The sequence below is a fragment of the Taudactylus pleione genome, unplaced genomic scaffold (genome assembly GCF_031769625.1).
Source record: "Taudactylus pleione unplaced genomic scaffold, aTauple2 ptg000201l, whole genome shotgun sequence".
Classification (NCBI taxonomy): Eukaryota; Metazoa; Chordata; class Amphibia; order Anura; family Myobatrachidae; genus Taudactylus; species Taudactylus pleione.
In genome coordinates, this window is record NW_028284603.1 from 49665762 (window position 1) to 49954119 (window position 288358).

Here is a 288358-nt window from a genome sequence, read left to right on the forward strand (position 1 = left end):
TGGTAGAGCCAGAGGTGCTCCCACGCAAGCAAGAAGCGGCAGAGGTCGACCACACACTGTTGCTTGTCGACAGGAGCCTAAACCAGCTGAGAAACAGGTGGCATGACTGTCTTCCATCCCACCTGGGGTCCCCAGCGGTGGGAGCCCGCTTGCAGGAATTTCAACAAGTTCGGAACCAGACCTCTTCAGAACCGTGGAGACTAATTTCCCTGGAGTACCAAATAGACTTCGAGGTCCCCCCTCCACCTCAGTTCTTCACTATGAGTCTGCCAGTACCTGCAGACAAGAGGATGCTACAGGAGGCAATCCAGTCTCTAATAGTATCATATGTGTTAGGTCTGGAGCATCAACGAGGTATGGGATTTTACTCAAACCTGTTTGTAGTGCCCAATCGGATGGTTCGGTCAGGCACATCTTAAACCTCAAGTCCTTGATTCTGTATCTGAAGATGTATTGTTTCAAAAATGGAGACTCTGCAGTTAGTCATAGCGAGCTTGGAACCAGGGGAGTTCCTACTATCCTGGATATCAAGGATGCCTATCTCCATGTTCCCATTTGGGAACCACACCAGGCCTTTCTGCGCTTTGCCATATTGAAAGATCATTATCAGTTTCGGGCATTGCCGTTCGGGTTATCCTCGGCTCTCTGCATCTTCACCAGATGCATGTCAGTCATGATCGCCCTCCTTCGGTCATCAGGAGTGAACATAACCCCTTATTTGGACGACCTGTTACTCAAGGCTCCATCGGTATCTCTTCTCTTACATCATGCCTTACTGACATATCACACTCTAATCCAAAACTGTTGGATAATCAACTTCAAGAAGCCGAATCTCAATACGTTCCAGAAACTTCTGTTTCTGGGCATGATATTGGATACAGAATCACAGAGGATTTTTCTTCTAACAGACAAGGCCAGGGATATCCGGTTGTTTGTTCAGCTGGTCCTCAGGCCAAAGAAGGTATCAATGCTTTTTTGTCTGCATCTCTTGGGGATGATGGTAGCTGCTTTCGAGGCACTACAGTTTGGCCGGTTCCACTCCAGGGTGTTTCAGCTGGACCTGTTAGCACAGGGGTCTGGGTCCCATCTGCTTCTACATCGACAGATCCGTCTGAGCCCGGTTGCCAGAGTGGCCCTTCTTTGGTGGACACAATCTGTTAGCGGGCAGAAGATTCGGAGTGTGGGACTGGATCATCGTAACAACGGATGCCAGCCTTCGAGGATGGGGAGCAGTAGTCCTCGATTCTCATTTTCAGGGTCGATGGTCCCTTCTAAAACAGAAGTGGCCCATAAAGGTGCTGGACCTCAGAGCGATTTACAATGCTCTGATAAAGGCAACAGAGTTTCTAAAGGCTCGTCCGGTAAGAGTTCAGTCCGACAACACAACGGACTACGCTTACATCAATCGCCAAGGAGGGACTCTGAGTCGCATGGCTATGCGAGAAGTAACTCGGATCCTCCGGTGGGCCGAGAACCAATAATCCTGTCGGCGTTATTCATCCCTGGTGTGGACAACTGGGAAGCAGATTACCTAAATCGACAGGATATCCATCCCGGGGAATGGAAGCATCATCCAGACGTGTTCAACACGCTGATACGTTGATGGGGATGTCCTCAGGTGGACCTCATGGCATCACGATTGAATCGTCAGCTCCCAGTATATGTGTCAAGAACTCAAGATCCGCAATCGGAAGCAGTAGATGCTCTGACAAGTCCGTGGGTCTACGACTTCGATTACCTTTTTTCCTCCGATTCCGCTTCTTCCTCGTCTTCTAAAAAGGATGAAACAAGAGTCAGCCTCTGTAATTCTCGTGGCTCTGAACTGGCCTCGGAGAAGTTGGTTCTCGGACCTTCGGTTCCTATTGTCAGATGATCCGTGGCCCCTTTCCCTGCGCCCGGAGCTTGTACAGCAGGGCTCTTTCATACATCCCAACTTAGCACAGCTGCGTTTAACGGGGTGGCTCTTGAAACCGGTATCCTAAAATGCAATGGAATCCCAGACACTGTTATTCCCACCATGCTACGCACCAGGAAGCCAATTTCGGCTGTGAATTATCATTGCATCTGGCGTGTTTATATCTCATGGTGTTCCAGTCGGGGTCTTCCGTCTAGGACTTTTCGTTTGTCCCGGTTTTTCCTTCAGACGGGTCTGGATTCTGGCCTTCGTCTGAGAACCTTAAAGGTGCAGGTTTTCTGCCCTTTCCATTTTCTTTCAAAGGAATTGGCCCTCATTCCTGAGGTGCAGACGTTTCTTCAAGGGGTCTTGCGCGTGCAGCCCCCTTTTGTACCTCCAATAGCTCCCTGGGACCTAAACTTAGTGCTTCTGTTTCTTCAGTCGCCCATGTTTGAACCTTTTGGAGGAGGTTGATCTTAAGTACCTGTCTGGGAAGCCGGTCCTCCTCCTGGCTCTCGCTTTGGCTCGTAGAGTTTCGGAATTGGGTGCTCTATGCTATAAGCCACCTTACCTTGTGTTTCATGCTGATAGGGCGGAACTCCATACGGTAGCCGCTTTCCTTCACAAAGTTGTGTCGGCTTTCCATATCAATCAGCCTATTGTGGTACCATCGTTGGTGGAGGACTCTGTCACAATCTTCTAGGTTCTTCTACCTTGCATGTGGTTAGGGCTCTCCGCATCTATATTGCCAGGACAGCGTCCATCCGTAAGTCTGGGTTGCCTTTTGTCCTCAATGATGCTCTTCGGAGGGGATGGCCAGCGTCTAAGCAGATTTGGGCAGGTTGGATCCGGATGACTATTCATCAGGCTTATGTTAGTGCCGACCGTCGGCCTCTTTCATCCATTTCGGCTCATTCCACACGTTCTGTGGGTGCGTCATGGGCGGCCGGTAGAGGAGCCTCCACGTCTCAATTGTGCCGTGTGGCCACTTGGTCTTCAGTTCACACATTTGTCAGATTTTACAAATTTGATACGTTTGCTACTTCAGCATCCCGTTTTGGCCGCCTTGTTCTGCAGGCGCCGCAGAGCGCTCCTGCCCATGAGGAAAACTTTGGGACGTCCCCAGCGTAAGCACCTCCAGTGTCCCCTAGTGGATGAAAGAGAAAATTGGATTTTGGTACCTGCCGGTAAATCCTTTTCTCTGATTCCACAGGGGACACTGGACGCCCCCCCCAGCGCTCTTAGCCTGCCTGTACGGCTTGTTCCGTATGTTGTATGATTCAGTTATTGTGTGTTCTTCTCTCCTTTTTACTCCGCTTGTTCTCCATCTCTCGGTCTTCATTTTCTAAACTGAGGGCTGATGGGGCATAGAGGGGGAGGAGCTTCACACTTCTAAATTATTTAAAGTGCCGGCTCCAGCTATCCACGCCTCTATACCCCGGCGTAAGCACCTCCAGTGTCCCCTGTGGAATCAGAGAAAAGGATTTAGCGGTAGGTACCAAAATCCCATTATCTTTGCGTATATCCATCCTAGTTTCTGAATCAGACACAACTTGGCCGTATCTCTTTCCGTGAAATAAAGCGTATCAGAGAGTGAGCTGGGCGGTGACCGCACGCACACCTCCCAACATGACCCTCTCCAGGAGGGACACAATGCTCTGGTCCTGGACTTCCCTGGTAAGAGGTGGGGCTGCAGCGCAGTTCAAAATTCAAATAGGGGAGTCACACCAACTGTCATTTCACACGCTGCCAAACATCACTGGCCGGTACTCACTTGCAGTTGGTGTGACTCCCCTATTTGAATTTTGGACTGTGCTGCAGCCCCACCTCTGGAGCTGCCACCAATCATAAATAACCAGGGAAGTCCAGGACCAGACCATTGTGTCCTTCCTGGAGAGGGTCATGTTGGGAGGTATGCGCACGTAATCACCCTGATATTCTTCATGGCAGTGTATGAAGAGCTCCATGTGATTCTGAGCCGTGTGTGTGTGCGGGGAAGGGAAGTCTGTGGTTGACAGATCTCTTACACATAACATGGGGCTGGGGCATACTTGCCTACTTTTGAAAAAGCATTTCAGGGAGAATGTGAAAGTAACACCTATGAGCTCGGCAGTAAAGTGAACGTGTCCTGCTGCACCTGAGACACGTGCCATAAACTTGACTTACATCTAAATGTAAATGAGTCCTAAAGCGGTTAGTAAGATCTACTTGTTGATGAAAACACACTGATACATTTCAGAAAATGCATGTAACCATATGGATCATTTTGCCTTATAACCAATTCAGGGAAACTATACTAATTATTATCCTATATTTTATATATATCCTATTTATATGGCGTCACAAAGGTTCCGCAGCGCCTTACACAGTATATAAATGAGCACACAAGAAAAGCAGTTAATAGTAATACAATGCAGGACAAGGACATGGTTTATAAACATAGCTTCAGCCTCAGCAACCAAATGTTGGGTGCCAATTAGAGAGTTAGGAGTAAATGAAACTATAAATAGGGGAAGGAGAAGCACATGAGGGATGAGGGCCCTGCTCGTGAGAGCTTACATTCTAAAGGGGAGGGGCAGACAGACAGGGGCGACACAGATGGGGTAGAAAGTGAGGAAGGAGCATGGAGCAGTGGGTTAGGATATGTGCTACGGAATGTGTATGTTTAAGATGACCTGATGTTATGTTCAAAATTAAGTCCTTCATTATTCTATCTCTATGACAGAAAATAGATTTTGTTTATGTGTTATTTATTTGAGAGATTTACAAAATAAAGCTGTAGCGCTTTAATTTTTGTGTGTTGCATTGTAGCATCTAAATACATCCTTTTAAATATGCAGCTATTATGGGACTGTCCTGCCATCCTAATACAGTAGTGAATACTTTAGTCCCTGCTGGGTTCTATGCCATGCTCCTGTGAGTGGGAGCATCTCACATGCTAGACCCACCCACAAATTGGTGCAGCCATGCCCAACATGTTGTGGTCCCACAGGATGTTGCTGTATCCAGGCCCAGAATTTCTCTTGGCATCCCTGGAGGTGACAGGCAGAACCAGGAGGGAGTGGGGCTTAGTGGTGGGGTAGCAAGGCCATGGAGGGAGGAAGGTGGCTGAGAGTGGAGGAACAAGAAAGGCGGGGGAAGGAAGCAAAGGGTTGGAAAGTAGGCTGATGAGCGAAAAAAAGGGGAACGGCAAGTGGAGACGACAAGGGGGAGAGGCTAGGGATGGATAAAGTAGAGGATTATGTGGAAATTGAATATGGGGGGTGTTTGAAGTAAGGGTATCCATGCTGTGGATGAGGTAATAAGTTGAAAACTGGAGTGGAGGCTGTGTGATGTAGAGACAGTGTGGATAAAAGTTGTTAAATGTTCAAAAATACAGGTAAAAGAACAGTGCTGCTAATGTATGAGCGCAGCTCCAAAAGTGAAATATAAAGAGAGACATGTGAGTAGTGGGAGAAGGAATTAGTTATTAAAAGAACGATTAAAGTGGATTGATGTGATGCAATGGAGAAACGCAATACAGTACAAACAAGATTTTCTGTAGTATGAAGGCAAAAATTACATTGTACAGAGCCGATCCAGTACGAGGTGTTTTGAGCAACAAAGATAAATCAACAAGAGCTGCAGCAGATAGGGGAGTACTTGCAATGTCCAAGCAGGGAGTGCAGTAAGGAGTTTCCTGGATATACATACAGCAGCTGATGGTGAATTAGGTAACTCACAAAAGTATGTTGCTTGATGTTCATTATGAAATTGTAATTACACTTATAATCTAACACTTTGCATCTAACACAGACTATGGCAGTCACAGGCTATGCAGCCTTAATGTCCACTATCAACTAAAGTTACAAACATGTGTCTATGTGCTCACAGATTGGAACCCCACCCCCTGTGCTCAATACACACTAAATTGGGATGCAATAAAGGCTAAGATGAATAATTTGTAAGAAGGGGGAGAGCATCACAGATTCACAAAAAATTCCTAACTTCCTTTATAGAAATTGCTCCTAATATAAAAGTAGTGACAATTTACCTAAAATAAATGTCCAAAGCTGTGCCTTGCAATCAATATAACAGCATCTGATGGGTACCATTTGAATGTGCGTGTGTGTATATATAATATATATATACACTGTATATTAGAACAATGATCTAGGCACCTGGTTCTTCCTAATACCCAACAAAAAAAAAGAGTAGTGCTGAAATATGTCCATGAAATAGTTAATAGGCTTCGCAAAAACGAACACTCTTCCTCCGTGTATAAGCGGTGGCTGCTTTCTGGTTAGGCAACACAGCTGTGTCAATTTAGAAGGTGTAAGAGAGGAAAAGGCGCCTGATAGTGTAATATTTTAGCTAATTCAGGGTAGACACACAACAGGTATCCCTCTTGTATGCGTACCGGATATTTTCTTGACAGGTAAATATTGTGCAGGTTAGTATGATCCAAGTTCTCTGTGTAATTCAGTGTTAAGTACTTCAGTGCTTTTTCAAAACTATACACAAAATAATGTAACTAAAAAGGTGAATATAGCAGCGCTGACCAAAAGAGCACAAATGTGAAAAATAAAATACATATATTTTAATGAATATTATAGAAATCTCTGTAGGAGATATGACCACTGTGTATTCACAGCTAAAAAAGTCAATATTGAGCACCAGTGACTTAAACACAATATCGATATAACATCAAATAATCACATATATTAAATAAAAAACCCATAAAATCCCTTGTCTGCAGAATCACAGTGCACAGTCCAATAAGGAGCTAAACTGAAGATCCAAAAATGTGTATAAGCCGTCAACTTAAATGGGTACCGTTGTATCCCACTGCAGGGTTAGAGTACTGGCTATGTATATAGAGAAGGATAAGTTACTGTATCCAGATAAAACTTAATCACACCAATGTGGTGAACACCACCAGTCCTCATCCAATAATATGGTATAAGTGATGAAAATGAGACCATACAGCGCCCTGTATGCAGCTACCATCCACAGTACTGTCTAGTATTGTCTGGCCGTGCACGGCTCTCTGGAATTGTTCCACAGACTGAGTACTCACGTGGTACAGCGATGTACTCGCAATGGGGAACTGTGTGGGCACACGTGTCTTTGCGGGCTGATTGCACCGCTGCCCCGTCCTGTCTCCCCGTCTCCGTGCCCTCCTCGTACAGTGATCCTCACCGTGCCTTGGTCCGAGTGTCCTACGCGTGTGGCGCCACACTGCTGTGTTGACAATGGCAAATGGACAGCCGATGTCCGGGCACGTGACTGCCGATATCTTGGTGTGTCACGTGACTGATGAGTCCCAGGGAATCCCACGGATGGAGACGGTAGAACTGGTGGTTCAAAGCTAGGCTTCCTGCCAAAGCGTCACTGATGCATGAAAATGGAGTGTATCTTGATGCGTTTCTCAGCCGTATGGAGCAGGCTGTTTCCTCAGAAGTAACACCCCCTGTGTTAGATATCCATTTATACTTGGTCAGGCCAATCTGGAATGATCTCATTGATGAGACCAAAGGTTACTATTAACCCCTTATTACCTAATTCATAGGTTGTAGCTATAATGGCAATATGTTTACAGATTCTTACATATGAGGTAAGTAATCACCATGGCAAAACATACTGAAAAAAATATATATAAAAACATATATCAAAAAGAAACAATGAAAAATATTTTATACATTTACAGTCAGGTGCAGAAATATTGGGACATTGACAGAATTTTCATATTTTGGCCTCTATTCACCACCACAATGGCTTTGAAATGAAACAAACAAGATGTGCTTTAACTGCAGACTTTCAGATTTAATTTGATGGTAATTACATCCAAATCAGGTGAACGGTGTATGAATTACAACGGTTTCTATATGTGCCTCCCACTTTTTAAGGGGCCAAAAGTAATGGGACTATCAACTCAAAAGCTATTTCATGGACAGGTGTGGGCTATTCCCTCGTTATTTCATTATCAATTAAGCAGGTAAAAGGTCTGGAGTTGATTCTAGGTGTGACATTTGCATTTGGAATCAGTTGCTGTCGACTCTCAATATGAGATCCAAAGAGCTGTCACTATCAGTGAAGCAAGCCATCATTAGGCTGAAAAATCAAAACAAATCCATCAGAGAGATAGCAAAAACATTAGGTGTGGCCAAATCAACTGTTTGGAACATTCTTTAAAAGAAAGAATGCACCAGAGAGCTCAGCAACACCAAAAGACCCGGAAGACCATAGAAAACAACTGTGGTGGATGACAGAAGAATTATTTCCCTGGTGAAGAAAAACCCCTTCACAACAGTTGGCCAAATCAAGAACACTCTCCAGGAGGTAGATGTATATGTGTCAAAGTCAACAATCAAGAGAAGACTTCACAAGAGTGAATATAGAGGGTTCACCACAAGATGCAAACCATTGGTGAGCCACAGAAACAGGAAGACCAGATTAGAGTTTGCCAAACAACATCTAAAAAAGCCATTACAGGTCTGGAACAACATCCTATGGACAGATGAGACAAAGATCAACTTGTACCAGAGTGATGGGAAGAGAAGAGAAGGAAAGGAACTGCTCATGATCCAAAACATACCACCTCATCAGTGAAGCATGGTGGTGGTAGTGTCATGGCGTGGGCATGTATGGCTGCCAATGGAACTGGTTCCCTTGTATTTATTGATGATGTGACTGCTGACAAAAGCAGCAGAATAAATTCTGAAGTGTTTCGGGCAATATTATATGCTCATATTCAGTCAAATGCTTCAGAACTCATTGGACGGCGCTTCACAGTGCAGATGGACAATGACCCGAAGCATACTGCAAAAGCAACCAAGGAGTTTTTTAAGGCTAAAAAGTGGAATGTTATGCAATGGCCAAGTCAATCCCCTGACCTGAATCCAATTGAGCATGCATTTCACTTGATGAAGACAAAACTGAAGGGAAAATGCCCCAAGAACAAGCAGGAACTGAAGACATTTACAGTAGAGGCCTGGCAGAGCATCACCAGGGATGAAACCCAGCGTCTGGTGATGTCTATGCGTTCCAGACTTCAGGCTGTAATTGCCTGCAAAGGATTTGCTACAAAGTATTAAAAAGTGAAAGTTAGATTTAGGATTGTTTAGTTTGTCCCATTACTTTTGGCCCCTTAAAATGTGGGAGGCACATATTGAAACTGTTGTAATTCCTACACCATTCACCTGATTTGGATGTAATTACCCTCAAATTAAATCTGAAAGTCTGCAGTTAAAGCACATCTTGTTTGTTTCATTTCAAAGCCATTGTGGTGGTGAATAGAGGCCAAAATATTAAAATTCTGTCAATGTCCCAATATTTATGCACCTGACTGTATATAATCAGAGCAAAAGGGAACACATTATACAAAAGAAATCACATTGCATCTACCCATTAAAATTCAGTATTCTTATAAATATTCTAAATCCTATAATGGACAAAACCCCATTTTAGTTGGATTTATGTAGCTAATAACATATATAAAATTGCAATAAAAAGAGCCCCAGTAAAGGATTAAAATCCATTTAATTCAATTTGGTCCTTAAGACCAACTTGGACTAACGTTCCGAGTCTATATATCCAGAAGGCCTCTTTTCTACATAAAGCCCAAAATCTGTCTCCTCCTCTAACCATTGGTTTAATTTGTTCTATGGCTGATACTTTGATGTTTTTAATATCACCAGATGGACATGTCGAGATGTGGTTTTAATGACCAAATTGAATTAAATGGATTTTAGTCCATTTTTAGTATAGGATTTCTGGGGTAATACATAGGAGATATCATGTGTATGCACTCACGCAGTTCTATGGTGTGTGTTTGTATGTCTATTTTTATGTGTGTTTGTTAGTATATCTTTACACACATATTTATACATGTGTATTATATATGCACACATTTTTTTGGGGGGTGTTGTCCGGGGTTATTTATTGGTGGACACTACAGGTCCCTGTAGGTTCAACAGTGATATTCCGCACAGACCCAAAATAGACAATAATATCTGTTACCCAGAGGTTCCTCTCCATCCCTATATAAATATCCATTTAAATCCATTAGTAATCAGTACTCTCCTGCTGCCGTATTTATTCTGTATAGGATATCTAGCCACTATGTGTAGTACAAAGCCAATTTATTATTTGCCTGTTACTCCCTCTCTGGTTCATTTTTCTTTTTCTTATGTATATAAACCATGAAATAGGATTTGGTAATACATATGTTGACAGAGATGTTGGATCTCACCTTTATAAATATATATTATATGGGTAGAGAAATCTATTCATTTATTCTTTTACTGGGGTTCTTTTTATTGCAATTTTATATATGTTATTAGCTACATAAATCCAACTAAAATGGGGTTTTGTCCATTATAGGATGATACTTTAGAATATTAATAAGAATACTGAATTTTAATGGGTAGATGCAATGTGATTTCTTTTATATAATGTGTTCCCTTTTGCTCTGATTATATATATGTATAAAATATTTTTCATTATGTTTCTTTTTGATATATGTTTTATATATATATATTTTTTTTTTCCAGTATGTTTTGCCATGGTGATTTTACTTACCTCATATGTAAGAATCTGTAAACATATTGCCATTATACAAAATTTATAGAAAGGAGATGTCTGGGTGCAACTAAAATGGCATGCTGTAGCCCCAATCCTATCCTACTCTTGTCCAAAATACAAGAAAACAATAGTATATACAAATAGATTTTTAGAATAGGATCAAAGAGCGCTCCCGATAACTAGAAACAGGCAAATAATATTACAAATATCCCCCAAAAAGTTCTTACAAAGTTCCTTTATCTTTTTTTTTTCTTTATGCTTCTTTCACTCAAAGTTTTTTCAATATGAAAAGGAAAACAAGAAAAGACAAAATCTGTATAAGCTCTTTAAACGTTCTTCCTCACTTCATAAAGACATACAGTCAGGTCCATAAATATTGGGACATTGACAGAATTTTCAGATTTTGGCCTCTATTCACCACCACAATGGTTTTGAAATGAAACAAACAAGATGTGCTTTAACTGCAGACTTTCAGATTTAATTTAGGCTAATTATATCCAAATCGGCTGAACGGTGTAGGAATTACAACAGTTTCAATATGTGCCTCCCACTTTTTAAGGGACCAAAAGTAATGGGACTATCAACTCAAAAGCTATTTCATGGACAGGTGTGAGCTATTCCCTCGTTATTTCATTATCAATTAAGCAGGTAAAAGGTCTGGAGTTGATTCTAGGTGTGACATTTGCATTTGGAATCAGTTGCTATCAACTCTCAATATGAGATCCAAAGAGCTGTCACTATCAGTGAAGCAAGCCATCATTAGGCTGAAAAATCAAAACAAACCCATCAGAGATAGCAAAAACATTAGGTGTGGCCAAATCAACTGTTTGGAACATTCTTAAAAAGAAAGAAGGCACCGGAGAGCTCAGCAACACCAAAAGACCCGGAAGACCATGGAAAACAACTGTGGTGGATGACCAAAGAATTATTTCCCTGGTGAAGAAAAACCCCTTCACAACAGTTGGCCAAATCAAGAACACTCTCCAGGAGGTAGATGTATATGTGTCAAAGTCAACAATCAAGAGAAAAGACTTCACAAGAGTGAATATAGAGGGTTCACCACAAGATGCAAACCATTGGTGAGCCACAGAAACAGGAAGACCAGATTAGAGTTTGCCAAACAACATCTAAAAAAGCTATTACAGGTCTGGAACAACATCCTATGGACAGATGAGACAAAGATCAACTTGTACCAGAGTGATGGGAAGAGAAGGAAAGGAACTGCTCATGATCCAAAACATACCACCTCATCAGTGAAGCATGGTGGTGGTAGTGTCATGGCGTGGGCATGTATGGCTGCCAATGGAACTGGTTCCCTTGTATTTATTGATGATGTGACTGCTGACAAAAGCAGCAGAATGAATTCTGAAGTGTTTCGGGCAATATTATATGCTCATATTCAGTCAAATGCTTCAGAACTCATTGGACGGCGCTTCACAGTGCAGATGGACAATGACCCGAAGCATACTGCAAAAGCAACCAAGGAGTTTTTTAAGGCTAAAAAGTGGAATGTTATGCAATGGCCAAGTCAATCCCCTGACCTGAATCCAATTGAGCATGCATTTCACTTGATGAAGACAAAACTGAAGGGAAAATGCCCCAAGAACAAGCAGGAACTGAAGACATTTGCAGTAGAGACCTGGCAGAGCATCACCAGGTATGAAACCCAGCGTCTGGTGATGTCTATGCGTTCCAGACTTCAGGCTGTAATTGCCTGCAAAGGATTTCAACAAAGTATTAAAAAGTGAAAGTTAGATTTAGGATTGTTTAGTTTGTCCCATTACTTTTGACCCCTTAAAAAGTGGGAGGCACATATAGAAACCGTTGTAATTCCTACACCGTTCACCTGATTTGGATGTAATTACCCTCAAATTAAATCTGAAAGTCTGCAGTTAAAGCACATCTTGTTTGTTTCACTTCAAAGCCAGTGTGGTGGTGAATAGAAGCCAAAATCTGAAAATTCTGTCAATGTCCCAATATTTATGGACATGACTGTATATATTTAGCATGTGGTGATTCTTTACTTACGTAGTTTAGTAGACATATATGGTAGCATAGTTATTTTGTGTTCCAGTAAAGAGATAAACACACTGTGTTGGCTGTTTGCATTACCCTTCTGAAGTAGTGAAGAGAACTACAGTGGAAGCAAGACCACCTCACCACGCTAGCTCACCCGTAGTGACCCTAGCACTCACTAGTAGCTAGCCAGACCACCTCGCCACACTAGCTCACCCCTAGTGACCCTAGCACTCACCAGTTGCTAGCCAGAACACCTTTTACCACACTAGCACCCATCCCTAATGGGGCCTAGCACTCACTCCTTGCAACCCTCTACACACTCATGCCACCCTAGCACCCAACCCCTTCCATTTTATTCTACATTAATCCATAATACACTGTCAGCGGCAAATATTAACATAATATCCAATTGTTGACCTTGTGATTCTTTTGACATTTTGTACTTGTGAACATTGTGACTGATCAGAGTGGTCTGGTGTGAAATGTTGACAGATATGTAGTAAAGAGCACATAGTGAAAGTCAAGAAGAGTTTGTTGGTGTATAGTCCGCCTGAAATATGCCATTACATAATGATGGCAATCTAGAATTGTCCATTAAGTGGTTTGTTGATCTCGCCTGTGCAGTTATAAGTGACAACATATGTACTGTTATTAAATAAAACCCAGCAGTACTTTGAATAAAGAAAACGCCACACACTGCTTGATGTGCCATATATACAACAGATTTTAATTATACTGAAAATAAATTACAGGAAACCGTTTTTAAGTTTTCAACAGGACATACAGATTCACAACAAATATGCTCTTTTTTTTCTCCGCCCATTGGGATGAGACAACAGTGTTCAAGGCAGGTAAATATCACAAATATATCAAAACTTCAGATTGGTTTATGCATTCACACACTTACATGAGTCACAAACAGTCCCTGTGTAGGGACTCCACTTCGCCTACCGCAGAGCCGGAATTTGGCATGGACTACAAAAACTTGATACAAAATTGGTATTTATATTATTTATATATCATATACATGCCCTATCTGATCTTGTATAGAAAATAACTAATGCTGTACAGGTGATTTGAACTTCTATAACTGTAGTCTATTATTCTGGATGGACTGGTACCCCTTACCCCAATAAAATTAACATACAGTATATACATGAAGGCCAAAACAAAAAATCCATTGCCCATTCTCCCCTGATATGCTCCTATGTTATGGCAGGTTTGTGGATTAAAAAAAAGGCATTTGTTTTCACAAAAAAAAAAAAATCTCCTTCCATACAATAAGCCATTTCTATAGATACACTGAGAAAAGGGCACATGTACAAAGAAAGAAGGCAGTGAGTCAACCAATACATTTCTTTACAACCCAACAGCTACATAAATATTAAAATTACAAATTGACACTACATTCATTCTTTTAAAAGACTATTTGATTTTGCAGAAAATGTTCTTTTACTAAAAATAGGAGGGGAAAAGATTCTGAAAATGGCAAAGTTTTTTTATCAATGGAAACTCCATGTGCTCGGAGAGCCACTGATGCACTAACGGATGTGGCCACTAGAGGGAGCTAAGCATATTCAATGACTGTGACAAGATTTGCAGCTTATCTACTGGGTGGGAAGAAAATGTGGCATTTTCATAAGCCAGTTTATACTATGCCTACAGTAATAATTGTAAACTTTGGTTTATTTTGTGTTTGACAGTTCTTATTGTACAAAACAAGCATAGGTTAAGGTAGGATGCAGTTGCAGAGATGGATTGTCTGTCAGTCTGTCTTTAGCCGGGCTGCTTGAGTCACTTGCTGTGTAAGACCTGCCTTGATTGAGTTTGTCACAGTTTTTCTTATGTTATCTTCCATCAAGTTATCGCTCATTGGCTTCAAAACCTGGTACGTGGAGATATGCAAAAGGTGGAAAAAAAAAATCAAAAACATATAAAAAAAAATACATGCAATGTAACATGGGAAAACAAAAAGATGACAAATTGTGCTCCTACAAGGTCCTAACGCTCCTTCTCCATGTAAATTTGGTTTCTTAGAAATGATCTACTAGAAAGGTTACATTGGCAATACAAATGGATGCATTACCACACTGCAGGGTTAGACAACCTGTGATGATGCATGCTGGGAAGTTATGTAGTGGAACAGCCAGAAGCACAAGTGTGTCCTAATGAACCTGCCCTGTAGGATCCTGGACAGTGTAGTATTTAGCCTGTTACAACAATTCTTCTATTTGCTCCAGAGATTAAACCATATTTGACAGACGCATAAGGAAAGGCGAATGTACTGTCTAGTTTCTCTTCTTGTAATTGCTGGATGACCTTCTGTGTCTCTGCGCTGCAGTTAAGGCCCGGAAGGGCAGCCGACGCTTACATACTTCATAGAGTTTGGACAACACCTGGAATAGGAAGTGGCTGATTAGGAACAGAAAGTGATTAAGAGGGGAAGAAGAGGGGGGAAAGAAAACATTTAAGAGGCATAATTCAGTCCTGAAATCCTTATCTAGCAGGCCACACACAAGCAGATTTGGTCCGCCAATTCCGACCCAATGACACAGTATTCAGCCATTTGTATGTGAGGAAAATAGAAGTGGGGAGAGGCTTTTCTGGCTAGATGTGCATTGCAGTGACTAACACATTGCAACATGGCAGCCAGTTTAAGGGTTTGGTCAGAATTTGCTCAGATTTTATAAATAGAATGCAATGTAAGCAAACTGCTGTGAATATCACACTTGTACCTGCCTGCCTTTGCCCAGTGCCGTTCCTCTGTATAGGTCTTAGCTCGCCGTGGGGTGACGACAGGAAGGAGCTGAGCACCGCAGGGATGCTCCAGGCAGACTTCTAGTCATTCCAGGCACCCCGCTAGTTCCAATAGGAAAGGACTGTGGTGCCCCCTTGGCCCTGCGTCACCCCTAGTTACAGCCCTGCCTTCGCTATTCAGACAATCAGCGGAAAAAAACAACGTTGAGCTCCAAATGCCAGAAGTTCCCACCACGGCTCCTCTGAGCACAAGCAGTATGCAGGAAGGGTTAGAATGCTGCAGTTTGCTTATTTATTTTATGTAATAACTATTATTTCATATAACGCACACTAATTACAACGCTTTATAAAGAATAGTCATTCATATCAGTCCCTGCCCCAAGTGAAGCTTACAATCAGTATTTCCTACCACATACACACATATACTAGGATTTGTTTTGTTTTTTGTCAGACGACAACCTCATATCACATTCTATTTCGAACACTGAGCAAGATCTGGCTAAATGTTCATATGAATGATCCCTTTACTTTCTATGCAACCTTGTCTACAGCCAATAGATTGTAAGATTGCGAGCAGGGCCTTCCTACCTATATATCTGTCGGTTATTACCCAGTTTTGTTCTATTAATGTTTCCATTTATAAAGCACAACGGAATATGCTGCGCTATATAAGAATCTGTAAATAAAAATGAGTAGTTGCTTGACTTTGACAAGTTTTTCTAATGTGATCCACCAGGGGGCACTGTTACATAGGGATCACACTCATTTCATTGACAGAGATTTCGCACATACTTTGAGAAACGAATTGTTTCATATCTCCAGGACTGCCTTTCAGGTTTAAAAAAGGGTCCCCAGTTTAATCCCCACCCCTTCACATGTGTCACTATATGAAACGTATATATTACAAGTGCAGAACGTATCTATCTTGCTAAATCCGGGGGACAGAGCGGGCTGGCATGGTGACGTGTGATGTGACTTTGCCATAGGAAGCACTTATGTCTCTGGTTGCATCACATACGACCACGCCAGTTCAGTGGTTAAGCATACACACTAAACTTCTGTTTCTACTTGTTAATAATAAATTAAACACCGTTATATTGCTGTAATATTGTGAGGTTAAATGTTTGACGTTTATGCTGCAGATACAGGTTACACAAGGGGCCAATTAAACAGAAAACAATGGATTTCAGGTCTGAATTACACCTTGGGGGGTTACATGACAACCCCTCACCTTCCTGGGGCTCCTCTGTGCAGCACAAGAAAGAGAAAGAAAGAGGTAAGGCAAAGACGCTGAAAGGAGAAGAATTAGCAGAAATCCAGGTTTATTAAACATCGTTAATACCCATCATGTATATTTGATGTATACTGACTTGGGGAGCCTGCAAAGGCTGCCGGTCTCCTTATGAGAGGAGAAAAGCTTAGACAACACCACGGTGGTGACAGCAGGATCACAGAGTGTATGTGTCCGCTCGCATTAGTTGTTCATTATTACAGCCATGGAAGATATAATAAAAAATTTCAGTTGAAATTTGGAAAAGGTTTTTCCTCACAAAGCCTATTGTGTTGTATAGGACAGGGCATAAAAAACACAGTAACATGACACCACTCCCACCTCTCTAGCTTAATTGGGAGAGCGGCTATGGAGATTTTTAACTATGCTGGTTGTGCGTTTTTGACCGATTTTTGAAAACTTTACACAGAATGGCTCTATAAAGTATAACAAAAATAAAACAATAAGAAACATGATTGTAAAATGCAGTTTTTTTTAAAAAAAGTAGCCATTTCCTACCCCCTCCATCACAAACAGCAACATACAAATGCTTCAAGCTTGTTAGGACTGATGAAAAGCAGCAGGCCAATAATAATCGTGACCCATGGCTTGGAACGTTAGGTGTAGTCTTAGTAGTCACTTAATGGCTACTGCTTATATTTAAATATATCTCAAATGTAGCACTACATCAGCATTTAGCCAGCATGACATCTGCTAATACAGTTTTGTCTTTTTCTAATGAATACTTCTATACAAAAAGCCTTATTATAGACAGTATATCGTATTACTTTAATCCACAGGTTCTCAAACTCTGTCCTCAGGACCCTACACAGTGCATGTTTTCCAGGTCTCTTCATAGAAACACAAGTGAAATAATTAGCTCCACTTGTGGATCTTTTAAAATGTGTCAGTGAGTAATGAATACATCTGCGCACCTGCTGGGTGACCTGTGGGGAAGCAATCGGGAAGCCGACTGCCTATATACCGGCAGCCGGCTTCCCGACTGTCTTATCCCGGCAAAGGTGAAATGCCGGGCGTCTAGATGCAGACGCCCGCATTTCCCCGACGCCGGGAGGTTTAGGGCTCCCGGGGGGGGACTCAGGGTTAGGCACCCCCCTGGGAGGGTTAGGCTAGGGGGAGGGAGGGTTAGGCACCCCCGGGGGGGACTTAGGGTTAGGCACCCCCCCGGGGGACTTAGGTTTAGGCAGCGGGGAAGGGGGTGGTTAGGCACTTAGAGGGGGGATTAGGGTTAGGCACTTGGGGGGGGGGGGGGGGGGGGGAGGAGGAGTTAGGGTTAGGCATCCCTAAGGAGGGTTAGGTTAGTGGATACTTACCTATCCACGATCGGGATTTCCACCGCTGTCGGGCTTCCACTGCGTCGCACTCTGCTCCTGTCGGGCTGCCGCTGACGGGAATCGAACCGCCGGCCATGCGGCCGGCGGTATATCATACCCATTCCGACCTGTGTGGGGTCCTGAGGACAGAGTTTGAGAACCACTCCTTTATCAAATGAGACAGCACAACAGGTAAGTGTTATGGAAAGCAGGGTTAAGGAGGAGACACCCAGAGATTTACTTCATTTTCCTAAATTTTACTAGAAAACTGAAGAGTTACAAAATGATTAGTTGCTTTGGGTGACACCACCTCTTTCCCATACATGCTCCGAAATGTGTGATCAGGCTTTACTAAAGTGGAAAGAGCTGCTTCTATCTATTCATTTCCATTCTGTGAGCGATTGTAACAAAGCAGCTTCTCCATTCAAAGCACATCAAATATTCATCCATTACCGCCGATGAATTTCCATTAGACATGTAAACAAATCTAACAAGTAAGTAATGCTGCAAATAGAATAGGACATTAGATGACGCTATGTAATTGTACAGATTCCAGTATTTATCTTCTGACCAAATAGATGGATTATTAGTAACCATTAGATGTGCACTAACTTTTGCATGCTTGTTGTTCACATGTCTTGGAGCAGGATATAGTACATAGAATTACAAATGGATTCAGTTTTTCTATTAATGGAAAATAAAAACTCCTTCCCATCCCACCACCCCCTTTCCTTAACGTCTCCTTGGTCAAAGGGTTTGGAAAAAAAAAACCAAGTACAACTGCTTATCCACTTATCTGACTGATATTTAAAATAATCACCTAAAAATAGAACTTTAATAAGAAATATTTGTTTTACTGTTTAAGCCTAAAACTTCTCTCCCCAATTAAACTCCTGCAAGAAGAGAAGCCAGCAGCAGGAGTGTGTGTTCCCTAGGATCGCCCATCACTGCTGCTTGAGAGAGGGGGAGAGACTAGGGGTGGGGAAGTGAGTCCATGCGGGAACGCACATCGTATGTCGTTGTCAGGTTGGTGACTGCAAAAAAGTGAATAATATACAGTAATCGTTCATAAAAGTCGTACTGTGTGTACCCACCATAAGATCACCAATCACACTGTAGCTGGGGGGCAGAGAAGGATGAAAAGCTGCAGCTCCTCTGCGCCCTGATCACAGGTGACCCCATTAGGATTGTCCATCACTGAGGCCAGGATAAACAGGAGACTGGGCGGGGAGCAGCAGTGTAGAGGTGTGGACAGAACGCTCTGTGACTGGCAGCGGCTGCAGGAAGATTACCTTACAGCAGCCACCAGTGGGCGTTTCTGGCAGGGCGCATCAGTGGTGACAGTGTCAGGGAAATCCCAGCTTTGCAAGTGCTTATAGGATTCCAGCATATGACAACATTTTTGGGGCATTTTAGGAACACTTGCCCTGCTGCAGCCCATTTAACTACCAACATGTACAACATTATTTTTGTTTCTGAAGTCTAGAATCCTTGTGGTAGTATCAGAACACTGGAAATATTAGTGGAAAACTGTCAAAATTTATAACCTTAAAACTGACTTCACAGCAATTGTTTCTTAAAAGAAAACGAATAATAATTAGGCAGATTTCCTACCGTCAGTATGAAAGCCATCTAAGCACTGTGTAACTGAAGAAAGGGTACACAGAACTGAGTGGAGATACCTACCTGCTCCCATATTATTTCAGCAATTTCATCTATTACGACTCCCAATTCCCGAAACTCTCCGGAGTACTTCACATATGCCCAGGTGCAGAAAGACAGTAAGGCCAATCCCATGACCAGGTTGCAAATGTTTGCTATAGAGTTCAGGCCAATGAAACCAGTCAGCCCTGAGATAATGTACATTGCAAACATGACCGCAAACAAAGTGGCCGGGGTGCGAGCAGCATAAAAGATATTTTTGCCATCATTGTGTTTAATGAAGAGTGCATAGGATTCGTCTATCTCCTCCCCCAGCTTGTCCTGGTATCGGCGACAGAACTCCTCTCCTCCCATCTTCTTCACTGAACGGAACTGCTTTATACACACTTCTTTCACATCCAAGTGCTTCCGTTCAAGATCTGCGGGTGCAATGTATGGTTTATCTCCTCCACAGACCTGTAGGAGACACCTTTATTACATGTGCGCACGGTCACTCGTGCAATTATACATTTTTTGGGCCGAGTTTACATGACAACTTGCTTGTACAGGTTCAGTCTCCCATATCCAAATATTCCAAAATACAGTCCAAAATACGGTATGGTTCAATGTCCACAAACTTTGATGAAGGCACAAAATTATTCAAAATATTGTATAAAATTACCTTCAGGCTGTGGGTATGTGTATATGAAACAAATTCCATGTATGTACAACAAACTTTGTTTAAGCCACAAAATTATTAAAAATATTGTATAAAATTACCTGCAGGCTGTGTGTATAAGGTGTATATTAACCAGAAATGCATTCTGTGTATAGATTTGGGTCCCATTCCCATGATATTTCATTATGGTATGCAATTATTCCAAAATACAGAATATTCAGATATCCAAAATACCCCTGGTCCCAAGCATTTTGGATATGGGACACTCAACCTGTATAAGAAAATGTGGTTTCTTATAAAGGTGATTAAAAGAAAAGTTTTTCCCATTCTGACAGAATGCAAAACTTTTTCTCTTGGTTGTAGCTGCCTATGGAGAATTTCAGTGGTAGTCTTGTCAGGCGTGCCTTACATGCAGCAATGTGTGCCACCAGGAGTGCTCTGCGCGCAGTAATGTATGCTGCCAGACGTGCCCTGTACGCAGTAATGTATGCCGTCAGGAGTTTATTGAGCACCATCAGGAGTGCCCTGTGCACAGTAATGTATGCTGCCGGACGTGCACTGCACGCAGTAATGTATGCTGTTAAGAGTGTATTGCGCATCATCAGGAGTGCCCTGTGCGCAGTAACGAATGCTGCCAGATCTGCCCTGTAGGCAGTAATGTATGCCGACAGGAGTACCCTTCATGCAGTAATGAATGCTTAGTAAATAAAAGGAAAAAACTGTTCTATTGCTGGTACTCATATTATATTGACTGTGTAAATATCTTAAAACTAGTTCCTTTATTATGTCCTTAAAATTTGAACAAAATATATTAAGGCTTAGGGGTATATTTACTAAAGTGAGAGTTTTTAGAAGTTGAGATGTTGCCCATAGCAACCAGATTCTACTTAACATTTAACTAGCACCTGCTTGAAGATAATAGCTAGAATCTGATCGGTTGCTATGAGCAACATCTTCACTTCTAAAAACTCTCACTTTAGTAAATGTACCCCTTATTGTAAGAATATATATTAAATTGTACCAATAAAGACTGTAAAAAAACAAGTTTTGTGATTATATTTTCAATTAAGTAAATTTTGTCTGTTCACCATTTCCCACTCAGGGCCGGATTACCCCCGCCTGAGTTTGGCTCAAACAGAAATCCGCGGTAAGTGCCCTTATTGTGGGTGCTGAAAACGCATAACCCATAGCTCCGGGCACTTATCCTAAAATCTATGCGTTAATGTGCGTTTGCCGCGGATTTACATCGCAAGGAAAAGGGCTTGATAATTGAATTGCTCCAGGCGTAAAAGTTCGAGGCTACTAGCCCTTTTCCTCGCTATGTAATTTTCAAGGCTAACTGAATCCGGCCCAAAGTATGTATTAACAAATAAAACCACCCAGCTGTTCTTATGGATCATAATAGTGGTACACCAATGCAGAATGAGCGGGTCAAACCACAATAGAAGGTGCTCTTAAAAATGTTTGTTTGTCGGTTGTATAAATTGGTGTGACACTATCATTCAAACTGATAGACTGCAGTAAAATACCTACAGGTGTGTCCTCATACACCCAGCGCGAGACACCAGGAGAGAGTGAGCTGCACCAAAAGTGTCTTTTTTGCTTGAATGTGCGCCTTTAGGTGCCCACACAGACAGCTTGCAAAAGATGTGATGTCGTTAACTATTTCCCTTGAACTCCTCGGGGAACTCACTGGCACTCCTACACAGACAATATCTTGCTAAACTGTGCATTGTGACAAACGGCCTATCGTGTGTCCTTAATGATTCCCACTGCATCGTTAAGGAGATTGCCAGATCTTACCTGCAGTAGGTAAGATCTGAATATACGACAAACAACCTGCGGGGACCGAGCATCGGATCGTTATCGTTCCTGGAAGCTGCACGATTTGCACTTTTTAAAACGATGTATCGTTCAGATTAGTCGTTTTCATGCAAATAGTGCAGTGTGTGGGCACCTTTAGGTGCAAAGCATTACAAAAAAAAAGAAAGAGATGGCACGGATTCATTTAATATGCAACACTTATATATCTGAGGCTGAATCTGTACAACGAATCCGAGTGTGAAAAAAAGCTGCAGCATTGTAGCACTTCATATACAGATTCAGGCTCTGTTGCATACAGATATACAAGAGTCACACATCAAATTAATCAGTGCAGTTGTAAAGCAGTTTTGTCGCACTGCGACTAAGAAGTTCATGCAAGCAAAAAAGATTCTCCGAGAAGAGCTGTTTGGAGAGACTGAGGTAATAGTGTATGAGGGTACCACTAATATGATATATAAGAGTTACACAGGTTCTGGGGATGAGGGGCTGGCTTCATACACACAGAGTCACTCATCTCTTTCAAAGTGTTGTTATATCACTTTTCCAACAGCAACATACATGAAATACGGAGTTAGTCAGCCCTCTGTGTTTGCATAAAAAACGTTGACATTAAACAGTGTGCATTATTAGCATTTCACTCACTGCCTCATCTTACAGCAGCCTCCCGGGGGCTATAGCAGAGTGCCTGGCAGGCTCATGAGCCACCCAGAACTCGATACTTTCAGACTGTGACAGACAGCATAATCCAGGGCTCGACAAATCCCGGGGCCAGGTCACCATTACGACCAGATTTTGCTGCCTGGCGACCAGGTTTTATAGGGAGGGCAGAAGCAGATCTATCAACCCCACGCGGCGCCTCCCCCCAGCCAATCGCCATGTGGCGTCTAGCAAGCCAATCACCGTGCGGCGTCACCCCTGCTAATCGCCTTCTCGGCGGCACCTGTTTGCACTGCATCCATCGGGCAGGTGTATTGTCGGTGCCGGGCCAGTCTAGCAGCTGGCGCTCCTTCAGCAAGCTGAGCTCTGTGCACGAAGGAGGCAGGGAAGGTGGACACTGCAGAGAGGAGGAAGCTGCAACAGTAACTCGGCCCGGGGCTCCTAGCAAAAGCAAGGAGGTAACCACTACCCCATGTGCTGCATAACACACTTTTAATCCTGTAATTTTTTTTTTTTGGGAGGGGGTTGGGTGGTCTGGCTCCTACACTTTCGCCCTGGCTCCTAGATTTTAGAAAAATTTGTCAAGCCCTGGCATTATCAATCCACAATCTTTGTTCCTGGCAAAATTTAGCATACAGAGATTACAAACAGCAGGGGAGAATGATCGCAGCCACACAGTGCCACTCTGGACGGGCCCCCCTTATGTCTAGAATGGGACTCCAGTCCCGGCATTCCCACCCCCAATGGCAGTCCTGCTAGACATGGTCGTCAATGTTGGTCTGCAAATTGATTTCAGGGAGTGATTCAGCTGCGGAAGCAGTGACAGGGATCACGCAAATTCCCAATTATCAGGAATCTGCGCATTTGCCTGACCAGTACTGCACCTGTGCTGCACGGGTCTGCAAACCCGCATGCAGTCTGGCAGCATATTGTCAGTGATCGATAGTCTGCAATTGTTACTGGGCAGGGAGGGGGCGTCAATGGGCTTCGTTTCCCAAAACGGAGGTGTCGCCGCCGTTGGGGTGGAGAGGCCAGGATCTCCGTTGGCTGATGGAGATTTCCTGGCCTCTTTTACTTCTCTGCAGTGGCCGGCTTGCATGACTCCATAGTTGCTCAGCCAGCCGAAGGGACTGCAGATTGTTCTTGGACGCAGCTTGGATCGGTAATGCATGCAGGAGGCGTAACGCATTACCATACTACAGCTATAGTAGCTGCTAACATGTTAGCAGCTGCGATAGCATATCCATCCGCAGCTGAATCACCCCCTCTGTTCTACAGTGATTTCTGAAACTATTGATTTCGAAAGATAATGGGATTTTGGTACCTACCGGTAAATCCTTTTCTCTGATTCTACAGGGGACACTGGAGGTGCTTACGCTGGGGTATAGAGGTGTGGATAGCTGGAGCCGGCACTTTAAATAATTTAGAAGTGTGAAGCTCCTCCCCCTCTATGCCCCATCAGCCCTCAGTTTAGAAAATGAAGACCGAGAGGAGATGGAGAACAAGCGGAGTAAAAAAGGAGAGAAGAACACACAATAACAGAATCATACAAGCCAAACAGGCAGGCAAAGAGCGCAGAGGTGGGCGTCCAGTGTCCCCTGTGGAATCAGAGAAAAGTATTTACCCATTTTCTCTTTCATCCACTAGGGGACACTGGAGGTGCTTACGCTGGGGATGTCCCAAAGTTTTCACCACGGGCGGGAGTGCTCTGCGGCGCCTGCAGACGGTCAAAACGGAATGCCGAAGTAGCAAACGTATCAAATTTGTAAAATCTGACAAACGTGTGCACTGAAGACCAAGTGGCCGCATGGCACAATTGTGACGTGAAGGCTCCTCTACCGGCCGCCCATGACGCACCCACAGAACGTGTGGAATGAGCCGAAATGGACGAAGGAGGCCGACGGTCGGCACTAACATAAGCCTGATGAATAGTCAGCCGGATCCAACCTGCCAAAGTCTGCTTAGACGCTGGCCAACCCCTCCGAAGAGCATCATTGAGGACAAAAGGCAACCCAGACTTACGGATGGACGCTGTCCTGGCAATATAGATGAGGAGAGACCTAACCACATGCAAGGTAGAAGAACCACCAGAGCCCTCCACCAACGATGGTACCACAATAGGCTGATAGATATGGAAAGCCGACACAACTTTGTGAAGGAAAGCTGCTACCGTACGGAGCTCCGCCCTATCAGCATGAAACACAAGGTAAGGTGGCTTAAAGGACAAAGCACCCAATACCGAAACTCTACAAGCTGAAGCGAGAACCAGGAGGAGTACAGTCTTCCCAGACAGGTACTTAAGATCAACCTCCTCCAAAAGGTTCAAACCTGGGCGACTGAAGAAACAGAAGCACTAAGTTTAGGTCCCAGGGAGCTATTGGAGGTACAAAAGGAGGCTGCACTCGTAAGACCCCTTGAAGAAACGTCTGCACCTCAGGAATGAGGGCCAATTCCTTTGAAAGAAAATGGAAAGGCAGAAAACCTGCACCTTTAAGGTTGCCAGTCAAAGGCCAGAATCCAGACCCGTCTGAAGGAAAAACCGAAACCGCGACAAACGAAAAGTCCTAGACGGAAGACTCCGACCGGAACACCATGAGATATAAACACGCCAGATGCGATGATCATCACAGGCGAAATTGGCTTCCTGGTGCGTAGCATGGTGGGAACAACAGTGTCTGGGATTTCTTTGCGTTTTAGGATACCGGTTTCAAGAGCCACTCCGTTAAACGCAGCTGCACTAAGTTGGGGTGTATGAAAGGGCCCTGCTGTACAAGCTCTGGGCGCAGGGAAAGGGGCCACAGATCATCTGACAATAGGAACCGAAGGTCCGAGAACCAACTTCTCCGAGGCCAGTTCAGAGCCACGAGAATTACAGAGGCTGACTCTTGTTTTATCCTTTTTAGAAGAAGAGGAAGAAGCGGAATCGGAGGAAAAAAGGTAAACGAAGTCGTAGACCCACGGACTTGTCAGAGCATCTACTGCTTCCGCCCGCGGATCTCAAGTTCTTGACACGTATACTGGAAGCTGACTATTCAATTGTGACGCCATGAGGTCCACCTGAGGACATCCCCATCAACGTATCAGCGTGTTGAACACATCTGGATGAAGCTTCCATTCCCCGGTATGGATATCCTGTCGATTTAGGTAATCTGCATCCCAGTTGTCCAGACCCGGGATGAATAACGCCGACAGGATTACTGGTTCTCGGCCCACCGGAGGATCAGAGTTACTTCTCGCATAGCCATGCGACTCAGAGTCCCTCCTTGGCAATCGATGCAAGCGAAGGCCGTTGTGTTGTCGGACTGAACTCTTACCGGACGAGCCTTTAGAAACTCTGTTGCCTTTATCAGAGCATTGTAAATCGCTCTGAGGTCCAACACCTTTATGGGCCACTTCTGTTCTAGAAGGGACCATCGACCCTGAAAGTGATAATCGAGGACTATTGCTCCCCATCCTCGAAGGCTGGCATCCGTTGTTACGATGATCCAGTCCCACACTCCGAATCTTCTGCCAGCTAACAGATTGTGTCCACCAAAGAAGGGCCACTCTGGTAACCGGGCTCAGACGGATCTGTCGATGTAGAAGCAGATGGGACCCTGATCCCTGTGCTAGCAGGTCCAGCTGAAACACCCTGGAGTGGAACCGGCCAAACTGTAGTGCCTCGAAAGCAGCTACCATCATCCCCAAGAGACGCGGACAAAGAAGCATTGACACCTTCTTTGGTCTGAGGACCAACTAAACTAACAACCGGATATCCCTGGTCTTGTCTGTTAGAAGAAAAAATCCTCTGTGATTCTGTATCCAATATCATGCCCAGAAACAGAAGTTTCTGGAACGTATTGAGATTCGGCTTGTTGAAGTTGATTATCCAACCGTGTTGGATTAGAGTGTGATATGTCAGTAAGCCATGATGTGATAGAAGAGATACCGATGGAGCCTTGAGTAACAGGTCGTCCAAATAAGGGGTTATATTCACTCCTGATGACCGAAGGAGGGCGATCATGACTGACATGCATCTGGTGAAGATGCAGGGAGCCGATGATAACCCGAACGGCAATGCCCGAAACTGATAATGATCCTTCAATATGGCAAAGCGCAGAAAGGCCTGGTGTGGTTCCCAAATGGGAACATGGAGATAGGCATCCTTGATATCCAGGATAGTAGGAACTCCCCTGGTTCCAAGCTCGCTATGACTATTTTTGAAACAATACATCTTCAGATACAGAATCAAGGACTTGAGGTTTAAGATGTGTCTGACCGAACCATCCGGTTTGAGCACTACAAACAGGTTTGAGTAAATCCCATACCTCGTTGATGCTCCAGACCTAACACAGATGATACTATTAGAGACTGGATTGCCTCCTGTAGAACCCTCTTGTCTGCAGATACTGGCAGACTCATAGTGAAGAACTGAGGTGGAGGGGGGACCTCGAAGTCTATTTGGTACTCCAGGGAAATTAGTCTCCACGGTTCTAAAGAGGTCTGGTTCCGAACTTGTTGAAATTTCTGCAAGCGGGCTCCCACCGCAGGGGACCCCAGGTGGAACGGAAGTCAGTCATGCCACCAGTTTCTCAGCTGGTTTAGGGTCCTGTCGACAAGCAACAGTGTGTGTGGGCGACCTCTACCGCTTCTTGCTTGCGTGGGAGCACCTCTGGCTCTACCACAAAAGGAATTTGGCGCACGAAAGAAATGAAATCAAGGTCCAGTGTAAGATCTTCTGGGAGATGGAGCAGTAGACGGGAGGAAAGAATACTTACACACACACACACACACACCCCCCCCCCCGTGTCCAATTTTCGGGCCAAAAATAAAGTCACCAATGAATGGTGAACACTCCGCTGCACGCTTGGATTCTGCATCTGCTTGCCAAGCGCGCAAGCTTGTCCCTAGAGGCTTCTCCCAGGTAAACTGCAGACACACGTATGTGTGCTAGTAGACGTAATTCTGCTCTGGAAGGACTTGGGTCCAAACCTGTATCAACTGGTCAGCCCGGCAAACCACAGCCCTGTTAACCCAGGCGGTAACAAGGGTAAGTCTATGTTGAGCTTCCACTGCATTATAGTCATTTAGTACAGTAGCTCCTGTACTAGAAGTGCTGTTCTCTTAGAGATGGGAGATTGACGCATCTACATGAAGAGACGTTTCCCACTTTTCCAACATAGACGATGGAAAAAGATAGCTAGCCAGAAACAGACGTGGAATTCTGAACCACTTAGTCGGCTGTTTCCAGGTCACAGAAAGCTGCTGTGACAACGGAAAAACAGCCGTGTACATGAACTAATTCATACTTTGGGACGCAGTAATTATATCCTTAGGTAAATTGAGGATATAACTAACTGGCAAAATTAGAGATTCCACCCCGGGAGAGGCGGACTCTAACTCCCGTTAATGGTGTGAATTGGAGGGTACAGACACCGCTGTACCCATAACCTGTACCATGGTGTCTAGAGATCTGGTTAACCCAGCCACCCAGAGAGGAAATAGTAGACGCAGATATGCGTGTACTGATCACCAATATTGAGAGCTGTGTGTCTCAGCTAACTGTGACGTTAAGTCCGTCATAACTCCTACCATGTCAGCGGCCCATAGAGGTGAGTTAGTAACAGCCATAGATGGATCCATTGTTATACAAGCGTCACATAACGTGGACCCAGCGGCATGCCAGTTACACTTAGAACAGACAAACAGCTTTTGAGAAGCCTTTGTTCTGCTTGACATTGATACACACAGTCACTCAGAAGGACACACTGAAAACATAAGGCTGGTCTGGGACACAGAGGAGGAGATACACCCCACTCTCCCCCCACAGATTAGACTCCCTGCACTTCTTCACAGCCTTCTGTACCAGGGATGTAGGGCTAATAGTTGTGCAGGAGTCCAGCCTTTTGTAGCCATGCAGCTGCACTCTGCCTTCAGGAGGGAGAGAATGCAAGCATTAAGTTTTGCAAAATATGGCAGGCACGCTGTTTGTAATAGCTCTGTGCCTATGCAGTGTGAGAGAGACTGCGCTGGGTAGCTCCGCCCCCCGCCTTATAAAGTCTGTCTGCAGTCTGAAATGGCTGCCCCCGTCTAACGGAGGAGCTCATTGTGCAGGACAGACTCAGCGGAGTCCTGGAGAGTTCAGCCCCGCAATGCAGCCCTTAGCGGCAAGCAGGGACTGATTACAGCTGATTCTTGTATGCCCCCGAGTGAAGCAGCGCAATGTACAGACTGGGCGGCGAACGGGCGGGCGGCAGGCGACGTGCGCCAGGGGGGGTGCAGGTTGGAGTTCAGCCCCGCAATGCAGGCCCCCTCAGTCCCTCTGCAGACCTTAGCAGCAAGCAGGGACTGATTACAGCCTATCCGGCTGTTCTCTTGTATGCCCCCGTCTGAAGCAGCGCAGCAGCGCTATGTACACACTGGGCGGCGAGCGGGCGGGCGGCAGGCGACGTGCGCCGGGGGGGTGCAGGTCGGAGCAGGGAATGCACAGCAAAACTCACTGCGCTCCCCGGAGGCTCTCACAGCATGCAGCACACTCTTCTAGCTGTGCTGTGGCGATAAGCACTGTGCACTCCTTCCTGTTCTACTAAGAACAGGGCGCCAGGTACCCGGACCCCACCTTTAGAGAGGTGGCGAAGGGTACCTAATATAGTGTAAAAGGTGTACAAAATAAATAAACCTAAATAAAAGAAAATAATAAACATATATGTGCTGCTGGATCACAGCAGATTGTGACCAGCTCCATGAGGCACATTTTCTAAACTGAGGGCTGATGGGGCATAGAGGGGGAGGAGCTTCACACTTCTAAATTATTTAAAGTGCTGGCTCCAGCTATCCACGCCTCTATACCCCAGCGTAAGCACCTCCAGTGTCCCCTAGTGGATGAAAGAGAAATACTGATTTCTGTTCTGTAAGTCAGTCTGCTCCTGGTACAACCCCATTCCAACGGTATGATAATACGCCTGCCTGCACTGTCATTTACTCCTAATTTTACTCCTAATTTGCATAGTTATTCAGGTTATAGACTAGGACAACGTAAAATAAAAATAAATAAAGGCTGCAGGTGTACTTCAGGGCCCAGTCCTTATTCGTACAATTCAATACATTTCACAGCATTTGAATTTTAAGGGAATAATAAAAAAAAAAAAGTTAAATTTTAAAGATATTAACACAATTAATACCATAAGAATACCCAAACAGAATGCTTCATTTACTTTGCTATGCATGTTTCATATTCCATGAAGCACAAAATACAAACTATTGATGATTTGGTTACTTTTCTGAGTGTGGAATATGTATTGTACCACTGAACATGTTAATTCTTTCTTGTGCGGATCATTCATCTCTTTTGGCAGTAATGTATGCGGTCAGAACATTCCTGCATGCAGTAATGTATGCTGTCAGAACATTCCTGCGTGCAGTAATGTATGCTGTCAGAACGGTCCTGCGTGCAGTAATGTATGCTGTCAGAACGGTCCTGCGTGCAGTAATGTAAGCTGTCAGAACGGTCCTGCGTGCAGTAATATATGCCGTCAGAACGGTCCTGCGTGCAGTAATGTATGCCGTCAGAACGGTCCTGCGTGCAGTAATGTATGCCGTCAGAACATTCCTGCGTGCAGTAATGTATGCTGTCAGAACATTCCTGCATGCAGTAATGTATGCTGTCAGAAAGCACTGGACAATCACCTGTTTATAGTTACAGCTATTCACATGGAGCATACCATGTAGAGTTAAGCACAGGTTTACGTAAATAGTCAGTCAATGGACCTTTGCATTTCAGAAAACACACACACACACACATATATACATACACACACACCGTATATGGAATGAGCATTTGGCGTATTCAAGTTTGAAAGACTGAACCGTACAATGAAGCAACTATTCAGGTTTAGAAGACAACTCACCTGTTCCATACATTTGCTGTATGTGTCCTTGGCGCCAGCAACTGCTGCCAGGTTATTTGCCTCTGCTGTTGCCTACAGGAAAAAATAAAAGCTCTAGATTAGTAATTTGCAAATAAGACCGTCTGATTTGGCAAAAGTAATGCGGTTTTCAGAAATACCTGAAGCATGGATTTGGGATGGGGAAGCTCTTCTCCTTGATAGATTTTGATGTATGCCTACCACAGAAATAAAATGAACAGCATGAAAAATTGCAAGCTGTAGGAAATGGAAAATTACAGTGGCGCTTGAAAGTTTGAGAACCCTTCAGAATCCTCTATATATCTGCTGAAATTTGGCCTAAAACTACCACAGATTTTCACACAAGTGCTAAAAGCAGATAGAGAACCAAATCAAACTGAGAGAAATAAAATTAGACATGCACTTTTTTTTTTTTTTTAGGAAAATGATCCAATATCTCATATCTGTGAGTGACAAAAGTATGTGAACCTTTAGGCATAGCAGATATTTTGAAGGTGAAATTAGAGTCAGTTATTTTCAATATATGGGATGACAATCAGGTATGAGTGGACAACCTATATTTTTAAAAGAACAGGGAGCTATCAAAGTCTGATGTTCACAACACGTTTGTGGAAGTGTATCATGCCACGAACAAAAAGATTTCTGTGGACCTCAGAAAAAGAGTTGCTGATGCTCATCAGGCTAGAAAAGGTTACAAAATCTCTAAAGAGTTTGGACTCCACCAATCAACAGTCAGATTGTATACAAATGGAGGAAATACCTGACCATTACTACCCTCCCCAGGAGTGGTTGGTCGACCAACAAAGATCAAGCCAAGAGCAAGGCATCTAATAGTTTGCAAGGTCACAAAGGAACCCAAGGTAACCTCTAAGTAACTGAAGGCCTTTCTCACATTAGCTAGTGTTAAGGTTCATGAGTCCACCATCAGGAGGACACTGAACAACAATGGTGTGCATGGCAGGATTGCAAGGAGAAAGCCACTGCTCTCCAAAAAGAACATTGCTGCCCATGTGCAGGTTTGCTAAAGATCACCTGGACAAGCCAAAAGACTAGTGGAACAATGTTTTGTGGACAGAGGAGTCCAAACTAGAGCTTTTTGGTTTAAATGAGAAGTGTTATTTTTGGAGACAGGAGAACAATGCATTCCAGCATAAAAACCTCATACCATGTGAGAAACACAGTGGTGGTGGTTGTATCATGGTTTGGATTTGTGTTGCTGCATCTGCCCCAGGATGACTTGCCGTCATTGACGGGACTCTTAATTACACCAGAACATTCTTAAGAAAAATTTCAGGACATCTGTCCATGAGCTGCATCTCAAGAGAATGTGGGTCATTCAGCAAGACAAGCACACAAGTCATTCGACCAAAGAATGGTTAAAAAAGAACAAATTTAAAGTTTTGGAATGGCCAAGTCAAAGTCCTGACCTTAATCCAAACAAAATGTTGTGGAAGAACCTAAAGCGAGTAGTTCATGGGAGGAAACCCACCAACATAACAGAGTTGAAGCTGTTTTGTATGGAGGAATGGGGTAAACTTCCTCCAAGGCAATGTTCAGGACTAATCAACAATTACCGGAAACGTTTAGAAGCAGTTATTGCTGCACAAGGGGGTCATACCAGATACTGAAAGCAAAGGTTCACATACTTTTGCCACTAACATATGTGATATTTTCTCAACAAAAAAATGAGCACGTGCAATTTTGTTGGTCTCATTTGTTTGATTTGGTTCTCTATCTACTTTTAGGACTTGTGTGAAAATTTGAGGAAGTTTTAGGCCAAATTTCAGCAGAAATATAAAAAATTCTGAAGGGTACACAAACTTTCAAGCACCACTGTATACCGGAGAACACTGCAGTTCCAGCAACACTCACACCTGTATCGGAGTGCCCTTACATGAATGACACCATTAAAAACTATAAATGAATACTTTACTTACTGTACTTATCTATGGCATCATTGGTTGGTTCACAGGAGAGCACCAGTCACACCCATTTGGTCAGCGTTATTTAGGCTGAGTGTTAAGAGTACGGCAGGGGATCTTTCCAGCCGTCAGAACCTAGTGAATCCCAAGTACAGCACAACCTCAGAAATACCATTTCATTTTTTTTTAGGCTGAGTACACACTAGGTCGACGAGTCAGCCATCCTGACGAATGGTAAGTGTATACACATTTACCAATTTGTTTGCCCGATGTGCCAGGTTCGACAGTCCGCTGTACACATCCAGTGATGCACTGCACATATAATGCCCGTTCAATGGAACGAGCAATATATCCATCAGTGTGTACCCAGCTTAAAATATGCCCAGCGCTGAACCTTTGCATTACCCAACTGCATGAACATAATCTGTTTGCAAGGGCTGTGTATTTTGCCACGCTTCCTGGTATAAACATGACACAGGTATTCTGCAGAATGATACCCACAGGTGACACGTACCTTGAAATACTCAAGGAGATCTCGACAAGTCACCTTGGAGCCACCAATTTCCTTTTCTACCAAGTACTTCGGAGAAAGTAGTAAAGGGACCAGCTTTTGAAGTTCCTTTTTAAACTCGTCATCTATGTCTTATATAGAGAGAGATATGATTTCAAAATTAGAGTTTAAAATGTGATGATACTGTAAGTACTATTTAATTGCAGATGCACCAGCTATCCGAAGAATGGCTACCTGTAATCTTCGAAACAAATGTTTAAGTACTATGCTTTTTATGAAAAACACCTAAATAATGAGGCATAATAAACTTACCTATTAATTTGCCATCAAAATATGGATTGGTTGCAACTTTAAGCCCAGGATGTGGCAAGAGGAAACAGCCGATATTGGTAAAACAAGAGTGTATATGTTTCCTGACATTTTGTAACTCTTCGTGTTGGGTCTGTTTTACCTGCCAGACAAAGGGGAATGATCTGCAATGTTTTAAGGGAAATTAAACGCTAGATGTGACTACTAGAGAATCACTTTACAGGAAGTCTCATTAACAACTCTCTGGAGCATTGTCTCAAATAGCTCTACTTGCCTTTGGGTTCCCAATAACAATATATGTGATTTGCTTTGTATGAGAGCAGATTTAAACCCGCGTATCTAAAAAGATCATCTACCCACCCCCAAGAAAAAAATAAAAACCACCACCACCACCACACACACATGCACTTTGGGGATAATCACTGTTCTAGCGAAAATGTGATAGCAAAAATTAAAAAAACACAAGACACAAAGAACATGCTCATTTGGCTAATAAAACAACTCTACCTGCAATCGCTTTTCCAAAAACAAGTTTCCACCTTCTAAACCATATGAGTGCTCATAAGGATAGCTCCAGTCTCTGATTAAAAACATAAGGGTCTGTAATGAAAAATTATACATTATAAATCTATAAAAGATAAATACACTCCTACAAAGCAGATATTCCTACAGATGAGTACAAAAGTTACCACCTCCGATTTGCCTAATTAGTATTATTTTTCCATGTTACACCGACTCTTTACATCTTTTTCCTTTACAATAATACTTAATATGCCCAAATGCAGTAATTAAGCACTGCTAAGAGCCCAAAGCTTATGGACAAGTTTTGCATAACTCACAGTAAACAGCAGCCAACAGCACTAAAATCTGCTCCACACATAAAGCACAGAGCATTTTGCTGCAAGCATAGGACTCACTGAGGGGGATGTATTCGGCATCCCGGCGTGTGGGATGCTGACAGTCTAAATACCGGCACCGAAATCCCGACAAGTCAGAATCTCGGCACCAGCATCTCGCCCGCCGGCATCCTGAAGGTATGTATCGGGGTGTTAGGGGGAGGTTAGGGTTAGGCAGTAAGGGGAGGGCTATGGTTAGGCACAGGGGAGGGGGTGTTAGGTTTAGGGTGCGGGGAGGATAGGCTTAGGCACTGGGGGGTGAGAGGTTAGGCTAGGGGTTAGGAAAACACTTACCGTTGTTGTTTATGGGTGTCAGGATTCTGGCTGTTGGTATTCTGACCAGCGGTATCCCGACACCCTGGATTTCATACCTAACCCCTCAGACACTATACTAACATACATACATAAGCAGTTCATAGTCTGAAACGAAAACAATGATCTCACTACATTGTGCATACAAGCTTGATCCCTAATGTGCATTCAAAAAGGAGGGACACACAGATTTCACATAAGCTAAACCGGCTCCCTCATTGCCACTCTCACCACTGCCTTCTGGTTCAGACGGAGCTACTTTTGCAACATTGCTTATATAGCTTGTATCCCATTATAAGCAATGTTCCTTACTGTAAGTTTTTTGCACTCTTTTCTTTTTGTATTTGATTTGTTTCTGAACTATAAAGCACTGCAGATTCCTTGTGGTGTCATAAAGGACAATCGTGATAAATGCAACTTTGTAAGTGAGAGGAGTGCAGTGCTGGACAATCAGAGCTGCTAGAGAAAATACCCTCTATGGCCGCGGGCCATTTTGATAGATAGATCTATCTAACATTATTTGCAGGCCCTATGCAGACCACGCCCCCCTCCGTGTGATGTCCTACGGGGTGCGGGGCCACAATCGTCGGTGATTACAGCAATGCCCGAAGCATCCTGAGGATGCTCCGGGAGCTGTAAGAGCAGCGGTATGACTGTCTGCAGCGTCCTAAGGATGCTCCAGGCGGCCAAGCTGCATTTATTCTGGCTGGAAAGAATAAACAAAACTGTTAATAATCTTATACATAACTTATGATGAATACTATCCAAAACTACATTTTAAGTTGTGGGTGGAGTCATTTTTTAAAGTGTACTGATGAGGGACATTACGCAGAGAACGCATATCTCTACTGTATTGTATTGTCTCCCTCATGCCTCAGTGATATCACTAGTTCAGGTGTATTCAATGTGCGGCCCTCCAGCTCCTGTGGAACTACACATTCCAAAATGCCCTAATAGCAAAACTGTTAGGCTTGCTGGGATGTGTAATTCCACAGCAGCTGGAGGGACGCATGTTGAATTAGTTCCTAGTGAGTTTACAGTCTGCATTCTAATATACAGTATATTGCTTCAGTCCACAAAATGGCTGCCTCCTATGTGTAGGCAATAAGTACAGTATGGAAAAAATAGGTATCTATCCCTTGGTGCTCCTGGGGATGGGGGTAGGGGATAGAGGGAGAGGGTAACTATGACCACGATAAGTACAGTAAGTGTGGATGGCATGCAACTAATTCACCTGAAAAGGTTTATTGTAGATTTCTTCCATTGCAAGACGTCCATATTCTGTAAAAAGCTGGAAAAACGGATCATTAAGAAATGTGTCAGCAAAATAGAGAATACAAAACGTACAAATTTCCCAAAGGGATTGAGGAAATGAGTATCAGTAACATCAGCATTGGTCTTTCATTAAACATTTATAGCACAATCTGATGTGGAAAGTGTGTTCAATTGATGTGGCACACTCATTTTACAACTCCTCTACTGTAACTGACGGATTCCAATACATTGTTTGTAACATCATTCATGTTTAATAATGGCAAATACAAAAGCCATAAAGCAAGGAAAAGATAAAGAGTGATATGCACTAAGCATTGGAGAGCGATAAAGTGGATACTAATAAAGTACCAATCTGCTCCTAACTGTCACTTTACAGGCTGTATTGAAAAATGACAGGAGCTGATTGGTTGGTACTTTATCACTCTCCAAAGGCTTAGTGCATCTCCCCATTTGTCAGTGTGTGTCTGGTAAAGTCTGGGAGGGCAGCTCTATATCTCCCAGGATGCTGTCCTCTGAGCAAGGAGTTGGATGACTCCAGGGTTTGCCTGAGGATGGGTTCCCTTTACAATGGGGTGGGATTTGTTAGTGCTGTACACTGTTCATTTTGTTAGTTGATAGTCAAAGGCGCAGAATATTTTGTTTTCTGTTACTTTGACCTTCATGCTGCCCAGAAAACCCTGGAAGTATTCTTACCATGCTATAAAATCCCAGCCTGACTGGTTTAAGCCATACATTTTTAGACTGACTTTTTTCTGTTAAAACCCTGCCAGCCTGTAAAGGAGTGACACCCCACAGTTTATTATATACTGGGGGACATTTATGTAAATGAGAGCAAAGGAAAATGGTAATGTCACCCACGGCAATCAGACTGCTATCATTTTCTAAACTGCACTTATAAAGAAAAAAATAAAAAGAGAATATAACCGATTGCTATTGCCAACACTTTCCCTTATAAGAACCCTGAAAATATTATGGTGTTGTACATACGGGCAAATCTCCTCTTGAGTTCATGCCGTATTAAGATGAAAGTTACTATAACAGGCATGTATGCCAAGTTACTGGGGCTGGTGTCACATTGGTATTGTATAAAGTTTTAGCCACTTAAGCTCTCATGAAAGCTGCGTTTCCTGTTCACTTCTAGATGCCACCTTTCAGGAGCCTGGTAATTTCTGGCTTCATATGTGCAGTCTTCTTACAGACCACAGGACAAACTGCTTAACCCTCTTTACCGTCAGCATTGTAATTATAACAATGCTTATCCTGTACTAAGACTGCCATCATTGTAAACTCAATTTAGTATAGCATTCATCCAGTATAGGAAAAGGTTCTTTATTGCTTGTGGTGGAAGAAGGGAGCCTATGACTACTTGTGACTATGATTTGCTTCTGATCCTTCATGGGGGGGAGCAATATCTCTGTTCCTTATAAACATTTTTCGGTGTGCAGTGTGGATGGGAAAGAGACTTGTGCACTGATTTATGGTGCATACACACGGTCAGATTTTTCCTTCAGATCTGAACGATAACGATTTAAAAATCATTCGGTCGTTCATATCTGAAGGAAAATCTGACAGATCTGTCAGATGAACGATTTGAACGATGTGCGTTCCCGATGGTCAGATAACGATATCTGACATCTGATGTGTTTGCAGCCAGACTTGGACGATTTCCATTCATTTTAATGCAGTCGAAAATCGTTCATTTGACAAAAATGACCGTGTGTATGCTCCATTAGCTGTAGGCAAACGGCCTATAATTTGGAGCATTACTGTCAGGACATCTATTAAGGTGTCTCTCCTGAAGGTCAAATACAAGGCCCTTATGAGATGGTTCAGTATATGGAGCTCCCCATGAATTTCATAATTTAACCAGCATTTCAGATGACTTATGATTGGAGGTCTTGTCCTAAATTACTGTAAGGAGATTATCAGGGTCTTATGAACATCGTTATTTACTCAGTAACTCAAGGTAATCCAGCTAAACCTGCCAGGGAGAGCTTCAGGAATAAGTCTATCCCAACGTGTACTATATAAGCTAACGGATGTGTCCTCATGTACAGAGTGTCTTTACACCATACGGTGCGAACCACCTGGCGCAACTGAAAAGCTCAGACACTTGTAGCTTAGCTAACATTTCACCAAATACTGTGGTAAGTAGCATCATAGCTGCATACAACGCCAGTTACAATGTACCAGAGGAGCTCGGTTGCAACTATTGTTGCAAAGGAATTGGTATAACCCATGTACATAGTCGCAGATTCAGCATAAAGAAAGGAGGGGACAGGAATAGCCGCAGACGCTCATATCGAATTCTTTCTTACACAGATTTGCGACTTAGTTGCACACAGATGTGCAAGTACCACAAGCCCCAGTGGTCGTTTTATCTTTTTGCAGATTTTAGATGCAGATAAGACAAGTATTGAAAAAAAAAAAAAAGAATAGATGTCTGCCGTGGCTAAGTTGCATGGACCCTGGCTAGAGGAGCTATTTGGCGAGCCTAGAGCCACAGTGTATGAGAACACATCTGTAGGTCTTTCTTCTAAGTAGCTAAATTAAAAATTGCCAAAAGCTTTGTTACAGCTAGCATGTCTTGTATATGAATACGAGAAGCTGCTGAAGGCTCTCCTAATGGGAGGTGTTAAAAAAAACAACAGATTACATAATATATCGTCCCTCATCTATGTCACGCTTTGGTGGTAGCCTCAGGAAATGGAGGGAAATCTGCCTTCAGCCCAGTATTATTCCTTTCCTAGTTTCTCTCCTCCCATTTGCATGTCCACACCACACCCTGTCTTTTATGATGTATTATTATGGTAGCTGTTCGCATATTGAGGAGTAGACAAAATCATCACCCATTTCCCTCCAAACATATCCCGTGTTGTGTTTATTTCACTTTGTAAAGTGTGGAACATTACAGAAAAATCTGTTGGGATTGAAAAAGGTTCTTCATTGTAAGTGTAGTCAGACTATGGAATGCCCCACCAATGGAAGTGGTGATGGACAATTAACTGGCTTTCAATATGGATTAATGCCTTTCTTACAAGAAATGACACCCATGCTATATTACTGTGCATTATTGGGGTGATTGATCCAGGGAAGTTATAGCACTGATATTTATAAAAAGGTAGGAAGGAATGTCTTACCCGCTAGGACACATCTACCTCACTGGGCTTTTGTTCTGCCTTGCCTTCTTCTAAATTAACACATAAACCGAAGTTATGATTGATTTAAGTTAATGGACTTCCACTTTACTAATGGTGAAGCAAACAGGTTTTACATACACATTTTATTATTTCCCTAAAAAGAACCCAAATCTCCAAAATTTTTGTAGACTGATACTGGGAAAATAAGTGCATGAAGAACTTTACAATAAAATGTATTTAAATAGCTGCCATGACAATAGGTGGCAAACACTCCTTGCACCCAGGAAGTGGGTACCGCTCTTGTGGAGGCTGCTCCACTATATCTTATATGCTAATTCAGTATCCATCTTTATCATATGCAGGATTCAGACTAGACACCGGATTGGTTTTATTTATTTTTTGTTTACATCGCCTTACACCATTTCTCATCTATTTTCTACCTAACAGGGCATAAACTTAGTAATAAGGAGAAGCGGGAGGGGGAAAATTTAACATATTCCCTATCACTTGAGATATACAGGCATACCACTATCCCCATAAAGGGTTAAGGACTACAATTGCTCAGTATAAGAAGTATTAGCTTTCCTTTAGAAGGAATTTTGCATACACTTGGGATTAAGAATTGTGTGATGTTCTAAAATGGAAAAAAGAATATTAATATCTTTCATTGTCATTTAGTTTCACCAAGTATTAAGAAGATAGAAAGCACTGGCAAAAAAAACAAACAAAATGCAACAACCTGCAGAGAAACCTTTAAACTACAAGAATAAAGTAATCCGAAAGAGGGCAGGGAGGTTCTCCCCGACTTTACTTTGTGCCTCAGACCGATGCCAGCAGACAGCAATTGCTCCTTTTTTCCACCCATAACTTACAAAAGTAGAACAAGAGTAGATAAGTTTTAATTGGAAGGTAAAGATCCATACAGGCATAGGTGTTATATAATGAAAGATGACATTAAAAATATACGGTGTTGGAGGATGAAATCCGGGAGAACTGACAGTAAATGTGAGCAGAGTAATTACAGAACATTAACATGTTTCCTTCCCATGCCATCAGTTTATATAACTAGGATGGAGAGTTAGGGGGTCCAGCCTTCGCTTGGCACAAAACAAGTTATAAAAAATAGACAATAAACCTACATTGAACACTAGAGTTTACCAGAATATGGAGAACATACATGTACAGAGGTTAGATAACCAAATGTACCTGTAAATGCTGCAGATCATCTTCTTGAATGTTCTGTGATAAATTATAGACCTAGAGGTCATAAGAAAACAATATATATAGGTTAGCGTTATAAGTAACATTTACCTTTACTACAGGAACATGAATCACACGAGAGAGACTGCAGAAGTTAGGGTTCACCATCTATATTATTTTTTGGGGAATTAGTAGCATACACATTTATACCATTTTGTATGCTCAATTGGACCAATCCGGTCACAGAAGAGCCAGTTTCAGAGATCCTACGATAATGGTGGCTGGATAAACTACCAGATCCCATAATGAAACTGGACAAACCTTGTATTTACCACTTCCAGGTGGACTGAGGACCTCACCATGTGATTAAGGAGTCAGTAGCCAATAGACCTTTAGAATAAGTGTTTGTGGGTCCACACATGGTAGAATTTGGTAGCAAAATTGGTATAACGTCATGAGAAGAGACAAACATGTTACATATGTTTGTAGGCCACATTCTATCTTAAATAAAATAAGTCAGTCTATGGAGGTTCTTAGCTGGGTATAACAAATCAATTAAGCACAATAGCAGGCTCAGGAGCGGTCACTTGAACAGACCATTAGTCAGAATTTATGTATTTTAATGGAGACAGCTATAGTAAATAAACTGGTCTTCAATATGAAATGTAATAATAATAAAATAGAAGCAAATTTCAGGTGCTCTCAAGGCTGCAAGAAATCAGGAGTTTGAGAAACACTATGCCAAACCACTGATTAATTATCAATTGTCAGTTTAAGACATGTAAACCAAAGCACAATATAAAATAAACCAATTGCAGGAAAATAAAATCAGCAAATATCAATTCCATATAAATCTTTTGCATGGATACAGTAGCTCTCTTATACTTCATATAGAATACAGCATTAATTAGCCTGAATTGGTGGTCACTGCCGGGCTGCATAATGCCTGACAATTGCTGAAATAACCTTGTAAAATCCCATTAGAAATGGCTGTTTCTGTGATGTTATTGTTTGGTAAATATGGCTTTACAAGCCTGTAAAATAAAAATTGGGTTCAATATGCAAAACTGCAAGCCGACTAATGGAAGGCCGAGTGTTGTTCCGAGGACACATAAAATACACTGACAGAATATACAGGTGTAATATCATTGTTAAAATAGTATCTCCCCATATAGATTTGTAATCAGTAGGAGTCATCCCAAATTATAGCAATTATTTTTTCAGAGTAATGATTTAGAACACACCCTGGAAAATATTTTTTTTTAGTTTGGGAGTCAAAGTAATTAGCAGGAAATAATAGTATATATTACAATCATATAATGTTTAATGAGGGAAGTTAGTTTCAGTTTCATTTTGGTTATAGAAAGTCCTAGGTTGTGTAGCCACAGGGATCATTTAATATCCTTACAGGACAAGAAAACAAAAAAAACACAATATTTATTGAAGGCTGCACCAGACTCTTGAGGAAATCCTAAATATTGTGCTAGAGGGAGTATGGCTGTGATTGCCTTGTATTTTCACCCTCTTAAATTAAATTATGATCCTTAAGTAGCAGAAAGTGGATGGTGTTATGCCTCCACATGGGGCTCATTAGGTTAATACTGGTTAGCAGACTCCCCTACCTAAGGTTTTCTTTATATGTAAAAGATCAGTAACAGCAATGTGCGTTTCTGCACAGCTAGTAGGGTTTCTTCAAGTTAATAACTCCAGAACCATATTTTTTAGGTAGGCATATACGAGCTGGCCAAATGATCCAGCTTCTGGCTTAGCACCTAGGGGTTGGAATCAGGCAGACCTCAGACCTCCTCAATGTATGTGGAAGACTCAGGTGAGATTATATTGGGTCCACAACTGAGCTGTTGGTGTAGAAAAAATATGTTTGGGTGGGTCCCTCCTAGTCCAGTTTCTAGCACCTACATCCTGGGGAATGGCAGAGGGAGCTTGTTGCGGTAATTTCCAGTGACATGGCTCCACCGGCAATTAGCCGGCTGCAAGTCTTAAAAGTGCACACAAAGTGAATCAGGCATCAGTGCCAAATGGCAGCATATTTTAAATTTGATGCCAACGGGAAAATACACATGTATGCCAATTATTTATGCCTCTTTTTATACAGAACATCTAGACTAAAGGTGCCGGGTTGTGTATTAAACCTGTGTGCTACAATTTACAAGTATGTGATATGGTACAATCTGATAATGGCAAGAACAGGTAGTTTGTGTGTTACATGTTGCTATGGAATTCCACTCATTTCTGCAGGCAAAAGGTTATCAAGTCATGAGCACATGGCTCCAAGCTGCTCACATACCATGTCCAAACCGTTTATACGGCAAAGGATGATATTAGTTTTGCTATAGTTAAAGTCATCAATAGAATATGAAAAAGCAGAGAAAATGTATTTAGAAATTTACCAATACCTGGACAGAGCTGGTCATTGTGCTTAAGGCAAAAACCGTGGCACAATCTTTGATTGTTGACTGGCTGTCAAAGGCTCCCTGAGTGTCCATGAGAAGAACCGCAACCTAGGAAGGAACACAAATCCCACTGTTATACTGGGCACTAGAAGAATTCTACAATGTAGAACATTGCATCCTTGTTATGAAAGCGAACACATCCAGATAAAATTATTGTTCGTCCCTCCCTTCCCCTCCCTCTGAATTTCCCCCTCTCTCTCTTTGTTTTGTATTTTCCTTTCTTTTTTTTTCTTCTCTTTCTGTTATAATATAAAATTTTTGGGGCGTCATGGATTGTAATACTCAGTAAATTATCGGTGCTACTTTTGGCTAATATATTAAATTACCGAGTTGTTTATGCTGTTACTATATATTTACTTCTTTAAAATTATATATTTTGAATGTGTTTCAATCTCTCTCATATTCAAGATAATGTTTTGTTTGTTTGTAATTTTTATGTAAAAATCCTCCAATAAAATATTTTGTTTAAAATAAATAAAAAAATATTGTTCGTCCTTGAATCAGGTGACTCGTATATTCATGGTTATAAAATGATCAGTCCATGTCAGCCTCATAATTAATCAATTTATACACTGTTCAAAAAAAAACCTGATAGTTTGAAGTGCCCAAATGTATTAACTACTAGTGCTTCAATCTTTACTGCACAGAACATCACAGCCAAAAGTATAAAATGAAGCAGCAGTCACTCTGCAAGTTTATATGCAAGTTACAAAGTGTTTAAAGGTTTTAGAAAGGCAACTGATCTGAGACACATGTACAATAATGTACACATAAAAGTTAGAAGCAGCTATTCTGTAGCACAACACCCCCTACTCACAATCTCTAAATATTGAACTTGTCTTCCTGCCCACAATGTTATCCTCTCCTTCTAGCAGCACTCTGCAGAAAAGACCTCCCAACATTCTGTGCATGTAATGTGACTCTGTGGGCTGCCAAGTGGAGTTCTTATTAACTTGTTCGCAAAATGAAACATACATTAAATTAAGCCAAGGAGTCTAGTAATCAGAAAATAAACGAAAATCAACTTACTGTTTTGTAATAGCTGGTCTTCTCATACTTGGGAAGAAGCAGCCAATTATATTATATCTATATCAAGAAAGTGTGTGTCTGTTTGACCTTTATGAATGTCCAGAGTTTTGTACCTAGCTCCACCAAATTAGGCATGGTGGTGTAGTCCGACCAGGATTAGGTTTTTGACTAGGTTTGAACTTCGTCAGGGTAACACACTGTCACACAATCCCATAAAACTGGGACTTTTTAAATTACACCATTCTGGGGCTGAGAGGCTGGCTTCATACACACACTGTCACACTCTCATTTCTTACAATGTGCTGGGTTATAATAACTTTTCCAACAGCCGCATACATGAAATATGGAGTTAGTCGGCCCTCTGTGTTTGCATGATAAACTTTTGACACTGAACAGTGTGCAGTATTAGGATTTCACTCACTGTCTTATATTTCAGCAATCTTTGATTTTGGCAAAGCTTAGCAAATGGAGATTACAAACAGTAGGGGAGATTGATCGGAGTCACACAGGCCCCTTCTGTCCGGGAATGGGACTACAGTTATTTATATAGCTAACACATAATCTGTGGCAATTTACAGAATATTTATTAATTCACATCTGCCCCATTGTAGCTTACAGTCTATATTCTCTACAACATTTACACACACAAGCACTAGGGTTACTTTTTTGTCAGCAGCCTACTAACCTAACCGTATGTTTGTGGAGTGTGGAAGGAAACAGGAGGAAACCCATGCAAACACAAGAGAACACACGCATATCCCACACAGATTGGCCTTGACTGTCATTTGAAGTCATTACCTCAGTCCTGTGAGGCAGTAATGCTAACCGATATGCCAACCGTGCCGCCCAATGGTAGTTTACAATAAAGCTGTAAATTATAAAATGTACTTTGGCTAAGTAGAAGATTCAATAATAACCATCTTTTTATTAGTGATTTTTCCTTTTACAAATACACAACTTCATGCAGAAGATTTTGCACTAATGGTCAAACTCCATGTTTCAATAAATGTCAGTCAGAAAAGAACGCAGCTGCTGCAGTGTACAAACTTAACCATGGTAAGTAGTTGCACATTTCCATAAATAATTACTATTTACTGAATTTGGAACGAGTAGTATTATCGTGTCTCAATTGGTAGTTGATCGATATTTCAAATATAACTTGGCAATTATTAAAAAGTTATTAAATCTTTTACACCAGAGTGCCAGGTCTGATCCGGGAGTTGGAATACTGTTCAAATCCAGATCAGAGCCGGCACAGAACCCTTTCATATTGCGGCGCCGACCCAGGATATTCCCAAGTTGGATGCCGTCCACACTGGAGCAGGGTCTGCAGTGAGCCGGTTCCTCCCACATTGCAGTGGACGCTTGGAGATTAAGTCATCGCCAAGCGCCACTGAAGCTGGCCAACCAGGCACGATCCGGGTCATCGTGACCTGGATCGCACCGTGTTCACAGCAGGATGGCACGGGAACGACCCGTGGCCAACCCTGCAAAATACAAGAGTTCGATCCCCGGGTCCCTGGACCCGTGTGGATCCATTTACACCGACAACAATCCAGGATTTTTATGTTGGTGTAAAAGGGGTATAACAGAATAAAAGTAAGGTAGCGAAATAAACAATTAGAAAATGTATGAAAGATAGAAAGTTAAAATAAAATGGTCAGGGATCTAAAGGCTAGTAATAACATTGAAAATATCTATTCTATAGTACTGCACCCACGTGGTTTGGTCAGGTATCCTGACTGGCTGTTTATGTTGCTCAGACAGCATCTAAAGAATTAGAATAGTCAGGTCCTATTGAGTTCCTCAATTGTTAAATAATCAGACAGAGTAGCTGTGTCAATTGCATTGGAGGACCTAATCACACCCTTAGATCTCAGGGCTATTGCTCAAGATAATATACCTAAACATGGTGTAACATTTCAGCACTAGCCAATCATGGTGTTCTGCCTACCCTAAACCACCATGTGCTCCTTTAATAAATTGACCGAGGATTTAAAAAGAAAAGCTAATTAATTCTGCAAAGCAGGGAAGGTTATACAAAGATATCTAATACTCCCAGCTAGTTAATCTCACTGTCAAAAACATCAATAAGAAATGGAAATTAAGCAGAACCACAGACGAAATCTGGAAGACGTAGAAAGATCTGTGACGTTGGCATGTAATCTGGTTAGATCTGCATATATCACTACATGTTTGGTGTAACCGTAGTAATGATTCACAATACAGGATTTACCAACACAAAAATTCATGGAAGAGCTATCAATAAGGAATATATAATTATGATCTAATTACAAAGTCAACTTTTGAAGAGCATGATTAAGTACATTACATACAACAGAACATTTGATAGGATGACAAAAATGGAACTTGTTTGGCCACAACCACAAGAGATACATTTTAAATAGAACAGATTAGGATTTAGAGAGAAGAGCACAGTACCAGATGCTAAGCACGTATTCCTCTGGGTGTGTATGTACATAATGCTGTCCAGGTGAAAATAAAGGCTTTAACTACTGTACATCAACATATACTAAGCTACTGGTCCAGAGTCAGTGAAGAAACTGAAGCCAAGATAATATTTGGTATTTTAGCAAGCCATGATCTAAAACATACCTCAAAATCAATAATGAAGTAGCTACAGGAACAAAAGATTAAGGTTTTGGAATGGTTTTCATACTACATATTTATTAATGAAAATCTCTGGAGATCTTCCATATGCAGTGCTGGCTTTTGTCCCAGACATTTCTTTTTGAAACTGTTAAATTCATCAAATAAATAAGAATTGTGCATTAGTAAACTTGCAGAAATGTGGTACATTATACCTTGTACCCTGCAAAGTTTGGACATCTTTAAAAGTAATTTGCAACATGCAATTTGTCCAGGGTAGCCAAACTGTTGCATATAACTACAACAGCATAAACAGAACCTTTTACGTGGACTGTAGATGAAGAGTAACACCAGAGTATTGTACTACATAAACAGGACTCATCAAATTACCTTAGATCCATCAGGTTTATCAACAACAAATATTTCACTCCATATCTGTATTCCGGTGGTTTCTCGCTCACATCCTCCCCGCCACGTAAAACCAGTCAATGGCTCATAATTTCCACCAATCCAGGTTGTGGAGCTCTGGAAAAGGATAAAGGGCAAGTGTTTTTATCCCAGCAATTGCCGATTATGTTCTCTGGCAACACGCTTTGCAATCTGGTCACTCAACCTGATCTGTCATACATGAGTGGCCAAACTGCTCACAGATTCAATCATTCGGCAGAACGCACATTTTATGTAGCGGAGACAGCCAAAAAGGATCATAACTGAAAGCTTTTTTTGGTCTGGTAAATAACCTCATAATTATGCATGTTTACTTCCAGCTGAATCAAAGTCAGTTTATGACCATTTATAACAAAACACTTACTGTATAATTGCAAAAATAAAGAATAAAAATGGCTAACCACATATACAGCAAGCATAGGTTATTATTTCAGTATAGCATATCTAAGATTATGAGACAGGAGGATAGAGGTTATGAAACACCCTAAAGAGAAAGTGGAGAAGTTGTTTACAACAACCAATCCACTTATATCATTTATCTAGCACAGTCTATAAAATGACAGCCGATTGGTTGCTATGGGCAATTTCTCTTCGAAGGAAGGAGGGAAACTAAAGCCGGGTACACACTAAAGGGCGACCTGAAAAACTGAACGTCTAGCTTTCAGTCCTTCAGGTCGCCGGGTGCGGTGCCCGCACTGAACGGCTTTCACTGAATGTCATTCAGTGCAGGAGACCGACCTATCTGGGAACATGGAGAACCTGATGAGCGTCTTCAGGTTGACGAGCAAGTTCCACAGATAGTTGGGGTCGGCAAGTATCCAGCGTGCACGCGTATCGCTGGTCCTTGCCGGCTATCCATTACACGACTTTCTAAATGTTCCGACCAAAACACCCTGGCTTTGGTCGGATCGTTCAAAAAGTCGTCTAATGGATAGGCCCCTTAAGAGATATGTTGTTCAAATCACCCGACAAACATTGTATAATAAATATGTACATGTGTACAGAAGATATGAGTCTCTGAATACTATGGTCCACAGACCTATTGCATCTGCCCTGCAGCACAGCCGATTTGGATAAATCTTGCAGATATGTCGGCATGTCTGGCTGTGTTGTGTAATGGCAACCAGCTGACCGCCTGTACACTCGCTGCAGGGACCCACTGACATCGACATCTCAAATAGCTGAGCAAATACAAGTGCCTGCCCAGGTGTGATGTCAGCACTCAGTCTGCAACCCCTGGGTCAGCGGACAAGTCGCACAGGTGTGTACCCAGCCTTATACAGTATTAGGCAACCTGACATACTTCCAAGACCTAATGGAGAAAAAAGGGGGGAATGCAGATGCACACTAAGCACTAAGTTTATTATATATTTTGATATTTAGTATTTTATCAATTAACATGGTTTTCTATTGAGGTTCTTAGGTGGGCAAACCTCTTTAGCCAAATGTACTACCACATCACGGTGACCTCATCAGGTGGGTCCCTAACACGGACACAATGTATAAATTTATCTAGGACTCACCTTCCAAGACCTCCAATCTTCTAAAGGGCCACACATTACTCTTAAATTCTAGAATTAAAAAAACAGATCCACAACCTTGACCACCCACACTTCCTTCATTCTAAAATCACCCAACATGCCCTCAGAGTCAATAGACATACAATGCCCCAACACCCCTACAAGCCCTCAGATCCCACGTACTCAAAACTTCCCCCATGCTCCCTGGTTATCCTAGTAAAAAAATACTACTTCCCTTTACAGCCATAGCCCATGCTGGGTGGGATATACTGCATTCCCTTCTTGTCACCTGGTTGTGCTGCATGACCTCCCTGCAGCGTGCAGGTGTTTACTAAGTGGAAGCTGGCTACTCTTTTCAAACAGTGAATCAAGTCAGAGCAGGGCACAGGTTTAGGCTCACAAGGCCACCGCTGCTCTAATACTTTCATTTGTTGCTTAGCTCAAATACAGGAGTATGCTTCAAGAATTGTAACACTGAAAAAATTTGATTATATTAATGTTTCCCAGAGATACAAGTGCCAAATGTCATGGGATAGATTCCTAGTATCGTGTAGGACCCCCTCTAGCCCAGTGAAGTACAGCAACTCGAGGTGGCATTTGTTCCACAAGTGGACAGAAGACCTCTGGAGAGATATTGATCTATGCCGTCTGGATCGCTTCCCACAGCTTCCTGATATTTGTAGATGCAGTATCTTGGGTGCGAATGGACCTCTCCACCATGTCCCATAAGGGTTTGGTTGGGTTCATTCGTCAGAACTCTCCAAAATGCTCCTTGAACCAATTTTGGCCAACTTGGGACCGATGACATGGTGCATTATCCTGCTGGTAGATTCCATCATTGTGGGGGTACATGAAGTCCATGAAGGGCTTCAAATAGTCATCAAGCAATGCATGTAGCAGTTACCGGTCAATGACTTGTCCAGGCAGACTAAACACATTCCATGTGAACACCCTCGCACACCATTATGAAACCACCACCAGTCTGCACAGTGCCTTGTTGACAACTGGGGTCCATGGCATCATGGGGGTCTGCGCCACACACAAAAAAAAAAACACACTACCATCAGCCTGAAACAACTAGAACCATGACTAATCTGACCATGTCATATGTTACCAGTCCTCTAGGGTTCAATTAGCGATGCCATGAGTCCAGGGGAGGCGCTGTGTCTGGTGTCAGTGTTAACTCTTGTGGGTCTTCTGCTCCCATATCCCATGGACGCTAAGGACCGCTGTACTGACCTGCTGGATATGCATCAGAGGAAATGGGTACGAAATATCGATGACTAGCACTGGTAAGTACCGTAACTCTCCCCTCTCCCCCCCTCTAACCCTCCATTAGTGGTTCGGAATCCTAAAACTCCCAGGGTGGTGCCTAACCCCAAACCCCCCCCTTCCTGCACCCTAACCGTAGCCCTCCCAGGGGGGTGCCTAACCCGAACCTCCCCCCCAGTGGCGCCTAACCCTAACCCCCCCTTCCCCTAACCTAACCCTCCCCAGGGGTCGCCTAAACTTCCCTAGCCTAACCCCCCCCCCTACAGCTAAGTGCTTAAGTGCCAAGACGCCCAGACTTACCTCGTTCGGTCCGGCGTTCGGGTTAAGATAGACGTCGGTATTTCGACACCTATCTTAAGGCCCATAGCAGTCGAGATATAGACCGCCGGTCTATTAACTACATCCCGCATCCGGTACCTCCTGCATACTATGTGGATATGATTTGAGCCAGTGTTACTTGTTTGTTACCACGCACAAATCTATCCAGATGCCGCTGATCGCGATCATTAAGCACCCATGGTCGGCCACCACGTTGTCCACGGTGGATCGTAGTGTCTTCTATGAGGTATTCCCGGGTACACAAGTGACACCATAGATCAAGAAATATTGAATGTCCAGACAACTTGAAAATCAAGGAATATGGAATGTCCCATCCATCGGGGAACCCTCTATCATGATACATTTGAACTCCAAAAATTCACGTAGCCTTGCCATGAGCAGCAAAGATGGTGTTCAAACTGACTTGAGATGTCAGATTACAACTGATGCAGGGTTTGGGCATTTCCAAGACTAAACAGTACGGTGACACTACCTGCAATTACCTTTACATAGTGTTATCCCATGACTTTTGGCACTTCAGTGTATATAGCCGACTTTACCTGCCAATATTAGCTTCTGGCTACGGTATATTAGCTGTAATGCAATGCTGCAATTGTCTTGGAATAACAGTTTCTGTTGTCACATATCTGGTCCACTTTTGATAAACAAACCTAGCTATTTCCGATAGTCACTACATTCATACAAGTTTTATGGTTTAGTTCTAGCTTTTAAAATATTGTTAAAGAACGGGATGTAGTCACTATCCATGCTGTTGGGATGCCGACGGCAGAATCCCGACACCAGTCAGAACAACAGATGTTGGAATGTATGGTTGACCTGCCAAGGGCAAAAAAAAAAGTCCTATAAACTTGGCATCATCCTTAGAAATTGGCTAGCAGATGCACTAGGTTGAAAACGATTGCATGCATGCACCAAGCATGGTCTCAGTTCCATTCTTCAGCACAGTACACAAAGTAACCACTTTCTCATGCAGCTATGTATTTTCAGAACACTGATTTATAAATAACTTGCATTGCAAAAATGTTAGGAATCCTGTGACATTGTACGCAAAATAACGCAATAATTATTACTCTGCAAAAAGAATCCTGGACCACAATACAAATGATGGAACAAGCCATTGTTTCCTTAAACTGGGCATATACCTGCGTATAACCATGGTGGTCAAAGAGGTGCTACAGTGAAAAAAATTACACATTGTCCTGCCCCATATCGCTCTAACTCAGGAAATGTTCCTTTAGGACTATAGTAAATTTGACGGATTTGGTTGGTTGTTGTAGAAAGGGTTCCACAGAAACCCTTGTAAAGACATTTAATAGCAAGTACAGAAAACTATTACTTGGCCACAGCGCTTACATTAATATACATACTTGTTATTTTCTGCCTGATGATGGTTTTGGATTAAAACCGAAACGTTGCGAAAACAGCCTGCCTGTATGAGTCTTCTTGAAGAAAGGGAGATGGAGATCTCTATCTCAAAGGGATGCGCTATGAAACTTGTTCAGGAGTTTGGAGTTAAATAGCAAGGTTGTGCAGAAATTACTTCTACCTGCGCAATCATGCCGCCGACCTAAATTCCAGGAACATCGCTTTGAATTGAATTCCCCCCCAATATTTTGATGAATACAAAAAGTAGGATATACAACACAGAAAACTACAAACAAAATTCTAAAAATATGTGCGCAGTTAAAAAACAAGATGTTCCTTCAAGTCCACAGGGGACACTGGAATTCAGCACACTGAGGTATAGACGGTGTGTAGAGAGGAGCCGGCACTTAAAGAAATTAAGAAGTGTGACTGGCTTCCTCCCCTCATCCCCAGTTAAGAACTGAGCCAAAAGGAGAAGGAGAGAAGAAAACAGCTCTAGGAAAGGAAGAGGAACAGAACAGGGAAACAGGGACAGCAAAGGACAGCCTTGAATCTGACAGTCATACCAGAAACAACCAGAGAGCAACGCAGTTGCGTCCAGTGTCCCCTGTGGCCTCAAAGAAACAGATTTAACTAGGAGTACCAAAATCTTGTTTTCTTCCAGGAATTCAGTACTGTGGGGACGTCCCAAAGCTACCCGTCCGGGAGAGAGAGCGTTGCGACACCTGGAGAACCGAACGGCTGAATTGAGAATGTGAAGCTGCAAAGGTGACAAACCTATAAAACCTAACAAAGCGTATGCCCCTGACCAGGTAGCTGCACAGCAAAGCTGGGAAAGAGAGCCCCCCTGGCCACCCCATGAAGGGCCAACCGAGCGCGTAGAATATGCCGAAATGGAATAGGCGGAGGCCGAGAAGTAATCACATAAGCCTGACGAATAGTCAGTTGGATCCAACGTGTTATGGTCTGCTTAGAAGCAGGCCAGCCAAAATCATAATGAACAAACAAAGAGACTTCCGCAAGGAAGCCGTCTGATCCACATAAATACGCAAAGTGCGAACCACATCCAGGAATTGAGAAGATGGCTGATCCGCAGACAGCACAGGAACCACGCTAGGCTGCTTAGAATGAAAAAAGGAAACAACCTTCGGCAAAAACGTGGAATGAGTGCGGAGCACTGCACGATCCAAGACTATGTAAGGAGAGCGACGAGAGAGCGCCCAGCTCAGAAACCCTTCTGGCTGAAGCAAAGGCCAACAAAAGCACCATCTTCCAGGTAAGGTACTTCAAGTCCACAGTCTCTAAAAAGGTTCAAAAACTGAAGATTGGAGAAAGGAGAATACCAGGTTGGAGGTCCCAAGGAGCTGTTGGGGGGACAAAAAAGGAGACTGAATCCGAAGAACCACCTGCAAAATGGTCTGAACCACAGGAAGTAAGGCCAGCTTAAACTGGAAATAAAAATAGAGCCGAAACCTGCACTTTTAAAGATCCCAGCCGCAGTCCCGCATTCAAGCCGGCTGCAGAAAACCCAAGAGACGACCTAAACGAAAAGGACGAGATAGGAACACCCCGCCACATAAGCCTTCCAGATCAGATGATAGTGGGCTGAGGTCACTCGTTTCCTAGCTCGAAGCATGGTTGGAATAACAGTACTCGTGATGCCCATAGGTCTTAACAGCGCGGTTTCAACAGCCACGCCGTCAAACACAGTCTCCGTAAGTTTAGATAATGAAAAGGACCCTGCTGAAGGGATCATCTGCTAGAAGTAAATGCAGATCTGAGAACCAAGCCCTGCAAGGCCAGTTTGGAGTTATCAGTATGCAAGTGACCTTCTCTCTCTTGATGAGTTTGCACTCGAGGCAGTAGTGGAAAAGGAGGGAACACGTAAGCAAACTGGAACTGCCACGAAGCTGTTCGTGTATCCACTGCCACCGCTGCCGGGTCTGGGAACAATAGAGCGAAAGTTGATTGTTGAGTCTGGACGCCATGAGATCTATCTGGGGTTTGCCCCAGCGCTGTACCTACTGTTGGAAAACCTGAGGATGAAGAACCCATGCCCCTGGATGCAAGTCCTGGCGGCTGAGGTAATGTGCTTCCCAGTTGTCCACTCCTGGGATGAAAACCGCAGACAGAGCTGAAGCGTATCTTTCCGCTCCAACGAAGAACGCGAGAAACCTCCAGCATGGTGCCTTGGCTTCTTGTTCCGCCCTGTTGATTGATGTAGGCCACCGCAGTTGCATTGTCTGACTGGACCCTGATGGCCAGTCCTCGCAGAAGACGGAAGGGCTGTCGCAAGGCGTTGTAAAACGCCCTGAGCTCCAGAATGTTTAAATCGGAAGAGCAGCCTCCTGCAGTGACCAACGGGCCCTGGTAATGATGATCCACAACACCGTCGTTAGAAAAACCCAGTCCCAAATCCCAAAACGTTGCCCCACCAAGACATGGCTGGATTGTAGCCACCGTAGGGAAAGGCGCGTCTCGGGGGACAGACGGACTAGGCTGTGCATGTGAAGAATGACAACCTGACCACTGGGACAGAAGATCTAGCTGAAAGGTCCAGGAGTGAAAACGACCGAACTACAAGGCCTCGAAGGCAGCTACCATCTTTCCTAGTAAATGGATACAAAGATGCACTGATACCAACCGAGGCGGGAGGACAAACAGGACTAACTCCTGGACAGCTGAAGACTTGTCTCTTGGAAGAAAAAAAATCTCTACGTGTCATCCAAAGAAAATGGAGGGGTTGAGAAGGAACTGATACTTTGGAAAATTGATAATCCAACCGTGTAGTCACACGATGTAGGTGGTTAAAACATGCTGAAGGAGCTTTTCCGGAGACGGAGCCTTGAGGAGAAGATCGTCTAAGTATGGTACTATCGATGCACCTTGAAGACGAAGTAGAGCAACCATGACCGCCATGACTTGCGTGAAGACTCTGGAAGCCGAAGAAAGTCTGAATGAAGAGAGCCCAAAACTGGTAGTGAGACTCCCGGATGGCAAACCGGATAAAGGCCTGATGAAAACTCCATATGGGAGTGTGTAAATATGCGTCCTTGATATCCAAAGACGGCAGAAATTCTCCCGGTTCCAGACTTGCAATCACTGAATGCAGGGACTCCATCTTGAATCTGTAATATACCAAGTGATGATACAGAGATTTTAGGTTCAGAATTGGTCTGACAGAGCCGTCCGGCTTGGGCACGACAAAAAGATTTGAATAAAATCCCTCCTTTTGCTGGTGCGAAGGTACTGGAACCAGAACTTCCTCCTCTAGGAGCCTCGTGATAGTCTGTTGTAACATTTCCGCCTTTTCCAGGAAGGAAAGACCTGTTGTGATAAAATTAAGAGGAGGTTGATCCGTAAAGTCTATTCGGTAGCCCTGTGAGATGACATTCCGAACCCAAAAATCAGTGCAAGTTTGTGACCACACGTCCTGAAAAAGAGAAAGCAGAGTTCCCACCATGGGGGCCCCAAGGAGGGCAGGAAGCCCCTCATGCCACAGGCTTGTCGACAGGCTTGGGGTCCTGTCGACAAGAGGGAGCGACCACCTCCTTTACCTCTTGTTCCTCTAGCCGTTGTTGAAGAGCCTCTTGCACGACCTCCAAATCTAGTGGGAACTCGAAAGGAATGAAAGGAAGTTCCTGAATAAGACCTCCGTGGAGCAGAGGTAGAACCTGAGGAAGACGGCAGAAAAGTGCATTTACCGCCAGTGGCCTGAGAAATCCATTTGTCCAGTTCCAGACCAAAAGGCATACCTCCAGAAAATGGTGACGCCTCCACCGCCTTTTTGGACTCAGCGTCCTCTTGCCAAGAACGGAGTCAAAAAGCCCCGCACGCAGCAATTGCCGAAGCTGAAATCCTAGAGCTGAGCAACCCAATATGACCAGATGTTGTGCAGATGCTGAGGAAGTAGCTGGCTTGAGGAGCTGCTGCTGCTGTTGCCAGGAATAAGCGGTGACTGCAGGCAGTAATCCTGAGCTGGCTTGGCTGCGCGGGAACAAGGGCGCGGGAGAATGGGCGAAGCCTGCTTTCCCAGTATAGCCAGCCTCCGGAGATGTAGAAGAAGCTCCGTCCCCTACTGACTGGCCCCCGGACAGCAGATAATGGCCGCCGTTCCACCGCTATTCACAGCGCTAAGCTGTCTAAAAGTACCGCACTTCCAGCCTTCCATGCTACTCTGAAGGCACTTACCAGCCATGCCACCGGATGTGCAGTGTGTCATGGGGACCCGGAAACAGCCGCACAGTTGTGTCTGGTCCCTGCAGCACTGATGTGCTGAAGACTTGGGACCCGGACTTCAGGAAGCGGCGGCGGGTCCCTCCGGATAGTTCCCCCGGCCTGTGTCCTCAAGTAAAAAAATTTAAAATAAATGAAAAAGAAATAAAACTTTAGGCAGATGGTGCCCAGGGATCCGGCTCCCACGAGGCACCATTCTTAAACTGGGGATGAGGGGGGCATAGAGGGGGAGGAGCCAGTCACAGTTATTAATTTCTTTAAGTGCCGGCTCCTCTCTACACCCCGTCTATACCCCACAGCGCTGAATTCCAGTGTCCTCTGTGGCTGTGAAAGAGAAGAAAAAAAAAAAAAAAAGAAAAAAAAGAGGTTGCATTGTAATGGGTGATTATTTCTTTATTATATTGTTATATTGTTGACTTCGTGCTTCATTATCCCTCAACTATTCAGTGGGTGTATTAGTAAACCTGTTTAAACAGGGGGACCGCTGGAGTATTGCATATATAGTATTTAACACAGAAAACTAACAAAACAAGATACATGATTAGTGCAAGTTAAGTAGGGGAGGTGGGAGCAGGGCTTTGGCACAGGAGCTAAATAGTATTTAAATAAATACAGTAGTATATCCTAAAAATACTACAAAGAACAGTACTCTATGTAAAAGGGACACATTCTATATGCAGAGATTCATGGTTAAATTAGAACTCATTTCAATATTATATAAAATGCACATACTAGCATTAACATCTATAGCAGGAACAGATAAATATAAAAATAAAACAATCACAGATAAATGTCAGTGCACAGAGCTAATTAAAGCACTCTATTGCCCTGTAAAAAAGAAGAAAGGTATTTATGGTGAAAGGGTGTAAAAATAGGTGAAAATATCACCTGCTGAAAATGTGTAGTGATGCTGACTAGATGGCATACTATAAATGAGGTATAAACAGATAAAGAAAAATAGTCACATTCAAATTGGCACCACAAACCACATGACAAGTACATTATAGACTGATGTGTCACATTAGTAATGGTATATGAGAATATGTACAGTATAGAACATATAAAAGGCAAAACAGTATTATCTAGAGAAAAGCGCTAATAGGGCTATATGGGGGCTATATAATAGGGCTATATGGGGGCTATATAATAGGGCTATATGGGGGCGATTTTTTGGGTGACGATAATTAATGGGTGCCCAACACAGCAATTCAAATGTTCTGTGCTCCTATTAATTATCGCTGGTCACACCCGAAATAATTAGGTTTAGCCACACATAGCAGCTAAACCCGTCTAAACTAAAGAGCGCAATGCGAAAAATTCTGTTGGGGCACCTAAAAGCAGGACTTTTCGCACAGAAATGTGGCTGTCCGCAGCATTCACACCTGATCGGTTCAACAACTGAATTGCTCCGTCGGGTGCCCTTTACAGCCTAAAAACCCCCCAAAAAACAAATAAATTCCCCCCTAGAATGAGCGCTTCTATTAGAAACATTCAGACATTTATCTGCGGTACTGTTTTGCTTTTTATCTTTGTTACCGTTATTGATAATGTCAGTGCTAGAATGTGCATTTTAGTATATAATTGAAATAAAAGTTATATTTTAAGCTTGAATCTCTCTGCATATAGTGTGCCCTTCATATACAGTACTGTTCTATCTATTCCTTTTGATCTTTGTGACAACAAAATACATAATGTTTAAAAGCAACAAATAGTTTGGAAAACTGTTCTGGATAAGGGACAAGTAACAGAAGCTTAGCAACTTGGTTATAATGAACAAAAGGGAAAGAGAGGGGAGACATTACTTGTGTGTCAGGCCATGGGTAACGTTAAAGAACAGTATAAACACTGCACAGAATGGAATATAAAACATCAGACTGTCAGATGAAAACATGGGTCATAACACAGGAGATGTTATTTGCCGACATTCAGGTCCAAATTCCTACATATTAAAGTTAATGTATTGCAGCAATTTCTATGGACTTATAGTTAACAAGTCAATTTGGGCAAAATAAAGTGAACGTATTGGTAGGGTGAAGATTACATAAACGCTTACCTGACTGTACATAAACCGAAGCATAAAATCCAGTAAGAAAGATTTCCCTTTACGAAAAGCACCAGCTACAGACACGACAACCACGTTCAGGTCACATATGTGCTCCTGCAGCAAAACACTCTCCAAGGCCTTCTCATCCAGCTCAAAATTATGGTCGTCTTCATGAGCCAAGACTATCTGGATGGGGTGTGGCGTGTCCATCACCTCTACGTCAGACTCCGAATCAGGAATACCGTCTTCCCCGTTCGCTTCATCTGCAACGAGTCAAACAAAATATCAATTTAAAAAAATACATTTTTTTAGCAATATTATAGTAGATAACTAAGGAATTAGAGATATGACAGACTCCTGTGCATTGTGACCAGGAAAAATAATTACAGGTAATATTGGTCCCAACATTGACTCCATGAGCGGTTCCGGTACGATACAACACAAGTTTTCCCCCACACTGGAAAACTTGTCATGTCGGCACTACCGTAATTGGTCGATACGTGCAGCCAGACAATGCAGCAAATCCCCCACCCCAACACTTTGACAATTATTACTGTACAACTATTTCACAAAGCAAACATATAAAATGAGCCTTCAGAGATCAATTACTAACAAATAAAAAAAAACCACAGCACTAAACAAATAACCCATATGTTTACATAGGTATATAAATAGAACAGCAGCAGGAAAAGAAAATTAGCAGAAAAGAGCACGTAAAGTAAGTCAGACTTGAGTTCCAGAGTCATCTTCCTCGGTGACCACACAAAAATAAAATGCTACATAAAACAAAGTACCAAGATTTAAATGTCATTTCGGTCTTAAAAAGGCAAAACAAAATAAGCATAGTAAATGGAAAAATAAACAAAAACTTATTTTACACACACACACAAAAAAAAGTTTTCATTTGCGTAGAAAGGATTATAAAAGAGAAAGTAATCCTATGTAATTTATTTTTAATGTATTTATTTTGTCAGAACAGACCTCTATAGAACACTTCAGCTCCAGTAGGTCTTTCTACTGCAGCGGGATTCGCATGATATGATCTCTGTATACATATAATGCTCCCTGTATATATTTGCACTACATTCATAACTGTTGTTCTCTATTGTCCAGGACTGCAGGAAAATCCATATTAGTAAATGTTTGAAAAAGCACAATAATGGAGAGACAAAATGGGGATAGTGTTATTAAGATTAAAGCAGGCCATATACTAGACTAGATTAACTTTCATCCAACTTGTCTGTCCAACTAACATTGTACTCCATACACCAAACCATCTTTTTCATCAGACCATCAATCTTCTCTCCAAATGAACAATTTTGACGTCACCAAAGTAGGCCGACACTGTCCGCCTATTTCTAGTACAATAAGAAAAAAAAAAAAAAGTTTCACATATGCCAGCCGGGATGCGGTCAAAATGAGGACGGCCGGGAAGCAGTCTGACTAAATCCCGGCGTCTAAATATCCGACAGGGGACTAAAGACAGGCATCGAAATCCTGACGCCAGAATCTAGACAGACTGCTTCCCAAACGAAGGTAAGCTGGGCACTGTTAGCGCTTAGCCAGGTGGCTTCCCGGCTGTCAGCATTACATACCCAACCCGTGCCAACCAACCCCTCTCCTGCAGACTGTCAATTATATCCCTTCTGCACAGCATCTTGTAAACCCCCCTCACACAGAAGCTTGTTGCACAGCCACCCAGCGTCTTGGCAGTGGCTGGTAAATACTGGAGGGTTCAGTGTCAACAATCCAGGGTGAAGAGCTGGTCACACATGCCCCCGCCTGCACAGCAGACTGTGCCATCACTGTGAGTAGCAGTAGATGGATGAAGTGTTCGCTTACTTCTGATAAAAAAAAAAAAAAAAAATCTTTCAGTTGGGGAGGAAAGTCTCCAACTTTTGACTTGTACTGTAGTGATAATCGCCCAGCTAGTTGGGAGAAATCAACAGTTTTCAGCTGTTATCTAGCGTGTGGGAGCAAACAGACGATAATAGTAGCAGGTTATCGGTCCAACCAGTCAACTGGTTTCCTGGATGGGATGATAGCGTACAAGTGTATGGTCAGCTTAACAACCGGTTTGTGCTTTCCAGGATTGAAGTTTTACAAAATGGACTACAGTGTGAATTAGTAAGTTACTCACATAGGTACACATCAATTTATAAAAAAAAAAACAATAAAAAAAAAAATAGATATCTCTATATCTTTATCTAAAACCCACAAAAGCTATAATTGAAAAAAAAAAAAAAGAAGGCAAAAGTCAAAAGGGTTTTGAAGCTACATTCTACACTGAACATAAAGCATCTCTTGAGAAAATATAAAATTTCATAAAAGCAAAGATGCGTTTAAAAGAAATTAACTGGGAGTATTTTTTATGGATAGAAAGATACATGTACATCCTTAGATATTCTGAATAAAAACCGATTAGGAGATCCCATGATAAAATTCGCACATTCCAAGCCACCTCAGTCGGCATCTAGGCGCGTGCCCTGGCTCCCACTGCGCTTGCATGTAGGAGACAGGACAGACCTTAGCAGATTCTTATATAGATTGTCATGTGAAACTTGTCACCAACTATTTTTGACATGGAATAGCTTTATCAGATAGGTCTTTTTAGATTTTTGGCCACCAAATGTGCTGAGAGGGAGGACCAATAAGTCATTGATTTTAGCCAGGACAGTGAAAAGAACCAGTCCCCAGAGCTATAATACTCTACTCCTCCCCAAGGTGGTAGTACAGTTTTAAATAGAGGTCACTTCTCAACTTCAAAGACTTCTCTCAATTTCTTTCTTCAGGTCACAGCAAGTCTAAAGCTGGGTACACACTATAGCGATATGTCTGCAGTTCGAGTGATCTGCAGATATAGCTACAGATGATGGTCGTTCATACACCCTGAACGGCCATCATCTGTGTCTGGCCGCGGGTCCCGGCGGCCGGGTGGCGTGTCCCATCACCCTCCCTGCAGCTGCTGCTGTGTGTGTGTACGGGCGATCTGCAGACCGCCCGTACACACTTGCCGATGGACAGATATATCTGCAGACATATCTGTCCATCGGCTGTGCAGCACAGCCAATGAGATATGTCGGTGAACGACGACATTCACCAACATCGCGGGTACACACTGGCCAACGGGCAGCAGATATATTGACCGATCAATTGATATATCTGTCAGTGTGTATCTAGCTTCAGCTTCACTAGCTAATGGTTTCAAATATCTTCAGGAACTTTTCTACACAGAGATAATGATCACCACTTCTCTTAATCGTTACTGTATATTTAGGAATTTGTGCTGGCATACAAACACATGGTGAAAGAGTACTAGCGATGTATTGTCTCTCTCCAGTTTATGTTTTTAACAACTACAGCCTGTGCTTCAGCTATAGACCTAAAAAAAACTGACCATCAAGATTCAGCCAATCAATCTCCAAACTAAAAGCTAGAACAGACGTAACTGAAGATCCCAACTCCCTTCTCCAGAATGGTCAGCACATACAGCTATGCAAAGTATAGCCATTACAGTAGAACATATACCTTATGCATAATAAAGCACAGTAAATACCGTAAATAAAGTACACACAATCAGCAAAATATACAAGTTATAATGCTATTTTCTGAACCCAATGGACAAAACAACAATTTAATTTTCTGAGTACATTCTCCAAACCATAGCAAGTTTTTATTGGGAATAAATCTAACTTCTATTTAGAGTTTAGGTACAGCAATGGAAACAAATGTACGCTAACTGGCTAAATGCTTTATTGGTTCTTACTAGGAATTTGAAGTTTATATTACCACAGGGCAAGTCACGATCCTTGTATTCTAGATTAGGTATACAGATGACACACTTTTTTGTATTAGAACTGTAGGTGAGTAATCCCTTATGCTGCGTACACACTGGCTGACATGTCGGTTGTTCAATTGAACGGTCCATATATCGTGTGTGCGTCAGGCAGTGTGTACCAGCAAGCAGTCAACTGCCCATACACTCACTGCATGGGCCAGTAATGATTGACCGCTCAACTGGGTGGGCGCATGTAAATGCCTGCCCAGTTGTGACGTCAGTCACGAGGAATCGGGCAGTCTGTATATAGAACAGTTGATCTGCACAGAAAAACGGTGTTCAAGTGTACTTGAACACAGAAGAATTGATGTGGTTTTTAAGACAAAGGGTGGTCACACCAATGATTGATTTGGATTTCTCTCCAGTTTATTCACTTAGAAGTGTTAATAGTTTATATTTAACAATATGCAATTTTGGAAAGCATTCTTACTTTGCAGCATGTATTCCACAGTACTAACTATAGAAATATTATAAATATACATAAATACCCAGGACTATGGCAGGCAGAAATCTGCAAAAAGTTCACTGTTTGGACGCCCTAACCAGGACTAAACCTGATGCATTTGGGCGCAACAAGCGTGATAAGTAATGCAGTTGCGCCCGATCAGCAAAATAATTGAACAGCTCCATCAGTTGCACATTACTCATCGTAGCCCAAAAAACTATTGAATTCCCCCTACAATTTCATATTATGCACTGCTTAACATTTTTTTTTGTTCATTACACATACTAAAAGGTGCATACACATTGGGCGATTAAAGTGGACGACAGAATGATAACGATATCGTTATCGTTCACTTTATTGTCCATTTTTTCACCTAAACGATGAACCATAACGACAAACGACACGCTTTGCCTCAGGTCGTTCGCCTTTATCGTTCATTTGGCAAACATGCAGGCCAACCTGACAATATTGTCAGCTTGCTGCATGTTGAGGAATGGGGGAGAGAGCCCATCGCTGAACGATATTGTTAATGATATCGTTCAGCGGGTGTGCTCAATGTCATGAACGACATTGAGCACACTCTGCCGGGGACACACTAGACGATATCGCTCAGAGAGCATATTGTCTGGTGTGTATGCTCCTTAAGACCAAATGATGAACATTTCAAAATTAGGTGGTTTTGGATTGGAATGGTACAAACATATACTGTGAGGGGAATTCAATTGTTTTTTGGACACTGACAGAGCTATTCAAATGTTTTGCCGATCAGGCGCGAGTGTCGTGGGTACCTATTATTTCTCCTTGCACCCTCCTGAGGTGGCAAGCAGAAATGTGTGAAAAGCTGGGCTATTGGGTGCCCAAACTGCAGTTCACGCAATACACCCAATAGTTTGGAAGGGTTTAGCTGCTTTATGTGTAAAAAGCCCTATGCATTTGGGCTCGACATGAGCGAAAAGTAATGGGCACTCAGTTATTTGTGCCTGCTGGCCCAAGCCATTTAATATCGCCGTTACTTTAGATGAGAGATCGGCCGCGAGGTTACGGGAAAAAAAAAAAATGAAATGCCCTCTCTGTGTGTCTATCAATGAAATACCATGATGTTTTCTAATGATTGGCCACCTTTTGAACAGTAGACTTTTTATAAACACACACACACACACCTTTCAAAGAGATGATAGGAGATGGTAGAAACCCCTGAAATGCATAAGAATTTTTTTTTCTTTCAGCATAGGTTGTCCTGGACATGAGAAACCTTTTGACCTCGCTGCTGAAGGGCAGCCATGTAGTGAACACATAGGGCCGGATTCAATTCGCCACAAAAAGCCGTGGTTCTGCAAAAAGTTTTCGCAGGTGCTAACTTTTCACACAATCCTATTGCCGAAGTTTTCACACGTGCGAATTGTCCATGGACAAAAAACAGCAAAAAGTTAATCTCAGAGCAGGTGAAAAGTTGTGCAAAATCCCCATATTTGGTTAAAAATGTCGGGACTTGGTTCAGAACCCCTTGGACTCCCCCATAATGACAAATTAGGCAAAACTATTTTTTTTAACTTGCGTAATTTGGGCAAAAATTACAAAATGGTAAAAGAAAATAAAAGAAAAAAAAAGTGTTGGAAAATGGGTTTTAAGTAGTGGGTCTGTATATATGGGACATGTGTTTTGAACATTGCACGTGGCTGTACCAGGTGTATATTTATAATTTTTTTTAAAAGTGTACTTTTTGGACTCAAAAACATACTTGCACTAATTTAATTAAATTTAACGGCAGTATTTATTTTGGCAAAAAAAAAAAAACAACAACAACAACAGGCTATTCTACAAAGAGTTGAGCTGAATTATCAAGAAGAATTCTCCTTTTTGTCCTAAACCCAGATCTTCTCCATTTTGGGTGCGATTCAAAAGTTTTATTGTGCCCGACCTCCCGTCTAAAATAACATCGGGGGCAATATTAAATTGTTTTTGGGTGCCCATGCCTTTTCGCACATAAATAGACTGGGTTTAGTTGCGTAAAACGGCTGAACCATGCAAAAGACCTAGTTCGCACACCCGAACAGCAGTTTGGGCGCATAAAGCCAGGACTTTTCGCTGATTTCTGCTCGCCACCTCAGGAGAGTGCAGGCAGAAATCTGTGCGCCTGGGTACAAACAAATGAATCACCAACTTTTGTCAAGTTAAAAAAAAAAAAAAAAAGATGTTCCCCTCACTTAATGCTCTAGGTCCAATAGACATGTTATGAAAATAGAAAATCTTCTGAAAAAGAAAAAAAAAATACTGTGTAAATTGATGTGGGTACTGCAAAGAGAGAAAAAGCAAAACTCACAAATATTGATGTTGGAATGAGGAGAGAGCAAACGTCGGAAAAAAATGGCCTCAGCACAGGGGTAAGACAATCCTCAGCAGCGAAGGGTTAAGAGTTTTAGGTTACATAATTGTATGGCGTTCGGATACATGTATAATAAAGTTATTTCAGAGCTTGAACATCACTTCTTGCCTTTTTGTACAGGTAGAGAACCAGAAAACGTTTGGAACTAAGCTCTCGGCTAGTAATTCCTAATTATGCATCTATTGCATGTATGCTTTAAAATTGAAAAAAATAAATAAAAAGAAGCCTCTGAAAATGGATGGGATCCAGAGTAGAAAGAATAGCACTAAATAACTCAGCTAGTAGTCCTTATAAGCCGGCAGCAGCACTTGCATAGTACTATTTCTATCCTTTAGAGAGGATCCATAAATAGCAGCAAGTTCTGCTTAAGACTTTGCATTCCACTGGGATGTGCAGCTACGACAATATGCAAACAGTGTATTTGATTAGTACAGTGAACTGGAGAATAGAGCAGAAAATAGACCAACGTATAAGAGAGCAGAATTGTTAACCATATTATGCAATCATTCATCTCCATGTGAGAGCTAGAATTACAGGATATATATGTGATTTACATCAAAGATGCCTCAGCTGGTACAACATTTTGGACATTTATCCCTAGAAGTACCCAATTTTTCCATACTGATCTACTGTTTAATTTATCTTATACTATATTGGAGAAAAGGAAGATCTATATATTTTGATTCCAGCAACCTACAACATAAAACTCATTTGAATACCACAGACACCACCACTGAACACAGAGGGGAGTGCACAGATTTCAATAAATCTATCATTCTCAGTTGAATTATCACCTAATTCCCTTATGTAAGGCAAATCGATGTATGGAGTAATACGCATTCAGAGAAGATTATTATGTACCACAAATATTCCATTTTAATTAAGTGTTCAGTATGAGATTTAGACATTCAAAATATCGACAATGGCGGCACAGAGGTCGAATCTGGCATGCCGATATGCTAATAATACGATGTAAAGCATTTTAACAGTGTCAGCTTTACAACACTGTACATTGAATTAACAGCAAGTCGGCATGCTGGATTCAACTTCATAGTATCCCCGTTCTTACGGGCAAAATTTTTAATGTCGAAATTGCAAATGAATACCATAAATGTTTTCAAAATGTGTGACAAAGTACAAAATGTGGGTGAGATGGCATATTAGCCAACACAGTAATTACTACAGCTCATATTAATGAATTGGTGATGTAGTAGCCAATCATTTTGTATGAAGAAAAACCATATTAGTGTTAATACATACCTTAACACTAGGGTTATTCCATCACACATACAAATAGGGATTATGGTAACTGGAGGCGACATTATTAGGCAATCAGCTTTATCAAATTCTATAGTTAGGAGCTTCAAACTTTGGGGGGGAATTATAAGTCACTACTGTATTAGGATGGCGGGACAGTCCCATAATAGCTGCATTTCTTGTCAGGCTGTATATAGATGCTAAAATGTAACACACAAATTAAAGTGCTTCTACTTTACTTTGTACATCTCTCATGTAAATAACACAAACAATCTATTTTCTATCATAGAGATAGATGTATGAAGGACTTAATTTTTACATAACATCAGGTCGTCTTATACACACACATTCCGCAGCACATATCCTAACCCACTGCTCCATGCTCCTTCTTCACTATCTACCCCTCTGTGTCGCCCCTGTCTGTCTGCCCTTCCCCTTTAGAATGTAAGCTCTCACGAGCAGGGCCCTCATCCTCAAGTGCTTCTCCTCCCCCTACTTATAGTATAATTTACTCCTAACTCCCTACAATGGCACCTACCACCTGGTTGCTCATGTCCTGCTGCTTGTGTTTTGCAGCTGAGTTTATAACCTTGTCCTTGTCCTGCATTGTTTTGTATTACTATTAACTGTTTTTCTTGTGTGCTCATTTATGTACTGTGTAAGGCGCTGCGGAACCTTTGTGGCGCCATATAAATAAAGGATAATAATAATAATAATAATAAGAAGTGAGGGGGATGTAGCTCCCGGGATGAGTGCATGAAGTAAATTCAAGTGACTGCATCGCGCCCGGCACTTTCATTGAGAGATCCAGTTTACTACAAGTAATGCCCAGGGCTTAGTCGCAGTAATCTGCACTTTCCAACTTAACTGCCAGGTGCAATGTGGTTACCCCATCTCTAGCCCATAGGCACTAGTTCGTGCTATTCAGTTACCTGTGCCTTTGTTCAAGTACTTATCCTGGGAGATACATCCCCTCGCTTCTAATTAAAGTTCCCCCTTTAACAGCTATTTATACTGATGGTAGTGTTTACAGCCAACCATAACATACATCAACAGTAATATGTGAAAAAGCACAAAGCCTACGGGCCACTAGCAGTGACCCAACCCCACCATGCCTTGGCTTCACTTGAGAACAGCTGCAAAGGAGAGATCTTCTCACAAATGAGTATAGTGAATCTTTGAGGGCATGTGGTGAATGATGAATGGGCGAGCGGCAATGCTCGGTGGCACATTGCTTTCGTTATTTGAATTATTCCCTGCGAGTCCTTCGCAAATTATGAAAACATCTGTAACAGCCGTGTAAACTATACATAGCCTTCAAGTACCCAGTTTCAAAAATAAATAAAACAGAACTCACCTCCATGCTTCATCACTCCATACTTAGATCCTACATAGAAACAGTCCAAGCACAGGTTTCCCATTGAAAAGATGTCACATCCTATACAGTGGGATCCTGCTCTCCAGACACACAGAGATTTAGCACATACCCACAAGCTTTGACTTGTAAATCTAATTTGCAGCCTTCTAACCAGGATAACTCACTTCAAACAGGATGGGTAAAAGTTCAGAGTAAACCTTACAACATGTACGATAAGGTGACTTGATAAAACCCAAATGTAATAACTCATTAAAAAAAAAATTTCATAATAGCTTTTGATAAGGTAGAAGAATAGTCTTATGCTGAAGGTGCTGACTTTACACTAAAAACATTTGAACCAAATTAGTCTGACTCCTTTCTCTCTAACAAGATTTGTTACATAGCTATATTAGAATTATCCCAACATTTGTCTTGCAGCGGCATCTGGCTATTTTGAAAACACAACGTGCAGACTGAACAGCTGTAAAGATGGGGATCTGTGCACAATGTCACTTCAAGGTTACACCATTTCCACTCTGTTTAGTGGCATTATCCACAAGGCAATAAGCAATCTGACAACATGATCAGATACTGCCACATTGGGTGCCTCAGGGCACTTGCAGGGGTGCCTTGGGTTGGTGGTCCAGTACAAAAAACATATATATCATTTTTAGTCAGTGTAATTGGCAGTCATTAGCGCTGGCTTTGCCAATCAAAAAAATGTGGGCCAAGAAGTGCAGCCATGTTGACCACCACATAACTGAACCTGAGGGTGACATATAGACACAGTTTACTTCATTTAAACTTTTCCGTATTTCTCAATAAGAATCTTTTGGCCCTCAGGTGCCATGGAAAAAATGCTGGTACTCTAGAGCGGTGTGATTCGAAAATGTTTGGGAACCACAGGTGTAAATCTTACTCATAGCAACTAAAAATGGAGCCATATACAAACTGACCATTACATTGTAAGAGGGCCTAAAAGCATGCACAAATGGAAAGCAGCATTTTGCTCATATTAACTAGAGTAAAATCAATTAAGATATAGGGCCATATTCAATTCTAGGCGAAAAGTCCCGTACTCTTCGCATACATTACTTTGACCACTTCGCAGGTTTTCAATGCGGAAAAGTATCAGGCGTGCCCGCTCTCCGCCGTATTCAATTACAAATAGACGAAAACGCGAGCCGGCGAAACTGTAATATGCGAACAGTTCTGTAGGATTTGGGGAAATGAGCCTGACACCCCCCAAAAGATGGTCTGACATTGGTGATCACTGTAGATACCCCCAAAGAGCCCTGCTGAAGGTATCTGGGGTACTTATATGCTCTCAATAGCTTTTATTTCCCGTCTTTGCAGAAGTGGTGAGGAATAGAATTTACAAGTTTTTTTGGTTCAAAATAACCCCCTGGAGTCTATTTCTCTAGGTTTTAAGTTTGTCCCTCAACTTTGGACTTTTTCACCCCCAAAACTAAAGTAATTTCTTTGGGTGATCTAAGGACTTTTCTTTAAAGCAGTTTACCTTTGGGGGAACTGTCTCAAGGGTGCTGGCAGGGGGGGGGTTCCCGCAGCTTTGCACACAAAACCCCAATTCTGCACATTCAACACTTATTCATACGCAAAAATTTATCGCAGGTCCCATTGCATTGAGTTTCTGCACTGGCGAAAAGCCTTTGGAACTGAATATGGAGGAAACACTTTGCATGGTGAAATTACGTCACCGGCGATACTTTTCCGCAGAAACGCACTTATTGCGGCTGATTGAATACGGACCAATTTATGGAGGCGTCCAAATGCAAATATTTTAACTAGTAGTTAAAACTGAATTTAGGTTATCCAATAAAATCGAGTCACTTTCAGCATGGTTTACAGAGAAACTATGTAAAGTACAAGAACAAAAAGCTCACAACACATTACAATTAGGAGGATTTATTGTGGATAGGATTAAAAGGAAAAAAAAATAAAAAAATCAGCACACTTTAATTCAGTGGATGATATGTACAATTTAAGTATATTGATAATTAAATGGAGCAGCAGCATTTAATTAGGACTCAGGAAACAAGAGCTGCAGTATCAAACAGTGGACTTTGATATCAATCAGGAAGGAAGGAATTAACTGTATAAATACTACAATGCATAAGAAGTCTCTAGTGGAAGATCAGATTTAGCAATGTGTGTTACATCCCGCTACCATGCCCACATGCCCAGAGATCTATTCAGACTAAAGGGAAATCATTATGAAAAACACAGGATTAGGAAAAGGGATTAAACTTCTACAACACAAGGACGTGTCTTGGCGATGGTACTAAAGAATACCTGCATCCTGCTAACAAAAAAAAGCACAAAGCAAACCACTTAAAGAAATCAGAATTGCCTGGTAACCGTTCACCTAAACTTCGGTTTCTGAGTACTAATTATTTTTTTTTTCCATTCCCGACTATGAGGACCAGTTACTTGCCCTGCTCCGGAGCAGTTACTTGACTTTTGGTGTCCAGAAAGAGCATTGGTGCTCCCCTTCCCCATTTTTTCAAATAGGCACATAAGATATTGCACTCGAAGAAGGGCTATGGCCTCATGGTGAAGGGCCAGGGAGGAGATAGGGGGGGCCAGGAGATGCTGGGGATAGAAGAAGAGGAAGCTACAAGTGAGAATGATAATAAACAGGAAAATTGACAGGCTCAAACAGCGCCCCCTGCCCTGCGGTGCCCCGTGCCATGGCACAGGTCGCACTGCCTTAGTTACGGCCCTGCCCTGCTCTGCTCTAACCCTTGTTTGTCCATCAATTTATATAGTACAGGCTAAAGAGAATACCAAATAGAAAAACTATTGCTATCGGCGCTAACAATAATATACTGCAAATTTGTGTGTGCGCAACAAATATAACACAAACGGGATTTTGCCATGATTTGATCAAAGCATTTAAAGCCTGCAGCCCAGCGTCAGGGGACCCCATTTTTCTGCAGGTCCCTACACTAGTATATATACCCAGCACATCATTACATTAGTTAAATGTATTCTATGCTTTGATCAAATCATGACAAAATCCCCTTTGTTTTATTTGCTGCGCACACATAAATTTGCAGTATATTATTGTTAGCGCCGATAGCGGTACCATGTATGATATGGGTAAAACCGAGCGCGGGAATATTTCTTTTCTAAAGAGAATACCAGCCTTCTGTTGGTAACATTACAGTAACACTTGTAGTAACTCAGCAAGCCAATTAGGTCTGGACATGCAGACACAAGTGCTACTAGAGAAGCAGATGAAAAACAAGTTATCACCATTAGCATATCATTAAATGGATTAAAGTACTGCAATATTTGCAGTTTAAACTCCCAGAGTATAAACTGTATTTTATATGAAATTGGTATTCATAAAACATCCACAACAGAAGAGACACCCATTAATTCTGCACAGATGTGTCCACATACATCTTACCTCCGTGTGCTACAAGTCGCGATAAACACGCGTGAGCACCGTGTATATCTGTAGCGCTTAGCATCTTTTTGTGCGACTTTTACCTTCAAATTAGTTATTTGCAAAGCTATATGTCGCACAAACAGCTTCTGCGGATTAAAAACATATGCGGCATGCCACTATTCTGTGTGCGATAGTATGCCAATTCATTGCAAATCGCCATGCACTCAGCACTACACAAGGACGTCCACTTTACTTACTACACATCCGTCATGTTTAGCAAGACTGCAAAACCATCGGTACTTTCTAGTACCATCGCAGCCTCAAGCACACTTGCACAAGCTCTGACCTTACTCAGGAATTGCGAACAACCATGCACGCTATGAGTCCTCAGACCGTGTATGGCATCACAGTGGATAATTTATGCATGCCCCTGCAACGAAGTGCAAACGAACTGGCACACCTGCGTTTCCCCGACCACCCCCCCCCCCCATCGCCACCCACAAACTGTGCTTCCCGTCAATTAGCGAGGGGTCTGCGTAGCCTCTGCGTTCGCAGACCCGATTGCAATAGCTAGTTCGCGCAGTGCTATACAGGTGCAGTACGCAACAATCGGCTGATTGTGTGCATATTGGGGCCTGATTCAACAAGGAGCACAGTTGCTAAGTGCACAGGAACTATTCAATTAAAATTCCCGCAATGGCCACTATTTTGCACACAATCAGTGGTTAGCAACAGTAAGCTGCAGCTCCGGATGCAAAGCAGCAGTCAGGTCGCAAATAGTCCCGAAGCCCTAGTGAACATGGATTTCTGCTCACACCTCAGGAGGTGCAAGCAGAAATCCGGGATAAGTGCAGCCTGCGGGCTACTCGCGGGAAGTAATTGAATATCCCCTAAATGTCGCAGGAAGTAATTGAATAAAATGTAATCAGCTCTTAAATGTCACGTGCACGGTCATTATAGGGTCTGAGCCGTCAGCGACTTTTAGTAGACTTTAACAGATTGATTAATTTCCTGCCATCTAGATTCCAAGCTGGATAGTAGCTAGGAAGCCTGGTGGTACGCGGTGTGGCTATTAAATAACGAGACTGTACTTGTAAAAAAAAGAAACCATGCAGTTAAAAGGGAGTGGGGGAACATTTACCTTGGGCATCCCAAAACGATTTAGCATGTTTCACCCCTCTCACATAGATAATTTGCGGTCACACAGCTTTCGAAGTTGTGTCTTTCCTGTGCATTGTAAAAATGCTTTTAGTTCAAAAGTAGAGCAACGTGTTAACGTACAATTTTTTATTAATTTGAACAAAGCGCCCACCTAATCTTTCGGTATGCTAACAGAGGCTCACAGAAGGCCTTGCACATCAAAAACAAGTGAAAATGTGGGGGGAAAATAAAATGTAGAAAATTCTTCTAATTAACAGTCGACTCGTGATAGCAGAAATGGTAATCATCGACAAAGAAACTGATAAGCAAGATCTTAACATGACAAAAGTTTGTGCGAAGAAGATGGGTCTAAGGCTTCTCACTGTCGAGCAGAAAGAAAATCTAAAGAAAATTTGTACAGACATTTTGGAATAAATTCAAGTGGATTCACATTTTTAGATAAAATGATTACCTGTTATGAAACATGGATATTCCAGTACAATTTTGAGACAAAACAAGAGTCCATGCACTGGAAAACACCATCATCACCAAGAATGAAGAAAGCATGTCAAAGGAAATCCAAATTCAAAGCCATGTTAACAAAAGATGTTTTTTTTGGAAGACTGGGTACCAATAGGTGCATCAGTGAATCAACAGTACAAAAATGTTCTAGCAACTTTGCGGAAAGAATCAGAAGTTGTGGAAAAATGGTTTCCTTCATCAGGACAATGCACAGCTCACTCTGAAGCAGTTTTGGCAGAGTAACAGATTGCAGTGCTAGAACACCTCCATACTCACCAGACCTAGCACCATGTGACTTCTTTAATTTCCCTAAAGTCAAATCTGTACTCAAGGGAACCAGTTTTGCATCAGTTACTGAGCTTTATGAAGAAAACTACGGAGCTGTTGAGACAGGCAAAAGATAATGAGCTACAGTACGGCTTTGACCAATGAAAAATAAGAATGCAGCTGTGTGCGCATGCAGAAGGGGAGTACATAGAAGGGGAATGGAGTTAAAATGTACTTATTATAATTAAACAAATTACAGCATCATTATTTAACCACTTAACTGATTTTTTTCTTCTAAAAACCGCTCAGAAATGGTCCGGTTCTTTTTGAGTGAATTAGGTGAAAAACATTTATTTCAACTTCTCCAAAATGATTTCATAAAAAAAAAAACCTCTCTCTCCAAACATCGGATCACCACCATCGAAACAATGCGATTTTCCTTTTCACAGGGGTTAATTTATGTTTTTCCCAGCACCTGCTAAACTCTGCAGTCGCTGGGTGGGGGATCCTGCTGTGCTGACCTATCAGCAGTGATCGGCAGCACGGCAGACACTGGGGGAGGGTTCAGGGAAGCAGAGGGACCAGAAGATTCTCTTCCTGCAGCCGCCCACACTGTTTAATGACTGGTCGCATTATTGCGACTAGATCAGATAACGCAGAGCCTGGTGTGGTCGGAAAAATGTGACCATGCCAGGCAAGTGGTTAATAGCCACACCTCATATCACTAATACCCATTTTACACCGCAGTTAAAACCCAGGTTATTGCTGGGTTAACCTAGGTTGCTGCTCTGTGTAAAAGGGGCCAGGGTTGACTTCCCGGGTCGAGTGAACACGAAACGACCAGTGTAACCCTGCAGTGCACACAGGTAACTCAGGTCGTTCGACTCGGGTCCCTTTTACAGCATAGGGAGATATGGATTTTTCCGGCGCTTGGAGAGGTCATCTTCACGCGCTAGCAGAAAAGTTCCACTGCACATGTTATTCCTGGGTCGGCACCACAGTGTAAAAGGGGTCTGTCCCAGTTTGGAACCATGTTTCAAATCCCAGGTCAGACCTGGGACTTAGGTAGAAAAGGGTTATTACATTTCTTTTAGTTATGGGAAATACTTTAGAACTTCTATATCCAGTTGATACAACAACTTATAAAGGGACTACTAAAGCTACATAGCGCTAAAGCAATACATTCTAAGGCAGTGGTTCCCAAACTTTCTTAAATCATGGCACTCTACAGTATTCACATATTTCTCACGGCACCCCTAGGCTAAAAGTTTAAGAAATAAAAAAAAAAGTTATTTAAGTAAATTGTGCTGAAATGTCATCCGTAGGTTCAATTATGTGGTGGTGGAAAGGATTGTGCTTCTGCTTGGCATAAATTTAAAATTTGCAGAACCAGCACTGGTTTTGCCTATCACATTGATTATAAATAATTTGATTTGGTCCTGGACCTTCAGGCCGTGGCACCGCTGCCCCACAGCACCCAGTTTGGTCACGACTGGTCTAAAAGGACTTTTTTTTTAATTGAAGCAATAGCATTGGTTAAAGATACAGAAAAAAAAAAAAAAAGAGGAGATATACAAGTGGCACAATAAAAACAGCGTATATATAAAAATATAATAAAAGCATAACTATGGGAGAAGTTGAAGTCGTGCACGAACAACAATCTGCAATCAACCCGAAGTTTCCATTCTTACAATAACTTGACATCCACAATAGTAGCTATGCTTAAAACAGACCAGGCATTTACCTAGGAAGTAGCAAAATGAACTTGGGATCATTAGTCAGAATGCGCATTTCATGCCAAGGCCGTAACCAGGGAGGTGCGACATGTCCCACGGCACCGCAGGGAAGGGGGCGCTGTTTGGTGGTGCCCGTCAATTTTCTGTATATAATCACTTTCTTGTAGCTTCCTCTTCTTTTATCTCGGTATCTCATGGCTGTCCCTCTCTCCTCTCTGGCCGACTCCCCCTCCATCTGGCCACCTCCTCAAGAACCTTCAGTCACAACCTCCTTTATTCAACACACACAATTCAAAATACGGTCATACCCGGCATTCTGATCCAGCGTATTATGTCCCTATTTGAAAGATGGGGGGGGGGAAGCAAATGCTATTTTTGGCCCAAGGCACCAAAAAGTCTAGTTACGGCTCAGTTTCATGCCATGTGGTCAAGCGTAATCTGTTATGAATTCGGTTTAGCAAGGGGCCAGGTAAGGCAGAAAAGTGAATTCCCATTCATCGAAATATGAAATTTAGTTTTTTTTCCGAGGCTACACTTAAGGCCAGCAAGGATTGTTTTTTTACATTATAAAAAGAAAATTGCTTTAATATCACCCCAAAATTTACCAAACCTTGCCAGCTCCACATTTGGGAGGGAATGGAAGACAGACTGATGAAAAGAAAATCCATTACAAAAACAGCACATCGCCAAAAAAATTAAAAGTGGACATGATTACAAGGGGAAATTGTGAAGTGGTTTAACACTAAGGAGGTATTTCAATTAACGTTGATTGCTGAGAAGTGCCACAGAAACTTTCCAAATGCCGGCACTTCACAACCAGCAACACTGCACATTTTACCCTTGCACTGAAAAGAGGTGTGCAGGAATATGCAATCTTGGAGCACCGTAACTCCTGGTGAGGTGTGCAGTTACACATCACAGGGAATTGAATGGCCCACTAAGGTGGTCATGCCAGGAGGCTAAATTGCAGCACTGGATTAAAAGTGATCATTCATTAGTGCAGAGGTTCCCAAATGCAGTCCTCAAGGCTCCCCAACAGTTCAGGTTTTAGAGATAACCATGGCTGAGCATAGGTGATTAATTTGTATCTCAGTCAATTTGATTTAACACCTGTGCTCAACCATGGATCTCTCTAAAACCTGAACTGTTGGGGAGCCTTGAGGACCGTGGTTGTGAACCTCTGCATTAGTGATTAACATTTTTTTGTATAGCACAGTGGTTCCCAAACTTTTTTGAATCACTGCGCCCATAAGTTTAAGTTTGTTGTTGAGAAATTCAGACTTTTTTTTTTTTTTAGCAAAATAGTAAATTTGTGCTCAACTGTCATCCTTGGGTTCATTTATGCGGTGGTGGACAGGTTTGCGCTTCCATATATTTACACTACATTGACCATAAATTTGATTTTCTGCTGGACCACCAACCTGAGGTGCCCTTGCAAGTGTCCCAAGGCACCCCAGGGTATCACAGCGCACAGTTTGGAATAGCACATTACTGGAGACAAACAATTACAAAACAAATGATCATTGTTAATCGGATAACATTGCTCAAACATACATCAGTAATGTTCCCTAGTCTTAATATTGGTACAATCAGAATCAACAGGCTACAAATCATGCAATTTAGCGCAAGCGATTATTCACACACAATAGCATGACTAAAATAGCCATACTCGACAGTGATCTCCTGTTTTATAACAAATTGCTTGTAAACTATTATTGTCAATCGCTGTGTAGTGCCCAATGTAATCTTCTGCCAATTAATCTTTCCATAGAGTTTAATGGGATTGGCAATTAATCTCTAATCCCATGAGTTTTAAGGTGATTCTAGGCATGAAATACTTTGAAATAAAGCATGCAAGATGATTTTGGCAATTAAAGTTCATGTAATTAATTGCATAAAAACTAGGGATGTGGGGAAATTCGAACCTATCAAAAATAGTGTCTCAGAAAGAGGCAAAACGTCATCTTTCATCAATCATTCCTGGACAAAAATCCATTGAAGAGGTCTATGAAAGATGACGTTTTGCCTCTTTCTGAGACCCGATTTTTGGTGGGAAAAATCCGAACTTGGCAGGATTCTAACCTATCAGAGTCTGCACATCCCTAATAAAAATATTTATATTTTGTTGTTAAAGTAGAACTAAAAGTATGATTACAATTTTGTAGCATTTTGAATAAAATATATTATATACACCAGCCCCCCCATCAGCCATTACATTAACAGGTGAAGTGAATAACATTGATTATCTTGTTACTATGGCCTCGGTCAAGGGGTGGGCTATATTAGGCAGCAAGCGAAGTTGAAGTGTTGGAAGCAGGAAAAATGGACAAGTGTAAAGCTAGCTACACACGGTCAGATTTTTATGATCGGGACGAATATTGCTAGCTCAGTATCGGTGCTGCACATTTTTAACTATACCACGCTCATTTTGCATATGTACGCCCACAAGGAGGATGACAGTGACAGGAAAACATAGGAAATCTCAGCAGATCAAAAATGCACACACACTGCTCGATATCGGGAAATTGAGGAAGAGCTTTTCGTTCTTGACCAATCGATCAGATAACTGAAATAATGCGTTTGTGGACTTTTTTAAAAACAAACAAACCAGTTTTATCACCAATTTACTGGCAAATCAGCCCAATAATTGTATAGTGTGTAGGTAGCTTAAGGATCTGAGCAATTTTGACAAGGACCAACATGTGATGGCTAGACGACTGGATCAGAGCATCTCATTGTCGGGTGTTCCTATTATGCAAAGGTTAGTACCTACCAAAAAGTGGTTCCAGGAAGGACAACCAATGAACCGGAGACTGAATCATGGACAGACAAGGCTCACTGAGGCACATGGGGAGTGAAGGCTAGCCCGTCTGGTCTGATCCCACAGATGAGTAACTCTAACACAAACTGCTAAAAAAGTTAATACCGGCTGTGATTGAAAGGCGTCAGAATACACAGAGCATCGCAGCACGCTGCATATCTGCAGTCAAGTCCAGTGTGTTCATATTGACCCCCGTCCAGTGCTGAAAGTGTCTACATAGTAAACTGGGCAAAAGTGTCAGAACTGGACCACAGAGCAGTGGAAGAGTGTGGTCTGGTCCAATGAATCACGTTTTCTTTTCCATCATGTGGACGGCTGGGTGCTAGTTTACCTGGGGAAGAGGTGGCACCAGGATGCACTATGGGAAGGCGGCAATGTGATGCTCTGGGCAGTGTTCTGCTGGGAAACCTTGAGCCCTGGCATTCATGTGGAGGTCACTATGACATGTACCACCTACCTAAACATTGTTGCAGACCAAGTACACCCTTTCATGGTAACTGTATTCCCTTATGGCTGTGTCCTCTTTCAGCACGATAATGCGCCCTGCCTCATGGCAAAAATTGTTCAGGAATGGTTTGAGGAACATGACAAAGATTTCAAGGTGTTGTCTTGACCTCAAAATTCCTCAGATCTCAACCAGGCAGTCATTGGTGGGATGTGCTGGGACTTACCATGCAAAATAAATGAATAACTCCAGGCACTTACATCGGGAGCTAAAAGACCATGTTAAAGTTCCACAGCTAATTAGATATGGCCCAGGTGTCAAGTGGTTAAATAATGTTAAAATTAAGTATGTTGAAATTACTGTACTCCAACAAAATCATCAATATATTAAAGCATATTAGATTGCATTATCGCTTTACAGATTAAAGATGCCAAAATTACACAATGGTACAAAGTGCTCCAAGCAGTATTAAGCCTATTAAAACACATCAAGATTACACATAACAAGTCATTTTGATACAGAATTGGTTATGGACAGAAGTAGTCTAAATGAATAACCCTGGGGGGAAAAATTATTCTGCAAAACTAGAATACACCTCAATATCCCATGCATCCTAGTTTCACTACAACCATTTAACTAGAAACTTTAAAAAGGTTTTCCATATTGCATAAATAAAATATCAAACAAAAGTACTTGCGGTTACATGCGCCCTCCGAGGTATTTTCGGGCTATATAAAAGTCAATGCAATTCAAGATATTGAAATTTTTGCCTTCCACTCCTCCCGATGAAATGTTCTCCCTTGTAAGGGGTGGGTATTCCTTCCAAGTATGGTAATACTTCACCTGTTCATCTGTGTGCGACTTTAGTCTCTCAATCAGCACACAAAGTGCTATGATGCAACGACCACAGCTCAGTATAGTGTTCACTCTAGGTCCAGCAGCAGGCAGAGCGCCGGACCTAGAGCTAGGGGGTGTGTACAAATAAAAGGGGCGTGTCTACAATGCGTCCCCTTTTCGTCACTCCTGGGGGCGTTCCCGGCACTTCCGAACATGCCGGGCAGCCCCCAAGCGCTGCGGTCACAGAGAATGGATGCCGGACGCCGCTGTTTTCACCACCCGCGGGACACTGACACGCGGGTGGAGACAGAACCCGCAGGCTAATTAATCAGTACAGTCTGCTGGAGCATCCTAGTCACATTGCATTGCAACTTAGGGCCGTATTCAATTAGCGGCGAAAATGGCCGTTTTGCAAAAGAAAAAAAAAAGGGTAACATTTTCGCAAAAAAAACGGGTGAAAACAGCAACAGGTGAAAAATAGCTGGAGAAAAGTTCTCTCCATCCCAGACCATGTGGGGGGGGGGGGGGAAAAAATAAATGAATGCAAAATCCCTATTTTTGGCTAAAAATGTGGGGATTTGTTTCAGAGCCCTTTGGACACCCCCTAATGATAAGTTACCGGAAAAAAAAATTGTCAGTTGCGTACTTTGGTGTAAAACAACCGTGCAAATTTTGGGCAAAAAAAATAAAAAATCGTTGAAAATGGTTTTAATGTATTGGGTCTGATTTTTCAATGGTGGTATGGATGAGTCAAGCGTTTTAAATATCGCACGCGGTAACAGCAGGGGGTTTAACGGTTTTTACAATTGTGTTTTTACGACACGAAAAAATATATACTTGCAGCCATTTTAACGTACCCCCCAATTTACATGGAATAGTAATTTCCTGGAAGAAAAATAGCTTTCTATCTTTTTTCAACTTTTTCCCGCCCAAAATTTGCGCGGTCCTTTTTTGCCAAAGCACGCAACTTACGATTTTTCCCCCCGGTAATTTATCATTAAGGGGAGGGGAGGGTCCAAAGGGTTCTGAAACAAATCCCCACATTTTTGGCCAACAGTAGGGATTTTGCATTTTTTCCGCCTGGTCTGAGATTGAGAGAACTTTTCTCCAGTTTTTTTTCGCCTGTTGCCGTTTTCGCCTGTTTTTTGGCAAAAATTTCACCGATTTTTTTTGGGCGAAAAACGGAAACATCAGTTTTCGCTGCTAATTGAATACGGCCCTTAGACGGTACAAGAGTTGCACGGGACCTGGTGGCTCACTCACGCCAGGCATATAGCACTGCATGGTGTATTGAGGCTAGATGAGAAAGGACGTCTGTAGATGTATAATTTACTAAATTGCTGGTTTATGCAAGTGGAGGTCGTGCCCATAGCAACCACATTCTACGCATCATCTTCTAGAAGGTGCTAGATAAATTAAAAGAAAAATCTGATTGTTGGAATAGGAAACACCACCACTTCTATAAACCCGCACTTTAGGTAATATATCCCCTAGCCTCAATATGCCATGAAGATACAAGACGTCTGGAAAAAGTGAGCCGCCAGGTCTCGTGTGACTGCTTGCACAAACCGTCTTTTACACCTGGAAACGCTTCTTAGTCGCAATGTGATGAGACTAAAGGTGGGTACACAGACATTTCGTCCACTTCGGCAAATGTGTACCCACTATGCAAGACCATGCTTTCCCCTACAGGTTGTCCATCGGGGTCGTTCCGTTAGCTTGAATGTAGGGCCGACGGAATGACCCAGCTGCCAACACCAGGCAGGTGATAGAGCCAACGGCCCTGACATATCGGGCGGTCGGGTACTGGATCGTGTAATGAGTATTGGCCACCCTATATGTTGGCCCGTTAGGCGTGGCATTGCTTCTCATCAATTCAGAGGAATGATAATGGTTTCTATATATAGCCCTGCTACTTCTACTAAATGTATTGCTTTATCTTCATGCCTACCTTCTGGAGTTGACAGCCGTTAACTTTGTTGAGCTGTGTTAACTTAGCTGAGCCTGCGGCTAGTAGATTCTGGCCCTGATTCAGAGATGAAGTCGCACTGCCCATGTGCTGCTGTGGTGGTCACAGAGAGGATTTACTTGCAAAGTGATTGACAGTCAGGGACCACTTGTGGGCGGTAAGGAGGGTTTACGCAAATGCAAGCACGTTGTGACCACTTCAGGGGCATGTTGCAGCTTGAGACTGCATGCATGAATATATATATATATATATATATATATAGATAGATAGATAGATAGATAGATAGATAGAGAGAGAGAGAGAGTCAGAAATCCACTGCACTCGCCACTCCTAGATTTGGGGTGCAGACCTGCACTCGCCATTCCGAGGACTGGGGTGCAAGTGGCCTGTGACCACATTGCTTAAATAAATAACAGAAAACCCAGCACTCACCACAATCCTCATTATTTATTTATTTATTTATACATCATTGTGGTGAGTGCTGGGTTTTCTGTTTTTATTTATTTAAGCAATGTGGTCACAGGCCACTTGCACCCCAGTCCTGGGAATGGCGAGTGCAGGTCTGCACCCCAAATCTAGGAGTGGCGAGTGCAGTGGATTTCTGACTTTGTTTATGCGGTTAATTTTTTTTAACCTTTTGTGATCATAGCTTTCTCATGCACCCCATGTGCAAACTCGTTTATATTAACCTGTGTCAGCTGTCTTTTTCGTAGTGTGATAGAAGCTATGTCAGGTGACTGCCTTACCTTTAAAAGCCATTAGCTGGCAGGTGAGCTTTAAACCAGGTAACATTTTTTCAGTCTAAACTATGTGGGACCTGCAGAAAGTGGGGTCCCGTGATGTGGGCTGCGGGCTTAAATGCATTGATCAATCCATGAACTAAATCCTCATTATTTATTGATTTATTTATACATCATTGTGGTGAGTGCTGGGTTTTCTGTTTTTATATATATATATATATATATATATATATATATATATATATTACACACACAGTCAGGTCCATAAATATTGGGACATTGACAGAATTTTCATATTTTGGCCTCTATTCACCACCACAATGGCATTGAAATGAAACAAACAAGATGTGCTTTAACTGCAGACTTTCAGATTTAATTTGAGGGTAATTACATCCAAATCAGGTGAACGGTGTAGGAATTACAACAGTTTCAATATATGCCTCCCACTTTTTAAGGGGCCAAAAGTAATGGGACTATCAACTCAAAAGCAATTTCATGGACAGGTGTGGGCTATTCCCTCGTTATTTCATTATCAATAAAGAAGGTAAAAGGTCTGGAGTTGATTCTAGGTGTGACATTTGCATTTGGAATCAGTTGCTGTCAACTCTCAATATGAGATCCAAAGAGCTGTCACTATCAGTGAAGAAAGCCATCATTAGGCTGAAAAATCAAAACAAACCCATCAGAGAGATAGCAAAAACATTAGGTGTGGCCAAATCAACTGTTTGGAACATTCTTAAAAAGAAAGAATGCACCGGAGAGCTCAGCAACACCAAAAGACCCGGAAGACCACGGAAAGCAACTGTGGTGGATGACAAAAGAATTATTTCCCTGGTGAAGAAAAACCCCTTCACAACAGTTGGCCAAATCCAGGAGGTAGATGTATATGTGTCAAAGTTAACAATCAAGAGAAGACTTCACAAGAGTGAATATAGAGGGTTCACCACAAGATGCAAACCATTGGTGAGCCACAAAAACAGGAAGACCAGATTAGAGTTTGCCAAACAACATCTAAAAAAAACATTACAGTTCTGGAATAAACATCCTATTGACAGATGAGACAAAGATCAACTTGTACCAGAGTGATAGGAAGAGAAGAGAAGGAACTGCTCAAGATCCAAAACATACCACCTCATCAGTGAAGCATGGTGGTGGTAGTGTCATGGCGTGGGCATGTATGGCTGCCAATTGAACTTGTTCCCTTGTATTTATTGATGATGTGACTGCTGACAAAAGCAGCAGAATGAATTCTGAAGTGTTTCGGGCAATATTATATGCTCATATTCAGTCAAATGCTTCAGAACTCATTGGACAGCGCTTCACAGTGCAGATGGACAATGACCCGAAGCATACTGCAAAAGCAACCAAAGAGTTTTTTAAGGCTAAAAAGTGGAATGTTGTGCAATGGCCAAGTCAATCCCCTGACCTGAATCCGATTGAGCATGCATTTCACTTGATGAAGACAAAACTGAAGGGAAAATGCCCCAAGAACAAGCAGGAACTGAAGATATTTGCAGTAGAGGCCTGGCAGAGCATCACCAGGGATGAAACCCAGTGTCTGGTGATGTATATGCGTTCCAGACTTCAGGCTGTAATTACCTGCAAAGGATTTGCAACAAAGTATTAAAAAGTGAAAGTTAGATTTAGGATTGTTTAGTTTGTCCCATTACTTTTGGCTCCTTAAAAAGTGGGAGGCACATATAGAAACCGTTGTAATTCCTACACCGTTCACCTGATTTGGATGTAATTACCCTCAAATTAAATCTGAAAGTCTGCAGTTAAAGCACATCTTGTTTGTTTCATTTCAAAGCCATTGTGGTGGTGACTAGAGGACAAAATATGAAAATTCTGTCAATGTCCCAATATTTATGGACCTGACTGTGTGTATATATATATATATATATATATATATATATATATATTTTTTTTTTTTCTATCTATCTATCTCTCAAGAAAACAAACCACAAAATAGTTAATAAAACTTAAGGGGGTTTATTTAGTGGAGCGGTACAAAGATCAAGCAAGTGCTGTGACCTATAGCTGGTCTTAGTCTGACTACACAAGACTGCTAAAAGCCGTTGAGTCATTATGAGTTACAGCACATCATAGCTCTGTGCATTATACATTATTACATAAGATAAGAGTACTGATAAATCACACGTGCAGTTGACTGGTACCCTTTACAGTTGTTCTGTCTATTGAGTAGTTGCAGATATTGGTTAATTTTATTGAGGGGGGGAAATTCAATGTTTTTTTGGCAGAGATAATTAATGGGCGCCTGATTGAGCAATTCAAATTGTTTTGGGCGCCAATTAATTACCGCACTTATAGCACCTAGAATCCTGTTTTGGGCGCCCAAACCATGGACTTTTTGCACAATTCTGCTTGCACCTTCAGGAGACTGAGCAGAAATATTGGCACCTGAAGCTCTCGCACACGAGCGTAGCAACAATTGGATTGCCCTGTCGGCTGCCCTTCAGTTAAGGCGCGTAAAAAAAATTTAAACAATTGAATTCCCCCTTATGGATCAAATATTTTTTAATAATGAGGGAAATGTTATATTTTATTATATGTTATTACATATGTAAAAACACTAACACAAGGTCACACAGGGCCTGATTCTGAGTCGCAGGCAGAAGTGAACACATCTATTGGTGGACGTCCATCTGAGAATTTATGCAAATGCCACAAACTCCCACCCTTGTGTACATCCATACGACTGATAGCGCAAGGACTGAGACGCTCACTTTCAGCGTCTGTACAAGCAATAATACTGAGTACTGCTGATCAACCTAAGAGTACATGGCAGTCCTCAATGCAAGAACTAAGGGCCTGATTCAGAGCCGAACGCTCTGAATCAGGGCCCTCCTCCATGAAAATGGAGCGGCCTCCTGGCCGCTCGCATAGCTGTGGGTGACCACCCACAGCATATGCAAGCATCCATGATGATGGGCGCGATGGTCTTGACCATCGCGACCATCGGGCTTGCGACGGAGACCCTGCGGTACGGTCTCGCTGCCACAAGCCCTGGAGTGATTTTGGCTCTATCAGAGCCAAAATCACTCCCACTGACATGATGTCAGTGGGGCCGGCTTCAGACGGTAGGCGTTCCCATGGGAACGCCTCTGTCTGGCAGTCACGCCCCCGGAACGCCCACCCAAGTGGGCGTGCTGTCAATCAACATCGACAGCACGCCCCCTTTGGTGCGAGACCCGGAGCGATGGAGAGCCCGTCGCTCGCCGGGTCTCGCGCATGACGGAGCTCCCTCCATCGTGCGCATGCGCAGTGGGGGAACATCGACCCGCTTGCGAGCGTCCTGCGCTCGCGAGCGGGTCTGAATGACCCCCTAAGTCAGAGTTTCCTGTTCGGGAGCTAGAGTACAAGGCAGCAATGTGCTCAACCAGCTCTAATTACATTACGTTATTTACTTACTTATTCTACCTCGATGTCTTCATTTCCCAATAAAAGTAATTGTTTTTGTGCAAATAGTCCTTCACAGGTCACTGCCGTACATGACTTGCCATTATTGTATGCTGTGACACGCTGCCTTATTATGACATTTCTGAGATTGACCTTTTCTTTTTTTATTGCAGTTTGCAATTATCTTGCTACATTTTAACCAAATATCATTTAACCCAGATAATTAGTTTCTTTTCTGCCGACTACATCAACAAAACATTAGATATATACAATTCTTAATTGCATGCCTATTGAGAATTGTGAATATTTATCTTGGTCTATATCCCATATTAACCACACTACACTGAGAAGTGTTCGGTCTACACATCAATATTTTCAAGTAATATATTTATCAGTATATGTATATGACTGAGGTAGTGTTGACCCATGGACGGGGGCCCTCTGCTCCGACTTTGCCCAGAGGGTGTGGCTCTATGCAGTGGAGCATTTCTGTTGCTCACGGGGCCCTCTGCTGGCTGGCATCCGTGTACAGCCTTAGTCTTATGCAAGTTGGACTGGCCTGGGTACCTGATGCTAGTTGGGCGGTGTGGGAAAAATACAGAGCAGTGTGCCCATGAAAAAAGCCCTGGGGAGAACACTGGTTATGTAGTGTCATTAACTCATGCTGCAAAATATCTGAATTGTAGATAAACTTTACCAATGTCAGCGCACCCCTCCAATTACTGCTTGGAATTCATTAAACAACCACTAAGTCACGTCTCTCTGGCTTTGGAGAGGCCTGATGTTCATTAGAGATACACAAAAAAGTGTACAAAATATTGGAACGCTGAGAGAAAGGGATATCTCTAAGGATAATACCACTTGAAGTTATTACCAGGATGAAACGATTCATGTTCCTACAGGTACTGCTTTTCGTGGTGACTGGGCCTAGTCACCCCTGTAGCCTGCATCAAAAGGCAGAAACAGGATTCCATCCACATACATCCAAGACCTGAATTTGGTTCAGAAAAGTGGTTTTTAAAAACATTGCCTTTTTTGGTACTATTAACCCCTTCAGTGTTAAGGATGAGTGGGACTTGTCCTAAGCATATACATCAAAAATGTTAAGGACAAACCACATACACTCAGCGCGGCATAATGTATAAAGGCAAGAAAACCTTAACTAAGCCTCTCCCACTCCTAAATTTTGCAGCAGTGCCCCTAATACAATGCCCACAGCAGCAGTGCCCATAATACAATGCCCACTGTAGTGGTGCCCCTTATTCAATGGCCCTTGTGCAGTGACCCAAGTAGTGGTGCCCCTTATGCAGTGCCTCCTATGCAATGCCCCCATTAGTGGTGCACCAGTATTAGTGCCCCCAGTATTAATGCCCACAGTAGTAATACCCCTAATAGAAAAGCCCCTGATAGTGCCCCCAATAGAAATGCCCCCCAGTACTAGTGCCCCTAATAGAAATGCTACCTAGTAGTAGTGCCCATAATACTAATCCCCCCAGTAGTGAAACCGCTTACAAAAAAACCCTACACCCTTACCTTAAAACCTGTTTCCGCGTCTGCTGCCTCCGGTCCGCCCGGCTGCTCTTCTGTCTGAATTATGGTAGAGACGTCATGACGTCTCTCCCATAGTGCACTGCACACACTGCAGAGCCGGGCAGGTAGGGAGCCGGGCGCCCGCTGGTAACAAAATCTCAGCGGGCGCCCGGCAAATGGAGCCTGTTGGCTGGCTGTGGGGAACAGCTCCCCCCCGGTCGGCGGGCCACCCTACAGAGCTCTGCGGGCCACGAGTTGAAGACCCCCGGGTTAGGGTAGGGGAGAGTGTCCAGGATGAAAGACTTAAAACAATCAGAAGTGCAGCAAGTAAGTGTTATTTCCTTGCAATGTCCAAGCAGTTTGTTTAGCAAGTAGTGTCCAGGATATGGAGAAAGCAGTTGTTTGAATTGAAGCCAAAGAGCAGGGTTTTTTTTTAGTTTAACAGCAGTAGAGCTTTCAGGCTGACTGTTTTAACACTTAAGGCACGTATCCACTACACGAGAAAAATGAGCAATTGAACGATTACATCGTTCATTAATTGTGCAGTAAATATGCCGGCAAAGACCAGCGATTGGAGTTTTCACTGGTAAACGCAGTTGGTACATGATTTAGATGGACATATGTAACTTATGTCTGTGCAAGAATATATGTAATGCTATATGACATTAGCTCAGAAATAGTACGTCTGATAAATATGGAGCAGTTTGAACCTACAGTTTGCAATGAGAGGTGGGAAATGAAACTACAGTTAGATGCTTTATTGCAACTTGAGCATGAAGCTCCTGACGCCAGTTCTTGAACAGACATAACTTCCTTATGTAGTTTTACATTCAGTAGTGAATGTTGAAATTAAATAGAGACTATTTTCACATTCTTCAACACTCAGCTGCGAAGCAGTAAGCCACACAAGACCTCTGAGTGGTTGTGCCTCCTAGACGTTTGCACTTACACTTGACTGGCGCAGCTCTAGCAGACCAGAAATTTTACAAACTGATTTGTTGGAAAAGTAACATCCTATGACAGTGCCATGTTGAGTCACGGCATTCTTCAGTACAACTCATGCTACTTATAAAGTTTGACTATTCAGTTTGCAAGGCTGTATGCTTGATGTTATGCACCCATTAGCAAGGGTTGGCAGGAATTAACTGAATGTGGTTGGATAGTGCTGGGAATGAGTGCCCGGAGCCATTCAATTGGTCACTCTGTAAACCCCTGACTAGAGATTTTCTGCTCGCACCACAGAATACCTACCTCTAGTCTGGTTTACAGCGTGGCCAATTGAATAGCTCCGGGCACTCATTCCCGGCTCTATCCAAGCAGAAATCTGACTACACTAGTGCCTTGAAGCTAGTTGCGCGCTTAGCACCAACAGCATCGCACCTGGCACTTAAATCGGAGATTGCAGTTTACCGTGACTAAAACCCCTGGGATTAGGCACTTTAAACTGCATATCACGATTTAAGTGCTGGGTGAGATGTGGACAATTGAATAGCTCGGGGCACTCGTTCTTGAATAGCTCCAGTCCGGGCACTCGTTCCTGGCACTATTTAATATCGCATTGAATTGAATTCCCCCATTGTGGTTGAAATGGCCAAACAGATCAATTTAAATAGGTGTCCACTTACTTTTGCCCATTTAATGTTTATATCTGGAGTTTCAGAGTAAGTAGGTCTTAATCCCTTTGAGAGGATACATGTAAACATATGAGGGAGGTCCTGCAAGTGCATTCAAGTACGCAAAGTTACTGTTTTTGTCTAGTGATAGGCTACTCAATTTTGTGAAGCTTAACTATTGGGTGCCCCAATTCACAGGATTTACTATACTGATGAAATATACGGTGTGATTAGGGATGGTTGCAAACTTTAATGCATTTAAGGGAGTTAACACACTTATTTTTCTTTTTTTTTATGGTGTGGTGTCAACATTGATTAAAACACAAATTGTTTTACCGAATGTACTACACTAGGTTTTATGTAACTGAGCATACTTGATGCTCTATTCAAAAAGTCTATATATAATTAGTTTTGCAGATTTTATTCCAAATCAAAAACACACACATCCAAGTTGTTCTGCTTATATAATCTCCTACTCTTTCAGAAGTAGTTACATTTGGGTTTACAGTAACAAGGGCTTTGTGCTGGCTTCTTTCATCTTTTGTACATTTCTAGCGTAACAAAGTGCCCTGAAAGAACTGCGGATGGGTCGTACATTAAAAATGAACACCTGCAAAGTACTTACACATTTGCACAATGGATATGCCACATTTGAACTCCCCTGCATCTCATAACATGCTAGACTGTTTCCATGGGAATTCCAGATAACAATAAAGAATTATCAACATCAAATCTTCAACAATCACTTGCACAAGGCCCTGTGCGTTCAACGGCTTTCAAAGTCCATAAGTCAGCATGCACTGCATAACAGACAACCTTCAGCATGTGTACCTTTGTGTTAGGTCTAGCTAGATACAGAAGACTAGAAAGACATTGCTACCAGAGAGCCATTACAGCTACAAGAAAAAACAAAATTAATGTGTTACTTTATGGAGTGTAAAAACACTTATTTTGCATACACGCAGAAAAACGCATCTGTTTGTATGTGGTGAACACTAAAATGAAATGCCACCGTAAGGGTTTTGCGGTTGGCAAAGTGTAATACTGCACTGCAGCGAAGAAAAAGGCCTGCTGACTAAGCTGTGACCACTGTCAAACTACAAAGGATCGCCTGGCGTTATGTCAGTGCCCTCCTCAGACTCAAATAGTCCTTTATTTTGATTTTCACTACCTTAATTTAGAAACTGGCATCATAAAAAAGTCACACACATTCATTATACTAAGAGAGCGACCTCTGTTGGAAGACCGTTGTTCAGCCAGATCCGCCTTTCCCAAATTAGCATTATAGAAATCTAAAATATTGATTTAGATTTTTTTCCCCGCCGTTCATTTTATATTTCTCCAAGAACTGCACGCTTCATTTTGTCATTAGCTTCCATGTAGCAAAATATCAGTTGCTTCAATACTGAAATGGCTCTAGGTGCTCTATAGATTTGTGATGCCTAATTTCAATGTTATTGGCAAGGGTCCGTAGGACGCAATTTTATACTTTTTTTTTTTTTTAAATAACGGTGCAATATGCGGTAAGTCAAAGGAGGATTATGTATTGTAGACTGCAGCTGTCCTTTTTCTATCACAATTCAGAGTAGTACTGTAATGACAACATATGGATTAGTTACTAGGTGTTTCAGGACAATTGGATGCAGTCAGTATCCCAGCGCATACAAGGCTGACTGACAGAATCCCGGCTCCAGAGTGTAGACTGCTGTGATCCCAACGGTAAGTAGAAGGGTTGGGTCCTAGGGGGGAGGGTTATAGGCTTACGGCAGGGTACAGTTATGGTTAGGCTGCGGGAGGGGTGGATTAGGGTTAGCTTCCCTGCGTGCATCGGTTTCCGCTGCCGGGACCCTGACTGCCGGCATTATCAGTACCAGGATCACGTACCCATCCCTTATTAAATATGCCAGTTACTGTAAGATCAGGGAGAGGTGTTACACATGTAAAAATGCATGTGAGAACCATTTATTGAAGGCATGCATATAAAGCTGGGTACACAGACGACTTGCAAACTCCCGGACAAACGATATATAGTGCATACACACTGTGCAATCTTACCAACGACCAAACTATGCGTCAGTAAGGATTTCCAAATTGTTAGATCATTAACTATATATTGTTTGCTCTGCAAAATACCCAACAACCATCATAAAGATTTCTGCAAAATTCAAATAATGGGCTGTAGTATCTAGAGCAGTGGTCTCCAACCTTAATTGCGGTGGAAACTATTTGAGAAAAATGAAATGTCTTGAAGAGCCACATTTTATTTTTGAAAGCTAAAATCTGGCTAATAACCTGAATGGACAGGTCCCACATCCCCTTTGAAGTGCCCAATCTCTACTTTGATGCTCGTGGAAAGTGGTCAGCGAAAAGCAAGGTGCTGCTAGATGGTTTGTACAGGCAGAACACAGTGGATGGCCAGGTCCCACACCCCCTTTCAAAGTGCCCTACTTGTACCTCTGATGATACCTGTTGAAAGCTGTCAGCGGGTAGCAGGGTGCTGCTGGATAGATTATGCAGGTAGGACAGCAAATGGCCTGGTCCCACACTCCCACCAATCAAGTGCCCAGTCAGCGGAGAGCATGCTTGCAGTGTCTGTCATGCACTGCCGCATATGACATGCACGACCTATGCGTGGCATGCTCGCCATCAGTGTAGTGCCGTAAGGCTAGCTACCCTGCCGTGCTACTGCCGTCGCCGTAAGGTGAGCTACCCAGATTGTGGCCGCAAGCCACCGGTAGCTCGCGAGAGAAGGGTTGGCGACCGCAGATCTAGAGATTATATGGTGCCATGTTAAAATAAAATAAATATATGACATGGGCGCCCGCCCCCCCCCCCAAAAAAAGCATTACCAGCAGCGGACTTTTCAGAGCCAGGCCTGTTGAATAATATGGGGGACAATAGACGTGGGGGGTCCCCTATATTTTGCACAACCAGCACTGGGCTCAGTGATCTGGTCCTGGAAATACAGGGGACAAAATGAGTAGGAGTCCCCTATATTGTCCATAACCAGCACTGGGCTCATTCTAGAAGGGGTGCAATGCCATAGCCAGGGTAACCCTTTCACCAGGTCCCGCGGCCAAAGCATTACACCTGACTGCTAGTCATCCCAGGCCGGGGATCGCTGCGGAAGTGGGGACCGTTCCAATAAAGGGGGTCCCCCCTCTCCAGCACACCCCAGGCATGGACTGATAATCCTGGGGCTATCCCCAGCACCCCTGGCCAGTGGGTGCCGGGTTGATTCTGTAAAGTGCAGTGTAAAAGATAGATGTAATAATATTGTCTTTTGCTGGCGAACTACAGCCACAGCAAGCCTCCCCCACATCTTGGTACTTGGGGAACCACAAGTACCAGCATGCGGGGCATTAAGGTCCCGCTGGTACCTGTAAAAGAAATATTAAAATAAACACAACACACACCTTGAAAATATAACTATTACACTCCTACACTCACCTACAATCCCTGGACATGTCTTCTTCTCCATGTAGGCATCCACATCTGACCGTTCATTGGCTGAGAGAAGCAAGCCTCCGTCTCTCTCAGCCAATGAGTGGTTCTCACCACTGACTTCAATGGTGAGAACCGTTCATTGGCTGAGAGACATGGAGGCTCACATCTCTCAGTCAATGAACACTCAAGTCCAGGCATCTCTAAAAGAAATGCTGCAGCCAAGCTGTAATTCTGAAAGTACCGTCCACTTATGTTCGTGGGTCGGGACTTCTCGTCTTTGTTTTAAGAAGACGTGGATGCTTATATGGAACAAAGATGGTGTGAGCTATGCTAGGAATAGGAGAGTATGGATTATTTTTCTTTATTACATTTTTTTACAGGTCCCGTGGATTCTACTGGAGAAGGGGACGTGAATGGCTACATGGGTTCTAGGCGAGTATACGTGAATAGGCTAGTGTATGCTTTAATAAAACTTTACTTCCACGGTGTGTGCGTGTCTTGTGGTTATTTTACAGGTACCACCAGGCCCTTACCGCCCCGCATGCTGGTTCTCCAAGTACCAGCATGCGGGGAGGCTTGCTGGGACCTGTAGTTCACCAGCAAAAGACAATATTACTACAACTATCCTTTATGTAGTGTACACGATCAAACCGGCTGGTTGTGCAAAATACAAAGGACCCCTACTCCTTTTGTTCCCTGTATTTACACAACCAGGACTGGTTCTGAAAAGTCCAGTGCTGGTTGTGCTTTCAGGGGGGTCTCCACATAAAATAAAATAAATTAACACTTTACAAGCTTTTTTACACAGATGTATGCACGGATCTCACTGATCTTTGCCATTCATACATGCGCATGCTAAAATTGCCAGCATGAAGGTCTATGGGAGGTGAGTGTCCAGGAAATACTTGTCAAGTGACGGCTACATCGCCCAGGTCAGAACAACATATTTTGTAGTTCGGTAGTGCGTACACACCGCATGATCAGAGGGGAATCGTTAACGAGATTGACAGATCTTCTTGAATGTACTAAAGATATGTGAATGCGTCCAACGACCCGCGGGAACGCTCATCGGCATCGTGATAGAGCGTACACACTGGACGATATGAACGATTTGACGTCCCGATGTGTCGGAATCGGACAAATCGTTCAAGATATCGTCTAGTGTGTACCCAGCTTACGTTTTTACTTGCGTTTGGAATCCACAGTAGCATCTCCAAAGTGTTTTAAAGGCACCCACCAGACGTGTAACGCAGACTGACTCCATAATCCCTGGTTCAGTGACCTGTAAATCCCCATTGTTACATCAGCACTACCTTTATCCACGTCATGCTCTTCTGCTGGAAAGGTTACCAAATTGGCCGCTACAACTGTTACGATTGAGTGCCGAAAAGACAGACTTATTGTGGATTTCTGCCCCACCTGAGGAGGTTGCGAGCAGAAATAACGGACGCGTGCAGCACTTAAGTGACTGGGGCATGTTCAATTGTTTGTGCTGATGGGCTTTAGACGGGAGCTGCAGGCAGTGCAAAACAATTGAATTCCCCCCAATAATTTTCACCCAACATTGGGAAGATTCAGTGCGAGGTTGAATAGCACGGGAAAGGAGTTCTCAAAGCTATTCAATTGCCCAATCACGCTCTGCACTTAAGTTGGGAGATAGAGATTACAGCATCTAAAGCCAGTTGTTTAATCACGATAATATGAGATATGGTAAGAACTTACCCTTGTTATCTCTATTTCTACGAAGTCCATAGGGTTCCACAGGATACCTTGGGGTATAGGTGTGACGTCAGTCGCAGGGCACCAAAGAGTTAAGCTTTCAGCCTCCCAGGATGCACTAGGTCCCCCTCCTATACCCCGCCCCCGGGCCAAGGCACCTCAGTTAGTTACCAAGCCATAGGCCGGAGGAGGAGAAGGAAGAGAGAGAACAAAGATCTGGACACACACAAGAATCACATTCTCACCAGAGGGAGACGGAAAACCGGTGACCAGAGCAAAGCCCATCTGCAGCACAGGTGCGACAGGGCGGGAGTCCTGTGGAACCCTATGGACTTCGTAGAAATAGAGATAAGGGTAAGTTCTTACCATATCTCATATTTTCTACTTCAGGGTCCATAGGGTATCCACAGGATACCTTGGGGATGTCCCAAAGCAGTATCCTTTAAGGGTGGGGACGCTCCTGTGCAGAAAGGAGAATCCGCCGCCCGAAGGAAGCATCCTGAGAGGCGAAGGTGTCAAACCTGTAATACCTCACGAAGGTATGGACAGAGGACCACGTAGCAGCCTTGCAGATCTGAACTGCCGAGGCACCACGTCGAGCTGCCCACGAAGGACCCACAGACCTAGTGGAATGAGCCTTCAGAGAAGGAGGGACCGGTAGGCCTTCATGAAGATAAGCTTCAGAAATAGCCATACGGATCCAGGCTGCCAAAGTTTGCTTTGAAGCAGGCCAACCCTTTTAACAGAAGCCATAGAGGACAAACAAAGCGTCCGACTTCCTAAACGAAGAAGTGCGGTCAACATAAGTCCGTAAGGCCCGCAAAACATCCAAAGAGGCCTCACCCACGGAAAGACCCGGTGAGTTAAAGGCCGGAACAACTATTTCCTCGTTAACATGAAACTGGGAAACAACTTTGGGAAGAAACTCAGGCCGAGTGCGGAGCACTGCCCTGTTCCCATGAAAAACCAAGAAAGGGGGTCTACAAGAAAGAGCCCCTAACTCAGAAACATGTCTGGCCGAAGCAATGGCCAGAAGGAAAACAGTCTTAGCTGTTAGCCATTTAAGATCCACTGAGCCCAGTGGTTCAAACGGCGGTCCTTGGAGAGCCCTGAGGACCACAGCCAAATCCCAAGGCGCCACAGGTGGAACAAAGGGTGGCTGAATGCGGAGAACACCCTGCATAAAGGTGCGCACATCCGGGATTGTAGCAATCCTACGGTGAAACCAGACAGATAGGGCCGAAACCTGTACCTTCAAAGAAGCAAGGCGAAGCCCATGATCTAGTCCCGCTTGCAGGAAGGCGAGAATCCGAGACAGACGAAACTCCCGCGGTGCATAACCTCTCGGTCGACACCACTGGAAGAACGTATGCCACACGCGATGGTATATCCTCGCGGAAGACGGTTTCCGAGCTCGTAACATGGTACGCACCACAGAGCTGGAAAACCCCCGGGACCTCAGCATGGCCGTCTCAACAGCCACGCCGCCAAAGACAGCCGAGTCAGGTCCGGGTGAAGGCAAGGACCCTGAGACAGAAGGTCCGGTCGTAGCGGCAACCGCAGAGGACTGTCCACGGACAGACCCTGAAGGTCTGAGAACCAGTGCCTTCTGGGCCACGCGGGAGCTATCAACAGGAGCGTCCCTCCTTCCGGTTTGAATTTCCGGATTACCCGTGGAAGAAGGGAGACAGGAGGGAACAGGTACGCGAACCGGAACGTCCACCGGACGGACAGAGCATCCACCAGAGACGCCCCTTCGTCTCTTGTGCGAGACCCGTACACCGGCAACTTGTTGTTGTGCCGGGACGCCATTAGGTCGATTTCTGGAAGACTCCACCTGTCCACCAGTAGTTGAAAAACGTCCGGGTGCAGGGACCATTCCCCCGGATGAACGTCCTGGCGACTTAGAAAGTCTGCCTCCCAATTTAGCACTCCCGGGATGAAGACCGCTGATATGGCCGGAAGATTGCGCTCCGCCCAAACCAGGATCCGAGAGACCTCTACGAGAGCCGCCCGACTGAGAGTTCCTCCTTGCCTGTTTATGTAGGCCATGGTGGTAGCGTTGTCCGACTGGACCTGCACCAGGCGACCCTGGAGAAACCGATGTGCCTGCTGGAGAGCATTGAAGACCGCACGGAGTTCCAAGATATTTATTGGAAGCTCCGCTTCTGTCGGCGACCACCTGCCCTGGAACAAGTGTGGACCCGAAACTGCTCCCCAGCCCCGAAGACTGGCGTCCGTTGTCAACAGGACCCAATTTGGAACCCAGAACAGACGTCCCTTGTTGAGGTGGGTCGTCTGTAACCACCACGCAAGGGACAGGCGAACCTCCTGGGTGAGCACAATCGTCTGGGACTTCAGAGACTGAGGCAGCCCGTTCCACTTGGACAGGATCAGGTGCTGCAGAGGTCTGGAGTGAAACTGGGCGTATTCCACCATGTCGAACACCGACACCATGGAGCCCAGTAACCTCATCGCCGAGTGTAAGGACACCCGGCGGCTGTGCAGACAACTGCGCACCCTTGACTGTAAAGCAGAGATCTTGTCCTCCGTCACGAAGATCCTTTGCTGTCCCGAGTCCAATAAGGCTCCAAGATGCAGAATCCTCCGAGACGGGAATAGAGTGGACTTCTGCCAGTTGATTAGCCAGCCGTGCCGTTGCAGCAGTGCAATGGTCAGGTCCAAGTGGTGTAACAGGAGCTCTGGAGATCCTGCCACCAATAACAGGTCGTCCAAGTACGGCAACATGCGGACTCCTTGCAGCCGCAGAGAAGCCGCCATGACCGCCATCACCTTGGTGAAAACACGTGGTGCTGTCGCCAGGCCAAAAGGTAACGCCCGAAACTGGAAGTGGTCGCTGCGGATTGCAAACCTGAGGAACTGTTGATGGCGCAAAAGAATAGGGACATGCAGGTAAGCGTCCTGTATGTCCAATGACACCATGTAGTCCCCAGGTTCCAGCGCCAGAATGATGGACCGTAGGGTCTCCATCCGAAACTTCGGGACCTGCAAAGACTTGTTGAGTGCTTTGAGGTTGAGAATCGGACGATATGACCCATTGGGTTTCTGTACCAAAAATAGATTTGAATAGAAACCCTGGCCCCTCTGGGAGAATGGAACAGGCACTATAACTCCAGCCTGGAGCATAGTGTGCAATACCTTCCGCAGCTCCGTAGCCTTGTTCCGGTCTGATGGTAGACCCGTGGTGAAGAATCGAGCCGGGGGTCTGTGCCGGAAGGAGAGGGCGTACCCGTGGGAGACCACCTCCAGAACCCAAGTGTCTGTCGTAGTGAACGACCAACACCGGGAGAACTGCAGCAGGCGGCCTCCCACCCTGGAATCCCCCAAGGGGAGACCCGGACCGTCAGGCCGCAGGCTTGCCATCTGGCTTGGGGGCCGGACGTCTGGTACTCCATGCCTGTTTCCGGGGCTTGACCGATTTCTTAGGGCCAGCCTGTCGAGGAAACGACTGTGGTTTGGGCCTGCCCTGGGCCCTAGATGACCGAAAGGACGATGGTCCAGAACCAGAAGGAGCAGCGGCCGACGGGAGACAAGCAGATTTGGCTGCCGCCAGCGTGGCCACAATCTTATCCAGATCCGGACCGAAGAGAACTTCTCCGGTAAACGGTAACGCTTCCAGACCTTTCTTGGAATCTGCGTCCGCCTTCCAGGATCGCAGCCACAAGGTGCGACGAGCAGCTACCGCTGCTGAAGAAATTCTAGACACCAGAGTACTAATGTCTAGAGCCGCCTCGTTGATGTAGGTGGCCGAATCACGGAGATTGCCAATCAACTCCGCCTGTTCGGCCGGACAGCCGGATTCAAAAGAAGCCTCTAATGAATCCGCCCAGCGCTCCATCGCTCTGGCAACCCAGCAAATGGCCATAGCCGGCCGTGCTGCCCCCCCTGCAAGGGAATAAGCGGACTTCAGGCAGATTTCTACCTTGCGGTCCGTAGCATCCTTAAGGGAGGACATGGATGGCATCGGCAATGTGGCACTACGGACAAGACGGGTCACGTGAGAATCCACCTGTGGAGGGAATTCCCACTTAGCAAAATAATTATCCGCGAACGGATAAGCCACCGCCAGGCGTCTCTGCGGCTGGTATCTTTTGCCAGGTTGTTTCCACGCCTCCTCTAAATGGTCCACCAACTGACCCGAAAGAGGAAAGACTGTGGCATCGCCCTTCACATCTTTGAAAAAGGCATACTTAGATTTAGCCGCTGGGGGAACTTCGTCCTCAATCACCAAGGCTGTGCGGACCGCCCGAATAAGTCCAGGAATATATACTTTGGACTTAGCATCAGCGTCCTTAGTATGGAGAGGTTCCTGATCGTAAGGATCCAGAATCTCCCCATCATCAGACGTCCCTTCGTCATCCTCATAAGGAGCGGACAGAGACGCCACCGGCCTTTTATGAGGCCGCATCACAGACTCCCCTTGCAACACATCCGACAAGTGCTGTACAGAACTCGTCAGGGAGTTAACCCACGCTGGCTCCTGAGAACCCAGGAGCGGGGAAATAGGGAGACTGTGGGGTACCACCAATTGTCGTGAGAACCCCTGCATGGGTGACGACACCACAGACTGCTGGGACAAACCCATCGGAGTAAACGCGGGCTGCGGAGCTAACTGGCCCACTAAAGCTGTTAACGCCTGAGCGAAACAAGCCCAGGGCAGCTCCTGTACCGGTGCTGTAACCGTAATAGGCCGCGCCATGGACAAACACTGCCGGCAAAGGCCCTCCGCGCTACCCTCCCCCTCCGCTAACGGTACTTTGCACGTGGTACACTGTAGCCGGAGGGGAAAATCACTTTCAGACATGATGGCACCACGTATGTGACCTCTCTCACCAATTAAGTATTAAATAGGCGAGAGACCACCCTGCAGCACCGCACCGCAAGGGCTTTAGCAGAAAGAACAGGGACAGTAATAAAGCTGACAGTTTAGAGAAGAAAAGTTACAGGCAGCGCTAGCACAGTCACATACAATGCAGAGAAATAACAATTCCTGCACTAACAGCGCTGATCACTCAACTACACAGACACAGGGCCTGGTAGGACACAGCGCTGCATACACAGACCTGAGCCACAGCGGAGGAGAGGTATGCGGGGGGACCCAGACCACGATGCTTCCTTCCAGACTTCCAGGAGCGTTCACCATGCGTTGCAGAGAAGATGGCGGCCGAGGAGCAGAGAGAAGCTGGCCTGGGGGAGGAGCGCTGACACAGAACCAGTCAGCACAGTGCAGAGAGGGCTGTGTGCAGCGGGGGAGGCGCCGGCTGTGAGACAGGGAAGGCGCGCTCCCCTGGCATGCATTTAACCCCTGGGACGCCGCAGCGCTACCGCTCTGCTGCGGTCCGCTGTCCCAAGGGGTAGTGGAAAGCGCAGGTTCAGTACCTGGCTCCACGCTGCAGCCAGTCCCCAGGGAGCCCCCTGCCTGGGGACTCAGGACCATGTGACCAGCGGGGACCCACCGCGGGACCCCGCTGCTTACCTTTGTCCCCCTTGGATCCGGCCATGGTCCGGAACATCTGGGGTCACCGCTAGCTGTGACCCCAGATGCTCACCAGCATCCCCGGATCGGTACCGGCGTTCTGGTACCGGCGGGGGTGTAGGGATGACAGCATGGACGTCAGGACTGACTGTCCATGCTGTACATCCAGATGTGCAGCCACAGCTGCACTGAAGAAAGCTTCAGGGGCTCTTCTAGCCCCCACTCCGACAGGTGCACCCGACGACGGCCGGGCACCAAACTAAACTGGGGTGCCTTGGCCCGGGGGCGGGGTATAGGAGGGGGACCTAGTGCATCCTGGGAGGCTGAAAGCTTAACTCTTTGGTGCCCTGCGACTGACGTCACACCTATACCCCAAGGTATCCTGTGGATACCCTATGGACCCTGAAGTAGAAAACCTGCTTTATCCAAGATTCGACTGCTATGCGGTTAGCGCACGTGCGATAGCTCAGCACCAGCATAGTGGCACTAGTTTAGTTGGAATTCTGCTCTCACCTCATTCACAGCGCTATTCAACATCCATGTTACATTTATACATACAAGTCAAATTACACATTATGCAAATATCTTGCTCCAAGATTACACATCAAACTAAAAATAATTATTACACTGTGGATGCTTTTAATATCAGGACCTTGAGCATAAAGCAAACATAAAAAAAAAAAAAAAAAAAAAAGAAGAAGGATTACCACTGGGTCTACATTACACACAAATGTTAGCATTTGGCAAGCGAAACTGGTGATAGAGTGGTTAATATTTAAATCAGCTACGAGATCTCCAGGGATGTGTATTGCAGAAGTAGGTCAGGAGAACATTCTCCACTGACAGCAGAGAGAAAGCGGCCTACATCATCTTAACTCATATCTCTATGTGTGTCTATCCGCATTCTAATAGTAAGGTCTGTATTATACATTCCTACACCACCTCATATCACCATGTGTGTATCTGCATTCTAATAGTAAGGTCTGTATTATACATTCCTACACCACCTCATATCACCATGTGTGTATCTGCATTCTAATAGTAAGGTCTGTATTATACATTCCTACACCACCTCATATCACCATGTGTGTATCTGCATTCTAATAGTAAGGTCTGTATTATACATTCCTACACCACCTCATCTCATATCACCATGTGTGTCTATCCACATTCTCATGGAAAGGCCAAAATTATATACGCCTACACCACCTTTTCTCATATGTAACAATGTATGTGTGTCTGCATGGTTATGGAAGAGTCGGTTATATATACACACGAACACAATTTAGAACGACTGAACGCTACTGCACAGATTATTGGTCTATATGCATCTCCAATACATACTCAAGTTTAGTAATATAGGGGGCGGTTTAATTAAATGCGATGCTGAATAGCGGCAGGAATGAGTTCCCGGAACTAGTCAATTATCCCCATCTTGACATGCACTTAAGTCTGGAGATGCAGATTACGACAACCAATGTCGGTGTTTATATGTGGTAACCTGTATTCTCCGTCTTAAGTGCCGGCCGTGATGCCGTAAGCACACACGCTAAGCCCAAAACTAGCATTGCTGCACTAGTTTAGCTGGATTTCTGCCCACACCTCAGGAGGGTGCGAGCAGAAGTCCTCTAGCTGGGGTTAGCGGTGTGGCCAATTGAATAACTCACTACTGGCGCTAATCAATTCCGTATTTAATTGAATTCCGCCCTCCCTCCCATAGTATTTAATGAAACTGTAGCGGTATTACAGGTAATTATTCCCACAATTTAGGACAGAATTAGTTAAAAGTACACTCGCAGCGGGGGTAAGCGCACACATGTGCGTATCTTATGGTAGCACAGACTCAGATTTTGTTTGCAGCCCCACAGGGCAATGCACACAAACAAAAAAAAAAGTAATTGGCTTGTCTGCAATGAAAAGAGGGCAAGGAGAGGTGCCGTCGCCGACATTTCCATGCCATTGCAAAGGCACTTTGCTCCGCTCACTCCTAACTGAACTGACCCCTTAGTATTTCATGCCGGTTTGATTATATGAACACTAACGATCCATTTGTTTTTGCGAATGCCTAATTCATTGGGTTCTATTTTATTGTGAATGCGTTTTACCATGCACCATGTACTATGTCAGCCGGTTGGATCTGGTTAGGGAGACTTCTTACAAAGGCTGGGTACACACAGCCCGATTTGTCGTTTCCGGGCAAATTAGAATGACAAATCGTGCATATTGTTAAGTGTGTATGCCCGATTTACCTGCTCCCGCAGCCGTATGCGATATCTTCTGGTTGGCCGTGCTGCACGGCCAATCAGAAGATATATCGTGTATGGTGCCATGCTAAGAAATTCAGCATGGCATCCTACATCACGCTGTCGCTCCCTGCATCATGCAAGAGCGTACGCACTTGTCGATGCAGAGTCCGGCCGGCCAGGCTGTGTAGAGGGGAGTGGTTAAGGTATTAGGGGGAGGGTTAGGGATTAGTGGGGGATGGCACTAGTCCCAACAGTAATGAAAAATATATATATATATATATATATATATATATATATATATAAGCATGAGCAGGGCGCTTTGCATATGAGGGAGGCTATAAGTCGTTTTTGATGTTTACCAAGCCCCTCTGAGCCTTGACTACTTTTAATCTTTGAATATGCAAATTAAATGGATGTGATATTTTTCATTGGTGGATAAATATTTATGCCATGTGGATGTGCAGACTATTTTCTATATTAGTAACATGTTATGAGTCATGCACTCCTATCCTTTTTGCCTGTGTATGCTGCTGGTCTCATGTATGTATATGGCGATAAACCATTGCAGCTGATCTGCAATTCATAATAAAATATAAAGCAGAGTATATGTAACAGTCTATGGGCACGTTTCTATTCAACGCAAAGTGAATAGCACCGGGAATGCTGCTAACCTCCGGGGTTGTGAGCAGAAATCTGACATAAGTCTAGGCGCGATCCTGTTTTCTGCCCTTAGCGCGGGAAGTTTAGTCGAAGAATGCCCGTTCTCAAACCTAAACACCCTGTTTAAGGCGCGAGAATGAGCCTTCCCCGACCTAACATCGCGAATAGCTCCTGGCGCTATTCACTTCGCATTTAATTGAATCGTGCCCAACGATATGTTTAAATGTATTTATAATTAAGAAGTGTTGAAAGCAAAGTATATTTAATAGTTATGACGTGTTTAAATGTATTTATATTTAAGAGGTGTTTAAATGCACTTTTGTATAAGGAATGACCAACTTCTGTGACTGCAGGAAAAGATGCGAATTGTCATTCCCTAGCTGGAGGTCTGATGAATGGAAAGATCTTTTGTGGCCAGTGCACTACAGGTGAGGCCTGGATTGAAGTTTTCTGTGGAAAGGTGTGAACAATGTTAAATGGCCCTGAGCGGTCTCTTGTGTGTCAGCTTTTGGAGGGAGGGGGGGGGGGGGGTTGACCTGCATAGATATTTTATCTCTGTGTGATAAATGTATCAAAAGGATAAAAGTAAATTACCAGTTCCTGTGGGATGGCGAGTTGTAATTACATTTGGGATAGATGTCTGATTGATATACAAGACCAACTGTAGGAGGATGTCACCATGCTGTATTATGTGTACTGACGATATATACACACAAAAGGCCTGCAAGCCTGGTTTGTGTGTATCTTTTTGAACATCAAGAAGGATTGTACTGCTGTGAAACATTTGTATGCTGACCCCCTTAAGCTAAGGGGGGGGGGGGGGGGGGCGAGTCTTTAAGACTACCGAAGCAATAAAGATCTTGCCTTTACAAAAGACTACATCTGAATCCTGCGACAACAGAATTGTGCCCAACACTATTCTGTTCTCCGGCTGTTGTGGATTGAGCCCCATGTCTCCAACCTCAGACAGAGGGCTGCCAGCTACTGTTCAGAGCCTGGTCCATTATGAGGACCTAGCGGTAGCAGCAACTTGCCCGCCCGCTGCGTAGTGGGTGGAGTCATTAACAGGTGGTTACCGATGGTAAGAGGGAATCCCTAATACCCCAACTTTCCGGGGAATGAAAATCTGATCGGGTGGCGAGTCGAGGTCATCCGGTCACACTCACATGACCGCTAGAGCCTGGAAGACTACGCTGGAGCTGCTGCCGGGAAATCGCGAGACACCATACATTTTTATGTTATAATAAAATACAATAGCTCTACATTACATGAACATAAGCGTGACCAGCACAACAAGTCTAAAAGAACTATTAAGAAAGCATGCTAAGACCTATAAACAAGTTAGATTAGGTGGGTTGCAGTCATTTAGCCAGATCACATGGTCTGTTGGTGAGGTTGTAACATAACCACATACAGAAGTTTGTTGTTGTCCTTTCTTTACCACATTTGGACACCTGCCCATGACAATTGTATCATTTTCAACTGAATCATTTTTAGGATTTCAGACCACACATTGTGATATTTGGCCAAATCATCAGATCATGGGCCTGATTCAGAGATGGACGCTAATGTGATTGCAGCTGCGATTTCGTATGCAACACTGCTGCCTTCTCATATACGTACATCGCTTACTTGTGTAAATATCGGTAACACTGATGCACATCGAGCGGCCATCTTGCCCTTGCGGCAGGTCAGACCAGCCGCAGTCTCGGCAGCTCTACTGACATGCTGGGGGCTCTTATCCTGTGTAGGAGATCACAAGGGCTAAATAACAACGTTTAAACGGCCAGAGACTGCTTATACGCATGCGCAATGGCAAAATGATCTGTGTAAAAATCGCTATTGCGCCTATCTCTGAATCAGGCCCCATGTGTGGCCTGCTTAGAGTCAGCACAGGCAAAAAGGGGCTCGATGCAATTCAATGCGAATCGAATAGCACTGGGTGCAAGAAGAAATCCTACAAATCGCGATGCTGTTTTCTGTCCTTCGCGCCAAGGAAACAGCATTGCGCCGGGCTGTTTAGTCGGGGAATGCTGGTTCTCGCAACGAAACACCATGTTTAAGGCGCAAGAAACGTCATTTTCCGACAAAACAGCGCGCTGAAATGAATAGCTCCAGGAGCTCCTTCCCGACGCTATTCAATTTGCGTTGAATTGAATCGAGCCCAATGCATGCTCAGGTCACTATACAGCCGATAGAGTCCAAACCAGCAGAGTCCTATTTAAAACAGTAACAGGCAGTATAAGGGCAGAAATCTTGTGCAATTACCATGGTTAGCAAAGAAGTGGCTCAATTTAGTTTAAACATGTTCATAATTATTATAAAGCTCCTCCTTTGTGCTATATTCAATTAGCCGCAAAAAGTGCCGTTCGGAGAAAAGTTTTCGCCGATTTTGACTTTGTCTGTTTTCAACATCTTCGTATTCAATTCCAGGAGTGCAAATGTTGGGATTTGGAACCCTTTGGAGACCTCCCCCCTTAATGTCTAATCAGTCCAAAAAAATAATAATTGAAAGATCCCAAAAATTACATGTCGGTTTCCTGACTGCATCCCCTTATTGGTGAGCTCAGTGTGGCCATTAGGCTGAGCATTCAAAGTAGTATTTAACTTTTTCATAATTTATTGCTGCATGAATAAAAAATATATAAATCCCAAATATGGGGGTAAACTTTACGCTTTAACCTGGAACCACATTTTAAAATACTTCTAGTATATTAAACACTTTGGGGTGATTCAATTGTTTGAGAGAATTCATTTCCGTGGCCAGGAGCTTATTTATTTGTTATGGGCGACCATACCTGAGGCTGCACTTATTGTGGATTTTCTACACGCAGCTTCCCGAGATGTGAGCAGAAATCCGCATAAAGAAGGGGGTCTGGGGCTGGACAAGAGTGCCGGGAGCGCCTTGCACTTAGAACTGGAGAAGCCGCTTAACGTGGCTAATCCTATGCATTACAGCAAAACAATGCAGATATCGCAAATTGAATTTGCTCCCGACCACTTTAGACAGGAGCTAATTCTCTCGAATAATTCAACCTTGAGGTCTTGTTGACAACCACTCTGTGGACCCTGGAACACAGGATGGAGACGGACAGGTGTACTGGGCAGTACAACTGTGTAAACAGAATGGTCAATCATCATGTTTACAGTTGTACAATTGTCGAGCTCCCGATACCGGCAAACCAGGATCCACATAGTGGTCATCTTCAGCTGTATACTTAGCAAAGGTAGTCCTTGATAAGTCACAATCAGAGTCATCTTTGTGAGGGCATCAACAAGAGCTGTCATGGGACTGGATAGGCAGCAATCATAATAATACCAAAGGGGTAGACTGAAGGGTTCTGTGGTGCACAGACATTTCTCCACAGAACCTTTGAAATTTATATCAGTTTGAGTCTTCAGGATACCGGTGTTTGGGTTAATTTTAATACATGAACAGATTAAAGGTCCATACTATGTTCTGAATAGTTAACAGATCAGAACTCAGCACAGTGGCACGATGGTTAGAACTGCTGCCTCATAACTTAAGTCATGTGTTTGATTCCAACTAGGATCATATCTGTGTAGTTTTTGTATGTTCTCCCCATATTTGCATCGGTTTCCTACCACACTCCAAAACATACTGGTAGGTTAAAGGGCTGACAATGGTATGTGTATATGTTTAAGTGTTAAGGAATGTAGACTGTAAGCTCCAACGGGGCAGGGAGTGATGTGAATGACATTCTCTTTCTACAGCATCAGAAGGAGGATGGAGAACAACCATATCTGTATTGTAACCTTTCTAATATGTGATAATATACTGCAAGTGTAACCCATAAATGAGGGAGAAAAGTAGCTAGTTTATAAAGAAAGTGATAAATGCTTTGCTTTTCCTGCTCAGTATGCAGGTCTCGAGGAGATGCTTTGTATACAGATGCCCTAGCTCAACTTCAGTCATGTACTGCTCTAAACTCACTCCTAAGGTCTTCCTCATAATTTGTATACAGGGGCTGATGTATCAAGCAGTGAAAAGAATGAAGTGGGCCAGTGGAGAAGTTGCCCGTAGCAACCAATCAGAATCAAGGTAACATTTATCAAGTATATTCTATGAAATAATAGGTAGAAAGAAGCTCATTGGTTGCTTTGGGCAACTTCTCCACTAGTCCACCTTTCCGTTGTTTTCACTGCTTGATACATCAATCCCACAGTACCTGCTGGTTCCCTATTATTTCTAGAATGTGCAGGAGCATTACAAACCTTTTTTTTTTTTTTTTAACCACATACTTTGGGGGAAGAATTAATTCAGCGTGATGTTTAATAACTCCGGTAAGGAGTTCCGGGAGTTATTCAATTGACCGTGCTGTTAGCCTGACTAAAGGATTTCTTCTCGCACACTCCTGAGGGTGCGAGCAGAAATCAAACTGAAGTGCCGGCCACGAGGCTATTTTCCGTTTTAGCGTGGCGCTAACAGCCTCAGAGCTGTCACTTTAGAGGGAGAATGCCAGTTATCGCGACTAAACACCCAGCTTTAGTCGTGCTAACCGGCATTCTTCTACTTAAGTGGCTGTAGTCTGACTTACCGTTCTGAATTGAATTGCCCCCATAGTGTAAAAGGCACTATGTTTCTCTTTAAAGTCGTTTAGATTTGTTGTTAAGGTCTTAATGCAGTTTCCTATCACCTGGCTTAGCTAGAGGTCTGACCTGCATGACATAACATCACACAAATGAGTACAGCTGATGCAATAAATGACCTTGGTAAGAAGATACTTTATCAACAGCAGGGAAATCATCTAAGCCTGAAGTTAGAGCTAAGGACTGATTAGTTCTCAAGGCAAATATCAATTCACTGTAGAAAATGAAAACACTGTTTCTTCTCTCTGATTCACCCCATCCTTTGCCTTAAATAATCTGGTTTACACAGAGGAGATACAATAAAATAAAAGATAAATAAATTGAACAAAGGAGGGGACAGAAGCAGCATTCACTTTCAATAGAGTTTAATACCCAACCACAAATTGGTATATGTTGAACACCTATAAAGTCTAAACACAAAAACAGAATTGTATTAATAAAAGTGTGTTTTGTTTATATAAATTATTCCCTTAATGTACGGTGCTATAAAACATGCCAGCACATGAATAATAAAAGATAGTACACTGTAGTCAACTTTAAAATCACAACACCCTTCTTTGCTGCAATATTTTGCTAACCTACAATAAAAATATATCCACACCAAAAACCACTCCTCACAGTTTGGAAGTAATGCTCAATGAGCCAAATAGGCACACAACAAAATCATTCGATTAATAATAACGATTTTTCAATAGCCAATAGACAGTACACATCTAAATAAAGATGCACAAACAAAAGTTTTGCAGCTACCTAATTTATTCCACCAGAGTTAGCATCTACCCAAAAGGCTTACGGCAAGTACATACCTGTTCAATCACACTTTCGATGAGATTTTACTTTTGATTTCACTTAGCTTCAGAACTGCTGCTCAAAGTGCTGATTTATTTTATTTATTTATTACCAGTTATTTATATAGCGCAAAAATATTCCGCAGCGCTTTACAGAGAATATTTGGCCATTCACATCTGTCCCTGCCCCAGTGGAGCTTACAATCTATATTCCCTACCACATGCTCACACACATACACACTTATGGTCAATTTTGAGGGGAGCCAATTAACCTGCCAGTATATTTTTGGAGTGTGGGAGGAAACCGGAGTACCCGAAGGAAACCCACGCAAGCACAGGGAGAATATACAAACTCCACACAGTTAGGGCCATGGTAGGAATTGAACCCATGACCTCATTGCTGTGAGGCAGTAACGCTAACCATTACATCGTCTGTGCTGCCCATGATACGTGCATACACACCTTTACAATCTAATGGAGCATACACACGGTCAGATTTGTCAGATGAACGATTTTTGACTGCATTAAAATGACTGAAATCGTCCAAATCTGACTGCAAACACATCAGATGTCAGATATCGTTATCAGACCATCGGGAACGCGCATCGTTCATCATTCAGACATGTCAGATATTCCTTCAGATAGGAACGATTTTTTAAATCGTTATAGTTTAGATCTGAAGAAAAATCTGACCGTGTGTATGCACCATTGCTTGCAGTCTTCACCCTTTTCTGTCTAATATCTGCTGAAAAGATTGAAACACTGTACACAATCTTAAGATCTCTATGGGCTCGATTCAATTGCCCGCGACGTAAATAGCGCCGGGAGATAGCTCCCGCAGCCATTTTATTCTGCGCAGTGTTTAGTCAGAGAATGCCCGTTCTCGCAACTAAACACCCTGTTTAAGGCGCGAGAACGAGCATTCCCCGACCTAACTTCCTGGCGCGATGCTGTTTTCCAGGCACGAAGGGCAGAAAACAGCCTCGTGCCTGGACTTTTGTCGGATTTCTGCTCGCATCCCCGGAGAGTTGCAAGAAGAAATCCCATTGGGCATAGCAGCGCGGTGTATTGAACAGCTCCGGGAGCCGATTCCTGACGCTATTCACTTCGCGCAGAAACGAGCCCAATGAGCATTAAGGAATCGAAATAACGGCCAGACGATTGTATAGGTGTGTACCTGCTGGACATACAATGTTCAATTATATCGGCCTAATCAGCCAATAATCAGCTGATGGGGACAACAATTGAACAGTGTATTGCCATGACCAAGCTGTAATTTTCGGTCCGTCAGACATGCTCTAGTCTTCCAGCATGTCCTAAAGCTTCGAAAATTGGTCGGCCACACTTGGAAGTGTATGCGGCTGCCCACCATTTGCCCTGTTCCTTCATAGGGGAGGAACCGGGGAAATGTTTCCTACCCAGGGGAGTAATTCAGATTTCATGGCCATACACTATGAAATATCTCAATGTATGGCAACAATATCTGATGGTTTCAGCTGGTCAGATAAAATATGTCTGTCTGGGAAGGATGGACCAGGTCATTTTCAGAAGCGATTGATTCAGATTTATAGACATGATTTGCTACAACTCAGATGGTGGCCAATCGACGCATGCGCAGGATCTGTACTGCGCATGTACTGATCTGTGACTGAAGGCCCCCATACATCAGAGATTGATTGCAGAATCGTGCAATTTGCAATCGATTGTGTATAAAAATATTTTCCAATCGATTGCAGAATTGCCACAATCTGCAATCGATTGAAAAAGGGAAAGATTTTTATACACAATCGATTGCAAATTGCACGATTGCTGCAATCAATCTCTGATGTATGGGGGCCTTAAGTCAACAGTCGCAGTGCCCCCTAAGCCGCAGGCATGATTGACATGCTACTACCGTTTGGGGTTGGGCAAAGGGCGGTGATGGCCAGCGCCCCAGAAAACAGGTGTGGGGAGGGGGGGGAGGGGGGGGGCGTGGGGAGGAGATGGACTCACTCTCTGGGCATGCCGAGGTCAGTGTCTTCCAATGTAACTTCACTAGCTCCAGAAGCGTGAATTCCATGGCCATCCTGAGTATCTGAGGGTTACGCAAGTGATCCGATGGTTGCATCCTCGGGCACGGCAGCAGATCATATAAGTCGGCAGGAGGAGTCTATTTACACAAGTTGCTTCCTGCGATCTTAGCATATTATTACACAGTCGCAGCAACTGTGCAACAGCATACAACTCTGGATCAGGCCAGTGGTTCACTTCTGCTAATACCCAGATGGAAGGACTACATATAATCCCACTTTACTTAGACATATTGGGGGGGCGATTCAATTAAGCACGCTGTTGATAGCGCCGGGAGGGAAATCCCAGGGCTATTCAATTCAGTGCGCTGTTAGGGCGAGTAAAAGATTGAGGGTGCGAGGAGAGATCCGACTTAAGTCCTGGCCGCAATGCTATTTTCCAGGTTAGTGTGGCACTAACAGCCTCGCAGCTGGCACTTTAGTCTGAGAATGCTGGTTCTTGTGACTAAGCACCCAGGTAAAGTCGCGAGAACCTGCATTCTCCGACTTAAGTGATTGTAGTCAATACTAAACTGAGAGGTGAAAGTAATAGCTCAGAGACCAACTTCCCGATGCTATTCACTTATTCTATCTCACACTTAATTGAATCACAGAGAATAACAGCAAATGTAAAAAACAAAAATACATTTGAAACAGAAAATGAATTAGTCCACAATGTACAATACTAAAATATACAGTTTCACACATGTAGTGTTTAGAGCTGTATAATCACATAGTAAACTGTGGGCTTCATAACAAGACAATAATATAATATTATTATTAATAAATAACAATGTTATTTATATAATACTTTTCTCCTAATAGGACTTAGAATGGTTGATCCTATTAAGAGTGAAGGGTGCGAGCTGACGTTGCAACGGCGTTAAAATGCCGGCAACAGACCAACACCTCGCACCTTTCACAAAATTCAGCGAATCCGGGCTGCCGTTAAGTGCAGCCATTGCTGCGATGACTCGCACCGGCAAGATCATCGCGGCTACTAGGATTGACCCCAAAGTGCTTTACATCACAATACAAGCTTTAACAAGGAACATTATTGATATGCTTGGATGAACAGGAAAGTCTTGAGTCTATTTTTTAAGGACTCTAGAGTGGAGGCTTCTCGAACTGTGCAGGGAAAAGAGTTCCATAGAGTCGGAGACACAAAGCTGAAAGCTTGACCCCCAAATTAATTCCAGGAGATTCTAGGTACTGTTCATAGCACTACATCGGCGGATCACAGTAATCGAGTGGGACAGTAAAGGTGCCCACACACATACCGATCTGCACACGATCCCACGATGTGTGCGATTTCCCCTGAACTCTCCCCCGGCAGCTCCTACACACGACTTGGAGTAAAAAGCATTAAGATACATCGTGCATCTTAACTTTTTTTTTTTTCCCCAGTGCATTTTGTCCCAGATTGTCAGATCTGCCCTACTGCACGGCAGATCTGACGATGCGATGTGCGACCAGCGGGGACGCGCATCGTGTTCGTGAGTTAGGACTCACGATTTCCTCACGATTTGGCCATATTTTCCACGATCTGTCGGAATTGGCCAGATCGTGTAAAATATTGCTATGTGTGTGGGCACCTTAAGGGATCAGAAGCTGCTTCAAGTACCTTGGGCCCTGGTCATGTAGGGCTTTGAAATCTTGAAAATTATTTGCCATCTTACAGGCAGCCAGTGAAGGGAGAAGAGAATGGGTATTAGATGGCTGGAATGGGGCTGGCTGGTTAAAAGCCAGTCAGCTGCATTTTGTACCATCTGCAAACAGTGCAATTCTTTTGCTGGGAGTCCAAGGTAGAGGGCATTGCAGTAGTCTAGGCATGATGATAGAAGATATAAATGACTTTAGGCAGATCTTCTGAGGGAAGTGCTTGATTCTGGCCATGTTCCTCATATGATAGAATAAGGCTTTGATTGCGGCTGATACCTGATGTTTAAGTGTCAATACACTATCCAGGACAACACCAAGATTCTGCACATGTTCCGTGTTTTGTAATTCTAAACCCCCAAGCATTAGACTAAGACAAAGGTGCGCTGATAACCAGGAGATATCCCCTTGAAAAATAGAGCAACTCACACAAGCAGGTTCTGCACCTGCTAAAAAACGTAACAACAAACAGGTGTAGTGGAGCGCTGGTTTAATCAAGTGACCACACTAATTAATATAAAGCAATATATTGCAAATAAGTAAAAAATAATAAATACATTAAAAACATATTTCTGCATATGAACACTGATGTAATGCGTGGAAAAGCAGAAGAGAAATTAAAGTAATAAAATCGTGGGACCACTCGGTCTAATTTTCTGTTAGTGTCCACAAATAAACTCTGCGCAAATCCACTTATGTAGAAATATTACTGTCAGCCAGATAGTTATGAGAGCTATGGTGCCAAAAGGGAAAGTCCACATAAACTGGAGTGTCGTAGTCACCTGTATATTGAAAGACCAGTACTCACGCTGAGTGTGTAAAATCAGACTGATACCTGGTAGTACACCGGGATCCATTCCAGACGGGGACCAGGCGTACCACACTGTGTGGCTGATTCCTTGTGAGACACTGCTATATAGCTTCCATGCAGCTGAAAGCAATCACAGTCTGGCTGAACAGGCTGAAAGCTCAGTACATGTCAGTGTCCTTTCCAGCTAATATGTATTGCATGCGCTCTCTCCGCTGACACTCCCTGAGCGTCTGCAGGCATTAGTCCTGTTGATTGGCTATGCTGTAGCCTTGTCATGTGACCTATCATCACGACCTCGGTTTTATCAGGGATCAGTTGCAGGCAAATGGCAGTCACCCACTCCAGGAGCTCAGCAAGACAGCCATTTAGGGTTGATAGTGGGTTCTCCGTATCTAGAGCAAATTGACAGGTACCGCTGTGAATTATCTACATAGGAATGGAAAACCAGGCCATGCAATCTGATTATTTCACCTAGCGGTAGCATGTATACTGAAAAAAAAACATGGGAGATAGTATAGAACTCTGTGGGACACCACACAGAAGTGGCACTGGTGACTAAGGGGGTGATTCAACTGTTTTATCGCACCTTATGCTTTTGGGCGCCCATGCATATAGCGCCCAAATAGACAGGGTTTAGCTGTGTAAAGCGGCTAAACCCGTCTGAAGTCCTGCTTTATCGCAAGTTTCTATTCTCCTGCACAGGGCTGCGAGTAGAAATGTGTGCTTCTGCAGCTGTACGCACCTGAATGGACAATTGAATTGGTCTGTCCAGCGCCATGAGCTGCAGGCGTAAACAATTGATTCGCCCCTGAAGAGTTTACTCCAGAAGAAACTGACATACCGGTGAGAAATTATTTGAACAGTTAAGGATTGTGCCATCCAGCCCACAGAATGTCTTCAGGAGCTCAATTAGAACCCCATGGTCCAGACAGTGTCAAAAGCTGCAGAGAGATCGAGCTTTTCACCTCTCTCTCTCGTCATCAGAAGATCATTAAGCACACATACCAGGGCTTCTCCTGAACCCTGCCTGGAATGGATCACAAATATCAATTTTAAAACTCGTTGCATATAATAAACACCTTGATAAATGAGCCCCTAAATGTTTGATATATTTAAAGGTTTGTAAGAAAATACAGTATTTTAAAAATAAGAGAATTTTAAGAACAAGAGAACACACTTTGAAATTGAAAAAAGATGAAGGCTACAGGTAAGGAAACTTTATTTTTATCTCATTACTTACAGTTGCTAATGAATTTTAGAATGCATGGGGCAAACCTATTGTTAATGTACACACAAAGTGTATAATAGATGCTCCAGTAAGTACTTTGGCACTAGATATACTAAGTAGTGGCTTTTGCAAGTGGTGGATGCTCAGCCTTTTTTACCGTGAACTTTAAAATGCCAATTATATTAAAATTTGAAACCAGGCAAGTTGTGCTTTTAACATTAATGACACTTTAACCTTTGAGGTCAAAACCATAGAGAACTGGCAACTTGTAAAAGCCACTGCATAGTAAATCTAGCTCATATCTGTAAAAGGCCTTCCTTAGAACGGATAATGGCCCAAATGCAAGAGCCTGGGAGTTGCGAACACCAGGAGATTTTGGCAATTTAGCCATCGAATTTAATGAAACTTTCATTTTGAAATTTTAAAAGGCAAAACAAGGTTAAATCACGTTGGTGCCTGAAATTCATAGGCTATAACATTTGGGCCAACATATTTTAATGCCCTTCATACATGGACATTCTACTTGAATGTAGCATAAACGTATGAAGTAGGGCACGTTTTTCAACTAGTGTGCCACAAGCAGCTGTTAGGAGTGCCGCGCGGTTTTATTCCTGTGAGGACCAATGTATGTGTTTTATCTCTCTGGGGCCAATGTAGTGTGTTTTATTCATGTGGAGGCCAATGTGTGTGTTTTTGTGTGGGGGCCAATATGCATGTTTTTTCATAGGTCACGCACGCCGCATGGCCGGATGGAGTGCCTTGGCAATTTTTAAATTTTGCGCAGTGTTCCTCGAGTTGAAAAAGGCTGAAAAATCACTGAAGTTGGGGCTCTAGGTAATTCAATGCCTGTTTGAAATAGAAACTACAAAATAGAAGAAAAAAAACCAAGGGGGGAGATTCAATTCAGAGCACTGTTGATAGCACGAGGAAGTAGTTCTCGGAGCTATTCAATTTAGCGCACTGTTAGGCCAACTAAAGGATTTCTTCTCGCAACCTCCTGAGGGTGCAAGCTGAAATCAGACCAAAGTACAGAGCGCGAGGTGCTAACAGCTTCGCATCCAGCAATTTAGTCGGAGAATGCCGGTTTTCGCAATTAAACACCAAGGTTAAGTCGCGAGAATCGGCATTCTCAGACTTAAGTTGTAATAGTCGGACTAAACAGCACGGTGAATTGAATAGGTCTGGGACCAACTTCCCACCGCTATTCACCTTGCTCTTAATTGAAACGCCCCCAAGGATGGCATTGTTACAAGGGTACCAATTAGGTTGTGAAAAACACCATAACTCAGGTAAGTAATGTTCTTTAATATTCTAATTACTACACACAAAATCGAATTCTCAGTTTTATGTGTAATTCAACAATAAAGACATAAGCATTTTTTTTTTTTTTAAAGCGATATTTCCACCCATAGTAATATAAGAAAAAAATAAATTATAAGATAGTCTATAAACAGAAGCACGCTCTCCCATTTTCATATAGAGACATTTAAACATGATGGAATGAGAAGTCTGTGGTAACAAAGCTTGAAAACAATAGAGGGTAAAGTCTCACTGGAAAGGTTCCGGACTGTAGAGACAGAAATTAGATAGACAATGCCTAGATAGACACCAGATGTAATGGTGGGTACACACGGGCCGATCGGCAATGATAACGTTGTTCAATCTCCCAGGTGTGCTGGATGATCAATATCGATCATCCAGCACACCATGTACCCACCAACGACTAACGACCCACAATCAATGACTGTGAGTCCCTATAGTAACCTAGTTGTTATTGACCAGGTTGGCCTGCATGCACGGGCGATGGTCGATTTTTTGTTTGTTTGTTTTTTTAGGGGTAGGCACTTACTGGAAGGTTAGCGTTAGGCACCAGGAAGGAGGGTTAAGGTTAATACTAGGGCTAAAAATTTTTTTTTTTAAATTTTTGTGTTGACTATTTCGTGTCGAACTTTTGTCCCTAACTATTAACTGTCTAATTACTGTCCATCTCTTATACCACACCCCACTGGAAAAGATGAAGTCAGCAATCGATTGTGTAAAAAAAAAAAAAAAAATCGATTGGAATTGGTAAATCAGGTTTTCCCAACATGCTGGATTTCACAGATCAATTAGATTGTTAATGTTTTGTAACAATCAGCACGTTACTACTAAATGGATGAGCCTGTCAAGATTGGCAGATCTGTATTTGCTGAAACTGATCTGCAAATCACTGAAAAATATCTGTCATGTATGGGTGCAGATTGCTAGATTAGGAAACCCTAAAATTGGGCAACAAATCTCCAAATTGTTCAATTGTGGTTTTCTGATTGCTGATGTATGGGGAAATAAGAAATAACAACGATGATATTATGTTGCTGAAGATGGGAAAGCCATTGGCCATTCTGCTTGACACAATCTTCAGAATACGAGTTAATCACTGCACTCTTTGAAAGTTCATCCAAATCACAGACGGTCATAATACAGCCGTGTCAGCAGCAATTTATGTTTTGTCACACTATCTTTTACAGATCACATTTGTTAGAACTGTTTACCAGCTACTATACCAAGCATTGTGCAAAGTAAACAAGCAGAAAGCATTTCCATTGACACAACTATTTCCATTGTTCTCAGTCTACATGGTGCAGTACTGTCAATCTAGACAATTACCCATCGGAGTAAGACAATATTGAATCACATGTATGAATTGATTTAGAATATACACCTGTCATGACTATATGCAAACTATCCTGTCAAACATATTCTGCACATTTGGTGAGTAATAAAGTCACTTGTGACACATGCTGAAAGTGATCAGTGACAGTAAAACAAACTTGTATAATTAGTTTCCAGTTATCCTTTTTTTGTCTATTTTGGTGTGTATTATTCCTGTTTTGTCTTTTCATTGGGAATTTAAAACAAAAAAAACAAACACGTTTTCCAGCATTAATAAATGTACCATAAACGCCATATAATTTTTGGTTAATTTTAAACAGGGAAGAAAGTGAAAATATTTTATCCCACTACCATTCTGCCCAATATGTATTTTTTTTTTTAGATTTGCAAAATAATGGAGTGGCAAGTGGATTGGACTAGGAACCTGTGGGTTCCAAATCCAATCTGCTACCACACACACACACACACACACACTGCTCTTCTCCAGAGACCCACAGCAATTGAGGACTTTACTCCCATCAGGCACTTACGCAAGTCCGCTCCTACCAACACTGCTCCACACTCTGTTTATCAAAGAGAGACGATGCCTAAATAAAGGATTCTCCCCATCAATTTCCCGCAGCCAGCAATGGCCACCATAGAGGAGAGTCATCGTGTATTTAAGGACAGCGGTTTCCTTTGCTATCGCCAAAACAATTCTTTACTATTAAAATAAAAGGACATTCTTGTTTAAAGTATATTATTTTTTCTTCTATTTTATAACATTTCCGGTGCATTGCGCTGTGTGACCAGGAAATTGTGCTTCACTCTAGGGACCCCGATTGGCCAGCGCTGCAGTAAGTCACTGCTTACTGCTGCCCAAGCATATTATATATTTAAAATATATATATAGTTCAGAAGAATATTTTTCCTTTTAATTGAAAATAAGTCTTTTAAGGGCATTCTGATAAATAACAAGAGATATGGTAAGAACTTACCTTTGTTATCTCTGTTTCTACGAAGTCCATAGGGTCCACAGGGTTGACCTTGGGGTTATAGCTGGAACAGGATCCATGGGCACCACACAGTTAAGCTTTTAGCTCCCAGGATGCACTTGGGTCCTCCTCTATACCCCGCCCCCGAGCCACAGGCACCTCAGTTGGTAAGCAGCCTAGGCCGGAGGAGAATATGGAACAGAGAGAAGGAAGACTGGAACACACAAGAAACCATACTCACAGCAATAGGAGACGGAAAACCGGTGACCAGCCACACAGCCCATTTGAAGCCAGGTGCGTCAGGGCGGGCGCCCTGTGGACCCTATGGACTTCGTAGAAACAGAGATAACAAAGGTAAGTTCTTACCATATCTCTTGTTTTCTACTTCAGGGTCCATAGGGGGTCCACAGGGTTGACCTTGGGGATGTCCCAAAGCAGTACAACTAAGGGCGGGGACGCTCCTGTGCTGAAAGGAGTACCCGGCGCCCAAAGGATGCATCCTGAGAGGCAAAGGTGTCAAACGCATAGAACCTCAAAAACGTTTGAATTGAAGACCAAGTGGCCGCCTTACACAGCTGAACAGCAGAAGCGCCACGTCTAGCAGCCCAAGAGGGACCCACAGAACGAGTGGAATGAGCCTTAACAGAGGCTGGCACAGGTAAGCCCTCCTGTGCATAAGCCTCACAAATAACGGAACGAAGCCAACGGGCTAACGTTTGTTTGTTGGCAGGCCAACCCCTCTTGTGAAAACCAAAGAGGATAAACAAGGAATCAGACTTCCTAACCGAAGCCGTCCGGTCTACATAAATTCTAAGCGCCCGGACCACATCTAAGGAAGTCTCACCAGCTGAAAGATCAGGGGACTGAAAAGCTGGCACAACAAGTTCCTGATTAATATGGAACTTCGAGACCACTTTGGGCAAAAACTCAGGACGAGTGCGGAGCACCGCTCTGTCCTGGTGAAAAATCAGGAAAGGAGGGCGACAGGAAAGCGCCCCCAATTCAGACACCCTCCTGGCCGAAGCAATTGCCAGGAGAAAAACCGTCTTAAATGTCAGCCACTTGAGCTCCACCGCCTCAAGAGGCTCAAACGGAGGACCCTGCAGGACCCGTAGCACCACCGCCAAGTCCCAAGGAGCCACAGGAGGCACAAAGGGAGGCTGGATCCTGAGAACACCTTGGAAAAAGGTGTGAACGTCTGGTAGTATTGCAATCCGCCGTTGAAACCACACGGACAAGGCGGACACATGAACCTTCAGAGATGCAAGGCGTAAGCCGAGATCCAATCCTGACTGAAGAAATTCCAAGATCCTAGAAACTCGGAACACCTGAGGATCATAAAGTCTGGACTCACACCACTGAAAGTAAGTGTGCCACACTGTGATAAATCCGTGCTGAAGCAGGCTTGCGTGCCCTGAGCATCGTACCAATAACCGAACTGGAGAAGCCCCGAGACCTCAAGACGGCTGTCTCAAGAGCCACGCCGTCAAAGACAGCCGACCCAGATCCGGGTAAAGGCAGGGCCCCTGAGACAACAGGTCCCGACGTTGAGGAAGAAGGTACGGAGCGTCGATGGAGAGGCTCCTCAGATCGGAGTACCAAGGACGTCTGGGCCACGCCGGAGCTACCAGCACGAGCATGCCACCGTCCTGCTTGAATTTCCGCAGAACCCGAGGAAGCAGGGATATCGGAGGAAACAGATACGCCGGGTGAAACGTCCATGTCACCGACAGCGCGTCCACCAGACTTGCACCTGCGTCTCTTGTCCTTGACCCGTAAACGGGCAACTTGTGATTGTGACGGGAGGCCATCAAGTCCAGCTCCGGCAGTCCCCACCTGTCCACGAGTAGCTGAAACACCTCTGGGTGAAGCGACCATTCCCCGGGATGCACGTCGTGACGGCTGAGGAAGTCCGCCTCCCAATTGAGGACTCCGGGGATGAAGACCGCCGAGATCGCTGGAATGTGACCCTCCGCCCAAGACAGGATACGAGACACCTCCGACATCGCTGCCTGACTGCGAGTTCCGCCTTGGTGATTGATATACGCCACCGTGGTGGCGTTGTCGGACTGCACCTGTACCGCCCTTCCGTGAAGAGCGAGGCCGGACGACTGCAGGGCCCTGTATACTGCCCGCAGTTCCAGGATGTTGATGGGGAGAAGTGCTTCTTCCGCTGACCAACGACCCTGAAGCGACAAAGAGCCGGTCACTGCCCCCCAACCCCGGAGACTGGCATCCGTCGTGAGCAGGACCCAGTCCGGGATCCAAAATGGGCGCCCATCGACCGGGTGAGCAGTCTGAAGCCACCAAGCCAAAGATAGCCGAACGTCCGGAGACAACACCAGCACCTGAGAGCGGATCCGGTGAGGTAACCCGTTCCATTCTGATAGAATCAGCCCTTGCAGGGGCCGGGAATGGAACTGGGCAAATTCCACCATGTCGAATGTCGACACCATGGACCCCAGAACTCTCATAGCCGAATGGACCGACAGGCGGCAACGGCTCAGGCAACTGCGTATCCGCAGCTGTAGTGAGGCGACCTTCTCCGGAGTCAGGAAGATCCTTTGCTGACGCGAATCCAGCAGGGCTCCCAAATGAACCATCCGCTGTGATGGAATCAGAGAGGACTTTTTCCAATTTATCAACCACCCGTGCGCTTGCAGGCAAGCGATCGTCAGGTGGAGATTTTGAAGCAGTACCTCCGGGGAGCTCGCCAGCAACAGGAGGTCGTCCAGGTACGGCAGCAGCCGTACATTCTGGTTCCGAAGATGTGCGGCCATGACCGCCATAATCTTCGTGAACACCCTCGGTGCCGTGGAGAGACCAAAGGGTAGCGCCTGGAACTGATAGTGGTGTTGAAGGATAGCGAACCTCAGATACCGCTGGTGTGAAGATGCTATCAGAACATGGAGGTAGGCGTCCTGGATGTCCAGGGACACCATGTAATCCCCCGGTTCCATCGCCAGAATGATGGAACGTAACGTTTCCATCCTGAACTTGGGAACTCTGAGGAATTTGTTCAGAGACTTCAAGTTGAGGATAGGGCGATGAGAACCATTGGGTTTCTGCTCCAGAAACAGAGACGAATAATACCCCGTCCCTCGTTGTGATAGAGGAACGGGAACAATGACCCCTGCTTTCAGCAAGGACTCTATAGCCTCCTGAACCTGTAACGCCTTGGTCTTGTTCTGAGAAGGACTTGTGCAGAAAAACTGGTGGGGTGGTCTGTGCCGAAAAGACAGGGCGTACCCCTGGGAGACCACTTCTCGAACCCAGGCATCCGTGGTGGTATTGTGCCAGCACTGGGCAAATAGAAGAAGTCGGCCTCCCACTCTGAGGTCCCCCAGAGGGAGGCCCGTCCCATCAGGCCGCAGGTTTATCTTCCTGCTTGGAAGAAGGGCGCCGAGCACTCCAGGCTTGCTTCTTGGGTTTAGAGGCCGTCTTACTCGCAGACTGTCTTGGGAAGGACTGACCTTTCGCCTTACCCTGAACCCGAAAGGAACGAAAAGCCGAACTCCGAACTTTAGCAGGCAGTGCCGCCGAAGGGAGGAAGGCCGACTTGGATTTAGCCAGGGTGTCCACTATTTTGTCCAAGTCCGGACCAAATAGTAATTCCCCATTGAAAGGTAAGGCCTCCAGACCTTTCTTTGAATCAGAGTCCGCTCTCCAGGACCGCAACCATAAGGATCGGCGGGCAGACACCGCTGCAGCCGATAGCCGCGAGGTCAGCAGACTAGCATCTAAAGAAGCTTCTCCAATGTAAGAAGCAGCGTCCCTCATTTGTCCCAACAACGCCCGCTGGACATCCGGAGCGTCGTCCGGGAAGGTATCTTCCAATGCATTGGCCCACCCCTCAATGGCCTTGGCCACCCAGGAAATGGCCATGGACGGTCGGGCCACCGCCCCGGAGAGGGAGTAAATAGACTTTAAGCAAGTCTCAACTTTCCTGTCCGTGGGATCCTTCAGCGAGGATATCGACGGTAATGGTAAGGTGGCGCCCCGAGTTAAACGGGTGACATGGGAATCCACCGCCGGTGGAGTTTCCCATTTTTTACAATGTGCCTCAGGGAAGGGGTAATTAGAAGCCAACCGCTTCTGAGGAAGGAATCTCTTACTGGGCGCCTGCCAAGCTACCGCCATATGATCCGTCAACTGATCCGACAGGGGAAACACCGCAGAAGCCACCTTAGTTTTTTTGAAACTAGGAAACTTCGACCTAGGAACCGGTGCCTCATCCTCTATAAGAAGAATAGCTCGCACCGCCCTCACTAGTGCTCGCACATTAATGGACGACTTGGTATCCATTTCCTGGACCGAGGCGTCCGAGTCAGTGTCATCAGGGACCTCCCCATCATCTGAGGAACCCTCTGAGTCCGATACCTGAGCAGCCCGTGTCATGAGTGGGCGTTTAGAAATCCTAGAAGGCATGTCAGTCTGCAACATTGACTGAAAAGCCGAGGAAGCGGCCGCCAAATTTTGCACGGAGTTGGAGAGCACATCCACCCATGGTGGAGGCGTCGCCATAGGGGCCTGAAAAGGTACCACAGGCTGCTGCGGCACAGGGGAAGCCTGTATATACATAGGCAACCCCGCATAGGGACCAACTGATTGAGACCCAGGAGGACTCCGCAATAACTGCGGGACACCCGGGGAATGGGGGATGGTCGGCTGGGGCACCGCCCTAGTAGGGAGAGCAGTCGGGACCGACAGACGGTCCGCAATAGACACCAGCACTTGAGAAAACATCGCCCACGGTGGTTCCTGCACCAGAGAAGGTCTGGATGGGCCAGGAGCCACCTGGCATCGACTACACAGGCCATCCTGTGACAAATCCTCCCTATCTACTCCTGCAGAACAGCGTCCGCAGGAGGCCAACACCGGAGCCACTGAGCGCTCAACCTCCTCGTCTGACATGACAGAATATATTATATATCTGGCACCAGGGTAGAAGTGAAACGCACTCACCGGTGTGCTGAACAACAGCCCACAATATGGCACTGAGTAGCACACTACTGTATGTGACGGACCTCACAAATACGTGATCTATATAAGTGAGGTCAGTAGAAACGCCCCTCCCCCACACACCTGCAGGGCTTGTAGGAGAAGTAAAGGGATAGGTATAAGCTGACAGTAAGCGGAAAATAAACACAGACAGGCAGCACTAGCAAAAAGTCACATACCATGCAGGAAGATATACTCACTGCACCTTTACACTACAATCAACCTGCCCAGATTCAGTGTCTGGGAGGGCTATAGTGCTGTGTACGCTGTCCTTAATCAGGGGAGAGGTACACAGGGGGACCGGTCCGCGTGCTCCCTGAGATCTGCGCTGCCACTGTGGGAAAATGGCCGCTGGAGACCTCAGAGGAGGAGTGGCCGAGGAATCTGCAGCTCAGCGACGCCAGACTGCGTGCTGAAAGGCGCGCTGAGCTGAGGGGAGGAGCCGCTGACAGGGAAGGCTTCCTCCCCTGGCTGGCCATAACCCCAGGGATGCTGGCTTCCCGCTTGCCGCTTATCCCTGGTGGTCTAGTGGTCCCACGGGTTATGGGGGGGGGCCCGCCGCCACTGCCAGCAGCCTCCGGTCTGTCCCCAGGACCGGAGGCTAAAGGACTGCATTTAAGGAATTCCGCGCGCCGCCGCTAGCCAGCGACGCGCGGCTTACCTGCATCCCCGGCGACTCCGGCAGCAGTCCTGGGCGGTAGACAGAGTCCGGCTAGTACGGACTCTGTCCTCCCGCCGCGATCCACAGATCAGTACTGGCGTCGCGGCGCCAGTCGGGGATCAGAGCGGCAGCGTGGGCGTCTGTACAGACAGCCCTTCGCTGCCGTCTGTAGTAAAAATAGATTAAAAAACTAAATAAAATTTAACTTAAAATAAAAAGCTTCTGGGGGCTGCTCCTGCAGCCCCCCTGCGCGGTGACCGACTCCGGCCGGGCACCAGCTTACACTGAGGTGCCTGTGGCTCGGGGGCGGGGTATAGAGGAGGACCCAAGTGCATCCTGGGAGCTAAAAGCTTAACTGTGTGGTGCCCATGGATCCTGTTCCAGCTATAACCCCAAGGTCAACCCTGTGGACCCCCTATGGACCCTGAAGTAGAAAGACCCCATTAGAAACTAGATGCACTTCAATATGGGTGAAGTGTATGTGGAAGGCCCCAAAATGCTGCAAGACACCAAACAGAACATCAGATAAGGTTTTTTTGGCTTTCACTGGAAACACCCGTAAAAACCCTAATTATTATAATGAAATGAGTACTGTATATGTACTGTGTATTTACACAAGTACATAGAACTAGTATACATATATATTGATGTTAAAAAAATTGAATGTCAAATTGATGAGTAAAGAAGCCCAAGAAACATATGCACCAATCAATTAATAGTAATATGTTGTCGCCATTATAAGGCATTGAAGAATTTATTCAAAGACACAGAATGAACTCTCTTCTACAGACAGAAACATATGGCAATACAGATACTCTGGATGCCAAGACCAGGTCACTGCAGCTGTCACCGACTTATCCTCCACCATGAGTAGTCGGTGACTTTCCATCTTTAGAAAAAAAACATCAGACATAAGAACTGAAATGCACAACACAATCCCTGAGCTGTATGACAGCAGCCAATATGCCCTTACACGCTACAGGCCATAATTAGCACTGCATACATAGGATTGAGAAATGAATAACTTTTTTAAACAGTTCCAAGAGACATTTTCCTGCTAAGCCAGTGCATCCAAGCTCACATGACACAGATACCTCATTGGCAGAACTTGGAGTACAGCATTCCCTATCACATCATGTTCATTCACTTGCATTTTAATTACTCCTTTTAATTAGATATTAAATTATAAAGGCTAATAAAAAAAACACATATGAATTGCATTCACAATGCAGAGAATGGGGTATTTATTGTGCAATTGGTCAATATTGAACAGCAGGAACATTTCCAGGGACAAATAGTAATACCTGGCACGGTGAGTGAATATGAAGGCCAACAGTTGTCACCAATAACATCTATATATACACAGTACACATGTCTACACACATAGACCGTGACATATGGCACCAGCAGCTGCAGTGCTTGGTATGAGGGGGGCACACAGCAGCATCCCATGTATATGTTACATGCATGTCCCAGGGTAGGCACTGGAGAAGCAGGAGGCGGTGGGACACCGGGGTTTGCGCTGCCCCCCGCCCGCTGTCAGCCCAGTCATAGTCACTAACGTTCGATACGGCCGCGCGCAGCAGCAGCGTCCCGGTGTCCCCCGTACACAGCAGCCGTAACCTAACCAGCCGCCCTGTCCCCGTCAGCCGCTGGTACCGCTCACCCGTTCTCCGCTAGAAGAGCTCGTACCTGGCCCGTCAACATGATTCATGTCCCAGCTTTTCTTCGAATCCACTCGATTCCGATTCCTCAGAGATCCCCTCTCCGCCATCTTGGCTCTTGGTTTTGAAATTGGCCCCGCCCACTACGGTGACGTCACGCCCACTCTGCAGTCGGAGATACTCACGGAGCCCGGACCCGGGACCAGCAGCCGGCCCACCTCCCGCGCATGCGCACTGCAGCCTGCCCGGCGCTGAGTCTCACGGACTTGACTGATGTTAAATATGGAGCTGCTGGGGTCAGGTCGCTGGCGCACATTCCCAGTGCAATATATAGGCATCACCTCAAGCACTTCCTCTGGCAGTGGCAGCTAGTGGAGCGTATGCATTTGAGCATTGTGCTCTGGGAACTTGTGTACGAAATTATTTTGAAAGGTATGCTAGTGGCACACTACTAGATATGCGCTGCTGGTGTCTACTATGGCAGCATTGTAGTGCCCTTTACTCAAGGACACAGGGGTTTCAGAACCCTTTACATTCGTGTTGTCTCCTGGTTTCAGAACAAATCACCGTCTACACTTCGCTGATTAATTGGTAGTACTCCCTCAGGATGGTGTGTCACTCCACATGTAGGGGCAAATGTATCAAACCTTCTAAAGGAGAAGTTGCCCATAGCAACCAATCAGCTTCTACCAGGGGCGTAACTAGAATGGGTGCGGGGAGCACGGGCCCCTGGGTCCAGGGGGGCCCCGCACCGCACACCCTGCACCCATAATATTACCTCTCCGGAGTCCCACGTCGGCGATGGCGTCCGGCGCTGTAAAACGACTGGAAAATGGCCACGGCGGCCATTTTCCCATACCTCCCAACATGACCCTCTCCAGGAGGGACACAATGCTCTGGTCCTGGACTTCCCTGGTAAGAGGTGGGGCTGCAGCGCAGTTCAAAATTCAAATAGGGGAGCCACACCAACTGTCATTTCACACGCTGCCAAACATCACTGGCTGGGACTCACTGGCAGGTGGTGTGACTCCCCTATTTGAATTTTGGACTGTGCTGCAGCCCCACCTCTGGAGCCGCCAGCAATCATAAATTACCAGGGAGGTCCAGGACCAGAGCATTGTGTCCCTCGTGGAGAGGGTCATGTTGGGAGGTATGTTTTCCCGTTGTTTGCGTATTGCGCAGTTCAGGGGAAAATGGCCGTCGCGGCTATTTTCCCGGTGATCTGTGCATACACTATAGACTCTGCGCTGCCGGGCGGACAGGAGGGGGCCCGTGTCGGAGACTGGACACGGGCCCCCCTCCTCTCTAGGAATGCCCTGCCTTCTACCTATCATTTATCTGGTACAGAGGTGGGCAACCTGTGGCACTCCAGCTGCTGTGGAACTACACATCCCAGCATGCCCTGCCACACTTGTGCTGTAATGCGGGCCATACACGGTGCAAGGTGACGGGGGATCCGACATATCACCCGCATAGCGCTGCATGGGTTCGCACATCGCATCCCCTGATTGACTGATCCTGCAGTAAGGTCAGGGGTTGCGATGTACGGCCCCACGGGTCAGCCCAACATCATGCCCATACACAGTGCAATATAGCTACCAAATCGCACCAGTCGGATTGGCTACTTTATTGCACTGTGTATGGGCCGCTTTAGATCATGTTAAAACTGTTGCAGCTTACGTGCCGGATTTCTGGCTGTCCCACTCAGGTCACGCTTTCCCAGTGGCGGAACTCCCAGAGACAATGGAGTCATTTGCCGCCGGGCGTCAGCCCTGAAGGGGGCACCTGGCTCCATTGTCCACGGGAGCTGCATGGGGAAGGAGCGCCGCTGATTGGCGCTCCACCTCCATTGGCGTAACTACGGAGGGTGCAAGGGGTGCGCTCGCACCCCATGCACCCTCCATTTGCCGGACGCCCGCTGAGTGTGTTACCAGCAGGCGCCCGGCTCCTATTCAAACCCCCGGCGGCAGCCGGACGACGGAGCTCCCTCCGTCTTCCGGGTCCCGCAGTGTACTATGGGAGTGACGTCATAACGTCATGGGAGTGACGTAATGACGTGACTCCCATAGTGCCGAGGAGCGGACGCCAGGGATGGACGGCAGCAGCATTGGAGCGGGGATAAAGGTAAGTGTTTGTTTATTTTTTTCGTGTGTGCACGCGGTGGGTACAACTACAGGGGCCTACTAGGGGCAACTACAGGGTGCTCTACTACTGGGGGCAACTACAGGGGCTCACTACTGGGGGCAACTACAGGGGCCTCACTACTGGGGGCAACTACAGGGGCCTCACTACTGGGGGCAACTACAGGGGCCTCACTACTGGGGGCAACTACAGGGGCCTCACTACTGGGGGCAACTACAAGGGGCTCACTACTGGATGTACTGCATAGGGGGACCATTACTGGGGAGCACTACATAGGCGGACCACTACTGGTGGCATTATATAAAAGGAACTGCATAAGGGGGGCGGCGGCAGCTGGGACTGGCATAGGTGCTGGGGGGTGGTATATTTTAGTTTGGGGGGGGGCACCAACATTTATCTTGCCTCCGGGTACCTGGGATGAAGTTACGCCACTGTGCTTTCCCCACCCTTTAGTAACACTTCTCCCCTGTCCATTACCACTGGATAGCCTCCCTCCCCAGCCTTGCACCTGCTGCTGTGTGCTGGGCTGAGGAGGCAGCTGTGTGGGAGACGGGAGCAAAAGGTAATTGGCCATCTGTGTCTCTCACCCATGCATGGTTACAGGACTTTTTTCGGGGCTGCACCCACCATGTGGAATGCCCTCCCACGCACAATAAGACTTTACGCTAGTCTCCAGACATTGAAACGTTCCCTGAAAATTCACCTCTTACACGCCTATAGATATATCTGTCCAATCTGTCTGGTGGGAAGGAAAATCTGGTCTGTTTTGCTAGTGTTTGGGAGCAAATTTCTATTGTTATTTGCTCCCATACATTACCAGATTTTCCTCCCCCCCCCCCAGACAGATTGGACAGATAGACTCTCCACCTCTCTACAAATCTTCAAACGGGCTCTCAAGACCCTTCACTACTTCATCAAGGCCTTTCAGCACTCATCCTAACCCACCTCATGCTCTTTCCTTCCTATCTTCCCCTTCTGTGTCACGCCTGTCTGTCTGCCCCTCCCCTTAGAATGTAAGCTCTCATGAGCAGGGACATCTTCCCTCATGTGCTTCTTTTTACAATTTCTTCTACTCTCTACTCCCCATTAGGGCACCTAACACGGGACTGCCAACTCCCAGCAGCTTATTGTGAGTGCTTTAATCACTATTTCAGCAATGTATATAAGTCATGCCCTTGTCCTGCACTGTAATGTACTGTAAGTTACTTGTTCTTGTTCACTTATTAGTTCTATGTACTATGTAAGGCGCTGCGGAAGACTTGTGGCGCCATATAAATAAAGGATAATAATATATCTATAGGTGTGTACGAACCCTAACAAACTCCCTTCCTATAGTATACACATATCACACATTGGGCCGAATTCAATAATCACAGGTTTTCTTGGGGATAAAGTATTGGGCGCGTGCCCGCGTATCCACGTATTCAATTTGGAGTCGGCAAAAACGGGACCCGGCGGAAAGGTAAGTAGCGAAAAGTCCTATCACTTTTTTGGGATATCAGCCTGTCACCCCCCAAAAGATGTACTAACATTGGGGATCACTATGGGTATCCCCGAAAAGTCCTGTTAAAGGTATTTAGGGTTTTTAAATGGTCTCTGCAGGTGCTTTAATGCGTCTCTAACAAAGTGGTGAAGAATAGCATTTAGCAACATTTAAAAAAAAGAAATAACTAGTCCCATCAAATTTGGGGTACAGGAAAATGGGTGCAAGCATATTTTTAAGTCCCTAAAGTTACCTTTTAAAAAACATAAAAAATCCACCTTCTGCAACCAACTGCATTCTAAAAAACACCTGGCGCATACTTGGGGACCCCCCCATAGTCTATTTAGCTAGTTTATAAGTTTGTCACCCAACTTTTTTTTTTTTCTGCCCCCAAAATGAAAGTACATTTTTGGGGGTATCCTGTTGAACTTTTTAATTTTTTTTACACAGAATACCTTTAGGGGACATTACAAGGGGTGTAGGGTACTTTTTTTTTTACTTTGTACCCCAAAACACCAATTCTGCACTTTTTATCGCCACCTAATCATAGCTGAAAAGTTATCCCCAATTTTTGCCAAAGACTTTTCACACCTGCGAAAAGTCTTGTAAATTGAATATGGGGAAAAGTCAAAACGGCGATAAATTATCGCCGATAACGGCTTTTCGCTGCCTAATTGAATGTGGCCAATTGTCTCTTTCACATTCTCCTAACCCTAGGCCACCTTTCCTGTGTGACTGGATCATACAGCTCACCAATAACATCTGCAATCTGGCTGGACCAATTTGCAATATGTAACACCTATCCTTGTGTATCAACACCTATTTCCCTATAGATTGTAAGCTTGCTAGCAGGGCCCTCTTACCTTTATGTCTGTCTGTTACTACCCAGCGTTTTATTAATGTTTCCATTTGTAAAGCGCAACGGAATATGCTGTGCTATATAAGAAACTGTTAATAAATAACAATTTGCTCCCACACACTGGAAAACAACTGGCAGGAGAAATACAACTAGTTAGCCGACTATCATTTCAGTGTAAATGGGGGCACACAGGAGACACATCACTCAGCTCCCATTGGATGGGGTTGAGCCCTGACTGCCCCATGCAACTTCTCCTAATTGTGCTGCAACTCTGTGGTGCATATGTTGCCCTATATGACCTAGGAATGGCCATCAGTGGTCTTACCATCGATGGCTATTTAGCAAGTGGCCAATGATGTTGCCCAACTATGCAGTGGATGGCCATCAATGGTTTCACCAACCGATGATCATCCCTGTTCTTTAACTGACTGGCCCGTGTTCTTATTTTACAAGAATATTTTATTATTCAGTCTCTTACAGTCTATATTGCCTATCATATGGACAAATAGATTTGAATTAAAACAATTAACCAATCATGTATGATTGTGGAAGGAAAACTGACCTCTGGGAAAATAACATGTAAACTGTCACAAGTGGGTTAAGTACTTGCGGAGATGAAACCAGGGTGGATTCAGGGGAGTTTATAGGAGCAGATGTCTGATATTGAAAGGACGCTGGTCTGAGATGTGTGCTGCTCATGGATGGCCCACTGATGAAGAATAGACGCTGGAGACGAGATACACCCGGAGCAGACTGCGGATACACCCAACAGGTAACTGGGACGTCCAGGAGGATCACAAACTGTCAGGATAGCCTAAGCAGGGCCCCCTCTGGGGCATACTTGCCGACTATCTGGCTGCTCCTTCTGGGAGGGAGCAACTAGATCAGCAGGGCAGGGAGCGTGGCCGGCAAGAAGGGGGCATGGCCAGGCCTATGACATTTGTGGGCGTGACAGGGCGGGGCTACGCGATCGCGTCACATTGGCCCTGCCCCCAGGCATTGTGAAGCGGGGGGGACAAAATGACGTGATACAGCGTGAATCGCGTCACCAGCCCCCCCCGCTGCGGGGGATTAACAGGTAATTGCGGGGGTCCGGGGGGGGGGGACTGGCGGCAGCTGGGAGGCTTGCCTGCCCTCCGGGGGGTCCGGGACTGCACCCGTCTATCGGGAGGGTAGGCAGCCCTGCTCTGGGGGTGGTAGTAGGGAGTAGTACCGCTGGTATGCAGAGTGTCTGGGAGGCTGGAACCTGGAGCAGTATACTATATGTGAGACTCAGCAGGAGTCAAACATGCCCTTGTCTCCCCCATTCTTAAAAAACCTACCCTTGATCCTAACCTTCTTTCTAACTACCGACCCATCTCTCCCCTTCCCTTTGCCTCCAAACTCCTTGAGCGGATTGTCTACAACCGCCTTACCACTTTTCTCTCCTCCCACTCCCTCGACCCTTTTCAGTCTGGCTTCCGTTCTCTCCACTCCACTGAAACTGCCCTCACAAAAGTCAGCAATGACCTCCTTGCTGCCAAATCCCAAGGCCACTACTCTCTTCTCATTCTCCTTGATCTCTCTGCTGCTTTTGACACTGTGGACCACCCTCTCCTGCTGAATATCCTTCACTCCCTTGGTCTACGTGAAACTGCCCTCTCCTGGCTGTCATCCTACCACTCTGACCGATCTTTCTCAGTTTCCTCTCACGACTCCTCTTCCCCCCCACAGCCTCTTACAGTAGGTGTTCCCCAAGGTTCTGTTCTTGGTCCTCTCCTATTCTCCCTCTATACTTCCTCTCTAGGTGAACTCATCAGCTCTTTTGACCTCCATTATCATCTCTATGCTGATGATACTCAAATCTACCTTTCCTCCCCTGATCTCTCCCCCTCTCTTCTGACTCGTATCTCCAACTGTCTCTCTGCTGTCTCTTCCTGGATATCCCAGCGATTTCTTAAACTTAATATGTCTAAGACAGAGCTGATCATCTTCCCACCCTCCCACATCACCTCACTTCCCACTATTTCTTTATCAATTGATGGAATAACTAGCTCATCTAGTCCCAAGGTGCGCTGTCTTGGAGTTATCTTGGACTCATCCCTTTCCTTCCAACCACATATCCAGAACCTTTCACAGTCCTGTCGTTTCCATCTTAAAAATATTTCTAAGATCAGACCCTATCTCACCCAGGATGCTACTAAAACCCTCATACACTCACTGGTCATCTCCAGATTGGACTATTGTAACCTCCTCCTATCTGGCCTCCCCAAATCCCATCTCTCTCCTCTCCAGTCTATCCTTAATGCTGCTGCACGGCTTATCTTCCTCTCCAAATGCTCTACATCTGCCTCCCCTCTCCTACAAGCTCTCCACTGGCTCCCCTTCCCTTTTAGAACCCAATTTAAGGTTCTCACGCTCGCTCACAAAGCCCTCACCCAATCTTCTCCCATATACATCTCTGATCTCATCTCCCTTCACGCTCCTCTCCGCCCTCTTCGCTCAACTAATGCACGCCGCCTTTCATGCCAGCTGATTACTTCCTCCCACTCCCGCCTCCAAGATTTTGCCCGCACTGCTCCCCACCTCTGGAACTCTCTCCCACTCCCCATCAGACTCTCCACCTGTTTGCAATCCTTCAAACGGGCTCTCAAGACCCACTACTTCATCAAAGCCTTCCAGCTATCATTCTAACTCCTTGCTACATGCTCCTTCGTCCCCATCTGTGTCAACCCAGTTGTCTTCCCCCATCTTTTTAGAATGTAAGCTCTCATGAGCAGGGCCATCTACCCTCTTGTGCTTCTCCTTACTATAGTGTAATTTACTTCTTACTCACCACTAGGGCACCTAACACTTGGTTGCTTATGGTCTGTTGCTTATCTGGGTGATATGGTCGCTAATGTAGCAATATATATTATCCATGTCCTGTATTGTATTGTTCTGTAAGTCACTTGTATACAATTTGTTTTTGTACTTTGTAAGGCGCTGCGGAACACTTGTGGCGCCATATAAATAAACGATAATAATAATAATAACAACAAGGAATAGCAGGGAGCTCAGAGAACTAAAGCTGGCCACACACAGGGAGATATGCACTCTCCCCAGTAGCTCTGCACACGATCTCCACACAATTTGGTGTCCAATCTTCAAACGATCTCTCCTGCATCCAGACTTTCTCAGTGCATCGTGTCCTAGATTGTCAGATCTGCCCTACTGCATGGCAGATCTGACGGTGCGATGTGCGACCAGCGGGGACACGCATCGTGAGTGGGGACTCACAAATTTACTCAGGATTTGGCCATATTTTACACGATCTGTCGTTCCAATGTGTCAAAAATATCGCTATGTGTGTGGTCAGCTTAACACCCAGCTAGGCTGGGAATAACGTTGCACTGGCAATGAAAGGACTGCAGATCAGTCCTTAAATACCCGGAGGAAGTGCAGGATTGGTTGCTAGGACTCCCGGAATGCTCTGCCTGGATTGGTTGAAAGGAGTCACCTGACCACATCCAAGATGGCGGCACCCATGTCACGCTGCAGCGATGCCAAAGTGTGCAATACTCACACTTGCAGCCAGGACACTATGCCTCCAGACCCCTGTAGCATGACCTCCATGTGCCTGAACCCCCGCCAAAAGGACCTCGCCAGAACGTCTGGATAGGTAAGTGCCTCTGACTCCGACTCCTCACTGCCCTGGTGGTGACATAAACAAAGGGAGAACATAGAAAACGTTTACACTGATGGCAACCTGGTCAAAATTGAACCCATGCCTCCAGTGCTTTGAGGCACCAATGCTAACCACTTTGCTGCACAAGCTTTTTTTGGTTTATCTTGTTCTGCCTCCTGAAGCAGCAATATGAGAAGCCCAAGAGTGGAGGTGTCCTGATGGAGGGCAAATATGCTGTGGGAGGGCCGGCTGGAGATTTCACTTCTCACCTAATGATTGAACTGGTCCTAACTGCACTTCTATATAGAGCATATTATTTTAAGCAAAAAAGATGTACAGTGAATGAAATATGTATGCATGCAATATTTCTGCCAAGCCTCTCTAAACATCATTTGTCCTAAAGCCAAAAAGCTCATGTGTGAGAGGAGTATATAATATTAAAAGTAGAAGAAGCTCCTGATGAAGACATCAAACAACATCTTTTAAGTTGCCATATTTGTGTGTACTGGTATCCATCCACTGAAGATATCATGTTATGAAGTTCAGCATGCCATCAGGCTATCCATTAGACAGTAAAAGTCACTAAGAACGAGAACAGGATTGCTGAATAGCAATGCCGAGCCAAGAGACAAAAATCTGAAAGTCAAATAGGCATTTGAAGAAGCAGTGGCGTAACTTCATCCCAGGTGCCTGGAGGCAAGATTTAAAAAACTTACCTTCAACCCCGCTCCAGTGCCTGCTGCCGTCCGTCCCCGGCGTCCGCTCTGCGGAACTATGGGAGTGACGTCATGTCGTCACTCCCATAGTGCACTGCGGGACCCGGAGCTCAGTAGTGAGCTCCGGCTGCCACTGGCGCCGGGGGCAGGGAGGAAAGAAGGAGCAGGCGCCCGCTGGTAACACTCAGCGGGCGCCCGGCAAATGGAGGGTGCGGCCGCACCCCTTGCATCCTCCGTAGTTACGCCACTGGAGGTGGAGCGCCGATCAGCGGCGCTCCTCCATGCAGCTCCTCCTCTGCAGTGGCCGGATGACAATGGAGCCAGGTGCCCCCTTCAGGGCTGGCGCCCGGCGGAAAATGACTCCATTGTCTCCAGGAGTTCCACCACTGTGAAGAAGGCCTATACCACATTTTGGTAAAACATGATATAGTTGGACTACTGGCACTCAAGAAAAAGAAAACAATAGGTATATAAATGGAGTTATAAAGGCAGTACCTCATTGCGATCATTGGTGCAACTGGGTTAAAAGAAAAAAGTGTTAGGCTCCTGAGGGTTAGCTACGGTTTAACAGATTGCTACAGTATGTTACAAACACTAAGTTTTGGCATTGGAGAAGAAGTGAAAAGGGTTGGAACCATGGGGGTAACTACCATAGGTGCAAGGGGTGCGACTTTCACTTTTATACACAGTGAAAATTAATTTTGGGGTTTGTAATGTAATTATGTTAGCATATTACAACATTGCTGTCACAGTTATTTTGCCAACCACAGGACTTCAGGCTTACCATGCATTGTGATGTCTACACAATCACCACATCGAATTGGCAGCAAGCAGTTTTGGCAGGGGCGTATCCATAAATGGTGCAGGGTGTGCGGTGTACACGGGCCCCTGGATCCAGGGGGGCCCGCACCCCACACCCTACACGCATATTATTTAAACTTACCTCTCCTGTGTCGGGTCTCTCAGCGCTGCTCAAAATGCTGGAAAATGGCAGCCACAGCCATTTTCCATCGTTTTGCACATGCGCTGTGAGGCAGTCACCAGAAAAATGGCATCCGCGTCATTTCCCCGGCGATCTGCGCATGCGCAGTACCCTCTGAGCACAATCTACTGATGATGTGGTGACCGGCCAGCAGCGCTAGCTTGACAGGGAATGCACACGGTCCCCCTCCTCTCTTAAGAAGCCCCTGAGTTTTGGCACACATGTACTGCAATGATTAGAGCCAGAATGAACAGCAGCTTTGGGCTTCGGAATGTCTGAGCTGAATGATGACCCTTCACACATGCAGTTGTAGGGGACATTGTTCAACTACTGTTCTTTTCCTCCATGAGAGGTCAAATCTTACCCAGAACTAGATACAAACTTTACTTTCCCTTCCTAGTCTCAGTGATTTCCTATTTCACCCTCATCTCTGTAATCTTATCTCGGCACCCTACTCTGGCATCCAGTTAGCAGTAAATCACGGTATATGTCAGTAAATACTCAGCCGCTGCGGGAACTCCTGCGAGTTTACCCATATTTTTAAAGTGGCAATCATTTTAAAGGCAAAACTAAATTGGTTTCGCCTTTAAAATGATTGCTGCTTTAAAAATACGATATGATTCGCAGGAATTCCTGCAGCGGCTGCAAGTCTCACCCTATTACATAAGTCCCTCAGTCTTCTCTGACTAACAGCAATATTGAGCCTACCAGCAGCTCAATACTGCTGTTACTATATAAGTGTTGCCTAAGTGACTCAGAAGTGAACCTGCACCTGTGTCATTTCCATTAATAGAATTCTCGCTGTGGAACCTGATCATGGCTTTTTGAACCTGGCGCTGTCTTTGAATTAGGTATTCCTTCTGCCCATGTATAGTTTATTCATGTTTATACTAACTTTCTTATGACCTAGATACTGATGTCAATGTTTACATACGTTAGTCACAACTACTGCATCCAACATTCTTTGAATGTGTCATCAAAATTATTCTTGGGTTTTGCATTAATGTGCACTTATTACAATATTATATTGTACATTTTATTTGTTTTATTTGAATAAGATGTACATTCATTATATTGGCTATAGACTGCAAAAAGTGAAGCTATGTAGAACTGTATGTGAAGTGATGTAGAATTAAGATTAAATAAGTACAAATTTTATTTTGTAAAATTAGCCAATTTATCGGCAATACAGGTAAACATTTTTCAAACAATATCCTCCCTCTTATTTAATAGTAAGGTGCTACCAGAAAGGTAATGTCATGTAAATGGTGCAACCCAGAAATGTACTCAAATGTGATTTGTTTTGGGCCTTCACTACATCGCCCTGTTATATAAGTTGTACTGTGTTTTACTTATAATGGGTCTCATTCTCAGCTGGGTGGAGCTCTCCTCATAGACGCAAATAGCAATTTTTACCACACAGTTCCATAGGCAAACACATGGGGGATTTCAGTCCACCTGGAAACCCCCCTCCCCAGCCCACACAAAGACCACAATAGAAATAGTAATGTAATAGAATTTTACTAGTGCTGCATGTTCTTCACAGTATCACAAATGAAATATTTAGCACCACCTGTGTATCTTTTAACATGTATCAGTCAGTAATAAGTACACCTGTGCACCAACTAGGAGATCTGGAAAACATTCACCGTTAGGGATGTGCTGCTATAGAGCCCAATATGTACATATATGTTCAGGGCAGTGCCAGACCCTCCAACCTGACCCGTTCCATTAGGTACAAAATACTCTGCTCCTGTACGTCCCTCTTAATGTATGATTGCAGACACCTGTGCTGAAATACCTGTCTCATCAATTACCTAGTTCAGCACAGGTGACTGCAATCATACATTAGGTGGGAAGTCCAGGAGCAGAGTGTTTTGTACCTAATGGAATGGGTCATGTTGGAGGGTTGGCAGTGCTGGGTTATTCTGCTGCTCCCCCAGACTCCTGGAATTGCTCTTATGCTCTGGAATGGTGCACACATCTAAAATAAAAACATTCAGCTCAGGCAGGATGGGCCTACTGCCGCATTTAATAGCTTACTGTGATTGCTGGTCCTCTATATGCTGGAATTATGACACACAATATACTTTGTATGATGCATATTAAAGCTGGTTAAGTGCTAATTCTACCCTCTTCAACACAATTTATTCTGATGGATCTCTTCCGGATCTCACTTTGCGTTAAATTTGCTGTAACTGGGCGGCAACACACGAAGAGATCTGACCTATGAGAGTGTCATGGGCGTCGTGTGTACAGAGAATGGAAATGGCCAACGAGAGCAGTGACGGGCCCTAGTACGGGCAGGGGTGTGGTCAAATCAGGGACACGTGGCCACACCCTCTACAGATTTTTTTTAATAAGTACTATGCATGGCGCCTCGTGCTAAGAACGGGGGGAGGGGTATACATTTGCAGGGAGAGAAAGGACACAGCCATGTGTGCTGGGCTGGGGAGAGAGACTTCTGCCGCTGAGCAGCAGCAGTGTCATCTCTTTGCCTGTCCAATGTGCTACAGACCCGGTCCTGGCCCAAGTAAGTGGTACTCACTCCCCCTCCCTCCTCCCTCTCGGCACTCCGGAGAATGAAGGCCTGTTCCTAACAAATATCTTGCACCTAGCATGGGTCTGGTACAAGTGCTAGTACTAATGATGACAGTTGTGTTGATGGGCATCACAGCTTCCCGCTTGAAGATGCATAGATTCTCGCATTACTGTCGTTGGCATTAGCATAAGTTAGTAAATCTGGCTTCTGCGGCCTTTATGCAAAAACAGCCTCTTTGCAAGCGATTCAGAATCAGACCCAATGTTTCTGGGCATACTACTGGAACCTCCATTGTTCCCATCCTATTAGGAGAGGGAGGGAGGGCGTGAAGCTCATGTAACAGGATGTAGATCTACTATAGGGCAGCTTTGAAGGGGTAGTTGTTTTTTTTAGGTCTGGTTTATAGTTTATACTCTATACCAGACCTAACAAAAAAATACTGTAGTAAGTTCTAAGTCATCTGCGATTAAATTCGAGTAAATTTACATTTTTTTGCTGTAAGTATAATTTCCTGCACTAAATTGCTGGTTCCTGTCCTTAGAGAAGTAAGTACCTGCACATGGTAAACTCCATGTTTCCTATAAGCAATGATTTATTTAAACAAGAACTTAAATAAGTAACTCATCTTGTACTGCATCATGGGTACTTCCTTACACAAAGATAAAAAGTAAATATACAAGAATAATGTTGTTCTCTTTATACTGACATATCTAGACTTAAAGAGGAACTTCATCCTTAATATAAGTTATATGGTAAAACTCCCTCCTCCCTACTAGCACAAGGGATAGAAATCAATTGCAGAGCCTGATCATCCATCAGGCAAAGTAAGCTGCACCTACAGCGGTTATGGTATAAAAGATACACAGTAAAAAGGTCGACAGTGTCTAGATAAACACCAGATGATAGACAGTCAATAGCTTGACAATGACAAAAGGTCGACAGGGACAAAAGGACAACATGGAAGATTGTCAGGTACAAATGGTTGACATGGTCAAAAAGATCTACACAAAAATGGATAAACATTTTTTTTTCTAACCCTAATCTTCACCCTAACTCTCCCCTTGGTGCCTAACCCATACCCTCCCTCCTGGTGCTCAAACATCGGGGTAGGTGCCTGGCCCTAAATGTCCCATCTAGTGCCTAACCCTAACACTCCGATAAGTGCCTAACCCTCCCTCCTCGTGTTTAACCCTCCGGTAAGTGAGTGCCTAACCCTAAAAAAAAGAAAAGTGTTGGCCATTTGTGTGGTGACGACCTATTGACCATGTTGACCATTTACACCTGCAACTCTCGTCCATGTCGACAGTTTGTCCCTGTCAACCTACTGACTGTCTAACACCTGGTGTCTATCTAGACACTGTTGAAATTTTTTCTGTCTACCTAAAGTCCGGATACCACCTACAGCAATGAAGGCCTGGAATACTGTAACCAATTTGTATGTTTTTTTTTTTTTTTTACAAAAGGATTTGGGCAAATTGTCCCAAACCAGTATCTTGTCTAGGGTCCCATGGAGCAGTGTCGTCCCTCCCCTTGGTGTCACCTGGTGCGGGGAGGGACGTTATGTTGCGTGGCGGAAAAATGGGCGTTGTCTCACAGGAAGGGGTGTGACATCGTTTGAAGGGGGCGTGTCGTGCCGGCTGGCTCCCTCACAGTGTCAGGGGCCGAGTGCTGCACTTAATTATACAGCGCAGCACCCGGCTCCTGTCACTGAGGGGGAATCTTCACTTTGGTGTCACCCCTCGGCAGGTGACACCCGGGTGCGGCCCGCACCCCCCTTGTGACGCCACTGCCATGTAGTATTAATTAGGCTCTGGTTCAGTGCCTGCAAACTCTACCCTTTCTAAATGACTTAACCCACCAGTATTTGGTCAGACCGCATGATGGAGAAGCCAGGGGAATTTTGATTGCTCAACACCACATTCCTCTGTTGTATTAAGAGCCCTGAGTGGTATCCAGTCAGAATGTCTACAGTTTCCATGTTGACATTTATTATGTCAACACTAGAATGTTGAAATTGTTAAACATGTCGACAGGCACCAATGTCAATATCCTCAGAATGTTGGTATGTTCACAATGTTGACATCAGACATGTTGACATATGAAATGTTGGTATTATCAGAATGCCCACACTTAGGTTTAGTTGCCACCAGGAGGGTTAAGGTTAGGTACTAGGGGGATCTTACAGTTAGGCTGAGGGAGGGGGGGGGGGTTTAGTGTTGGGTACTAGTGGGAGGTTAGGATTAGGGATAGGTGGAGAATCCTCACTGGAACAACACTCGTCAGATGTCTGCCCCAGAACTGCTCACGTCATTGCCAGGATGTGGAAGATACCGCTGGAGACGCCGCTGCAGCCAGGACCAGGTAGGTGATGTTACATCAACATTCTATCATGTCGATATGTCATCCGTGTGGACATGACGAATGTCGACATGTCAACATTTTGACCATGTTGACTTTATAAGTGTCTACATGATGACTGTTGTCATGACGAACCACACACCCCTGCTTGGATGCTGTAGCAGTAGTTAATTTAGTGTTCTGACCACAACAACCAGTGCTGGATGCTTGGAGTCACTATTGTCTTTCTTCCTCCAGCTATAGACTTTGGTTTATATCCGATTGCCAGATTTCCACTCACAGTCCAAAAACATACTGGTAGGTTAATGTTAATGTGAGTATAGTATAAACTTTGTACTGTCAACTTCACTGGAGCAGGATTCAAGTGAATGATTAGACATTCTCTGTAAAGTGCCGTTTCATTTTGGCGCTATATTAATAAAGGCTAATAATACTTTTACATACAGCATCTCTTCATGGAGTTAGAGAATACAGCATGAATCCTGCAACTTGGATATATACAAAGGAATGCATTCCTAGATAAAGGTAAATAGTCTTAAAATTATATTATAAAAGCCTGTATGAAACACAAGATTGATTTCGGTACAGTATATTTTGTCAACAGTCATCATGTCAACATTCATAAAGTCAATATGAGAATGTCAGCATGGCCTTAATGTCGACATGCTACACCTCAACAGTGCTCACATCGACACAGATGAAATGTTGACATGATTAGATGTCGCCAGTGAAGCACTGACTTGCCCGCTATCAGATCTCCGGCTGCTCTGGTGTCTTCTGGGTCCGATGGTTACGTGATGGTAAATTCTGGCTGTCATCCGTCAGTGAGTAATGCCCTTAATACTCTCCCTAAACCTCCCCATAATATCTAACCCTTCCCTCTCACAGCCTAACCCTAATGTTGGCATTCTGCAAAATGTCAACACAACTTTTCAGATGCTGACATTGTCGACAATCTTCAGATGTCAACATTTTCCATTTTGTGCAATAAAATTACACATATGAGGACACATAAATCAAACAGAATGCAGTCAAAATGCTGACCATCACAATGTCGTCGACATATCTACAATGGCGACATTGTGGTGTCGACATTATAACTCGACATTTTTACTGCATCCCATTTGACGCGAATAATGAGGTTTGGCATACAGCGCAGATGTGACATTGTGACTGCATCCCATTGATGTGAATTTACACATTTTTGCATATGTCTGTCGAATCTTTGCCAGTTATGTCTTTGGGCAGGATGTACTAAGCATCAATGTGGTACATCTCGCCCCTCATCGGGTACATACCGGGGTTAATTATCCCGCTATGTACTTTGAAATGTGATTAAATCGCAAAAGATAGCTTTCCCGATAAGAGCTGTCCTTTGCGATAGCTTCAGCTAGAGGGACTTACGGGTTTAACACCTAGAAGTCCCTCTGGCATCCTCATGCGCAGAACGACACACACACTGTGGGGGGAGCTGTGAGGGATCCAGTTGGATACCTCTCAGGGTGCGTCACGATAAAAAGACCATAGGCTTCTATTGGGTACTGCCATCTGAAGATGGCGTTACCCACCAGGAAGAAGCACCAGAATGTATCGCACTACGGTGCTTAGTACATATGGGAAATTTACCACATTTTACGGTTTAGTGCATCCCACCCTTTCTGTGAAATGGGTATTTTAGGAAATTGAGTGGTGACAATGCGATCGTACAGAGCTATTCTGTCTTGTGGAAGTGTGGTGAGCCTGTAGCTTGAGTTCTGTGCTAATCTCAGTCATGTGTATGAAGAAGGGAAGTTTGTGTCTGATGGAGCTCTTGTTCCTAGCATAGGTCAGATGCAGGTTAGACGCTAAGGATGAAGGCTGCATCTGTGGAAGGAAAAACAGTGGGTGGAGAGCTATTCACTTGAAGCCGTATAGATCCTCGCCTTAGCCCTGCGGAAACTGGCCCTGCGGAAACTTAGCCCTAGTAAATCTGGCTTCCACGGCATCACACTAAAACAGCCACTGTGCATTCAAAGGAGAATCAGCCCCAATATCTATCTGTCCAATGTGCAATTAGAGGTTAATAAAATAAACTATACCCTATAATTGGAGTTTGTATCTGCCTCCCATTACTACCCTTGGGCAAGACACACCTTGCATCCCTGGACAGCAATTGCTTATTTGTGTCTAGGCAGATAATGCTTGTTTTCCAGCTTCTGCAGCACTACAAGTCCCAGCAGGTTTGCCAAATAAGGTAGATCTAGCTGCTGATTCATCTAACAATGTATCCTCCAAACAGAAATCCATCTGAAAGCCTTGGTCAGTATTTGTGCCTTTACAGCATTTGTGTCACTCATTAACGTAGAGTGTTAATGGACAAATGTCTGCTGTTTTCTCTTATAGGACCAATTTCATGGTAATTAATTATTAATGAGACACAGGGTTTACGGTTTCTGCTTTAAATGGCAAAGTAACGTTAACCGCACATATTTCTAAATAATTTATATTGGACAAGAAATAATTGTTTACCAACAGAGTTAAAGATTTCATTACATATCAAGGCCTAAAGAGCTGGCTGGATGAGGATTATCCACTGCCTAGTACCAGATGTAATTTCACTGCTGTAATAAGAGACATGGCTTGTGATATGCATGGTAATATGCAAAGTAAGATATCTGGACAGGGAACATGGCAGACAAAATACATCTGCTGTGTTTTCTCTGATGCCCGCTGAGTATAATGTGACACACTGTACAGAACTAGTGACTGGCAGGACCAGCTGCTCTGGAAGACCCTATCTGTTTCTGGCTACTAGGCATACATACATTTCACTTCCAAATAATAGAGTGTTAATTTGTAATATAGTGTTACTATGGGTTAAAGGAGACATAAATCCAGAAATTAGGTTTATTTACTAACATTGCTAAAAGGTACAGTAGATATATAATTTGTCTGTAACAATCCTGAATGTTCTTGGGTCAATTAATCCAATGCTTATGCTATGTTTCTGGTAAATACCTGTAATTTAACCCATTCCCTCAAATGTAATAGTTGTGAGGTGGCCACTCATATGGGGCGATACAGTACTGTAACTTTTCACATTATCATAGCTGATGGTGAGCTTACCCAGGTGTTAGCACCTCATTTTAGTTCTGCGCTGTGATTTGTAAGCATGTTTTAGCGCTTTATGAGCTTTAGCACAAATGCTGTCTGACCTACCATTACTGCTCTCACTTGTTATTGACCCTACTTGATTACTTGTAACTCTAAAGCTGGGTACACACCTGTACAATTGTTGGGAATTCTTTAGATTCCCGACTTGTTCATGCGATATCCGTAGGTGTCACACTCTGCTCAAATTGTGTGACTTACTTACCATTTGCTGCAGGTCAGGATTTCTGCCTGACCTTGTTCAAGATCCATGCAGTGACATCATCTTCATGCACTATGTCAGCTGTTAGCATTCTACCAGTGAGAGTGCTCTTGCCTCAGCTGACCTCAACAGCCTATCAGGGACTTGCAGCAGATTCATATTCCCTGTGAGACGTCCCACTGGTGCCTGAGCAAAGTGTTGCTTCCTAGATTTCAGTTCTAACCTGTGGCTCCTTTGTGCAGAATACTACCACTGCTATCAAGCTCATTTACCAGACTGCAGTGTTCCTGTGCATATACTGATTACCTGTTCCTGACCTTGGCTTCGTTTGTGACCCTGATTTTGCCTGACCCCTGGTACTGCATCTAATATCTGGTTTTGACTTCGGCCATTCCCTGTGACCTGTTTACGCCTGCTCCCTGGTACCGTCTAGTCCGTTTGGTTCTGACCTGTCGACTAAGCTACACGTCTTCTCCGCTTCATCCGGAGTTTACCAGCACCTGTGTAAGGGAACCTATCCTGAGGGCCGCGACCTATGTGTCGAACACAGCCAAGCCCATACCTTCTTACGAGGGTCCCTGGTGAATAACGCTGGCACATTAGACTCCGCGCCTCAGGCTTAGGTCTAGCCAACTCCCTAATACGGGCCTCATCCATAACCAATTGTGACAGATTGCTCAGGCCCAAAAATATGGACGTTGCTGGTCAGACTCAGGTAGCCGACCCCATTCTGGGTCTGATGAATGTGCTGAAAAGATTTGAGATTACACAAGCAGGTATTCTACAACATTTGGCTGATTGTTTTACCTTGGCTTCTCAGTCTCAGAGGAATTTTTCAGACTCTGTTAACCCCTGCATACCTCCACTCACTACTGAAGATTTTGCTGGTAACCTGCTTCTACATAATTCAGTTAAAGGGACCACTTATCACAATTGCTCACAGACCTCCCAGTCATCAAGTGAATTGAATCCTGCACAACTGGGAATGTTTCAGCAAATGCTACAGCAGCTGCAAAAGCTTTTAACCAACATGATGCTGATTTTACCAGAATTAATTTCTTCTGGTCCTGACAAAACCCCAACTCAGTATAATAAAACTATGGAAATTGCTGATTTAGGAGCCTTAAAGACTGTGGTCTCCTCCTCTGTACTGAAAAGGGAGAAGTATCAGAGTTTTCCACGGCCCAAGTTGTCAGAAGCTGAACGTCAGTGGCGCAAGGAATTTCAACTTTGCCTTTATTGTGGGGGTTCTGATCATTTCATAAGAGACTGTTCTCTTTGCAAATTGAGGAAGGGTGACAAGTGTTACAGCATTTATGCCAACGAACTAACTAGCATGTCGTCTTCAGTTCCCACTACTCCAAATAGGAGTGCTAAGGAAGTTGCCCAAAAAGGAACTTCAGTACAAGATTGGGGTCCTGTGACAAGAGCACCCAATTCCAGCTTTGGAAATCAAGAGAGTATTAAAATCTCCCAAAGTCCGTGAGAAGTCCGTTTCTGCAGTCTCAGGTGGATTATCCGATATTCAAACTCCAGAAGGAGTATCTGATGTCCAGACCTCAGCAAAGATGTCCGATGCTTCAGTCCAAGCAGAGATATTCGATGTTTCAGTACCAGTGGGGGTATCCGATAATTAAATTCCAACAAAGGTATCCGATACTCAGACTCCAAAAAGATTTTTCGATGTTCAAACCCCGACAGGGGTATCCGATGTTTCACCTCCAACAAGGGTATCCGATGTTCCAGCACAAGCAGGGGTATCCAAGGTTCCAGCTGCAAGAGAGGGATTTGATGTTCCAGAACCAGTAGGGGTATCCGATGTTTCATCTCCAACAAGGGTATCCAATGTTCAGACACCAGCAGGGGTGTCCGATGTTTTACCTGTAAGTAAGGTGTCCGATATTCCAACCTCAATGGGGGTATCCAAGGTTCCAGCTGCAAGGGAGGAAATCGATGTTCCAGCCACAGTAGGAGTAATCGATGTTACAACTCCAACAGTGGTATCCAATGTGTTAACCCCAGCAGGGGCACCCGATGTTTCGGTCTCAAGAGTAGTGACCGATGTGCCAGCCTCAGAAGGGGTATCTGACTTCGCAGCCCCAGTGGGGACACCAGACTTTCCAGCCCCAGATGGGGCATCCAATTCTCTAGCCACAGAGGGGGCATTTGACTTAGTAGCCCTAGTAAGGGCATCTGACTTTGTAGCCCCAGAGGGGGCATCTGATTCTGTAGCCCTAGCAAGGGCATCTGACTTCATAGCCCCAGAGAGGGCATCTGATCCTGTAGCCCTAGAAAGGGCATCTGACTTTATAACCCCAGAGAAGGGGTCTGAGTTGCCAACGCCTGCGGAGGGGTCTCCAGTGCCTTGGCCCCAGGAGGGGTCTCCAGTGCCTCGGCCCCAGGAGGGGTCTCTAGTGCCTCAGCCCCAGGGGAGATTTCCAAGATCCCAGGAGGTATTCACAGTGCCATGGATACAGACATGGATTTCTGTTTGCCACTTCCCAAGAGCATCACCATGTGGACTACTAGTACGGTCCAGACTCAAAAAGAGTCATCTAATCTTCCTGTTCCAGTGTGTCCGGTCTTAATCCGGTCTTGACCGGTACGATTCCTGCCAGTTTAAGTGTATCCGGTCCCAATCCGGTTCTACCTATTCAGCCAAGTGAAGGTCCTCCGTCTCCTGGTTCCAAAAAGGACTTTGAGTTCTCACAGACCAGTCTAAAGCCTACTGCAGTGAGCCCTTCACCTGATTCTCTACTAAGCAGTTCGGTGGATGATCGACTATCTGTTTATTTTGATGGAGAGTTGGATCAGTTTTGCGCCTTGGCACGTCAATATCTTACCGATGTGGATTCCGGACTGTTGCCTTCACTTACTCCTGCCAATGTGGTCAAATATTTCCTTTTGGCCTTTAGGGGCAAAGCTTTGAACTGGGCTAATCCACTCATAGAAACCAAGAATCCCATTTTAGAAGATCTCTCAGCTTTCACTGAAGCGGTACTGCAAAGGTTTGCTCCAAAAGCATCAAGATCAGCACAAGCTCCACTTCTGGTGCCGTTTCCAAGGGAAAAACATTTTTTGACTCTAGACTTGGATTCTGAATCTGATTATGATCCTGTAGCTGACAAAGCACCTTTCCCTGGAGGTCCTATGTTTAGAAGGGCAGTTTTCTTTGAACCAGATATTCTGTCTCTTCCAGGTGGATCAAGACGTTCCCAAAAGGGCAAGAAGAATCGCTGAAAGCATTAATTGTGAATTTTTGACCATGTTTTCTGCCTGTGTTGGTATTCAGAGATCTATTCAAGTTTTTTTTTTTTTCCTCTCAAGTCGTAGGGGTGTACGGAGGCCACCCGTTAGGAGGGGGGTAATGTCACACTCTGCACCAATTTGTGTGACTTGCTTACCATTTGCTGCAGGTCAGGATTTCTGCCTGACCTTGTTCAAGATCCATGCAGTTACATTATCTTCATGCACTATGTCAGCTGTTAGCATTCTACCAGTGAGAGTGCTCCTGCCTCAGCTGACCTCAACAGCCTATCAGGGACTTGCAGCAGATTCATATTCCCTGTGAGACCTCCCACTGGTGCCTGAGCAAAGTGTTGCTTCCTAGATTTCAGTTCTAACCTGTGGCTCCTTTGTGCAGAATACTACCACTGCTATCAGGCTCATTTACCAGACTCCAGCGTTCCTGTGCATATCTTGATTACCTGTTCCTGACCTTGGCTTCGTTTGTGACCCTGATTTTGCCTGACCCCTGGTACTGCATCTGATATCTGGTTTTGACTTCGGCTATTCCCTGTGACCTGTTTACGCCTGTTCCCTGGTACCGTCTAGTCCGTTTGGTTCTGACCTGGCCTGTCGACTAAGCTACACATCTTCTCCGCTTCATCCGGAGTTTACCAGCACCTGTATAAGGGAACCTATCCTGAGGGCCGCGACCTGTGTGTCGGACGCAGTCAAGTCCATACCTTCTTGCGAGGGTCCCTGGTAAATACCGCTGGCACATTAGACTCCGCGTCTCAGGCTTAGGTCTAGCCAACTCCCTAATACGGGCCGCATCCATAACCATCCAGGAATTGTGACAGTAGGCAAACGCAGGGGGGGTTTCCATCTGCCTGGAAACCCCCCTCACTAGTCCACACCATGACCACAATATAAATAGTAATATAATACAATGTTACTAGTGCTGCATGTTCTTTTCAGTATCACAAATGAAATAATTAGCACCACCTGTGGATCTTCTAACATGTATAAGCTAGTAATAAATAACCTGTGCACCAAATAGGCTATCTGGAAAACATTCACTGTTAGGGATGTGCTGCTATAGAGCACAATATGTACATATTTGTCCAGGGCAGTCCTAGGTTCTTCTGCTGCTCCTCCAGGCTCCCGGACTTGCTCCAATGCCCTGGAATGGTGCCCACATCTGAAAAAAACATTCTGCTCAGAAAGGATGGCCCTACTGCCGCATCTAATGGCTTACTGCGATCGCTGGTCCTGTATATGCTGGAATTATGACACAATACACTTTGTATGACTCATATTAAAGCAGGTTAAGGGCTAATTCTACCCTCTTCATGGACTGGCCACACTCACTCTAAAATCAGGCATTTGGAAACCCCCCTCTAGAAATCCTGCGTTTGCCACTGCTATCTACACACCTTCTATCATGTTTTCTCGGAAGAGAACTGGTGACATTGAAATATTGTTTTTTTTGTGCTATATCATTTTCATCTGACTCGATGGTACAATATCGGACAAACAGTGCAGTGTGGGCCTGATTCAAAGCCGCTCATAAGCTCCGAGCGATGCTCGCACAACTGCGTATGGGTCGTAATGCGCATGCGCCAACCAGTCAGTGCAGTCGGAAATCGAGCGCTCGCAAAATAGCGAGTGCCTGCTAACTTGAGTGACAGGATGAGGCGTTTGTGGGTGGTAACAGGGGAAGGTGCTTGAAACGCAGGCGTGCCAAACGGTCAAAACGGGCGTTTTAAGGGTGTGCATAATTAACAAAGCAGAGTCATCGGCCACGTCACTTGGTTGTCTCTTAGCCTGAACTGTTCGCATGATTGCAGTAGGAAAATCCTACCACAAGCACTGCGAGCAGTTCAGACGCCTTTTGATGTACTCGATTAATCTAATAAATAGCGGAGATTACATAGGATGCGAGAGGCCAGGGGGCGTCTTTACAAAATAGCGAGCGCATGTTTCATTTGCTCGCTCAGACATAGAGGCGTCAACAGACCGCAAAGAGCGAGCGCTCAATTTAAATATCCGGCCCCTTTTTCTGAACGAGCGAGCGCAAATAGAGTCCGGCTCTGAATCAGGCCCTGTGTACGTACATTCTGTCTGATGCTTCTACCCATACTCCTCCAGCAACAGCCCTGTTGTGTAGTTTCAGCAGATATTTTAGACTGATGAGTTTCCTTGATCGTAAGTTTGATTGTAAAGGTGTGTACGCATGAATCTGCATTATAAACGGAACTTTCAAACATAAATATAATCGAGTAAAAGTAAAATCGCATCGAAAGTATGACTGTACATTCTGGCATTCTGTATAGTCAGCTGCTAACTTTATTTCTGGGGAATGCAAGCCTTGTGCAAGCTAAATCCGTCACTCTGTTGTGTTGGCACCTGGTAGAATACAGATTTCCCATTAGGCCGCTTGCATCAGATATAGCCAGCCCCAACCACTAGCAGCAGAGTCGGTTTATATTTGGGACAATTACATTGTCTAGGGCAAGTTAGGCAATTAAAGCAAATGTCTGATCGGTTAGTAAAGCTTTTTGCAAATTGGTACATTTTAACTATGTTAGTAGCTTTCCCTCACTAAGCACAATGGCCCTCATTCAGAGCCGTACGCTCTGAGCAGAGCGCACGCTCTGAATGAGGGCCGCCCTCCATGAAAATGGAGCGTCCTCCTGGACGCTCGTATAGCTGTGGGTCACCACCCACAGCCTATACGAGCGTGCAGTTTGATGGCCGCGATGGTCTTGACCATCGCGACCATCGAAACTGCGAGCCGGAGCCTGCGGTTGAGGTTTTCAACCGCAAGCCCCGGAGTGATTTTGGCTCTATCAGAGCCAAAATCACTCCCACTGACATCACTAGTGATGTCAGTGGGCCGGCTTCTGACGGGAGGCGTTCCCGTGGGAACGCCCCCGTCAGGGAGGCACGCCCCTGGCACGCCCACCAAAGGGGGCGTGCTGTCAATCAACATCGACAGCACGCCCCCTTTGATCAGACACAACGAGCGAAGGACTTTCCTTCGCTCGTCGCATCTGGCGCATGCGCACGACGGAGCTCCCTCCGTCGTGCGCATGCTCAGTGCAGAACATCGACCCACTTGCGAGCGGACAGCCGCTCGCGAGTGGGTCTGAATCAGGGCCTATATCTTTATTGTTTCATGAAGTGCAGCAATTTCTGTATTTAAAAAAAAAAAAAAAGACCATGAAAATATGATGACATGTCTGGTGATATCTTCTCAGATATGGAGAGGAGTTTGGACCCAGTGTACTACTGAAGATATGTGCTTCAAAGGGTCAGACATGCTCTGGGAAAACTTTAGTGATGTGTGATGCCTTTCGTATACTGCACTTTTTACCTTTACAAGTCTTGGCATTTATATTGGTGACATTTGTTAATGCATAAGAAATTTTCAACGTACAAATATACTTTTATGATGTGCAGTAATTGTGAGAATAGCACCACTGTACTCTAGGCGCTCTTATTTGTCCTGTATTTCATGTGACATTTATATGTTGAAAGTAATATATGAAAAGACGATAGGTTAGAAAAAGCCCTTATTATATGTTTTGCCTGACCGTCAATTTATTGGATTATGCAGTATGGAATCTTACTATCAAAATCACTATCACTATGCAGAAGTGTTATGCAGCAGTGTTAATACAGTGTTGTTTATACTTACGTGTTATTTACGGTCTATTTATTTAAAACTTAAGATGAATTTTACGGGATACTAGAAAAAAACATGTATTATTGTGTAATATAAGCTATTACATCTTGTTTTTACAATGAAAAATATTTTTTATCAACTAGAGCAGGGCTGAAACTAGGATTTTTGTCACCCGGGGCAAGGCGATCATTTGGCGCCTCCAACCCCCCCCCTTTTCCAAACAAACAAAAAAAAACACAAAGAGGGAATTCTTCTGCCCCTTACATATTATGCCACACAGAATGCCCCTTACACATTATGCCACACTAAGTAATGTCCCTTATAACGTTGTGCCACACAGTAATGCCCCTTATAACATTGTTACACAGTAATACCCATTATAACATTATGCCACATAGTAATGACCCTTATAACACACTATGCCACACAGTATTGCCCCTTATAACACATTATACCATAGTACTGCACCTTATAACACATTATGTAATACCCATTATAACATTATGCCACACAGTAATGTCCCTTTTATAACACATAATGTCACATTAACGCCCCTTACAACACATTATACCACAGTAATGCCCCTTACACATTATGCCACACAGTAATGCCCCTTATAACACATGCCACAGTAGTGCCCTTACACATTATGCCAAACACAGTAATGCCCCTTATAACATTATGCCACACCAAGTAATTCCCCTTACACATTATGCCCCCCTCCCTGTGTCCCTCCAGTAATGTCTCACCTTGTCCCCTTGTCTCCTTGCATCAGCAGGTGTGGATTTAGAGCTGCACACCCTCACCAGCAGGCAGCAATCTGCAGCCCTTCAGACACATAGCACTGCCATCATCCGAAGCTGGCACCAGTCACAAACCAATCAGAGCTGCTGATAGGCTGAAGGCCTGCACGCTCTGATTGTCTCACAACTGACAGCGGCGCTGTGTCTCTCATGGACTGCAGGCAGATGCCTACTGGCGCAGGCGTGCGGCTCCAAATCCACACCTGCAGCTACCCGGCCACCTTCAGCAGCCTGTACAGCCCTGTCTCCTCTGCGCCCCCTCAAGTTCTCCCCCCCCAGTTGTGGTTCTGATTAGAGAAATAGTGTTATATATTATGAATACATTTAGTTACTGACCTAGGCCCTCATTCAGAGCCGCACGTTACCAACAGTACGCTCGTTGCGTTCCGATGTTGACTAACCGCGCATGCGTCGGTGTTACACTGCGCATGTGCGTACGGCAGATTGCGAGCTTTTTTTCTCTCGTTCCTAAAATAGCGTACAGGAAGTGACATGTCAAATGTGATTGACAGAACAGGGCGTTTTTGGGTGTTGATGGGGGTGGAGATGGAAAAACGCAGGCGTGGCGAGGCGTTTTTGGGGCGTACATACATTAGCAGATGCGAACGTCAAATGTGTTCGGACCGTCACATACGTCACTGGAACATCCTCTTTCCCTTCAAAATGCTCGCACAGTTTAGGGTCTGGATTACTCGACCACATTGGCGATGGCCTTCTCCTCCGTCCCGGGACTCCATGATGTTGCAGCAATTAATCGCGGGTGGTCACAAAAGCAATTAGTGTTGTATTGAAAACCGGCTTGGTATGTGTTTGGCAAGCAGTTTATTGGGATAGCACAAAACCGTACGCAGGTGGAAATCATACCTGCTAATGTCAGGATTACACAATCAATTGGCGTACATTTTTTGGGGTTTTTTTTGGCCTCAATTTGTTGTTTATGGCCTATTGTGACAATAATGTCATCATGTTTTAATTAGCTCCCCTTTTTTTTTTAATGTGGAATTTGCATCGTTATGTGATTTTTTAAACGTTCCTTCAAGAGGCCTTTTTTTTTTACAAATGAAATGGTTTTTTGTGTCCTTTTTTGCCTTTAGGGCCAGGATTAAATGTAACCCATTTGTACAATAATGTCACAATACAATGTCAGATTTTTATCATAAATTTATTGTTTAAACACAAACCAATTGGCATAATATTTTGTTTTCTTTTTTTCTGGCAAAGATACTTTTTATCAAAAATAAATAATCAATAACTGCTAACATAAACGTACAAAAATAAATTAAAAACATTTCACAAGAAAGGAGAGGGAAGTTTTGACCAGAAAGGAATATGAGCCAAGCACAGAAGGAGTGTGGGAAAAGTCGCCATTGCTGTCACCGTTTTTTCGCCCGTTTGGATGGGGGAGGGTGGGCGCCAGACCGGGTCCGGGATGCCATCGGGCTGGCCTGTCCAGAGGCAGATGTTGTGGCCCCTGGACTAGGCACAGGGCTAGGCACATTTGGAGGATTGGCTGATGTTGTGCCAGAGGTGGAGGATCCTGATGTTCCGGCAGGAAGGGAGGTCGGCTCCACCATGTGCTGGCGAACGAGCTGCTCCAGGGCATCGGCGATGCGGATGTTGGCCCTGGTATTTTCTGCCAGGGCCTGACCAATGGTCACGTTGGCCGCAGCATTTTGCTCCAGGGCCTCAGCCACCCGTATCAGACTGGCGTCCATCCTCTGCAGAATCTGCGTATGGAAATCCGATTTTAAATTGAGTTCTGTGAGGAGACCCACTGCCTGCGAGGGGGCACGCCCTGGACTGGCTTCTGCAGGGTCCTCAGCCGGATGTACTGGTTCCTCCCCTGCAGAGCCAGCAGAAATTCTGCGGCCAAGGCTTCCCTCTGGAGCAGACTCATCCGCCTGTGTCTCTGTTGGAAAAATGAGAAAAGAGTCACATTAGAATCTACATATTGGCACAATAGCATTTCAGAGTTGGTGACATCACAATAGTTACCTGGGCCAACATGAGGAGCCGCAAAGTCTGGCATGTCCGTATCCATGTTGGACACGCCAAACACCTCCACAGGCTGCACACACCCCTGTGCCAGCTCTTCTAAATCCGTCAACTCCAATGACACAGGGGTGGGACCCCCACCTGTCCCCCTTGCATGCCTAGCCCTGTCCGCGAGTTTTTGCTTTAGGCGATATTTGAAGTCGCCCCATCTGTGGGGAAAAATGGAAGCCATTATCCTTTGGTTTAAAATGGGGTTTGTTTTTAGGGGGGGCAAGGGTTTACTTACCGCCGTTTGACATCCCGGGCTAGACGGACATAATCACCCACTCTATTGACAGCAACGGCTACCTCTTCCCACATTCTCCACTTCTGGCTTAGACTCATATTCCTGTCTGCCTGTGGCAGGATGTCCACACACTTCTGGATCAAAACCTCCATCTCCTTTCTTGTGAAATGTGGCTGCCTTTTTTTTTTGGCCGCTTTGGCCGGAATACTGGGCCCAGCAGCCTCTTCCATGTCATCCTCCTCACCTATTTGTGTAAATTTACAGAATTCACAAAATCACAACTTGCCTAATCTTATGTTTCAAATTAATCGTTGATAGAAAATGCATGAAAGACTTACCGCCTGACTCTTGGGCATTTTTTCCCTGGTCTGTCGCCATGTCTGAGGTCCAAACAAGAAATACACCAGAATTTGAATGTGTTTTCGTGACGTATTTATACATGCGTCCTTATTTTGCGGCCGCATCATTGATTGTGCGGCCCTATGATCCCTCCTTAATTTGTGCGGGAAACGAAACACTATTTATGGCTTGGTGTGTCTCAAGTCGAGGTGGCGTTTTTGGATTGTTGGAGGTTATCTTGGCTGGAGTTTATTGATTGCGTAGAAAGGAGTTGGAGGTTGGAGATTCGTTTGTTGGTTAGATTTGCGTTTTTTTTTCCGTTATCTTTGTTGGTTTATATTTTTGGGACCTCGTTTCTTGATTTGGTAAGTTTTGTGAAGTCTAACTTTTGTTCAATTGTTGTTTCATTGTGTTTCGTATATTTTGTAATTTTTGGATCCCTAATTTCTTCTATTTTAGATTTTGTTTATTTTCGACCCAAAAGACCTTTTGATTTTGCATCTTAGATATTTGCTCTTGGTAAGTCCATTTTTTATCTTGTATTTGCAAACTAATTAGCGCATTTTTAGTAGTTACTCTTGTGACTTGTATTAGCGAACTAATTAGCGCATTTTTAGTAGTTACACTTGTGACTTGTATTAGCGAACTAATTAGCGCATTTTTAGTAGTTACTCTTGTGACTTGTATTAGCGAACTAATTAGCGCATTTTTAGTAGTTACTCTTGTGACTTGTATTAGCGAACTAATTAGCGCATTTTAAACAGCTTAATAATCATTCTAACTTTTTGGTGGTTTATCTTTCGCTTTTTGAGCCAACATTTCGACCCGTTTTGATGTACTGTGTTAAATGTCGCTTTGCGGTTTTGCTAAATGGGTGTTTGGCATATTTTAACTTTGGTCTAGCACAAAATTTATAAACAAAAATGCACAGAGTGAAATGTGTCAAGTAATTGTGGTGTTTATTTTCAGTTTGGACGTATCATGACAATACCCCGGCATGTAAGCAGCAATGGATGGTATCATCAAGCTAAGTTGTTTTAATATAGTTTTGGGGTGGGTCAAAAGCCTTACTTTGAAATCTTTGAATTTCAGGTTGATCTGGGGCGGATTGTTCTGGCCATGCTCCCGGAAGCCGACCAACCTCAATCTCATCCCAGGCGTAGGCATCGTAGGCATGCAAGGCCCCAGATATTTCGAACACGTGTCACCCTTTTTGGAATGCCCGATGATGAGGTTTTAAGACGCTACCGTCTACCTCCCAAAATCATCATAGACACTCTCTCATTAATAGAAAGTGATCTTGAGCGGCAAATTGACAGTCCAACAGCAATACCACCACTGACGCAATTTATGGCGGTGTTACATTTCTGTGCCTCAGGATCGTTTCAAACAACGGTGGGAATAGTGGCGGGCATCTCCCAATCCTCCTTTTCCCGGATCCTGAGGGCAGTGATGGAGGCACTTTTCAAGCACCTCCATCATTTTATTCAAATGCCTTTGGATATGGGTGCCCTTAGTGTGGCCAAGGCCAATTTTTACCAAATAGCTGGCTTCCCACACATCATAGGGGTTGTGGATGGTACTCACATACCACTTCAGCCTCCAGCACGGCTGGAGGCAATATTTAGAAACAGGAAACACTATCACTCCCTGAATGTAATGGTGGTATGTGATGCCTCCCTCCAGATCCTGTCCCTGAATGCTAAATTACCAGGAAGTGCACATGACTCCTTCGTCATCCGGCAATCAGGGATATGGCAGAAATTAACCAACCTACAAGCTGGTGATGCGTGGCTTCTGGGTAAGTGGAGACCTTTAGTACATAACAATGTTAAGCTTGATACACAGTGTTACTGATGTTGTCTCTTATTTTTCACAGGAGACAGTGGATACCCTTGCATGTCCTGGCTGCTCACTCCTTATTTGGCTCCCACACCAGGCCCACAAAGTGAGTATAATTCCGCACTTACAGCCACCAGGCAAGTGGTGGAGCACTGTATCGGCCTTTTAAAAGGCCGATTCAGATGCCTCCACCGCTCTGGTGGCGAGCTCATGTATTTGCCGGATATGGTGTCGAAAATTGTGGTCCTGTGTGGGATATTTCACAACATCGCCATAAGGAGTGGTGTCCCAATGCAGCCAGAGGATGCCTTACCTGAGGATGGCCCCCCCGAGGTTGGTCGGAGGTCAGTATGTGGGGGGGGCCATACGCGATGATGTGGTGGCCAGATTTTTTAGGTAAGTTTGACCAAAACTACAGTGTTTATACCTAATGTGTTTGTGTTTGTTTGCGAACATCTAATTTATTTGTATTTTTTTCACCATCTTCTGTTTGTTCACATAATCTTTGGCACTCCAACGCTCACTACTTCCTGCTACCCTTACCAAACCTGGATCTGGTGATTTGGGGCATATATTCTGGAACCCATATCGCAACGCCATGTTTGTGGAATCATGTTGGCATGGTCCTTCGTCAACCAGTTCTTGATTGTTTTTTTAATTTAAATATTTTATTTGTATGTGTTGTATTTGAGTTTATCACTGTGTTTTTTTTTGAGGGAGTGACCACTTTGATTTCTCATTTATGTTGTGAATAAATGTTTGGAGAGTGAAATGGTCTTCCTTTTTTTGGACGTTAACAGCAAGTGTAACCAGGTTAACACACCTTACATTTGACTAAGGGGTAATCCAGTACTGACACCAGTTGATGTAAACTGAAATATGTTTTCAGGTTCCCAACCCACACCAAAAGGAAGCCTGTCCAAACCTTTGGATTTGGAAGATTGGCCTAAGCAGCTTGCACACCAACTAGGAACCTGTAAAATGTAGAAATATCTAATTGACACTACACCCAAAAAGGGAAATGACATTGTTACTGTTCTGTGTTTCTTGTGGCTGATTTACATACAAATACAAAACACAATCTAACTTTTAAAAAAGGGAAATCCTTGCAGGAACAGTCAACTTATGTCAGGGTTTTTTTTTTTGGTTTTTTTTGGAAAAAAAGAATGAGCCAGAACATATATTCGAAATCAACAATTTATTTAGAAAACTAAAAAAAACAAAAAAAACTACTGGCGAAGGATGCCAGACAGCCGGTCAAGGCCCACAAGAACGCCAATGACATGTTGGCGCATCTGGCCAACACATTCGACCACCTCTTGCCGACGCCTCTGTTCCTCTGTGTGTGAGAAAAGTGTGTGGATTAATAAAACAATAGGGAAGCCACATTAACAAAAAAAAAAACACAACGAAATCACTCCTAAACCTAAAAAAAAGAAACCAAAACAAAAAGGGGGTGCTGCCAAAAATACCAGGCCTATGTACAAATTCCCACAGGTGTGATATGTGTATGTTGAAACCAGCAGGAAGAGGTAAAGGCAAACTGCTAAATCACCAAAAGTAAACCCAAAAATCACGAATAAAGGCACGACACATGATTACATACAAACAGTTTGTGCTTAAAAAAAATGCGAAAGAAAAACATACCGGGAGCCAAAACGGGAGCTCCGGAAGTCCCTCCATGTTCTTCCTCGGAGGAGCCTTCATTCCCCAAAGAACGGGGAGGGGTAATGACGGACTCCGGGGAGGGGGTAATTGTAAGAGGGGTGGGTGGAGGAGAGGGGGAAGTGGGACGGAGGGGAATGAGGCCCGACAGTTCCGGGAGAGGGTCTGGGATGGCTGGGGAGGAGTGGGGTATAGGGGAAATATTTGGGGTGGAGTGTTGGCTGGGGGTTGGGGATAGTGGCCGGGAACGCCGTCTGGCCGGACGGTGATGGCGTAGTCTTGGCTGTCCACCTAAAATATGTCAAACAAATTGAGGTTAGTTTCTGGCCAAATCCGGGGCCCAAATAAAAAAAAAAAAACCACCAACAAAAAACATGCAAATAGGAGTAGAATGAAAAAAACAGAAATAGAGGGAAAACATGCACACGCAGATATGAGGACAAATAATAAATAGGACAGACAGGAAAACATGCACACGCAGATATGAGGACAAATAATAAATAGGACAGACAGGAAAACATGCACACGCAGATATGAGGACAAATAATAAATAGGACAGACAGGAAAACATGCACACGCAGATATGAGGACAAATAATAAATAGGACAGACAGGAAAACATGCACACGCAGTTTGCCCCACAAACACAAACATGAAAACCACAATACATAACACTTACTTTCCAGTATCTGCATGCGAAAGCATGCCAGCAAGCGGGGCGTTCGCCGTTGCAGGTCTGACCACCTGCGCTCCAGCTGCCCCATGTTGCGGCGTGAACCTAAGGACCGCAGGCGGGACCGTGCCTCCACATACGCGGAGCGCTTCTGCCGGTTGGTGATGGGTGGAGGCTGGCTGGTGATACGGCGATCCATCACCTCCGTAAGCACCAGCAGCTCGCGCCTGGTGAATGCGGAGGCTCTCATGATGGCAATGGAGTTTTTCATACAAAACATTTTTGATAAAGTGTGCAAAAAATTTCTGATTGGCTAATGTATTTTGGAAATTAACAGGAGCAATTTTATTGGTTAGTGTATGAGTCATGTGTTCAACAGGGCCAGAAATCTCTGGAGAGTTATGATAGGCTTGATGCAGTGACATGCGTTTGCAAATTTAAATAAAGAAATGAACCCCGGAAAATATGCGAGGATCCACAGCAATAGAACAATTGTTTAATTGTGGTTCACATGTTTTTTGAACAATAAAAGCGAATGTTCCATCCGTACGTATTCTGCGGGTAAACACAAACACGGACAAGAGTAAAGTTTCTTGCATTGTGTTGAAAAAAACAAAACAATTAAGCTAATTGATACATTGATTGGCATGATACGATTGAGGGAGGTAGGCAGAATAAAGGAGCAGGTAATCGACATCTGACAAGGCCACTTCCGGTTTCACTTGTGCGTGCGTTCCCTTCAAGCCATTTCGGGGATGTACGCTCGCTATTTCGCACGCTCGTTAGTTAGAGGAGGGGTCGCCTGAGTTTAGGGAGGAATTTTAGATGCGAACGAAAATACGAGCGAGCCATTGAATTTAAATAATTTTGTACGTACGCCTAACGTACGTGCGCCCGCTTGCGAGTGGGTCTGAATGAGGGCCCTAGTCTTTATTATTATTTTGCTTTTTCTGTAGTTACTTCTTGTAAATAACTGATTTTGTTATTTTGTAATGTTATACCCCTTTTACACCAACCGAATAACCCGGGTTATTGCCGGGTCAATCCGGGTCGATGCTCTGTGTGAACGGCTTCCAGAAAAATATCCCGGGTTGATTTACCCGGGAATCTTACTCTGGTTGAGAGCAGGGTTGAAAACGGGTTGTTCCCGTGTCATGTGGCAGTGTGAACAGGTGCTACCCGGATTATGTTACCCGGCTACATTCTGCTATTAGCTGATTGGAGCTTCTGGGGCGCTGGCAGATGATGTCATTTGTCAGGGCCCTGCAGAGAGATACACACGCAGCCATTACTTGCCTGCCTAACCTCCTGCACACAGCCTGAACCACAGCCTGACCAACTCCCACAAAACGCAGGCTGATACACAGGCTGCCACAGTCAGAACTGCAACCTGCACCACAGCCTGACCAGCAGCTCCAAACGCAGGCTGATACACAGCCGTAACAGCAGCCTGACCCACAGCCTGTTGCTACAGCAGCATGTGTGCTGCATCGAACTGGACCGATGCCGATATCCGAGAGCTACTGCTCATCAGGGCGGAGGAAGAAATTGAACGCCAGATGACCGGCACAGTGAAAGATGCGGTAGTGTACCACAATATAGCCAAGATGCTGGAGTCCCGAGGGATAAAACGCACGCAGCAGCCATTGGTCAATAAATTGAAGGCCTTGCGTAAGCAGTTCACTAAAGTGCACGATCATAACCACAACAAAAGTGGTGCAGGCCGCAAGGAATGGGTGCATTCCCAATTGTACTACAGCGCTTTTGGAAATACAGCGCTTTCAAACCCCAAAACACTGTCCTCCTCAAACGCACCATCCTGCTCCAGCCAGCAGGAGGATAGTCAAGAGATACCGGCTACATAGGTTACCCTGCCGTCCTCACAATGCAGACCAACATCACAGCTCCTACTGACCGATGAGCCTGGAGAAGGTAGTGGGATGGATTCATCTGTGAATGCTGACAGTATCACTACCACCATAGATGAGGCAGTTGAGACAAGCTCAGAGACTGCGCCCCCTAAAAAGACCCCTCCACTACGCGCTAATAATAAGTATTTTATAAAAGAAAAACACCCACATCACACACACACACTACATTCACTTAAATCCAAATGGTAACTGTTGCAGAGTGCAGGTAGATACAAGGCCACAAGCACATGTACGCAAACACCACTGCTATCTTTACGTCGGCTCAGTGCATATTATATATTTTTTTGTTTGTTTTTCCCCTTTGCAGTCTACAATGTGCTGCCCAGAAAGAAGAAGTTCAACAGGTCGGAGCAAGCGGCTAGAGCGATGACTTCTGTGATCGTGGAGCATCTCCGCGAATTGGATGCCGACATTCAGAGGCAGGAGGATGCTAGATTGGAGAGGTTTCTAGAGTCAGAAAGGCAACTGCAGCAGTCATTTATGAGGCAATTAATGGATATGCAGGAGAGACAGATGTCTTTTTTAGAGCGCACATTTGCTCATGGTTATCCCAACCAAACACAGCCATTACCACAGGCCCCAGTGTACCCAGAACACAGATTTGGGCGGTGCAATATGGGGCCCAATTATTACAACCCTAGCGCTAACCCTAACACAACACAAACAAACCAAGGGCCTGATTCAGAGCCGCTCGTAAGCGGCTGCTCGTTCGCTCCGAGCGATGTTCGCACATCTGCGCATGCGTATTGGTCGTAATGCGCATGCGCCAACCAGTCAGTGCGGTTGGAAATCGAGCACTCGCAAAATAGCGAGTGCCTACTAATTTGAGTGACAGGATGAGGCGTTTGTGGGTGGTAACAGGGGAAGGTGCTTGAAAACGGGGAGTGGAGATCCGAACGCAGGCATGCCAAATGGTCAAAACGGGCATTTTAAGGGTGTGCATAATTAACAAAGCAGCGTCATCGGCCACGTCACTTGGTTGTCTCTTAGCCTGAACTGTTCGCATGATTGCGGTAGGAAAAACCAACCACAAGCACTGCGAGCAGTTCAGACGCCTTTCGATGTACTCGATTAATCTAATAAATAACGGAGATGACGTAGGATGCGAGCGGCCAGGGGGCGTCTTTACAAAATAGTTAGCACATGGTTCGTTTGCTCGCTCAGACATAGAGGCGTCAACAGACCGCAAAGAGCGAGCGCTCAATTTAAATATCCGGCCCCTTTTTCTGAACGAGTGAGCGCAAATAGCGTCCGGCTCTGAATCAGGCCCCAAGAGTCACCACAGTATACAGTGTATAGGTAATTGCCTTAAACATGGCCATTTAAAATAATTTATCGTTGTGCCAACCGGTACATGTTCTATTTTAGTTTTTTTTTTTTAATGTTGTGTGGCTAAAATTATAATGTTTATTGTGTGAAGGCAATTTTCATTTTTTTATAACTTTTATAGTATATTGTTTTCCCCGCACGGATCGGCACTTTTCTTTTATACTGGGCATATGATGTTTAATATATGTTTTATACTTTTTTTTATACTTTTTCAACAATCTGAGAATGTGTTAAAACTGTTCTATTAAAAAACACAATATATGCACATGGTTAAAGTGAAAAAAAAAAAACTTTAAAACCAAATAAACCAAAAACATGTTTGGAATATGAAATTTTGCCTTTTTATTTTAAATCAATGGGAAAAGCAGGGATTACCCGGGTTCAGTGTGAACGGGGCAAACCCGGGAATAACCCGGGTCAAGTTGCAGTGTAAACGGCGTCTGAAGCCGAGTTCGACCCGGGATTGACCAGTGTTCAAATTCCAGGGTCGGACCCGGGATTTTGGTGTAAAAGGGGTATTAATGATAACCTACAGCAACCAACCAACTTGGCTCCACGCAAGCGTTCCTCTACTGTATACACCAATGGGAACCGCCTTATGGTATAAACTCGCATTCCACACAAAATACAACATAGACGGCCAATGACATATGCTCTCTCTTCTCAAATTGACATGCGCTATGTATAAATTACTTTCACTATTATTTTTCATGGGAAAAAATAATGGAGTTTTTTTTAGATAATATTGAGGTGAATAAATCAATTTAATCAATAACAGAGTTATAAGTGGGCATCATTGCAATTTGTATTCACCAAAGGTAATGATTGGGTCACTTTTGACTATATTGCATCTTTATATGTTTTTTTGCCATGGATTGATAACTGTTGCCATATTGCAAGCTAAAGCCAGTCATCACTTGCAAATGCGTTTTAATATTCTTTAATTTTATTACAAAGCAATCAAATAACTTTATCTTTATATCCATAATATGCTTTTTTTTCAGACTATTTATTAGAATATTTGAATAAAAATATAATATAATTAGAAATTAGCAGTTCGGTTTTACACGGTTATGTTCGGATCTCAAAAACGGCATCATATTGGCTATCCGGCTATACAGTGTTTTGAATAGCCCATAAACTAAATCCGAACTTGGTAAAAAGAACCGAGTAACAACCGAACCACTCATCTTTAATTATAATGTGCACAAACTTTCTCTGACAAAGCTTAGAAAATAGTCAACAACTGACTGGTCCCTCTGGGTTATGGTACATAGGACCTTATTCAGAGGCGGCCGTACGGTCTACGACCGCATGGCCGCCTCGATGTTTGGCCAGTGCGCATGCGCACGAGGGAGCCGGCTCCCTCGTGCGCATGCGTGAGACCTGCTACGACCGACAGCGCCGGTCGTAGCGGGTCTCTTTCCAAAGGGGGTGAGCTGTCGATGTTGAGTGACAGCTCGCCCCGTTTGGAAGGCGGGCCGGGGGGGGTGGCAGCCCAAATGGAGGCGTTCCCATGGGAACGCCTACTGTTTGGGGGAGGCCCCACTGACATCACAAGTGATGTCAGTGGAGAGCTTCCGGCTCTGACAGAGCCAGAAGCTCTCCGGGGCTTACGACAAGTGAGACCCTACCCTAGGGTCTCGTCATAAGCCCCGATGGTCAAAGACCATCGCGACCATCACCCGAGCGGTCGTTAGAGCTGTGGGTGTAAACCCACAGCCTAACGACCGAAACAGAGGCGGGCGGTCAGGATGCAAGTGGCCGCCCAGTTTCTGAGCGACCGCTTGCATCCTCCGACCGCCTCTGAATGAGGGCCATAATGTGTATATACAAACACTTATAGCACTGTTATTAACCCTTCAAATGCCATCATTGTCATCAATGGCTACAGTATACCACCCAAATGCAACAATAGCTGACTGGTCAGGCAAGGAATTATAGTGATGATATTATGAAAATTTACATCAACAGAGAGGTTCTGGGCTTGTAAGAGCCATGTCACCTCTTTATAATGCCCTTATTGTTAGCTCCTAGGGTGACATGCTCCAATATACTGTACTGTAGGCTTAGATTTCAGTGATGTAGAAGCCTGTGCTATTGCATGTTGTTAGCATGTGCTTTAGCATTACGGAAGAGAAAGAAAATAGACATCCAGATATACTTTACATAGTATAATTATTTTTATAGCTTAGCTTTTATTCAGAACTTTTATTTTAATATTGATCAATGATGCATATAAATCAAAAGACAAAATTCATAGATTCCTATGTCTTTCACATATTAAATAAGTATCTTGTTACTGAACAGATAGGCTAGTTGCTATTCTCATTGGTATCAGGACAACCTCTAGAGGTTGTGACCACGGAGAATGCCTGAATTTCAGGTAGGGAAAGAACATATTAGAGAGAGAGCCATTTTATTTATTTTTCTTTTGAAAGTATCTTCCCATTTTCATATACTTGACTATGCCCTCAAAATCTATAAGCGTAAGATGAGTTAAGTGTATAACTGTGTAATCTAGGCATCAGTAAGCCCCATATATCTCTGACACAAAGGTTTTATCCTGCTTAGAAGAGACACTGGCATCTCCACCCATACATACAGTTTTTGAGTTACCAATAAATGGATTAATATTCAGATGAGAATTGCACAAGACACCTGTATCATGTACATTTAATTAGACCAAACCTCATACAAAATGTATGCCTGCCTTCAGGACATTAATATAAGACCTGCACTGCTTGTTATTATTATTATTGATTATCTTTCATTTATATGGCGGCACAAGGGTTCCACAGCGCCTTACAAAGTACATAAGCAAATGAGCACACAAGAAAACAGTTATTAAATAGCAAGGCCGTATTAAGGCTTGTGGGGCCCTTGGGGCAATTTTATAGGAGGGGGCACCCACAACTTAATTGACACCCCACACCCCACAATATGCCCCACAGTGTCCCTGTTTGCTAAATAGCAATACTACTACGCCGCGCCCCCACCCCTGCCCCCGGCGTGCTCACCTCCTGTGGCATGTCAGGCTCCACTTGAAACCATCAAGCTCTTCTGTGTTCTGCATGCATTGTCACAGTGCATACAGTGCAGAGTGGCTTTCGAGTGAGTCCCCTCATGAGCGTCACGGACGTGATGTCTCACATGACACTAATGAGGGGACTCGGGAGCCACTCTGCGCTGTACGCACTCAGCAGAACACAGAGCCACGGCAGCCCCCATCCGGGAACAAGTGTCACTGGGCATCTGTTCTCGGCTATTGCAGGGTCAGACCGACCCTGTGGGAGGGCACCGGGATGCCCCCCCTGTCGCCCCACTCTCTTAATCCAGCACTGATTAACAACAGTACCAAACAATGCAGGTGTCACGGACTGAGGAACTTGGAGTAGTGTACCCAAAGTGGGGTGTTAGACAGAGAACCAGGATCAGTAGATGGTTTGAAACTGGACGGTTTAATATCATTTCTGCTCATACAGTAGGAATAAGTGAGGATGCAATACAGGATGAATACTAGAGTCCTCTGGGCACAGATAATGCAACTAGAAGATGCTGAATGGAACTGTAGGTCAAAGTCTCTGAATAGTCTCTATACTACTCTATAACTAGTAAGTGACTCCGGACTGGAGTAACGTGGATTGAACTGGAGAATTGGTATTTGACTCCGGACTGGAGTAACGTGGATTGAACTGGAGAATTAGTATTTGACTCCTGACTGGAGTAACATGGATTGAATTGGACAATTGATAATTGACTCCGGACTGGAGTAACGTGGATTGAACTGGGGAATTGCTTTGTTATGCTGGGAAGCATAGGTTTCACACAGGGATCTCAGGAACACAGGTCATGCTGCAGCAATGGACATTGTTGCACTGGCAACCAGCATGTGCTACAGGAAGGTCTTTTATACCATCAGGCTAAAGCGGATTGGCTGAAGCAACTTTAGACTGCTGCTGACTGGATGCACGAGTATCACCTGACCTGGCCCAAGATGGCTGCGCCCATGTTCCAGAAAACTTGTATGCTGGCGCGCTGGGTGCGCATGGATCTGTAGCAGAGGGACTCAGGCTACAGCGGGGATGCTGCAGACGATCCTCAAGCGGAGGCCCCACATCGGATATCACTGGAACAGCAGGCAGAAGTCTCAGCGGGCAGCGATGGCACAGACGTATGGGATGATGCAGGGGTCTGAGGCGGAGATCTCTAGCACAGTTTGTGACAGCAGGACAAGGACATGGTTAATAAAGTTTGCTGCATTAAAGATCACAGCAGGGCATCAGCAGCCAAGTGTTAGTTGCCGTTGTGGGGAGTTAGGAGTAAATGGTAAGCAGGGCCATCTCTTCCATTGGGCTTGTTGGGCAGTTGCCCAAGGGCCCGAAGCTTGTAGAGGCCCGCCAACTCACGTCCCTGCAGCCACGGTCAGTTGGTAAATTTGTGATATTTTTATAAGCCGGCCGCCGGTGCACTGTATTCTGACCTTAGTGCCAGTTTCATTTCATCCGTCGGCTTCAGACCAGTCAGACAGAGTCTCTCTGCATGTGTGGGAGGTCTGATAGGCATGCAGGAGGGTTTAATTTTATTGACCATTTCAATTTTTTCCCATGAATGGGTGGGTAGGGGCCCCAGTGCATTGCTTTGCCCTGGGGCCACACTGCTGTTAAGACAACCCTGATGGTAAGTAAGGGAAGGAAAAACACATGAGGGAAGAGGACCCTGCTCGTGAGAGCTTACATTCTAATGGGGAGGAGCAAACAGACAGGGGTGACAAAGATGGGGTAGACATTGAGGAAGGATCATGGAGCAGTGGGTTGTGATGAGATGTCTCGAAGGCTTTGATAAATAAGTAGGTCTTCAGAGTCCGCTATTTGTAGTACATATTTTGTCTAATTATGCAGTGATTCATAATAAACTATAGTGTTTGTCTGAATCTTGGAAATAATGCTGGTTAAATTACATTAAATAAACCTTGTTTGCATGCAGGAGAGAATAATCTTATTAAAGAGTGGATAAAGCTACCCTGATCCAATTTCCGTAAGAGTTTCTGCAGGTTACAGAGCTAACAACAAGTGTCTCTGCTTCACAGCTTCTCAAGAATACATACATAACCTAATTGTGACTGCTCATTCTTGTCACTCTAATCCCAGAAACATTATATGGGGATTTACGGCTAAATGACTGTTAGATTAAAATGCACTTATACTATTATACAACCTATGATCACAACCATATAAAGTGTATTTAATAAAGAGTACTACTGTCAGACTTTTACTTATATTAAATAGCTTTGATTCCACAAAAATGACAAGACATTATTTTACAAGGGATCAAAATACTAATTCTGCTTATAAGTGGAAGACTTGTCCTTCAAGGAGTCCACTTCCCAGAGTTACCAGCTAATAAAAGCCACTTGTGACTTTAACATACTATATATCAAAGTCTATATACTACTAAGATTACTAATTATATTAAGTAACTCATATGTCTACACTTTGCTAAATATGTCCCTCATCATGCTCAGTCTCACCCCGTTGTAGCATATGTGATGTTTTATTTCTGTCTAGCTGCACTTTTGAAAGTTTGTCTGCAAATGTAACCCTATCTTCCTGCAACATCCCCTCTGTTAATTACTGTAACTTGCTGAACAAACTACCCAAACGCTCCCTCCACCTTGCTGAACAAACTACCCAAACGCTCCCTCCCAATGCATCGGCTGACTTGTGGGGCTGATTTTGAGTTATGAACAAAGCATAAAAGAGCAAGTAATGCTGGGTACACACTAAACAGATATATCTGCAGATCGAGTGATCGGCAGATATATCTGCCGATGATGGTTGTTTGTAAACACTGAACAACCATCGTCTTTGTTCAGTGTGTAGGAAGGGGCCTTGTCAAGCTGGCCGGGGGCGGGGGGCGTCTGCCCCCTCCCCGCGGCTGCTGCTGCATGTCCGCCCGTACACACTTGTCAATGGACAGATATGTTTGCAGATATATCTGTCCATTGCCTGTGCAGCACAGCCAATGCGATTTGTCTGTGAACGACATCGTTCACAGACATATCGGAAGGTACACACTGGCCGACAGGCAGCAGATAGGTTGGCCGATCAGTTGATCGGCCAACCTATCTGTCAGTATGTACCCAGCTTAACTTTGCACCTTGGCAAACCCATGCTGCACTCCAGGTGGGCCGATGTAACGTGCAGAGAGATTTAGATTTGGGAGGGGCATGTCCAACTCAATTCTACATTCCAGTGTAAAAATAAAGCTGTCCAGCATTTGTGGGCTACATGCAAAATCAGCCAGTATTTACCCTGTATGTAAGAAAAATAAATGTATTTGCACACGTTGCGGTGCAACATGGATTGTCCAGGGGCAAAGTTACTTGCTCTTATTTGACTTAAACACAACTCAGAATCAGGCCCAGCAGCTGCAAGGGCAAATTAAATCCCAAAATGCATAAACAATGGGATAATGTAAACACAATATCACCATGATATAAGTTCTTTGTTAGACTACATTGTTAATATGGAGTACCATTTTTGCTCCATCACCGTAAGGACTTATAGATGACCTAATTAATATGTGCAATTATAATAACTAAGGTCAATACAAAGATTTCTCAACTTAACTTACCTAGGACAAGGGGTCATGAGCAAAGGAAGGGGTTCATTAACCTGTGGGTGGTTAAGCTGAGGTACTCCTGACTACGAGTCAGAGATAGAAAATTCACCAACAGAATGTAAAGGTGGATTAAAAAAACGTTTGTTTGCTTTTTAAATAAATAATATCTATATTTATAACTGGGGGATTTGATTTGTTTTCCTCTGGATAATCCAACTAAATTTTATGAAAGTTTCAACTTCAGAGACCTGTGCTATCCTCATCATAGCTATGCAACTTGCTCATACCTAACTAAGGGCCTGATTCAGAGCCACTCATAAGCGGCCGCTCGCTCGCTCCGAGCGATGTTCGCACATATGCGTATGGGTCGTAATGCGCATGCGCCAGCCAGTCATTGCGGTCGGAAATCGTGTGCTTGCATAACAGCGAGGGCCTGCTAATTTGAGTGACAGAATGAGGCGTTTGTGGGTGGTAACGGGAAGGTGCTTGAAAACGGGGAGTGGAGATCCGAACGCAGGCGTACCAAACGGTCAAAACGGGCGTTTAATGGGTGTGCATAATTAACAAAGCAGCGTCATCGACCACGTCACTTGGTTGTCTTTTAGCCTGAACTGCTCGCAGTGACTGCGGGAAGTAAAACCTACCACAAGCACTGCGAGCAGTTCAGACGCCTTTCGATGTACTCGATTAATCTAATAAATAGCGGAGATGACGTATAATGCGAACGGCCAGGGGGCTTCTTTACAAAATAGCAAGCGCATGTTTCGTTCGCTCGCTCAGACATAGAGGCGTCAACAGACCGAAAAGAGCGAGCGCTCAATTTAAATAGCCGGCCCCTTTTATCTTCAATCACTTTATCTCCATCCAAGGCTTAGTAAATAGGCCCCTTATTTACTAAATGGCGGCTTTGAAAAGCTTCTGCTTCCTGGTGTGTTAAAGTCACAAAATTTAAAAGGGCAAGGCTTTTGATAGCATGTTATTAAAAGCATTGCCCTTTATATTTCGTGCTTAAGCACGCCAGGAAACAGTGGCTTTTGCAAACTGTCTTTTAGTAAATAATCCCTTTAGTTAGCTAATCTCATAGTTTAGTTCAAGTTGCTTCAAAATTAGCCCATAGTTACAAAGTGCCACTAATTTCTAGGGATAATTTAAGTCAGGTCTTAAAATGTTGTCCCTGGCAATAGGGCCGTAACTAGGGCTGCGACCAGTGCACAGAAAGCAGTGTTCTGTGGGTGGCACCGATGCCGACTCATGACCGTTGCTTAAGGCTAACAGTCCTTTAGACGCTCCAGACAGGCATCCTGCAGTTTGTACAGCCGGACACAGCACCCTCAGAGCGGTCCAGTCAGCTCTGCACTTACCAGTGCTGCTGGCCACGCCCCTCTGCGTAACTGAATGATGCCGGCCACGCCCCTCTGCGTAACTGAATGATGTCATGCGCATGATGTCGCGCAGCACAGCAGATAGAACGATGCAATAATCGAACCATGGGCACACGTGATCAGGCGTACACACTATGCGATCCACGCGATATATATCGTTATGATCCATGTCACAACGATATATCGTAGGATGGATGGCATTGTGTGTACCCTATTATGAGCAGGGCCCTCTACCCTCTTGTGCTTCTCCTTACTCTACTTTCATCTACTTCTTACTCTCTACCAGGGCACCTAACACTTGGTTGCTTTGCATTGTTGCTTATCTGGGTGTTATGGTCACAAATGTAGCAATGTATATTATCCATGTCCTGTATTGTATTGTACTGTACTGTAAGTCACTGTAAATCAACCTATTTGTTTATGTACTTTGTAAGGCGCTGCGGAACACTTGTGGCGCCATATAAATAAATGATAATAATAATAACCAGCATTAATGTGTTTGCATTATTACACTAGCGATACTAAATAAGTATTTCCTGTGTGTCCTTATAAGTGGTTTCTCTTGCATTCAATTTTGCAGTTCATTAAAGTTATTGTATCCCCAACCTTCCCTACAGTATTTATAAATGTTAAAATATGTTTATTTGATACATAAGCTAAGAAATGCTTGGACTGACCATCAAAGTATCTGTGACTGTTTCTAAGCCTAAGGGGCCAATTCAGTTAATTGTGTTAAGCTGAGATTTTACCCCGGGCAAACGTAATGTGTATATCACAGGCTATTTTCAGCATCCGCACTCCCACAACTCCTGATATTAACTTAGAAAATGCTTAATGCAGAGGACGTACTGTAATTCTACAGTGTGCGACCTTCGTTGAAGTTAATTAAAAAGTTGGGTCAACCCCTGAACCCCAGAAAAGTGGCAAATAAGATTGGATAACTATATATAAGACTATTTGTGGCTATAAGCAAAGTATTTGAGGTTCTTGCCAAATAGCGGATTGTTACCTTTTTTATTAACACTGTGAAAATTATAGAAAATATAATTTTTTCACCAAAATAAAGTATATCGATTATTTTAGGGTACAGAAAATGTCTATAACATGATTTTTAATTGTTTTAAGCAAATTAAAAAAAATGTGGAAAAATACCGGTCTACAAGTTTAAAAACTGAGGGCCTGATTCAGAGACGGACGCTCTGAACGAGCGCTCTCTCTGAATCAGGGCGTTTTTTTTTTATCTTTTGTTCGGCCTCCTGGTAGGGTCTCGTGGCCGCAAGCCCCAGAGAGCTTCTGGCTCTAATAGAGCCGGAAGCTCTCCCACTGACATCACTGGTGATGTCAGTGGGGCCGCCCCCAAACTGCAGGCTTTCCTTCAGGAACGCCTCAGTTTGTCCAGCTACCCCCCCTGCCCGCCTACCAAACGGGGCGAGCTGTCAATCACCATTGACAGCTCGCCCCCTTTGGTGCGAGACCCGGAGCAACGGAACACCCATTGCTAGCCGGGTCTCGCGCATGCGCACGACGGAGCCGGCTCTGTCGTGCGCATGCCCAGTGGGCAAACATCGACCCAGTTGCGAGCGCTCAGCGCTTGCGACCGGGTCTGAATCAGGCCCTAATTTCCCATCTATACAATGCCCCAATATACATGTCCTACATAATTAAACCCAATTTTATTAGCTTTTTTACAGAAAAATTACATGTCATTATTGGCCAAGTTATGCTATTTATACTGTATGCCTCCAAATGCATGATTATTCAGTGGGAAGTGTGTGTCAGAGTGCTGACATTTATACCTTAAAATAAAAATGTCTCTCTACTTTCTACCTACTCAGGGGCTGTGAACTATAAGCCATGTTTACTCCCTTTGAGACACGTATTACCTTTTTTTCTATTTGAATAACAAAAAATTGTGGCACTGTTAATCGAGTGATCTGCAGATATATCTGCAGATGATGGTTGTTCGTACACTGAACAACCATCATCCGCAGGTCCCGGCGACCAGGGGGCGTGTCCCGGTGGGCGGGGGCGTGTCCCGCCCCATTCCTTGCGGCTGCCACTGTGTGTGTACGGGCGGTCTGCCGACCACCTGTACACACCTGCCGATGGACAGATATGTCTGCAGATATGTCTGCAAATATCTTGTAATATTTGACTTAGACCATCTTGTAAAATATCCTTAGTGGAACTCCAAATAACAGATACTGAAAAATTCTGCGGCTCGTCCACAGACAGTCCCAAAAAGTGCAGGTGTAAATTGACGACCAATCTAGCTCATCTCTCTATGGCCTATATAATATATAAATATAAATGTGTTCACTGGGACCGGACTTAATTAGCCCTTCCATGGCCCGATTAAGTGTCTTAGAACCAGGCGATGTGCGAAGATGAACTGCTCACCTGGGGGCCTATTCATGATGTTAATTAGCACCCCAATTCACAGCGCCCACCGGAGCAATTCATCATTAATCTGGCGCGGTGGCAGCTTTTCGGAGCAGTGAATCTTTTCACTGCTCTTTTCGGAGCAGTGACAGCGGTGCCCATGCGTGACCTACAGGTCACGCATGCGCACAAGAGCCCCGACATTCGGCAGAAGGAGCCGGACAGTGGCGGAGGGATCCAAAAGGATCCCTTCTCGCAAGCCGGACCCTCTACCCATAGGAAAGAGCGGGCGCTGAAGAACAAGCAGGGGTATTCGCCAGCTGAAGATGGCGAATGCCCCCACAGTCAAGCTCCGAAAATATAATATTTTCGGAGCTTGATGAATTCTGTCCCCATACTAGTGTATGGGGACAGCGGGCCATTCCGAAAACAGAAGGTAAGTAGGAGATATCGGTGATATCTCCTGCTTCACCTTCTTAATGAATTGCCCGAATACTTCATTTTAACAATTGCAGGTAAAAATTTGCTTTTTCACCTGCTTTTGTCAAAATTAAGTGATGATGAATAGGCCCCCTGGTGTGGGTCCTCTTTCGTGTAGTGCCTGGTCTCGACTCTGCACTGGTGTATTGTGAGGTTCTGATTTTGTTGTGGACCCGGGGTGGTAATAGGAGCAGACACTGAAGCAGGTTTAAAAGTAAATGTGGAGTTTTTAATGAGTGGCTTAACAGACATGAATGTGGTAAAACAGAAAGTCCGGGTATAGCACTAAAGTTCACTTGGGAGCTGTAGTGAGGCAAATAGGAAAAAGTACAGTTAGTGACAGGCAATGGAAAATGTACAGGTAGTGACTGGTTAATAGAAAATGTCCAGGTAGTGGCAGACAAGGGGAACTGTCCAGGTGGTGACTGATTAATGAAGAATGCAGACTGATGAAGAAATATCCAGCAGAGTATCAGTGGAGGCAAGGTGCAGGGTGAACAGCAGGACTCAGGTACTGAGGCAAGGGGAAGGTAATGGAGGGTGCTGGGTAGTCTAGCGGGGTTGGAGAAGACAAGCAGGCAGGCAGGTAGCATTTCACAGGTAACAGGTGGTGAGCACAGTGAACTCTCTCTCAGCTATGCTAAGAAACACGTTGCACTGGCAATGAAGTGAGGCTCTGAACCTCCCTAAATACCAAGTGCTGTGCCGTGACTGGCCAGAGAGAGAATGTGACAAACCAGGATTGGGCGAGCAAATCACAAGGCCGGAGGCAAGATGGCGGTGCCCAATGCCAAACGGAACGGAAGCACTGCCAGGCCTCACCAGCCCAACGTGACAGCATGCCCGCGCAGAACCACGCACAGCCAATGCCCCTCGCCATAAACCAGCACCACCGCCAGACGCCCCCCGCCACAGTGATCTCACAGGTAATACCCGTCGACCACCATGCCGAGAAACCCTGGTCGTGACTGTACCCCCCCACCTTATGGGTGGCCTCAGGACACTCACTAGGTCTTCCAGGATGAGCCGAGTGGAATTTCCAGACGAGTGCGGGAGTATGGATGTCTCGGCCATCTGTCCAACAGCGCTCCTCCGGGCCGTAAACCCTCCAATCTAGGAGATACTGTAGTCATCCCCTGCGGATACGAGAAACCAGGACCTGGGAGACCTCATACTCCACGCCTCTCTCAATCTGGATGCGGGGGGGAACAGGAAGGACCTTGCGAAATTTGTTCAAGATTAGGGGTTTCAGGAGGGAGATGTGGAATGAGTTAGGAATTTTACTTAAGCGGGCAACTGAAGGCGATACGCCACAGGGTTGATGATTTCTGTGATGGAGAAGGGTCCGATGAACCGGGGAGCAAATTTCATCGAAGGTACTCTAAGGCGGAGGTTCCGGGTGGACAACCAGGCTTGGTCTCCAACTTGCATGCAAGGTACCACACACCAGCACCACCACCAGACGCCCCCCGCCATAGTGACCTCACAGGTAATACCCGTCGACCACCATGCCGAGAAACCCTGGTCGTGACATGTATGTGGGAGAATTACTGCTGGCTGCGTAGTGGCTCTCCTGGCAGAGCGGCGGGCGGCAAATGCCAGACCCCAGCCGCAATGATAAATATGCTCAACGAAGGTGCTCCGTCCGAGCAATCAACATGAGTTACTATCTCCTAACTTGGTACCAGTGACATCTCGGGCCGACCTTAACCCCAAGAGCCGGGTCTTGCATCAGATTATTGGGCACCTCAAACATCATGGTTGCTTGATCCCGGCCACAGTACTTAGTACTGAGTACATCGAAGACGAACCGGACGCCAGCACACCAGTGACAGGAGCTCTATACCTGTCTGGTTTATGGTCCGCTGACATTCTGGACATTCAGAGCCTGATATCAGGACACCAGCTATAATTGCTGGATATTTACACGGCAGCACCAATACCCAGTGAGGACATTATGTACAGATGTGGTAATTACTTACTTTTCACTAACTGACGAAAATGTACTAATCCAGTACAGGACAATGATATACTAGTCAGTCTTGATAGTAATATATTGTTAATTGCTTTTACTAATTGTGACATTTTATTGTTATATGTGTATTATTTTATTTTTTGTATGTGGGATTGTGGCATTAAATGTTTTAAAACAGTAAAACTGTGTCTGATTGGATTTAATGGATTGCGCAGACAGTTTATTAGTGTACATTTTTGGAAACATTGCACAGTTCTCTTTAAGGGGCAGCTGCATTCTAAACCAATGAGTTAGCTATGCACTCCCAACAAGCGTGAGCACCAGTATCAGTAATAAATATCTTGGTTACCACCCCTAGGAGAGCTGCCTGCCACGATTCAGCTGCAGAGAGGTGGGCGTCCTGATATCTTTTCCTATGCAGAGACCCATCCTACTTCAGATGGATTCCATGCAGGGATAGGCCTGGTGCAAATGGAGATAATAGTGATGATGGCTGCTCTCACAAGCAGTGGGCTATGGGCGGTGCAGCCGCATAGATGCGCCTGACGGAATACAGGCAAATGTTTGGATGGATTTCCAATTATTGGAAGCGACTGCAATTGGTACCATTTTGTTTGATCAATAAGCCATTCCGGCTGCACTTCGGCAGCTTTCATGGGTTATCGGCTCCCTGGTTTGCCTTACTGGAATTGGGACAAGATGGTGACTGTCAGCCATACATGTGTACAGAAGTGTTCTCTTGTTTATGGTATTTTATATGGTCCCTTACTTATGCTGTCTAGACCAGGTGTCGTCTAACTTTTGGGCTCTGAGAGCTACTTGCTGATTTAAAATAGTGTTGGAGGTCTAGCAAGATGTGTTGTAATAATGTAAGATGCTAGTAATAAACATAACACAATGTAATCTGCAATATCGCCAAAGGAATGCCAGGCTCTCTTAGGGGGGCAGTAAACCAACAGAGTGTGGGTATCTGTTCACATTGTATGTTTGACACCCAGCCACCCATAGAAAAGAGAGAGGAATCATCAGGACCTGGTGTCATTATGTACTAAAGGGGAAGATATAGACAGGTTATGGAAGGGTCATGATTAACATTGATAGTTATCACTAGAGTTATTACTAGGCTTCATTGCAGCCCAGTCACCCATATCGTGTAAGATAACAGCATGTTGACAACTTTCTTCTCACTTCTGGTTTTCACTCCCTCAACTGCTACAACTACAGCACCAAATTCATATTGCTTAGGTCACTGTCTCCAGTACTGAAGGGCTGCTCGGTGGTCTGAGAAGGGCTGCTCGGGGGTCTGAGAAGGGGGTGTGACGTTCCGGAGGGGGAATGCTCGCCTATGATGGAGCAGCGGGTTGGGAAGATTGACACCATCTTAGGGTGACTATCTCTGGCTCTGCTGACGATCATCTTGGCCACCTCTGGTCTAGACACTGGCCCCTTTTTATCAGTAGAAAACAATCAGTTAAAGATTTCCCTTCACAGCCTGTGAGCATTGAATATATAAATAATACCAGTTACTCCCATTGTCCTCCCCCACCAAGTCCATAAGAACACTGGTAACTCTTCACTCCCATCAAGACACAGCCGCCATCACAATTGCGATCCATGCTGAATCAGGCCCAGAGTGCAAGAAGTCACAATTTTGACATGTATTGCATAGTTCATTTTCAGCAGGCAACCTCTTTAAGTAAATTAGAATATTACATAATACTCCTATGAATAGTTTGGGAAGGTACGTACAGTAAATACATAGAAATATAACAATTTCAGTTGACATGTGTTTTTGATTCAACAGAATTTGTCCCTGCTGGAAATTAAATGGCCACAGGGATAATAAGTATATGAATACTGCTGTAGCTGTGCACAATAGCCGCATTACTATTTGCATTCTTCTGATTTTCTGCAGTAGATTAAGACAAGTGAAAACAAGTGTACAGAATTCAGGAAGGACACTCAGAGAGCCTTGTGCCTGGAATATCAGCATATACCGGTTATAAACAAAAGAACATGACTGAGCTAGGAACACTGTAAGTGGGACACAGTATAATGGGATAAATCATAGTAGCTCAAAAAGTAAAGATTGAAGTAGCTGGGAGGGTTGGCTTAGGCTCCATTTGGGGTAATGTGTAGGCAAAGCCACCAAGAGTAATCTCAGGCCCCAGAGTTTGTATGTCTTGGGGACCATGGAAACCAATGGTGGATTGATTGCACAGACCTCTCCTAGCCTATGGGTGTATACCAGAACCACCTCTAGATCCCAAATACAACCTTTTATTCTTTATACACAAGCTGGGATCCAGTTATGAGTGAGACAGGGGAACGAGGGAAACAGTCTTAATAATATTAATGTTTTTTTATTTGCTGAGGGTGCTATGAGGCAGTAACCTCTGTATCAGGCAATCCAATAGGATTGTTGCAACATTGTATCAATGATATAGCCACAAGTTACAAGTTATCTCATGGATATGTGCATGTTTCTGTGTTAAAATCTGACCTGCTCAGGATATACTTGCTAGCCTGAAGCAGGTCTATTATTTGGGGAATTTTGGTTACCTTTTTTTTGCGAGTCTAAAACAGACACCCTTTTACATTGGGTGAGTTGATTGTTTTCAGTGTGAAAACATCTGGGAATGGCAATTTTTAGTAACTCTAAAAAATGCGAGTTTTAGTGAGCTGACACCCTATTACATTGGACAGTTGTGAAAAATTGTGAGTTTAGCACAAAACTCGCAATTTACCAAAACTGACACCCTATTACATTTGGCCCCAGATGTTAGACAGTCAATAGTTAGACAGGGACAAAAGGTCAACACGGACAAAAGTTAGACACACTAAAGTTCGACATGTAAGAAGGTCAACAGGTACAAAAGGTCAACAGGGTCAAAAGTTCGATACGAAAATGGTCGACAATTTTTTTTTTAGCCCTAACCCTCCCCTTGGTGCCTAACCCAAACCCTCCCTCCTGGTGCCTAACCCAAATTGCCTATGGATTACTTTGGATACTAAGTGAGTATGTGTGAGTGTGCAGGTATGTTTTATTAAAATTTTACTTTCATGGTGTGTGTTTTTTTTACGTATTTCTTTAGTTGTGGAGCTACAAGTGCCAGTACTTGAGGTTCTATAACTAAAGATAATATTTAAATCTTTATTTGACACAAAACACTAACACTATCAGCCAAGCACCCACCTCCCTAGGGTGCCGGGGATGGCCCCGGGCTATCAGTCTAGGCCGGGGGTGCCCTGGAGAGGTGGACCCCTTTATTGCGGGGGGTCCCCAACTCCCCAGGGATCCCCGACCTGGGCTGACTAGTGGTCAGGGGTAATGCTTTGGCGAGGGAAACTGATGAAAGGTTTTCCCTGGCTGTGGCATTATCCCCTTGCTAGAAAGAGTTTGGTGCTGGTTTTGGAATTTTCAGTGGACACCTACTCATTTTGTCCCCTGATTTTCCAGAACCAGGACCAGCTCAACAAAGCCCTGTGCTGGTTCTTAATATACAGGGGCCCCCTACGCATTTTGGCCCCTGTATTTTTAGAACCAGGACAGGCTTTATAAAGCTCGGGGATGGTAAGGCTTTGGGGAGGGGGTGCACGTCATTTGTACTTTAAAATACAGACAGAACTCATCACGGATCTCACTGATCTGTGATGGCTTTTCTAAAACTCGCACCTTTTAATGCTACTCGCATTAAAAGGTGTCAGTTTACATAGTTTTAAACTCGCATATGTAGTAGCCTCGAGCTGAAAAGTTTGCAGGCTATTGAATTTGCGAGTTTCAGTACAATCTCGCATTTTTTGAAAGTGCGAGTTTGTACTGTTACTAAAACAGACTACCTATTACATTTTGCCCCTGGTGTATATCTAGACAATGTCTATATAATTAATGTATATCTCTTATACAACACCCCTTCAGAATTTATATAGTATACATGGTGGGAGTCAGTTATATAAACAAATTTGTCTGCGTTATTTAATAAAATTAGAGAGCAAGGTGTTAAAAATATGTTGTAAATAGTACCTCAGATCATATCTATCTATCTATCTATCTATCTATCTATCTATCTATCTATCTAATCTTTATTTTAATATTTCTTTTGCAGGTGAACTAAATGTAACAGCATGCCCTTAATAGCCCCGTATGCTGGTTTTTGTGGTTCTCCAAGTATCAGCATGCGGGGGAGGCTTGCTGCGACCTCTAGTACTCCTGTAAAGGACAATATTATTTATTCTATTTATTACACTATCTACCCAACACCCACCACCCACAGGTGCCCTGGAGAGGGGGAACGCCTTTATTGGTGGTGACTAGCGTGAGGTGTGAATGCTTTGGGCGGGGTACCCAGTGAAGCGTGCCCCATGGCAGTGGTATTACACTCCCGCTAGAGAGTGTCTGATGCTGGTTGTGGCTAATACGGGGACCCCATTTGTCCCCCATATTTCCACAACCAGGACCGGCTCACTGAGCCTGATGCTGGTTATTGAAAATACAGAGGACCTCTATATCTTTTTTCCCCTGGTATTTTCACAACCAAGAACGGGTCAAAAAAGCTAGATGCGCTTTTAGGGGGGGGGCTCCACGTCATTTTTTTTTTTTTACATTTTACAATTTTTTTTCACACAGAAGACTTCACAGATTTCACTGATCTGTGCATGTTTCTGTGTAGCTTCTAATGAAAGTCGCATTACAAGGTGCGAGTTTACCCACAGTTTAACTCGCATCCACTCACATGCCAGTCAAACTCAGACCCTTAAACTTGCACCATATGACATTTGTGAGTGTTACGATTACCAAGGACCCACCGTGTAAGACCCCTAGAGCCACGCCGGTGAGGTCTTCTGCCAATAACAGCCACCCACTGTTCCCTTAGAGCTAGATACACTCACTGGCCACCTGGTCTTAAAATTCAGGACAGTAGCGGCTTATACAGTAATCCTGGTAATCACTGGATGTGTAGCGGCTGATGGTGGTACAGGCTGGCAAAGATCACTATGGTAATTGCTGTGCTGAAATAGTTGCTGTATTGTGACCAGAGTGATGAGCGATCCCGAGGGTTGAGATGTGACTTGCGTGGCAAGGTGCAGCCTTGCGAGGTGGGATGCGGACTTGAGGGCTGAGGTGTGGTAAAAAGGGCCGAGGTGCGATTTGTGTGACAAGTTGTGGTCTTGAGGGCCGGAATTCAGCCTTGAGGGTTGTTGTTTTACGAGCCGCAGCACAACAAAGAGCCGCATGTGGCTTGAGAGCCACAGGTTAGCCACCCCTGCTCTAGGTACTAAGAACGGGTTGGGTATGGGATGCAAGTGCTTAGGATCCCGGCGTTCAGAAACCCGATTCTGGCATCCTGACAGGGTTAGGATACCGACACCTGCAGGTAAGTATCCTAACCCTCCCTTACCCCTGAACCTAACCCTCCCGCCTCGCAGACTAAACCTAACACTCCCCCTGCAGCCTAAACCTAACCTTCACCCTAGTTCCTAACCCTGACCCTCCCCCTAACCCACATTGGGCTGCCGGTGGTCGGGATGCTGGTGCCGGAATTCTGACTGGTGTTGGCAGAGCCGTAACTAGACTTATTGGTGCCCCATTCCAGAAAGAGCATTGGCAACCCCCCCATTTTTAGATAGTGTACCTGAAAAAGGGTCATAGCCTCATGGTAAATGGTCATGGAAGAGAGGAGATGCTGGGGATAAAAGAAGAGGAAGCTACAAGTGAGAATGATAATAAACAGGAAAACTGACAGGCCCAAACAGCACCCCCTGCCATGGCACTGGTCACACTACCCTAGTTACGGCCCTGGGTGTCGATATTCCGGCGCTGGCAATCTAAGCACCTGAATCTCGACAGCCAGGATATAAACTACATCCCCTAAGAACAATGACAGTCAAAATAATCCTGATACACTCTACAATTAACGTGGAGTATAAGTGAAGTTCTTAGTACATGTAGCCTTTGTAATCTGCCCAAAAGATGCCAGGAAGTGTTGATTTTTACAAAATCATCCCTTGATAAATTTACATGAAAGCCTCTTAATATAGTTAAATTATTACTTGCTACCCTTTTCTGCCACGATATGACAAGCTTGTAAATTGGTAGTAGGTATTTTCTACAGTATTAGTAACACATGATCTTTACAAAGTTAGATCATGGTTCTTGTTAGCTACTAACTAATAATAGATACAAAGAAAGTGTTTATTATTCTTTCTATGAAAGAAGCACTGTTTAATTCTCAGGTTTTAAACATGCCATTGTATAATTAATCTTAAAAATGCAGTGGAATGTTTAGTTTATCCTTCCCAGCCTGGCTACACAATGTTATTTCCTAATAAGAACAAAGTTATGTATAATAGTTTCAAAATATTAAAATTGTGCTGCTGGATGGAGAACAGCAGAGAATAATGATACAAAATAAACACACAGTTGTTGTCAGCATTTATGCTTAAGGCCCCTACACACGGAACAATATAGCTTACGATCTGACGCATTGGAACGATAAAACACCTATATCATTCTGTGTGTATGCACGATATCGTCCAATTCCGCACTCCCGTGGGGTCGTCCTTCGCTTCGCCTGATCTTTCTGCTTGTTCGGCGAATCGTCTGACGATCCCATGCAGCACTATGGGGGGCCGGCATATCAGGCGGTCAGGCACCAGATCGCCCCGTCCGTGTGCTGGGACCGCCCAAAATGTCGCCCCCTCGGATCGTCCTTCGCATCTGTGTGTACACATCGTACCGTGTGTACCCACCTTTAGATTTCTGCAAGGAGATTTTTTTTTTCCTAGAGGGGGAGCTGGATTTTATTTTGCAGGTCCTATCAAATTTAGCCCCTTGCTAAATAGGCTGTCACATTATGTCACAGTGACCACACACTGCAGGTTTTCATATTGATGGGGCAAACTTCTTTTGTTTTAAATATATACGTATATACTGTATGTATATTTATCATCATGGATCTTATGTCAGTGGTTTGAGCTCCCTCAATAGATTTGGCTTCTGACAGGAGTATCTGTAGCTGCTTCCATCTATCCAGGGCTTCATCATCTTTTCATTTTTGTTCCTTACTTTTAGGCGCATTTCTACATGCACTGCGCCTAATTTCAGACAAAACTCTAATCACGCAAAAGTCCCACGTGTAATAAATACAGTCCTGACACAGGGCCGATTTCAGAGATGTACGTTCATCCAATGGTTATGGGTCTGCGTCTGTGCATGGGCAGAACGGGTCCTGTGATTATGCTCGCTGACCCCCCAAGCCTGATTGACATGCTGCAGCGTTTGGGGAGTGCAGCGGGAGTGTGATTGGTCACTGTTCCCAGAAACTGGGGCATGTCGCCCCCGTTTTCCGTTGGCGGATTCAGATTCCTGGCCTCTGAAGGGACCAGCACCCGATCAGGCTGCGGGAAGCTTCAACTCTCGCAGCCTCACCAAAGGAACAATCATTGCGACCATCAGTTACGTTGGTTGCAATGGTGATCGCAAATGCAGCAAGGAGGTGTCTGATACCGCGTTCTGCATGTGCAGCAAGATGGACAGAATTGCACAGCTGCTTGTGTGCGGCTCTGCAATTCCGTCCATCTCTGAATCAGGCCCATAGTCTCATAATTAATTTAAAGCAAATTAACAGATATCATTTAGTTTATAGCAGTAGGAAGTTGGACTATTGCTGTGATTTTATACTTTTGCACAGTGCACATCTTCAGATTGTTCTGCTCCTCTGCACATAATAAACAGTTTGTAGAGGCCTCTCCTTAGGGCAGAGAGTAGACGTGCACTATGATGTCTGCAGGATAGAACATCAGACTAGGTTCTCCAACTCGGTCCTCAAGAACCCACACAGGTCACATTTTGCAGGTCACACAGCAGGTGCACAGGTGTGATCATTACTCACTGATACATTTTAAAAGATGTACAGGTGGAGCTAATAATTTCACTTGTGATTCTGTGAGGAGAAATGGAAAACATGCACTGTTTGGTGTCCTGAGGACCGAGTTTGAGAACCTGTGGACTAGCGTAAACCCAAAACACTTTATGCTTCACTTCATGAATAATGGCCCTAATTCAGAGCCGCTCGTTAGCGGCAGTACGCTCGTTCCGAGCGATGTTTGCACATCTGCGCATGCGTACGCTTTTTAGTACGCATGCGCGAACCAGTCAGTGCGGCCGAAAATCGTTTGTACGCTATATAGCGAGTGCCTGCTATTTTGAGTGACAGAATGAGGCGTATGTGGGTGGTAACAGGGGAAGGTGCTTGAAAATGGGGAGTGGAGATCCGAACGCAGGCATGCTTAAAGGTCAAAACGGGCGTTTTATGGGTGTGTATATTTAAAACAGCAGCGTCATTGATCACGTCACTGGGTTATTTTAGAGCCAGAACTGCTCGCAAATTTGTGGTAGCAAACACCAACCACAAGAATAGCGAGCAGTTCATACCCTTGTCGATGTACTCGATTAATCTAATAAATAGCGGACATGACGTAGGATGCGAGCGGCCAGGGGGCGTTTTTAACAAATAAACGAGCGTATGTTTTGCTCGTTCGTTCAGACTTAGAGGTGTGAACAGACTGCAATGTGCGTACGGATCATTTGAATAGCCACCCCTTGTTTTTAAACGAACGACCGCAAATAGCGAACGGCTCTGAATGAGGGCCTATGTCTTTATTTTTTTACCTGAAAGCAGAATCTGCAAGTGAGTAAATGGGAACCCAGTCAGCTCACCCAAGAAATACCTCAGTGATTCTTCTGGAGAAATCAAATTAGAATTTCGGAAAGGCCCCCTGTAATCTTAGACTGGCACAATGCGTTTATTTTAATCATTACCCTTATTTTCCCCTAGACTAAAGAGGATATATTGTCTGTTAGTGTTCTGGCTGGCACAAAACTACCAACACTTGTTACGTCACTAGAATGAGTCTTCATGAAGCCTTCACCTAGAGTAACCCAAATTCCAGAAGGCAATGGGGCTGATACAGAGTGAAGCAAATGCCTATTTGTGGCATGCATCCTGCATTATTTGCAATGCATGTGCCCTGGAAATAAGTGTACCCAACTATGGGTGATGTAGAGTCCTACGCTTCTTACTGGCATCTCCACTTGACATTGATTTTGAATTCTTATTTTATTTTTAAGTTTTACTATTTTTGTTTTCATTTCTTGTTGTTTTAAGTCTATATGTAATTTTATAATTTAATTGCTATTTTTAATATTATTACACTGTGAAGTTTTTAGTGTATGTATGCTATATTAAGTTTAGAAACTACAAACTAAATAATGATTTACTCTAGCTAATGCGCATCTGGTGTAAGCGAATAAAGGGCCAGGGAGGAGAGCTTTGAACTACTAGCCTTGTAGAACTCTCCTGTTATACAGCTTTCTTGCTGAGGTTAAGTATGTAAGTGTCCACATGTATGGAACAAACCTTTTAAATATGTTATTGAAAACCGCCATGGTTAAATTAAGAAAGAAACAAAGAACGTGAGGGCATATCAGCATTATAGATATACAAAATGATACCTCTGAGACTCAGATAAGAGTAGAATGGTCATATTGGCAGTAAAGAATCTGTAGGATACACTGTTATGTATCGAGAGTCACTGTACTGCTTGACCTCTAGCAGGGGGTCTGTTTACCCAGTCTGCGGTCTAAAGAGAAGTGTGTTCTGCTCCATGCACATTTGGTTTCGCAATTTGAATCCTGCATATTTTAGATAATATACATAATGCTCTGCATGACGATGCTACTTGTTACTTATGGGTCTATTTATTATAGGGAGAAGAGATCAAAATTCATCAAAAATGTGTGTTTTCACTGAAGCTAGGGCTTCTCTCAATTTAAAAAAGCCCTATAGCTGGTGGTAGCTTTAACTGGCTATTGCCTGATAGAGCCCTTGCTTTCTGCACCCTGCGATAGTTTCTCCATGCAAAGCTTAAGGAATTTATTGCAAAGTATTTAGAAGCCTAGTTAAAAAGATTGTGGTATAACCTGTATTGCCACAATCCTCTTATCACATTTTCAGATATAAATGAAACGTCAAAATACAAGAAAAATGCTTTATTGTTAAAGTAAACTTAAAAAAAAAGAAAGAAAGAAATAATAATATATTAAAATCATATTTTTTAACATTTTTTTTTTATTATTCTAAATTTTATTGAATCAGTCACTGAATGCCCGAGCCTGGATCACCTTCAATTCTGGTTGGCAGTGATAAAATGGGACTTAATGCTTCACAAGCTAGTCTGGATAATGTATGAGCAGTTATCATGCCTCCATAGTGATACCAAAAATTGAGCAGTGATTAGGAGTTTTTTACATTTTCTTTACATATGGTATGCCCCTCATGAGAATTGGCATATCACACAAAAAAAATCTGTGTATTGTAAATATATCACTAGAATAATCTGTGTATTGTAAATATATCACTAAAATGGTTTCAGAATTGACTGGTCATTAGAATGCACCTGTATTGTATACAATTAATTAGACTGCTCGACGTATTGTACAGATACTACTAGAATGGTCTCTGTATTGATTTATTTATTTATACTGATCACTAGACTGCAATCTGTACTGTATGTAGGTCACTAAAATGCTGTCTATATTTTACATAGGTCACTAGAACATCTTATAAGGTGTCACTAGGATTATGGGCCTCATTCAGAGTCGGTCGTTGCGGCCGCACGGTCGTACGCATACGATGTTTTTCGTTCTGCGCCGATCAAAAATACTGTCGGTCGTAGGGCTTCTGACACGGAAGTGGATTGCTAAAGTTGATAGACAGGAAAGACCGTTTGTGGGAGTATACGGGGGTGGTGGTCTGGAAACTGAGGCGTTCTTCAGCGTTTCCAGGCGTTTTAGGGGATTGCATAAATTACCTGCTTCATACGACCAAGAATTGCGGATGCATGAAAACATCACTCTACGAACAGGCTGATCGTCCAGGCTAAGGTAGGCAAGAAGTGTCCGTAAGCCACAACAGTACAATCGTTAATCTGATGTTACCTGCGAGGTTTCGATTTGGAACCACACAAACCAAGCAGCTAAGATTGCTGCATTGTAACTATTAACACTGCTAATTACCTTGTAACTCATTTCACTTGCGTGTGCATTAGGAAATTCGTAAAACAAATGTTTATTTGTGCTTTTTAAACAGTTTTTGGATAAAACAGTTTTTAAAACATCTAGCATTGTGTTTTGCGTAGCAGCCTTTTCAGATACCACACTTTATAAACCTTGTATACATTGATATAGTTAAAGATAGACATTTTTGGTATGAATTTTTTTTATATTGTTTGAATTTGCCTTTCATCACAATGTAAATAATAATTGTTTAGGCAACATTTGTATATAATTAAAATAATGTTAAAAAAAATAAAAAAATTAAATAAATAAAAAAGAGCTTGAGACATTGGTGACAAGAAATATGGGGACTGGACAACAGGTGAGGGTGGAGATATCCAGGGCTACTTGCGTCATTTGGGCCAGCTTGGAGGAAGAGGTAAGCTACGGACAGCTGACTGGCGTGTAACACGCCGACTGGCCTGGCCAGAGGTAGATGGGATTGCCTCTGGCCTAGGCATAGGGCTCTCCATACTTGCGGGGGTGGCTGTTGGGCTGCCAGAGGTGGTGGTCCTGGGAGGAAGGGAGTCTTGCTCCATCATGGCAGGTGGGTTGGCCTGCTCCTGGGTATTGGCCAAACAATCTAGGGCCCCAGCAATGGTCTCCAGGGCCACCGCCACCCTCACCAGAGTGGTCTCCATCCTCAGAAGAACACATGTGTTATCCTGAGTTTGGGAGACCAACCTGGTGAGGAGAGGCACTGCTCGGTCTGATGGTTGCCCTGGAGTAGACTCCACAGGGTCCCCAGATGGAGTACTTGGATCCTCCCCTGCAGAGTCTCCATCTGTGCTGGACCCAGACCTGACCTCAGGAGCAGGCACTACCTCCTCTGACTCTGGAATATAACAAAAAAAAAATATTTGTTTTTCCCCCCCCCAAAAAACAGAGACGTTTCAGCTTTATACTTTTTGTCTAACAAAATTAAATTACCTTCTTGCACATGTGGAGCGTTGAAGTCGGCCATGTCAGTGTCCATAGTGGACACGCCGACTATCTCCTCTTCCGTCACACATCCCTGAGCCAACGTCTCCAACCTTGTCAAGGCCAGCTCCTCAGGGATGGGACCACCACCTGTCCCCGCAGCATGGTCCACCGTACTCCGTAGCTTCCTCTTCAGTTGGTACTTGAAATCCGTCCAGCTGTCAATGTTATTTGGGAAATTTAAAGGGTTAGTTTTTTTAAATAAGATCAAGCTTTGGACTTCAGTACACTCACAATATAATTTTCTTACCATTTTTTTACGACTTTCTGTGTTCTGTAGGTTGTCCCCACACCATTAACAGCCCTGGATATCTCCTCCCAAATCCTGTCTTTGGCTCCAGCACCCATATTTCTGGGTGCATTGACTAGGTTCTCCATTGTCATGGTCACCAATGTCTCAAGCTCGATCCGTGAAAATGGAGGGTTTCTTGGCCTTGGCCTTGGCCTGCTTGGGCCCGCCTCCTCCTCCTCTACTGGTGGACTTTGATTCTCAGCACCTACAACAATTTTTAAAATAGTAAAACATTTTTTTTTTTAAGGGAAATATGACCAGTTCTTGTGTTGTGTAAAAAATGTGATTTGCACTTACCTGGCTCTGTTGGCCTCTGCTCACCATGCTCCTCGGTTTACATTCTGCTAACCTGTGAGAGAGCCTGAAGAATACTGCTTGTGCAGACTTTTTTATAGATGTGATCGCATCCCTGGATTGGTGACCCGTGCATCCTTATTTCCCTAACTACAAATGCACACCTTTCCTGCATTCCGTAATCACTGCGTAGGTTGTGCTAGATGTGAGCGCATCCCTGGATTGGTTACCCGTGCATCCTTATTTCCCTAACTACAAATGCACACCTTTCCTGCATTCCGTAATCACTGCGTGGGTAGTGCTAGATGTGAGCGCATCCCTGGATTGGTTACCCGTGCATCCTTATTTCCCTAACTACAAATGCACACCTTTCCTGCATTCCATAATCACTGCGTGGGTTGTGCTAGATGTGAGCGCATCCCTGGATTGGTTACCCGTGCATCCTTATTTCCCTAACTACAAATGCACACCTTTCCTGCATTCCGTAATCACTGCGTGGGTTGTGCTAGATGTGAGCGCATCCCTGGATTGGTTACCCGTGCATCCTTATTTCCCTAACTACAAATGCACACCTTTCCTGCATGTTTCAATAATTGGGGTTTGGTTTCTTTATTTAAGGCAAAGCCAAATGTTCCCTTAATTGTGGGTTGTAGTTGGAGTGTTTGGTGGTGCAGGAGGTGTTTGCTAATTATTAAATAGTTTGAAGTTGATTGAGAGGTGCTTGTGTGTGTAGTTTGAGAGGTGTTTGTTTGAATTTGATTGAGAGGTGCTTGTGTGTGTAGTTTGAGAGGTGTTTGTTTGAATTTGATTGAGAGGTGCTTGTGTGTGTAGTTTGAGAGGTGTTTGTTTGAATTTGATTGAGAGGTGCTTGTGTGTGTAGTTTGAGAGGTGTTTGTTTGAATTTGATTGAGAGGTGCTTGTGTGTGTAGTTTGAGAGGTGTTTGTTTGAACTTGATTGAGAGGTGCTTGTTTGTGTAGTTTGAGAGGTGTTTGTTTGAAGTTGATTGAGAGGTGCTTGTGTGTTTTTTTTTTTTGTTTTGTTTGGTTTTAATTTATTTTGGTTGTGGGTTTTTATTTTTTATTTTTTTATTTTTTGGTGTGTTTTTTTTAAATGTTTTTTTTGTGTGTTCCTTTCTTTTTGGGTTGGTTTTTTATTGGTGTTCCTTTCTTTTTGGTGGTTCTCTTTTGTGTTCCTTTTTTTGGGTGTTTGTTGTTTGTGTTCCTTTTTTGGGGGGGTTTGTTGTTTGTGTCCCTTTTTTTTGGTGTTTGTTGTTTGTGTACCTTTTTTTGGTGGTTCTTTTTTGTGTTCCTTTTTTTGGTGGTTCTTTTTTGTGTTTCTTTTTTTGCGTGGTTCTTTTTTGTGTTCCTTTTTTTTGGAGGTTCTTTTTTGTGTTTTTTTTTTAATTTATTTTGTCGTGTTGGTTTTTGAGTTCCTTTTTTTTAATTTTGTGTGTTTTGTTTTTGGTGTAGTTTTTGTGTTGCCAAATTTGATTGTTTTGGACTTTGAAAAACCCCATTAGTTTTTGGGCTTGATCCGGTGACTTGTTTGGTTTGGTTGGCCGGGCTTTTGTCTTCTTCCTAAATTCAACGTTATTTGAAGAATCAAGTAATGGTGCATACACACGGTCAGATTTTTCCTTCAGATATGAACGATAACGATTTAAAAATCGTTCAGTCGTTCATATCTGAAGGAAAATCTGACATATCTGACATACCTGAACGATGGACGATCAACGATGCGCGTTCCCGTTTGTCAGATAACGATATCTGACATCTGATGTGTTTTGCAGTCAGACTTGGATGATTCCATTCATTTTAATGCAGTCAAAAATCGTTCAATCGTTCAAATCGTTCAAATCGTTCAAAACTTTGGTAAGATTGTTCAAATCGTTCAATCGTTCAATCGTTCATCTGACAAATCTGACAAGTCTGACAAATCTGACCGTGTGTATGCTCCATAAGTGTGCCAGCCTACTGCATTTTTTTTTTTTTGTGATCAACAATCCTAAAATTCGTTCATTTTTAAAAAAATTGTATTTTTTTTTCCAAATATTTCTTAAAGGTGTTTAACACTCCATTTTGGAATTGAATCAGGTAAGTGTCTATTTATTCAAACCTACACTTATTTTTTTTTTTTAGATTTTTTAAAATCAAATTTTTTGGGAATATTGTTTATTGATCTATTTTTAAATTGTAATTTTGTACATTTAACAACAATTCATATTTGCGAGTTTAAAAATTAAGCATGGTTTTAACACTAAAAGTATTAAGATTGGTTTGACCTCAAAAAATGTTTTTATTTTTTCCCTCTCATTTTAAAATCTTACAACAAATACACATGTAGTGATTACCGAAGATGGCACTGCCCGACCCTGTAAGAATATGCACCATTATTATAAAGCTAAGTATTTTTGCACAAAATATCAAAATACACTCTGGAGAACCAATTAAAAATATAAATTTAACTTTACAGAGCGATGTTGGACAGCTAATAGTCCCTTTTTTTTGGTGTTTGTTGTTTGTGTACCTTTTTTTGGTGGTTCTTTTTTGTGTTCCTTTTTTTGGTGGTTCTTTTTTGTGTTCCTTTTTTTGCATGGTTCTTTTTTGTGTTCCTTTTTTTGGAGGTTCTTTTTTGTGTTTTTTTTTAATTTATTTTGTCGTGTTGGTTTTTGAGTTCCTTTTTTTAATTTTGTGTGTTTTGTTTTTGGTGTAGTTTTTGTGTTGCCAAATTTGATTGTTTTGGACTTTGAAAAACCCCATTAGTTTTTGGGCTTGATCCGGTGACTTGTTTGGTTTGGTTGGCCGGGCTTTTGTCTTCTTCCTAAATTCAACGTTATTTGAAGAATCAAGTAATGGTGCATACACACGGTCAGATTTTTCCTTCAGATATGAACGATAACGATTTAAAAATCGTTCAGTCGTTCATATCTGAAGGAAAATCTGACATATCTGACATACCTGAACGATGGACGATCAACGATGCGCGTTCCCGTTTGTCAGATAACGATATCTGACATCTGATGTGTTTTGCAGTCAGACTTGGATGATTCCATTCATTTTAATGCAGTCAAAAATCGTTCAATCGTTCAAATCGTTCAAATCGTTCAAAACTTTGGTAAGATCGTTCAAATCGTTCAATCATTCATCTGACAAATCTGACAAGTCTGACAAATCTGACCGTGTGTATGCTCCATAAGTGTGCCAGCCTACTGCATTTTTTTTTTTTTGTGATCAACAATCCTAAAATTCGTTCATTTTTAAAAAAATTTTATTTTTTTTTTCCAAATATTTCTTAAAGGTGTTTAACACTCCATTTTGGAATTGAATCAGGTAAGTGTCTATTTATTCAAACCTACACTTATTTTTTTTTTTTTAGATTTTTTAAAATCAAATTTTTTGGGAATATTGTTTATTGATCTATTTTTAAATTGTAATTTTGTACATTTAACAACAATTCATATTTGCGAGTTTAAAAATTAAGCATGGTTTTAACACTAAAAGTATTAAGATTGGTTTGACCTCAAAAAATGTTTTTATTTTTTCCCTCTCATTTTAAAATCTTACAACAAATACACATGTAGTGATTACCGAAGATGGCACTGCCCAACCCTGTAAGAATATGCACCATTGTTATAAAGCTAAGTATTTTTGCACAAAATATCAAAATACACTCTGGAGAACCAATTAAAAATATAAATTTAACTTTACAGAGCGATGTTGGACAGCTAATAGTGGCCATGTTGACCCCCACCAACCTTCCTAAGCCTCATCCTGGGCGTAGGCATAGGAGGCATGCAAGGGCCAAGATATATAGAACATGTGTCACCCTTTTTGGAATGCTTGATGATGTGGTTGTAACCACTTATCGCCTGCCTCCAAATATTATCCTAGACACTCTTTCAATAATAAAGAATGATCTAGAAAGTCAGATTAACATTCCTACAGCAATCTCACCACTTACACAGTTGTTGGCGGTGTTACATTTCTGCACCTCAGGGTCCTTCCAAACCACTGTGGGGCTGGTGGGTGGCCTCTCCCAGCCCTCATTTTCACGGATCCTGAGGCGTGTGCTAGATGCATTTTTTCAATCATCTAGCACATTTTATTAGTATGCCTTTGGATATGGAAGCCCTTGATGTGGTAAAGCAGAAGTTTTTTAAATTGCAGGCTTCCCACACGTCATAGGGGTAGTGGATGGCACTCACATAGCACTTCAGCCCTCTGCATGCAGGGAACAAATATATAGGAACCGCAAACATTACCATTCCCTAAATGTAATGGTGCTATGTTATGCCTCCCTCCAGATCCTCTCCCTGAATGCCAAATTCCCAGGCTGCAGCCATGATGCGTATGTGATCCAGCATTCAGGGATTTGGCCCAAATTAAGCACACTGCAAGCTGGTGATGTGTGGATTCTTGGTAAGTAAAAAAACAGTATGCCTTTCTAGTAATAGTGTAAACAGGTTCTCATGGTAAATGTATGTATCTTTTAGTATCCCATTTCCATCAGGTGACAGTGGATATCCTTGCACGCCCTGGCTGCTGACTCCTTATTTGACTCCCACACCAGGGCCACAAACTCACTATAATGCCGCGTTTACTGCCACCAGGCAGGTGATGGAGCACTGTATCAGCCTTTTAAAGGGCCGGTTCTGGTGTCTCCATCACTCTGGTGGTGCACTCATGTACTCGCCGGATATGGTTTCTCGCATTGTGGTCCTGTGTGGGATTTTACACAACATAGCAATAAGGAGTCGAGTACCCATGCAGCCAGAGGAGGCCTTGCCAGAGGAGGGCCCCCCGGAGGACGGTGTTGTGATGCTGTCGGGGGGGCCAGACATGATTATGTCGTTTCACGTTTTTTTAGGTATGCATATTTACATTTTTTGGAAAAGAAAAATCAATTTTGCAAAATGTATTTTAATGTGTCCCTTTTTCTTTTGTTTTCTTTTCCTACCAACAAAATCACAACACATTCCAAAACCTTCCAAAAAAATGGAACCCATTGGCAATACTCTGTATGTTTTTGGACAAATAACACATTTTGCACGGATATCCCACAACATGTTTAGTTAATTGGCCTTTTGTTTTAGTAATTGATATGTTTTCAAATCCAAAATCTGTTTGTTTTTTAATATAGTTGTTTATGTTTGACTAAGCCAGATGTTTAATTTGCCCAAACCATGAGGAAATTTGTTATGTGTGAATCTGTTATGAATTTTTTGTTACCATTAAGAGCCTGTTGGCAACATGTTTGTTATGTAATAAATGTTTGAAATGATTTAAAAATGTTGTTGTTTGTTTGGTTTTAAAAATTGTAAGCCATTTTGAGGTGTATAATGTATGCCAACCCATATTTGAAAAATAAACAACATTACTGCAAATTTGCTTAAGGTTTACTAATACATGTTTTAAGTTCTTACATTATGGGAAGGTACCCACCTTTGTGCCTAAATTTTTGGACATGCAGAATTACACCCTTTAATGTGTGGCAAAAAAGAGGACAAATGTTGGAAATAACAAAACTTTATTTATCTAATTTTTTAATGTCATAAAAATGTAAAAAACACAAAATAAAAAAATTACACATCCTCCAAACGCCCCACTAATCTTTGGAGGCAGCAGTAGGTCTGCATTAAGTAGGCCGAGGTCTCTCGCAGCTCCTCCCTAATTTCCCTCAGGATGTGGGTTAGATCTGTGGAAATTAAAAAAAAATTGAGGATTAAATACTTCATTACAATGAGAAACATTTGAACATTACACATTATTCAATATACCAAGAAGTGTTTAAACACACTGATGTTACGGTGTGTTTGAAAGTATCAGACACACAACATTATTAATAGGTTTCTACTTTTCTGTTGTTCAACTAATTTGAAACCCTAACGATGTGGCATAAGCCAAAATCCACTATGATGATGTTACTTATAATGGGAGGTGTATTCTTAAGTCATGACGGCCATAACCTTAAAACACAATGCACGTATTCACTTCTAGAATGTTGTTGATAAACCAAAAATAGAATGTTTTTTTTTGCTATGTAAAACATCACTTTGCCTAAGTACATTCGTACATTTTAAACAGTGTACACAACATCAACAAGGCTAGTCTGGTTCCTAGCACCTTGTCAAGTTTGGTGACAGGTTTTTTACATTGTAAAATACTAATCCAAATTTAAACATTATTTCCTCAAACTCCAAAACATTTTTGAAAAACCAATAAACCTATATTTAATGAGGTCCCCAAATCAAAAAAAGGGCCAGCCAATAAACATAAGGTTGTAAGTCTGAAAAACAGCATTACTGCGCAATGATGTTGAACCCCATACAGCAAATTTTCTAAACAACAAAAAAAGGTCAGAAATTTTAACAAATACATGGATAACAACAACACCCCAAAAAATTAAATTACAAAAAAACATACCCTGAGAGTGTGCCGACACAGCAACAGATGGTGCCGGAGAAGCTTCGGGTGAGGGAGAATATTCGGGAGTGGGGGGAATGGTTGAAGGGGAAATGGAGCAGGAAAGATCACAAGGAGTGGAGATTTGCGACATTTGGGATGAGTGGACAGGTGAGGGAGGAAGACTTGGGGAGGATTGGAAGAGGGAGGGAGGGTTACTTGGGGAGTATGGTGGTGGGGAGGGAGGTCTGGGTTGAGGAGATGCAGGTGAGGGCTGCTGGTTGACAGTAGCTTGTCTTTGCACTCGGCGTGCCCTTCTCTGTCTCCGCTGGGCTTCTAAAATGTAAACATAAAATACAAAAAATAAAGTTTAGAATTTCGGTTACACAATACAAGTACACATTCTGTACAATAGGGACAACATACAGGAGGGTTTTTTAACATTGACTAAAATAATTGGCAAAGGAACATACATTTTTAACAGTCCACTAATTAATACTTTTAAACAAACGCATACTTACGTCTGCGTATTTGCGCCCGCAAAGTCATGAGGAGCGCAGGTGACCGGCGGCCCAGGTCCGACCAGCGACGCTCTAATTGGGCAATGTTTCGCCTATACCCCGCTGATCGGAGGGCTTGCCTCACCTCCACATAGGCGGCCCATTTTGTGCGATTTGAAATGGGCGGCACAGCCTGGGTGATACGCCTGTCCATGATGTTTACCAGGACAAGCAACTCTCTCCTTGTAAACGCTGCTTGAGGATTGAGGATTTTGCTCTATCAGAGCCAAAAGCACTCCCCCTGACATCACTAGTGATGTCAGTTGGACCGGCCCCAGACGGTAGACGTTCCCATGGGAACGCCTCCATCTGGGCAGCCACGCCCCCGGCACGCCCACCAAAGGGGGCGTGCTGTCAATCACCATCCACAGCACGCCCCCTTTGGTGCGAGACCCATAACGACGGCTTGGCCATCGTTTTTCGGGTCTCGCGCATGCGCACGATGGAGCCGCCTCCGTCGTGCGCATGCGCACTTGGGCAACATCAACCCGCTTGCGAGCGCTCAGCGCTCGCGAGCAGGTCTGAATCAGGCCCTCTGTTATGAATGTAGGTCACTAGAATGCTCTCTCTCTCTATTATATGTAGGTCACTAGAATGCTATCTATATTGTAATTAGGTTACTAGAATGTCTTTCTTGTTTATAGTCCATTGGATCTGTATTGTACAGCATTCACTGTCATATTCTCTGTATGGGATGTAGTTAGGATACCGGCAGGATACCGGCGGGCGCTATCTTGCCCGCCGATATCCCGACAGCCACATCCCGACATGGGACTAAAGATAGGCGTCGATATCCCAATGCCTATCATTAGCCCCTCTACTAAACCCTGACACCTGGTTTACCGAACGAAGGTAAGCCAAGTGTCTTAGTGCCGGGGGGGGAGGGTTAGCGTTATGGGACCCCGGGTGGACTTAGGGTTAGGCACAACCCTGGAAGGGTTAGGGTAGAGAAAGGGGGGGTTAGGGTTAGGCACCACTATGGAGGGTTAAGGTTAGGCACCGCACCCCAGGATGGTTAGGTTTATGGTACGTGGAGCAGGGGTTAGGTTTAGGCACTAACGGCGGGAGGTTAGGGTTAGGCACTAAGGGGGGAGGTTACCATTAGGCACTAAGGGGGGAGGTTAGGGTTAGGAACCCCTAAGGGAGGGTTAGGGGGGAGAGGGGAGGGTTAGACTACTTACCTGATGCTGTCGGGTTCTGACCCTTCAGGCTGCCGCTGTCGGTATTTGATCCGATGGCTAAACAGCCGCCGGCTGGGCCGAACTGGTCATCTGGCACTTCTGGCAAATGCCAGAAGGGCCGATGGCCACAAGGCCTGTTTTGACAAAGCGCTTTCGTGCCCGGCAAAACTACCTCCCGGGCGGCGCCATGGTCTGAAATCGCGGCCGTGTCATTGCGTAATGACATCATGATGCAGGCGCGTCATGACGTTATGACGCGGCCGGCGGCCAAGCTCCACCAAGGCAGCATCCACCCCCGGGCAGGTGAATTAGTCAGACAGGTCCTGCGAGCTGTCAATGTGCAGGGCTGCCTACAGTGCCTAGCAGCCCTGCTTCAGCAGCTACTATGTGCGGCCACGTCAGGGCCGGATTATAGGCAGGGCGGTCGTCCTGGGGCCCCCTGGCTGGCTCCCACATCCCGGCAGTCCCAGCAAAATCACCCTTTTAACTTTATGAAATAATGCCGTGAGTAGGGGGCGTGGCCTTATGCCGTGAAGTGCCCGCCCCTTTATGAAAGCTGGTACCTAAGTGCTATTGAGAGAGTGTGCAGTGCACACACACTCCTTTCCTACCTCTCAATCTCTCTCTCTTCCTCACTCCACTTCTCTCTCTCTCTGTCCCCTACGCCTGTCTCCCCCTCCCTCTCTCTTCCTTTATCTCACTCTCTGTCTCTCTCCATCTCTCTCACTTTCTCACCCCTCTCTTACCCTGTATCCCTCCCTGTCCCTTTATCCCTCTCTCTCTCTTCCCCCCCCCTCCTTTCCCTCTATTAGGGATCTATTTGATGTTAATTATCAGGGTCTGAACGGACCCTGATAATTAACATTCTAATGCTACGCGAGCGCTGGAGCAATTCATTATTGCTCCAGCGTGGAGACAGCTGATCCAAAAATCAGCTGTCTCCCCAAAGTGTTTCACTGTTCCTTTCAGAGGAGACAAGTGTACATGTGTGACCTACGGGTCACGCATGCGCACAAGAGCGTATGGGGACATGTGCTATTCCTCAAGAGTAAGGTAACCAGGAGATATCTGTTATATCTGCTGCTTTACCTTCTTGATGGATGGCCCAAAAACCTAATTTCTACAATTGCAGGTGAAAATGTTAATTTTCCTCTGCTTTTGTAAAAATTAAATGACGATGAATAGACCGCTATATATCTCACTCACTGTCCCTCCCTCTTTCTCTCTACCTCTCCCTCCTTCCACTTCTCTCTCTCTCTATTACTCTCTCCTCTCTCTGTCTCTCTCTCTCTCTCTCTCTCTCTCTCTCTCCCTTCCCCCTGGAAATTTTATTGATGGGGCCCCCACAGTTCTTAATACGGCCCTAGCCCACGTCATTACTTAGTGACGCGGCCTGGTATGTGATGCACGGCGGGGGCCAGGCCCGGGAATAATCTGGGAGGACTGGCTGGACGGCATTTTGACAGCTCCTGTGAGCTGCCAGCAGGATTGCCAGGTGGCACCATGCTGAGGACATGGTGGAGTAACTGGAGTGTCACGTGATGCCGCGGTGATGTCATGACTCGGCTGGCCAATGGATGAAAAGCGCGGCAAGGGCGGGCGAGAAGCTGACTGGATGCCATCTTTGGACACCTCATGATCTGCTGACAGACGCCATCTGCAGATGCCAGGGCATAATGTGTTTTAAGGGGCATTATTGTGTGTGTCATAATGTATAAGGGGCATTACTGTGTAGTGTAATGTATAAGGGGCACTACTACTGCATGGCATAATGTATAAGGGGCACTACTACTGTGTGGCATAAAGTGAATGGGCTCTGGGTGGCATAACTGAATGGGCTCTACTGTGTGGTGTAATGTGAATAAGGGACACTACTGTGTGACGTAACGTGAAAATGGGACACTGACGTAACGTGATAAAGGGACACTACTGTGTGATGTAACATGAAAAAGGGACACTACTGTGTGACGTAACATGAATAAGGGACACTAATGTGCAGTGTAGTGTGACGAAGGGACACTACCGTGTGGTGTAATGTGACTAAGGGATACTACTGTATGACATAACATGACTACAGGGCACTACTGTGTGACGCAACGTGACTGCTGACTCCCTGCTGCTTATTTTGAGCGTTATGATCGCTAAAGCAGCATATACTTGTTCTGTATTCTATTGTACTGCAAGTCACTGGTTTCTTTTTCACTTATTTGTTTATGTGCTGTACTTTTTTTGTAAGGTGCTGCTAAACACTTATGGCGCCATAGATATAGAGGATAATAATAATGTGACTAAGAGGCACTACTGTGTGGCATAATTTGAATCGGGGTACTATTATGTGCTTATGCGCCTTCCCAGCGAAACCACACCTGGATTTTTTTGCGCGTGCTTTCGGCACGCATTCTCCCTGCTTCACCTATGGTTTGCGGCACAAACGCTCTTTTGGCAAAATGTGTAGTTACAGCGCTTTGTTGTGCACAGATGTGTCCTCTGCGTTCAGCACTCCTGCCCTAAAAAAATCCTGCTGTGAACACTAATCCTGTACAACTGCAAAGCAGGGATTGGTCATTTGGGAAATTGCGTTCCCTTTTCTCTGTGTGTGACCTACACCAGTAATGTCTGACTATGGCACATGTTTGAATCCCCTGCAGGATGAGCTCTGTTGTAGGAGGGGCCAGGAATAGTAAGGGGAGGAGTCTATGCCAGGAGCCAGATGCTGATGCGAGGTGGGCCTGTGCGCTCTTTAAATGCCAGGGCCTATTTTTAGTCCCAGTCCGGCCCTGGCCGCCGGCATTACATACCGATTCCCTCTGTATTGTAAAGCAGCCACTGGAATAGTATCTGATTTGTCAGATTGACCTGGTAGTTATTGTATTTGATTGTATCTCTATGACATAACAATTTGTCATCTATATATCAAACCAGCATCAGACAATCTATGCCTGCCTGGCTTTCATATGCATTTTTCTGTTGCATAGTGCCAGTAGAAAATACAGGGAAACGTGCTTGTGTCTGCTGCCCAGTCTATGAGTTGCTAGATAGCCCCTGCCCACATTACTTCTGCAGCAACTATTGTCCCCCTTCAACTCTGTAGTAACACATCCCAACTCACCTCTATAGTATTACAATGTCACCCTTATAGTAATACATTTCCCTCATCGCCTCTGTAGTAACACATTCCCATACACATTAATACTCACTGGTCCAATCAGGCAGTGAGACGTAGTAGTACAGGGACAGTCTAGCAAATTACAGAGAAACTGACGAATGGCTGGGTTTAATTGCATCTGCAGATGTGGGTCCTGCTAGAAATTCCACAGCCACAGTGTGACCAGGTACAGAATCAGGGGGACCTAGGAGGCAGAGACAGACATACTACAGTATGCTCTGACCCTAAAGGTATATTTAAGAAAATATCTTGTTCATTCTCTAAAGAATAAATCACCATATCGATTTGGTTTATTTTCCCAAAATGTACAGCATAAAAATATTGCCATTGTTTATTGTTTGCAGTTATTTCCTATCTCATTCTCTTCCCATAGAAATTGATTCCTTTTTTACAAACAATGGTTGTATGACAAATGCTCTGTGGGGCATTCTTTTTTTGCACATTTCTCAATTACCTTTTGGAAAAGGTTTAACATTAGCAGCCAGATAATATTTCCCTTCAAAAATCACTATAGAAATAATTGTAGTCGCAAGCTGGTATTAGCCAGGGATGCTGAGGGGGTAATTTCTACATTATACATATACAATTATGAAGTGATTTTCTTTCATTCCAGTGTTTTTCTCTTGCATCAATTTTAAATGATATTTTTGAAATAAAACAGAAAGGAAATGACTTGGCTTGTAACTGCGCTGTTTGCCACTTGGGCTGCACTTAATCAGTGACAGGAACTATAAGAAATGACTATTTCATGTGGCAATAATTATAAGATGCTAGAGAGGCTTATGAGGCTGAGTGAAACAAAAGATGACAAACTCTATGGCACACTGTGATAGAGCACAAGTCACAGTTAATGCCACAATCTGAAAGGACTAAATACTGCACACACTTACTGTCACACACTGTCAATGTTCTCATGTTGAAAAGAAACAGCACGTATGACAGAACCACATGTGCTTCATTGTGAATAAGAATATGTTTAAAAAAAAAGAAAATCAATTTTTCGCAGATATTTCAAATGCCTTTTTACTGGGTAATGACTAATGCAAAAACATTCTTCTATTATTATTTCAAATATAAATTTATAGACTAGCCATTTCTGGTTTCCAAATCCATTAAATATATAATTATGGATCAATCTCAATCAATTAAAAGAGCAAATAGATGTAGTGTTGTGTTAATTCAGTTGAATATATTAGTATGATTAGAGATTTTGTGACACCCAAATGTCATGTTACTTTGCTGTAATAAGTCATTTTTGTGTCATGTCTCAGTTGATCTGAATATTAGTCACCAGATTAGAGCCTTAATACAGTCAGGTCCATAAATATTGGGACATTGTCTGAATTTTCAGATTTTGGCCTCTATTCACCACCAAAATGGTTTTGAAATGAAACAAACAAGATGTGCTTTAACTGCAGACTTTCAGATTTAATTTGAGGGTAATTACATCCAAATCGGATGAACGGTGTAGGAATTACAACAGTTTCAATATGTGCCTCCCACTTTTTAAGGGGCCAAAAGTAATGGGACTATCAACTCAAAAGCTATTTCATGGACAGGTGTGCGCTATTCCTTCGTTATTTCATTATCAATTAAGCAGGTAATAGGTCTGGAGTTGATTCTAGGTGTGACATTTGCATTTGGAATCAGTTGCTGTCAACTCTCAATATGAGATCCAAAGAGCTGTCACTATCAGTGAAGTAAGCCATCATTAGGCTGAAAAATCAAAACAAACCCATCAGAGAGATAGCAAAAACATTAGGTGTGGCCAAATCAACTGTTTGGAACATTCTTAAAAAGAAAGAACGCACCAGAGAGCTCAGCAACACCAAAAGACCCGGAAGACCACAGAAAACAACTGTGGTGGATGACAGAAGAATTATTTTCCTGGTGAAGAAAAACCCCTTCACAACAGTTGGCCAAATCAAGAACACTCTCCAGGAGGTAGATGTATATGTGTCAAAGTCAACAATCAAGAGAAGACTTCACAAGAGTGAATATAGAGGGTTCACCACAAGATGTAAACCATTGGTGAGCCACAAAAACAGGAAGACCAGATTAGAGTTTGCCAAACAACATCTAAAAAAGCCATTACAGTTCTGGAACAACATCCTATGGACAGATGAGACAAAGATCAACTTGAACCAGAATGATGGGAAGAGAAGAGAAGGAAAGTAACTGCTCATGATCCAAAACATACCACCTCATCAGTGAAGCATGGTGGTGGTAGTGTCATGGCGTGGGCATGTATGGCTGCCAATGGAACTGGTTCCCTTGTATTCATTGATGATGTGACTGCTGACAAAAGCAGCAGAATGAATTCTGAAGTGTTTCGGGCAATATTATATGCTCATATTCAGTCAAATGCTTCAGAACTCATTGGGCGGCGCTTCACAGTGCAGATGGACAATGACCCGAAGCATACTGCAAAAGCAACCAAAGAGTTTTTTAAGGCTAAAAAGTGGAATGTTATGCAATGGCCAAGTCAATCCCCTGACCTGAATCCGATTGAGCATGCATTTCACTTGATGAAGACAAAACTGAAGGGAAAATGCCCCAAGAACAAGCAGGAACTGAAGACATTTGCAGTAGCAGCCTGGCAGAGCATCACCAGGGATGAAACCCCACGTCTGGTGATGTCTATGCGTTCCAGACTTCAGGCTGTAATTGCCTGCAAAGGATTTGCAACAAAGTATTAAAAAGTGAAAGTTAGATTTAGGATTGTTTAGTTTGTCCCATTACTTTTGGCCCCTTAAAAAGTGGGAGGCACATATAGAAACCATTGTAATTCCTACACTGTTCACCTGATTTGGATGTAATTACCCTCAAATTAAATCTGAAAGTCTGCAGTTAAATCACATCTTGTTTGTTTTATTTCAAAGCCATTGTGGTGGTGAATAGAGGCCCAAATATGAAAATTCTGTCAATGTCCCAATATTTATGGACCTGACTGTATACTCTAGACATCATATTTAGAGATCTAATAATATACTAGTCGTGTGTTTCCCGAACAAGGGGCTTGATTCAGACCCGCTCTCAATCGCATAGCGCTCGCAAGCAGGTCGATGGCCGGGCAGTGCGAGAAAATCACTTGCTACAGGGCTCGCAACAAAATGGGGTGGCTGTCGATGTTGTTCGACAGCTCGCCCCGTTTTGTAGGCGGGGAGGGGGGTGGCTGACCAAATGGAGGCATTCCTGAAGGAACGCCTGCCGTTTGTGGGCAGCCCTACTGACATCACCAGTGATGTCAGTAGTTAACTTCCTGCTCTATTAGGGGCTTCCTGCTCCCTGGGGCTTGCAGTGGACGAGACCCTACCACAAGGGTCTTGTTGCAAGCCCGATGGTCGCAATAATCGTGACCATCGCCAGGCCGCTCGCACAAGCTGTGGGTGGCCAGACCCAAAACAAACGCCCATCAGACCTGCGAGCTGCCTCCGGCAGTGAGTGGGTCTGAATCATGGCCAAAGTGCCATGGGGTAACATGGCTTGGTAGTCAATTACCAAATTAAATAATTTTATTATTTTGAAAATTAAACCAGTGCAACTGGCTGCCAAGCATAAAGTACGTGGACAAACAGAAGTGCAGCCCTGTCCCCTGCCAGATAACTGAACCTAAGGATGACATATAAGCACAGTTAACTTAATGGGTGAAGTGAAAGAAATGTTGATATTTTAGGGTGCGGTGATTCAAGAGAGTTTGGGAACCACTGCAATATTGACACGATTAGAGGTCAGCTAAATAATATACATCAAATTAGGGGTCTGATGTTAAACTATACAACAGATTGGCGTTTATGTCAACAGGAAGGTGCAATTCTACATATTTTCTGGGATTGCCCAGTCGTATGCCCTTTTTGGGTGGAGGTGTTTAATCTTATTAAAAAATAAAAGTGCCTTGTTCCTGACCCTGCTTTAGCCCTGCTTCATTGGTATCCCCTTGCAGTGCCTAAGTCCGGCCGTTACGTATTAGGGCACATTCTAATTTCAGCTACAGCCACCATTGCCCAACACTGGAAATTCCCCACTCCCCCTCCATTTGCTAAAGTCATCTGTAAAACCCAATTTCATTTTGAAATGGAAACCAGAGATATCCCATATTCAATGACCCCTCCCTCCCCACATTTCTTGAAGTGGCTCTCTTGGCATATCTATGTAACAGAGGGTAAGGGTGCCTCTCCCCAGACAAAGCTTTGATTCCCTTATGCCCCTCTCCCACCCCCCTTTGTATCTGTACCCCTATACTGTTTTATATAATTGTTCAATAAAAATGTATTATTGTAAAAAAAAGAATAATCACATAAAACACTACTCACCAGATTGGAAATTTGATACTACACCAGCCACCAGATGTGGGGTCTGCTATACATTAGCCACTATATTAAACGAAACCAGTCTAATATAGTGGCTAATGTACACTAGCTACATATTTAGAAGTTTTCTATACAGTAGCCACTACTTTGTGTCTGGTTCGGGGGCGGATTGGCCGCATAATTCACTGGAAAGATTACCGGTGGGCCGTCATATGTGTCCCCACCCTTGGTAGCTCGTCACCTTTCCCACATGAGAGACATCTTGCCGGCGTCTGTCAGCAGCCCACCCTCGGAGGAGCTCTGAGCTACTGATATCGCAAGTAGAGGCTGTCCGCTCACGAGTCAGAGCTCCTGCCTCCTCCAGTCCCCTCCCAGACAGATCTTTGTGGCAGATGTATTAAGCTATGGAAAGTGATAAAGTGGAGAGTGATAAACGACCACCCACTCAGCTCCCAACAGTGATTTTTTAAACACAGCCTGTAACATGACAGTTGGGAGCTGAGTGGCTGGTCGTTTATCAATCACTTTATCACTTTCCAGAGCTTCATACATCTGTCCCAATGTTTACTACTACAGACACACTTTAGAGGCAGAGTGGTCCTGCTGTAAGGATCTAGGTGTTATGGGAAGACTGGGAGTGGATCCTGAACAAATGAGGCTGCTGGAGCTGGAGGACTCCTTCCTAGTACTGATTCTCCTGTGTCTGCCAGGTGCACGCGCATCGCTGGTCCTTGCCAGCTATCCATTACCTCCTGGTTTTGGTCGGATTGTTCACAAAGTCGGATAATGGATAGGCCCCTTTAGTAACTTTCACTTCTATTTCCAGTTCTGACTGTACATTGTTACATTGTAGTGGTGCCTTCTAATCAGGTCTATATATCACTGTATCCAGTTCTTCCATTCTGTAGCTTATGTGTTTAAGGGCATTTTTCCACTATTGTATTATTTAGGACATCTTATCTTATCAGGTCTTCTCTAATGTATCCACTGTGTCTGCAGCATATTTTTGAATGAGTATTAAAAAAAAAATTGACTAGACCAAGCAGCGCACCGTGCCCTGGCATATGTCACACCACCCTATTTATGGCCCTCCGATCTCACCTGCTGCTCTGTTTAGCAGAGCAAGCAGTGAATAGATGTAATGCGCATGTGCACGGTGTCTATTCACTGGAGAGAGAGGGACTGGGGCCCTTCCCATCAGCTCCCGGAGTGCTAGGCATGACCTCAGCATGATGAAAACAGAGGGGAGTAGCTGACGGGCATTGCATTTCACTTGAGGCCACACCTCCATTTTCTATGCACGCACCTTCAGCTTGCGCAAAGGTCCCAGTTTCCACTACTAGAAAGTTGGGTGGTATACTGCATGGGGTTCACTTGGGATGCTGTCATTACTATAGCTAATGGTATGCTAACATCACCAACATTTGCTTTTGGCCATGCAGCCTACATAGGGCCACTTTTGGAAAGTTTCCAGGGCCACTTTAAATTCCCAATCTGCCCGTGTCTGATAATACATTAGCCGTCAGATTAAGGGTTTGATAACACAGTAGCTACCAGATTAGAGGTCAGCTATACAATGATCATCACATTATGTCTAATATTAAACTACTAGATACATTATCAGATATCTGCTATACAGAAGTCTCTAGACTATGGGTCTTGTAATACAATAACCACCATATTAGAGGTCTTATGCAGTACATAAATGACCATATATAAGGGCCTATCCATTAGGCGACCTGAAAGTCTGAAGTATAGCGTTCAGATCTTCAGGTCGCCGAGGTGCGGTGCCCACACTGAACGGCGTAACATGACATTCAGTGAAGGCAGTGGCGTAAGTTCATCCCAGACGCCCGGAGGCAAGTTATCATTTAGTGCCCCCCTATCCCCCATATTTACAGCCCTAACTGGGCTGAATATATTGTGGGTGACAGAGCAGGTTCCCCTTCAGTGCTGGCGCCCGGCGGCAGGCGCCTCCATTGTCTCCCATACTTCTGCCCCTGAGTGAAGGAGTCCGAACTCCTGTCTCTGAACATGCCGAACCTGACAAGTGTCGTCAGATTGAGGGGCATATTCAGCAGACAGTTGGGGTCGGCAAGGACCCAGCGTGCACGCGCATCGCTGGTCCTTGCCGGCTATCCATTACCCGACTTTGTGAACAATGCGACCAAAACCTCCTGATTTTGGTTGGATTGTTCACCAAGTTGGGTAATTGTAGGCCCTTTTAGAGGTCTGTTACTGGGGGCGGTATTCAATTGTATCACCCCCCTATGCGACCGACAGAAGCTATTCAATTGTTGCTCCTGTCGGGCGCAATCAGACTGATGTGCATTAGTTTTAATCAGTCTTATCCAGAAAAAAAAATCCACTGATACCCCATTCACACTGAAAATCAAATTACCGGGTAAAGCACTTTTACCTGGTAATTTGCTGAACAACACAGGCAGTACGCTCGCAAGTGGGTCGATGTTCCCCACTGCGTATGCGCACGACGGAGGGAGCTCCGTCGTACGCATGCACAAGATCTGGGGAGCGACGGGCTTTCCATCGCTCCGGGTCTCGCACCAAAGGGGGCGTGCTGTCGATGTTGATTGACAGCACGCCCCCTTTGGTGGGCGTGCCAGGGGCGTGCCTGCCAGACGGAGGCGTTCCCATGGGAACGCCTACCGTTTCAAGCCGGCCCCACTGACATCACTAGTGATGTCAGTGGGAGTGATTTTCGCTCTGATAGAGCCAAAATCACTCCAGGGCTTGCGGCAGCGAGACCCTACCGCAGGGTCTCCGTCGCAAGCCCGATGGTCGCGATGGTCAAGACCATCGCGACCATCATCATGGACGCTCACTCTAGCTGTGGCTGGTAACCCACAGCTATGCGAGCGTTCATGAGGACGCTCCAAAAAAAGGTAGGAGGGCCCTGATTCAGAGCGAGCGCTCTGGTCAGAGCGTTCAGCTCTGAATCAGGCCCTTAATTCCCGGGTCTCTGACCCTGCAAAACACCAGGGTAGGAGACCCGGGAAATACGTCCAGGGATGACCCTTTCACACAGGAAAAAAACCTGTGTTGTTCAGCAAATTACTGGGTAAAAGTGCTTTACCCGGTAATTTGATTTTCGGGGTATGGACTAGAACCGGCAAACCCACCCGACATTTAAATGCTGAGAAAAAGCCAGGAAATTTCACACATTCTGTGTGAAAATAGTATTATTGATAAATTTACCCCTTGGAGCTAAAATGCCCGGAATATTGTTCAAGAGACATAAAACCAGAGCCGGCCCTAGGCATAGGCATTATAAGCAAAAGCCTAGGGGCGACTCAGAATGCTAGGGGCATTCCTCCTCCTCCTCTCTCCCCCCCGCCGCTAGCCGCTGCTTCCATCTACCCCAGAGCTGGCACAGCTACCCAGTGACTTTACCCCTGCGCGCTGCCGCGATCGGAGATCTCCCATCGGGCAGCGCAGCTGATGGTCAGGCGCCCAGCTCCTTCTCTGCTATCTCCCCCCGGGTGCCAGCAGAACTCCTGAGCTCCAACTTCCGGGTCCTGCAGTGCACTATGGGAGTGACGTCATAACGTCACTCCCATAGTTCCGAAGAGCGGGCGCCGGGGACGGACGTCAGCAGCAGGCACTTTAGCGGGAGCGGGGTTTAAGGTAAGGATGGTTTTTTTTTTGTGTGTGTATGTCAGTGTGCAGCGGGGAGCCCCCCTTACTACCTGGGGCATAACAGGGGCCTTATTACCTGGAGCATAACAGGGGCCTTACTACCTGGGACATAACAGGGGCCTTATTACCTGGGGCATTACAGGGGCCTTACTACCTGGGGCATAACAGGGGCCTTATTACCTGGGACATAACAGGGGGCTTACTACCTGGGGCATAACAGGTGCCTTACTACGTGGGGCATAACAGGGGCCTTACTACCTGGAGCATTACAGGGGCCTTACTACCTGAGGTATAACAGGGGGCTTACTACCTGGGGCATAACAGGGCCTTACTACCAGGGGCATAACAGGGGCCTTACTACCTGGGGCATAATATGGGGGCATAACAGGGGCCTTACTACCAGGGGCATAATATGGGGGAATAATGGGCCTTACTACCTGGGCCATAATATGGGGGCATAACAGGGGCCTGCCTTACTACAGGGGGAATAATATGGGGGCATAACGGGCCTGGCTTACTACAGGGGGAATAATATGGGGGCATAATAGGGGCCTGCTTTACTACAGGGGGCATAATAGGGGCCTGCCTTACTACTGGGGGTATAATATGGGGGCATTACAGGGGCCTGCCTTACTACTGGGGGCATTACAGGGGCTTGCCTTACTACTGGGGGCATCATGTGGGGGCACTACAGGGGCCTTACTACTGGGGGCACTATTGGGAGCACTACAACTGGGGGTACTACAGGGGCCCTTACTACTGGGGGCACTACAAGGGCATTACAACTGGGGGAACTACAGAGGCCCTTACTACTAGTGGCATTGCAGGGGCATTAGTACTGGCAGCACTACTACAAGGGGCATTATTACCAGGGGGCATTGTTACCAGGAGCATTACTCCAGGGGGTATTACTACTGGGGGCACTGCGTAAGGGGCACAATTACAGTGGGCATTGCATAAGGGGCACCATTACAGTGGGCTTTTAGTGTTTTAGAGGAACTACTGTGGGTAATGTGTAAGACCTAAGTTAGCTGGGGCCCCTTAAAAATTTTGCTATGGGGCCCAAAAAGTTCTAGTTACGCCCCTGGTGTCTATATATGTATGGGTATATATACATGTGTGTGTTTGTGTGTATGAGTAAATACATGAGTATGTATGGGTATATATATATATATATATATATTATATATATGTATGTGCGTGTGTATGTATGGGTATATGTATGTGTGTGTTATGTATGGGTATATGTGTGTATTTATGGGTATGTATGTATGGGTATATATGTGTGTATGTTTGTATGTATGGGTATATATATGCGTGCGTATGTATGAATGTATGGGTATATGTGTGAGTGTGTGTTTGTATGTATGGGTATATATATGTGTGCATTTGTATGTATGGGTATATATATATATATATATATATATTACCAGTTACTAAGCACCTTCTAGTCTGTCCATTAATTCTGTAAAGTGCTGCCTGTCTTTAAAGAAAATGCCTATGGGGTCCCTGCATTTGTTTGGACTCGGAATAACTTCTGTGTATGTATATATATATTCGTACCTACTTACCATCATGGTGGATTTAATCAATCAGTTGATCTATATAGGTTTGGGAGAAACTTAAGGTTAAAAGAATATTTTGATGAAGCAACACCTATAACGAAGCAGACGATGTTTAAAAAGAAATCTCATTTTGATCCCCAGTCGAAAAATGCTAGTCTCAAGACTTATTTGAGGCTAGTACAAAATCAGCTTGTTAAACATCAACCATCTAAGTTATACAATAATTACCATCAAAGGAATTATCGGCATTAAAACAACTAAGAGAAAACCCCAATATCGTTATTAGATCTGCCGATAAGGGGGGTGCGATTGTGGTTCAGGACTGGGTAGATTACGATACAGAGATTTGTAGACAGTTGTCGGATCAAGCAGTATACCTTAAATTAGATATTAATCCAATGGTTAACATAAAACGCCAAATAGACTGTTTTCTGGGAGAAGCCTTGACACATAGATGGATTAATGAAGATGAGTGGCCTTTTCTAACAGTAGACCATCCAAGATGTCCTATAATTTATACACTCCCAAAAATTCACAAATCAACCATATGTCCACCCGGAAGACCCATAGTATCTGCCATAGGCTCCATTCTACAACCGCTTGCCATTTTTGTTGAACCTCTGGTTCTCAGTAGCGCTAGTTACATTCGTGATACTGGTGACTTTTTGCAGAAGATCAGGAAATTGATCAATATAAGCAGTGATATTTCTCTGGCAACAATGGATGTCAATTCACTATATACCGTTATTCCACATGGAGATGGTATGGAGGTCCTAGAGAAGGCTCTAAAGAAGGGTTCAGGAAATGTTGTGCCTACTGAGTGTATCCTGGAGCTGGCATCATTTGTGTTGAAACGAAATCATTTTAAATACAAGGATGCGTATTATATGCAACTGACGGGAACAGCGATGGGCTCTAGTTTGGCGCCCTCTTATGCTAATCTCTATATGACACACTACGAGGAACAACACATTTACCCTCAATTTGGTTCTCAAATAGTATTTTATTGCCGCTTCACCGACGATGTTTTTCTTTTATGGCGTGGAACAATTGCATCCTTTGAAGCAATGGTCTCTGCCCTAAATGCATTAAACACCCCAATTCATTTCACATTTCAAGTCGATTCTACAACAGTGAACTTTCTGGATGTTTCCATTAGTGTTCAAGAAGGCCGTTTGGCTACCACTCTATATAGAAAACCAACTGATAGGAATCTGATGTTACTTCCGACAAGTCATCATCCCCCTGCACTTAAGGAAAACTTGCCGATTTCGCAGTTTTTATGAGTCATGAAGATAAACTCTAACGCGAATGAAAGAGAAATACAGTTGAAGGAAATGTCTATGAAATTTAAAGACCGGGGATATACACAAGGCACTTTGTCCAGATGTCTCACGAAAGCATACGATCTTTTTTTAAAAGATGAATCCATAGTGCAATCGAAGGGATCCAATAGGATGATTTTCACCAGTAAATTTGATCAAAATTCATCTACAATCAATAAATCCCAAAAGAAATATTGGCCAATCCTTCAATCTGATCCTCTTCTACCATTTAAAAATCTGAATCCACCAATGATGGCGTACCAAAAAGGGCCCAACTTGAAAGCACTCCTAATGAGACCTACGCTTTTTCCTAAAGATGGAGTCACCACTTTGGATTTAATGACAAAAAAAACAGGTTCATACTCCTGTGGTAACTGCATTTCGTGTAGTGCTATGGTCACGGGTCCTACCTTCCCTCATCCGCACACGGGACGTAAAATAAAGATCCGATATCGACTACATTGTAATCTGGATCATCTCATATATATTCTGATTTGCCCCTGTGGGTTATATTATGTTGGACTAACGTCAAGAAGATTCTGTGATCATATGGCTAATCATCGGGCATCAATAAGGGCAGCATTCCAGACAAAAGCCACGGACAAACCGGTTGCCAGACATTTTTTGGAGAAATCACATCCTCTGGCCAGTTTGAAATGTAAACTCATAGATTGGATTCCACCACCTCAATTGGGTGGAGACAGACTGACGCTTTTAAAGAAAAAAGAATGTTATTGGATATTTACCTTGGACACGGTAGCACCCCGTGGCCTTAATGAACACAATCCACTTGGAGTGTTTATTTAGATTTATAATCTGGACTTATGGTCTGTCCTGTTTATTTTATCATGCTATGAGCACTGGTTTTCTCCTTATCTTCATGCACCTTGGGATTCTATTTCATCTATTTGTTTTTTCTTTCTGTGGAATTTGAACTTTTGTTCAATTATATACTATCCAAATATAATTTTTTTGGTGTTGTTTATTTCACGTTCAGTTGTTTTGATACACTAGTCTTCTTCTTTTTATCTATTCTGGTTTTTTCACTTGGATTTATATTATTTTTTTTGCGTTTGTATATTCTTTTTCTTTTAATAATTATTATTTCATTTTATTTTATGGTTATTTTTCTTGTTTAATTTATTCTATATTTGATTTGATATTTTATTGTACTTTATTATATTTCTTTATTATTTTTTATTCATATAGGTGAAATAGTTTCGCATTTTTGCATTATGGGTTATACTTTACCACTATTCTGTTCAGTAAGAACAATATTGGGTAGACTATAGGTTTCCTGGTTCACTTTCTATCTGGTCCTGTTCTATTATGAATGGTATCTACTAATCATTTGAGCTGTTCTAGAAGTATGGGCAAAATATGCCCTTTATATTATCTTTTAAGATGGTTGCCATATTCCCTTAAATTTTATTTTAGGGTTGTTTGGATATTATGGGCTTAAGGTGATCTTTCTATTAATTGAGTAGACAGCTGCCGTTTCTCCCTTCATTTTCCTATGTCTGGTAGGTTGTATCTGGAGTATGGGCAAGGTTGCCCTTACCATGCGGTGAATTGGGCCTCAAAGATGGCCGCCGCATGCATCCAGTCATTTGACATAACAAGTCCGCGCCTGAGTGATTCATGCGTCGCGGGTTGATGACGGTGCTCGTTTGAGCGCGTGTTTTGGAAGTATTTAGGGGGATATGAAGGACAGCTGGACACTGGTCTCTTGGCGTCAGTTCTGATCGGACAGTGTCATCTGCGCTGACAGCTTGTAGGATTGGAACAGCGTTCATTGAGGTAACTGTTTGTCCATCGATTACTTATATGCTGGTTAGCCATAGGCTATGGGCAGCCGTTCACATATATTACTGATCCTACTATCTTTAGTTGGTGAGGGGATTATGTGGTAGTACATCTATATACATGTGTTTCGTGCATTGGTCCTTATATAATTTAATGTGGTTTTTTTTAGGTGATCGTCATTATTGGGCAACGTGATATATGCGGGCATTACGATTTACCTGAACCCTGTTGATACAGGTATTTTTTACCTTAGATATGGGACACACTGTGTATGTATATGTGCTTATTTCAGTATGCTGATTCAGCATTCAGAGGATATGGGAAATTAGCTCTCCATCAGAATATATAATGGGTTAATATAGATGTAGATACATGCTCCCCTCATTGTCCCTATACCTTTAATTACTTTGCATTTATTATAAGGGTTTCTGCTATGATCCAGCAGTCCGAGATTCCTCTATGGTGTGTTCCTTGACTAGACTGTTTTATTTATTATTAGGCACTGGGGATATTATTAATGTGTATTCCAGTCTCTATTAGAATATTGTAGCTTAATGATTCTTTGCTGTTTTTATAGAGATCGATTTTCAGTCATTATCCTGTTGCAAGGGTGAACTACAACTATTGAGTTCACATGTTTTATGGTACGTTGGCAATATATGTCTTTTTGGGGTGTTTAATAGAATGGGGCCAGATAGACTTTGTCATAAAATAGTGATTTGTTTCTGTTTCTGTTTTTTTCTAGATGTTTATATATGATGTACTGTTACAGACACTTGTCTTGATAAAGGTCTATTATTAGATCGAAACGTCGACACATATGGAGTAGTGTCTGACATTCAAATTGGATTTTTCTATCTATCATGACTCAATAAAATGAAAAATATTTTTAAGTGAGTGCCTTCATCCAACATTTATTGGAGGATACGATTTTTCTATATTTATGGACTTTCCGTCTTGAAGTGCACCCTGAACAAAATTTATAATAAAGGTGTGAGTGCAGAATATTCTTGGATTATATATATATATATATATATATATATATATATATGTATATAAAATATGCGTTTGTGTATATATATATACAATGTGTTATTTTTGGCTTCCGCATATATACAATAAGATTGGTGGTGGGATTATATGCTAGGGGGGCACCAGTCAAAAATTTGCCTAGGGCACCAAATTGGCTAGGGCCGGCTCTGCATAAAACAAATGTTAGACGAAAGAATATTTTTTATAAATTCATGCAATATAATACTTAGAATATATTCTGGAGTTTGATCATATCTGACCAATGTTTTTGTGTTAGCAAACGTGTTAGGAAAGATATGAGCGCTGCTAAAAAGCTAATCAGTCCATTATTTTTACTACAGCCTTTTTCTAAAAGGTCAGCGCTGTGTGAGTCCCATGCATCATAATACACTCATGTTAATTATTTAATATTTGTCTATTGCCCCTGAGTACACAATTATGTTCTGTTTCCTACTCACAACTAATGGACACAAAGGATGTCATCAACAGAATTTCTTAATGAATGTGTAAAGCTGCAGTTTCCCAAGTAACAGAGCTTGGTAGAGAGAGGATAAACTAGTTCTTTACTTGTACATCTTCATTATACTCTGACGGCGGAATAGCATTACCCTGCATTTATGCTTTTTATAGCTAATTATTGGGCCTGACTATCGATTATGACAGGATGTTAAACAGCTCCGTGTTTTTTGAAGGTTATTAGTACAAATAGACAGGTGATGCGGCTTGTCTGCAAGATGTGGTTAGACAGAGGATCCATCAAGTGACCGTTGGGAGCAGAATGTACAGTACGTGTATATCTGATTATTTCATTCTTAGTGACAAGGATCTTGGCATCTCCAATGCAATACAATCTGACCGACGTAGAAAGCAGGACTATAAGACATTAAAAGGCAGTGATTATTTAACAGAAAACTGTATCCAGAGTATCTCACTGATAGAAATATTTTTTATTTATTTAAAGCAGGCATATTCATAAGAATCTAAGGCACCTGATCCTACAGACAAATGGCCGGCTTGGTCTAAAATTATAGTTAAGATTTTTGTTTTCCTTTGTCTCTGATTGGCTGAGTGGTGCAAGCGACCGTTCCTGATTGGCTGCCCAAAAATTAGGTAGGCAGCTCACCAGAGATTGTATCAGTTTGGGTCATGCTCTCCTGTTTTATTTTCCTTTCTCCTTACGGATTTAAAAATCCCATTTGATCACGGTGGATCGAGAAAGAAAGTTTTATAGGTAAAAATTTAGGCCCTGATTCAGAGCCGCTCGTTAACAGCAGTACGCTCGTTGCGTTCCGATGTTGACTAACCGCACATGCGTCGGTGTTACACTGCGCATGTGCGTATGGCAGATTGCGAGCTTATTTTGTCTCGTTCGTCAAATAGCGTACAGGAAGTGACATGTCAAATGTGATTGACAGAACAGGGCGTTTTTGGGTGTTGACGGGAGAGGAGATGGAAAAATGCAGGCATGGCGTGGCGTTTTTGGGGCGTACATACATTAACAAATGCGAACGTCAAATGTGTTCGTACCAACTCATACGTCACTGGATGATCCTCTTTCCCTTCAAATGCTCGCACAGCTTAGGGGCTGGATAACTCGACCACAGTGGCGATGGCCTTCTCCTCCGTCCAGGCACTCCACGATGTAGCATCGATTAATCACGGCTTGTCAGAAAATCAATTAGTGTTGGATTGAAAACCGGCTTGGTATGTGTTTGGAAAGCAGTTTTTTTGGATAGCACAAAACCGAACGCAGGTGGAAATCATAGCTGCTAATGTCTGGATTACACAATCAATTAGCGTACATTTGTGGGGGTGTATTTTGGCCGCAATGTGTTCTTTTTGGACTATTGTAACAATAATGTCATCATGTTTAGGTTTGGTGCCTCATTTTGTGTTTGCAAGGTGATTTTTCCTCCTTAGGTAATGTTTTAAACGTTCCTTAACGAGCCCTTTTTTTCGAATGTGTAATTTTTTAGGTTGAACGTTGTTGGCTTGTGGGCCCGGATTAAATGTAACCCATTTTTACAATAATGTCAGAATACAAAGTCGTACATTTGATGTAAATTTATTGGTATCCCCAAAAAAATTAATGCACATATTTAACACAAACATTTTTGGCAGTGTTCATTCCACAATATTTATTAATTGTGCAAACAAAAAATTGTTGTTAAACGTAAATGCAAAAATTAAAAACAATTCACAAGAAAGGAGAGGGAAGTTTTGGCCAGAAAGGAATATGAGGCAAGCACAGAAGGAGTGTGGGAAAAGTAGCCAATGCTGTCAACGTTTTTTCGGCCGTTTGGCTGGGGGAGGGAGGGCGCCAGACCGGGTCCGGGATGTCATCGGGCTGGCCTGTCCAGAGGCAGATGTTGTGGCCTCTGGACTAGGCACAAGGCTAGGCACATTTGGAGGATTGGCTGATGTTGTGCCAGAGGTGGAGAATCCTGATGTTCCGGCAGGAAGGGAGGTCGGCTCCACCATGTGCTGGCGAACGAGCTGCTCCAGGGCAGTGGCGATGCGGATGTTGGCCCTGGTATTTTCCGCCAGGGCCTGACCAATGGTCACGTTGGCCGCAGCATTTTGCTCCAGGGCCTCAGCCACCCGTACCAGACTGGCGTCCATCCTCTGCAGAATCTCTGTATGGAAATCCGATTTAAAATTGAGTTCTGTGAGGAGGGACACTGCCTGCGAGGGGGATTGCCCAGGACTGGCTTCTGCAGGGTCCTCAGCCGGATGTACTGGTTCATCCCCTGCAGAGCCTGCAGAAATTCTGCGGCCAAGGCTCCCCTCTGGAGCAAACTCATCTGCCTGTGTCTCTGTTGGAAAAATGAGAAAAGAGTCACATTAGAATCTACATATTGGCACAATAACATTTCAGAGTTGGTGACATCACAATATTTACCTGGGACAACATGAGGAGCCGCAAAGTCTGGCATGTCCGTATCCATGTTGGACACGCCAAACACCTCCACAGGCTGCACACACCCCTGTGCCAGCTCTTCTAAATCAGTCAACTCCAATGACACAGGGGTGGGACCCCCACCTGTTTCCCTTGCATGCCTAGCCCTGTCCGCCAGTTTTTGCTTCAGGCAATATTTGAAGTCGGCCCATCTGTGGGTGAAATTGGAACCATTATCCTTTTGTTTAAAATGGGTTTTGGTTTTAGGGGGGGGCAAGTGTTTACTTACCGCCGTTTGACATCCCGGGCTAGACGGACATAATCACCCACCCTATTGACATCAACGGCTACCTCTTCCCACATTCTCCACTTCTGGCTTGCACTCAGATTCCTGTCTGCCTGTGGCAGGATGTCCACACACTTCTGAATCAAAACCTCCATCTCCTTTCTTGTGAATTGTGGCTGCCTTTTCTTTTTGGCAGCTTTGCCCGGAATACTGGGCCCAGCAGCCTCTTCCATGTCATCCTCCTCACCTATTTGTGTAATTTTGGAGAATTCTCAACTTCACAACTTGCACAATATTATGTTTCTAATTAATCATTGAGTCAAAATGCCTGAAATACTTACCGCCAGACTGTTGTCCATTGTTTCCCTGGTCTGTAGCCATGTCTGAGCTCCAAACAAGAAATACACCAGAATGTTTGTTTTGGCTCGTGACGTATTTATACATGCGACCTTATTTTTCGGCCCCATCATTGATTGTGCGTTCCTATGATCCCTCCTTAATTTGTGCGGGAAACTAAACACTATTTATGGCTTGGGGCGTCTCGAGTTGAGGTGGCGTTTTTTGAATGTTGGAGGTTACGTTGGTTGGAGTTGATTGTTGGCTGGTGTAGGAGTTTGCGTTGTTGGAAGTAGTTTTTTTGGATATATTCGTTTTTTTTGTTCCGTTCGCTTTTTTTCGTTTCTAATTTTTTTGGGCATTTCCAGTTTTGGTAAGTTTTGGGAAGTCAAACTTTGGTACAATTTGTGTCTCCTTCTGTTTAAGATTTTTCTAACTTTTTTTTGGCGTCATTTCATCTCTCTTAGGTTTTATTTTGGCTCTGCCCCAAAGACCTTTTGATCCGGATTCTTATATATTATCTCTTGGTAAGTTCATTTGTTAAATTGTTTTGTAAATGTTCTTGTTTGTCTTTACGCAACTTTGGTTGGCCTTACACATGTAACCTTTGATTTTCAAATTCCGAAATCTGTGTTTTTTTGTTTTTTTTTAGCTGCGTTTTTATAACTTGTATTTGCGAACTAATTAGCGCATTTTTATTACTTTCTATTGTGACTTGTATTTGCGAATGAATTAGCGCAGTTTTATTACTTTCTATTGTGACTTGTATTTGCGAACTAATTAGTGCATTTTTATTACTTTCTATTGTGACTTGTATTTGCAAACTAATTAGCGCATTTTTATTACTTTCTATTGTGACTTGTATTTGTGAACTAATTAGCGCATTTTTATTACTTTCTATTGTGACTTGTATTTGCGAACTAATTAACGCATTTTTATTACTTTCTATTGTGACTTGTATTTGCGAACGAATTAGCGCATTTTTATTACTTTCTATTGTGGCTTGAAATTTGCGAACTAATTAGCTCATTTTTATTACTTTCTATTGTGACTTGTATTTGCGAACTAATTAGTGCATTTTTATTACTTTCTATTGTGACTTGTATTTGCGAACTAATTAGCGCATTTTTATTACTTTCTATTGTGACTTGTATTTGCGAACTAATTAGCGCATTTTTATTACTTTCTATTGTGACTTGTATTTGCGAACTAATTAGCGCTTTGTGAAATGCTTATTCATCCCTTAAAATTGTTTGTGTTTTCTCTTTAGCATTTGTTGCTTACATTTGGCCTCAATTTGACCTAGTGTGCGCAATGTCGTTTTGCTCTTTGCCCAAATGTGTGTTTCTCCCCTTTTATGTTTTGTCTTGCTTAAATTTTTGAAAAAGAAATGGCCAGCATAAAATGATGTATATTTATGTTGTGATTATTTCCAGTTTGCACATATCATGACAATACCCCGGCATGTAAGCATCAATGGATGGTATCTTCAAGCTAAGTTTAAATTTTTATTTTTGGGGGGGTTAAAAAACCTGACATTCAAATCTTGCCATTTCAGGTTGATATGGGTCGGATTGTTCTGGCCATGCTCCCGGAAGCCGACCAACCTCAATCTCGTCCCAGGCGTAGGCATCGTAGGCTTGCAAGGCCCCAGATATTTCGAACACGTGTCACCCTTATTGGAATGCCCGATGATGAGGTTTTATGACGCTACCGTCTTCCTCCCAAAATCATCATAGACACTCTCTCATTAATAGAGAGTGATCTTGAGTGGCAAATTGACAGTCCTACAGCAATACCACCTCTTACGTAATTTATGGTGGTGTTACATTTCTGTGCCTCAGGATCGTTTCAAACAACGGTGGGAATAGTGGCGGGCATATCACAATCCTCCTTTTCCCGGATCCTGAGGGCAGTGATGGAGGCACTTTTCAAGCACCTCCATCATTTTATTCAAATGCCTTTGGATATGGGTGCCCTTAGTGTGGCCAAGGCCAATTTTTACCAAATAGCTGGCTTCCCACACATCATAGGGGTTGTGGATGGTACTCACATACCACTTCAGCCTCCAGCATGGCTGGAGGCAATATTTAGAAACCGGAAACACTATCACTCCCTCAATGTAATGGTGGTATGTGATGCCTCCCTCCAGATCCTGTCCCTGAATGCAAAATTACCCGGAAGTGCACGACTCCTTCGTCATCCGGCAATCAGGGATATGGCACAAATTAACCAACCTACAAGCTGGTGATGCGTGGCTTCTGGGTAAGTGGAGACCTTTAGTACATAACAATGTTAAGCTTCATACAGAGTGATCCTGATGTTGTCTATTCTTTTTCACAGGAGACAGTGGCTACCCTTGCACGCCCTGGCTGCTCACTCCTTATTTGGCTCCCACACCAGGGCCACAAAGTGAGTATAATTCCGCACTTACAGCCACCAGGCAAGTGGTGGAGCACTGTATCGGCCTTTTAAAAGGCCGATTCGGATGCCTCCACGGCTCTGGTGGCGAGCTCATGTATTTGCCGGATATGGTTTCGAAAATTGTGGTCCTGTGTGGGATATTTCACAACATCGCCATAAGGAGTGGTGTCCCAATGCAGCCAGAGAATGCCTTACCTGAGGATGGCCCCCCCGAGGTTGGTCGGAGGTCAGTATGTGGGGGGGCCATACGCGATGATGTGGTGGCCAGATTTTTTACGCAATTATTGTCAAAACAACAGTGTTTATACCCAATGTGGTAGGGTTTGTTTGAGAACATCTAATTAATTTTTTTATTTTCTCCATCTTCTGTTTTTTCACATAATCTTTGGCAGTCCAACGATGACTACTTCCTGCTACCCTTAAAAAACCTGTATGTGGACATTTTGGGGATATATTATGGAACCCATATTGCACCGCCATATTTGTGGAATCATGTTGGCATGGTCCTTCGTCAACCAGTTCTTGATTTGTTGTTTTTTAATTTGGTTTTGTTGGTATGTGTTGTATTTGTGATTATCACTGTGTGTTTTGTTTGTGAGTGACCACTTTGATTTTTCAGTTATGTTGTGAATAAATGTTTTGTGAGTGAAATTTTGTACCTTTTTTGGGACGTTACAAGCAAGTGTAACCAGGTTCACACACGTTACATTTGACTAAGGGGTAATCCAGTACTGACGCCAGTTGAGCTACAATGTAATATGTTTTCAGGGTCCAAACCAACACATAAAGGAATCCTGTACAATCATTTGGCTTCGTAATATTGGCCTAAGCAGCTAGCACCCCAACTAGGAACCTGTAAAATGTACTAATATCTAATTGTGACTACACCAAAAAAGAAAATGAGATTGTTACTGTTAGGTGTTTCTTGTGGCTGTTTTACATAAAAATACAACAAACATTCTTAGTGACAAAAATTGCTAATCCTTGCAGGAACAGTCTACTTATGTCAGGGTAAACAATCTCTGATTTTGAAAAAACGAATGAGCCAGAACGTTACTTAGAAAATAACACTTTATTTATAAATGGGCAAAAAACAAAAAAAACTAGTCCCTAAGGAGGACCGACATATGGTCAAGGACCACCAACAGAACGATGATATTGTGGCGCATCCGGCCCACACAGGCGGCTAATTCTGCCCGACGCCTCTGTTCCTCTGTGGGTGAGAAAAGTGTGGGGATTAATACAACAATAATGAAACCACATTAAAAAACAAGCCAAAACAAACCCCCCCCCCCCAAAAAAAACCCCATAATTAAACCATTAAAACACATCAACCAAAAATGGTGTAGGCCAAAAATACAAGGCCAATGTACAAATTCCGACAGGTGTGATATGTGTATGTTGAAATCATCAGTAACAGGTAAAGGCAATCTGCAAAATCCCCAAAAGTCTAGCAAAAAAACCCCAAAAAAGGAACGACACATGATTACATACAAACAGTTTGTGTGGAACAAAAAACCCAAAGAAAAACATACCGGAAGATAAAACGGCAGCTCCGGAAGGCCATCCCTCGTCCTCCTCGGAGGTGCCTCCATTCCCCAACGATCGGGGCGGGGTAATTACCGATTCCGGGGAGGGGGTAATTCGAAGAGGGGTGGTTGGAGGAGAGGGGGAATTGGGACAGAGGGGAAGGAGCCCCGAAATTTCAGCCAGAGGGTCTTGGAAGGCTGGGGAGGAGTGGGGAATAGGGGAATTTGTGGTTGTGGAGTGTTGGCTGGGGGTTGGGTAGAGTGGCCGTGAGCGCCGTCTGGGCTGACGATGACGGCGTAGTCTTCGCTGGGCCCCTAAAAGATGTGAAACAAATTGTGGTTAGTTTCAACACAAATCCGCGAAAAACACCATTTTCTAAACCCCCCAAACAAAAAAAAAACCATGCAGATATGAGTACAATGAATAAATATGAACTACAGGGAAAACATGGCCATGCAGATATGAGTACAATGAATAAATATGAAATACATGGAAAACATGGCCATGCAGATATGAGTACAATGAATAAATATGAAATACAGGGAAAACATGGCCATGCAGATATGAGTACAATGAATAAATATGAAATACAGGGAAAACATGGCCATGCAGATATGAGTACAATGAATAAATATGAAATACAGGGAAAACATGGCCATGCAGATATGAGTACAATGAATAAATATGAAATACAGGGAAAACATGGCCATGCAGATATGAGTACAATGAATAAATATGAAATACAGGGAAAACATGCACACGCAGTTAGGGCCACAGAGACAAACATGAAAACCACAGTCCATAAAACTTACTTTCGGCGATCTGCATACGAAAGCATGCCAGCAAGCGGGGCGTCCGCCGTTGCAGGTCCGACCACCTGCGCTCCAGCTGCCCGATCTGGCGGTGTGAGCCGAAGGAGCGCAGGCGGGCCCGTACCTCCGCATATGCGGAACGCTTTTCGCGGTTGGTGATGGGTGGAGGCTGGCTGGTGATCCGCCTATTCATGACCTCCGTTAGCACCAGCAACTCGCGCCTGGTGAATGCGGAGGCTTTCATGATGGCAATGGTGTATTTGTGAAAATTAATTTTTAATACAGTGCCCAAAAAATTTTTGATTGGCTAATGTATTTGGGTAATTAACAGGACCAATTCTATTGGTTAGTGTATGAGTCATGTGTTCGACAGGGCCAGAAATCTCTTGAGACTTATGATAGGCTTGATGCAGTGACATGCGTAAGCAAATTTAAATAAAGAAATGAACTCCGGGAAATATGCGGGTAGAAAAACAAATAGAACAATTGTTTAATTGGGGCTAACATGTATTTTGACAATTAAAAGCGAATGTTTAAGACGTACGTATTCTGCGGGTAAACACAAACACGGACATGAATAAAGTTTATTGCATTGTGTTAAAAAAAAAAAAAACAATTAAGCTAATTGATATATTGATTGGCATGATACGATTGAGGGAGGTAGGCAGAATAAACGAGCAGTTAATCGAAATCTGACAGTCCAACTTCCGGGTAGTACTTGTGCGTGCGTTCCCTTCAAGCCACTTCGGGGATGTACGCTCGCTATTTGGCACGCTCGTTAGTTAGAGGAGGGGTCGCTTGAGTTTGGGGAGGATGTTTGGCTGCGAGCGAAAATACGAGCGAGTGCTTGAAATTAAATATTTTTTTACGTACGTCCGGGTCTGAATGAGGGCCTTAGTTTGTTAGCAACTTTCTGATAGGACATTAACCAATGTAGGTGTTGCCTGCAGTGTTAAATATAAATACTGCCACCATTAAGTTGATGACCCATATTTGAGTATTTTTTTTGCAAGTGTGCGAAAAGGATTTGCAGGGACAGAGCATTATCACAAGCTCTGTCTCTGCATGCAGGTGTTAGTACATCCAAGTGATATTTCCTAAATTCGCAATGCGAATTTAGTCAAAAATATCACACTACAACCGCATTTTAAATGCGTTTTGTAGTAAATAGGGGCCAAAGGGTGTTGACAATCTGCACTTATTGTTCAGTTTATTGTGGTTGTCCTCAGTTTCTGTCTCGGAACTCCCCCAAGAACTTCCATAAACAGCAAACATCCTAGCAGTAGTCTTGTAGAAAGAAATCCTATGACTGGTGTTTGTCACTGCGCGAGTGTCCTTCATGACAGCTTTTGGCAAGAGACAAAGCTGCTTTTGGGAACTGTAAGGAAATGGGCAACTTAATAGATGATTTGGAACAACTCCAGTGAAAATATTGATTATTCTAAAGCCTTTTTCAGAGGACGGTGATATCAAGGGGATATAGGTAATAATAAATATGACATAATAGATCACTTCAATAGAAATTGTTGTACTTATGTTATAGGACAAATGTATTTATTTATAAACAAAATGCTAGTTGATCCAATATGTGATAGATGATATTCACAGATATTGTAATATTGTTCTCTGGGCCTGATGCAGAGACGTAATATAATGCATTCGCAGCTGCTGTGTGAAAATATGCTAATGGTGTAGCCGGCTGGAAATGTATTGAGATGCCCACCGGCGGCTTCGCAGATCCAAGCAAGTGCGTAGAGATATGCAGCCGCCTTCGCAGACTATTCGCTAATCGGCCATCTGAGTAGCCCCATGGTCACGCAAAATGACTGCCAAAACTGACCCATCGTAACAACCACCAAACGGGATCGCCAGAGCCGTAACTAGGGTAGTGCGACCATTGCCATGGCACAGGGCACCGCAGGGCAGGGGGCGCTGTTCGGGTCTGCCAGTGTTAATGTTTATTATCAGTCTCACTTTTAGCTTCTTCTTCTTTTATCCCCAGCATCTCCCGGCCTCCCCTATCTCTTCCCTGGCCCGTACCCATGAGGCCATGGCTCTTTTTCAGATGCAGTACCTTATGTCCCTATTTAAAAATTGTGGGGGGGGGGAGGCAATGCTCTCTCTGGCACAGGGCACCAAAAAGTCTAGTTACAACTCTGGGGATCGCATACGCAGGTGACGACATGCCCCGAAAATGGGCTGGACACTCCTGACTGTTGCGACGATATCCTCTCCAAGGGCAGCATTGCAAAGATACCATGGCACCTGCTCAATGCGACCATGACACAGAGCGGGTGCAGTTTACCAGGGCCCGGGCTTGCTAGAGGGGCCTGGCATCACCCCCCCCCCCTTCCTCACAGCAGCTCAGCACACAGCTTGTGCTGGGCTGCTGTGTGAGACTGCTCGCGGCTGCTGCAGCAGCCGAAGCAGTCTCCTATGGCTGTGGGGGGTAGCAGTCACACTGATCGCGCCCCCCTCCTGCTTAGCACCGGGCTGGGGGGCTTATAGCACCCCCCTTCCCAGCACGCAGCGCCGCGTGAAAAAGTCATGACTATTTATTTTTTTTCTTTAAAGGGGGCATGGCCACGCCCCCCCATTCCCCAGGCCCGGGTAGGCACTCAACGGCCCTGATGACACATGCACAGTCTAAGGACGCAGCCACTGGCTTCATCACGCCCAGAAAATGGGGTTGACACACTCCCGATTTCTGTGACGCTTCCTGTTGCTGTCCTGTCGCTGCCCCCAAACACCAGCAGTATGTCATTCATGCTGCAGCATTTGGGGCACTGTGAGTGACTTTGCTGCCCAGATCTCCACTTGTGCAGTGTGGCTTCTGCACTGACCGCAGCAGTAAATTCTGGGCACTAGTCTGTGCCTAGAGTCTACTGCGCATTCGCTGGTCACCGGAAAAATGGCACAGCTGACATTTTATTATCGATTTCCCTACTGCGCATGCCCAAAACACTGGGAAAATGGGCACGGCAGCTATTTCCAGGTGTTTTGTGCAGCGCTACAGCTGACGCGGAGCTTTGGAGGAGGTAAGTATTAAAAATATGGGTGCAGGATGTGAGGTGTGGGCCCCCCTGGACTCAGGGGCCTGGGTGCACTGCACACCCTGCACCCATTATAAATACGCCCCTGCATGAGCAGATAGGAAAACATCATAGATTTGCCCAAATACTGCATTTACATGAATCTCTAAATTAGTCCCTAAAAGAGCCATCTGTGTGGGTGCTGTGGCTATCCATGTCTCAGGCGCCGACCAAAGGGGGGCGCCGCCCGGCAGTGCCACCAGTAGCCAAGGGGTGGACAAGTCCCTCGGCCCCACAAGTGTAGGGCAGACCGCAGTGAGAGCGGTCTGCCCTACACAGTTTACAAACACACAGTTGCCAGCGGCAGCTGTGTGTTTGTAATAGAAGCCAGCTAATGAGAGTCTGCCTGACTCTCATTAGCTGCTGCGTCGTTTGCGGAGGGAGCCGGCTAGAGCTCACTAATGAGCTCCGTCTTCCGGCTCCCTCTGCAGCATGTGATGGGAGAGACGTCATGATGTATTATGTCTCTCCCATGGTGGGACTAAGCGGACAGCGGCGGTCGCGTCAGGAGTGAGGATCAGGTAAGTTTTTTTTTTCTTTGTGTGTGTATGTGTGTAGGGGGGGCTCTGAAATTGGGAGGTGGCCGCTACTGGGGGCAATTTGTGGGGGGGTGCCGTCTACAGGGGACTCTGTATAGGGGTGGGCACTACTGGGGGCACTCTATAGGGGAGGCCACTACTGGGGGCAATTTAGGGGGGTGGCCACTACTGGGGGCACTCTATAGGGGTGGCCACTACTGGGGGCACTCTATAGGGGTGGCCATTACTGGGGGCACTGAAATAGGGGGTGGCCGTTACTGGGGCACTTTATGGGGGGGGGTGCCTGCTACTGGGGGCTCTGTATATGGGTGCCCACTACTGAGTACAATTTAGGGGGGTGGCCACTACTGGGGGCACTGTATAGGGGTGACCACTACTGGAGGCACTGTATAGGGGTGGCCACTACTGCGGGTAATTTAGAGGGGTGGCCACTACTGGTGGCACTGTACAGGGGGAGCTACTACTGGGGGCAATGCAGCATAGGGGGATTGCTACTGGAGGGTTACTACTGGGGGCACTGCATGGGGGGGGCGCCAGTCCATTACATTGCCAGGGACGCTTGGATCCCTAGATACACCCCTGCCATGTCTATACCTGCCATTTTTTGCTATCATGGAAAGGCATCGCCAATCATTTTGAAAGGCTGTCTCCAATGCGTCACATTGCTGGCAGCTTTTACTAGGAACACCACCTTCATTCAATCTATATCTTTCTTTTTTTTTTTTTTTCTAAAATTATCAAGTGAGGTAATATTGTCTTTATTATCTGTAGCCATCATATATTGGGCCTGATTAAGAGATGTACGCTAATGCCATCGCATCGGTAATTTAGTATGTAGCGAATGTGCGAAAATATGCAAAAGTTGCAGCTGCCGCGATTTGTACTGAGGTGCTTACGGTGGCTTCGCCAATCTAAGTGGCTGCGTACAAAGATGCATTAATCTGCTTACAGCCTTAATAGAAGGCTCAGTGTATTTATATTGGCAAGCCCATTTGAGTGCCGCTTGTTTCCAGCTCTCTGTCTTCATCTATATAATCTGACACAGCACTTACAGCTTCCGGCTTGAACTATCATTTTTCCTCCATTAATAAAAAGTGCAAAAAAATTGCAATTGACACCTTTTAAGAACCTCCAGTAGGTACTTTCCTTATGGCCACTAACAACCTGCTATATGGTCCTGCTCAGTGCCGTCACAAGGGGGGTGTGGGCCGCACCAGGGTGTCACCTGCTGAGGAGTGACACCAAGGTGCAGACTCCCCCTTAGTGACAGGAGCTGAGTGCTGCACTGTAGTATTAAGTGCAGCACTCGGCTCCTGACACTGTGAGGGAGCCGGCACACTGCACACAATGCAGACTGCACCCCCTGCACTCTCCCGGTAAGAAACTCAGAACCACGGGGGTTCGGGCCGCAAGACCACGCCTATACCTGCATGGCCATGCCCCTACCCATGAGGCCACGCCCCTTTTTGGCGGCATGCAACTTCGCAAAGCACACAGCGTCCCTCCCCGCACCGGTGACACCACGGGGAGGGACGCCACTGTTATCCTAGTTGCAGTTTTTTCAGGCACTTCTCCCAATTCTCTCTTTGCAGAGAAGGCGGGAAACCTCGCTTCGGAAACCGCGAAATGGCAATTTTAATTGCATCTCGCATTTCTCTGAAACATGACACAATCTCGCTTTCTCAAACTTCTAATTGAATTGACCCCTTAATATAAGAATCAGAAGAAAACATAAGATATAGTTAGTAAAGTATATATATGATTGTGCTGCAGGTGTCCTGTCTTTAACAACACTACAATGCACTAGCTGAGCCCATATAACTCTGAGATCATACAAATTTCAGAACTAAAAGGAAATAGGAGATGGGGAAGCAGATGGGGACAGAGGACAGCTGTAGTCAGTTCCCACTTCTGCACAGCCTACAGCTCATGTAGCATAGATCACCAGAGACATTAGATAGGGGCTTACTTTGGAATGGGGTATTGAATGTACACAACAACAAAAAATAAAAAAAGGGAAACAACATATCCCTATCATTTTGTGTGTTTGGTCATTGGAGAGGATGGTAATTATGTACTAAATTGTTCTCAAGCTTCAACTAACTGTTACCAAATGCAATAGTAAATATCTATAGAGCACTGTACGGTACTTGCAACATACGTTAAGATTTAACTGTATCCAAAAGTCCAGAACGATCACTAAAATAAAGAATAGGTTAGTAACAAATACTTTTTCTTCTATGCATTGAGCTTGACTTTTGTAATGTCCACAATAAACTTCCAAGTTTACCTCCGGAACAGAAGTTGATAACATGTATAATGAGCATATCTTATTCAAGTGACTGGCAAACAGAACTTCTTGGCACACTTGGATGTGTCCTTGGAATAGAAATAACTTGTAATGCTGCTTAGTGCAAACATGCCTGGAATGTTCCATGCCTGCGCTGTACTTATCCTCCTATATACAGCAGACTGCACAGTACAACATAGAGGGGGAGGGGTTGGATCCTGAGGATATTCTATATTTATTACAGAATGTTTGGTGTAACTATCTCAGGAACTCCTCTGAGGAGGAACTCCTGCATCAGCAGATTGCAGCCAGGCTCCATATCCCAGTGGACCCCGGAAAAGACTCTGCACTGTGTCATTTTATTTTTCAGAAGCTGGTGTGTTAAGTAATGTGTTCTGGTGGTGACATATGATCTGATGTTTCTCCAGTAACTACTTAAAACATTTAAGCCGGATCTATCATAGAGCTATCCTTTATTTAGAACTGTTTGACTGCAGTGCAACCTACAGTAACTATGACCCTTGTATTTTATAAAGAGCTGCCTCAGCCTACATTATATTGTTCTTCCAGCCATAGCGATCTACAACTGCAGAAGTATTTCCATTGATGGGTAATATGATATATGATAAGGGACTTACAATTGTCACATTACTGCAGATATATTACATTGTAGCAGTAAATCAGAGCACCAGCATGCCAAACGCAGACCCTCCAACATGACCCATTCCATTAGGTACAAAATGCTCTGCTCCTGGACTTCCCTCTTAATTTATGATTGCAGACACCTGTACTAAAACACCTGTCTCATCAATTGCCAAGTTCAACCCAGGTGACTGCAATCATACATTAGGTGGGAAGTCCAGGAGCAGAGTGTTTTGTACCTAAAGGAACGGGTCATGTTGGAGGATAGGAGTTAGTGACACGGTATGAAGTCAGCATGTCGATAATCAATGTGTCGACATGCTGAAAATGTCAACATTTTGAAAATGTTGACATGGACAAAATGTCAACAAATGACATGTAGACATTACCAACAGGCATACCTTAAAAGTGGATCGTCAACATTGTGACTATGTCAACATTTTATCAGTGACATTGTGAATGTGGACATGCTGATCATGTAGACATGTATGTCGACATTATAAATGTCGACATAATATACCAATCCCATTACACCATCTCAGGGCTGCCTTCAGCCATAGGGCCATTTAAGAACGTATAAACAGGGCCTCTGCCTGCCTCTCCCCTCGTTGTACAATACAGAGTCCAGTCTGTAGCTAGTGTATACCTGGCGGTTGCAGAGAGGAGCAGCTGCAGGGCCATATAAATGCCTCTACCTTTCACAGCATTCTTCGATAATTATCGATCATCGGAATATCGATACATGAGAATATCTTTTTTTTTTTTTTAAAGTAAATTACAATATTAATGTTTGTGGTACCCCAAGTCCATTATCATCCATTATACTCGATGTGGGTAGCGTTCCCTCTAGGCTGTTTCATCGGGGCGCCGCGCCCTGCCCTATTTCTAAAGGGCAGAAAGCATCCTGCTTAGGGTCAGATCGTAGTCCCCATCAGTGGCGGGCTGGGCCGGGGTGCCATGTGCCCCCCGGGCCGCAGCGTCATGCGGGCCGTGGGCCGAGTGCAGTCTGTGTCACTGTGACACAGACTGCACCGCTTGTGTAGCGGACGGAGTTCGGTCAGCGCTACATTGACAAACACACACGGCTCCGGCAGCTGTGTGTTTGTTGTAAGCAGCAGCCAATGAGAGTCTGTCAGACTCTCATTAGCTGCTCCTGCTGCGCCCACTGCGGGAGCCGCTCCATCTTCCGGTTCCCGCAGTGGGCAATGGGAGAGACGTCATGATGTCATATGATGTCTCTCCCATAATGCAGAGCGGCCCGGCCCGGGAGGACAGACGAGGAGCAGATGGCGGCGGCGGGAGCGCGGATTCAGGTAAGTGTTTTTTTTATTTTGTTTTTTATATTGTGTGTCTATCTACTGGGGGGGGGGGTCTGGCACTACTGGGGGCACTACAAAGGGGGGGACTACTACTACTGGGGCATTACAAGGGGGGTGGGGGACTACAACTACTGGGGGCACTACAAGGGGGGGACTACTACTGGGGGCACTACAAGGGGGATGGGGGACTACTACTACTGGGGACTACTACTACTGGGGACACTACAAGGGGGGGACTACTACTACTGGGGACACTACAAGGGGGGGGACTACTACTGGGGGCACTACAGGGGGGGGACTACTACTACTGGGGACACTACAAGGGGGGGACTACTACTACTGGGCGCACTGCAAAGGGGGGGGACTACTACTACTGGGGGCACTACAAAGGGGGGGACTACTACTACTGGGGGCACTACAAGGGGGGGGACTGCTACTGGGGGCACTACTGGAGGCCTGCATAAGGGTGTTCTCTCCTGTGACACTCGGGGCACTGCATATGGGCACTACGACAGGGGGCTGCCCTAATCTTTATTTTTACCTTACATTAATCCCATACGGACCCCGCCTCCTCCCTAGAACACTTGAGGGGGGGGGGGGCGCCGTAGCACGCATATTCTTCGGACACCCTGGCTACACGCTACTCGTCTGCCAGGGCCGCCTGCATGCATTTGCCCCGCAGGCTAAAAGTTGCCAGCCAGCCCCTGGTCCCCATTGATAATAATGGGGACTGTGATCTGCAGCATTAATTAACACTTTGCCGGAGATTTCAGTGAATCTCCTGCATTGTGCTATTAGTACATAGGAACGAAACATAAAATGATGCATAATTTTATGCAAAAAAAAAACGCTTGATACATAGGCCCCTATATGTAATATTGTTTTTCCCCTTCCTAGAATATCACAGTCATTTCCTATTTGTTCTGTGCAATGTAACTTTGATTTTTTTGCACTAATTTACTTCATATAACCTTCTACTGCCACCTACTGGTAAATTGCATTTATTGAGTAACCTGGATTGTGGCTATTTTTATTGTTACAAATCGTGCTATTCGCTAATTTTTTTGTTTGTTTGTTTTACTTGAAATTGGAAGTTCGTTTTGCCTGTACATTCCAGTCATTTTTTTACATTTCTCTTATCGACTTGCCACACTTATTTAAGCTGTTCATAGCAATCTTCTAGTTCACTAGGTCTAGGGCCATAGCTCCATAATGTTTATTGCTATACATATGTCAATATACAGTCAGGTGCATAAATATTGGGACATTGACAGAATTTTCATATTGTGGCCTCTATTCACCACCACAATGGCTTTGAAATGAAACAAGCAAGATGTGCTTTAACTGCAGACTTCAGAATTAATTTGAGGGTAATTACATCCAAATCAGGTGAACAGTATAGGAATTACAATGTTTTCTATATGTGCCTCCCACTTTTTAAGGGGCCAAAAGTAATGGGACAAACTAAACAATCCTAAATCTAACTTTTACTTTTTAATAGTTTGTTGCAAATCCTTTGCAGGCAATAACAGCCTGAAGTCTGGAACGCATAGACATCACCAGACGCTGGGTTTCATCCCTGGTGATGCTCTGCCAGGCCTCTACTGCAAATGTCTTCAGTTCCTGCTTGTTCTTGGGGCATTTTCCCTTCAGTTTTGTCTTCATCAAGTGAAATGCATGCTCAATTGGATTCAGGTCAGGGGATTGACTTGGCTATTGCATAACATACCACTTTTTAGCCTTAAAACACTCTCTGGTTGCTTTTGCAGTATGCTTTGGGTCATTGCCCATCTGCACTGTGAAATGCCGTCCAATGAGTTCTGAAGCATTTGACTGAATATGAGCATATAATATTGCCCGAAACACTTCAGAATGAATTCTGCTGCTTTTGTCAGCAGTCACATCATCAATAAATACAAGGGAACCAGTTCCATTGGCAGCCATACATGCCCACTCCATGACACTACCACCACCATGCTTCACTGATAAGGTGGTATGTTTTGGATCATGAGCAGTTCCTTTCCTTCTCATTACTCTTCTCTTCCCATCACTTTGGTACAAGTTGATCTTTGTCTCATCTGTCCATAGGATGTTGTTCCAGAACTGTAATGGCTTTTTTAGATGTTGTTTGGCAAACTGTAATCTGGTCTTCCTGTTTTTGAGGCTCACCAATGGTTTACATCTTGTGGTGAACCCTCTATATTCACTCTTGTGAAGTCTTATCTTGATTGTTGACTTTGACACATATACACCTACCTCCTGGAGAGTGTTCTTGATTTGGCCAACTGTTGTGAAGAGGTTTTTCTTCACCAGGGAAATAATTCTTCTGTCATCCACCACAGTTGTTTTCCGTGGTCTTCCGGGTCTTTTGGTGTTGCTGAGCTCTCCGGTGCGTTCTTTCTTTTTAAGAATGTTCCAAACAGTTGATTTGGCCACACCTAATGTTTTTGCTATCTCTCCGATGAGTTTGTTTTGATTTTTCAGCCTAATGATGGCTTGCTTCACTGATAGTGACAGCTCTTTGGATCTCATATTGAGAGTCGACAGCAACTGATTCCAAATGCAAATGTCACACCTAGAATCAACTCCAGACCTTTTACCTGCTTAATTGATAATGAAATAATGAGGGCATAGCCCACACCTGTCCATGAAATAGCTTTTGAGTTGATAGTCCCATTACTTTTGGCCCCTTAAAAAGTGGGAGGCACATATAGAAACCGTTGTAATTCCTACACCGTTCACCTGATTTGGATGTAATTACCCTTAAATTAAATCTGAAAGTCTGCAGTTAAAGCACATCTTGTTTGTTTCATTTCAAAGCCATTGTGGTGGTGAATAGAGGGCAAAATATGAAAATTCTGTCAATGTCCCAATATTTATGCACCTGACCGTATACTTTGTATTCTCAAATATAATGTGGGTGCTGAATATTTGCCTGTTTGGGGTTGAATATTCTTACTACTGTTTTCTTTGCATGGTATGGACAAATATTTGAGTAAGTTTTCTCCCATATCACAGAGAATGGGTAAATCTAGAAGCGGTACACCTAAACTACCACACTCTAGACTCTCACCAACCCATGTAATGGAGTTGTTGGAGGAATCACAGTCCTCATCCGCCATCTGCTGATTCCCCTCCCTCTAACTCAGATGTACCCTATTGTAACTCACCCTCTTTCCATCAAATGGATAAGAAATTAGATAATATTCAATTGTCTATCAATGCAATACTCTCACACTTGGAATCTAACACAAAGCGTATCACAGAGTTGGAACAGAGTAAAAGCCCTTCTGAGGACGCCATGTTTAATCTGCAGAGTACTGTTGAGTCTCAATAGAAAATTATTGATGCAATGACCAGTAAGTTGGACAATCAAGAAAATCGGAACAGACACAATAACATAGATTTTTGGGCATCCTGGAATCCATCAAGGGCTCTGAGTTAGATGATCTTCTCAGTGTTGACCTCATTAAAATCCTTCAGGTCCCCACTAGGAAATCATTTGCATTGGAATATAAAGGTTTTATGTTGTTTGTCTGTAGTGTCTATGTAGTATACTGGTATTAGGATTATGTATTTAGGATTTTCCCTTCTATTATTCAATTGTATATTTTATTGATTTAGAATATTTTTGTACGTCAGAGACGTCTATTTTTATACATTGGGAATTTAGAGTCTAATGGTGAGCGCTGGATTATACCCCTTTGTGTCAACTCTGTTCTCTTTGTCTCTTCTATTCTCTCTGTTTCCTTCTTTCCTCCTCTCATTCTCTTAGCAGTGAACCTTGGTTTTGTGCAGGTGGGGATCCTCTTGCTTCGACGTGGGGATGCCTTTCTGGGACAGGGCAGTGCTCCCTTACAATGTTTAGATCTGTGGGCCTGATACAGCAGTGCACATTAGTGCACTGCTGATCGCAGATTCCCGATGTTCGTGAATCTGCGCAGGTGCCAGACCCATTCTGTGCATGTGCAGAACGGGTCTGCGAGCCTGCACGCAACAGGCTGTCAGTGATTGTGGGCGGGGAGGGGGTGGTGATGCCCTCCATCTCCCGAAACAGAGGCGTGTCGCCGCCATTGTGGGGGTGGGAAGAAGCCAGGACCTCTGTCAGGTGACGGAGATTTCCTGGCCTCTTCCTCTAAACTGTGGCGGCCGGCTGCGGGACCTCATGGGTTACTGCAGCCTGCCAATGGTACGCAGATTAACCGATGCTGTGTTGGACAACCTGCGTGCAGGTTTGCAATTACGATCTTTACAGAATCAGGCCCTGTGTTTTGACCTCCCTAGTTGTGGTGTAGGCTGATGTCCAGTTCATCTACTCTCTCCACCTCAGCCCAACACTCTACCTGCCATTTACATTTCCTCTCCTGGAATGTGGCGGGCTTAAACTCTGCCATCAAACGTAAAACAGTCATTACCCATATTAAGTACTTCAATCCCGACATAGCATTATTGCAGCAAACGCATTGAGTGGAGGGCCCTTATGCAAAACTAAATAGTTCTTGGATTGGTGATTGTGTGGCAGCCCGTTATGTCCAAAAGAGGAGGGGGGGGTATCAATTTTGATTCATAAGTGTTTGCAATACAATATAACTAATACTATTTTTGATTTATTTTGCTAAGTGTAACGATATATAGTGAACCTTATACTATCCTTAATATCTAAGTTCCAAATGCCCCTAACGACGACTTTTATACTAAACTCTCTAACTTATTAATGAAGACCGACACTCCCAATCTAATAATTGGAGGCAATTTTAATGTGCTTGTTGACCCCTCCCTTGATAGATCTCCCCCTCACCTGAGTCGCACTCCCCCAACGTGTAATGGTATGCAACTGCTAGATTCCTGGAGGCTGTTAAATCATAATAGTAGAAAGTTCATCTATCATTCACAGGTACATAATGTCTTCACATTGAACATATTATGGAAAGTTGACTATATATATATATATATATATATATATATATATATATTAGGGGTGAGCGGGTTCGGATTTCTGAAATCCGAACCCCACCGATCCGAGTCCGATCCGAGTCAGGCTCGACTTTTCCCGCCTGACTCGGATCTGAAATCGAGGCAAAACGTCATCATCCCGCCTTCCGAGTCTCGCGGGTTTTGGATCCTATATAAGGTACCCGCGTCGGCGCCATTTTCTCACTCGGCTGTGGACAGTGAAGAGGGAGGGTGGGAGTTAGGGCTGTGTAGTGTAGTGTAGTGTAGTGCTGCTGTTGTCCACTACTTCAAAGTCCATAGGGGCTGGCTGTGTTGTGCTGTGCTGCTGTTGTTAATAGGGGCTGTGTCCACTACTTCAAAGTCCATAGGGGCTGGCTGGACTGTGTTGTGCAGTCAGTTCTCCATAGGGGCTGTGTCCACTCCAAAGTCCTGTGCAGTGTCCCAGTCCTAAAGGGGTGCTGTAGTGTTGTCCAGGGGATGCTCTGTCCATCAGGGGTGCTCCCCCCAAGTGCTAAAAAAATTATATATTTTCTGTGTTTGTGAATTGTGTGCGCAGTAGCCGCACGTGCATCAACAAAGTAGTGCCAAGCGTGCGCCTGTGTCATAAGTAAAGGGCCGGCTGGCTTGACTGTTAAGGGTGCTGTAACCCCCGAAAGTACACTCCAGTCCAAACCAAAAAAAAAATTATTTTCTGTGTTTGTGAATTGTGTGCGCAGTAGCCGCACGTGCATCAACAAAGTAGTGCCAAGCGTGCGCCTGTGTCATAAGTAAAGGGCCGGCTGGCTTGACCGTTAAGGGTGCTGTAACCCCCGAAAGTACACTCCAGTCCAAACCAAAAAAAAAATTATTTTCTGTGTTTGTGAATTGTGTGCGCAGTAGCCGCACGTGCATCAACAAAGTAGTGCCAAGCGTGCGCCTGTGTCATAAGTAAAGGGCCGGCTGGCTTGACCGTTAAAGGGTGCTGTAACCCCCGAAAGTACACTCCAGTCCAAACCAAAAAAAAAATGATATATTTTCTGTGTTTGTGAATTGTGTGCGCAGTAGCCGCACGTGCATCAACAAAGTAGTGCCAAGCGTGCGCCTGTGTCATAAGTAAAGGGCCGGCTGGCTTGACCGTTAAGGGTGCTGTAACCCCCAAAAGTACACTCCAGTCCAAACCAAAAAAAAAATAATTTTCTGTGTTTGTGAATTGTGTGCGCAGTAGCCGCACGTGCATCAACAAAGTAGTGCCAAGCGTGCGCCTGTGTCATAAGTAAAGGGCCGGCTGGCTTGACTGTTAAGGGTGCTGTAACCCCCGAAAGTACACTCCAGTCCAAACCAAAAAAAAAATTATTTTCTGTGTTTGTGAATTGTGTGCGCAGTAGCCGCACGTGCATCAACAAAGTAGTGCCAAGCGTGCGCCTGTTTCATTAGTAAAGGGCCGGCTGGCTTGACCGTTAAGGGTGCTGTAACCCCCGAAAGTACACTCCAGTCCAAACCAAAAAAAAAATTATTTTCTGTGTTTGTGAATTGTGTGCGCAGTAGCCGCACGTGCATCAACAAAGTAGTGCCAAGCGTGCGCCTGTGTCATAAGTAAAGGGCCGGCTGGCTTGACCGTTAAAGGGTGCTGTAACCCCCGAAAGTACACTCCAGTCCAAACCAAAAAAAAAATTATATATTTTCTGTGTTTGTGAATTGTGTGCGCAGTAGCCGCACGTGCATCAACAAAGTAGTGCCAAGCGTGCGCCTGTGTCATAAGTAAAGGGCCGGCTGGCTTGACCGTTAAGGGTGCTGTAACCCCCGAAAGTACACTCCAGTCCAAACCAAAAAAAAAATTATTTTCTGTGTTTGTGAATTGTGTGCGCAGTAGCCGCACGTGCATCAACAAAGTAGTGCCAAGCGTGCGCCTGTGTCATAAGTAAAGGTTCGGCTGGCTTGACCGTTAAGGGTGCTGTAACCCCCGAAAGTACACTCCAGTCCAAACCAAAAAAAAAATTATTTTCTGTGTTTGTGAATTGTGTGCGCAGTAGCCGCACGTGCATCAACAAAGTAGTGCCAAGCGTGCGCCTGTGTCATAAGTAAAGGGCCGGCTGGCTTGACCGTTAAAGGGTGCTGTAACCCCCGAAAGTACACTCCAGTCCAAACCAAAAAAAAAATTATTTTCTGTGTTTGTGAATTGTGTACACAGTAGCCGCACGTGCATCAACAAAGTAGTGCCAAGCGTGCGCCTGTGTCATAAGTAAAGGTTTGGCTGGCTTGACCGTTAAGGGTGCTGTAACCCCCGAAAGTACACTCCAGTCCAAACCAAAAAAAAAATTATATATTTTCTGTGTTTGTGAATTGTGTGCGCAGTAGCCGCACGTGCATCAACAAAGTAGTGCCAAGCGTGCGCCTGTGTCATAAGTAAAGGGCCGGCTGGCTTGACCGTTAAGGGTGCTGTAACCCCCGAAAGTACACTCCAGTCCAAACCAAAAAGAAAATTATTTTCTGTGTTTGTGAATTGTGTGCGCAGTAGCCGCACGTGCATCAACAAAGTAGTGCCAAGCGTGCGCCTGTGTCATAAGTAAAGGGCCGGCTGGCTTGACCGTTAAAGGGTGCTGTAACCCCCGAAAGTACACTCCAGTCCAAACCCAAAAAAAAATTATTTTCTGTGTTTAGCCGCACGTATATATCAAATCGATATAACATAAATGGAGGACCAAACTTTCTCCGATAAAAATAAAATAGAGAAAGATCAAGAACCACTTCCTCCTAGTGCTGAAGCTGCTGCCACTAGTCATGACATAGACGATAACATGCCATCAACGTCGTCTGCCAAGGCCGATGCCCAATGTCATAGTAGAGGGCACATACAATCCCAAATGGCAAAGTTCAGGAAAATGACCTTGAAAAGACATTTAAATCAGCTGAAGAGAAACGTAAACTTGCCAATATGCCATTTACGACACGGAGTGGCAAGGAACGGCTAAGGTCGATCCCTAGTATGTTCATGACTAGTGGTTCAGCTTCACATGACGATGGAAGCCCTCCTCCCACTAAAAAAATCAAAAGAGTTAAGCTGGCAAAAGCACAGCGAAGAACTGTGCTTTCTAAGAAGATATCACAAATCCCCAAGGATTCCAAGTGTGGTGGTGGTTGTGATGCCTGACCTTCCCAGCACTGGACGGGAAGAGGTGGCTCTTTCCACCATTTGCACGCCCCCTGCAAGTGCTGAAAGGAGCACCCACAGTCCACTTGCTGATATGCAAATTGAAGATGTCACTGTTGAAGTACAACAGGATGAGGATACTGGTGTAGCTGGCGCTGAGGAGGAAGTTGGCGAGGAGGATTCTGATGGTGATGTGGTTTGTTTAAATCAGGCTCCGGGGGAGACAGTTGTTGTCCGTGGGATGAAAAAGCCCATCACGGTCATGCCTGGGCAGAAGACCAAACATTCCACCTCTTTGGTCTGGCAATATTTCTATCCAAATCCGGACAACAACTGTCTTGCCATATGTACCATATGTAAAGGTGAAATAAGTAGGGGTAGGGACGTCAACCACCTAAGAACATCCTCCCTTATACGGCACCTGCAGCGCGTTCATAAAAAGTTACTGTCAAGTTCAGAAACTTTGGCTAAGACCGTAAGCAGTCCAGGGACACCTAAATCCCGTTGTCCTGTTGTATCCAAGCGCCTGCAAACCACACCGTCAACTCCCTCCTCGTCAATTTCCTCCTTAGTCAGGATCGGAAGTAGTCCTGCAGGCCATGTCACTGGCATGACTGACTCTCCTATCCGGGATTCCTCCGGAGGATCCTGCATTGCTACGCCTACTGCTGCCGCTGCTGCTGTTGCTGCTGCTGGGAGTCGTTCATCATCCCAGAGAGGAAGTAGGAACACCACTACTTTTACTAAACAATTGACCCTCCAACAGTCCTTAGCGAGGAGGATGAAGTACGACAGCAGTCATCCTGAAGCAAAACGTATAACTGAGGCCTTGACTGCTATGTTGGTGTTAGATGTGCGTCCGGTATCCGCCATTAGTGCAGTGGGATTTAGACAATTGATGGAGGTAGTGTGTCCCCGGTTCCAAATCCCGTCTAGATTCCACTTCACTAGGCAGGCGATACCGAGACTGTACAGAAACGTCAGAAAAAGTGTCCTCAGTGTCCTGAAAAATGCCGTTGTACACAATGTCCACTTAACCACGGACATGTGGACAAGTGGAACAGGGCAGACTAAGGACTATATGACTGTGACAGCCCACTGGGTAGATGTATCACCTTACGCAGCAACAGCAGCAGCGTCACCAGTAGCAGCATCTCAGAAATGCCAGCTCGTTACAAGGCAGGCTACGCTGTGTATCACCGGTTTCAGTAAGAGGCACACCGCCGACAACCTCTTAGAGAAACTGAGGGAAATCATCGCCCAGTGGCTTACCCCACTTAGACTCTCCTGGGGATTTGTGATATCTGACAACGCCACCAATATTGTGCGGGCATTACATCTGGGCAAATTCCAGCACGTCCCATGTTTTGCTCACACAATAAACTTGGTGGTGCAGAATTTTCTGAAAAGCGACAGGGGCGTGCAGGAGACGCTTTGGGTGGCCCGAAAAATTTCTGGCCACTTTCGCCATTCAGCGACTGCGTGCCGAAGACTGGAGCACCAGCAAACACTCTTGAACCTGCCCCGCCATCACCTGAAGCAAGAGGTTGTGACGCGGTGGAACTCAACCCTCTATATGCTTCAGAGGATGGAGGAGCAGCAAAAGGCCATACAAGCCTATACATCCACCTATGACATAGGCAAAGGAGGGGGTATGCACCTGACTCAAGCACAGTGGAGAATAATTTCCGTGTTGTGCAAGGTTCTCAAGCCCTTCGAACTTGCCACACGTGAAGTCAGTTCAGACCCTGCCAGCTTGAGTCAGGTCATTCCCCTCATCAGGCTTTTGCAGAAGCAGCTGGAGAAAGAGAAGGAGGAGCTAAGACGGAGCGATTCCGCTCGGCATGTGGGACTTGTGGATGAAGCCCTTCATTCGCTTTGCCAGGATTCCAGGGTGGTCAATCTGTTGAAATCAGACCACTACATTTTGGTCACCGTGCTCGATCCTAGGTTTAAAGCCTATGTGGTGTCTCTCTTTCCGGCCGACACAAGCCTGCAGAGGTGCAAAGACCTGCTGGTGAACACACTGTCAGCTGAAGCGGAACGTGACACGTCAACGGCTCCTTCTTCATTTTCTCCCGCAACTGGGGCTGCCAGGAAAAAACTTAGGTATCCTAAGCAACCCGCTGGCGGTGATACAGGGCAGGCAGGACCAAGTTTGGACATCTGGTCCGGACTGAAGGACCTGGCAACAATTTCTGACATGTCTACTGTCACTGCATATGATACTGTCACCATTGACAGAATGGTGGAGGATTACATCGGTGACAGCATCCAAGTAGGCATGTCAGACAGTCCATACCTGTACTGGCAGGAAAAAGAGGCAATTTGGAGGCCCCTGTACAAACTGGCTCTATTTTACCTGAGTTGCCCCCCCTCCAGTGTGTACTCCGAAAGAGTGTTTAGTGCAGCCGGGAACCTTGTCAGCGAAAGGCGTAGGAGGTTGCTTCCACAGAATGTGGAGAAGATGATGTTCATCAAAATGAATTATCAGCTCTTCCAGGGAGACCAGCCTCCAGAAGGTACAGAGGGACCTGTGGTGGTGGATTCAAGTGGGGACGAGTTAATACTTTGTGAGGATGAGGATGTACACACTGAAGAGGGTGAGGAATCGGTGGATGAGGAGGATGAGGATGACATCTTGCCTCCGTAGAGCCAGTTTGTGCAGGGACACATTAATTGCCAGCTTGTTTTGTGGGGGCCCAAACGAACCAATCATTTCAGCCACAGTTGTGTGGCAGACCCTGGTGCTGAAATGATTGATTTGTTAAAGTGTGCATGTCCTGTTTATACAACATAAGGGTGGGTGGGAGGGCCCAAGGACAATTCCATCTTGCACCTCTTTTTTTTCTTTGCATTATGTACAGTTTGGGGCCTAGTTTTTCTAACTGCCATCCTGTCTGCCACTGCAGTGTCACTCCTAGATGGGTCACGTGTTTGTGCCACCCACTCGTGTCGCTTAGCATAGTCATCCAGCTACCTCGGTGCAACCTTTTGGACATAAAAACACTATTGTGAGGTGTGAGGTGTTCAGAATAGACTGGAAATGAGTGGAAATTAAGGTTATTGAGGTTAATAATAGCATAGGAGCAGAAAAACCTACAAATTCTGTGATTTTAGCTGTTTTTATGCTTTTTTTCAAAAGAATACAGATCCAAAACACAAAACCCAGAACCCAAAACACGGAAGGGTGGTTTTGGCAAAACCAATCTAGATCCAAAACACGAAGAAAGATCCAGATCCAAAACCAAAACACGAAAAGTGGCCCGGTGTACACCTCTAATATATATATATATATATAAAAATTTTAGATGGTGAGGAAAAACTGGAAAGCTACTGTCAGCAGACAAAGAAGCGTAATATCTCAAACACTCCGGTGGTTATCTTGTGTCCCAATCAGATATAGCTGCTCGTTTCCACTCCCAATTCTCTTCTCTATATACAGCAACCCCTGATGTCCCTCAGTTAGCCCACTCGCTTTTTTCGGAGGCTAAGTTCCCTAAATTAAGTACCCAGCAGAGGGATTACCTTGAGACAGATATTGAGGAGGAGTAGAAGGAGGATGTTTGACTGCCAATTCATACCCTCAAACTTAACAAACTTTGGGGCCTGATGGTATCAGTGGGGAATATTACAAACTGTTGAAAGAGGACTTACTACTCACCCTCACTAATCTTTTTTTTTTTCCATAAGATCAGTACATTAATTCAGTAACAACATTTTTTCCACCTCATTGAATTAAATACCATCAACATACAGTCTATTAATGACGTACAATTAATAACATATGTGTTTTCATTTTTCTCATTCTGAAGGCCCCCATACATCAGCAATCTGAAAACCACAATTGAACAATTTGAAGATTTATTGCCCGATCTCAGGATTTCCCAATCTAGCAATCTGCACCCATACATTACAGACCTATTTCAGTGATTTGCAGATCGATTGCAGCAAACACAGATCTGGCAATCTTGAAAGGCCCATCATTGAACTAGTAACTGTCTGCAAATCTGCTGATCATGTCCATACACCAGCAATCTACAGCCCCAATCCATCTGTGAAATCCAACATGTTGGACAATCTGATATAACAATTCCAATCACTTTTTGGTTGCAATCTGCGATCTGTGAAGCCCATACATTGCATATTTTTATACACAATCGATTGCAAATTGCAGGATTGCCACAATTGATTGCTGATGTATGGGGGCCTTGAGACGCTTGTGCTTACATTACAAAGGATATTTCTCGTTCTTTTTATCATTTTAGTTATTTACTTATAGCTACTTAAGCCTAATAAGCATGTTTGATAGGCCTTCAACAGGTTATATTTATCAATCAAAATATCAATATCGGATCTTTCTGCTGAGATGTTTGGGTTCCAAACCACTGTGTTGCATAAAAACATTTACAAATTTGTATGTTTATATTTGTGGACAAAATATCTAGAAAACTTTCCCAAGTTTCAAAGAATTGTTTCACGCTTTTTTCTTTTTGAAGTGAAGCTTCCACCCATTCTATGCAAAAGATATAAAACAATTTCACCCAGAAAAGAGTCATAATAGGGGAACATTATGTGTCCACATCTGGAATACACTTTTGCATGCTGCAGCTGACACCGCTAGTAGTAGCTTTTCCGGACCCTCCTGAATTCTAAAGCCTAACCATAGTATTCCCAGTATAGCCCAATCTGGAGTTAGTGGAAAGGGGCTCACTGTAAATTGCCATACATCAAACCAGAATTTTTAAATTTTAGGGCATTGCCATAAACAATCAGCCATGAAGGCCTTACACTTATGGCATCTATTATCATCCGAGAGTCCTATATAAAAACTCATTTTTGGTGATAGATACGCTTTGTGTGAAATGTGTAAAACATTTCAGTATAGGTTATTGCTGGAATTATTCGAGAGGACTCGGTCAGAGCCTTTAACAAATTATCTAGTGTTAGATGAGGAAAGTAATCTAACCATTTCATTATTACCATGGTCGTTTTACCATAATCAAGTGGAATGTGTAATAGGTTATAATGAATGGATATAGGGCCTGATTCAGAGCCACTCGTAAGCGGCAGCTCGTTCGCTCCGAGCGATGTTTGCCCAACTGCGCATGCGTACGGATCGTTATACGCATGCGCGAACCAGTCAGTGCGGCCGAAATTCATGTTCTCGCAAAAGAGCGGAGATCCGATCGCAGGCGTGCTTAAAGGTCAAAACGGGCGTTTTATGGGTGTGCATATTTAAAACAGCAGCGTTATTGACCACGTCACTGGGTTTTTTTTAAGCCAGAACTGCTCGCAAAATTGTGGTAGCAAAAACCAACCACAAGAATAGCGAGCAGCTCATATCCTGTTCGATGTACTCGATTAATCTAACAAATAGCAGACATGACGTAGGATGCGAGCGGCCAGGGGGCGTAGTTTCCCAAAAAACGACCGCAAGTTTTGTTCGCTCGTTCAGACCAAGAGGCGTCAACAGACCGCAAACAGCGAACGGTTCATTTGAATAGCCACCCCTATTTTCAGGATGAGCGAGCGCTAATTGCGTCCGGCTCTGAATCAGGCCCATAGCTTCCTAATTGGGTTTTGCTGTTGTAATAATCGATCCAATAAATGGTAGAAATTGAGACTTATAAGGGTGTTCCCTTAAATTTTTTGCGTAAAATTAACCATCATTTCCTTGTAGACATTAATATAGGATTATTCCTGTTTATCGAGTCTACCTCCATGTCTTTTTGATGTAAAAATGAGGTGTATATCTCTCAAAAATCCTTGTTCCAGTGTGGTATCTGTATATATATGCGAATTATGGATCCAGTCTTCAGTGGCGTAACTAGGGTATTTGGAGCCCAGGGCAAATTTTAAAATGCAGCCCCCCCCCCCACTATGTGCGCGCGCTCTGAAAAATGGGCGTGGTCACAAGGGGTCACTGAAAAATGGGGCGTGTCAACATGACACACACCCCTTTCTTGTCACTGGGAACATTTCTTTCCATTTGCAGATTAATGCAGTGCCCCTTATACAGTCCCCCCTATGCAGTACCCCTAGTAGTGGTCCCCTTATGCAGCCCGCCATTAGTTCCCCTTATACAGTGCCCCCAGTAGTGATCCCCCATATGCAGTCCCTCAGTAGTGATCCCCCATATGCAGTGCCCTTTATACAGTGCCCCCAGGAGTGATTCCCCCCTTATGCAGGCCCCCAGTAGTGCCCCTTATACAGTGCCCCCAGTAGTTGTCCCCCTTATGCAGGCCCCCAGTAGTTATCCCCCCTATGCAGTGCCCCCTGTAGTGGTTCTCCCTTTTCAGTGCCCCCTGTAGTGGTCCCCCATTTTCAGTGCCCCCTGTAGTGGTCCCCCCTGTGCAGTGCTCCCTGTAGTAAGCCCCTTATATAGTGCCCCAGTAGGAGTCCCCCTTGATGCAGTGCCCCCAGTAGTAGTCCCCACCAATGCAGTGCCCCAGTAGTAGTCCCCCCTATGCAGAACCCTTTATATAGTGCCCCCAGTAGGAGTCCCCCTTGATGCAGTGCCCCCTGTAGTAGTCCCCAGTAGTGGTCCCCCACGATGCAGTGCCCCCAGTAGTAGTCCCCAGTAGTGGTCCCCCCAATGCAGTGCCCCCAGTAGTCCCCTCCTTAGTAATAGTCCCTCCCCGAAGCAGTGCCCCCAGTAATAGTCCCTTCCTTAGTAATAGTCCCCCCCCGATGCAGTGCCCCCATTATAAGTGCCCCCCCCGACAAATACACACTGAAATGAAACAATAAAAGAAAAATACTTACCTGAATCCACGCTAGGGCTCCCGTACGTCAGTCCTCCCGGGCTGGCGCGCTGTGCATCATGGGAGAGACGTCATGACGTCTCTCCCATTACCCACTGCTGGAGCCGGCTCTTGCAGTGGGCGCTGGAGCAGTCAATGAAAGTCTGTCTGACTCTCATTGGCTGCTGATTAACACACACATCGCCACCAGCGCTGGTGGCGATGTGTGTGTTATGCACAGCATGAGCCCGCCTGCCATCATCCTCCTGGCGCTATTGGGCAAACGCTCAGGGGGAGGGAAGGGGCTCAGCTGTGCAACACAGGACCGGCGCTGGGAAGCCTAGCGTCGGTCGTGTGTAAATGTGTAGTGCTGACCGCACTCAGGATCTCATTCAGAGGCGCTCGCAAAATGCGAGCACTCGCTCTGAATGAGGGCGGCCGCATCTATTTTCCGACCCGGCCTCCTGACCGCTCGCTAGGCTGTGGGTGACCACCCACAGCTTTAGCGAGCGGCCATGTTGATGGTCGCGATGGTCAAGACCATTGGGGCTTGCGACGAGACCCTTGTGGTAGGGTCTCGTCTACAGCAAGCCCCAGTGAGCTTTCGGCTCTATTAGAGCCGGAAGCTCACCACTGACATCATGAGTGATGTCAGTGGGGCCGCCCCCAAACGGCAGGCGTTCCGTCGGGAACGCCTCCATTTGGCCAGCCACCCCCCAGTCCCGCCTACAAAACGGTGCGAGCTGTCGATCACCATCGACAGCCACCCCTTTTGTAGTGAGTCCCGGAGCCAAAACATCCACCCGCTTGCGAGTGCATAGGCGCTTGTGAGCGGGTCTGAATGAGACCCTCACTGCGGTCGGCACTAGACTGCCTAACTAGGGTGGGCCGGTACTGTGGCCGGTGGCGCCCCCCCGTGCCGCCGGTCCCACGGCGCCCAGGGCACGTACCCAGCTTACCCTGCCCTCGTTAAGCCACTGCCAGTCTCCAAGGTCGCGCAACAGTGCCACCTGATTGTACTGCATCACGTTCGGGAAATTAATACCTCCATGATTTTTTTTCTGCTGTAGTTTAATCAAACTAATTCTGGGTTTCTTATTTTGCCAAATAAAAGTGCAAAACATTCTATTAATTTCTAAACTATCTCTATTTGTTAATAATAATCCAGGTAAATTTTGTAACAGATATAGTAATCTCAGAAGGGATACCATTTTAATTAAATTAGCCCTACCCATACATACAGTCCATCCGGAAAGTATTCACAACGCGTCACTTTTTCCACATTTTGTTATGTTACAGCCTTATTCCACAATGGAATATATTAATTTTTCTCCTCAAAATTCTACAAACAATACCCCGTAATGACAAAGTGTAAACAGTTTTTTTGAGATTTTTGCAAATTTAATAAAAAAAAAAACCTAAAGAAATCACATGTACATAAGTATTCACAGCCTTTGCTCAATACTTTGTTGATGCACCTTTGTCAGCAATTACAGCCTCAAGTCTGTTTGAATATGATGCCACAAGTTTGGTACACCTATCTTTGGGCACTTTCACCCTTTCTTCTTTGCTGCACCTCTCAAGCTCCATCAGGTTGGATGGGAAGCGTCGATGCATAGCCATTTTCAGATCTCTCCAGAGATGTTCAATCGGATTCAAGTCTGGGCTCTGGCTGTGCCACTCAAGGACATTCACAGAGTTGTCCTGAAGCCACTCCTTTGATATCTTGGCTGTGTGCTTAAGGTCGTTGTCCTGCTGAAAGATTAACCGTCGCCCCAGTCTGAGGTGAAGAGCGTTTTGGAGCAGGTTTTCATCCAGGATGTCTCTGTACTTTGCTGCATTCATCTTTCCCTCTAACCTGACTAGTCTCCCAATTCCTGCCGCTGAAAAACATCCCCACAGCATGATGCTATTGGCCTGGTGATAAGCGGTGCCTGGTTTCCTCCAAACAAAACGCCTGGCATTCACGCCAAAGAGTACAATCTTTGTCTCTCATGGTCTGAGAGTCCTTCAGGTGCATTTTGGCAATCTCCAGGTGGACTGCCATGTGCTTTTTACTAAGGAGTGGCTTCCGTCTGGCCACTCTACCATACAGGCCTGATTGGTGGATTGCTGCAGAGATGGTTGTCCTTCTGGAAGGTTCTCGTCTCTCCACAGAGGGATGCTGTAGCTCTGACAGAGTGACCATTGGGTTCTTGGTCACCTCCCTGACGAGGGCCCTTCTCCCCTGATCACTTAGTTGAGACGGCCAGCCAAATCTAGGAAGAGTCCTGGTGGTTCCAAATTTCTTCCATTTATGGATGATGGAGGCCACTGTGCTCATTGGGACCTTCAAAGCAGCAGATATTTTTCTGTACCCTTCCCCAGATTTGTGCCTCGAGACAATCCTGTCTCGAAGGTCTACAGACAATTCCTTGGACTTCATGCTTGGTTTGTGCTCTGACATGCACTGTCAAGTATGGGACCTTATATAGACAGGTGTATGCCTTTCAAGATAATGTCCAATTAACTGAATTTACCACAGGTGGACTCCAATTAAGCTGTAGGAACATCTCAAGGATGATCAGTGGAAACAGGATGCATCTGAGCTCAATTTTAAGCTTAATGGCAAAGGCCGTGGATACTTATGTACATGTGATTTCTTAGTGGTTTTTTTTTTTAATTAAATTTGCAAAAATCTTAAAAAAACTTTTTACACGTTATCATTATGGGCTATATTGTCTGTAGAATTTTGAGGACAAAAATGAATTTATTCAATTTTGAAATAAGGCTGTAACATAACAAAGTGTGGAAAAAATTAAGCGCTGTGAATACTTTCCGGATGCACTGTATATGTATATGATAAACTGAGATACATACAGCAACCCCTGATGTCCCTCATTTAGCCCACTCACTTTTTTCGGAGGCTAAGCTCCCTAAATTAAGTACCCAGCAGAGGGATTACCTTGAGGCAAATATTGAGGAGGAGGAGGAGGTTTGACCGGCCATTCATACCCTCAAACTTAACAAATCTCTGGGACCTGATTGTATCAGTGGTATCATATTACAGACTGTTGAAAGATGACTTACTTCTCACCCTCACTTATCTTATTCAAAGTCTATTTAGAGGTACTACTTCATATCTGGCCTTTAATGAGGCTTATATTAGTTCCCAAACCTAACAAAAAATGTAAACTGGTCAATTCTTATCGCCCCATTACACTTTTGAACCAAGATGTTAAACTTTTAGCAAAACTTGTTTCCACCAGTCTCCAATCTTTGATGCCCTCCCTTTTAACACATCACCAGCTGGGCTTTACTAATCAACACTCTGTTTTAGGCATTCGATCTGCTGTTGCCGCTATTGTAGCGACTAAGACGTCTAAGTTCTCCCAAAATATATTGTTGTGTCTTGATGCCGAAAAGGCATTTGACAAGATCTCAAGGACGCACCTAAATCATGTCTTGTAAGACAGAGAATTTGGGTCATTATTCACCATTGTCAGGGCCGGCTCTAGGGGTGTTCAACCAGTGCGGTCGCACAGGGGCGCCACCCATAGAGGGCGCACCACTCCCCAACATCCCAATTTCAGTGGGACAGTACTGTCCCGCTGTTCCACCTGTGGGCCGAAGTGGCCCGCGGGTGGTCAAATCGGGAGGTTGGGGACCCCCACCGCCGCAGCTGTGCGGTGGTGCCGGACCCCCGAAGTGTGAATGGATGCAGCGCGCGCATGCGCGTGGCATCCATTCACTGACGGGAGAGGGCTGGGGGAAGCCCAGCCAGTGACGAAGGGCTGGGCTTTACCCCCAGCCTGATGTTATTTGGAGTTGTGCCATGCGAGCACGCCTCCTAATATTGTCACTTAGGGGGGCATGGCCTATGGTAATGAAGGCCACGCCCCCTATTTCGGGCATGCGTGGCTTCACCGCGCATGTTTACAGGGCGTATTCCTAACGGGCCAGCACAGGGTGCTCAGACCCCTGGAGCCGGCCCTGACCATTGTAATACGGTTCTTTTACCAAATCTACCACTAGTCTTATTATTAATGACCTGAAGGGACATCTTGTCACAATGGCCCGGGGCACAAGACAGAGTTGCCCATTATCTACCCTCCTGTTTAATCTGGCCTTGGACCCTTTGATACAAATTTTGCAGTCATTTGATGATTTTAGGGGCATACCTATTGGTCGAAGATCCTTGAAGTTGTTAGCATTTGCAGATGATCTACTTCTTTTCTTCTCAAACCCTCATGCATGCTTCACTAAGGTAATGGATAAGATCTACCAATTTGCCCAAATTTTGAGGTTAAAGTTCAATAACCAGAAATTAGTAGCTCTGTCCCTGTCTCCTGTTACTCGCCCTTTGTGGGCAAGATCCTTAAATCTAACCTGGGCCTCCACTAGTATCCCCTATTTGGGTATTCACCTTCCCATAAACCTCCATATGCTGTACTCCTTAAATATTACCAAGGTAATTTATAAAGTCACAACTGAACTTAGACAGTGACAACATTTTCAACTTTCCTTTTTGTGAAGAGCTCACCTTATAAAGATGGTGGGCTTCATTCAGAGGCGGCCGTACGGTGTACGACCGCCTCGATGTTTTTCCAGTGCGCATGTGCACGAGGGAGCCGGCTCCTTCGTGCGCATGCGTGAGACCCGCTACGACCGACAGCGCCGGTTGTAGCGGGTCTCTTTCCAAAGGGGGCGAGCTGTCGATGTTGATTGACAGCTCGCCCCGTTTGGAAGGCGGGCCAGGGGGTGGCAGCCTAAACGGAGACATTCCCATGGGAACACTGCCGTTTGGGGGAGGCCCCACTGACATCACTAGTGATGTCAGTGGAGAGCTTCCGGCTCTGACAGAGCCAGAAGCTCTCCGGGGCTTACGACAAGTGAGACCCTACCCTAGGGTCTCGTCGTAAGCCCCGATGGTCGCGATGATCTATGACCATCGCGACCATCACCCTAGTTGTTGGTAGAGCTGTGGGTGTAAACCCACAGCCTAATGACCGAAACAGAGGCGGGCGGTCAGGATGCAAGCGGCCACCCAGTTTCTGAGCGACCGCTTGCATCCTCCGACCAACTCTGAATGAGGGCCTGTGTCCTTTCCAAACTGGTTATATCAATTACAGGTATTACCCCTCTTACTAACTACCAAGGGCGAGCAAGCTATAAATTCGGCATTTCCCCACTTTACAATCAAGCGGCCATTTGCCGTTACATTAAGGACTGCTTGTCTTCACAAAATGTATATGTCATTTTGATCTGGAACAACAGTTGTTAATTAATCTAACGGCGTTCTTTCACATGGCGAAAAATGATATCCCCCCTTTAGGTTTGGATAATGATAGGTGACGGGATTTTGACGCCTATCATTAGTCCCCTGTCGGGATTGCTCAGTCGGGAAGCCGGCGGTCAGTATTTCGACCTTCGGCTTCCTGACTGCATCCCAGTTATAGTGCAAACTCAGGGCCTTATTCAGCAACAAATGCAAAGGAGAGAACCACGCACTTGGCCAATGTTGTCGCACTGCACATGCGTGAACCAGAAACTGCAAAGGAAACTGCGATTGCAAAGGGTACGCAGACCCATTGCAGAGTAATTGACAGGAAGCGCCGTTTGTGAGTAGTGACGGGGGGGTGGTTGTGCAAATGCAGGCGTGCCTGTGCGTTGCAACGCCGTTGCAGGGGCATGGATAAATTATCCACTAGAATTCCCTACGCAGCCTGAGGCCTCATAGCGTGTGCTGAAGTTAGCAATGTGCGGCTCTGCCTGGGGAGGGAGTGATAGCAGGGGAGTGAGCGGGCAGTGACAGGGAAGATGAAATGTGCAGCTGTGCCTGGGGGGTAGTGATCGCGGGGGAGTGTGTTCGCAGCCGCAGGGAAGATTGAATGTACGGCTGTTGATTGCGAGGGTGGGTATGGGCAGGGGTGGAGAGGTGATCATGGGAGGGGGGTATGGGCAGGGGAGACTGAAGTGCAGCTGTGTGTGGAGGGGAGGTGCGGGCAGAGAAGAAACATATATACTGTACACTGGTGGTGGGCGGGCGGGCGGCGGAACTCTGCAGGGCTCATCAACATAACTGTGACTGTCCTGTAACTGACACTGACAGCAGTCAGCAGTGTCAAGGCAGACGCCGGCGGCACACACAGGGGTCCAGATCGCGAGTGAGACTTTCTCTCAGCAAAAAGCTTCTCCTTGAAAAAAAAGTTTAGTGCTTGAAGTTGAAGTGCCGGTATGTCATACCGTTGCATACCGGCACACTTCGAATACTGGTCACACACTAATATACACATACAGTCACACATTAATGCACAGTCACACACGAATATACACACATACAGTCACACATTAACACACAGTCACACATTAATACAGTCACACACTAATAGACACACACAGTCACACATTAATACACAGTAACACCGTAATAGACAAACATACAGTCACACATTAATACAGTCACACACTTATGCACACGGACACACACTAACACACACACACAGGGCTGGCTCTAGGGGTGTTCGACCTGAGCGGTCACACAGGGGCGCCACCCATAGAGGGTGCACCCCTCCCCAACATCCCGATTTCAGCGGGACATTACTGTCTCGCTGTTCCACCCGTGGGCCAAAGTGGCCCGTTGGTGGTTAAATGGGGAGGTTGGGGACCCCCCACTGCCACAGCTGTGTGGCGGTGCCAGAACCCGGAGACTCTGAATGGATGCTGCACGCATGCGCGCGGCATCCATTCAGTGACGGGAGAGGGCTGGGGGAAGCCCAGCTAGTGAGGCTCCCCTCAGCCTGATGTTATTTGGAGGTGGCCACGCCTCCTAATAATGTCACACAGGGGTGTGGCCTATGGTAATTAGGCCACCCCCTGATTTTCGGGCGCGCTGGAGGGGGCTGGCACAAGGTGCTCCGACCCCTGGAGCCGGCCCTGCACACACATACATAAATACAGTTACAGACATAGAAACACATGCAAGCACACAATAAAGTGAGCCCTCCCTCCTCTCTCACCTTGCAGAGTACATTATTAGTCTGCACAGTAGTGGCTCCTCCGTCCCCTCTCCTCTCTGTCGGAGCTGGTTTAGTGGCTGAGACAGAATCAGTGTAAAATTAGCTTGTAGCGATGCCATCTTGCGAATGGAAACCAGACTCCATCTTAAAAATAATAATCTGCACGACGCCATTTTAAGTTACAAGTACAGATGGCAATGTTTTTAGTACTGGGGACAACCTTGCATAGAGAAATACCAAAACAACTAGAGAAACAGCTTCCTGAGAAAAGTAAATAGAAAAAGACAATACACCAGGAACTGTGGGTGTTTTTACATGTAAAGGGAGAGACCCCACATGTGGACAGGTGTAGCTGTGGCAATTGTAATATGGCCCAGACACTTGAATTTGACTAAATGAACAACGGTAAGAAATCTGCTCTTTTAAACTCACTGTCAGACAGGCTGGCACCAGCACAGTTGCGCTGTTAACATGATGCACATTAGCGAATGCACAATATCCTGCATGCGAACGCTGTTTATTAGATGCATGCGTGCACATCTGCCCCAAATCAGATAAATCTAACTAGCGTCTTTACCCAAACCCCTAATACTTACACAATGCACACCCACATAAAAGATTCCATAGCTTTAAAGTATAAGATTCAAGTTTTATTCAGTTATTACTAATGTTGTGATATAAAGATTATTTGGTATCTAAGGTTTAATACATGATAAGTAAGCCGTGTTTGGTGTTATACTAATCTGCACTTTCTCAACAGCTTTCCAGTATCATTGGTGTGAAGATCGCAACATGCATTCTCAATTTATGGACCGTAGAGCTATAAAGCACCAAAATGTATTTTGTGAAACCAACAGCCGAGATTTGCATGCAGGGGGAATAGAGGAGACAATAGGCTGTCGGAGGCTGACCTGTGTCCATTTCAATCAACCTGTTAAATGTCCTGTAACAAACGCACCGTGATGGGGAACCAATGGGATCAGCACCAAACCTCTCTATTGTGTTGTCTGTTTCTGTAAGGGTATAAATGTGTGTTGTAACCCCAGTCTGGAGTCTTCTTGCTGATTGCTGATTGACGGAGCTTTCTTGCTGATGCCGGTATCTGGTCCAGAGCGCGTGTGTATGTATAACTGTACCTTGGGTCTGTATAATTTCTTTGCGCTAAATTGTACTTGGATCACAGCATGTAACTATCTCTATTTTACTTGAATAATACTTTGTGCTTTGGAAACACATGTTCAAGGTCTAAAGTCTTTATTTTACTGTATGACTGCATACGCAAATAGCGTCAATTTTAGAGGTTTATTGGCAGGTTTTAGAAGGTATAGGTAGGAGCGTATAGAGGTTCAAATTCAGTATCCTTAGTTGGGGGCTCATAGTGTGAGGTCACTTACCTATTCACACGATAAACATACGGTTATCGATCTCTCAGCAAAGGGTGGAGTGGCCACACGCAGGGTTTACCTGCAATCACTCGATGCTGAGAAGTCACTACCCGTTATTGTGTGAGTCAAGGTTACGCTGACTAGAATCCAGGGACAAGAAGGGAAAAACTTTGTTTTCCTTTGTTGATAGTATTTTACGCTAAAAAGGGGTGCCACAGTATTGCGTATACGGCTGAGTCGCATTTTTGCACAGTAAAAAACGCAGCTAAAGGGTAAGAGTCATACAGTTGTGTAGTATCCGCAATATTGTGTATGCGACTAGTCGCACAATAGCGTATACGTATTTCCAGTCTTGCTGCCACATGTTTTAAAACAAAGCCATTGAGATTACTTTATCAATTGTTGCCAATAACTGGGTTAACATGTATTTTTCTGCGCAGGAAAAGAGTGTGTAACTGTGAGTATTTGTTTAGGGTGTAACACGGGTCCTAAATGTTAAGGGTATTGTATGATCCTTAAGGGCTAGGTGCAGGAGTTAGCCTAGCTGCTCGGTAGTAGCTACCATTCTATACACATCAGCAAGTGTACATGTTGTCTTTGTTGTAGGGACCGGCTCTCAGTGTGATTGCAGTGTTTAGTAATTAGGTTGGGTTACTGGAGCATTGTAATTGAGCAGCACTGGAAACTTGTGATTGTAAACTGAGAGATAATAGGTGAGTGGGAGCATCTAGAAATAACTTCCATAGGTGAGCGGGAGCATCTAGAAATAACTTCCATAGGTGAGCGGGAGCATCTAGAAATAACTTCCATAGGTGAGCGGGAGCATCTAGAAATAACTTCCATAGATGAGTGGGAGCATCTAGAAATAACTTCCATAGGTAAGTGAGAGTATCTAGACTGTCTTTCACCAATTTAAATTTTTATTGAAAAACTTAGGGTTCTCCCAGGATGGGGGCCAAGCAAACGGTAGAGATGTTAAATGATTTGCTGCTGTTGGAAGCGCCGCTTGGGTCGGCACGACATATTATGCATATTAAGTACGGTGCCAATGCAACCAGGTATTGTGATTTATGGTTTAATATGACGAGGAAGAGTGTTAGGCCGTTTCCTAGAATTGGTAGTTTTGATAAGGAGATATTGAAAAATGTCTCAGCTCACATCTGTTTGGTGCATTCTCCAGTGAAAAATTTAAAATATTACGAATGTTTAAAATTGTGGCAGCTTGAAGCGGATGCATGGTTTAAAAATGTGCAAGCCACGCAAACTAGCGTTGCGAACGCATTACCAGAAAATACACCCGCGGCGCTAGATTGCAATACGTGCGAGCCGCAAAACAGCGTGCACGTACAGCAAGGTAGCATTGTGGAAGGTATTGCCAGTAGTTCACACGCACCACCACCACCTTATGTGGATGGGGGTGCAGGTACAGTTATTGAAAAAAAAACATAAAAATGTAACAAGTAATTTGTACCCTCTCTATAACCATAACGAAAATGTTTATGATGTGGATGATGAGCCTCTTGTCATGTCTCCCATTTCAAACCCCAGCCAGGTAATAAGGTCAAAGGTAGCAGCGCGGCCGGTATGCATCCCATTCAGACAATAACTGTTCCGAATGGAAATGCGGATGCGAACGGAATAGTGCCCACAAGGGAAGTGGTCATACATTGTCCTTGAACAAGAGCGGAGCTAAATTCCATCATAAATGATTTCCCCGATCCTAAAAAGGAATTAGCCAAATGTCAAAGGTTTTTGAGAAATTTGGGTAGTTCCCACGAGCTAACCAATAAAGATTGGTGAGTGGTGTTAAGGGCCTGTCTGCCACTCAATATCGACGTGACAAAATTTATCACGGATTGTGTATTGGATGGTGACGTTCCCTTAACAGACCAAGTGAACCAAGGTAACATTACCCGTATTTTAACTCAATTGTGTGTATATTTTCCAGTAGTAGTTAACAAAATTTTCACTATAAAACAAAAAGAGAGTGAATCTGCAGAAGACTATTGCAACCGGGCTCTGCAGGCTATCACCCAGTACACTGGGTTAGAAGATATTAAAGATAGCACTCACCTCACAGGGGAATGATTGTCACTATACTCATGGATGGCCTTAAAGGAGACCTAAAGACTCGGGTTCAGCCCTCACAGCCTGGCTGGAGGGGAGTCACAATAGATACCCTCATAGAATCCGCCATAGAACATGACAAAAACATCTCAAAGAGGAGAGAGATCCAGAGTGAGAAACTAATGGCTGTCAGTATTCAAGCTCTAGAAGGAATGAAGGTAACATCACAGCCAGCAGACACACTCCTGCACCTGAACAGTTACACGTCCTCACCAATCCCACACCACTGCAAACACAGCCCTACCCCACTTATCACAACAGCCACAAGTCCCATACTACCCACAAACTCCATACCCCCCACAATATCCTTTCCCTCAATATCCTTACCCATACCCACCACCTTTCCCTCCTGCTCAACCCCCACAACAATCCTTTCATCCACCCCGCTCACAAAAATGTTTTAACTGCAACCAAGTGGGACACCTAAGTACTGCAAAGTGAAGAATGTAGGACTCCCAAACCAGACAGTACCAGTTTACCCTCATAAGGGATATACACAGAATACAGGAAACCTCCAACAGGCACCAGCTCCAATTGTGGCCGTTAATGCTTTATTGGAGAGTGGGAGCCAACGCTAGGAGTCGGGTCATACTTGTGGTCTGCAGATAGACAGGTTGACGGGAAGTACTAGGGAAAAACTGGTAATGGTAATTGATATAACTGATACCCAATCTCTGTTCTGCTTTCTTCCCTGTGCCCTAACACCCTGTCAGTATTTTTCTTTTCTCACCTAGGGGGAGATGTACACTACACATGGACATGAGTGTCCCATGGGTTCATATACAACCCCAGTATCTTCTCCCAGGCCTCATATGACTGTTTACAATCTTTCCAACCTGCCAATGGATCTGTTCTAATGTAAATTGTGGACAATTTATTGTTGTATTTAGGTCATGTTTAAATGATATTAAACTGTTGTGCTTTATCTCTCACACACAGGACACAAGGTTGCTAAGGACAAACGGCAGCCATGCCAGGCTAAGGTCAAATACGTGGAATACTGTCCAACTCAGGGGCCCAGGCAATATTTAGAGCAGTAGCTATTGATAACAGGATTTCATTGCAGGAATTTGTATGCAGATACGATATCCCTAGAATTATTAAAAGTGATAGGGGTACTCATTTCACAGGTGACGTCTTCCAGAACATGTGTAAGTTGATGGGTATTAATATCAAGATCATCCCAGCCTGTCTTTTTATCTGTCTCCCTTTGAGATACTGTTTAACAGGGAGCCTCATGTGAAAATATGATAATGAGGTTACTGTGCAGTGTCTCACGAAGATGAGTAAGAACAACTGAAATTGTAAATGTTATTTTCTAACATGTCTGATGCAAACTGTCATGATGTCAAACCCAGGAAATTTATGATCCGAATTTTTTTTTTAGCTCAGGTTGTTTGACTGATCGTTGGGAAGGTCCGAATCAGATGTTGCTGAAGGTGGCAGAGAGAGATACCTGGGTCCATTCCACTCACTGTAGAAAGGTCAACCAACCGGTGGAGATACGGGGCGGAGTCGAGGCAGATAACGTGAACCTGTCGATTGCGAGCCTGTTCCGGGAGGGTTAAAAGGTGCAGTGAGATACCTGAGCTAAAGAAATGTGTAGATCAGTGCTTCCAGCAATGGAGTGGTATGCTGTGGTCATCCTAGTTCTTCCAGAGTTTCTGTCGTGATGATCTGTTTGGGGATACCCAGTTTCTGTGATGTAGGACCGATAGAGGAGATGGGAGCTGATGGCAGTGCTGATGGAGTGGAGTCAGGAGGAGTGCTATGCCAAATCAGGGGAGTGTCTGACCAATCTTAGTACCGTAATTGTTATGTTATTTGGGAAGACTTCTTTCAGAAATTATGACCATTACACATGGAGAAATGCTTGGTATTCATAAAAACACACCGTCACCATATCTTCACACACAGTATGAACACAGAGACCAAAGAAATATGATACCTGGTGATGTGCATAAAGCCACTCAGTTAATTAGTGAGATAACTGGCTTTCAAGTTTTAGTAGCACTGGATCCCACCAGGATCGCTCGGGGAGCATAAAATTTTAGATATATTCAAGATCTTGCTAAATTGATAGATAATATCACTGAGATGTATGATGACACCTTCAGGTATACAGGTAGGGAATTGCAAGCGTACAAGAAAGAACTGGTGCAACACAGACTAGTGCTAAATTATTTTACAGCTGTCACGGGAGGGTATTGCGTAACTTTGGCCACCCAGTTTGGAGTAAAGTGCTGCACATATATTACTAATAACACCAGTGACCCCAAAGAGGTAATAGACCACAAGATGGATGAGATTCTGCAGTTAAAATGGGAATTTCGGAAGAACCACAATGCTTCAGTGGCTGAAGTAGAGGAGAAGGTAGAAGAGTGGGTTTCATGGTTGAACCCAGCGAAGTGGTTCTCAGGTCTAGGGGAGTGAGTCCAGGAAATGATCGCAAGCATAGGTAAACTCCTGATCCTTATACTGGGTGTCGTCATAGTAATTTGCATATGTGTCAAGTGTGTTCCTAATGTGTTGAAGTGTGGGAAATGTAAAAATAAGGTAAATCGGAAGAACGAAATTATGATGGTGGTTAGTAGTGCCCATATGAATACTGAGGTAAATGTAGAACTGCATTACAACCCCTGAACTAGAAATACCATAATATAATGTTTTACATCTAGAATTATGTAGAATGTATTATTAAAATTTTATTTTTCTTATTTAAAAATCTTAGATGATGTAAGTCTCTGTTCCCCTTCAAAACTTCCTTTATAGGACTGGTGCATCCGCACATCTTTCACATGATCTCCCAAGATCCGCGGTGTGCGTATAATGGTAGTTTTATGTTCCCCCTCTAGACAGAATCAGTGTAAAATTAGCTTGGAGCGACGCCATCTTGCGAATGGAAACCAGACTCCATCTTAAAAATAAGAATCTTCATGACGCCATTTTAAGTTACAACTCATGAGCTAAATACAGATGGCAATGTTTTTGGTACTGGGGACAACCTTCCTGAGAAAAGTAAATAGAAGAAGACAATACACCAGGAACTGTGGGTGTTTTTGCATGTAAAGGGAGAGACCCCACATGTGGACAGGTGTAGCTGTGGCAATTGTAATATGGGCCAGACACTTGAATTTGACTGAATGAACAATGGTAAGAAATCTGCTCTTTTAAACTCACTGTCAGACAGGCTGGCACCAGCACAGTTGCGCTGTTAACATGATGCACATTAGCGAATGCACAATATCCTGCATGCGAACGCTGTTTATTAGCTGCATGCGTGCACATCTGCCCCAAATCAGATAAATCTAACTAGCGTCTTTACCCAAACCCCTAATACTTACACAATGCACACCCACATAAAAGATTCCATAGCTTTAAAGTATAAGATTCAAGTTTTATTCAGTTATTACTAATGTTGTGATATAAAGATTATTTGGTATCTAAGGTTTAATACATGATAAGTAAGCCGTGTTTGGTGTTATACTAATCTGCACTTTCTCAACAGCTTTCCAGTATCATTGGTGTGAAGATCGCAACATGCATTCTCAATTTATGGACCGTAGAGCTATAAAGCACCAAAATGTATTTTGTGAAACCAACAGCCTAGATTTGCATGCAGGGGGAATAGAGGAGACAATAGGCTGTCGGAGGCTGACCTGTGTCCATTTCAATCAACCTGTTAAATGTCCTGTAACAAACGCACCGTGATGGGGAACCAATGGGATCAGCACCAAACCTCTCTATTGTGTTGTCTGTTTCTGTAAGGGTATAAATGTGTGTTGTAACCCCAGTCTGGAGTCTTCTTGCTGATTGCTGATTGACGGAGCTTTCTTGCTGATGCCGGTATCTGGTCCAGAGCGCGTGTGTATGTATAACTGTACCTTGGGTCTGTATAATTTCTTTGCGCTAAATTGTACTTGGATCACAGCATGTAACTATCTCTATTTTACTTGAATAATACTTTGTGCTTTGGAAACACATGTTCAAGGTCTAAAGTCTTTATTTTACTGTATGACTGCATACGCAAATAGCGTCAATTTTAGAGGTTTATTGGCAGGTTTTAGAAGGTATAGGTAGGAGCGTATAGAGGTTCAAATTCAGTATCCTTAGTTGGGGGCTCATAGTGTGAGGTCACTTACCTATTCACACGATAAACATACGGTTATCGATCTCTCAGCAAAGGGTGGAGTGGCCACACGCAGGGTTTACCTGCAATCACTCGATGCTGAGAAGTCACTACCCGTTATTGTGTGAGTCAAGGTTACGCTGACTAGAATCCAGGGACAAGAAGGGAAAAACTTTGTTTTCCTTTGTTGATAGTATTTTACGCTAAAAAGGGGTGCCACAGTATTGCGTATACGGCTGAGTCGCATTTTTGCACAGTAAAAAACGCAGCTAAAGGGTAAGAGTCATACGGTTGTGTAGTATCCGCAATATTGTGTATGCGACTAGTCGCACAATAGCGTATACGTATTTCCAGTCTTGCTGCCACATGTTTTAAAACAAAGCCATTGAGATTACTTTATCAATTGTTGCCAATAACTGGGTTAACATGTATTTTTCTGCGCAGGAAAAGAGTGTGTAACTGTGAGTATTTGTTTAGGGTGTAACACGGGTCCTAAATGTTAAGGGTATTGTATGATCCTTAAGGGCTAGGTGCAGGAGTTAGCCTAGCTGCTCGGTAGTAGCTACCATTCTATACACATCAGCAAGTGTACATGTTGTCTTTGTTGTAGGGACCGGCTCTCAGTGTGATTGCAGTGTTTAGTAATTAGGTTGGGTTACTGGAGCATTGTAATTGAGCAGCACTGGAAACTTGTGATTGTAAACTGAGAGATAATAGGTGAGTGGGAGCATCTAGAAATAACTTCCATAGGTGAGCGGGAGCATCTAGAAATAACTTCCATAGGTGAGCGGGAGCATCTAGAAATAACTTCCATAGGTGAGCGGGAGCATCTAGAAATAACTTCCATAGATGAGTGGGAGCATCTAGAAATAACTTCCATAGGTAAGTGAGAGTATCTAGACTGTCTTTCACCAATTTAAATTTTTATTGAAAAACTTAGGGTTCTCCCAGGATGGGGGCCAAGCAAACGGTAGAGATGTTAAATGATTTGCTGCTGTTGGAAGCGCCGCTTGGGTCGGCACGACATATTATGCATATTAAGTACGGTGCCAATGCAACCAGGTATTGTGATTTATGGTTTAATATGACGAGGAAGAGTGTTAGGCCGTTTCCTAGAATTGGTAGTTTTGATAAGGAGATATTGAAAAATGTCTCAGCTCACATCTGTTTGGTGCATTCTCCAGTGAAAAATTTAAAATATTACGAATGTTTAAAATTGTGGCAGCTTGAAGCGGATGCATGGTTTAAAAATGTGCAAGCCACGCAAACTAGCGTTGCGAACGCATTACCAGAAAATACACCCGCGGCGCTAGATTGCAATACGTGCGAGCCGCAAAACAGCGTGCACGTACAGCAAGGTAGCATTGTGGAAGGTATTGCCAGTAGTTCACACGCACCACCACCACCTTATGTGGATGGGGGTGCAGGTACAGTTATTGAAAAAAAAACATAAAAATGTAACAAGTAATTTGTACCCTCTCTATAACCATAACAAAAATGTTTATGATGTGGATGATGAGCCTCTTGTCATATCTCCCATTTCAAACCCCAGCCAGGTAATAAGGTCAAAGGTAGCAGCGCGGCCGGTATGCATCCCATTCAGACAATAACTGTTCCGAATGGAAATGCGGATGCGAACGGAATAGTGCCCACAAGGGAAGTGGTCATACATTGTCCTTGAACAAGAGCGGAGCTAAATTCCATCATAAATGATTTCCCCGATCCTAAAAAGGAATTAGCCAAATGTCAAAGGTTTTTGAGAAATTTGGGTAGTTCCCACGAGCTAACCAATAAAGATTGGTGAGTGGTGTTAAGGGCCTGTCTGCCACTCAATATCGACGTGACAAAATTTATCACGGATTGTGTATTGGATGGTGACGTTCCCTTAACAGACCAAGTGAACCAAGGTAACATTACCCGTATTTTAACTCAATTGTGTGTATATTTTCCAGTAGTAGTTAACAAAATTTTCACTATAAAACAAAAAGAGAGTGAATCTGCAGAAGACTATTGCAACCGGGCTCTGCAGGCTATCACCCAGTACACTGGGTTAGAAGATATTAAAGATAGCACTCACCTCACAGGGGAATGATTGTCACTATACTCATGGATGGCCTTAAAGGAGACCTAAAGACTCGGGTTCAGCCCTCACAGCCTGGCTGGAGGGGAGTCACAATAGATACCCTCATAGAATCCGCCATAGAACATGACAAAAACATCTCAAAGAGGAGAGAGATCCAGAGTGAGAAACTAATGGCTGTCAGTATTCAAGCTCTAGAAGGAATGAAGGTAACATCACAGCCAGCAGACACACTCCTGCACCTGAACAGTTACACGTCCTCACCAATCCCACACCACTGCAAACACAGCCCTACCCCACTTATCACAACAGCCACAAGTCCCATACTACCCACAAACTCCATACCCCCCACAATATCCTTTCCCTCAATATCCTTACCCATACCCACCACCTTTCCCTCCTGCTCAACCCCCACAACAATCCTTTCATCCACCCCGCTCACAAAAATGTTTTAACTGCAACCAAGTGGGACACCTAAGTACTGCAAAGTGAAGAATGTAGGACTCCCAAACCAGACAGTACCAGTTTACCCTCATAAGGGATATACACAGAATACAGGAAACCTCCAACAGGCACCAGCTCCAATTGTGGCCGTTAATGCTTTATTGGAGAGTGGGAGCCCAACGCTAGGAGTCGGGTCATACTTGTGGTCTGCAGATAGACAGGTTGACGGGAAGTACTAGGGAAAAACTGGTAATGGTAATTGATATAACTGATACCCAATCTCTGTTCTGCTTTCTTCCCTGTGCCCTAACACCCTGTCAGTATTTTTCTTTTCTCACCTAGGGGGAGATGTACACTACACATGGACATGAGTGTCCCATGGGTTCATATACAACCCCAGTATCTTCTCCCAGGCCTCATATGACTGTTTACAATCTTTCCAACCTGCCAATGGATCTGTTCTAATGTAAATTGTGGACAATTTATTGTTGTATTTAGGTCATGTTTAAATGATATTAAACTGTTGTGCTTTATCTCTCACACACAGGACACAAGGTTGCTAAGGACAAACGGCAGCCATGCCAGGCTAAGGTCAAATACGTGGAATACTGTCCAACTCAGGGGCCCAGGCAATATTTAGAGCAGTAGCTATTGATAACAGGATTTCATTGCAGGAATTTGTATGCAGATACGATATCCCTAGAATTATTAAAAGTGATAGGGGTACTCATTTCACAGGTGACGTCTTCCAGAACATGTGTAAGTTGATGGGTATTAATATCAAGATCATCCCAGCCTGTCTTTTTATCTGTCTCCCTTTGAGATACTGTTTAACAGGGAGCCTCATGTGAAAATATGATAATGAGGTTACTGTGCAGTGTCTCACGAAGATGAGTAAGAACAACTGAAATTGTAAATGTTATTTTCTAACATGTCTGATGCAAACTGTCATGATGTCAAACCCAGGAAATTTATGATCCGAATTTTTTTTTTAGCTCAGGTTGTTTGACTGATCGTTGGGAAGGTCCGAATCAGATGTTGCTGAAGGTGGCAGAGAGAGATACCTGGGTCCATTCCACTCACTGTAGAAAGGTCAACCAACCGGTGGAGATACGGGGCGGAGTCGAGGCAGATAACGTGAACCTGTCGATTGCGAGCCTGTTCCGGGAGGGTTAAAAGGTGCAGTGAGATACCTGAGCTAAAGAAATGTGTAGATCAGTGCTTCCAGCAATGGAGTGGTATGCTGTGGTCATCCTAGTTCTTCCAGAGTTTCTGTCGTGATGATCTGTTTGGGGATACCCAGTTTCTGTGATGTAGGACCGATAGAGGAGATGGGAGCTGATGGCAGTGCTGATGGAGTGGAGTCAGGAGGAGTGCTATGCCAAATCAGGGGAGTGTCTGACCAATCTTAGTACCGTAATTGTTATGTTATTTGGGAAGACTTCTTTCAGAAATTATGACCATTACACATGGAGAAATGCTTGGTATTCATAAAAACACACCGTCACCATATCTTCACACACAGTATGAACACAGAGACCAAAGAAATATGATACCTGGTGATGTGCATAAAGCCACTCAGTTAATTAGTGAGATAACTGGCTTTCAAGTTTTAGTAGCACTGGATCCCACCAGGATCGCTCGGGGAGCATAAAATTTTAGATATATTCAAGATCTTGCTAAATTGATAGATAATATCACTGAGATGTATGATGACACCTTCAGGTATACAGGTAGGGAATTGCAAGCGTACAAGAAAGAACTGGTGCAACACAGACTAGTGCTAAATTATTTTACAGCTGTCACGGGAGGGTATTGCGTAACTTTGGCCACCCAGTTTGGAGTAAAGTGCTGCACATATATTACTAATAACACCAGTGACCCCAAAGAGGTAATAGACCACAAGATGGATGAGATTCTGCAGTTAAAATGGGAATTTCGGAAGAACCACAATGCTTCAGTGGCTGAAGTAGAGGAGAAGGTAGAAGAGTGGGTTTCATGGTTGAACCCAGCGAAGTGGTTCTCAGGTCTAGGGGAGTGAGTCCAGGAAATGATCGCAAGCATAGGTAAACTCCTGATCCTTATACTGGGTGTCGTCATAGTAATTTGCATATGTGTCAAGTGTGTTCCTAATGTGTTGAAGTGTGGGAAATGTAAAAATAAGGTAAATCGGAAGAACGAAATTATGATGGTGGTTAGTAGTGCCCATATGAATACTGAGGTAAATGTAGAACTGCATTACAACCCCTGAACTAGAAATACCATAATATAATGTTTTACATCTAGAATTATGTAGAATGTATTATTAAAATTTTATTTTTCTTATTTAAAAATCTTAGATGATGTAAGTCTCTGTTCCCCTTCAAAACTTCCTTTATAGGACTGGTGCATCCGCACATCTTTCACATGATCTCCCAAGATCCGCGGTGTGCGTATAATGGTAGTTTTATGTTCCCCCTCTAGACAGAATCAGTGTAAAATTAGCTTGGAGCGACGCCATCTTGCGAATGGAAACCAGACTCCATCTTAAAAATAAGAATCTTCATGACGCCATTTTAAGTTACAACTCATGAGCTAAATACAGATGGCAATGTTTTTGGTACTGGGGACAACCTTCCTGAGAAAAGTAAATAGAAGAAGACAATACACCAGGAACTGTGGGTGTTTTTGCATGTAAAGGGAGAGACCCCACATGTGGACAGGTGTAGCTGTGGCAATTGTAATATGGGCCAGACACTTGAATTTGACTGAATGAACAATGGTAAGAAATCTGCTCTTTTAAACTCACTGTCAGACAGGCTGGCACCAGCACAGTTGCGCTGTTAACATGATGCACATTAGCGAATGCACAATATCCTGCATGCGAACGCTGTTTATTAGCTGCATGCGTGCACATCTGCCCCAAATCAGATAAATCTAACTAGCGTCTTTACCCTGTTTGAGAGTGAATCTCATTACTAATAAAACATTGCATTGCAGTTTAAAAATGATATATATATATATATATATTAAATCCATCATAAATAGAATCACATGCATAAACACCGCACATTACGCACAGTTGCGCTGTTAACATGACGCACATTAGCGAATGCACAATATCCTGCATGCGAACGCTGTTTATTAGGTGCATGCGTGCACATCTGCCCCAAATCAGATAAATCTAACTAGCGTCTTTACCCAAACCCCTAATACTTACACAATGCACACCCACATAAAAGATTCCACAGCTTTAAAGTATAAGATTCAAGTTTTATTCAGTTATTACTAATGTTGTGAAATAAAGATCATTTGGTATCTAAGGTTTAATACATGATAAGTAAGCCGTGTTTGGTGTTATACTAATCTGCACTTTCTCAACAGCTTTCCGGTATCATCGGTGTGAAGATCGCAACATGCATTCTCAACTTATGGACCGTAGAGATATAAAGCACCAAAATATATTTTGTGAAACCAACAGCCTAGATTTGCATGCAGGGGGAATAGAGGAGACAATAGGCTGTCGGAGGCTGACCTGTGTCCATTTGAATCAACCTGTTAAATGTCCTGTAACAAACGCACCGTGATGGGGAACCAATGGGATCAGCACCAAACCTCTCTATTGTGTTGTCTGTTTCTGTAAGGGTATAAATGTGTGTGTTGTGACCCCAGTCTGGAGTCTTCTTGCTGATTGCTGATTGACGTAGGTTTATTGCTGATGCCGGTATCTGGTCCAGAGCGCGTGCGTATGTATAACTGTACCTTGGGTCTGTATAATTTCTTTGCCCTAAATTGTACTTAGATCACAGCGTGTAACTATCTGTATTTTACTTGAATAATACTTTGTGCTTTGGAAACACATGTTCAAGGTCTAAAGTCTTTATTTTACTGTATGACTGCGTACGCAAATAGCGTCAATTTTAGAGGTTTATTGGCAGGTTTTAGAAGGTATAGGTAGGAGCGTATAGAGGTTCAAATTCAGTATCCTTATCTCCTTCCTCTCTGCCATGCTGCAGCAGCTGTTGCTGGGCTGACCTGACAGTGACATGTAGCCCCGCCCACTGGCTCGACTCCACCTTCCTGGCTTCTACATGAATCTTTATAAGCGCAGTGACAGTCCTGTTGCACTGCTGCTCTAATTGCCGTGAGTCTACCTGACGGAGGGGGCCCGATGTGTCGTGCTCCCTGCACCCCCGCCTCTCCCAACCCGGCGCCTCCCTACTTTGCTTACCCTTTTGAGAGCATTACGCTGGCCCTGACTATATAGTGTACACTTTCCTTTGGGAAGGTGATGTCCCCTCTCTGGTCAGCACTGTCTCACAGCCAGGGTCACTCTCTCTATCACTGCACACTTGCATAGTGGCATGCTTAAACAGTCCACAGCCTTGCGCCACGTCCCTTCCCCCAACTCCTCCCCTGACTCAGCGCTGAAAGGCAGCTGCTTGGCTTCCCTTGAAGCTACAAAATGTAAAGAAAAAATGACAGGGGGGACATGCCTCGGTGCTACCCACCTAAATCCACCACTTGTCCTGTGTGAGCGCACAGCAGCAGTATTATACGGGATGCAGGCTAACAGGCAACCATGTTTGTGCACTCAAGTGAAGCCAGGTACAACTCCCTGCTGAAGGCTTCTACTGAAGCTGCGCAACAAGTTGAAAAGTCATATCTCTACAATGGCGCATTCTTGATGTAGTAGTTTAAAAACTGTAACTGTCTAATTTACCTGAACCCCAAAAGCATGTACCCTGGCACAATAGCTATCTAATAAAACAAACCCCAAGTCTAAATTCCACCCCTACCCTGAGTTTTGCCTTCCCAAAAAAACCCCATAGACTACAGCAGATAAGTGGTCCTAATTGAGAGTTAGAAAAATGTGACAGTTGGAGATTTAAATTACTCCCAAATCCATTTTTTATGTTTTTGCTCTGAAATTTGGCATGCAGCAACCATTGACGGTTCTACACGGCCATGCCAAATTTCTGATCCGTACCTCTAAAATCTTTTGAGGTGTAGCCCCTTAAACACCCTGACCCCCCCCCCTTCGGAATTCTCTATGGAGAAATCCGTTTTTTTAGATGCAGCCTTAATATAAGGGCATGACTGTGCCCTTATAATTAAGGTGAAATATTAGAACTAAACTATAAATATAATAGAAACGCTGTCATGTCTCTAATAAGATAAATATGTGGATGTAGAATGACCACGTTACACAGCATATGGGGGGAGAGTGGGCAGGTGGCAGGAGCTGCCCTGTAACTGCACTGGTGGGAATCCTGCGTGAGGGCGGCAGTCGAAGAGGAGATGCTGCAAGTAACTGGCAGCCGTCAGGTTGTTGCACTACGGTGTGACACCAAAAGAAGAGAGCAGTAACTATGGGTCGTTTCCTCCTAACAGCATGTAAGTAGTGACAGCCTATAGTCATTAGTGCCAGGTTTCCACCATCTCTATGTCCAGTAGTCAGAGACCCATTATCCATAAAGCAACATAAGGCCGGGTGGGTCACGGATTACTCTAAACTAGGGGTGTGCACCGGCCACTTTTCGTGTTTTGGTTTTGGATCTGGATCTTTCTTCGTGTTTTGGATCTGGATTGGTTTTGCCAAAACCACCCTTCCGTGTTTTGGGTTCTGGGTTTTGTATCTGTATTTTTTTGGAAAACAGCATAAAAACAGCTAAAATCACAGAATTTTTTTTTTTTAGTTCCTATGCTATTATTAACCTCAATAACATTAATTTCCACTTATTTCCAGTCTATTCTGAACACCTCACAATATTGTTTTTAGGCCAAAAGGTTGCACCGAGGTAGCTGGATGACTATGCTAAGCGACACAAGTGGGCGGCACAAACACGTGGCCCATCTAGGAGTGGCACTGCAGTGGCAGACAGGATGGCAGTTTGAAAAACTAGGCCCCAAACAGTACATGATGCAAAGAAAAAAAAGAGGTGCAAGATGGAATTGTATAAACAGGACATGCACACTTTAACAAACTAATCATTTCAGCGCCAGGGTCAGCCACACGACTGTGGCTGAAATGATTGGTTCGTTTGGGCCCCCACAAAACAAGCTGGCAATTAATCTGTCCCTGCACAAACTGGCTCTACAGAGGCAAGATGTCATCCTCATCCTCCTCATCCTTTCTTGATGCACGTGCGGCTAACGCACACACAAACACAGAAAAATAACACTTTTTAAATGTTTAATTTTGGGGGGGAACTTTGGGGGTTACGCTGCCCTTCAACAGAACAGCTGGCCCTTGACTTATGACACAGGCGCACGCTTGGCGCTGCAACTTTGTTGATGCATGTGCGGCTAACGCGCACACAAACACAGAAAAATAAACACTTTTTAAATGTTTTAATTTTTTGGGGCACTTTAGGGGTTACACCGCCCTTCAACAGACCAGCCGGCCCTTGACTTATGACACAGGCGCACTCTTGGCGCTGCTACTTTGTTGATGCACGTGCGGCTAACGCGCACACAAACACAGAAAAATAAACACTTTTTAAATGGTTTAATTTTTTGGGGCACTTTAGGGGTTACACCGCCCTTCAACAGACCAGCCGGCCCTTGACTTATGACACAGGCGCACTCTTGGCGCTGCTACTTTGTTGATGCACGTGCGGCTAACGCGCACACAAACACAGAAAAAATATATACATATTTTGCACATGGGGGAGCACCCCTGATGGACAGAGCACCCCCTAGACAACACTACAGAACCCCTTTAGGACTACAGTGACACAGGAGCCACTGAAGCCCCTCCTGTTCTGTCTGCACACAGCTCCCATGGACAGCCTTTATGGGACAACAGCACTGCACAACACAGCCCAGCCAGCCCCTATGGACTTTGGACATAGCCTCTATGGACAACAGCAGCACCAGCACAGCAACCGACCACCCTCCTTCTATGTACAGCACAGCCTTTATGGGACAACAGCACTGCACAACACAGCCCAGCCAGCTCCTATGGACAACACAGCCTTTATGGGACAACAGCACAGCACAACACAGCCCAGCCAGCTCCTATGGACAACACAGCCTTCATGGGACAACAGCACTGCACAACACAGCCCAGCCAGCTCCTATGGACAACACAGCTTGTATGGGACAACAGCACTGCACAACACAGCCCAGCCAGCTCCTATGGACAACACAGCTTGTATGGGACAACAGCACAGCACAACACAGCCCAGCCAGCTCCTATGGACAACACAGCCTTTATGGGACAACATCACTGCACAACACAGCCCAGCCAGCTCCTATGGACAACAGCAGCACCAGCACAGCAACCCCCCCCCCCCCTCTTCACTATCCACAGCCGGAGTGAAAAATGGCACCGACCTTATATAGAATCCAAAACCCGCGAGAATCCAACAGCACGAGGATGACGTTTTGCCTCGTTCCGGGAACCGAGTCTGATGGGAAAACTCGAACCCGCTCATGCTTACTCTAAACAGCCCCAAATCCTCCCCAGTATATTTTCTAGGAGTCTTAACAATAACCCCTGATCACGATGACCAAAATGAGTAATATTTAAAAAAAAATTTCCCCAAATTGTCTTTTTTTGGGAGGTTATTAAATAATGTAAATAATAGACATTTAACCCTGATTCAGTATAATTTTCATAACAAATATGCAGATTTGTTCATTAAGTTATACTGAGTCAAGTTTATATTGCTATTGTTTACGCAATTTAATTTAACCAAAAAATGTTGGGGACATTTCTGAAAAAAAATATTTTAGTTTAAAAAAATAAAACCTTTATTGTGTTAACTGTATAAAACTACTTCTCTTTAAGGATGGCCATCAACTATCGATGGTTAACTGTCGATGGCCAATGGTTTTCCACCATCGATGGACAAGTGTGAGACAATGTTTTATTTTTTCCTTTAATGGGATGGAGTTTAGCCCTTCCCCCAGTGTCCATTAAGCTCCACCCTTGTTTTTGATTGGTCCACAGCCCACTGTGCCCCCAGCATCAGTGGTGATCGAGGGGTGCAAACCATCCATGGTTCACCATAGATGGATTTTGTGCCATCAATGATAATCACCAATGGACCCATCGATGGACACCCCACAGGTATCCATCCCTGCTTCTTTTCACAGCCCTGCAAGAAGAGAAACCAGCAGTAGGGGGCGGATTCCTTAAGCTGGGTGCACACTACACAATATTTTGAACGTTTTGGTTGATTCCGACGCATTGGAACAAGAAATCATTAATATCGTGCAGTGTGTATGCACTACATAGTGTAGCGTGCGCTCCCGTGGGGTCGTCAACCGCATCGCCTGATCTTTTGTACATGTGGTCAAATCATGCGATGCGGTTGACGATCCCATGCAGCGATATGTGGCGTGGCCCAGCATATCGGTTGGATGGGCCCTGGATCGCCCAGTGTGTATGGATTGCCCGATATGTCGGCCCGTTAGCTGGGGATCGTGTGTCGCATTGCTGGGTACACACATCATTTAGTGTGTACCCAGCTATAGATTGACCCATCTTTGCTATAGAGCTTACTAAGAGAGGGAGGAGATTGGGGAAGGTTCAGCTGCAGCAGGGATCTCAGACTGTGGGAGATCCCATTAGGATTGTTGATCACAGTCTGGGTGACCGTGAAGAGCAGACTGCAGCTGTCCTGAGCTACCTGAACCGGGGTCGCAGGAAGATTGATCTTTTTTTAATCACTCTCCTGTATCCCGAGCAGATCAGGTGGAGGTTGTTGGCAGGGGCGTTTCTTCCAATTGGCTTGTTGGGCAGTTTCCCAAGGGCCTGAAGCTTCTAGGTGCCCGCCAACCCGCCCCCTGCAACCGCGGCAGTTGGTACATTTTTTATATTTTTAAAAGCAGGCCACCGGCGTACTGTATTCTGATCTCCCCTCCCCCCCACCGCCGGTGCACTGTATTCCGATCTCCCCGCTCCACCACGGGCCCTGTCAGTCACTACTGACTGGCGCGGCAGCCTCGTGGCGGGCCCCCTTCTCATAGAAGAGCAAAGCAGAGGAGGTCATGGCTTTAGACTGTGCTGCGCTGCAGCTGCCTGGTCTATCCATCCTTGTCCTATTTACAGTTGCTCTCCTATCTGCACTGAAATTGCTGAAGTAAGGCCCTGATTCAGAGCCGCTCGCTCTGAATCAGGGCGTTGTTTTTTTTTTGGTGCGGCCTCCAGGCCGTTCACATAGCTGTGGGTGACCACCCACAGCTATTGCGAGTGGCCAGATGATGGTCGCGATGGTCTCGACCATCGGGGCTTGCGACGAGACCCTTGTGGGGTAATATAATGTATAATGTATCTGGGGGTGTATAGTAATGTACCTGGGGGGTATAGTATTGTATCTTGGGGGGTTATAGTATTGTATCTTGGGGGGTATAGTAATGTATCTGGGGGGGTATAGTAATGTATCTGGGGGGGTATAGTAATGTATCTGGGGTGTATAGTATTGTATCTGAGCTGTATAGTAATATAATGTATCTGGGGGGTATAGTAATATCATGTACCTGGGGTGTATAGTGTGTATCTGGGGGGGTATAGTAATGTATCTGGGGTGTATAGTATTGTATCTGAGCTGTATAGTAATATAATGTATCTGGGGGGTATAGTAATATCATGTACCTGGGGTGTATAGTGTTGTATCTGGGGAGTATAGTGTTGTAGCTGGGGGGTATAGTGTTGTATCTGGGGGGTATATTAACTGTATCTGGGGTGTATAGTAATATAATGCATCTGGAGGGGGTATAGTAATATGATGTATCTGGAGGGGGTATAGTAATATGATGTACCTGGGGGTATAGTGATGTATCTGGGGGCGGTATAGTGATGTATCTTGGGGGGGGGGGGGTATAGTGATGTATCTGGGGGGGGTATAGTGATGTATCTGGGGGGGTATAGTGATGTATCTGGGGGGGTATAGTGATGTATCTGGGAGGGGGTATAGTAATTTATCTGGGAGGGGGTATAGTGATTTATCTGGGAGGGGGTATAGTGATGTATCTGGGGGGGTATAGTGATGTATCTGGGAGGGCGGTATAGTGATGTATCTGGGGGGGCGGTATAGTGATGTATCTGGGGGGTGTATAGTGATGTATCTGGGGGGTAAAGTAATGTATCTGGGGGTAAAGTAATGTATCTGGGGGGTAAAGTAATGTATCTGGGGTGTATAGTAATGTATCTGGGGGGTATAGTAATGTATCTGGGGTCTCACCACCCGCACCGCAAAGATAAGGGCTGAGCCGCGCAGCATGGATCAAATCACTACGCAATCCTATAATTATAACTGGACAAAATGTCACTATGACAGGGCTTATTGCTGCAATAATACCATATCATGGGTGGGTAGAGGTCCCAGTGCATTGCTTTGCCCATGGCCACACTGGTGTTAAGACAGCCCTGGTTGATGGAGCAACAGAAGTACCAGCCGGATGTGCTGAGCCTGGCGGCCGTCAGAAGATTACCTTCCACAAGGCGCCACCAAATGCTACTGGCACGGTCATATCAGATGCGCAAGGCAGGATTAACGGGGAGGCGACAGGGGCGATCGTCCCTGGGCCCCCACACGTGAAGGACCCCACACCCATCGGGGTTAAAGTGGGCCAGAGGAGACGGAACCAATTCCGCCTCCTCCAGCAACCTAACCCTGGTACTGCAGGGAGGCTCCATTTGTCAGGTACCCGCTGAGATTGTAACCAGCGCGCGCTCAGCTCCCACCCCGTAGCCGGAGCCAGAGACTGTAGCCCACTTGAGAGCTCCGGCTTCTGGCTCACGCAGTGCACTATGGGAGGGACGCCTCTTCCATGGTGCTGAGGGGCAGCCGAGCGGACTGGACGTGGACGGCAGCGGACACGGGAGCGTGGCTTAAGGTAAGTATTTTTTGTGTAAGCGGCTTTTCTACTGGGGGCATTACTCGGGGGTGGGCATTGCTACTGGGGGCATTACTCGGGGGGGTATTACTCACGGGGCACTACTACAGAGGGAGCATTACTATTGGGGGCACAAATACAGGGGCATTAGTACTGGGGGCATTTATACAGAGGGTACTACTACAGGGGGCATTACTACTGGGGCTAATACCACAGGAGGCATTACTACTGGGGGCACAACTACAGGGGTATTACTACTGGGAGCATTTATACAGGGGCCATAACTACTAGGGCATTACTGTTGGGCACACACGGTGCATTACTACTGGGGGATATTACTATTGGGGGCACAATTACAGTGGTATTACTACTGCGGGCAATTACTGTATACAGGGGGCCTTACTATTGGGGACACTACCACAGGGGGCATAACCTGAGGGGGCATGACTACTGGGGGCACTACTAATGGGAGTATTGCATAGAGGGCACTACATAAGGGGCACCACTCCTGGGGCACTACTACTGGGGGCACTACTACTGGGGGCACTGCATAAAGGGCACCACTACTGTGGGCTCTGCATACGGGGCACTACCACTGTGGGCACTGACACTACGGGGGGCTCTGCATAAGGTCCCCATTGTGCATACCTCCAGTTCATCACATTTAATAGGGGTCCCCACGTTTGTTGCCCAGGGGCCCCACAGACCTTAATTCGGCCCTGCAGATGCGACTGTGTCATTGAAATCCCAGCTTGATGTGGTTGCATCTGATCAGGGCCGCCGACAGCCTCGTCAGTCCCAGGTGACGGGACGTGGCCTAATCACGGGAGACGTGGCCACGCCCCCTTAGAAAATAAAAATAAAATATTTACATTTTGCGTGCTGGGGAGGGGGCTGCTGTGTGCTCCTCAGCCTGGCGCACAACCAATTGGGGGTGTGATCAGCGTGATCGCTCCCCCCATAGACATTGTAGACTGCTCTGGCTGCTGCTTTAGTAGCCACGAGCAGTCTCCCAGTGCAGCCCACCCCCGGGAGCCCCTAACCTAGCCCTCACCCCCACGGCCGCCGCCCGGCTTACCTTCGTTCAATATGCCAGACGTCGGGCTCCTGGTGTTGGGATAATGAAAGGCGTCAACACCTATCATTAGACCCCTGCCGGGATTTGAGCTTCCTGACTGCATCTCGTTTGAACACACACGCTACCACAGTAGGCACATTGGACATTTGGGGGGGTCGTGATGGGTAACGGGGACGTGACCCCATCATCGTGGCCCTGCCCCCACTAGACAATGATGAGATTGCTGGCATTGTGTAGCCTCCTGGTCGTTCCGGGAGAGTAGGCAAGTATGCTTCATGGCACCTCATGATAAAAAGATCCATATCAATGATGGCCAACACAAACCAAGAAGCATCCATATAGATGTGTCCTCATACATCTCACCTAGTGTTCATTCTAACACCTTTCTCCTATCACAACCCGTGCAGTTCCTCTCTCCTGCCTGGGGTGTGTCGCTTTCTGCTATGGTGCTTCTAGCACACTATGGTCTCTATCTCAGCAGTTTGTTTCAACAGCTGAGTGTGCTATAAGCACCAGAACAGAGATCAACACCCTAGGCAAGAAAAAGGAACTACACGGGTAGTGACAAGTGTAGGTTGCTAGACTTGCCTGACAATGAGTGAGTCGTCAGGTTCAGTGCTACTCTGCTAGCATCGGGCGTCTTTTTTTTTTTTGCCGAAAATGCATCTAAGTACTCGCAATGTGATGTGATTAGGATGCTCCAGCAGACTGTGCTGATTAATTTGATATGTGACAGTTGTGTATCTGTGTGCACCTGAGTCTGTATATGAACAACAATAGAACTTGGAATGAAAAAAGTTGCGGTCGCTACATTGTAACATTTCGTATACAGATTCAGAGACTCAGTCGCACACAGATATACAAGTGTCACATATCAAATTAATCAGCACAGTCTGCTGGTGCATTCTAGTCATAATGCATTGCAACTTAGACACATTTTCAGCAAAAAATTGATGCAAAATTTACATCAGCAGAGTCTCACGGGACCTGTCGTACTGAGAGGGTTTTTTTAGTGTGACTGCAGGAAAGATGTATAAGGACACATATATCTCATCTCATCCAAGTCTCTTTTCTAGCTGGTACAGCTAGTGCGCACACTACCGGTACGTTAGACTACCAGGCGCAAAGATCATGGCATTCGGAAAACTTGAGTGAACCCGGTGTAACCAAGGCACCGCAGGATGACCAGGGAGAAGGGGCTGTCTCAAGCTCCCATCCTGAGAAGAACTCCAGCAGGTGGGGTCACCAAAGAACACACTTGGGTGGGGTGAAGCACAGGGCAACAGAGGCATGGGACGCTGACCTCTAATAACACAAGACCACTTACCCATTTCCTGGAAACATTACATGACTGCCTATTACATGCCTTCCCCATCATTCCCACCCACGTGGGCACTAATCCTGTCCAGATCTAGACTTGTGAAAGAGAGGGCATGCTGATTTGTTTAAATGGTTTATATCAGGTAATACTCACCCACCTATGTGGGACAAGGTGGTAAAGACTCCTTGAGGCTGAATGGACCAGTGAGGTGTGAGACACTAGACAGGAGGTTCAGCAAGTGGAGCCAATTAGGGAGACACTAGAATGATTGAAGTAAGACAAGAACCCTGTAAAGTCAGAGAGGACAATAGAGATGACCTCATACTGAATGGACCAGCGAGGGATTTGGCATGAGGTACCACAGGGATGAACTGGAAGCTGGATACACTGGAACACCAGGAACAAGCTGGAGATACTGAAACACCAGGGACAAAGTGGAGACACAGGAACTCCAGGAGTCTGGAAACTACTTCCACAGAGGATAGGAAGAAGTTATGGCAATGACTGCCAGGACTGGAGCTGGAAACACAGTAAGCAATATATCAGACAATATATCATTTCAACGTGGATCAGAACGATATATATCGTACCTGCCACATAGCTCACGGAATACAGGTGATTGCATGTTCCCGTTTGCCAGAAGATCCGGAAGCCAACACCATGCTTCCAGGTGCGCTGGGGGAACGATATATCGGGTGGTCGTACACCAGATCGTGCAGTGGGAGAGATTGTACACTATCCTGTAAGTTTATTCCAACTTCCCGGCTACATTCCATAAAATATTTGAAGAGCCACACTAGACATCATCTTTGGGTACTGACATTTCCAACTTCACCAGGTTTTCCAGACTATCGGGCAATGCATTATACAATTTTAAGCTCCATCTTTAGAGCTCAAGTGGAACAACAAGGCACAAGTTTTAATCTCTTGGCAGGAATTGTCTGAAAAGATCAAGGATGAATTGACCACCCGAGAGCTCGCAAATTTTCTTGATAAGCAATAATGTAGACCTTCACTTTTGTGAAAGGGTACAGGAGAGAAACGGTGCTTTTCAAAAAATTTTGAGAAACAAATTAAATTTGCTACAATCTCCAGCTGCTGCCATTATAAATCCCTAATTACTTTCATTGTGCTCTCCTCAAGCCGTTGGTCGTTAACCAATTCTATACTCTAAACCAGGGTTCTCCTGAGGTCCAATATTAGCATGGGGAGAAATTCAAAGCCAGACAAATATTGGACTCACGAGTCTCTTGGAAAAACCTACAATATACGACTGATTGGGAAAGTTATGGTCCTGAGGCAGTGGTTCCCAAACTTTTTTGAATCACGCATGCACATGTGCAGTACGGGTCTGCGATCCTGCACACAGAGCAGCAGCAAACTGTCAATGATTGACATTCTGCCGCTGTTTCTGGGTGGGCAGGGGGAGGCGATGGCCTCCGTTTCCCAAAACAGAGGTGTGTCACTGCCACTGGGCGGTTGGGGGGGAGAGAAGAGGCCAGGATCTCCATTGGCTGATGGAGATTTCCTTATCTCTTTTGAGTAACTGCGATCACCAGCTTGAGTGACCCATGGTCACTCAGCCGGCTGAGGATCAAGCAGTTGTTCCGATGCTATGTTCATGGATGCAGCTGGGAACAGTTATGCATGCAGGAGGTGTGATGTCTCCTGCTGTATTACCATAACAGTGCTATCGCAGCTGCTACCACGGTGTCACCCCCCAGTTTGGGAGTATGTAATGATGCAACTAATGTTCATGCTCCTTTTTTACTTAAGAAATGTAATGATCAGTTTCCCAAGTAGCCTCATGTTGGGTATCTAGTGGCCACAACTAAGAGGAGGGTTCAGTCACATGCCCAATAATGGGTGCCACTTACTGGGTCTGGCGTGTCATGGGAGTTTCTTTGGTGTTCCAGCCAGTCACACTCTGGTCTTCTCCAACCTGGCAAGGTACTGGCTCCCTCTCATCTTATCAGCAGCACTGTGATGATATGCAGGGATCAGTGCATGCTGGCCACTATTTTTATTGAAGTTACGGGCAGCTGCGCCATCCACTGATCTTTGTGAACTCTGGGCCTGATTCAGAGCCGGACACTCTGACCAGCGCGCTTGCTCTGAATCAGGGCCCTCTTACCTAAAAATGGAGCGGCCTCCTGGCTGCTCGCATAGCTGTGGGTGACCACCCACAGCTTATGTGAGTGGCCAAAAAGATGGTCGCGATGGTCATGACCTGCGGTAGGGTCTCGCTGCCGCAAGCCCAGGAGTGCTTTTGGCTCGATCAGAGCCAAAAGCACTCCCACTGACATCACTAGTGATGTCAGTGGGGCTGGACCCAGACGGTAGGCATTCCCATGGGAACGCCTCCGTCTGGGCAGCAACGCCCCCGGCACGCCCACCAAAGGGGGCGTGCTGTCACTCACCATCGACAGCATGCCCCCTTTGGTGCGAGACCCATAGCGACAGCTTGGCTGTCGCTATGCGGGTCTCGCGCATGCGCACGATGGAGCTCCCTCCGTCGTGCTCATGCGGGCACCATCGACCCGCATGCGAGCATCCTACGCTCGCAAGCGGGTCTGAATTAGGCCCTCTATTCATGTGGTTGGTTCTAGCGAATGACAGGAGTTGTTGGTTGCAGGTGGCCTATTTAAATGCATTAGTGCTGGCAGTTATTGCCAGAACTTCTTCCTATCCTCTTGGAAATAGTTGCCAGGCTCCTGGTGTTCTTGTGTCTCCACCTTGTTCCTAGTGCTTCAGTATCTCCAGCTTGTCCCCGGTGTTTAAGTGTCTCCAGCTTCAGTTCTCCTCTGTGGTGCCTTGTACCGCATGGCTCACTGGTCCATTCATTCTGAGATAATTTCCATTGTCCTCTCTGACACTGCAATGTTCTTGCCTCACTTCCAGCATTTCAGTGTCTCCCTTATTGACTCCATTTACTGTGCCTTTCTGTCTAGTGTCTCACACCTCACTCATTCAGCCTTAAGGAGTCTTCTTTACCACCTCTTCTCCCACTAGCCTCACTCTGTGCTAACTTGGAGAGCTGTGACCTGTGGTCTCCTGGCTGAGAAGTTCATCCTGCCTTGAGGCAGTTTTTGGTGAAAACCTGGGAGTCCATTAGACTCCTCGCCTCCAGGTTAGTAGTGGCAAACAAGGTAGATTGCATCAAGACCCTCCGATTTACTGCCCAGCTTGAAAGAATGGACAAAAGATTACTTTTTTGGTGGATTCACTGGACATTACATTGGTATCCATCAAGAAAGAAAGCCCCACAGTCACTATGAGAAGACAAACCAGAATCTATTAGTATACATCTAGCAGCAGCGCCTAGCAACAACACCTCTGTATTCTCAGATGAATATACATAAATTTGTTCTAGATTTGCACAACACATTGCAGCCAGTAGGAACTAAAGAGAATCCTTATCTTTCCCTTTTTAACAAACAACAACAGATATAAAGTTCCACTCAGGCGCTGTCGATGTTCAATAAATAATAGTATAGCACATATGTAATAGACTCTTACTCTTACTTATTTCAATTCCAATGGACAAAATATTCCATTCAAACTCCAAAGGATTTTTTCAGAAGGGAATTCCTTTTTCTCTCCTTCAAGTCTTTTTCATATCTTGCCATACAGTTCTCTCTATTTAATTCTCAAATAAAGAACACTAGGACATTGTGCAAAGATGTTTATAAAAGGAATACAATGATTTATTTATATAATGCACTCACATTCCATAAAAAACATAGGCATAAAGCATCACCAATTTGATGCAACAAAACTTTAGGGATCAGCTATGTTCGGGATACTTGAAAACTTTAGATGGAAATTGTAAAGAGTAGAAGGTCCCGGACACCCACCCTCTCTTCACTCAGTCCTCCGTTCCCAAATTCACAACATCCCACAAGGTGTCAGGTCTCACCTGCTTAAGGCATTTTGGACTGGATAGTCCTTCGTCTGTTCCCCCCAATGAAACCTCACACCCTCCCCATCAGTAATACCAGATCAGTCCCCCCCATGATATAGAGAGAAGGGAGAAGGGTGAGAGAAATAGAGATGGAAAGAAGTGTGTACTAAGAAATGGGATGAGAGAGAGAGAGATGGAAAGAAGTGTGTACTAAGAAATGAGAGAAATAGAGAGAGATGGGAGAAAGTGTGTACTAAGAGATGGGATGAGAGAGAGAGAGATGGAAAGAAGTGTGTACTAAGAAATGAGAGAAATAGAGAGAGATGGGAGGAAGTGTGTACTAAGAGATGGGATGAGAGAGAAAGAGATGGAAAGAAGTGTGTGCTAAGAGATGGGATGAGAAAGAGAGAGATGGAAAGAAGTGTGTACTAAGAAATGGGATGAGAGAGAGAGATGGAAAGAAGTGTGTACTAAGAGATGGGATGAGAGAGAAGATGGAAAGAAGTGTGTACTAAGAAATGGGATGAGAGAGAGAGAGATGGAAAGAAGTGTGTACTAAGAAATGAGAGAAATAGAGAGAGATGGGAGAAAGTGTGTACTAAGAGATGGGATGAGAGAGAGAGAGATGGAAAGAAGTGTGTACTAAGAAATGAGAGAAATAGAGAGAGATGGGAGGAAGTGTGTACTAAGAGATGGGATGAGAGAGAAAGAGATGGAAAGAAGTGTGTGCTAAGAGATGGGATGAGAAAGAGAGAGATGGAAAGAAGTGTGTACTAAGAGATGGGATGAGAGAGAGAGATGGAAAGAAGTGTGTACTAAGAGATGGGATGAGAGAGAAGATGGAAAGAAGTGTGTACTAAGAAATGGGATGAGAGAGAGAGATGGAAAGAAGTGTGTAGTAAGAAATGGGATGAGAGAGAGAGAGATGGAAAGAAGTGTGTACTAAGAAATGGGATGAGAGAGAGAGAGATGGAAAGAAGTGTGTACTAAGAAATGGGATGAGAGAGAGAGATGGAAAGAAGTGTGCACTAAGAGATGGGATGAGAGAGAGAGAGATGGAAAGAAGTGTGTACTAAGAGATGGGATGAGAGAGATGGAAAGAAGTGTGTACTAAGAGATGGGATGAGAGAGAGAGATGGAAAGAAGTGTGTACTAAGAGATGGGATGAGAGATGAAGAGATGGAAAGAAGTGTGTACTAAGAGATGGGATGAGAGAGAGAGAGATGGAAAGAAGTGTGTACTAAGAGATGGGATGAGAGAGAGAGAGATGGAAAGAAGTGTGTACTAAGAGATGGGATGAGAAAGATGGAAAGAAGTGTGTACTAAGAGATGGGATGAGAGCGAGAGAGAGAGATGGAAATAAGTGTGTACTAAGAGATGGGATGAGAGAGAGAGATGGAAAGAAGTGTGTACTAAGAGATGGGATGAGAGAGAGAGATGGAAATAAGTGTGTACTAAGAGATGGGATGAGAGAGAGAGATGGAAAGAAGTGTGTACTAAGAGATGGGATGAGAGAGAGAGATGGAAATAAGTGTGTACTAAGAGATGGGATGAGAGAGAGAGATGGAAAGAAGTGTGTACTAAGAGATGGGATGAGAGAGAGAGATGGAAAGAAGTGTGTACTAAGAGATGGGATGAGAGAGAGAGATGGAAAGAAGTGTGTACTAAGAGATGGGATGAGAGAGAGAGAGATGGAAAGAAGTGTGTACTAAGAGATGGGATGAGAGAGAGAGAGATGGAAATAAGTGTGTACTAAGAGATGGGATGAGAGAGAGAGATGGAAATAAGTGTGTACTAAGAGATGGGATGAGAGAGAGAGATGGAAAGAAGTGTGTACTAAGAAATGGGATGAGAGAGAGAGATGGAAAGAAGTGTGTACTAAGAGATGGTATGAGAGAGAGAGAGAGAGAGAGAGAGAGAGAGATGGAAAGAAGTGTGTACTAAGAAATGAGAGAAATAGAGAGAGATGGGAGGAAGTGTGTACTAAGAAATGGGATGAGAGAGAGTGAGAGAGATGGAAAGAAGTGTGTACTAAGAGATGGGAGAAGGGAGAGAGAAATAGAGAGAGATGGAAATAAGTGTGTACTAAGAGATGGGATGAGAGAGAGAGAGATGGAAAGAAGTGTGTACTAAGAGATGGGATGAGAGAGAGAGATGGAAAGAAGTGTGTTCTAAGAGATGGGAGAAGGGAGAGAGAAATAGAGAGAGATGGAAAGAAGTGTGTACTAAGAGATGGGATGAGAGAGAGAGAGATGGAAAGAAGTGTGTACTAAGAGATGGGATGAGAGAGAGATGGAAAGAAGTGTGTACTAAGAGATGGGATAAGAGAGAGAGATGGAAAGAAGTGTGTACTAAGAAATGGGATGAGAGAGAGAGATGGAAAGAAGTGTGTACTAAGAAATGGGATGAGAGAGAGAGATGGAAAGAAGTGTGTACTAAGAAATGAGATGAGAGAGAGAGATGGAAAGAAGTGTGTACTAAGAAATGGGATGAGAGAGAGAGAGAGATAGAAAGAAGTGTGTACTAAGAGATGGGATGAGAGAGAGAGATGGGAGGAAGAAACGGGAGAGAGATGGGAAAATAGAAAGGGAGAAAGAGACCCTGTATACCAGGAACAATAACTAATGATACAGTGAATATATGTATATATATAATATTAATATACACACACCCGCGTGTCACATTCATATATAAATAACTATACATATATAAATGTAATTGCTTACTGTGTGTGTGCTTTGCCGGTAATGTTTTCTCCAGACCAGAACTGTTTGGTATATTAAAACATAAATTCCTCTATTGAATGCATCATTGTTTATATATTTAAAGACAAAAAGTCCTTTAGAACACAGCAGAAAGTCACAATGGTGACAATGAGACAAACAAGAATATTTGGAATATAGGGGGTCATTCAGACCCACTCGCGACGGGCTTTCCATCGCTCGGGGTCTCGCACCAAAGGGGGCGTGCTGTCGATGTCGATTGACAGCACGCCCCCTTTGGTGGGCGTGCCGGGGGCGTGCCTGCCAGACGGAGGCGTTCCCATGGGAACGCCTACCGTCTGAAGCCGGCCCCACTGACATCACTAGGGATGTCAGTGGGAGTGATTTTGGCTCTGATAGAGCCAAAATCACTCCTGGCCTTGCGGCTGGGAAACCCGACCGCAGGGTTTCCCTCGCAAGTCCGATGGTCGCGATGGTCAAGACCATCACGACCATCTTTTTGCACGCTCGTATATGCTGTGGGTGGTCACCCACAGCTATACGAGCGTCCAGGAGGACGCTCCATTTTAATGGAGGAGGGCCCTGATTCAGAGCGAGCGCTCTGGTCAGAGCGTCCGGCTCTGAATCAGGGCCATAGTTAGCAGCAAATCCTTTTCTGGTCATAATCAGCAAAGAAAACCAAACCCAGTAAATCTGGGAACAAAAGAAATGGAGGTGCCCATAGTATATTATCCATTATATATGACAAAGGGACTCCGCTTAATTCATATGTACTTTATATATAATTCAGTAGGTTCATCTATTGTGTCTTTGTTCAGGTTTCTCCGCCACAGGTTATATAAGGATGTCCTCAATCTATAATTCCTTTAAAATAATTAGGGGAACACCTAGCGCATTGCCAATGTCATAAAATGTTATTAATCCATGACTAAAAATGCTTACAGGAATAAAAACAAAAAGTGTTTATCTCAATACTCCAAGAGCCAGCTGGTATATTATACCATAGGGGGATCCACCAGGAAGGGGAACTAACGGTCCATAGGTGATCCAGCAGACTCAGCATGGGAGACCACCCCATGCATTTTGTCTAGATGACTTAATCAAGGGGGATCCTTATATAACCTGTGGTGAAGAAACCTAACCAAAGAACTATGTGCTATTACCACTACAAGTATAAGCTACAATATATGTCCATAGGATCATCACCTGCCTTTGTCTTGTTCCCCAGTCAGTAGGGCACATGAAAAACAGCAAAAATAAAAAAAAAAGGTGTAGAATTAATGATAAAACATTCAGCGGCCTTTGGCCTATTATTTATTTTTCACAGTTACTATACCATGAGTGTTCCCTATTTTGCTATTTCCATATGTATAAATAAATGTGTATATAGGTGGAGATTAGGGATTCACAGATTTCGTGATTCAAACAAATACTTACATATATATAAAAATATATATATAGTTGGCTAACAATGAAAAATTAACCCTAGCATGTATGTATGTATGTATGTATGTGCGTGTACATGTGGTAGGGAATATAGATTGTAAGCCTCTGGGGCAGGGACTGATGTGAATGGACAAATATTCTCTGTAAAGCGCTGCAGAATAAGTCTAATACACTACATTAGACTTATCAGTTCAGTGAAGCCTTGCAGTGTCCCTGTATCTCTCCCCATCTGATTTCAGAAGCCAAAATAGGGGCAGATATAACAATCTGGTCATTTGTTCAAGCGTAGCCAAAGAAATATGTGCTATTACCACTTCAAGCCCTTCGTGCTATGGGCTAACAGTGCACTTTACACTAGTGATGCAAAGGTGAGGGCACAGGTAGCAGAGAATGAGGGAGAGTTCTAGTTACACATTAGTGGTCCTGTAAAGCTGTTCTGAGTCATATATATGTAATTGTGACTGGTTATGCAGGCACCCTACCAATGTGCCACCCTGGGATCATGTGCTTAGTAAGAGATGGTGAGTGGGCTGCCCAAAGGTGGTCTTCCATGTAAATATTCTGTCACTTAGCTGCTATAAACTACTGGGGCCTGGCAGGCAGCAGCCCCATTCCTGTCCTCTTTATATGGCTGTTATAAAGAAATAACATTCACATTTCTTACACTGACCTACATGTCTGGTGTGACTGGCCCTTGTCAGGCTGAATGGAGTCAGGTGACAGATATAAAATTATTACTCTTTACAGAGATTCCTATGAGTCCTTTTTACTTAATAACATCAGTATGAATACTACTCACAGTTTTATATAAACAGAGAGAGTAGACCACTAGTTTTACTTGTATAAAATTTTATAGATTTATGTACAGATATGTGACAATAAATATATATTCTTTCTACGTGTGTGCATACAAATGTACAGTGTGTGTATATATACTGTACACTATATACTATGTATGAACTATACAACCAATGCCTGGGGCATTCAATTGCATTTATGTTTTGTGTACATAAGATGGCGTTGTTGCCTGAAATCTCCAGTATGTATTACAAGGACTATGAGAGTCAAAAGTTGTTGATTTTTCAGACAAGGGATAGTTTTATACGAAAATCCACTTTGTCAATGTATACATTGTTGTTATGTAGAATATGGAGTTGTAAAATAAAAGAACAATTAAACACTATAAAACAGGCCATATTAGCCATGTGTCGTTTTTATTCTATTATGTTCTGTGAATTTGGATAGCTTCTATGGAATTGTGGATTACACAATCCATAGAAGATAATTAATTGTGGATTACAAATAATTATCTGCTACTTAACATGTATAATAGGCAGTTTCAGCATTTTCAGAAGAACAAGTTATAGTACAGGGCTATCCCTGCACAAGTTAATGTTTTCCTTATAACAATATTTAGGGGGACCTTTACCACAATCCACAAATAAAATGCAGTTATGGTGAGATATGTTCATTGGAAATCGCAAGGTAGCATCCATGTGTCAGGTACCGGACAGAGCTGGCGAGAAAGCCCTGTCCCAGCACGGCGTTGGAAGCAAAGCAATGAAGCGATGGAAGATCGGGGGTCACACTATATATCTTCTGGTGGGGATTCCTTTTCCTCTATTTACTCGTCAGCTGACTAAAGATTTAACCCATTCATTATAGCAGCCATGGGCTTTGAGAAGGAATAAGGTTTTGTAATCTATGTGTAACCTGAAACTTTTAGGGTTAGGCCATGAATAACCTTAGAAAATGATGAAATGACAGAGATGAAGAGAACGCAGGTCCTAGATGGGTAGTGATTGCTACATTACCTGCACCAAATAATCTGCTGTGACAAGTTCAGCAGGATCATTGTTCACACGCGTGGAATCCCCAATATGTGCTTAAACCACTATCTCACCACCTTGAATCCCTAGAGCCTGACAATTCTCCAGAATCCTCTTTTAAAAAGAGGAATCTGTAATGAGACCTTGCACTTACTTACCTCCTCTAGTGGCAGTGGCGGAACTCCCGGAGACAATGGAGTCATTTGTCGCCGGGCTCCAGCCCTTAAGGGGGCACCTGGCTTCATTGTCCCCCGGGCCGTTCCGGGCACTGCTATGGAGATGGAGCGCCGCTGATCGGCTCTCCACCTCTAGTGGCGTCAATACGGGGTGTGCGGTCGCACCCTCTATTTGCCGGGCGCCCGCTGAATGTGTTACCAGCGGGCGCCCGGCTCCTTCTTTCCCCCCGGCGGTACCCGGAGGAACAGAGCTCACTCCGAGGGACGGGTGCTGGGGACGGAAGGCAGCAGCACTGGAGCGGGGTTTCAGGTAAGTATTGTTTTTTTTTTTGTATGTGTGTGTGCTCGCGGGGGGCTCACTACAGGGGGCATTACTGGGGGCATTACTGGGAGCACTACAGGGGGCATTACGGGGGCTTACTACAGGGGGCATTACTGGGGGCTTTCTACAGGGGGCATTACAGGGGGCTTACTACAGGGGGCATTACAGGGGGCTTACTACAGGGGGCATTACTGGGGGCTTACTACAGAGGGCATTACTGGGGCTTACTACAGGGGGCATTACGGGGGGCTTACTACAGGGGGCATTACTGGGGGCTTACTACAGAGGGCATTACTGGGGCTTACTACAGGGGGCATTACGGGGGGCTTTCTACAGGGGGCATTACGGGGGGCTTACTACTGGGGGCACTACAGGGGCCCTTACTACTGGGGCACTGCAAAAGGGGACCACTACTGGAGGTCCTGCATAGGGGGACCATTACTGGGGGGCACTACATAGGCGGCACTGCATAAGGGGACCTCTACAGAGGGAACTGCACAGGGGGACAACTACTGGGGGAACTGCATAGGGGGGCGGCAGCTGGGGCTGGCATAGGTGGTGGGGGGGTGCAGCAACATTTATTTTGCCTCCGGGCACCTGGGTTGAAGTTACGCCACTGTCTAGTGGCACCGTTATGGGAAGTGATGACCCCTGGCTGAGGACACTCAGGTGCATGGAGTCACTGGCTGCAGATTAGAGGGATGGTTCCCCTCACCTACAATCTGGGAACACACAGAAATCTGTGTGAGCTCAAAAATAAACTGAGCCAGGTATTTGGTCAAGGCTAGTTTTGACAGATTCAAAATGAATACTACTGGCATGTGCGTGAGTAGTTTGTCAATAACATGCTGTATAAGGCATCCATTCCAGACTGTCTATTAGGCAACTTTGAATTACATTTTAAACAAGTAAAAAAGGTAATCAAGGAGGCGACTCCAGTCTTAGGGGGAGATTTAGCAAATCTTGCAAAGAGAGTAGGCAAATAAAGTTCCAACCAAACCACTTCTAAATGATAATTAGAAGCTGACTGGTTGGTAGTTTATCTCTCTCCATTTAATAAATCCCCTCTTAGACTTGGAACAAAACCCATTATCAAATACGACCGATAAAAGAAGGAGAATTATAGGCAGATATTGAGCACATGATCCATAAACAAATTAAACCTGTAATAATAAACACAGAGACCCAGCAGTAACTTAGTAAAGAAGGCATTGTTATGCTGCTTGTGGTTATGCATTCACCCTGGGTCCAGCGCATGAACCCAAGCAAGACCCCACATTACTGACAACTCATAGGCAAATGTTCTTCTCAGTATCACAAATAATTAGCACCACCTGTGGATCTTTTAACATGTATCAGCCACTAATAAATAACCTGTGCACCAACTATGAGATTTGGAAAACATGCACTGTTAGGGATGTGCTGCTATAGAGCCCAATATGTATATATATGTCCAGGGCAGTGCTAGGTTCATCTGCTGCTCCCAGACTCCCGGACTTGCTCTAATACTCTGGAATGGGGCCCACATCTGCAATAAAAACATTCAGCTCAAGCAGGGTGGCCCTACTCTAATGGCTTACTGTGATCACTGGTACTGTATATGCTGGAATTATGATACATAATACACTTTGTATGACACATATTAAAGCTGGATAAGTGCTAATTATGCCCTCTTCATGGACTGGTCACACTCACTCTAAAATCAACCATTTGGAAACCCCCCTCTAGAAATCCTGCGTTTGCCACTGCAACTGGCATCTAGCGCAGGCTGTCTTCAATAGGCTGCCCCCACCTCACAAAGAGCCGCTGCTCACTACACTCTGCACAAGCCCTAGGTGTCCCAGGCTGCCCAAACTCTCCTATCACCAACAGCGGGATAGGAGAGTGACTTACCTGCTAGCTATTCCTCCATTGTGTGGTCTGACAATTCTGCCAAGGTCACCAGGCAGCCTTGCTGGCTAAGTAAATTAATGGAGCGATAATAGTGAAAAAACAAACAAATAGAAGACTGGAATCAAATAAAAGCCAAGTCAAATAAAATGAAGCTGTGCATGCAGCTAACAAAAAAGTCCCCTAGTCCTGTGGGCACGCTACATACAGAAATCTCTTTAGGGTGGAGCATCCTTTATAACCTATTGTACAGTGTCTCCCAATTGCTGATTGAGAAACTACATTGTTCAGTGTTAAGTGGACATTCCACTGCAGATCTGTTATAAAGTATGACATCCCTACAGCAATATCTACAGCTGAAGCTTCACCCACATGTGAACAAGATACATGTCTGCATAACAAGCGCCTGCAAGCTTATCCTTCACTGTCCGACTGTTCCGAAGTATCTCCCTCTCATCATGATAATCTGCTGCAGAGGGAAAGTGAGCTTGGTGGACACATCTAGTTACTGTAGGTACAACTGTTTCAGCTGCTCATCTTGGTCTTATATAGCCTATAATATATATGTAAATGTAACAGTGGAAGACAGGTAATTGTCTTTACCCCCTGCCAATGTCCCTTCTCCTCAGGTCTCCCTTGACAATATCTCCCTTTCTTCTGTCCTCCACGTCTGCTGTCTGGGTTTCATCCTCAACTCTGCCCTCTCATTCTCCCCTCACATTCAGTCCCTCGCCCAACCGGGATGCATCCACCTCCATAATATCTCCAAGGTCAGGCCACTAAAACCCTCATTCAGGCCCTCATCAGGTCTCACTCCTTGCCCCTCCTTCAGTCTATCCTTTACTCTGATGCCCGCCTCATTTTCCTCTCTTGTTGCTCTACCTCTGCCAGTCCCCCCACTGGCTCCCTGTAGTCATATAATCAAATTCAAATGCCTCCAACTAACCTACATAGCCCAAAACCCACTTCTCCTCCCTATATCTACATACACACCTCCTCCTGCCCATTTTTCTCTGCTAATGATTGTCTCCTCTCCTCCTCCCACTATCATCTTCAGGATTTCTCCTATGTCACCTCTAGCAGCTGGATACCCTCCCCACTCAATCATACTTGTCTACAACCCCCCATCTTGTAAATGCCTCTCATCTCTCCACTCTAGAGTACCACACCTAACCCTCTGCTCTCCCCATCTCTTCTTACCTCTCCCTCTCTGGGCCCTATCATCCCCTAGTATTTAAGCTATCACAAGATGAGCCCTCTGCAAGAGGGCAGACACTATCAGTTCCCCAATGTTACTTACCTTTATAGTTCCATCCTGCCCGCAGTGGAAGTAGGGAGAACTGTCTGCTATCCATCCTATGCTGGTATGTGGCGTCTCCTTCCTGCATCGTGCAGGTCATTTGATGCTGAAGTCAGCTGGTCCAGTCTTGTCCTCCGCTCTGTAACAAAGCAGAGCATATGATAGATCGGCAGCAGCCGGCAGGTGGTCGTACAGTAGATGAATGCTCACCTGGTCGCTGGCGGCTGCATGTGGTCCACTGCAGATCTGCATAATTATGTCATCTGAGCACAGTAATTATGTATATCTATAAGTAATGTAGGAAAAATCAAGAAAAAAACCACAGCGCTCCAATCAAGGCTAAAAGTACATGAGGCCTTATAATTGGTAAATATATTACCTTGGGGTGAGCGTCTGGACGTAGGGCCCCCGGGGCTACTCCAGCTGGGCCTCTTCAGTGCATCACCACAATACACAGTCACTTTTTATATCACCTTTTATGTTTTTTTTTCTTATTCATGTAATTTTTTCACATATATTTTAACCCTTTTTCAACACTTATTAATTAGTCTTACACATCTATACTTTACACTTCAATGTCGCCCTTCTTCCTTTTTCCGTGTGATGCCCTGGGTCCTGGGCTGGACTTTTTTTGGGGTTCCCTGCGCCCCGGATGTGAACCCCTTAGTGTTAGGGACTGCTAGTAAAAGAGAAGCCGTGACGTGGCCTAGCAGCTTCCCATGGATTTGCAAATGCATGCAAACTAATATCTCTGAATTTCTATCACCATATAGTCTTCTTGCAGGTACAATTCAGTGTGCTGAGGAACAATAGGGGTTTAAACACCCCTCCCTTTCATGCACCTGAAGAGTACTGCCAGATTGATTTGAGCAGCTGCCATTTTCTTCTAGTTGTTATAAAATCAAGTCACTGTGTAAAATGGGAAATTAGGGAGGCTGGGGACTGGCTGTTACAGAGTGAGAGGTGTCCAACAGACATAACATTACAAATTACCTTGGGCCAAAATATCGTACTGGTACACATCACTCAGTGTGCGCCCAGCATAAGGTATGAAGGAAATACCAGTCTGGGGCTACCATACCCATAGACCTCTCCACTCCACTGAAACTGCCTTCACAAAAGTCAGCAATGGCCTCCTTGCTACCAAATTCAAGGACCAATACTCTCTGCTCATTCTCCTTGACCTCTCCTGCTGCAAATCCTTCACTCCCTTGGTCTACGTGATACTGCCCTCTCATGGCTGTACACCTACCTCTCTGACCGATCCTTTTCTGTTTCCTCTCACGACTCCTCTTCCTCCCACAACCTCTTACAGTAGGTGTTCCCCAAGGTTCTGTTCTTGGACCTCTCCTATTCTCCCTCTATATGTCCTCTCTAGGTGAACTCATCAGCTCTTTTGACCTCCATTATCATCTATATGCTGAAGATACTCAGATCTACCTTTCCTCACCTGATCTCTCCCCCCTCTACTGACATGTATATGGAACTGTCTCCCTGCTATCTCTTTTTGAATGTCCCAGCAATTTCTTAAACTTTACATTTCTAAGACTGAGCTGATCGTCTTCCCATCCTCCCACATAACCTCACTTCTTTATCAATTGATGGCACAACTATCTCATCTAGCCCTATAGTGCGCTGTCTTGGCGTTATCCTGGACTCGTCCCTCTCTTTCAAGCCACATATCCAGAACCTGATGCCGTCCTGTCATTTCCATCTCAAAAATATTTTCAAGATCAGACTCTATCTCAGCCAGGATGCCACTAAAACCCTCATAAACTCGCTGGTCATCTCCAGACTGGACTACTGCAACCTCCTCCTATCTGGCCTCCCCAAATCCCATCTCTCTCCTCTCCAGTCTGTCCTCAATGCTGCTGCTTGGCTCATTTTCCTCTCCAAATCTACATCTGCCTCCCCTCTCCTACAAGCCCTCCACTGGCTCCTCTTCCCTTTCAGAACCCAATTCAAGTTTCTCACACTCACTTTCAAAGCCCTCACCCAATCTTCTCCCATTTACATCTCTGATCGCATTTCCCTTCACTCTCCTGTCCACCCTCTTCGCTCAACTAGTGCATGCCACCTTTCATGCCAACTGATTGCTTCCTCCTGCCTCCACGATTTTGCCCATACTGCTCCCCTCCTTTGGAACTCTCTCCCTCTACCCATCAGACTCTCCACAACCATTCAAACGGGCTCTAAAGACCCACTACTTCATTAAAGCCTTCCAGCTCTCATCTTAACTTGCTGCTACATGTTCCTTCCCCCAGTCTACCCAATCTCTGTCACACCTGTTTGTCTGCCCCTCCCTTTTAAAATGTAAGCTCTTATGAGCAGGGCCCTCTACCCTCTTGTGCTTTTCCCTACTTTACTTTCATCTACTTCTTACTCCCCACTAGGGCACCTAACACTTGGTTGCTTAAGCTCTGGTGCTTATGTAGCAATGTATATTATTCATGTCCTTGTCCTGCATTGTATTGTAAGTCATTGGTCACCTATTTGTTTATGTATTTTGCAAGGCACTGCGGAACACTTGTGGTGCCATATAAATAAATTATAATAATAAATAACCCACATCCAGTCGCTAATACTGTATATAAAGCAGGCTGTCGGTAGTGTACAGATCTTTTAAGTTGGGTACACATTAGCCGACATGTAGACGACGCAGTCCGCTCCGACCGACACATCAACGGCCAGTGTGTGCGCCCTACTAATGACCAAGCGCACTCCCGTTTTGCCTTCAGTCGCATCGTCAGATTGGCCCTACATGTTTCTCAATCTAACTGATAACCCCATGCAGCGGGCGGTCAGCACCAGATTGTGTAATGTGTACCGACCGCCTGTTATATCAGCCCCCATCATGTCGATAGGTACATACATCGTTAAGGGAGTACCCAGCTTTAGAGTTGTCAGATAGAAAACAGTCTGCAGTTTCCAATTTAGTACTATTGGGACCGTGTGCCACTTGGTACAGCAACATATTAATACAGTGTAAACCTGAACCAAAGAAAAATGTGTTTTGCAAGCATGGAATTTAAAACAGGTTATTAAGAGGTTGAAAAATTGGATACATTTATAAATATGGAAATTCAAACATATAAATTTGGTCTTGTAACATAACCTATTATGTTACTTGAAAAAATGTTTTCATAGTGACTTGACTACTAGCTTTCCTTAGTTGGCTGCAGTTGCTGAATGATGCCTTGGTTGTTGCTGTGGCAAGCTGTTCATCTAATACATTGTGCGGTTAGTACATGCTGCTTAATAAATGTAATAATGCACAAGGGAACATAAAATTTTTTTTTATATATATATATATACATACATACACATACATGGTATATATGATATATAGATTTTATATACATTTTACTTTAACACCATTTAGCTCTGGTTATTAAATTATTTTTTTTTACCAATCAAGTTATCTTCCAGACTGGCAATGAAGTAAGTTATGTCAGGACCACTTTCACTTCCATTACACCAGCATTGTACAGCTTCATTAAGCAGTCTCTCCCTGTGGATTTGTACAATGAAAAAGAACCTCATTTCTGCAAACGCATGCAATTTAATAAAACACAAGAACAAGGCTTTGTGTATTTGTGTTTAGTAAAAGATGGGAAACTATATAATAAAGAACAGATACTCACTATATTAAAGATGTCCATCTTAAGTTTTTTTCCCCCTTTACGGACGTCCTCTCCCTCAGGAAAACCGCATTTACTTGCATACAGGGGAATAAGGCTATATGGAGAATAGACTGCAATCACTATGTCGATATTCAAAATGTCAACAATGTCGACAGTTGTTGAAATGGCAACATAGAACATGTTGATGTCTGGAGAATGTCGACATGTGAAATGTCGCTACTCTGCACGGAGCGGAGGGCTACACTGGGTACGCACTAGATGATATATCGTGTCTACAGACGTTCAATGATATTTTCTCACAACCATCTTTAAGCGCGTACACCCAGTTCATCTTTCACAGACTTCTAGTACAAATATATAGCATCAGCCGTGCTGCATGGCAGATACGATATATCTGGAAGATATGTTGCTAATAATGTGTAGCGTATACAGACAATCTGAGTGTGTATACACAGACACAATTGGTAGATCACAATCCGCTTAACGAACACATCGTTCGAATG

At 44.4% G+C, this 288358-nt stretch overlaps 1 protein-coding gene across 3 annotated transcripts; it reads right to left on the reverse strand.

Moving 5' to 3' along the window:
• Nucleotides 1–13178: 13178 nt before the first annotated feature.
• Nucleotides 13179–123066, reverse strand: ATL2 (atlastin GTPase 2). Of its 3 annotated transcripts, none has more exons than XM_088477371.1 (14): nucleotides 122875–123066; nucleotides 57452–57705; nucleotides 46610–46744; nucleotides 42524–42628; nucleotides 40116–40166; nucleotides 35729–35785; nucleotides 33794–33886; nucleotides 33290–33428; nucleotides 32981–33108; nucleotides 30685–30741; nucleotides 30527–30598; nucleotides 19526–19957; nucleotides 16467–16481; nucleotides 14370–14874 (listed from the first exon to the last, which is right to left on the reverse strand). In XM_088477371.1, the coding sequence occupies exons 1-14, from the start codon at nucleotides 122954–122956 to the stop codon at nucleotides 14767–14769; spliced, it is 1728 nt and encodes a 575-aa protein (XP_088333497.1). In that variant the 5' UTR covers nucleotides 122957–123066; the 3' UTR covers nucleotides 14370–14766. The 3 variants fall into 3 exon arrangements, with proteins under 3 accessions (XP_088333498.1, XP_088333497.1, XP_088333499.1); XM_088477373.1 differs by having other exon boundaries at nucleotides 122849–122938; XM_088477372.1 differs by lacking the exons at nucleotides 14370–14874; nucleotides 16467–16481 and adding an exon at nucleotides 13179–14363 and having other exon boundaries at nucleotides 122875–123064.
• Nucleotides 123067–288358: the final 165292 nt, after the last annotated feature.

Bases quoted from the DNA above. Each gene is read 5' to 3' on its own strand.
- ATL2 (XM_088477371.1), bottom strand. From the start codon at position 122,956: ATGGCGGAGAGGGGATCTCTGAGGAATCGGAATCGAGTGGATTCGAAG. The intron at 33,109-33,289 runs GTAAGTTTATTA...TCTCTATATAAG, and splicing joins TTTTGATGGCAAATTAATAG to ACATAGATGACGAGTTTAAA. The intron at 30,599-30,684 runs GTATTTCTGAAA...TTTTTCCTGTAG, and splicing joins ATCCCAAATCCATGCTTCAG to GCAACAGCAGAGGCAAATAA.